At 44.7% G+C, this 281,562-nt stretch overlaps 27 protein-coding genes and 1 non-coding gene across 34 annotated transcripts in view; 13 read left to right on the forward strand and 15 right to left on the reverse strand.

Annotated features, from left to right (window-relative positions):
• Window positions 1–5,950: 5,950 nt before the first annotated feature.
• Window positions 5,951–14,518, reverse strand: LOC131272399 (phosphoglycerate mutase 2-like). 4 transcript variants are annotated; one of them, XM_058274119.1, is made up of 5 exons: window positions 14,391–14,518; window positions 14,122–14,265; window positions 9,525–9,942; window positions 7,430–7,927; window positions 5,951–6,830 (listed from the first exon to the last, which is right to left on the reverse strand). In XM_058274119.1, the coding sequence occupies exons 3-5, from the start codon at window positions 9,628–9,630 to the stop codon at window positions 6,676–6,678; spliced, it is 759 nt and encodes a 252-aa protein (XP_058130102.1). In that variant the 5' UTR covers window positions 9,631–9,942; window positions 14,122–14,265; window positions 14,391–14,518; the 3' UTR covers window positions 5,951–6,675. The 4 variants fall into 4 exon arrangements, with proteins under 4 accessions (XP_058130102.1, XP_058130101.1, XP_058130104.1 ...); XM_058274118.1 differs by having other exon boundaries at window positions 14,122–14,393; XM_058274121.1 differs by having other exon boundaries at window positions 5,951–6,839; window positions 14,122–14,393.
• Window positions 14,519–15,043: 525 nt separating this feature from the next.
• On the reverse strand, window positions 15,044–15,744 carry LOC131258881 (uncharacterized). Its single transcript, XM_058260273.1, has 3 exons — window positions 15,697–15,744; window positions 15,474–15,625; window positions 15,044–15,298 (listed from the first exon to the last, which is right to left on the reverse strand). The coding sequence occupies exons 2-3, from the start codon at window positions 15,585–15,587 to the stop codon at window positions 15,203–15,205; spliced, it is 210 nt and encodes a 69-aa protein (XP_058116256.1). The 5' UTR covers window positions 15,588–15,625; window positions 15,697–15,744; the 3' UTR covers window positions 15,044–15,202.
• A 3,251-nt stretch (window positions 15,745–18,995) lies between these two features.
• On the reverse strand, window positions 18,996–22,032 carry LOC131271789 (RNA pseudouridylate synthase domain-containing protein 1-like). Its single transcript, XM_058273325.1, has 3 exons — window positions 20,876–22,032; window positions 20,567–20,810; window positions 18,996–20,482 (listed from the first exon to the last, which is right to left on the reverse strand). The coding sequence occupies exons 1-3, from the start codon at window positions 21,110–21,112 to the stop codon at window positions 20,061–20,063; spliced, it is 903 nt and encodes a 300-aa protein (XP_058129308.1). The 5' UTR covers window positions 21,113–22,032; the 3' UTR covers window positions 18,996–20,060.
• Window positions 22,033–37,262: 15,230 nt separating this feature from the next.
• Window positions 37,263–42,690, forward strand: LOC131261374 (vesicular glutamate transporter 3). 2 transcript variants are annotated; one of them, XM_058263393.1, is made up of 4 exons: window positions 37,336–37,402; window positions 37,624–37,805; window positions 38,554–39,866; window positions 40,294–42,690. In XM_058263393.1, the coding sequence occupies exons 2-4, from the start codon at window positions 37,772–37,774 to the stop codon at window positions 40,522–40,524; spliced, it is 1,578 nt and encodes a 525-aa protein (XP_058119376.1). In that variant the 5' UTR covers window positions 37,336–37,402; window positions 37,624–37,771; the 3' UTR covers window positions 40,525–42,690. The 2 variants fall into 2 exon arrangements, with proteins under 2 accessions (XP_058119375.1, XP_058119376.1); XM_058263392.1 differs by lacking the exon at window positions 37,624–37,805 and having other exon boundaries at window positions 37,263–37,402.
• A 6,266-nt stretch (window positions 42,691–48,956) lies between these two features.
• Window positions 48,957–56,826, reverse strand: LOC131261291 (unconventional myosin-Ib). The gene is made up of 19 exons (XM_058263291.1): window positions 56,089–56,826; window positions 55,894–56,009; window positions 55,494–55,800; window positions 54,835–55,413; window positions 54,698–54,761; window positions 54,583–54,596; window positions 54,413–54,497; window positions 54,251–54,345; window positions 54,016–54,163; window positions 53,612–53,949; window positions 53,281–53,534; window positions 52,877–53,203; window positions 52,441–52,807; window positions 52,200–52,286; window positions 51,754–52,134; window positions 51,523–51,675; window positions 51,046–51,108; window positions 50,569–50,696; window positions 48,957–50,473 (listed from the first exon to the last, which is right to left on the reverse strand). The coding sequence occupies exons 1-19, from the start codon at window positions 56,233–56,235 to the stop codon at window positions 50,350–50,352; spliced, it is 3,777 nt and encodes a 1,258-aa protein (XP_058119274.1). The 5' UTR covers window positions 56,236–56,826; the 3' UTR covers window positions 48,957–50,349.
• Window positions 56,827–57,348: 522 nt separating this feature from the next.
• LOC131258707 (small ribosomal subunit protein uS3m) lies at window positions 57,349–58,110 on the forward strand. The gene is made up of 3 exons (XM_058260077.1): window positions 57,349–57,466; window positions 57,536–57,707; window positions 57,785–58,110. Exons 1-3 carry the CDS (start codon window positions 57,446–57,448, stop codon window positions 58,072–58,074), a joined length of 483 nt encoding a protein of 160 aa, XP_058116060.1. The 5' UTR covers window positions 57,349–57,445; the 3' UTR covers window positions 58,075–58,110.
• A 2,118-nt stretch (window positions 58,111–60,228) lies between these two features.
• Window positions 60,229–182,717, reverse strand: LOC131272646 (CCR4-NOT transcription complex subunit 6-like). Its single transcript, XM_058274466.1, has 7 exons — window positions 182,581–182,717; window positions 182,111–182,480; window positions 181,855–182,030; window positions 64,376–64,444; window positions 64,119–64,225; window positions 63,826–64,031; window positions 60,229–63,739 (listed from the first exon to the last, which is right to left on the reverse strand). The coding sequence occupies exons 2-7, from the start codon at window positions 182,413–182,415 to the stop codon at window positions 62,953–62,955; spliced, it is 1,650 nt and encodes a 549-aa protein (XP_058130449.1). The 5' UTR covers window positions 182,416–182,480; window positions 182,581–182,717; the 3' UTR covers window positions 60,229–62,952.
• Window positions 182,718–184,576: 1,859 nt separating this feature from the next.
• On the forward strand, window positions 184,577–186,745 carry LOC131271240 (vesicular integral-membrane protein VIP36). Its single transcript, XM_058272646.1, has 3 exons — window positions 184,577–184,974; window positions 185,101–185,216; window positions 185,299–186,745. The coding sequence occupies exons 1-3, from the start codon at window positions 184,818–184,820 to the stop codon at window positions 186,031–186,033; spliced, it is 1,008 nt and encodes a 335-aa protein (XP_058128629.1). The 5' UTR covers window positions 184,577–184,817; the 3' UTR covers window positions 186,034–186,745.
• Window positions 186,746–186,845: 100 nt separating this feature from the next.
• On the reverse strand, window positions 186,846–189,402 carry LOC131261253 (DNA replication licensing factor Mcm5). The gene is made up of 2 exons (XM_058263237.1): window positions 189,118–189,402; window positions 186,846–189,031 (listed from the first exon to the last, which is right to left on the reverse strand). Exons 1-2 carry the CDS (start codon window positions 189,270–189,272, stop codon window positions 186,982–186,984), a joined length of 2,205 nt encoding a protein of 734 aa, XP_058119220.1. The 5' UTR covers window positions 189,273–189,402; the 3' UTR covers window positions 186,846–186,981.
• Window positions 189,403–190,067: 665 nt separating this feature from the next.
• On the forward strand, window positions 190,068–194,571 carry LOC131272025 (wolframin). Its single transcript, XM_058273633.1, has 3 exons — window positions 190,068–190,177; window positions 190,275–192,504; window positions 193,795–194,571. The coding sequence occupies exons 1-3, from the start codon at window positions 190,099–190,101 to the stop codon at window positions 194,252–194,254; spliced, it is 2,769 nt and encodes a 922-aa protein (XP_058129616.1). The 5' UTR covers window positions 190,068–190,098; the 3' UTR covers window positions 194,255–194,571.
• A 1,600-nt stretch (window positions 194,572–196,171) lies between these two features.
• On the reverse strand, window positions 196,172–198,437 carry LOC131272188 (IQ domain-containing protein N). The gene has a single exon (XM_058273844.1). It carries the CDS (start codon window positions 198,435–198,437, stop codon window positions 198,084–198,086), a length of 354 nt encoding a protein of 117 aa, XP_058129827.1. The 3' UTR covers window positions 196,172–198,083.
• A 12,036-nt stretch (window positions 198,438–210,473) lies between these two features.
• On the reverse strand, window positions 210,474–215,863 carry LOC131261822 (titin-like). The gene is made up of 2 exons (XM_058263661.1): window positions 210,868–215,863; window positions 210,474–210,706 (listed from the first exon to the last, which is right to left on the reverse strand). Exons 1-2 carry the CDS (start codon window positions 215,861–215,863, stop codon window positions 210,474–210,476), a joined length of 5,229 nt encoding a protein of 1,742 aa, XP_058119644.1.
• Window positions 215,864–217,446: 1,583 nt separating this feature from the next.
• LOC131272818 (diphthine methyl ester synthase) lies at window positions 217,447–218,535 on the reverse strand. The gene is made up of 2 exons (XM_058274680.1): window positions 218,340–218,535; window positions 217,447–218,272 (listed from the first exon to the last, which is right to left on the reverse strand). Exons 1-2 carry the CDS (start codon window positions 218,472–218,474, stop codon window positions 217,571–217,573), a joined length of 837 nt encoding a protein of 278 aa, XP_058130663.1. The 5' UTR covers window positions 218,475–218,535; the 3' UTR covers window positions 217,447–217,570.
• A 324-nt stretch (window positions 218,536–218,859) lies between these two features.
• Window positions 218,860–220,541, forward strand: LOC131261831 (probable tubulin polyglutamylase ttll-15). The gene is made up of 2 exons (XM_058263672.1): window positions 218,860–218,895; window positions 218,952–220,541. Exons 1-2 carry the CDS (start codon window positions 218,860–218,862, stop codon window positions 220,539–220,541), a joined length of 1,626 nt encoding a protein of 541 aa, XP_058119655.1.
• Window positions 220,542–221,517: 976 nt separating this feature from the next.
• Window positions 221,518–222,962, forward strand: LOC131272494 (cleavage stimulation factor subunit 2-like). Its single transcript, XM_058274242.1, has 2 exons — window positions 221,518–221,777; window positions 221,838–222,962. Exons 1-2 carry the CDS (start codon window positions 221,641–221,643, stop codon window positions 222,868–222,870), a joined length of 1,170 nt encoding a protein of 389 aa, XP_058130225.1. The 5' UTR covers window positions 221,518–221,640; the 3' UTR covers window positions 222,871–222,962.
• Window positions 222,963–223,083: 121 nt separating this feature from the next.
• Window positions 223,084–223,156, forward strand: Trnar-ucg (transfer RNA arginine (anticodon UCG)). The gene has a single exon. It is a non-coding gene; the product is annotated as a tRNA-Arg (tRNA).
• A 241-nt stretch (window positions 223,157–223,397) lies between these two features.
• Window positions 223,398–224,071, forward strand: LOC131259020 (dynein axonemal light chain 1-like). Its single transcript, XM_058260430.1, has 2 exons — window positions 223,398–223,555; window positions 223,630–224,071. The coding sequence occupies exons 1-2, from the start codon at window positions 223,398–223,400 to the stop codon at window positions 224,069–224,071; spliced, it is 600 nt and encodes a 199-aa protein (XP_058116413.1).
• Window positions 224,072–224,105: 34 nt separating this feature from the next.
• Window positions 224,106–225,786, reverse strand: LOC131272353 (zinc finger protein ZPR1). 2 transcript variants are annotated; one of them, XM_058274064.1, is made up of 3 exons: window positions 225,569–225,786; window positions 224,916–225,469; window positions 224,106–224,846 (listed from the first exon to the last, which is right to left on the reverse strand). In XM_058274064.1, the coding sequence occupies exons 1-3, from the start codon at window positions 225,677–225,679 to the stop codon at window positions 224,150–224,152; spliced, it is 1,362 nt and encodes a 453-aa protein (XP_058130047.1). In that variant the 5' UTR covers window positions 225,680–225,786; the 3' UTR covers window positions 224,106–224,149. The 2 variants fall into 2 exon arrangements, with proteins under 2 accessions (XP_058130047.1, XP_058130046.1); XM_058274063.1 differs by having other exon boundaries at window positions 224,106–225,469.
• A 179-nt stretch (window positions 225,787–225,965) lies between these two features.
• Window positions 225,966–227,912, reverse strand: LOC131272792 (uncharacterized). Its single transcript, XM_058274648.1, has 3 exons — window positions 227,566–227,912; window positions 226,688–227,245; window positions 225,966–226,622 (listed from the first exon to the last, which is right to left on the reverse strand). The coding sequence occupies exons 1-3, from the start codon at window positions 227,680–227,682 to the stop codon at window positions 226,383–226,385; spliced, it is 915 nt and encodes a 304-aa protein (XP_058130631.1). The 5' UTR covers window positions 227,683–227,912; the 3' UTR covers window positions 225,966–226,382.
• Window positions 227,913–228,303: 391 nt separating this feature from the next.
• Window positions 228,304–230,562, forward strand: LOC131272588 (protein RFT1 homolog). The gene is made up of 4 exons (XM_058274391.1): window positions 228,304–228,522; window positions 228,620–228,828; window positions 228,897–229,392; window positions 229,458–230,562. Exons 1-4 carry the CDS (start codon window positions 228,463–228,465, stop codon window positions 230,394–230,396), a joined length of 1,704 nt encoding a protein of 567 aa, XP_058130374.1. The 5' UTR covers window positions 228,304–228,462; the 3' UTR covers window positions 230,397–230,562.
• Window positions 230,563–230,756: 194 nt separating this feature from the next.
• On the reverse strand, window positions 230,757–233,073 carry LOC131272589 (DCN1-like protein 1). The gene is made up of 3 exons (XM_058274393.1): window positions 232,956–233,073; window positions 232,151–232,735; window positions 230,757–232,081 (listed from the first exon to the last, which is right to left on the reverse strand). The coding sequence occupies exons 1-3, from the start codon at window positions 232,956–232,958 to the stop codon at window positions 231,707–231,709; spliced, it is 963 nt and encodes a 320-aa protein (XP_058130376.1). The 5' UTR covers window positions 232,959–233,073; the 3' UTR covers window positions 230,757–231,706.
• A 12,322-nt stretch (window positions 233,074–245,395) lies between these two features.
• Window positions 245,396–246,695, reverse strand: LOC131261432 (large ribosomal subunit protein eL19). Its single transcript, XM_058263464.1, has 3 exons — window positions 246,646–246,695; window positions 246,088–246,194; window positions 245,396–245,950 (listed from the first exon to the last, which is right to left on the reverse strand). The coding sequence occupies exons 1-3, from the start codon at window positions 246,648–246,650 to the stop codon at window positions 245,448–245,450; spliced, it is 615 nt and encodes a 204-aa protein (XP_058119447.1). The 5' UTR covers window positions 246,651–246,695; the 3' UTR covers window positions 245,396–245,447.
• Window positions 246,696–247,179: 484 nt separating this feature from the next.
• On the forward strand, window positions 247,180–259,064 carry LOC131272187 (uncharacterized). 2 transcript variants are annotated; one of them, XM_058273842.1, is made up of 11 exons: window positions 247,180–247,281; window positions 248,325–249,039; window positions 249,200–249,392; window positions 250,033–250,104; window positions 250,954–251,189; window positions 251,259–251,344; window positions 251,804–252,243; window positions 252,319–252,565; window positions 252,638–253,729; window positions 254,072–254,736; window positions 254,995–259,064. In XM_058273842.1, exons 2-11 carry the CDS (start codon window positions 248,745–248,747, stop codon window positions 256,016–256,018), a joined length of 4,350 nt encoding a protein of 1,449 aa, XP_058129825.1. In that variant the 5' UTR covers window positions 247,180–247,281; window positions 248,325–248,744; the 3' UTR covers window positions 256,019–259,064. The 2 variants fall into 2 exon arrangements, with proteins under 2 accessions (XP_058129825.1, XP_058129824.1); XM_058273841.1 differs by lacking the exon at window positions 250,033–250,104 and having other exon boundaries at window positions 249,119–249,392.
• Window positions 259,065–259,177: 113 nt separating this feature from the next.
• Window positions 259,178–261,584, reverse strand: LOC131272317 (gastrula zinc finger protein xFG20-1-like). Its single transcript, XM_058274005.1, has 2 exons — window positions 261,399–261,584; window positions 259,178–261,331 (listed from the first exon to the last, which is right to left on the reverse strand). Exons 1-2 carry the CDS (start codon window positions 261,537–261,539, stop codon window positions 259,382–259,384), a joined length of 2,091 nt encoding a protein of 696 aa, XP_058129988.1. The 5' UTR covers window positions 261,540–261,584; the 3' UTR covers window positions 259,178–259,381.
• Window positions 261,585–261,738: 154 nt separating this feature from the next.
• LOC131272749 (dephospho-CoA kinase domain-containing protein) lies at window positions 261,739–263,528 on the forward strand. Its single transcript, XM_058274600.1, has 4 exons — window positions 261,739–262,095; window positions 262,304–262,598; window positions 262,729–262,862; window positions 262,939–263,528. The coding sequence occupies exons 1-4, from the start codon at window positions 261,984–261,986 to the stop codon at window positions 263,103–263,105; spliced, it is 708 nt and encodes a 235-aa protein (XP_058130583.1). The 5' UTR covers window positions 261,739–261,983; the 3' UTR covers window positions 263,106–263,528.
• Window positions 263,529–265,177: 1,649 nt separating this feature from the next.
• LOC131260457 (periostin) lies at window positions 265,178–278,070 on the forward strand. The gene is made up of 9 exons (XM_058262182.1): window positions 265,178–265,473; window positions 266,915–267,192; window positions 268,376–268,652; window positions 273,877–274,053; window positions 274,182–274,449; window positions 274,521–275,046; window positions 276,326–276,945; window positions 277,013–277,138; window positions 277,208–278,070. Exons 1-9 carry the CDS (start codon window positions 265,388–265,390, stop codon window positions 277,703–277,705), a joined length of 2,856 nt encoding a protein of 951 aa, XP_058118165.1. The 5' UTR covers window positions 265,178–265,387; the 3' UTR covers window positions 277,706–278,070.
• Window positions 278,071–278,588: 518 nt separating this feature from the next.
• LOC131271514 (polypeptide N-acetylgalactosaminyltransferase 35A) lies at window positions 278,589–281,002 on the reverse strand. Its single transcript, XM_058272964.1, has 3 exons — window positions 280,819–281,002; window positions 278,910–280,710; window positions 278,589–278,832 (listed from the first exon to the last, which is right to left on the reverse strand). The coding sequence occupies exons 1-3, from the start codon at window positions 280,839–280,841 to the stop codon at window positions 278,701–278,703; spliced, it is 1,956 nt and encodes a 651-aa protein (XP_058128947.1). The 5' UTR covers window positions 280,842–281,002; the 3' UTR covers window positions 278,589–278,700.
• A 339-nt stretch (window positions 281,003–281,341) lies between these two features.
• LOC131271954 (5'-3' exoribonuclease 1) overlaps window positions 281,342–281,562 on the forward strand; it is a 6,297-nt gene continuing 6,076 nt past the window's right edge. Inside the window, exon 1 of the mRNA XM_058273549.1 lies at window positions 281,342–281,499. Within this exon, the coding sequence (XP_058129532.1) occupies window positions 281,425–281,499 (75 nt within the window). The 5' untranslated portion in view covers window positions 281,342–281,424. The remainder of the gene's footprint in view (window positions 281,500–281,562) is intronic.

Below are 281,562 nucleotides of genomic sequence, written 5' to 3' on the forward strand. Positions count from 1 at the left end.
CCGATAGCGCAGAGGAAGACGAACGTTCGATGGATGGGGTGGTGGAATGTTGAATTCTTCAGCCCGCCTGGCACTTTGCCAAGCATGCGCGTAAACACTTTCATTCATAACACCTGTGTGTTCGCGAACGGGAAGCAACGGGGAAAGGAAAAAACCATGCGAAACGACATTGCCCATTAACACTCCGAAAGGACAAACACCGGAAGAGCTGTCAACGATGGTGAAGGTGTGGGTGGAAAAATGGTAGCATTGCGGAGGATTGGTTTAAGAGTGAATGAAAATTTAAAAGTCCACAGAAAAGCGACGCGATCGTGGAGAGCAGGTGTTGTGGATGTTGTGAACCGATGTTGTGAGAGAACTTGGGACCAAAGAGCACCACCTAACGCACGGCTCGCTAGCCCGGGAAACTTGGACTTGGCACAGATTTATTTTCACACACCTCCCACAGCGGGCCGCGGAAACGCGTTCACGGAACAAACGGTTGTTCCCAGTCACGGAACTTCCCCGGATGGGTTTTCACCGATCTGGTTAGTGACAACCTTCAACGAGCGTACCGTCACCTAGCCTTCCATCGCCACCGAACGGACACGAACAACAACACACCGAACGCAGGAGGCCTGCGCAGGACGTACGTGCACACTGTAACAGCATGCTGCAGCACCGAGACAGATACGTCACAGGTGCCGATGCATTGCAAAGCAGCAATTATTATTTGTTAAAATCACTATTTAGGCGATAACACGCATCGAGGCACTCTGTGGGTGGCACCTGGATGGGCTTGAATTTCAAATTATAGCCTCAGCGCTTTCACCTTGCTCTGTCTGGATGCTGTAGGGGCCCCGCGTACACTTTCGCGACAGAGCTCGAGATTTTGACATCTGGCCACTCGACTGGCTGGCTGTCGTTTTGACACTTGCGAGCCGAACCGAGCCGACCGCCCGCCCGACCGACCGACGGTCGCCGTCGTTCGATAAGATGCATGATGAGCAGTAGTGCGCATGATAGGCACGGACCCACACAACTATCTCCGGCTAGGGGGGGAGACGAAGTGGGGGTTTGTTATTATTTTTTGCGTCCATCGATTCCTATCGACTGCACACACATATACATCCAGCGCACAGGGTGCTTCTGCGCAATAGTTTCGTCTCACGGTTGTTTCTGCTTATTTTTAAATCGAACCGAAGCAAGCATTTCAAACTCACCGAATGTAGCTTTTCTGGCTTCCGCGAGAAGCGAGAAACGAGTTTGTAACGTCACACCGAGATAGATGCTGTTGTTTTGCTGTCCGTCGTCTCGCAGTGAATGGTCCGGTTTTCTCGTTCCTTCGCTCGATGCCCAGCATGCGATCCAACCCCCACCCCCGACACTCCCTTATCTGCTGCCTTTTCATCTTGCTTTGCGGGCACGAAACCGTACGTGCTACAGTGACCGACGTGAAACAGTGCGGTCCCACGAATCATGTTGATTTTTTAGTACGTGATAAGCGTGGAACCGTGAGCCTAACAACGCGGGAATTGGTAAATATTTTGGCAGACCGCGTGGTCGGTGGAGCAGCCTGGTGTTTGTTTTGTAACGGTTTTTTTTAAATAATAATTTTACTCAAAGTATTTTGATCAGCGAACTGCATAAAGCAATTGTACATAAGAACATACATATTATTTATTTTATAAGCTTCAAAACGTTTCGTGCGCGAAAATTTGCCAGGTTTCGATTATTGACTGAAACTTTTTATAGAAGTAGAAATTTAATTTTGAATTGAAAAAGTTGATCAATTTTTTTGCCAAATATCATCTTCAAATTGGAGATCAAAACGGTTGCTTATTCATGGTTAATGATTTTTTGGCTTATTATATCAGTAGCTCAGTATGGGAAATATTTAAAGAAATAATAATAAATAATAAAAATAATAATAAACATCAGAACATCATCATCATCATAACAAAATCAAACGAAATGGTAACCAATTTCACGACGCACTGTCGGCCCGAAGTGCGCAATGCGCAATCGTTCGTGACCTCCCCTTACATGCCCGCCCGAGACGAGACGCTGTGGGAAATTCGCGAAGGCGAAATCTTGAGTTGAGTTTTCCTCGTGCCTTTTCACTGATTGCAGGCGGCACCGAGTCCAACGGTGTTCGGTCTCGTAGCGCGCTACTGGCATCCACAGTTTTATCGTAGCTATCTGCTTCGGGGTGGCTTTAATAGGCTTGTCTCTCGTATACGCTGTGCCTTTCTTTCGATTGCTTGATGCCCCGCTGGGAATAAGATATTCGCCCTATGGTGGAGGTGGGATTGTTCCAGGACGGTGACCAGAGGGCGGATGGGGTGACCTCGGACCGTTTGATTCGAAACATAAACAAATCCCAACACACACGTCGAAAAGCTCCAGCATTCGCTTTGGGCTCTTACTTTTTGTTTCCTTTGCCCTGTTTCCACTGTCTTAAAATGTAATTTAAAAATGTTTTTACAAGCAGTGCGTGCTTTGTTTTGGTGGTCTTAATTCTTGTTATATGAAAGGGCTCCGTAACCGACAGCCGTTTGGACAACGTGTGTCAGCAGTTCGTTGACCGTGACAAACACTCAAAACATCGTGGTAAGCAGCAGCATCAAGGTGAAACGCACAAATAAACCCATGCCCTTGAAATTTCTACCCACCTTATTTTCTGGGGAGGGTGGGAGGGTGTATGAAAGCAAGGAATGCATCCATTATCAGCAATAAGCCGAGAAATCTATTTGAACAACATGTCGTGCCTCTTTTATGGCCGGTCGGTCAACGCGTGATTAAAAAGAATTCGATTAAGAATGAATTCCGTTGAGGGGCCATTATATGCCAAGAATTAATTGAACTTTTACCAATCTAGTAGATACACTACTTTCACCCATTTTTGTACAGAGCGAAACCGAAAGTCAGATCAACCAAATGGTCAGCAAAACCTTGTTGCGTGATCGTTTCGTTTCCATCTTCCATCGGGTATCTGTTGTCTACTTTCTCTCCTCCTTAGCTCTTACTCTCCATTTCATTACATCCTTCCACCTTTCTTCGCGTTATCTTTCTGCACTTACCGATTCCATGTTAAAAGTAAGCGACATAATTACACCACCACCTTCATCGTGATGTAAGCGGCTGACGTTAACGGCTACTTGCGCGAAGTAATGTCGTCGCACTGGAACTGGTTGCGGAGTAACTGTATTTTCTTTAGTCGTTCGTACCAAGTGACGTAATCGGTGGACTTAAATTAACGAAAACTTGTTTTAAGGAGTGTAAAAAAAATTAACGAGTAAAACATGCAGATGAAACTATCATGAAATTTAGAGGATTTTAAATTAATAAAACTTCTAACAAAAAACTAAAAAGATTTTCAAAACAATGGTATCTTTCGTACGTCACCATTACAAATCTACTCATCTTCTTTGATCGGAAAAACTAAGTTTCTTTTTCGGTGTCTTTTATGGCTCAGCGCTGCTCGGTTGTTAACCGAATAATAAACAGCTGAATAGTTTAGCAAATATTACGTTCCCACCTCATGCCAAACGGCCCGACGCAGCTGATGGGAAACGGAACCGCTATGATTTACGACGTTCGCGATGCTTATTGCACTTGACCGTCTTAATTTTGGTAAGTTGTTTGCTTTTTTCTTCACGGAAACGGTCGAATGAAGTCTGGGAGCATGATTCTTGCCCCAGCCCGGGGGCAAACCCGAGCGGACTTCACCAGCACCAGCAGTGGACGGGGCAACGAACTTTATCGACAGATGAAATCTTAATTGAATAACGAAAATAATTGTTTATTCCTTTAATATTGCTGGCACGCACCGGACCGCCGTACTGATAGCGGAGTGGGAATATCGACGCTACCGGACGTTTCTGTTCTGTTGGGGAAGTTGAAGAAGATGGAGACACCAATCTTTTATGAATTTTAAGTATGAAAAATGTGGTTCCCCCGTCATGAAACGGTTCTAGATCTGATGCAAGAGAATAGTTTATTCATTCAGAAAATAGAGAAAATTTCACTTCAAATTTACTTAAATGAAAGAAATAGTTCAAGCTTGGTTTCAACGAATCAAATGCAAGGGCATTTTTCTAAAAATTTGTTATATTCTGAAAACATGTTAATGTAGATTTAAAATTTACTCAAAATTTAGAGTAAGTCTCTCTCGCCAAGTCCATTGGCGGAAAAGTTAAAGTAACTTACTTCGTTACTTCGTCCCATTGAAGGGAGTTAAATTTATCCTTTAAATTTCGTTTGAAAATTGTCATTGGAAAAAGTTCTTATAAAAGCTCCAAAAAAAGAGCGAAAAAAGTGTTACCCATAATTGGACCGTTTTTCAGAATGTTTACTAACAGTAAATAGGTTGTCCATTGAAAATCCGCACTTTTATGAACGTTATCTCTCTCAGTACTATAAAGCTAAATTAGATGAAAGAGTTTATTCGTCATAATAAGTTTCCCATTTTACCATTTGCTTGTTAGCATATTTGTACACCGATAAAGAACTACTGAAGTATGCACTAATATTCACACTACATCGCTAACCCGTCTGGCCTTCGCTTTTAATTTTCATAAAAGTCAGCTGTATGCGACGTAAATAAGGGCCATACAAGGACAGCCCGGCGAGCCCGATGCGATCACACAAGCGCATCGACAAGTCGATAGCACCTTCCTGCTGCAAACAGCACAACCAACTTAGTCAATCCAAGATCCACCGGACTGATACTGCCATAGACGTGTAACTCTTTTCTGTGTACACCAGTACACTCTGGGGGAGACGATACATTTGAATTGGCACACCGAAGGACGGTATTCTGTCCCTTCCCAAAGCATTCGGTATCGAACAGCACCATCTGGACAGCGTTTCCTACTTACGCCTTACTTACTCAGCACGTTTGTGGTTGTCGTAACCGTTTCCCCGTTCGACATCGACGAGCCCAATCATCGTTCACGTGGTGAAATAAAGTCTGATCAAAATCAGCCAACCACCTGTGGCTATCCCCAAAACACCCAGAGGTAAATCTGGTAAAGCCGTCTTACAACCATCGTAAGGCCGTCATCGAAGTTAAGCAATTCCTTCGTCTGCGTCACGATTGGAAAAAAGCAAGATAAATATTTATAACTCACTCTGGGGCACGTGAGGTTACACGGTGGAGTTCGATGAAAATAAAAACGATCAGAAATCGATTGATGTGCGGTTCACGAGTTTTTTTTCTTGCAGTTGTTCTTATCAAAGTTTGTAGTAGCTTACTGGTGATGAATCGGAAGATAAACATGAAGGCACTAGACTCGGCAATGTTTCTTATACTCCTGTAAGTGGTGTACAACAATGTGCACATTTTTCACGATGAGGAACTACATGTTGTAGCAGGTACTTGATACCTTGACAATGTAAACATACGACCATTAGCAGACGGTTTCGATGCAGATTGGATGTGCTTGAAAGTTTCAAGTTAACGGAATCGCTCGCGAAGCTGGAATTCTGTACTAGGTATCGAAATAATACAAAATAAGCAGTATAGCAGGAAATTTATAATTTAAATTAAATGTAGTATAATTTTAATGGCAAGTATAGATATTTCACATGAAACAACAATGCATCGCACACGCAAGACAAGCGTAAACATGCCATTTTTTCATGTGTACTTCCAGCTGATAGCCCTTGTGGTGGTATCAATCAAACCGAGTATCATGGAAGTTGTAGGGCACGTTACTTCTACTGCTGATAGTCTTCGACATCGTTCTAACCGCGAGCGGCCTGCATGACTCGACCGATAGGGAGACAATAAACGGCGTGGGTACATACAATAATTGACATAATAAAGCGTAGCCTTTCGAAAATCATCAACCACGTGCGATGAATGCGTCACATGGAATTGGGTTAACGTTTGCTATGAAGCCTTCCACTGAACGATGCATCAATTACCAAGCGAAAGGGGCGAAAGCGAGAAGCGTTTTTGTTTATCTGTTCATAAATGTTGTATATTTTACGATTTTACACACAGGCACACATGCACTTAACAGCTAATAAAACTCTAAAACGTAGAGTTTACTGGTAAAAGTAAAATTAAAACAGAAAAAATAAACATCTCCTGCCGGACCCTATACTTTAACGGACGCGAATAATTTAAAACTAGCTAACCCTTAAATGCACCGGGCGACAACAATCGACTGTAGTAATTAGAGAATGCTGTACAACGGAGCTTGTACACGAATGTATATATGAAAGACACACTTCATTCGTTATCACGCTAACTAACTCGCACGGAGACAAAGGGAATTTAGATGAAAGCGTACCACATTTCGGTACAGGTACACAATCGTAGCTGATGATTTGGCGTTACTGCATTTAAGGGTTACACTTACGACGGACAAAATAAACCAAAGCCTACTCAAATAGCCTACACTTAGGCGCGCGTAGAAACAAATCGGCAGGAAACAAATAAAAGAAAACATTTCGTTGTTGAATGGCGGCACGTTAAGCCTTTCGTGAAGAGAACCAAAAAAATATATATAATGTATATATAGTAGAACTATTCCTGCAACCGGCCGATAAACAGGATGAGGTAAGAAGGGTGGAAGGGACGGGGTGTGGTGTAGAGGGATAGTGGGGTTTCGAAGTTGAGGTAGAGATGCACCGTACGCTTTGGACTGTGGCCAACACTGTGATAAGCACGGTGGCGCCCTTCTATTTTCCGCCGATCGATGCGACCTTCTCCATCGCTTTAAGCACCGTCTCGTCGTTCGCCAGGAACCGGATGCTGCCGACCATCTTCATCGACTCGTCGAAATCGATGATGAACGGAATACTGTTCGGTAGGTTGAACTTCATGATGTCCGCGTCTGAAATACCTTCAGATGGTAAGTATATTGCACACAGAGGGCGTATGTCGTACATGTTTCGTGATTATGTTTTGTTAGTAAAGAGTGTAAAATCATGACGTATGTAGTTGGTTAGTGACGTGATCGTTTTATACCAGTGCACGGTAGTGTTTAGTTATTTTGAAAGAGAAAGAGAAAGATAACGATAGAAAAAGATTAATTAGTTTTCATTCTAAACCATCACCATGTTTTCAAAATTAAAATTCATATAGATTGAATAAATCATTCGAAGTCTCACATAACACTGTCCCCATAAACACCTCAAAAGTCAATACATTTGCAAGACATGCAGTCTTACTACAACCATTGATTGGTAGCAGAATGTTTCCTTGGCTACAATTCAAAAATTTAAAAAACCAAACAAATTTAAAAATTCAAATTGCGTAAAAAGTAGACCTGCTTTGTCGATAACAAACTTACACCTATGTTATGCCATGTAACATTAAAACTAAACCAACTAAACAAACTATTGTTTCCCCCGGGAACATTCATTCGTTTTGCTACCGAAAATTCCGTATTTCCAAGCATCGCCTCCTTTGAGGCACCCGAAGGGGACGTACCTTGAATGTGCTTGACGAGCCCACGCAAGCTAGTACCATGGGCCACAACCAGCACCCGCTTCCCGGCGCGCACCTCTGGGATGATCGAGTCAGTCCACTCCGGCACGACGCGCTCCATCGTCGTCTCGAGCGTTTCGGTGGTCGGAAAGTCCTGCTCGTTGATGTGCCGCAACCGGGGGTTGTTCTTGATGGCGTGATAGTACGGGTTGGTCGGTTCGATGGCCGGCGGTGGAATGTTGAAGCTGCGGCGCCACACCTGCACCTGCTCCTCGCCGTAGATGTCCGCCATCTGACGCTTGTTGAAACCGGTCAGTGCACCGTAGTGACGTTCGTTCAGCCGCCACAGCTGTCGCACTGGGATGCTGGTCAGATTCAGCTCCTTCAGGATGACCTCTAGCGTTTGATTTGCACGTCGCAGGCAGGACGTGAACGCTATATCGTATCGCATGTTTTCGCGCTTTAGTGCAGCAGCCGACACCTCCAGGGCGTCCCATTCACCTACAAGAAAAAATGAAGAGTTATTAGTCAGACCCAGACAGACACACACACATACACATTTGCAGAACCATGCGGTACACCGTTTCCCGCCATCGCAACAGGTTTAATGTGAGTCGAGTGTGCACGTGGGTATCAGCCGACCGTTGATCGATAAGCTCAACAGTATACCCTATATTTTCGACCTTCGCGTTATCTGTCGGGTTTTGGGAAGCATGGGGACACAGTTTTTATTCGTTTGAAGATTGTCTAAAAAGAACTCCTTTGTTGGGTGCGTCAGGCTCCCAAAACAGATGGTAATCAATCCGAGTGACAAAAATAAAGTGTAGTGAAACCGGTTCCTTATCTTCAGTAAATATGCCACCGAACATGAATACGAGCATGCTCAGTGTACTACGTGAACGCTCCGAGGAGGTTCAAAATTAGTGGTACAAAAAATTACATTCGGTGAAGAATGAATTAATATTATTATTGAAAAGAAAAGTTTTAAATTTAAATTTAACTATTGTTTCGCGGCTTGCAACCACGGGAATGTCACAAAAAATATGAAGAATTTTACGCTAATGAAAAAAAAACTGAAATCAAATTCGTTTTCATTAACAAATTCAGTGCAGCTAAATTATATTTAGCCATTTTGCCAGAGGGCGTGGGTTCGAATCTCGAGTCTGGCACCCCCAGGTATTACGAACGGTTGACCACCGATCATTAATATTTCGTAGACCGGTAAATATAACTCTTTATGGAGAGAGGCCTAGTCCCAATAGGGGATTTTGTTTCAATTAGAAAAAAAAATCTTTAGCAATTGTTTAAAAGCTTAAAAATTTTCATTTGTGATACAAATTTCCCCTTCATTCAATGTTTATGAAGTGAAACTGTGACAAAGCTCTAAACAAATCAATGAGTCAAACAAACAAATCAATTAATACATTTATATAATGAAAACTGTCGATTCAAAATGATTCTTCACAATGATTCACGTTAAAAAAATATGCAAACTCTACCTGGATGACCACAAAGTCCAACAAAACATTGTCAAATGGGTTTCGTAACGTGCTAGGCAACAAGTACGGAAGCATTGTTTTGAGAGTTTCCGTTCTAGACCGTTGACCGACACTGTTAATGACCGTCAAACTCAAAAGAGATCAATCTCAACCTATCGACCGAATGGTTTTCTCTTGCATTCTACAATCGAAGCTTTTTCGCAATTAAATATAGAACCACCACCACCCGCGCCCCTTCGTGAGGCGACAATATCGAACGACCGGGTGCAAGGTGGAAGAAAACGCGCTTCCGTTGGTTCCGATGCAATCGCCTGTTCCCAGCGGAAGTTTTTCTACGGCGTCGTAATTAATCGAGCAATCGCTCGCTGGTGTGTGGGGAGAGGGGAGAGGGAGGGGTGGGGGGAGGAGAGAACGCCATGAGAAAATACCTGTTGGATGACTGCACATGCGGCGGTGCAGCTGCACTCGGGTCGGTTCCCCGGATCCGATACGCACACCATATAACGCGCCATGGAAAACATTGGCAGTTTTTGTACCGTTGATTTCCGTTTTTTTTCGGTTTTTGTTTTCGTTTGTCGATTTTTTAAATCCCCACTCACCTTCCTCGCTGAGGCCCACGTCGTGCCAGCCGCAGAAGAGGTTCATCTTGTTCCACTCGCTTTCCCCGTGCCGGACGAAGGTGACACTGTACTTCACGTTGGCCATGTCTCGCGTGTATGCGGCTGGAGGATGGTTCGAAATCGAACGAGAACTTTCTTTCCCGCTCGGCGAGCAGGAACAAATTTATCACACAGCAAACTAAAATAACCACCGGGAACCACCACTTGCAACTGCAAGCTACGATATGCGGCGACTTCTGGAGCTCGTTTGGCTCGTTCCTTGGTTTTTACAGCGCTCTCGACCGGGGCTAGCCCTTCCTCAAGCACGATGCGGATCTTACGATGGTACGGCAGCAGCGTTTCTTCTCACCCAAGGTTGAACACGGATTCCTTCTAGATCATGCTTCTTGCCATCTACCTGGAAAAAGGCAGCAAGCGGAGAGAGTGAAACAACGGAATAAAATGTTTGATTTTTAATCGAACGTAACAGAAACAATGCCCCGGCTTCCGAGTGTATCTCGCAGGCAACAACACGAACGAACCTTTTTCGGATGTTTGTTGTTAAGAAATGGCCCTCAACCTCGACTATCTTGCTCGGCTAGTGCCTGATGATGCGTTGTGCCTGTGTGTGCGCTACTCGAGGCAGCAAAACGTGCGCGCGCGAACCGTTCGAAGGGCTCCGTGGAAGCGGACTGAACTGGCGGTTCGGCTCGATCGGATCGCCAAACGGCGATCAACCCCGGGGCAACGATTGGATATACGGTCCGCGGTTCACTCGCGCGCGCCTGTGTGTATGTATGGCGGTTGCTGCTGCGGGTTGACCGCACCGCGACAACAACGACGATGACGTCGACGACGACGGCGACGACGATGGTCCCAACACACAACACGGGGGTTGGTTTTAGCTGCGCAGATCTCATCACCGTCGCCGTACCATCATGCCGCGTCTCTTTCTCGGCACCGCACGGCCTTGAGGGCACGGTGCACTCGCGATGGGCAGAATGCAAAAGCGCCTGCAAGTCGTGCAAAAGAGAGAGAGACACAGAGCACAGACAGGGACGTTGCTGCTGGATGGAGCCTTCCGCTTCGTGGTGAAGACACCCTCCGTGGATGATGATAACACACCAGCGTACGGTGGCTATTTTCGACTTCCCGTTGAAGCCCTGCCACCCCCGCTCCATACTGTCATCCGTGTGTGAGTTTTATGCTGACTACTGCGATCCCCAGCAGCACGTCGTCGTCGAACCTCGTCGACTCGTCGGCGCAAGTCAACGTTTCTTTATCTTCTACGAACGCCTGGTGCAGTACGGCCAGCATGGAAGCATCGCGCGGCCGTTGCTTGATACGGCGGCCATGTCCACCTTGTTGATAGAACAATACTGACTCAGGCCATTGCGTCACGAGGTAACATTTTGATAACCAACTAAGCCAGCTTCTTTTGTTCGGGGCACAATGTGACTCCGGTGGGAAGAAGACTGGCGCTCGAAATCTTTTCACTTTCGTTAATGCTTTCTGGTTTGTAAGTGATTACCAAACATATTATTGATGACGAATTTGTTAATAAGGACCATACATTACTTGTTTCCATGCATCATAGTATTGATGACTAGAAGACTTCGACATCCACGTTCAGCTTCAGGGAAAAGCAACAATTCAGTTCGATGTATCTTCCCCCAGTTTTATTGGAAGGTTTTGTACTTGCAAACCATAACCTTGTAAACGACTTACATATTAATCAAAATGTGTTTAAAAAGGTATTTGTGAAAACGTTACAATAAAACTGGTTACAAATAAACTGGCAATAATTTGTTGTCCAATTTTCACGAGGTCTTTAAAGAACTGTTGTTTAGAGGATGAAATTTTCAAATTTCTATTCATAAATATCGAGGATGAAAGACGAACGACGAAAACGTTTCTCATAAAAAAGGACACTTTTGTTGACAGCAAATTTATTTAAGTATGAAATAACCCATTTGTCAAATAATATAACTTTCGATTTGTTTGGTAAGTACTAATTCAGTTAAACATATTGATGAATACCTAGAAGGTATACGAATTGTTCCAAAAATATATTTAAAAACATTGAAATATATTATTGATGATTGATAGATTGTTGAAAAAACGCTTGTAACCTAAAATGATTTTAATTTTAACTTTACGTCAGTTTTTTTTGCATCGCTTGTAGTCAGCGATAATCAAATCTTTGACATAAAATGTATCATCCAAAAGGTACAACTAAGTTGTACCGTATCTCACGTTCGGCGTACGGCTAATAATAATTATATATGTACCTCGTTATTGCATAAAAAATTACGGTTCTTGATTCAATCGGCTCGATTATGCAACATCAGCAATTCACGATCGGGAACCCCTAGAAAGGGTCGCTGATCCGGACATCAGAACTGAAGTGAAAGTGAACTGATAAGGAGCACATTATAATTCCACATCGTTTGCACCGTTGGGGACCTTTAAGCTTCCTTATCTATTAACTTCTAACGAGCCGGTGGGAAATAATTGATTTATGTAATCAAAAATCGCACACCGAACGCAGTTTGCAAACACGCAATAAAATGTATTGCAGCGAGGAATTTGTTATAATCATTCCGTAACCAACAAAAAATATACATTGAAATACGATCACGTGTATCGTTTCATTCAAAAAAACAAAAAAATCGTAACCGATCCTATTTCGTTTCATTTTTCTGAGGTAAAAGCGAAACATGGCAAAGGGTCACACCACCTTCATCAAGGTCCACACATCGCATTCCGATGAATCACGATCGCGAGCGCATTCCATTCCGCGGACAGGGCAAAGCAGAATCTGGAGTAGGGGTTTTTTTTGTTGCTGTTGGATATTTCGTTTTCTGTTTTGTTCTTTTGCGTTTCACTCGGTTTTCTTTGTTCTATTCATGTGATCGCAACGTGAACGAGGAGCAGGGAATCAAAAAAAAAGTGCAGCATAGGAAAACAGAAAAAAAGATCCTAAAAAACGAAACAAAAAAGGAACACGATGGAACCGACGCAAAGAGAACTTTATGCGTTGTAATTCTCGCGCTTCCCTTCCAATTTTCGAGAAGCCTTCTGGCGGCCACGGCTACCCCCACAGTCCATTCAATGCGCTCGCGATCGCGGGACGCCTGTTTGATGAATGAAACCGAGAAGCATTAACTGACCTGCTTCGGACGCACAACGTGTTCCACATTCTCTGCATAAGTAATTTGTTTACCGGCATCAACGCAGCCGGTGTACTTCTCCTTAAAAGGCCACTCTGGTGTGGCTTTTCTGGTTGCTATCTGCTCGCGTATTAACAATCAGTGTTTTGCTGTTGCTTGCGGTTGTTAAGCATTATTTAATCAATTTCAGTAACTATTCAAAATTACCAAACTTGTTCAATTTATTGATTTATAAAAAGATTGTCGAAACACTCTCGTTTGGAATGGGGGATGAAACTTCGAAAAAATGGCTCTGCATTCGAAAGGATGTACGGGTTTTCTATTTATATTCAAATCAAGATTTTCGGCTACCTCAAACAGAAGATGTTTGAATATTTTAACCATTTTAATCCTTGCATTGATGACACAATAGTTTAACGATTCTCATACATTTGAACCAACTGAAAAACCTCAGAATTAAGAAAAAGACGATGGACATACATAAACATCCCATACATAATGAAATGAATGACCCCCAAAACACAAGGCAAGGGCAAGAATACTTGGTTTATGGGAGTACACTATAGATTGTCATTATTTTTTGTTTAATCACTTACAAAATTGGACATTTGACGGTTTTGAAACCAAACCGTTATCCACCAAAATAGTAGTAATAAGTACAATTTTACAGCATCAAACATTTGGCCAGATTTCAATGCTCAACGGAAGAAATAGCCTAAATTTCAATAACCCGTTGAAAGAGAAGAAAAAGAATAAATGTTAATTCACACATTCAGCCAGTGTTTGATGAGGTGGCCAGAGCGTGTGTAAATTTATACGGTATCAATGCATCACTTTATCTTCGCCAAACGTGCTACGTTTTGCTTATGCGCAATACATTAAAAGGGGCAACAAGTCTTCCGCTTCTGCCACGTCTTTTGGGGTATGCTGAAGCATGAAGCCAGTGACTAGTCGAATACTAAAGCATTCGAGACCAGTCGAGGATTGTTCGAAACATAGGAGGTTCAAAGAACCGAATGGTCGATTAGTATCCGCAAGGTTAATCTAGAAGGAATGGTAACAGATGTGGACGCCATATGATTTTGTTTGTTTGTTTTTTCCTCTGTGGGCCATCGAATAGAAGAGGCCCGCAACCGACAACGATATTTTCATTCGATTTCGTGGCGAAACGCTCAAGGTCATTTGGGGTTCAAAATACTTTACTTAGTAGGCACCATTTAAATGCACGGCTGTGTAAATTTAACTCCCAACAGCGTGCGGTATTCAGGATGCTGCCTGCTTCCGGAGTGCGTGAAATACTGTCAACAATCAAAACACGAGGGCACTGAACCGATGAAACCAAACACGCATGGAATCCAGCAAGGTTCGATATGGCAGGGTAGTTTTAGAAACACGTTAACATATCTACAAGGGGTTACACTTACCCTCCCGTACGCGGACACCCTTGAGACGATGAAAATGATACCACTTGAGTCGGTGCTGACTAAGTACTGAGAAACGCGAGATGGCCAGCAACAGAAAACGAATCAATTTGCAGCCACCGCGGTCGGTCTATAAACAAAACACAACTGATCGAACGTACGTAAATAAAAACAACACGACGCTGCCTGGCCGGGTGTGTGCGGAATTTGTGCGTACATACAAATGTAATGTGCACGTCAACTTTGATGGTTTCGAAATTAGAGAAACTTACATGATCCCATCCACTTTTTACTCTCTGGCTATAGAAGCAGTTTCGACAAACGATAAAACACCAATTTAACCAATCACAGAACACTTTTAACGGGAGGGTTTTCTTTAGCAAAATTAGTCTGCCGCCTCCAGAACAATTTGAACGCGCGGAAGCGCAACTGTTGTGACAGAAAGCCCAGGTGTACTGTCAAGCTAGAGTTTATTTTCGAAAATATTTAAAAAAATGTATTGAAAAACGAATGGCTATTTTCTCGCTCTCGGAACGAATCAATAAGTATTAGGAGGGTTAATTACGAGTTCGTATACTGCAAAAGGCTGTGTTGAAAGTTTTACATAATGTTGCTCAATGAAGTTATGAATCGACCTAGTATGTCTTAATGCACTGTGAAGTGCTGTGTAGCTGTCATAACAACCCAGTTAACCCTTAATATTGTTGCAAGACGGAACCGAAATTTCAGATCATTCGTAACTAATATAAACCAGCTAATGGATTATTACACTACTAATTAATTGCTCCAAAGCTATTTCAAATGTAACGAGTATTTACTTTCGTTCTGCATATCGTCTGTGAATGATTACACTAGACGAAGCTCTTGAGATCATGTTGGCCTCTATAATGGATTGTTCAGAATATCAACATAAATCATTGGCATATGCTATGGGCCGCAATTAATCATCCATTTATTCATACTGGGAGCAGTTTTGTAACCTAAAGATGGTTCATATTTTCCTAGCTGCTACCGTACTCGCTCCGGATGCTTCCTGCGGACCTCCAACTTAGCGTATCACTAGACCGGCTTCATTGTCAACAATTTAGTTGCCTCCCTTGTACTCACGGACATGAGCAATAACCCAGATCGGGTAGGCAATCACTCCGCCGAAGATGGCCAAACCATGGGCGGCTTTTTCCTACAATATAAGACACACACAGAGATTGATTACGTAATGTGCAAACTGGGAAGATAATTATCAGCCGGGTTTTGGATCACAACGGACACCGAGCGAGTAGACTAGTGAGCTGCGCTTAACACCGTCCCAGACCGGCTGATGTGCTGGGGCCATGGCAGCAGCGGCCTCAACTTACCGCAAGGGAAACGCGGACCTGCGGCAGACTGCTGGACACCGAGAAGTAGGTACGGCGCTGCAGGGCCTGTGCGGCGGCGGTGGTCAATCGGGGTACGACGGCGTTTCCAATCATTCTGATGATGGTTTTTGCTAAGACGTTGATGCGTATTTCTATAAATGTATATCAATTTCGTTAGATTGAATAACAATCACACGCAATTGTTCGATTCTTATTGTCTTACCAAAACCGAAGGGATGGTTTTCGCAACCTTTTCTACGAATGACAGATGATCAAGTGACAGTTCGCTTCGGATGCCTTTTTTCGATTCGAACATAGCGCTAGAGGTGGGTTGATTCATGAATTGAACGCTCAGCTGAGTGAATGGATTGAAGAGCTAGAGAAATGTTATGGCCTTATCACACTGGTCACCAATGGTGGCATGGAAAAAGCACTGGATTGTCAAACGACCATCGAAAACGAATGACATTGGAGTGGCTGGGGGTCCGTTGGTGAATGAGCTTGCCCGTATCACCGAGCTGTCATTGTGTGGAGTTTGGTGTATCTGGCATGTTAAGCTTGATTTGAAAGTGATTCATGTTTTTTAATTTTATTAATAATCAATTATAAGCATAATAAGATTATAAAATTTCGGTATTTTAATCTTAAACTGCCGAAAACCGCATGAACCGAAAGTGAATTATATAAACTCCCACTCCCAGGTGGCCTGCCTTATCACACTACCAAGACGCACCAGTATGTCAAACTGGATGCCAAAACCAAATTTTGACAGTTCGGTGGCTTTGCAAAGCCACCATTGGTGACCAGTGTGATAAGGCCATTAGGAAAATAGTTTTCACGTTTCTACACTCCAAGATTAATTTTCTAAATAAAATACAAGTCAAATAGAAGGTGTTTTAAACACGTGCGGGTACGGTTTCAAAGTTGTCCATTAGTAAAACGAACTCAATACTGATAAGTCGAGAACACGTGCACATTGGGATCGATTTCAAAAAGCGTTTTTATTTCTTTTCAAAAGAAATTGTTTAATGTACGTACATAAATTTTCTGTTTCATTTCTTGTATGGTTTAGTTCGTCTTCCTTTCTATGAGCCTATGTTTAAGAAAAAATCTGGATTCGATTTTAGTTCTTGGTTCTTTCGGGTTTTACTCTATATATCGGTTGTGTTTCTTACTTACACTGCAACCGCCCACCGTTCGAGCGATTATGCCTTGTTTCACCTAAATGACTTGTTAATCTTAATGTTTTAATCGAGTTTAGCGTGTTTGGTTTTCATAGATTTTGTAAGTAGTTTCTTACTATTCAACAAGTAAAGAACGAAAACAGTTGAACGAATCTAGACGCGCAATGGTTCGCTTTTGTTGAGTAAGAGTGATTGGTTTTCATTCCATGTACGATCGTATTCGTTTGGTTGGAAAAGTGCTATCCAACGTCGACTAGGAATCAAGAATCGCCAAAGATTGGACACGTGGAGGAAAACGAAATAACGATTTTCGCGCTACTGATACTGCGTATTCGCCTCATGTCCTTATTCTTACATTAGTAGATTGTACCTGGTGTGCGGCCCCTCTCCTCATACCGACTCATTCCTAGGACACGCTGGTTCCAACGCTTCCAAGTGCATCGTTGGTTGGCCATTCCAACTGTGTTTGAATTGTTTCAGCTGGTTTTCGAATCCCCCTTTCTTGGCGAACAAATTTACCTTGTTTTTTTTTAAATTTAAGATTTGTGTAGAACTGTGTGTTTTGAGTGTACGTGTGGCTCTGAGAGGAGGTAAGTGTTCTTCTATGTGTGTAGGGTGTGCGGTTGTGTTTTTGCACGTGGGAGAGTACGTTAATGGATCGTTTAGACCTAGGTAACAGACTGTCCGCGCATCTGACTGCTTCCTGAGTATTCATTGATTTGATAAAAGAAGGATATTTGTTCGTTTCCGTTCATTTGAGTTTTAGATTTTATCCCCTGCCCGCGTGTAGTGGGCGGTTTTCTTTAAATTTTATATGGCAGTGATGGAAAAACAATGCGAACAATGCTGATCACCACAAAGACGAAGGGTTATCACAATCTTAATGCAACGGGTTTCATGTTATACTTGTTTTTACTGCACATCTCAGCTGCTAAGTGTTCGGTTGAAATGTTAGTTTTCGATATTCCTTGTCATTCCGAAACCAAACAAGCGAAACTGATACAGGAGGGCGCGAACATGAGCGCTATAATGGTTCTCGACGTTAATAGTCACGTTTCAAAATCAAACAGATTCAATGGAGACATTTTTGTGGCTTACACAAAAATAAATAATATTGTTACTCACCGTCTAGCTTTTGATTGATCGATTAAATTAACGACCGAAAGAAGCTCTATTATTTACGGCAACGGAAGATGTTTTTTCTTGTCTGACTACTAAAGCGTAAATCATTAACAAAGGATTTTGCCAACATGCCGTTTTCTGCTCAATCGCTCTCGGAAGCGTCAGTGTTTCGGTTTTCGTTTATAGTTCTGAATACTATGGAAAAGGGCCAGTTACTTGTTAAATGTGATACGATTCTTTGATTGAAATGTGTAAGGTAAGATTTAAGATTAGACCTTTTCTCGAGTTCCTTTCGATTCCTTTCTATAGTTAAGAGAGTTTAACAAAGCTGACTAGGTGTGTCAAGTGTATTGAGTTCTGTGTCTTTGTATATGTGTGTGTGTTTGTGCCTATTTCTTCCTAAGATCGATTTGCCCCCTTCATTCGCAGGGACTTCGCAAGATTTCCGGAAGAAAAAGATGAAAAATCCACCGTTCATAACTTGCTTTCACATGAGCTAAAGGTACAAAATTGTAAAGTACATTTGTGATCTTGTTGTGGTTGTAACTTTCCCGTTGTGTTTGCTTGTTTTATGTATGGTAACCTTCCTCTGGACCGGATGCAATCCGGGAGTTTCGTGTATTACTATTAAGAATGTAAATGTTATATAATTTGTTTTGTAAGCATTTTTACGGCATTTATGTCTCACGATTTTTCTGTACAATGTCTATCTCTATAGCGCTTTGGAGAACATTCGTTCGCTTGGCTCAACCAACGTATCTAATATGTTGCTATACGGAAGCAAACGAAATGGTTTTAAAGTAACGTAAACCGTTATTACTACTAACCTAATGTTCAATTGACATTACAACCTGTTTGTTGGCAACCTAATTGAATGGAGTGTACGCAGTATTCTGTAGTAATATTATAAACTATGCTCAAGAGCTGTGCCATTACTGAAAACAGAATATTGAAACCATCTACATTATCAACAACAAACGATCTAAACAAGGATTACTTTTTCAACCCAGTTTTCCAAGGCTCGCACAATTTTTTCCGGAAATTTCTGTAGTGTCCTGCAAACACCTATGAAGCTGTTTTACTTTCTTGCAAATTAATTGAGGAACGTATTGTGTTACTCTTTGTAATTGCCTTCTCCGAGTGCAATCGTACATCGTCAGAATCCGGCAGGAATTCCTATTCGAATAAAGGCGGTCTGCATTAGGGTTGTCCATGGTTTGCGAACGTAGCAGTTGGAAAGCATTTCCCACTCTATATGCTCTATATGCGAATATATTCCTAGTATGTTTTTTTTTGTAAAGTACTTTATGTCTGGCGAGGGGGGGAAAAGATGTCATTTCAATAGTAAATCGCTATCTAGTGTTACTTCTTCTATTCGGTAAACAGTTTATCTTTTTTAATGATTTTTTTTTCTCGTTCTTCTCTGTGACGTTTTCCACGTTTTATCAACAATTCGATATTAAATTATTCCTACGATACTCCAAGAAATAAGACAAACAAATGCCATCCTGCGATTCACATTTCCCCGCGTTGTCACGCTTCGACTTCCTACATTTGCAATATTACTAGCTGGAATTCGAAACAATATCGTCCACTCGGTCTGACTACTCTTTTTTTTCTTATTTTCTTCTTATTACAGTTTGCTGAAAGAATGGCATTAGATAATTTAATTCATCTAGGCTACAGTCTCATCTTTTAGCCATCCTATCGGGTACGAAAGGACAACAAAGGACCTAAATATATGATCTCTCGCTTCTCAACGATCGTACCATTGCTGATTACTATGCTATAGCGCGCGCCTGTATGGAGGTGTATATGATGACTAGAATGCGGCCTCTTAGACTGACGTTGGTATAGCCATATTATATATCTCGCGTGTATCCTATCGTCACCCGGTGTGCAAATTTACGGAAAGTGCGTGTCTGCGTAGTGTAGGGAAGTTATATCAAACTTTTTCATTGACCTAAACCGTTCGAATATTCCTCCCGAATGGAAAACGAGCGGCTGAGATAAATGTTTTTTTTTCGTACAGAGCAAGGATGCCGAACTGTTGCGTCTTTTCTTTAACGATTGCGCTATCAAAAGAAATAAATAACAAAGTTCAACGGCGGGCTCGAACCCGTTTGAGCCCCCAGCTTCGCTTCTACCCGTCGGGGGTCTAGAGAGAGTAAATTCGAGAGAAGGATCGAATATTTACATTTAACCGGCGCCGGAAATGATCCAACCTAAACGTGAACGAACGCGACCTACAAAAGTATATCCTACATGGTTCCCACAAATGTTAAAATGAGTCAATGATGTCGAACGCGTTGGCAATGCTGTTGACCTGCTCGACCGCCTTCCACTTGTATTTGAGCGCCTTTTCCGTGAACGGATCGTCCGTCTGGATATCGAGGTTTTCGATCGTGTTCGGCAGCACCAGGCGGAACGCGTGCAGAAACATGCGCGGTGGCGACGTGTCGATCTTGAGACTGTACGTATAGTCGCCCACGATGACGTGCCCGATCTGGGAGCAGTGCAGGCGCAGCTGATGCCGGCGGCCGGTAATGGGCCGTAAAAGCACTTTGGTGACTGGTTTCCCGTTGTAGTAGCCCCGATCCAGCACCAGTACCTTCGTTATACTGCGACGCGGATTTTGGCATAGCTCGTCCTCGAGGATGGTGCACATTTTTTTGCTCGTATCCTTGAACCGGACGTCTTCGCCTGAAACGAGATTACGCATTTGGAATTCCATCAATTCAGTGAAGACATGGTATAGGATGAAAGTGACGTGTCGAAAAGACGTACCTATCGCTATATCGATCACTTCTTCGTCGAAATCCGTATGACCACGTAGTAAAGCTAGATAGTATTTTCGAGCACGCTGCTCCTCGAACACCTGGCACACCTCCTTGCATGCATTCTTGTTCAGCGGAATGCACAGTATTCCACTGGTAGCAAAGTCCAACCGGTGGGCGAAGTAGAAATCATGCGTTAGATTATCCTGCACGTACTCGGGAAACTGCTTTCGCATTATCGTTTGCACCGTTTTCTACAATGAACAAAGAGAAACACATTTTAGAGTAATGCAACTGCAGCCTCGTTTCCAAATCGTACCTTTTTAGTGTCGTTCGAATTGATCAGTAGGTCGTGCTTTTTGTTGATCACAAGAAAGTTGCCGCTAGTGTACAGCACGTCGACCGTTTCGTCCTTTTTCTTGTAGTTATTTCCTTCGCACAGTGAGAGTATGAAGTTCACGAAGCGATCACAGAGAACCAGGAAGGCTTTGATGATTTTCTCCACCAATCCGGTGGAGAAGAACTGAACTATACGATCTACAATTTCATCTATCATTCTGAGATGGAGCGGATCGCGCTCGTTCGCCGTCTACAAGCACACAAGCGCAGCGGACGGGTATCCTGCTTTTGTGGTATGAAGGGGTTGTGTCAGGTTTGTCAACAATCTTCGGCTCCGATCCGGAGAACACCGTGAGACGGTGCGATGTCCCTAGGATCGGATTCTGATCGATGAAATGAAAGCTATTTAAAAATTCTAGCTGCTTAAAATTCAAGCAGCATCTCCATGCATGACTACGTGCAGGACACACTAGTCGTATTGTGAGTCGCCCGTTTTTCGCATTCAGTTTGGCTCCTTACAGACTGGCTTTTCCACAAAGTGCGTGAAGAGAAGACTGGCGTGGCGCAGGCAGGATTTTGGCTGGGGGTAGTGGGAATGTTGTTTTTCTGCTTTTGCACAACTTTTGCCTTCGCGTCAGTGCTGTTCGACACACTTCTTTTTCCTTTTTGCAACACTTGCGTCTTGTGTACACGCACACGTACACAGGTACACCTCGCAGCGACGCACTACGCTGGAGTACTACTGTTGGTGGACTTGCTACTGCCGTGGCTGCTGCAAGTGTTGTTGCTCTTGGTGGTGCTGTTGTGATGGCTGTGATGAATTCTTTCGGTGGCGGATTTTCCCACGGCTGCCCACTGCATGGGGTGCAACTGGACACGCAGCGAAAACCACGGCACGACGGGCCCACGACGTACGGTACAGTTTTCGCTCACAAATTCCAACGCAGGCCAGGGTTTTCCGGACGGCTCGTTCCGTTTTTTCCCCGTTCATCACAAACACACACAGCACGCAGCGAAGGAATCCTTTTTCTACGACACCACTGGCCTTTCCATAATCCTGCTGACCTGCTGCTGCGATAGACGATGACTGATGTCACTTTTTTCGGCAATGATGTTCCCGTTCCTTCGCCTGAAACTGCTGCCTGCTGCAGTCAAGGATTCCTTGTGCTGTTGAGCTGTGCTTCTTGACATCCTTCGACGAGAAGATGTCTAGTGTTGGCAGAATCGGGATTCGGAAGAATCGATCCCTAGACGGTTTCTAAGGATTCGAACCCCATTTGACGGATTCTAAAGATTCGAGTCCCATTTGACGGATTCTAAAGATTTGGATCCCATTTTACGTACATATTCTAATGATTTGATTCGATTAGGATTCGAATCAGATTTGATTTGTTTGGGACTTGATCCTGAACTATTTGAATCGACTCACAATGAGCGGTGAACCTAACATTGGAAGCAAAGACAATTAACAGTCAGGTCGCAGCATACCATGTAACGAGCCGAAAACCGTGGGAAAATTTTTGACAGTTGGTTAAAATTTTGTTTACTTCTCACGAACACCGAAGAAAGTGGGGTAAAACTGCAAATTTGGTATGTTTCATCAAAAGAAAAAAGAATTGAGGCGTTCGGAATATGTTCTGGAGGAAGACTGGGTATAAAACAGACCAACACACTTAATTTCGGCAATCACAGCGAGCAAAAGGATCTATATCGAATGATTTCACACAGAAGAGCAGTTTCTATCCGCAAGACCATGGATACTGTGATCTAGAATTACCAACTACCTATTTCGCGAAGATTTTGGCGGAGATCTCTCACAAGTAAGCTGGAAATTTATGAAAACACTTTTTTAACCAACTGTCACAACAATGGCGGAGCAAAAAACAGCTTTGACCCGACCTGTCTGTTAATTGTCTTTGATTGGAAGTGTGTGGCACGTTTTTATTTCGGAAAAGCGAGTTGTGATTTAATGGGAATTCGGATTAGGATAAACAATTTCCAGACCAACATTGATTGGTTTACATCGAGACGATGTTGCGACTGTTTCTTGGATTGGGATTTGGATTTGGGAATTTGGTTAACCCACCGTGTACGAACCGTTTAAATGGCTGTCTTTTTGAATTAAAGATTATGGTTATACTGGACAGGATGAACATGAACTCCCTAATGCATTACTTCCATGAGTTTATGAAAATTCTGCTACCCAATCAACCTAGGAGTGCGGTATTTCACAAATTTATAACAAACTCCCTTTTCGGTAGACCTAGCGCAGTCGGCTCGCTGCGCTCGCTCACCGCCGTTTCATACTCTTTTCAGTCCAACTCATTGGTTTATGCTGTCCATCTTGCCTAGTTTAACCGATTTCAAATATTCAAACTTAATTGACCACCTATTGCATAACTTTCAGGCGCAAACATGGAAAAATGTCGACGATGCGACGAGTAGGGAGCCTCATTTTGGTTTTTATCAAATACCCCATATTTTTTTATCTACAAACCTTGAATTGTCTTGAGAACCTCTGGTTCGAGCTGCTTGATTTTTTAAATGTAAATATTGACATTTAATTGACATCTTAATTTGACAGTTTTCCATTGGCTGCTCAGAATTACGAACGGTGTTGTTATTCAGTGTGCTAGGAGTGGTCTAGCGATTTTTAGCACAAAAAGAATTCAATCCCCAACGTGGTGCAATGTTTTGTGGACTAGATGATGGAAGGATTGTGATTATTACTTCTATGTTCCATATTTAAAGAGATAATACAGTGTACATGTTAATCTTGAAGCTGCACTTGAAGATGTGGAATAGAGTCCTTGTGTACGATTACAAGCGGAAGATGCGCTGACGCAAGAATAATACGTTAGAAAAGATTTATGTGATTCTAGCTTGTGCTAGATCTATGTATCATAGATACAGCTGAGATAGCATGGTGGGCCGTCAATTGTCTGATAAAATCGATATTCATACTGTGTCCTATTGACGGTCGTACTAATTGCTGGATTATACTCTATTACACTCATGCTGTGCGGTGAAACAAAAATCAGACAACTAACAAAGAACAGCATCTAGGGAAGTGGCTTTCCCAGTTGCAATCGTGTCTGAAAAAGTGGTAGATCATGATTTCCGGATCAGGTCGACTAAAAAAGCGAACATTTCTCAATGGCAACCAGCGCCGTAACTGTAGAGAACTCGTTTGGTCCACCATCGCAGTGACGGACAAGCAGTCCGGGCTCTTGGTCGCGCTTGGAACCATGAAAGAGATCCGTGTTGCCGCACTTTTCAATAGCGGAAGTTAATGTACAGGTAGGTGATGGGCAGGGAGGGCAGGAGAAGGGGTTAGATGGTCTTGCAAGTGTTGCACGTATCTCGTATTCTTCAACAGGCTGACCTTTGCTTTGACAACCACATGGCATAATACGGTCAAGGGCAGCGAAACACGAAGTAGGCACAAGGAAAGTGAAAAGGAAACCAGAAACGGACGCAAAGGATACCATTTATATCTGGGTGGTTGCGTTGTGTCTTCACGGTTTCTGGCGGTTGAAGCTGTTGTGCACATTGGATGAGTTCGCTTGGGAAATGCTACCAGCGACCACGACACGTCACGACTATTGATTTCATTCGTGGTTCATTCATTTTTCTGCTCCGTAAATCAAACAAGATAACCAAACACAATGAAATTTTTGCTTTATTTATAAACTATGCACGCATTATCGGAAATGAGTTATCAGTCCACCGTTGCGGTTATCGAATCATGATGGAGCATTTTTTGTACGTTTCTGCTCGTAGATAATGTTTAAGGTTGATTTGCACACCGTTTCTGTCTTATCATCTTCACTTGAATGCTATGCTATTTGCAAATACTAAGGAAGGTGTTAAATGAACGTTCAATCGATTTGTCTTGCAGCTCCGCGCCACCGTTTCTTTCCATAATGCTGAAATTCCAAACGGTTGCGTCAACGAAGACGTGATAAAATGCTCTAATAAAAAAAATATTCTGTTGGTGGCAGAAATAGGCAGAGAAGAAGACCTTTGCCACGGTTTGTTGTGCCACTAAGGCAGAACATTATTTCACATAATTTTTTTCATTGAGATTGAGACGAAACAATGATCCTTAAAATCGACCCAGTAGCCCAGCTCAAAACAACGGTTTCCGCAAAGGTATTCAAGGAATCGGAAAATGTGGGTGCAAGAATTCCTCTTCGAACAAGATGAAAATGAAAAGGGAACGAAAAGAAGAAACACAATAAAAGAGGGTGGACGCGTTTCCATTCAATAATTGTGGCGCCGGTTGTGACGCACGGCGTGTTGAATGAGAATTAAATGGTACCGAGTCGTAGGAATCGGGTGAGAAGAGAACACCGAAGGATTTTTCCTGGGAGCTATGGCTTGAAAAGTAAAAACTATAAAAAAAAAGGCTTGGATATAATCTCATTTTTTTAACGATACCATTGGAGCAAGTTTTCAATCAATAAATAGACGCATGCAATGATGGAGATAATGTTGTTGACAAATATGTTTTAACCACTACTCCGCGTTTTTCGCACACATGTCGGACGTAAAAAACCGTCCTTGTGATATCAAGCATGAGTGCGAATCGATAAACCGAGCGTGATTAAATGTTGCGAAATATGCGTAAATGAGATAACCGCGGAAGTGTTCGTTATGTTGATGGGGGAAAAGCGGAGCTAATCGCTAACAGCCAGACGAGCGACAGGATGACGAAACTTTTTCTCCAACCCAACCACACGACGAAAATCCAGGCACCCTTGGGGAGCTGGACTGGAGCTCGAGATTGAGAGCTCTCAGTCGCGATTCTCGAAGAGAAGCCCGAGAGCGATATGAATGAACGATGTACGAATGGAAAGAAACAACCGCATGGGGAGCACCGGCGGCCTTGTTTATTTCTACTACTAATACTACGACTGAAGGGGGGAAAAATTCGTTGCGTTGGGGCGACGCCAACCCGCGGAAAGCTCCCCACCGTATCCAAGACGCACGGCGGATCGAAGTATGCGCTGCTCTTTCTCTGTGCTGTCAAACGCAAACCAGTTCACTGTTGACAATCCGCGTGACAACACACGGTTTCCCTCGTGTCAGCGCGATAATCTCGTAAATAATTGTGCCGGCATCGGTTGAGGGTCCCGCGGCGTTCGGTTGTGCGTTCGTTTGGCGTTTGTTTGTTGCGTTTACTGGCTGTTTGGTGGATTTAACTACCGATCCCGGGCGTCGGACGTCCCTTTTCGTGGGCTGTTTTCGGACCGGCTTCGCCATTTAGTAGTGCGTTGAGTTCAGTGTGCCTACTTGGATGGAGTGATGCTCCACGGCGGATCGTTACCCGGTTGTGATATAATCGGGCAGTCCTAGTGCCTTCGATTTACTTTACTACTCCGCAGTGTCAGCCCCTATTGCGAAGCAAAACTATTACTTACCGTTGCGAAATTGGTGCAGAACAAAAAAAAAGTAGAGAGTGGAATTCGAATCCCTTACGGGACGTGCGAACGCTTGCCGTGAGCGCGTTGAAAACTTCCAGGTGAAATTCGAAAAGAAAAAGGTAACTATTCCATTAAGCCATCCGCCGGAAGAGTTTAGGATTTTCTCCGCCATACGAACAAGTGACAAGTTTTAACCCCCCCCCCCCCCCCCCCCCCTTTCCACGCTGCCCGTTCCACCATCAACGAACCGACATAACCGGGGCAGGATGAGTTTTGAAGTGCAACCGCAATCTAGCCGTTTGCGTTGTGGGTGCTGTCTTGTGATCAGACCTTAATGCAGCAGATTTACGTATGCAGTCCAAAGTTGGGTGCTCCCCTTTTGCTACCCGGGATTCTGCCCCGGGAGATCCCCCAACCAACGTTGTTGCCATCCGGCCGCCCAGCTCTTCGCACACGATGCTAATGAGGTGCTGATGTTAGCAGGTTCATGCGTACCGCAGCACAAGTAACCGTCTGTGCTCCAGTTTCGCCTGCCGGCGATGGCTCGATGATATCATCGTGCGGTGGAAACGGTGCTTGTCTTTGCACTGATTGTTGTTTTCTTGACGAAAACCAACCTACTTCCTCGTCAAGAGTGGTTCTAAAGAAATGTGACTCTTGTGCGTTGGATTTTTGTTATTAACTCAACAAAAAACAAACAAACTAAACACGAGAAAGATATCATAGCAGGCGAAGTGAAATAAAAAAAACAATAAGAACTACGGCCAGCTTGTTTGCAAACCTACGATGTGTTGTATTCCGTCGTTGGGTTCAAATTGCACAAAATTAATGCGTAGCCAGTTTTACAGGAACCGTACACACCCTAAGCCTTGGGAGATGCTAAAATTTCACCTTGGCACTCTGCAACCCGCGCATCCGCGATCGGAACGATCGCCGCAAGTGTTGTGACATTCCACTGGACACAGGAATAAATCAAGCCGGAACTCCGTTGACGGACTGCCTACTAAACATCGTCGATGACTGGCTGGCAACGGACCCCGTTTAGCTTCCCCTAACCCTCGAGCCCGGGTTCGGTCATGGAAATTGTAAATGATTAGTTCGGTCCTTCGCGAAGAAAACGAAGCGCGCACGATGCGAATCACAACACGTGCTCCCCGATAATTGGCGTATTGCTCGCGGTCCTGTTGCTGATAAATGGGGAGATGCCGGAAGAAAAAAAACATACGCGTCATAAAAAACCATATGGCGCACATGTTGCATTTCGTTGGTACAGAGATTGTGCTGCATTTGTTCTGTTTCGCTTTTTTACGCCGATCCAATCCGGCCACACAAGGTCAGTTCGGTAGTGGTTATGTTTTGGCTATCATGAAAAATTGCTGACAAATCATTCGGGTTTGGCCCTCGTTCCGGCTTCGGTGATTTTATTTTCAGATTTGTGTCCAATCATCTTTTCGCTTTCCTTTTTCGGGTAGAACAAAAAACTGGAAATAAAAACAAGCAACATTGCTAAAATGGGAATCCGCGTCCGGAACTGTTCGAAACATTGTACCGAACCGACGATAAGGGCGAGCACCGAACAAGGGTGCACTATGGTCAAAGCAACATTAGTGTGCCACCTTATCAGCGTGAACGGGCAGAGGCGGAGATAGCTGGCCGGCGGAATGCCGAAGGCTAAAAATCCGATCAGGCCATCGTTCGACGACACTGGAAAGCATTCGATTGCCATTGGAATGTTATGGTTTGTGAGGGGAAGTGCACCCCATCTTCAAATGACATTTTTTGCGTTTAATTTCACGTGTCACATTTGTACTTTGCAATAATATTGCAGGGGTATCAGGGATGACTACGTCTTGGTGATATTTTTTCCATAGAACAGTAACTATAGACGTTGTTAGAATATTTCAGTTTTATACAATTTATTGTTTTATGTTTTTACTTAATAATCCGTTTAGTTAGGGTAGTAACAGCTACTTCATTTAAAATAATGTACCCAATTCGAACAGAGACACGTCAAAAATGAAAATCAGGATGTAGACTCGCGTTCCTCCGTATTCCTCAAGCTAAATAACAACGTCCTGTATATTTTAAATTTAAACATTGCAGTCAAATACTCCGTGGAATTTCTTAATTTTTATTAAATACACTTTGTCCACCATTCTACGGGCATTGCCCTCGAAGGAATTCCTTAAACACACTCCTTTGATTTTCGTAAGCGCATGAAGTGCTAAGTTTCCCACGCTCCAAAGCAAACTCTCTTAAATGTTTGCCGTGTTGCTGCCATTGTTATTACCTTCATAAAAAAAGTCTACCTTCCCAAAGTTGACTGGCTGGAGATTTTTATTTCTTCCGATAAGAGCCCATTAGCTAGGCGTCCGCTTTTGGTACGTTGTCATGCTTCTTTAATTCTAACGTCGCTGTTTTTGGCAAAGCAAAGGCCGCGCACTGTTACGTTGTGTGGCCGAGGCAAACAACCTCTTTTCAGAGGTTTCGTAGTACTGTAGCCAGTCAGAAGCAGAATTGACGAAGAAGGCTAATTTATGACGTTGCCGGTGTCACGATAAACAAAACCTAAATAAGATAAGTAAATGGACCACTTTTGCATAGGCTTTCGCATTTTTCTCTTGCCGTACCCAAACAAAGTCAGAAACGAAACCAAAGGAATACAGACGACGGTGAAGGTCATCGAGTAGTAAGGTCGATTAGTTGCAACGGCGGAAGTGGGATTCCCGGCGGCGCAAGTGTCCACCACTCCTTCGGTGGTTTCCATCCGGTACCGGTTAAATGTTATGCAAATGTAAAACTGGTTATGTGAGAAGAATACAAAAAAGACGCTCACGAGGAGATAGAAGAAGATACGCGGGACAGTAACAGTGGTAATAGTGACCAAAACCGGCTCTATCTTTAAATAAAATATGGGTGTTACAGTATCACCTTTAACCAATTGAAATTAAGAAAAGTCATATCTTTTTTTTTAGCAATTATGTTGCGTAAAAGCATTGATTCTGTTATAAACATACTCAACTGATTTCAGATATGGTTCTTCATTTGCTATAAATTTAGCATTAGCTAACGTTTGAATAGTCTTTCTATTTAAAAACACAATATTTGAGATACCAAACAGATGTGAGATAGTCCCGCAAAGACATTTTTGCCTGAAGGTCTGTTTCCATTCTCTATTAATTTTCGAAGGATATGTAGTGTTTGTTGTTGTTGTTATGTGGCGCTACAACCGCTGAGCGGTCTTGGCCTGACGAAGCTCCATCCGAAACCGCTCACGGTCGCTCGCCACGCTGGTCCAATTCCGTATCCCGGCTTTATTGGCGGCTTCGTCTACGCCATCCTTCCATCTCAATTTAGGCCTACCACGCCTCCTCTGTCCTTGGGGACAGCCTAAAAGGACTTTACGGGCTGGGTCGTCCGGTGCCATTCTCATGACATGACCAGCCCACCGGAGCCTGGCGAGTCTAATTCGCTGTACGACAGAAAGGTCACCGTACAGCTCGTAGAGCTCGTCGTTATAGCGGCTCCTCCATTGTCCCTCCTCACATACGGGGCCAAAAATCCTCCTGAGCATCTTCCTCTCGAACACGGCTAAGAGGGTTTCGTCAGATTTGGACAGAGTCCATGTCTCGGAGGCGTATGTGAGCACTGGTACTATGAATGTTCGGTATAGTCCCAGCTTCGACTGTCTTGACAGGTATCGTGAGTGGAAGAGATTTCTCAGACTGTAATATGACCGGTTGGCTGCCAGCACCCTAGCGCGGATTTCATCTTCAATGTTGTTGTCGGTGCTGACCTTTGACCCAAGATAGGTGAAATTTTGGACGACTTCGAAAGTGCGTTCACCTACTTGTACGTCACCCCCACGTAGGCTTTCGGCAATTGTTGGCAGGGCCGCTGATGGTGCCACCATCATCTTGGTTTTCCCCTCGTTTATCTGCAGCCCGAGGTTATTCGCCGCTTGCTCGATCCTTTGGTATGCTTCTGCTACATAGGAGAGCCTTCTACCAATAATATCAATATCATCAGCGTATGCCAGGATCTGGATTGACTTATAGAAGATGGTCCCCGAAGTTTCCACCTCCGAGTCTCGGATGGCCCTCTCTAGCGCTAGGTTGAAGAGTATGCAGGCAAGCCCATCCCCTTGGCGCATTCCCTTGGTGGTAGCAAAGGGACTTGAGAGTTTTCCATCCACCTTCACCTGACAAGTGACGTTGGTCATGGTCATTCTTACAAGTCTGATTAATTTAGCCGGGATTCCAAATGAGCTCATGGCTTGATACAGTTTTACCCTGGCTATGCTATCATATGCGGCTTTAAAGTCAATGAAGAGATGGAAAGTGTTTTGTTGGTACTCTGCCATCTTCTCCAAGACTTGCCGCATGGTGAAGATCTGATCAGTGGTTGATCTCCCTCTTCGGAATCCCCTCTGATAGTTTCCTACTATCTCTTCAGCGTATGGGTCAAGTCGTTCTTGAAGAACGAGGGAGAATATTTTGTAGGCGGTATTCAACACCGTAATACCCCTGTAGTTACTGCAGTCTAACTTATCTCCCTTTTTGTATATGGGGTAGATGATACCAAGATTCCAATCACAAGGCATCGATTCGCTATCCCATATCTCAGATATCAGTCGATGAATTTCGTTCTCTAGATTTGCGCCTCCGTTTTTGATCAGTTCGGCTGTTATTCCGTCCGTGCCAGGCGACTTGTTGTTCTTGAGGCGACGGATAGCCTTTCGTGTTTCTTCAATGCTAGGTGGCTGAAGCATGATTTCATCTGCTGGTGGAGCCTCCAGCTGCTCGTTAAACTGATCATTTAGTAATTCATCGAAGTACTGAGCCCACCGCGAGAGGACCTCTGGCTGGTTGCTGACCAGATCTCCATCCTTGCTGCGACAGCAGGTCACCTTCGGAGTAAAGGTGCTTCGGTGGCCTGCTATCGCTTGGTAAAACTGTCTTGTGGGTCCGTAACGCACTCTGGTTTCCTCGAGTTTTCGCATTTTGGCGTCCTCCCACAATTGCTTCTTTCGCTTGAAAACTCGCTTCTCTTCTCGTCTGAACCGGTGATATTCTTCTGCGCATGCCCGTGTTCTTTGTTTCTGCTGCATTGCTCGGTATGCGCAGTTTTTGCGTTCATTCACAAGTCTACACTCTTCGTCGTACCAGCCAGATCTGGTGTTGCCACGACGTTCTCCTAAAACGTTTTTGGCACAGTTCGTGATCGTTGTTTTTAGAGCATCCCATCTCCCGCTCGTATCTGTTTCTCCTTGTAGCAGTAGTAGAGACTCATCTATGGCTCCCTGGTAGGAGAGTTGGACTCGACTGTCCTTAAGAGAGTCCGTGTTGTATCGTGTCTGCGTGTTGCTTCTACCCACATTGGCTCGTGGGCAGGCGATCCTGCATCTTATCATTAAGCCAACCAGGTAATGATCAGAATCGATGTTGGCCCCCCTATAGGTTCTGACGTTTAACAGACTCGATTGATGGCGGCGGTTAATCAACACGTGGTCGATCTGGTTGGAAGTGGCTCCATCCGGGGACACCCACGTGGTTTTGTGAATGTCCCGTCGCGCAAACTTGGTACTTCCGATGACCAGATTGCTCGCTGCTGCGAACTGGACCAATCTACTACCGTTTTCATTGCTGTGCTCGTGTAGACTGTGGGTTCCGATGTACTGGCGGTACATCGACTCCCTACCGACTTTAGCATTGAAATCCCCCAGGATGATTTTGACGTCATACCTGGGGCAGCTTTCATAGAGTTTCGCGAGGCGGCCGTAAAACAGGTCCTTCTCCTCTTCATCTTTGTCTTCGGTAGGGGCATGAACGTTAATGAGGCTTATATTATGAAATTTGCCTCGCATGCGCAGGTAGCATAGCCTATCGTTTATAGCCTTGAAATCAATGACTGCGGACTTCGCACGTTGACCTACGGCGAAGCCCGTGCCGAGCATGTGGTGGCGGTCGTGGCAGCTATAGTAGATGTCGTAGCTACTGCCACGCCTATTCTGCACACCACTGCCTAGCCAGCGTATCTCTTGTAGTGCGACGAGGTCCATGTTTAGCTTGGCTAGTTCATCGTCCAATTGTTTCAAGGCTCCGGTTCTATACATTGTGCGTACGTTCCATGAGCCCATTTTAATCGTTGTCCGGGGGCGTTGCATAGGTCCGTTACCGTTGAATCCGTTCCGTATATTGTTGATTCGTCTTTCCGTAGTCCTTGTTACTGGGGCCGGGTGACTGGCCCTGCGACCCAGTGGCAGCTTTGGTTGCGCCTGGTTGCCCCCCAGGCGTTCAAGCAGTCCGGCAACCCGGACTGCTCACCCCCCTTCTGCCTTAGCCATGCATCCCCATCCTCCCAAGGGGGTGGGATTGTACCCGTTTACCCAAGCTCGGATAAGCGGGGCTACATGTACACGGTCTGTATGGCTTGGACATACCAGAATAGGAGTTGGGTTGGAGAGCCTATGTAGCCTTCAGGAGGCGTCGGATCCTACCCCATTTACAGACCAGATGTAGTGTTTAACTTATATTATTTAAAAAATTAAAAATACCTATAATTTCCTAGATCTATATATGAACTGTAAAGATTTGTAAACTAGTTTAAAAAAATTTGCGCAATGCTGGAGTCAAAAGCAGTTGGAATAAAAAAGTTACACGGGCACCTCAAACGATCACTAGAACCCATAACGTTTAATATCGTCCCATCGTTTTCCCCTTAGCGCCAGCTACTCTTTTTTTTTGCTACCTAAGATAGTTGCTGAACCGGCCGGTAGTAAAATATGACACAGTCACATTCGTGGTCAACATTTCACAACCTGAACCAACCGGCTCGTGTTGCGATGGACGCCAGCGGGCCATAAATATAACGTCAGGCGGTCGTTTTGGACAATTTTATACCTTCGACGACGAGGCTGGATCGCAGATGCACGTCACTCCCGTCGACGACACTTCACACCTTCCTATCGATCGTGTTAATAGGCGGTCGGATAAAAGGAGCATGTTTTAAAGGGAACTAATTCTACTTCATCGTCACCGGTTCCCGAAACCTAGGAGTAAACCATAAATAGTAAATCGTTTGACTCATCCGTCACCGGCCAGCTCATCGGGTGCGTGTCCATGTCCAGAAGCTTCGGTGGTAAAAGATACGATTGTTTAAATAGTGGCGTGTATCTCGTGGTGCGGGAATGACGAGCAAGTTTGGCAAATGACCGATTGCACAACTTGCACATCACGGGTAGTTTGACTCATGAAGCAATCGTAAGCCCTGACGGCCATAAATGACGGCTTTGACGGTCCGCCATTTGCAGGTTGCAGTTGAATCAAGTTGCCTTTCCAGCCACAAAGCTGCGCTATCAGTTGCAGATTGAAGCGAATCAGGACTACAATTTTTTCCTATAGCAATGGGACTTTACTTCATACTTTTTTTCCTTTCTTGTTTAGCTAACCGATTAAACACATTTTTGAAAAAATGAGTAATTTGTTTGCGTTTCGTTGAGTGGCCAAATATGGGACTTCATGTTAGCAAACAATGAATGACACAGTATAGTGTATTTTTCCAATGTTGTTTATGATCGCATAATGATTATCTGTATCTGGAATGTACAGTAATTCTATGAACAATGTTTGATTAAATTCCTCAGTTTTCATTGTTATTTTTTACCTTTGGTTATCTCGCTTAATTTAAAATGATTGCAAACAATTACGATAGTTATTTGTGTATTTCAACCAATGGTTTACTTTAATGACACAGATCATGGGAACATATTTTTTCGAAGAGCAAAGGAGATAAGTGTACCTATCACTTTTTGTTTCCGTTTGTTTGGTCGTAATTATTTTACAATTGTGCTCCCCTGTACTGGATCTCTGGTCGTACGTTTCGTGTGCAAATATTATGGGACAAACAAGCACCAAACAGAGCAGGAGGAGATGATGGTGCATGTCTATGTACAAATTGCACACCTGATGCCATTTGGTTTTCGCATTCGTTCGATGTTTGCCCACCAGCTGGTCTGGCCGCACTTGGCCGGCCGTAACCGAACCGGTTCGTTTGTGTTGTGATGTTTATGTTTGAAAATGCATTACCTTGCACTGTCGCGATTGTTCCGTCCGGTGCAAGGGCATTTCCTCAATTGCATTGATGAGTGTGTGTTTTCCGCATTTTTCTTGTAGTTTTTTTTTTTCATTTACGGTGCGTTTGTTTCAAAGCATCATGTTTGACCAAGCAATTTGTAGAACTGACCTACAAGATACGTTTTTTTGCTAAAATTATTCGAAAAAGGTGACATCAATCAACGAATTAAAAAATCCTAATGAATGAATAATTAAAGAGACCCCGTACTGGTAATCGTTGGTCGTCGAAGAGAAAATATTTGTACAAATACCCACCGCGTCGTTTACTTTTTCGAACTGTTTCATTTGCCACGCGTCAACGATGTTTGATGCTTATCTTTTTTTTTGCCTGAAAAAAAAACGTTTTAGAATTTTCTGTCCATCTCCTCCTTAAGAAATTAAAAGAGATAGAAACACATAATATAAAGGCTCAATGTTATGACTTTATTTTTGATTAGGTATACGGTATACCGTATACCACATAACTGTGTACAGTACTTACTAGGCACGAAAGGGTTGGAAACAATTTAAGATAATATATAAAATTTTGTTTTCTAATGTCCAATAAAACTAAATATGGTCAAAGAAAAAGTATATATTTTTTAAATTAAGAACATCTACAATAAACATCTCTACATCAAAGAATTGTAATAAAAAACATTAAGCAGAATAGGACGAAAGAAAAACTCAAAGTCAAAATATTTTTTTTCTTTATTATTAAAATTAAAAAAAGTATATTTTTTATTTAAAACACCCACATAATACTTGAAATTGTGATCAAATGGAAGCCATGCTAATTCGACCTATGCCTATATTTTATTGAGCTTTAATCTATACAAATGTGTAAAGTTTACTAATCATTACGATTGCTGTTTCTCACTCCTAAATGTTACTGACGGACATTAGTAATTGATGTTTTAAAATGATAAAAATTGGCAGCAGATCAACAACGCTGATTGAAAACATTTGAGTTTACTTCTCCTAAGAAACACATATGCAGGAAGTCTGCCTTTCAATAATGAAAAAATCATAAATCAAAAGAGCTCTATTTAAGAATATCTCCATGACCGTATCATCTACTTTTTTCAATGCCCCCCTTATGAAACCTACGAATGTACTCGAAGACACCAGCACCGACCGCCGTCTTTCCGGCTCGATCGTAATCGATTCGCGGCGTCTCTGAATCGTTTCATTCCCTGTCCGTTGGGCCGCGTTTAAATGGATTCAATTAAAAGGACGGGAAGCCCTCGAATGGCTGACGGATTCCAATGGGGGGATGATAATATCGCTCGGTCGGGACATTTTCCCGCTCCGATTGCGATGATACTCCGACGTACCACGAGGTCACAATCGTTTATGTCACATGGCGGCTGGATTTTCTTCCCAACCACAACGCGTTCTTTTAATTGATGCCATATGGAGTGTCCGTGCAATCGAAGATTGGGATTCGTTTCAAAATACATTGTGGTCTCTTCTCTCGAAGTTTCGGAATTTTCTTACCCAGGCAGGGTTCCAATTTTATTCGTTAGCGAAACGTCTCAGGTCGGCACACATCCCTTGGTTTGGTCAGGTTGGGGTCGAATTTTAAATCGATTTGTTCCTTAATTGACCCTCCCGTTTCGTTCTACGATGGACTCCAATGTGGATTGTTCGCCGGGTCAAGGGCCTCAGAGTATATCACCACTGATGTGACAATATTTGTGCCCCTCTAGTATACGTTCTGGCGGGCCATCGATCGATACTTGCGTTAGTTTAGGAAGATGCAACTATTTCAAGTCGTTGTGAAATGATGAAACATTACAATAGTTAAAGAAATTGAGGACGGTTTGTGATTTGTTTGTTGATTTTTTTTTCCTAGTATGTTTATGTCACAATTAAATTTAATAAATAGTTGCATTCAATTTTTTTAAGGAAATACAATTTTTCTACTTTGCGTCAAGTTGTGCAAATTTTAATAATGCAATGATCATCATTTAACTTATCTAGTTCTTAGTCTTAGATTTATGTGATATAAGACATAGCTTCCTTTATTATAATTTTCTTATTCTATTCTATCTTTGCAGGCCAGCGGTCGACACTTATGTTTTCGGAAACGCTGCCATCGCCTCTAGGACAACCTCCTTTTTTCTGTGCTTAAGAAGCCGCCATCAGATGATTCGTAGCAGAAAATCGGAGCCCAACGCATTCGTGCCAGACGCAACGGGGAAGCTCGTTCCCTTGCTTTCCTAGCTACTATTGCTAGGTCTGTTGAAATCGACCAGCGACAACGGCAGCTTGTGTTAACCCACTTCTAATTGCTCGATGTTCGACGGTTCGGGAAAGATCTCTCCGAAAGCTCAGCGCAGCATCAGTGCGCTTCCGTTTGTCAGTCGCTTGGGGAACGCCGAGTAGCACGATCCATCGTCGAATCATCGCGACGTCGCACTTCAGCTTAAGCCTTCGAAGAGCACCATGACCCACGTGCTGCCAACGGAGACGCAACGAGCGAGGATCAGTTCCGTTTAAAAAAAAACTTATTGCAGAGAACCACTTTACGTTACGTTTTGTTCAACGTCAGTGTGTGGCTTTTTCGGTTCGGTTTGCAAAACCCGTCGACAAAAGAGTTTTTGCTTTTATCCATTACGGTGCAAATCTTTCGCGTGCTTTCGTGGTTCCATAAGTCAGTGTCTGGCCATTTCAATTCTGTCCTGAATTATTGCGTTTTTCCTGTCTCCGTTTAAAATCGGTTCCTTACTTGAAATAGAAGAATAACTATCCCATTGTTTTTACGGTCCTTACCTCGTTTGGTGCAGTGCAACACGGTACGAAACTTTAATTTCTCTGGTTCCTTGCATCTGGCAACTGGCTGGCGTTAAATCCGTTGTTTTACCGGTAATCAAGCACTCTCCACGATGGATGAAAAAGAAGTATCTTTCTTACCGAAGCCCAAGATGCCGAAAGTCAGCTGCTTCCGCGCAATCTGTGGTAAGTGTGTCTGTGCTTATTGCATTCGCCGGATTGTAAAGGGTCCACCATTCCGTTCATTTTCGTCAAATTTCATTTGGGTGCATGGGACCAAATTTTACTTCGAAATTCGTTATGGGACAAACAATCAGTCGGTGCGTCGTTCTTACTATAAACTTATATTACACCCCATGGCGGTTATTCATTCATCCATTTCTCATCTCGCACCATCAAACACGCAGAGTACTAGCTTTAAGTCAAGCGTCTAGCGTCCAGCACAGAAGAAGACTGTTTCTGTTAGACAATCAAGTCGAATAGTTCCCGAGACGAAGAAGAGAAAACATTCCCCAAAGGTGCAAACAAGGAGCAACAAATAAATACGTCAAAAACATGGAAACCGATCGAATACGTCTCGGCGACAGAGGTTAGCTTATTCCCTATGATCATGGTGTTTGATAAGTTACATCCAACCCAATTCCTCCGTAGTGTTGTTGATTGTTCGTGTGATAGTGTGAAAGTTACAACAAAAAAACAACATCGACAGTGTAACGATTTAGAAACTAATACCATTTTTCTTTTTTAGATTTTTTTTTCTAACAAGAGTTGTACAATGAGATCGATTAAAAAAGGTGTGGTTTTCTTTTTAATTCTAAAACAAATCTAAAACAAACTTTATAGTTTCGCTTTTTCACCAAAAAAAAATCCCAATGTGCCGGGTGGATAAATTCAATTCTTCATACAAATTTACTTTTCAGCCAATTTGAAAAAGTTGCAAACTTTCACTCAACGCTAACTCTAAACCAGCTCCTGGCAACGTGTTTCATTCGTTGCTATGGTAATTTGAATTTACACGTGCTTGTTTGAGGTTAAGGCGTATGACGGTTAGCGTTAAGTAAGACTTGATACAGCGTTAAAATAAATTGTAAAACTACTTTTAGGAAATCACCTGCGTGCTACTAATCACCTCATACCGTTCGCTTTGGATTGATTTTTCATCTAATTTATGTAAAATATTATGTGTGTGTGCATCGGTATACGAGTAACCAATTTGTTTACTAGATGCACAAAAAATATACGGTTTGAAACAGGATTAACCCTATTTAACGAGCCGTTTAATTCTGGCGTCTAATTAGCGTTTATTCATTCGATTCCATTCTGTCTTCCTTCCCTAGATCGCATACCGGCCCGCTTGGTGCTGTACTTCCTGTCCTGGTCCGGCTTTCTCGTGTCGTTCGTGATGCGCAACGACATCAATTTTGCGCTGGTAGCAATGGTGCAGGACCCTAGCTCCAACTCCACCGGAAGCGACCACTGCGCCTCTCCGTCGATAGTTGTTTCCAGTACGCAAGATAACTTTACGACGCTGATGAACATGACGCTCGATGACGGAGAAGGGCTCGATCTGCTGGCGGTCGATGGCGAGATCAAGTTTAACTGGGACTCGACGGTGCAGGCCGTGATCAAGTCGTCGTTCTACTGGTGCTACGTGCTATCGCAGGTGGTCGGCGGGGTCGCGACCCAGTACTTCGGCACGAAGTGTGTGTTCGGTTGGTCGCAATTCCTGACAGCGGCCTGCAGCTTGCTGATACCGGCGGCCGCCGACGTACACTACGGTGCCGTGATTCTGCTGCGCTCGGTGCAGGGCTTCGCCAGTGGGCTCACTTGGCCCGCAATGTACGCCATCGTCGGGTACTGGATTCCGCCGGTCGAGCGTAGTCGCTTCATGAGCAGCTTCCAGGGCTTCAGCATCGGCATCGGGTTGACGTACCCACTGTGCGGTTTCATCATAGCGCACTTTGGCTGGCGGGAGGTGTTCTACACCACCGGTACGATCGGTATGGTGTGGTGCATTTTCTGGTACCTGCTGGCGTACAATACACCGCAGGAGCATCCGCGGATCACGGCCGAGGAGCTCGAGTACATCGAGCTGAACGTCAGCGAGGACATCAAGAATGGGCAGGGTATGCGCGTGCCGTGGCGCCGCATCTTCACCTCGATGCCCGTGTGGGCCATCGGGTTGACGACGTTCGGGCGCATCTGGGTGCACTACACGTTCATCATGTCCGGGCCGGAGTACATGCAGAAGATCTTCTGCTTCGACATCCAGCAGAACGGGCTGCTGTCCGGTGCACCCTTCCTCTGCTCGTACCTCTCGTCGGTGCTGTTCTGCTACGTGGCCGACCTGCTGATGGACCACAAGACGCTGTCGCTCACGAACGTACGCAAGCTGTTCACCGCTCTATCGCAGATCGTGCCGGGCGTACTGGTGCTTCTCGTCGGATACCTCGGCTACCAGATCGTGACGGTGCTGGTGCTGTGGTTTGTGGCCGTTACCTTCATCACCGCGTCGTACGCCGGGGCCATGGCGAACATCGTGGACATTGCACCGAACCTGGCCGGACCGGTGCTCGCATTTGCCCAGACCATCCACATGACGGCCTCCTTCTTGCAGCCGCTCGTTACCGGCTTCATGGTGACGGATTCGGTAAGAATTACGTTGGAATTATAACAACTTTTCTTTTCTTCTGGAAATAGTTGTTTGTTTTTTGAATACAAACATTGTTATTTAGTTTAATTTGATCACATATTTAAAGGATCAATGCAAAGCAGATTAGTATGTTTATCCGTTGAGCTTAATTTTCTGTGTTGTGATTTATTTTAGTAAATTTTGTTCTAAGTATTTGTCTCGAGTGAAATTAAGAAAATTTACAAATGTTGTTCGTTTACACAATTCAATCAAGTACTAGAACTCGAAACTTTTAGTCATCTGATTGCTGGGGACTATATGGACACATGGCTTCATGGCTTCACTGTTTTGAACCTTTGGCCTTATTTTAGAGTAAATAATGTCCGGAACTTGATGTTAATTTAACCCTATCTCTCTCTCTCTCTCTCGCTTTCATTTTTTGCAGCAAAACCTAACGCAATGGTTGCACGTGTTCGGTGTCTCGTCGGTGGTCGCAATAAGCACGTACGTAATCTACCAGGTGTTCGGTACGGCGGACATTCAGTCTTGGAACTACCCGGTCGCCGATCCGGAAGTGACGTCGTCGGACGATTCGGCCGTCATTGCCAACCAGCCGATGATCAAGGTGGTACCGGGTCTAAAGTTTGACGACGATGACGACGAGGAGGACAACTGAAGTGCACGGGGGAACATAACGGGTTTGAACTGGTTGTCTCGATGCTTTGGTAACTCGACAGATAGGATAGGTCAAGTTTGCCGTTTTGGTTGTGGGTTTTGAAGATTATGAATTGATTATACGAGGAAAGGACATCGGAGAATCGAGGCAATGCCAAAAGACAATCTTCGTTGGTTGTGGATCAATCTAGTAACGATCGAAGATCAACGAAGCACACGATAGAATCCGCGTGTGTATGTCCATCGAAACGACAAGATGTGTGCAGATGTGTGGACAGGTACAGCAAAGAAACGAAACTGGTTGAAAAAAGCGGTGGTAGGAAAGATAAGTAATATCGTAAGAACACAAAAATATGTATGAGATGATCCAAACATAACCTTAACCCTTTAGAAACCGCTGCCGGCAGTGCATTCTCTCACGTTAAAAAAGGATGCCGCGGAACGGTTTAGTGAAAATTCCATTAACGATTCTAAAACGACCAGTTGTACTATTTCTCGGCCGTTCAGAAGAACTACAGGTATGAGTTCTTTTGGTAGAGACGGGAGAACAATCTTTTGTCGATATCGGCTCACGTTAATTAGACACTAAGAAACCTGCCACGGCCTCCTACAATAGAATTAAAGACTCGACTAAACAAATCATCTCAAAGATCGGGTTCGGCGTCATTCGCGGAATAACGTTTGGACAAATCTGTCCAATATAGGAATAAACAGGATCAGCAACTAATGCTTATTCAGGAGCTTATGGTAAAACGTAGGGGAAGAGAAAATCGTCGAAATAAGTACGATTCTGAAAAAAATACTACACATTCGAGCGCCTACCTATGAAAGGCATAAAACAATAGATTTAACACGGTTGCTGTTGCCTCGTAGAAGCAACATCTCGGTATTGGGAACACACTATCTTTCAGTCTTGTTATTCGCTGAAGTGAAATTACACCAGCCGAGCGATATAATATAAACATATATATTATTAGCATGTAAATGTATGACATTGCCATTGACGTTGGAAAGTAGAAGGATTAGTTTTTACAGTTCGTACAAACTACTTAATTTGCGCTACGATAAAATTGGTGCCGTTTCTAACTAAGAAGGCCATGAGCTTGGGCATGGGTTTTTTCTCCGTTCTTTTTTGTTTTGGTTAGTAGGCTTGGACTTAGTTTTGAAGTGTTTTGTTTCGCTTTAATTTGTTTTAGTTTTACGTTATATATTTTTTTTTGGTTTACGATGTTCGATTATTAGCACCAGACAGCATTAATAGTCCCTAATAATTCAAGAGTGCACTTATGTATAAAAAACAACCTTTACAAACTAGTGGAGCGGCAATTGATGGCACTCGTACGCCATAGAACGCAATTGAATGTACGTTATAGTTAATATGTTACGAATTGTTACCACTTTTTGCGAGCAAACTCGCGCATCCCAGTTGAAGCAGTGACTACAGACAGAGGAACGGAAATGGATGATAGCACCCCGTTGTTGGAACACGCGAAGATGGAGCATTGGATTTGTATCTTTTTATTTGAGAAAAGCGAAAGGAAAGGCTACCTATTGAGCACGGCGAATAGTGGAATCGTAAAAGGGCAATCGATCGTTTATGAAGAATATGCTACTCGTTTCAAACCAACCTTGGATCACCGGACCGTTGTTTCCGTTCATCGGAAACGCTTGTTCCCCGACTATGCGCAAAACTATCGGAAGACTACGTGCCTAACAAAATGGGGGAAGGAATTTGCTGGAGGGAAAAAAATGCCCTGGGGTAAAACGGATGCAAACCTGCTCCAAAATAACACACATTCGATCGTACGGAAACATCTAAACAACACATTCAGAAGGAACTTTGCCACTGTAGGATGTAAGAGGCGGGTAGGTAAGTTCGTGGTAATCCGTGAAATTATTGTGATCTCAGGCGTGAGTTTCCGTTTTGTAGATACAGCTCTGGAATGTTTCAACTGCAGAAATTTAACATTTTATTTACCTCATAACCCACAATACGGTAGCGATAACGTTCGTAAAACAAATAACATTTTAAAAATGGCAAGAACTGTAGAAACAAAAGAGTGGACGGATTCGTTGGGGAAAAGTTACGATGATTGTACAACCGGTTTAAGGGTGATGTATCTTCTTGAGAATGGAAAAAATATATATATAGACTCAAAGAATCCTAAAGCACTTACTTAAAAAAGCATTTGGTGTATTTTGTTGCAGGTTAATGTGAAAGAACAATCGATGGGAACTGGGAAAGGATGAAATCAAATATCGGATAGGTGAAAAAAGTTCGAAAGTTTTGCTCGCCAACTAGTAGCAGCTCTTAAAGATTTTAATAAACAACTGTACTATAATGGCGATAATTTCTTATAATTGATGTGGGACAAAGTGAAATCCTTTAGATGCCACATACGTTCAGCAATTTATGTTCCATTAGTAACAGTTGCAGAAAGAATAAATAAATTGAGAAAATCAAAACAAATGCGACCCTGGCTGCTGAAACGGTCAGTTCGAAAATGGGACAAAAAGGGGTTGCGTAGGAAAATGGATTTTGCATTGCCCAACACCAAACTATACCTTTTTGCTAACAGGAGCGAAGGCTCGAGGGGAGCATGCGACGCCGTGCTGAAAAAGGCGGACCAAATCATTTCCCCTTCGTAGCGATTAAGGGGAGTGACAGCAGCGTCTGTTTACACTCGGTACGTGGCCTCTTTGCGCGGGCTGCGCTCCTGGTAGAAAAGTTCGTTCTCGCAGCGAGAATCCCTCGCAACACGAATGCGCCAGGTTTCGCATTTTCTAAACACAGCGGGAACGAAATCCGTTTTTTTTTCATATGGAGTTTCCTGTCGTCCAGCGCGCGCTGGCTGGCCGTCTAGCCGTCGCTATTGTCGAGATCGCGAACGACGCGAGAAAGTGACGTTTCACGTTTGTTCGCGGCGAAAAGGGGGGTTTAAATTTAAATCCTGCGATTAACCAAAATATGTTTTTCCCAGCACATCTCCATTTTAATTTTCTATGTTTAACAACTCTTCAGTAACTTTTTTTTTTTAATAGATATTTTCCATATCATCTCGTTGATTGATGAAAATCCAATTTGAAAATATATGGTGCAGATCTAACGGATTCGAAGTCTTACCAGTTAATGTCGGATCTGTTTATTCAATGTTTTTCTTTACTACAGTTATATGACGATTCATTTGTAAAATCCAATGGTGTTTAGACGTATATTTAATTTACAAAAAGCCATGGTATAATAGAGATTGCGAGTGTATGATCGTGTTTACACATAAAGCTAAATTAGAAGAGAGAAAACATGTTAAAAATCGATTTTCTTTCCCATTTTATTTACTTCATAAACACGAACACGCATCTCTTTTAAGTAAGATGCTAAATGATTTTGTATTTGTTCCTTTTTTTTTGTTTGTAGCTGCGTTACACTTTTTAATCCCATTATCGTTTTCGGTTTTCTCTAAAAGTGCATTAGAGTTCACTTTAAAAGGTTATAAGGATGTCCACTGTCCCGGCTCCTACACCCATATGCCGTCCCATCTAATCCTCCTCTCGCCCATCGCCTTCCTTGTTGATCGTTTCTTTCCTTCCCCTTTCCCCTTCCTTCCTTGGTAATGATGAGATATGTTTGTATAATTAAAAATATTGCTCTAACGATGATGAGATACGATAATATAAGAATCAATAGTCGCGCGTAACCGATGCGTAGCCCTCCCCCCGCATGGCAAAACTCATCCGCTTCCGGTTTGGTTTGTTTGTGAATTCCCTACGTTTCCGCCCTTCCGCTTTGGTGCTTCATTTTGCGGCGAGGCCCATCGACGCCATGTGTTACACTACGCGACACTAATGGTAGTAGATACAACAACAACGAGATTATATAGTCCTTCGACCACGTGATCGTCGTTCGTCTACTCTCTCTCTCTCTCTCTGTCTCTCTGTGCGTCTCCGTGGGTTTTGGCGCAACGAACTAACACAACTTTGGCACATCGATTTCTTACAAATTAGTTGACAGTAGTGCAAATTGACGCGGTAGCAGTTTTGGTTTGAACAAATCAATTTCGAAGTTGATTTATAAATTACCTAGTTTTTTTTTGTTCGTTAAATCACATACACTGCTTGAGACAATAATTGTACCAACTCAATATTCTAAATACAGCCCACCGAAATGGAGGTAACAACAAAACATTAACCATCGGCCTTTCGGAGGGTCGAATGTAATTACGGATGTAGTTTTAAAATGTTTTCACTATTAAAATTTTGAATGGATCACTTTAAAATGGATAACAGGTTAATTAACGAGCTTAATGCAGCAGCTTCGTTTCGAATCGAAGAAGGCCAACTTTTGCTGTTGATGTTGAAGATTGCTTTCCGTTCTCTCTACCCGAGGGGCCTGCTTTTCTACACCCGTCAGGATGCCAAAGATTTAACGCATGCTACCATGGTTACAAGGAGTTGGCGCGGTTTCCGTCTGTGCTTTAGAACCACAGCACGCCCGCATTACATATTATGGACTAACTTGCCTATTACCAGTTGCCAGCCAATGAGCTACACAATTGCAGTGCACACACTCATTGAAACGCAGAAACTTTCTCTTTCCTTCCAAGAGGGACAAAGCGGCAGAGAAAGAACCCAGGTCGATGGAGGGACAAAAGGGGGTGGGAAACGTTCTAGTACGTTTCCGTTCTAAACACATTTGGGCGTACGGTGAATTCGTTTAGTTCAATTCTAATCATTCCAATTACGTCATTGAGAGCATTTGCTATGTACTTCCATTCTAGTCCTGGCTTCTTGTCTAGTTTGGTTTTTTTCCTCCCGGGTGAAGAAAATTGTCATAAAATCTCTAATGTTAACTCTATCTCCCGTATAATTCCTTTTTTTGTTTTGTTTGTTTGTTTGTTGGTTTTTGTTAGTTAGTTATGTTTGCCCTTTCATTCCACCGAGCGAGCGCGGCGAACTTTCGGCTGCTCGTGTTTTCCTTCCTTCTGCCAACGAGTTTACTTCTTTCCTTTTCCTTTCGTTCTTCTACGTCGAATTGCTAGTGGTAGTTTTCTATTGTTACGCATTCTAAAGTATTTTCTTATGTTTCAAATTGTATTTCAATTGCTTACCCCTGCATTGCTTCTAATGCACTAACACATTTCGAAACGAAACATTCATTAGTTCCCATAGTTTTTTTTTTTCAATAGCGACTCACGGATTTTGTTGGTGGCTCCTTTTCCTCATCCCTCGAACTTATCAGTTGCAGTTTATCGCTGTTTACTAACTTCCTCCCGTCACGTAAAATCCATCAATCTAACAGATGAGTTTCCTCCCTAGTCTACCACCTGAGGAGGAAACGAAGGTGGAAAAAATGGTCATCCTCGAAAAACAGATAAAGATTTCGAAAAGAATCTATCATTTCTGGCACACAACAACAACGACAGTACAAAAGGGAGACTAGTTTTGCCTTCGGGCATCCGAACAACATGGCAAGCAAATACGTGAACAAGGAGTACAAATTAAACTAACCACGAGCTAACTTCCCTTCTCCATTGGTGGTGAATTTGGTGAAACCCACTTAATTTCTTCCTCTTTTTCCATGACACAATTGTTAAGTATAGAAAATATATAGCCAAATTGAATTTCCATTTCAGATTGTATCCGTTTGATCAACTGAGTGAGTACGTACGGCGAACGAATTTTGTAATCTGTTATCGTACGCCGATTGATTGCTTGAACAAAATGGTTGCCGTATTGCGGTGCCTCCTATCCGTGCCATTAAAATTGGAATGTTTGCATTGCCATTTGCCTTTCCTCTACGTTTATCTACTCTGCTTGCTAACGTATGTTCCAATGTACTTATTCTGCGTTTGCTGTAATATCATTTCTGTTTACCTTGTCTTATTACTCATCCTCTATAATATAGTCATAAGTGTTTCTATTATATGTATATTTATATTATTTATATGTATATATATCTGTATATATAATTATATATTTATTTATAAGTATTAGTAAGCGTCATTGATTTGTTTTATCCAATTTTCGTCCGCACCTGCTTCTCGTTCTTCTACGCTTCCAAACGCATCGAACCTCTCCCTAACTCGTTCGCTTCACAACGTTTCGTTTACGTCTCTTCGGTATTGGGTACAGGGAGGAGGGGCAAGGGGGGAGGGAAAGGAAAGTGAAGATTGTTTTCCCCACCCTACTGTTACACCCCTCGGTCGCCCTCCTGCTACCACCAGTGGTCAGTTGTGTGTCAGTTTGGTAAGGTTTATGGTGAATTTGGCTACTTGCTTTCAATTAATTGTTGGCACTAAACGTTAGGTTTAAAGTGTACTCTCTCTCTCCCTTCTTCTACTAAGTGTTAATGCTGTAGTGTTCGAGTAATATATTCTTTTTGTTTGCGCTTTAAGTAGGTTAATTTCTGGTATTCTTTTTTTGTTGCTTTTGTTTTAAATTTCTTCTTGTTACTGGGAGATATTATTTGTTTTTTTTTTATATATATATCATATTCAATATAGTTCGGTTATACTAATGATCCTGCGCGCTATAACGCACTACCTGGTACTCCGGGAGGAAAGGGTGTAACAAAATATGGAAATGGGTTTATCTAGAGAACTTATCTACTTCCACTCCAGCTGTAACTGGTAGTGATTTTAACACTCTTGTTTGTTTGTTTGTTTATTTTTTTCTTTGTTTGTTGTCTACCTTAGTGTCTCGTTTGTTAATTCGCTACCTATTTGTTGGCCAGCAGGATCGCTTAGTACCGCCTGTTAGGTTACCCACTCTTATGCTCCCTTCATTTATGAGCGGTTTCTTGTTCTATCATAGCTTTTTACGACGGTGTTTCGTATAAAAAACGGCAATCAATCATCAGACAGAGCCCGACGCTCCATTCGGACCCTCATTGGGCGTTTGGTTTGTTTGCGTGTGTAAGTTCGAGTAAGATTAGTTCGATTGACGGTACAAAAACGGAAACGGAACCGAATAACGACATGTTATTTTTTTTTTTTTGTTTGTTTGTTTGTTGTTGTTTCCTTTCTAAGCCTAGAGTTCAGGAGTACGTTAAATGTAGTATCAATTACGTTTCGATCGATTAGATTAGAGCGATAGGAAAAATGAGAAAACAAGTTAACCGTACGCTAGGAATGCTAGTCGCTTTATAGTGTGTGTCTATGTTTTGTTGTTTTTTTTTTTTTGTTTGCTTCTTCCCCAATATATAATATAAAATGCGCCACCGTGCGTTCCACACCCACGTGATTTCAAACGTTCCTTCAAACGGCAGGGGTTTTTAGCAACAGGCAGGTACGCTCATTATTTTCCACCACGTGTGCCACGCGTTATAGTATGCTCTGGGTTTTAGAATAAGGTCGTCCAAGCGTGATTGTTTCATTATGTATTGACACACGGTATGCCGGGAACGCAACCACAGTCGGCGTTGAACATTATATCATATCGCACAACCCATAGAGGAGGACTTTAGCGTTGGAGAAACGAAAAGGAGGCGCAGCCATACGACTGTTGCATATTCCAGTTTTTCGCTTTTTGTTTCTACTATATAAGACGTTTGGTGGAACACACTTGTGCCGGGGTTGAACAGATGAAAGTGTGCCACGCGATCGTAGTCAATCCGTGATGGAAGGTTTCATTCTTCTTCTCTAGTCTTCGAATGTTATAACCCCGAGGGCGAGTTTACATCACCCGGAATCAGTGTGCAGTACATTGCTAAGTGTGTCTAACAGATCGAGTTTTCTTCCCGTGTATTGCTTTGCTTACTGACTAGTTACATCGATTGTTCTAGGGACCTGGGAAACGTAGAAAAATCTACCCGGAGACCCGCCGACTGATTGCTGTGCGTATTTAAACAAACCCTAACGTTATGGGTCCCATGAGAAATGAGGGGAAACTAAATTTACGCACAGGACAACATCATCTTGCCCAACGTATCACGATCCTGAGTGCCTTTCGGCAGAACAGAGAGGTGTGGAATTCCATCACATACATCAACATGTAAATACCTACAACACTGGCTAACTACTGGGATGTACTGATGATATCGTCCTAAACGGCCCTTGAAGCCGACCTACAACGACGACGACCATTTCGAATCCATAGTACGGCGTTTAATTTGACGAGTTTTTCCATCGATTGCTCTATTAAATCGTTTAGCCTACGAGGACAATGGTTATGCAATTCATCGGTTAAAATGAGAAAGAAACCAAAACGTGATAAAAAGGACCTTTCGTACTTGTGTCCATTATTTGTCAACCATTGTTTGATGATGAAGTGATGGATTAAAATATGATTGCATGAAGAATACTGATTCTTCCATGTGTTTGAAATCCTTTTCGCTAGTAGTCTTGTACATACACTAAACGGTATCGTTTGATGTACGCGAACACCCATTTCTCGTTTTCGCTCAAACCGATGTGACTGTCAGCAACGGCTAGCAAGCCGCAGTTTTCTCTCTTCGCAGTTGAGCGAAAACGTTAAATGGGTGTTCGCGTACGTCAAACGATGCCTTTTAGTCCGCCGCTGTATTTTCAGTCCATTATGAACGATACCAACTTTCGTCGATGAGTAACAAAAAGTAATCTTGGTTGCATTGGCCTAAACGTTGCTTAGCGCTTTCAGTGCAACAACATGTCTGAACTTTGAAAGTTTTCGATAACGCAAACAAATAATGATTTTTCAAAAATTATATGAAAATATTCAAGTATTAAAAACAACAAATAAACATAAATACACTGCACAACACTGGTCACATTTTAACCGATGCATTTCTCCGAAGGTGCATGGGATTCTGTCTACAGTATCTAAAATAATTTGTGAAATTTTCCTTCTTTCCCCAGCGCAAGCGTCAATTGGTTTACCTTCTCGGTTACGCGCCATCGAAGACTGCTGTATATTGCACTCATTATCCGGTACCGTAATATAAACCCCGCTCATAGGTTTCCCGTGCTGGGTCTAAACATTGATCAATTCGTTTCCTAATGGATCCTAAAGCTCCGCTATTTCCTCCGTCACGTGGTGAAACGTGTGTGTGTGTGTGTGTGCATATTGGAAATTCGGTTAAATTCGATCTTCTACCCATCAAACTGTGTTGCTACTGCTAGAATCAGATAACGATCATTTGTTTGTTCGGTTTTACCTAAGAAAGGTTTTATAAAAACAGCCATTGCCATACAAACATACACGCGCACAAACACACACACATACATACATACATACACACACTCAACTCCATTCAACTACCATTCAACTATGGTACATACAGGAAGAAAGGAACATGGTTGAACATTTAAAAAAATCTATACGATCAACCTAATGACACCGAAGCGCAGGTTGCACACCATGCGCTTTTAACGTGTTGGCTGCCATCCTTCGCTATTTTACCACTCTATTGCCTATGTTTTCCGTTAATTGAATGCATCAGAAATAGATTCTCTTGGAAATATGCTAACGAAGCTAGTTTATCGTTTCCGAGTGCGGAGTGTTAGTCTCTATTAGGGTTGCTAAAGGGATCTCTTGGAATTGCTTGTGGTGGAAGTGTCGACCAACAATAGTGTACCACTCCGCTCTCGATCGTTAGAATGAAAAAATACTCTGAAGAACCCATCATATGACCACCGTTTTGTCGATTACAACACTTCGCCGCGTATGCTTACCAGCTTTACCGTTAGCCATTTTGACCTGGCATCTGGTTGGAGGTTCACGCAAACTCCAACCCACGTACGCCAAACTCCATCCCGTCGTCGTCGGTGTAGCTGTCGACCACCAGCAGCGAACGGCGCCGGGCACGGCAGTCCACGAGCGCCGGTGGTTGCGCCGGTGGGGAGGCGTGCTGTTACACGATCACTTCCATCCGGTTGCCTTTGCGCGTGACGCGTGTCTGATTGTACGGGTTGTCCACGAGGCCACCGCACTTGAAGGTGAAGATGACTGTCTGTCCGCCAAAGTTGGCCTCAAAACTGCAACCGGGGTGGGGTGAAAAAAGAGGCGTGAATAGTACAAACGATTACAACGTTTACAAGCTAGCAAGAAGCCAGCAATAATCTCGACTCACTCGGTGCTTATGGTAACTTCGGGTGACTTGGCAGTGGCATTTTGGATGACCAGGAACAGTTTCGTCACTATCTCGATCGAGTGCGCCGTCTGGAACACGAAGTCGCCTTTCTTTTTGCCGATTTCGGACTGCGTAGGAGGAGGGAAAATTAATTTAAAACGGGTGCGCAACGGGGATACCAGAGAGTCGAAAAATAATTGTAGTCAGATTTTTGTTCTAACACATTTTTGAAGAAAGCGTTTCGACAAACATTAATGTTGGCTTTCTACAATCTAACACTAGATTCCTACAAATTCCTTGCCAACCGTTTAAAATTTCTATTGCACCTGATAGTAAATTGCAACTTCTAGCTCACATAAGTTTAAGCTCTTCTATATTCCTCACTCAAGAAGTGTAACCCGTTTGTAACAAATCTACTTGCGATGTTAAGGCCTAAGTTCATTCACTCCTTAAGACACTGCACGTGCTGCCACTTACCTGAAACAAGCAGCCGGTGGGTGATTCCGAGCGGTCGGACATGTTCGACGAGCAATAGTTATCCTACGAAGGTGGGTTGTTGTAGTGGAGATGGAGATGGTGATGGTGGTGGTGGTGGTGGTGTTGGATTGCCCCGATATTGTGCGAGGGAACATGAAGATGTTGCAGATGATGTTGATGATAACGATGAAGGCGAACGATGGGGCAACGAGATGATGGTTGGACGAAAGGACACAAAATAAAGTAAACAACATTTATGGCATCAAACTAGCGTTGTCGGCGGGCACGATTGTAATTGCGGGGTGGCAAAGGAGGAAAGGTTGCTCTGGTGGAAGGGAAAGGAATGGGATGTATCGCTGTGGAACGGTGCTGAAGAACTGGCTAAACGAGTGCCACATATACACGCGTACGGAAGCTCTGATTCGGACACACAGCACACCCAAAGAATGTAAAAACTCCCACTGAGGGAGCACTTACCGCGCGGATGTGTATGACGGCAATGTCGTCGAAATACGGGCTGAGTGACATCCGGTAGATTTCCGACGCCGGAATGCGGTACTTGATCTGCATGGTTTTCTGGTCCAGCAGCAGCATGGAGTTGGTCGAGATGACCAGGAGGATGGGAATGAACTGCAAGAGGAAAGGGAAAAGTGTAAGTGTTTATGACTTACTTTGTCTTAACGGATTATATGGCGCACCATCCCTTACCTTCCCACTCGAGCGTGCGATCTTGTTGATGATGTCCGCAAACACCACGTACTGGTCGTTGTGCTCACAGCTGACCCGCTTCCACTGGATATTCTGCCGCAGCCGAATGTAGTCCCCGTGGAACGGGTGAGCCACGCTGCGCGGGTAGGAGATCTTGCGATCTTTGAAGATGATGCTGGCGGTCACCTTCTCGCGCATGCGATTGCGAGCCGGTTGATCGAACGATTTGCGGTACTTGTAGCACCGCCAGCGGTGGAAGATTGTGCGCAGCAGTTGTGACGTTTCGGCGAGAAAAGTTGGCGCCGATGGCCACTCGTGGCAGATGGGGCTCATGTTGTCGTGCGGTAGGCGTAACAGCAGCGTCAGGAGAAACTCACGAGTCTGCAGGATGTACAGATCGAAATGAATGTTTGGGCAACCGGGTTGTTTTCAAACTTGATGCTTACCTTAAGTAGGACGAAAAATCTTCCGATCACTTGTACGGCCCATTGTGCTTGCTTCCGGAACTCCACTATACGTATTTTTTCCCGTTCCTATGGTAATCAAATAGAGAAAGTAAATAAGACTGGTACCAACAAAACATCAAAGCAAGCAGCCAAATAGATTCAGCTCGCTTTGAAAATAAACATTTGAGAATCTGTTGAACATTTTGACACTATCAAAAGGTCACAACAAACCAAAACCTACCCTCCAAACGCGCCAGTAGCTTGCGATGATGAGCTGACTTCGCCGCAGTGCCATGAACCGTTTCCGCTTCGTATAGCAGCGGTACATTTTTTGTATCAGTACCGCCAGTTCGTTCAGTCGCACCTTCCGGAACTCGTCCAGCTCGTAAACCGTGCGCGGACTCCGGATGAACACCTTCTTTCGGCCGATGGTAAACTCGGCACCGGGCAACGGTACGCTCCTTATAATTAACGCCACTCCGTCCACCATCGTGCCAGTGAAGTGTGGCCAAGTGTACTGACAAAGCAGCTTGTAGCGCGCCACGAACCGTGCATGCACCATGTTGAAACAGTGCCCATTGCGCCACAGATTAATGAGGGGCATAAGACTGTAACGAGATGAAAGATAAAAGTGAAAAAGGTCGGTCTTTGAAAGCTTTAGTACTAGGGACACTTACCATAGATAGCGAACCTGATGCTGCACCAAACCCAACTCGAACATTTTAGCTTGCTTCAGCTCGTTCGGTTTGATGCAGAAAATGTAGTGATTGGAGCGCTGCTCGAGCAGCTTCAGCAGGGTCTGCAGCGAGGTCCGTAGGTTGGTGCTTAAGCTCGACGGTTTGCGACTCGAGTGACGCTTCGGGTTACCCTCCGGGAACAGGCAGGACGCGACGGGCAGATCGCTCTGAAACAGGCAGCTGCTGATGTGCTTCGGTAGCAGGTCCAGGTTCTTTTCGGTAAACCCGTTCGTCGTGTACACCACCGGACCTTCGAAGTGCCGCACTCTACCGGAAGGGGAAGCGAATAAATGCAACATTCTTGCTTTGTCGTTACGTTAGTCATGAGTATGTTTTGTCCTTACTGGAAACAATTTGAAGGCAGTGTTGCATCCCGGGCGAGAAAGTTCGCATGCCCGGCACAGCACTGATGAAGACGAGTCAACAGTAGCCCATCGTTTACGACCTGTGGCTCATCGAGTAGATGCAGTATGCCATAACACGGTTTATCGATGAGTTCACAGATTGCTGCGTTGTCGAAAAAATCGATCCGTATCCAATCCAAACCTTCGCTCACGTACAGATCTTGCTGGTGTTTGAGAACGTTTTTTACGAAATGCTGCAAAATCAATCAAAATAAGGTCGCATTTCTCGTCCAAACCGTTGCCCTCATTCACCACGAGCCGGAACCCTTACCTGTTGCAACCGTTCGTTGCAATAGTTGATCGCGAACTGATCGAATGAATTTTTCTCCAATGCCTCAAACCCGTAGAAATCCAATAAGCCAATCGTTTTCCCTCGACTTGACGTTCCGGACGATTTCAGTTTCAGCGACTCGTTTACGCGCGTAACGATCCACGCAAACAGTCGGCCGTACATCGTCCGACACAGGGTGAACTTGAGACGCGAGGCATAGCAGGCATCAATCTCAAGTCCGTCCGCTTCCAACTCTCCCCAGTTGTCACCGAAGTGGGTCAAGCAGTTGAACAGTAGCTGGTTGTCGAGCTGCAGCAGCTGTGCGATCTCATCCAATTCTGCAAATAAAAAAATCGATAAATTATTCCCTTAATTTTCGGTTAAGGGAGAGTTTCAAAACTTACCATACTCGTTGGATATTTCACATCCCTCACTCCCGTCGATGTTGGTGGTCGGAATGAACGTTAGGTTGCCCAGCTTCAGCACGACAGCCAAGATTGTAAAAATCGAAAAGATTTCCTCCTGACCGAAACCCAAAATTTCCAACGAACGCTGTGAATGTGGATAGAAGAGATGAAGGATGAACAAACGAACGAACATAAGATAATAGAAGAATCTTTTTTGAGGTCTTCTCCGTACCTTCGTGAAGATGAAATTGGTTCGATCGTCTTCATTTCCGTAGCTATTTTTCAGCAGTTCATATTTATCGATATTTCGCTGAAGTTTAAGTGATTCTGTGGAATAAACGGAAAAATAAATATTTGAAACGATCCTTCCGGATGTAGATATACTGCAGCTTACTGAGCAGTTGAATGTCGGCACCGGAGAGCAATTGGTAGAAAATGTGGAAATTTCGTTCCCCGGAAGGGCGTGTGGTTACACGGGACTAGAAAATGTAAACAAAACAAATTAATCGTTTGAAATCGACATGGTTGTAAAGCGATCACTAAGTAAAATGGCCGCATAGATACCTTTTCCAACATGTCTAGGCACGCAACCCGGTGGTTTGCATGATAAAGGTTAGGAATATACATTTTTGGTTGTTTTCTTTTATAAAATAGAAGCATACCATTATATTATACTTACACAAAGTTAAGTGACCACCGACGGGATCGCCCTTGTAATCGAATTCAATATCAAAAAATTTTCCCTAAAAAGAAAATGGAAAAGGTACAGTTCTCCATATTCTGCACTCGTTGGATGTTTTTCTCGCTGTCACTTACAAAGCGACTCGAGTTGGTGTTCTTCCCCGTGACCGCATTTCCCATCGCCTCCAGGAAAATCTCCGCCTGCGCCACCCGTTCGCGCATCTTCTGCAGCTCCAGATCCCTTATGTACACCTCCTTCGAGATCGACTTCAACATCTGCCGCCGGTGGAACGTCAACGGCGACGTGGTCCCGTGCTCGTACGTCAGCGCGATCGATGAAGAAGACTTGTGGATGGAGCGGGTGCTGCTGTTGCTGTTCTGATGGCAGCAGCGCATCGGGTGCCGTTTCTGGAGCGATGGCGAAGGGGACGCTCCGCACATGCGATTGAGGTCCGCGTGGCTGCTGGTACAGTTGTGCTTCGGGCATCCGGTGCCCCCACCAGCGCTACCGGCGGTAGATTTGAGCGTCGATTTGGTCGGGAACTCGTTGCCCTCGGTCGAGCGACTGATCGATTGGTTGGAGTGTTTCAAACATTTGGGCAGACTGGTGACGGGCATAAAGCCGTAGTTGGCCATCGCCGGCAGGTTCTCCGAGCTCTTGTGGTGCGAAATCAAATCAAATTCGACCGTTTTTTCGTGCGAGCATTTTTGTTGCTACAAAAGGGGGGAATGCAAAAAGAAAAATCAAATAGAATTGCATCTTTCACGACGAGTTGCTAAGATCCCCTACTTACCCGCGACGAGTTGTTGTACTTCATGATACTGTCCAACCTGCCGCCGACCGGAGTGGCACTTTCGAAAGACGAGCCAACGCGGCTGATTGTAGAATGTTTCGGTGTCGATTGTCGCGAGTTTGGATTGGAGCCACGCAGCGAGAAGATTGGGGCCCGGCTGCGCCGCATCTCGGAGAGCTGCGTCAGGAAGTGGACTATCATGTGCGAGGACTCTGTTTTGCCGGAACCACATTCGCCCGCCATTATTATGCACTGGTCTTCGTTGTAGTTCAGTAAGAACTGGTGCGCCGAATTTGCCAAAGCAAATCTGTAAGGTGTTAGAATACATAGAAAAATAATATAACAAACTCAAACAACATGTTTCAATTAAAACAGAAAAAGTCAATAGAAATCAACTCACATGTGGGGCGGTAGCTGAAAAAGGCTTTTGGTAGCATACTTTCGAACCTGTTCCGGGTTATAGATTTGCAGGGTTTTGTACGGGTTCAGGGCAACCAGAAAAGTTCCTATGTAGGTCTGCAAATGTCATGATAACAAATCTATTAATCTTAAAACAAATAACCAGGGGTGGCGGGGCGAGGACTCCTTCGCTTACGTATATCAAATCCCGTTTGTAGCGCTGGTGAAGGTTGTTGATGAAGCTCTCTTCCGAGAGGTTCTCCAGCAGCACCGAGTCCCAGCTGCCGATTTCCTGCTCCATGTTGGGCATCTTTACGTTGTCTGGTTTGGCGATTTTCCTCATTGGAACCGATTCAATTCCCTTCAGTGGTGCATCAAAATTCAGCACAATTGGCTGATCGGACCATTTAAACACGGTCCGGTTGGTTGCAGATGCGTTGACGCTTTTCCTCCTTCATCGTCGTACGGGTCGATTACATGATGCACATCAATTTATGCTTCATGTGCTCCGTGTTGTAACACGGGCTGCCATAGGCGTTAGCTTTCGAGGACGAGGTTTTTTTCCTCTTTGTGACCGATTTTGTAATTTCTTCTGTGTGCTTAGGGGTTGTGTTGGCAACAAACCGCTAGATTCCCGCAATTGATACCATCGCTGTTGGGAGAACCTACTGAAGAAAGCTTATCTTCGGATACACACAATTTGTTATTCTCAAACGCTTCTTGGGAAAGCATACACAACCGAGCGAGGCATCACTTTTCTCCCGATTATCACGCTGGTATCAGTAAACCACACACCAGATGGAAACGATAAACAATAACAAAATACACACGCAGACCACATTAAACAGTAAGTTGGCAACTTTGGCGAAGGCAATCTACCATTCTGCATCAATTAGCAGAACGACAAACGGAAAACGTATAGCGAGCTGGAACACCTCAGGATCCAACTTTTTTTTTTCTTCAATGCATCCTAAATAGTGTTGGCAAAATCAGGAGTTGCAAGATTCGAAGACTCGATTCCTTGACGGAATTGAGTCCCATTTGAATTTTCTGTGTAGAAGATTACACAAATTCTGATTCTCTTGTGTAAACCATTTTCTGAGTTCAACAAATGATAGAAATTATCAGCAAGCTGGATTTTTACGCACGATATAACGGATTTGATAAGAAAGATTCGAATCCCTACAGGGATTTGGTTTTCCCACCACTATTTTCCACTATTTTGACACTTTCCTGATTGGCAGCAGAGATTGCTGTCAGTTGGGTGTCTTTGCCAGTTGTTTACGTCAGCCCATCGGCTAGCGACAGCCGATACTGCTTCTCCAAAGATATACTTTTTTCATTCATTGAAACATAAAACATGCAGCAAATGTGTAACTGTGCATTTTAGTATTTAACGTTGATTAGGAGCGCTTTATATGGATTCTAGCGATTATGATTTAATTTGAATGGAAAAGCATATCTTAGCCAATAACTACCTTGATGCCGGCAAATGTCATAACAAACCAAAGAAAAACGAGCCGAATTAACAGAAACACGCATAAGGATACGCAATGTTGTCGCGAGTAAAACTGGTATGTTATGAATAAGTAATTTGCGAAAACTGATAGCGAATAATAAATTCACGACCGAACATTCTTTAGAACTCAACGCTCGCCTTAGCGCAACGATGCATTCACACCTCATCGGTGGCGGCCAAGTCCCAGTCGGGTAGATACAAGATTTCTCCCAAAGGGGACCGTCCTCTGACCTACGAGATGGCAAATCCTCCACACCAGATTGCCCACCGTAAAGCTTGGAACGCGTGGAACACATGTACGTAATAGTTGTGGTACCATTGGTTGCGTAAGAAAAGCTAACTTTTCCGCTTCATCCTTTAAATATGCCTTTAGCAAACCTCGAGGGCGAGCTGCGTCCCTCGCAGACCATGCTGGAAGACGATTTCATTCGTCGTTTCATGAGCGGAACCTGGCATGGTATGGTACTATCGGAGGTTATCATTAAGCGGCAGCATAACCACGTTCGGATAGCGGCCATTATTAGTCGTTCAATTCCGGCACGGAAAATGTACTTCCTCATAGGTTACTGCGAGGAACTGCTGGCCTATTGGTTGCAGTGTCCAGTCACGTTGGAGCTGCAGACTACCGATGACAAGAAGGATGTTATATTTAAATACATTTAATCTGCAGAAATGTTAAAATAAAATAGTGTAAATAGAACTGAATCAGTAATGAATCAAACTACTCTTTTTTATTATTCATTTTCATTTATTCGTTTTATTTTTGTCGTTTGCTTAAATTCTTCCTTCGAGCATTTCTTTTTCGATTGGGTCGTTCGTCCACTTTAACCACTTCTGCTTAGTTTTTTTTTCTGTTTGTTTTCTGCCTCGTGCTATGCCTCCGATTAGATGTTCCTACTTGTAGATGATTCGCGCAATACATGGACCAGCAACGACTGTCGTGTTGGTGTGCAAATGTACAAAAGTAATAGCTTTCAGAATGGGATTGATTAAAAAAAGACTTAAAAATAAACTACCATTTTCGAATGCCCGGGTTAAAACAAAACGTATTCATTTTCTGTCCAAGGATCATGACATGAGACCAACGTTTTAACGGATGTACAGAAAGAAAGTTACTCTTCGGTTATGCAGAAGTTGCACAATTTAATTCAACAAAATTGCAACATCACGGAACAATGCAAGAATCGTAGTTAAGGAATCGTGTCACCATTCCTCACCTTGCTTACATTCCCAGAGCCATTTTATGAAATTATAAACGGCATCTCGTTCTATGCGGTGTGCGTGTAAGTTTTCGTCTTTGTATCGTCATTGATTTTTTTTGCCGTTCGAATATCAATTCTTACTCATCGGAAGTAATGCTTTTGTAAATTACGCTTTCAGTTTGGCGCTCCCATGCCAAGTGAACACATTATCAACCTTTACATCCTTCATGTCGCGATGATGATCTCTGTATCGACGCCATCTCCTTATCGACCCTATCCAATTGTCGATTTTTGGATGATATATTATACTGCAGGTGAGACAAATGGAATTGGTCATACAAAATATCCCGCGCTGTCCGTATCGTGTTTAAAATTTCATTGGGATGATCTCTTAATTTCTGAGGGGTACGATTAAAGCGTCATTAGATTATTTGATCCATGTCCAAACTGCTGGCGACGTTTAATGCTCTATGCTATCAGAGGTTGAGCGTTTTTTTGGAAGATGTTTGGTGTGTGTACACACGTGGTAGCGATTGATTGAAAATACAGGTACGATGACAAGTGCTTGTTTCCTACGGTGATAGTTTTCCGTAGTACCAATCGCGATCCTCCAGCTAAACTACAGAAAACATACGTTTTATTTCATTCGAATTAAGTGTACCTCCAAAATTAACTTTAATTAAAACAGGATTTAAAAAATCTGCTACCGAAAAGCTAGAAGAAATCGTGAGGAATCTACAGTGAGTATAAGTCTTTTCGAAAAGACGAAACAAAAATAAACCCTTGAGTAATAGATGTTAATTTGGGGTGGTACTGTCAAAGCTGTTGCTTTACTTCGATTCAAATTAAGTAAATTTGTTAAGCAAACTGAGACAAAAGGTTTAACAGAGAGTTAGGAAAATAAGCAAGAAGAATGATTGAAAGAAAGTTGTTTGTTTTAAACATTCGGTACCAAACGCTTCCATTTCCTGTTAGTTGAATTAGCAATCCATCCATCCATCGCTCCATCCAGTGTATGTTTCAATTTGTTCTAATAGCATAACCACAAATGGGACATGCATTATTAGGTCGAATGCAAATTTTTTTTAGTTACCTCTATGTCCTGCATATTGATGCAAAGGGGATGTGGTCGCCTAATGTCTCGTTATCCACCAGCGTTACATTTGTACTTTCTTGTGTGTTGAGTGTAGTAGTAGTAATAGTAGTGCCCATCGATAGCGCGACACCGTCATGGGTGGTTGTTTAACACTAGGATCCAAATAGCGGTCATTCTGACCGCAACGCAATTTTCGATTCCAATATCTCGAAAACGGGTGATATTTTTTTCAAAAAAAAACAAGGCTTTGGTGGCTTAAAATTCAAAGCCACAGCTAAAACAAAAATTTCGGTTGTTTCCGTTCGAACAGTTCCGAGAACCAAGTTGACCACCCCTAGAATGTTTTTTTGCGGTCACTTTGACCGCTCTTTTTAGGACGCTATAACTTCTCTATTTTTGAGGATGTTTCAAATCTGTAAACGACTGCTTTTTAGTATATTTATTGACTGTCTTTTGGCAGTTTTTGGTTTCATAATTCCGCTGGAGATGGGCATAAAAAATTAAAAATGCCAAAAGATAGCCAACAAATATACTAAAAAGTAACCGTTTACGGATTTGAAAAATCTTCAAAAATTACGAAGTTGTAGCGCATTAAATCGAGCGGTCAAAATGACTGCCAAAAGCATTCGGGCAAGATTTCAAACCAATGCATTCTAGTGTTAAGTTGATTCAATGGATTTCAGGCTGAATTGGTTTCCTCGTGAAGAAGATTTCGCATTGCAACCGGAATCATTTGCTGTGAATCGGGAACGTTTGCAAGCTAAAACCCATTTTGCCTAATACACTCCGTTCCAATTTTGCTGTGCACGAGTGCTGGCACTTAACCGTGTCCCTAACCTGTTTGTAACCTATCTTTGAATCAGTCGCATTGAGCGCATTCACACTCTTGATGTTGTTCCACACCCTCCCCCGCCAGCGACTCGGCATCTCCATCGGTTTGTTTGTTTATTACATCTATATTCATTCCTTACAATACTACGGATATACTTTTTCTACAATTTCCATCGACCTTTCTTCCGTCCGTCCTCATTCTCACCCAAGATTTTGTCCTTCCGTTCATTCGCTTCGCTCTATGTTGCACGGCTTTCACTCTTCTGCATCACTATATCTGTTTTATCTTGCTCTCAAAAGTGATTTAAATTTTACTTTGTCAGTTTCCCGCTACCAACATCTGCTTGTTTAATCAGCTTAATTCGATCGCTCGTTCGTTCTCACCTACGCGAATGTACAATATTTTCATGTTTTATGCCTTTTTAACATCTGCTGCTGTTGTTGCTGTTACTAAAATTGGAACTAATCTTACTAGCCCGTTCGCTCTCGCAAGACTCCCTTACATTACTCATGTCAGAAAAATCCTATTCAATAGCACAATCTCTTTGTTCATGTGACGTAGGTATAAAATCATACATTATCATCAGATGTGAAAAGAAGAAAAAGAAAAAAATGCATCTCATTATTAGCGTTCTGTAATGTTTTTCTTCTGTCGCGTGTCGTTCTCATTCTATCGTTATATGTGGTGTGGTACTTAAGGTAAAAATAACAGATAAAGCTTTTCCCGTTGCATATGCCTTCTCACACGAGCTGTTTTTTAGTAACAAAATAAAAAAAACAATTGACACGTCATAGTAAAAAAATCAGCTCTTTACGGAAAGAGACTCGAGGAAAACGAAGACAATATAAAAGAGCGAGCGCATAAAAATTGCATTTAAAAAAAAACATTTTACATCATGTCCATTGCGAACAACTGTTGTGTTACACTGTTGCTTCTGCACTGTTACTATCCTCACGATCTACTAATTTCACAATCAATCCTTTCGGTTCTTGTCTCGGCTTTAAGCGATAAAATTTACTAGAAGACGGAGAGGAGGATAGAAAGAAAGTCTCGGCTCTAAGCAATAAAATTATTCAGAAGTCGGGGGAGGATTGGTAAAAAAGAAATAAAGTAAGGGAGAGGGTTTTACAGTTACAAGGGTCGCAGTTTCAAAAGCAATAAATGGGAGGGTACAACTGAAGGAAGATTTTTCACGTTACATTAGCCAGCATCAGCAAACGATCTTCCGGTGCCCGATGCGTTTTGCGATAGAGTCCGTGGACAGTATTAGATAATTACCGCGACGTAAAACCGCCCCGGCGGGTGTTGTGGATGCTCTCTCGCATTGCCTTGCAACGGTGCGCGCTTTGTTTCGTTTAAAGCTGAGATTCGAACCTGTTTCATATTGTTTCGGGGTTATGTCAAGGAGGATTCCATCCCCCGCTCTCTGCTCTCGACCGTAGTCTTTACTTTTTATTGCAAGTGAGTGCGTGTGTGTATGTAGAGTGTATTGTGGATGGTTGTTATTTCTGTTATCTTACTCCTTTCCTATTTTTGTAATTTGTTTTCCATTACACGTTGTTGGAGGTTTTAAATAACTCTCTTTTCCATGATGTTTGAATGTTTCGTTCCCATTTTACTTTTCCTACATCTTCATCGCCAAGGAAGCTTGCTTGCCTGTGAATTTCCTTGTCGTGTCGTGACTTATAATCTCTCCACGTTGCATTTTACTAGATTACGCCTTTGCCATAAACTCAACATCGTGTCGCCGGATTTCCTTTAAACCATATCCATATTTCGTTTAGTTTGATTCGCTATTCCGCAGTTGTGTGGTGTTTCAGTAGACTATCAGCTTACGCAGCATTATTATTTTGGTTTAGATATTCGTTTCACTAAGGAGTTCGCTTGCATCGATGGTGTTGCTTGTTTGTGAATCTCTAAACACGGCCTCAGATGCAAGCGTGCGGACAATGGTGGGTGTTGTTTGCGTGTGTGTGTGTGTGTATGTTGTGGTGGTGTTACGGGAACAGTTGGTTGAAGTTCTGTATTAAAAAAAAATCCTCAACTGTTCCAACTTGTCCAACCGTTCACTTATCCAGCGAGTTGATGGCTCTGAAGTGCCGGGCCCTAGGTAATTGGACCACTACGCGACTCAGCTGAGCGCCAATATCGCCGGGTCGTCCTCTCTCTCATGTGAATGTCCTTTCGCTTAACGCTCTTCCTCCATTTTTGTTCTGTTTTTACAATGTAGGATGCGCTTACAGTACGATGAATGCTGCGGCTGGGTGGTGGTGATAAGAGTGGTGGTTGTTGTAATGGTGGTGGTGGTGGTACTATGCAGTCAGGTTGTTGCTTGTGTCGTCACTGCCTACTGCCTCCTGCCCGCGTGTCCGGGAAGGGTTGGAGAGGGTGGGAGCGTGGCCATTTTATTGCTACCTTCGACCGAGCAGTCCGTTCGGTGGCTGGGCGCCCGCCGACGGCATGTGGATCAGCTCGAGCTCGACGAGCAGCGGGAAGTGATCGGACGGTATGTGCGGATGGGGACATCCGACTACCTTGTTGTCCCGCAGCCACTCGGTCGAGATCGGCCCGAGCAGCCCGAGCGGCACCATGCCCTGCTTCGAGTAGAATATGTAGTCGATAATACCTTTAAATTCGAATGTATAATTTGTATATGGCATTATATCTTCACTGTACGCTGACGCTAGCTTAAAGGAATGAGTAAATTCATTTGGTGTATCACAATTTGATATACGCTGCAGGCAGGATTTGTAGCCCAGCTCCTTGAAATCTTGATGGTCCATGGATACACGCCCGGCACTTAGAAACTCAATCACACCCGAGTCCGGCAGCGAGTTAAAATCGCCGCACAGCACCAGCTGCACGTTATTTACATCGAACTTGTGTCCCGGCCGGAAGCTGAGCCCGGCCTCGTCCAGTATTGTCTTGATCTCGTTGCTGAGCATCATCGTCTGGATGAGCTTCACGTCGCAGAACTCCGGATCCCAGTGGATGTGCGCCGTGCACACCAGGATCGGCTGCGAGATCTGGGCCGCCTCCGGCGAGACGCTCTCCCACGCGCCCTCCTTCACCTTCAGCAGCGCCGCCAGCCCGATGTTGTCCTTCGGCATGACGCGGTTCAGCATGTTATCCGAGCCCTCCGCATTCGCCATCGCGAGCTGATTGAACTCGACCAGATGCTCCTTGATCAGCGAAAACCTAATTAACGAAACACGTAGCACATTAGTGACGTATTGACTTTTTAAACGTCGTCAACAGGCCGTCCTTCCCCCCCCGATACTTACTTTGACGAGCGGAAGAAGATCGCGCACCCGTCGACGTACTTTCGGTCCGCTTCCGACATCGTTTTGGCGCGCGATTTCGGCGAAAAGATACCCTCGTAGCCATCGATCTTCAGCTCCGGCTTGAAGAAGTTGAAGAACTGGTCCGTCTCCACCTCCTGCAGACTGATGATGTCCGCGGAGTAATGTCGTATTTCGTCGAGAATGGCCTAGCGAAATGGGAAGCGCCAACAGTAAGTAGTTGTTATCCAAACACATCCGTTTCGGTTCGGCGTGCGGTGGCGCAACCGTGTTACCTTTTTCCTGTACTCCCACGTCAGGGCCCAGCTGGGACAGTAGCCGTACATTTGTCGCGTCGCATACTTATCGCACAGCACGTTGTAGCACATGACCGTGAATATACCTGTTTGGGGGATGGGCATGGGAATTTTTCGTTTCCCGCACGTAGAGAACATTTAGTTTCGCGATGTATAAACACAGCCGTATGGGGAGTCGGTACACCACACACTGGTGTTTCTGGACTTTCCATTCGGCTGGGAATGATTTTACTTACATGCACCGCGGGTACGATTGGGACGGGCCAGCGGAATCCAGGGACGCTGGGGTGGCGGAGCTACTGTGACTGTAAGTAGAGAAGCAAGGAAAAAAGTAGAATGAGCAACAAATGTCAGTCTATGGCGGTTTGTGGAACAACTTTATTTGTCAGTCCAAAATAAAACAACTTCAAGTTTAATAATTCAACTAAAGCAAAACGACTCTACTTAATCAACCGTACGGCACTAAATTCTACGTTCTCGAGGTAACGAAAACTACGAAAATTTCACAGACCAACGGGCGCGTCAACCGCGCTCTGCTGGAACGCCAAAAGAACGTGGCCCCTTTCAACACAATGTTGTTGTCCGCCCGGGCGATTGTTTTTCGGTTGCGTCGAAGTGACAAAGTATATGCTTTTCAATAAATGAAATATTTCTTTCGGAATGTCCTAATTGGATGTTTGTCCCGGGTCCGCGGGACCCGCTATCGCATCGGTGGCTGAACAAACGATGGACGACGTCGAGAGAATTTGTTGGTTCTGGTCGTGTTTTCCTTTTTTTCCGTTTTTGCTTTAATGTATCCACCTTTTTGCCAAAGGAAAACATGCCGACGAACAAAACACACTACGGAAAAAAAATGTTGAAAAGTATATTGGAGAAACCATTCGTTAAGGTGGCGCGTCAGGGGTTTAATTTATCAAATATAGCGATCATGGGTCGACACACCGGGTGGATTCCCCCTGGAAAGGAAGGGAGGTGGGTGGGGGGAGGCAGTCCTCCAATCGACTGGACGGACGCAACAACCCACAAATGGCCCGCGTTAGAAGGGCAGTCGAGCGGAAAATAAGTTGTTAAAATAATAGCGCATAGATAGGCGTTTGTGGGCAATCATAGGGTTCGTTGCCGGCGGATCGCGACCCTTTCGCGGAACGGAATAATGCTCGGAGGTGACAATCAGACGAAACCGGATAGGAAAAGCCCCTAGACACAAAGCAACGCCTTTGGGTTAGTCGAGGAGGAGAGAAATAGAGCCGGCCAGCATGCGATGCTCTTATGCTACGGCCCTACGTGTGGCCCAACCACGAAGGAACGAAATTGCGTAGGAGCCTTCAGATCGCGAAATGATGTTTCCTCGAGGCGACATTTCTTTTGTCTCTCGGTACAATAATAATGAACCATCACACCACCATCACCACACACCATCGCCCGCGCAAACGTTTTACACGCAGCATGGCGTGACGCCAAGGACCGGACTGCGGCCCACGATTAGCTCCAGTAACACACTTTCGTCGGGGTCGAAATGTGTGGGACCGTTCTCTTCCTTTATTCGCTTGGCCGGCACTACGATCTGTTGTGATTTATTTTTGTCGCGCGTTGACGGATGATGGCAATGATGGAGCTGTTCTATGAACGCCAAACAGTTCCAGTACGAAGGGAAAATGCAAATTTAATTCTGTATTTCTTGAAACACAGCGTACTCAAATAATTTAATCATGGTTTTTATGAGAATAAATCGATTGAATTGCGCTATAATACAAACGAGGTGAAAAGATTAAGATTAATCAACGATTCAAATTCTCCTTTGAACGAACGAACGAAAAACTTTGGATTTGGTAAAATCTTAACACGGTCAAACGAGAGGATCATAAGATCGAAATACAGTTGAATTTCACATATGAAGATTCACTCTACTAATTTAAACTAATTTCCCCCTTATTAGCATTCGCTTGGATTTTTTGACAACTTATAGTTATTTAACATCCACGAACAGTTTAGACAAACTTCACAAAACACGTAGAAATTAGAAGCCAACCAAAATCAAAAAAGAAAACATTACCTTTGGAATGTTACTTGAAACCTCCACGAGCAATATAAATAAATCACTAAGAATCCGTAAAAATAGAACAACCTTAAAGTTGTACAACCAAAATAAAAAAGAAAACATTAGTATTAGTGTTATTTGAAAACAGTTCATAAACAGTTTAAATAAATGTGTAACAACACGTTAAAAATTAGAAGTTATATAACTAAAATAAAAAAATTAAATATCACTATTAAAAGCTTACTTGAAACATCCATGAAAAATTCAAATTAACCACTCAAAAAAAGCGTAAAAATTACAAGTGGTACAAAAAAAAAATGAAAAAAGAAAACATTACTATTGAAATTTCATTTGAAATTTGATTCAACCAGTATCGAGAAAGAAAACATTCAAGCCTCTCAAGACGTTGGGCTTTACTAAACATCTCAAACATTTTTCAAATTACATTTCAAATATGATTGATATTCTGGTTCCTTCAATGTTTCAACAAGCTATAACCGATGCTATTTGGTGATAATGTTGAGCACTAAGTAATTACAAAAACTCAATTTGATCACTTCTTTGAAAATAGACTTAGAAACGTGTTGACATCACTTGCCCAATGGGATCTTTTCCAAAGGGAAACTACGACTACAAAGTCGGAATCCAAAGCGATCCCGCTTCTTTTCCCAGATGATTATCTGCGAAATGCTCACTGCCATTTGGACGACGATGGCTAGGGATTTTCCATCGCGACCACCGTCGTCAACCTGTTTGCAAACGCGTAGCACAGCACCACCCCCGGTAGCCGGCGGTCGCAGACGTTTAGCACACCATAAAAAGAAAACTGTTTACAGGGGGGGCTTAACGTTTATCGCGGGGCACAAATCATCGTCATCATCGTCGTCGTCCGCGTCGTCGTGGCATGGCGGCGGATGATAATTTATTGATAGTTACTCGGGTAACAAAAACAATCAGTTTACCACACTTCGACTTAAAAGCTGGGGGGCTCGGTGGGAGGTGGGTGGGTTGGTGTGTGCAGAGGGTACCACTATCGGAACACGAATCTGCTGATGCCGATGCAGCAGCCGCTGTTGAACAGTGCAGTGATTTTGTGCATAAAAAGGTATCAACAACCCGGCAGCAGATCGGATAAAAAAAGGATATAAATCTCTACCCTGGCAAGCAGTTGTGTCGATTTTTCTTTCCAATCTAATGCAAGTGTGGAAAAGTATGTTCCGGAAAGGGGGATGGGGAGATTAATGTTGCGGGGGCACATAAATTAAAAGGACACACAGGAAGTGCCACAAAAAATAACAGATCTCCTCAGCGATCGCTTTCGTTGGTGGTCGCAATAGTAGCACAACACAACAAACAAATGGGTACGATTCAGGAAGAACTAACGTTTACAGTGTGTCTCAATCGTCCGTTGGAAGAACGCTAATAGGATTAATCTGTTGAGTGGAAAATCGTACGGCAGGAGCAGAAAACAATGGTACGACAACTGCACTGGCAATCGAATTTAAGGTCAAACTATTAGCAATTAGAGTCGAAATGCGGAAGCAAAACCGGGCGGAAATGCAGGCAGCTGTGGTGAAGAAAAAAAGGGCTCAGCAAAACGGTTTGGAAGAACTGGGTCGCACTAATAACCCTTACTCCTATATAAATCAACCGAAAGATGTGCCTCGAGATATGTGGGGAGGGTGAATGGTAAGCGGAAATGGTACGAGTAAATGGAGTTTTGGCTGCATGCACTTGAGGAAGAAGAAAGGGTACGCAAAGGGATACGCGGGAATCGGACAGAAACGTCGAGGAAAAAACCCAATTGGTCAGATAGAACCGACAAAAAGATTGAAACTGAGAAGTTGCACACAATTGCTCCTATTAGCGATGGTAAATTACTTCATGTTTCCAGACGACCGACGAATCGGTCTCGCAACGAAGTTAATGTCCGTTGGCCCTCCGTGGTCGATCTCTCTCAGACACGTCGGATGGCATGACTTTGTGTCCTACCCGTGTTACGACATCTGTTTGTTTATGTCACACTGTCCCTTTTTCGCTGACTTCTTTTTGCTCTCTTTTTGTCGGAGTCCCGTGGGATCCCCTGCCGGATGGAATCGCTCCATCAGACTTCATTGATTACTTTAAAGGGTGCAGCAGCAAAAACACCCACAAAAATCAAAACGAAACCTTACGATATTGAACATTAATTGAAAGGGCACGGAAGGTAAATTAATTCTCGAGTTCTTTCGTTGTGGAACGTTGGAGGAGTTCCACATCATGCTTTACAGCAAAAGGGTGCAGTTGCATGATTCTGTGCCCAGGATGAGAAAAGCGCAACTTCGCAGAGGGATAACATCGGATGCAGCACCTCCGGTAATTAACGTGATGCCTTCTGCCGCCTAGCTAGCAAGCTAATCAACTAAGTAAGCACTCTTCCCCCGAGGCAAAGGTTGGAAGCGGGATCACGATGCGGTGAGGGCAAACGAAGCGCAACAAAACAAGAAATAAATCCAATAAGAAAAGGGCGCACCCGCTTCAGGAAGGCGCACGTTGTCGAGAAGCGTCAGTAGACAAAACAAGGTGTGACCAAACCACCATCACCCACCGGCAACAGTCTGTATTGCGGTGCACTGGAATGGATTCGCAACGAAATCGAACGGCGGTACCGGACACGGAGACGGACGGTTCACTCTTCGTCTTAATCTGTAACTGCTTCATCAGCCAAAGTGCGGGTGCGCCGTCGAGATGCGCGGAAGCTCCTTGTGGCCGTGAAAGCAAAACAGACCGTGTCTTGAGGGACTTTTTTTTTTGTTCAACCAACTGCAACAGCATCATGCAAAAAGGTTGAATAAAGCAAAGGGTGAAATGGATGATGACTTGCGGCTAAACGGTAGCAAAGTGGTTCCCGTTTAAGGGTGCTTTAAGCAAGCTTAAACGTTAACTGATCGTTCTCATCGTGAGCAAATAGCTGCCGCTTGCATTGGGCTGATTTAAGCCCAACCAGACACTATCCCTCTCGTTTTTTTCCTGCTAACGTTGGATGAAGCAAGAGTTGTATTTAATGTTTTCTCCTCTTTGTAAATTCTAACGAATTTTGGTTAGGTTTAAACGTTTGCAACAGAAACAAATTTGTTTTGTAATTAATTTGGAGATATCTATGGTTGGAAAGTGAAATGGCTTTAGTTTGACTCAAGACAGTTTGTTGTGCCCTTTTCTGCACTGCAAGTTTGCACTAGCATTTAAATTTACAACGAACATGAAATTTAAATGATATTTTATTGCTGGCCAAAATTGTGTACTCATTTTCAAGCGATCGAAACTATGAAATTGCAAACAACGAGAGTAATTAATTGATGCTAGAGCTTTTACTATTCCTATAAAATATATTGCGGTTTTTTATTAAATCATAAAAACAGGACAGTATACGTAAACGAAGAGTAGAATAGCCCGTAATATTCCTCTTTTTTCATACAATATTATGACCTTTTTAGTTTATTTTCCTATTCAGAGTATAAAGATTTTTTCCGATCCATTTTTATTATATTCAAACCAGAGAGAGAAAAAAGATGTCCAGAGTTTTGAAACGATACAATTAAAAATTTCAGAAAACTGTACAATAAAATGGGCCAAAACACGTGAAAGAGTGCTAAAAAATCACATATAATGACCTAGAGGACACATATAATTTAGACCAACACTGCTAAAATTATATTTTGCAAAACTCTATCAAAACAGTTTTTATTACTCTTGGCTAGGTTTTTAGATTAAACCATCATGACGAAAATATATCCGAGATTGTTTACAGAAGACATCACCATATTCTCTATCGTGCACACTTTTGACCCACCTTACTTTAATCCCTTCACTCAGTAACACTTTACAACTCAACTATGTAATGCGAGGTACCACCAAAGTAACATCTGTTTATTACATTAAAAGCTTTTTACAATTTATTTCCTCGTCGCTTTACAGCGGAAGGTCGAGGTCGTTGTGTCCCAATAAAAATAAAGGGTAGTTTTTCTACTAGAAAAATGAAAACCACGGTCGCGCGTACTCGTTGTGCGCTGAGCCATTTTTACGATGAACGTACATATCCATCTTACCACTAAAATCGGGATAATCTTCATCTTTTCCCGCTTCACCTGGCAAACAATCGGCCGCTCGTTCCAGCCCTACCTAGGATAATTGATTATTTTATAGGTTAATTTATGGTGGACATGAAATAAATCACTCCGACCGACGCGCGCGCCTATCGCCCAGTTTATGCGCGTAATATCCATTATTCGCACCATTAGCTCACGGTTCTCAACGCCATCGGCACACGATATGTGGTTCGTGTCCCACCCTCCCCCCCCATCCGCCACCAACCCCATGGGTGGCATTTCGGGTATCGGGGGTGGGGATGGCCGGGGTAATGAGCCCAACCGTTCCCACCGGGCCAGGAATTACACGAAAGAACGGTTTTATTTCATTCATTTCCCGCCACCCAACAACTGCATCCTGGTGCGCAGAAGTGCATCATCCACCAACTCCCGGCAAGCAGCCGCAGACTTGACGGCAAGGAGGCGTGGGTTGACTATTTGATCGCCCAGTTTACTCTGCCGGATTTATTTTTCTTGTTTTCAAAACACTTTTCGTGCCCGCGCTTTTCTTCCGACCGCTCGTTGACTGCGTCGTTGTTTCGTTCATGTTTTTTTCCCTTTCTCACATACTCCTCACTGTTAAATTATTCTGCATGTGTGTCTTTTGCTAATGTGCTACAAATCTCGTGGACTGCGCTAGTGTTGCTGGCAATGGACAAATCGTATGGGCTAGGCAAAAGGTTGACAGGTTTTACGATCCAGGGGACCGATGCTGTGGTCTTATACTTCGTGACTTGAAAAGTTCCTCAGCAGTGCAGCCCACTTTGTGGACGATAAAACACAGAAAAAAGTACTAGAATATTTATTTATCCAACAACAAAAATTAATATTAAAATAAAGAATTATCACCCGGATAGTAAAACGAATACTATTAAATAAACCGATTTGTTTTCAGTGTGATTTTTTTTATCCCAACTCAATCCTCTGCATCAAACGTACGGCGTTGGAGGTCAATAAACTATAGGGCGGAAGGTACTTTTTGCATGACACTGACATAGACACACACACACATAATGTGTATTATTGGCGTTGGGGACGGGTGAGGGTGTCAGAAAGTAATTGCCTCGTGTTCGCAATTTTCAACGAAGCCAAGAGGTCAGTGGGAGCAAAAGGAAGTAAGCTCTTGTTCCAAATTGATTCCCAAACAAAACGGAAAAGGTTTGCATTTTCGCCTAATGGAAAGATGTAAATGCGACACCGTCATTTCAAATCTCTACGTTGTTTCACTGAAAATTTACATTGCAAAGCGAAACAATAGAAAAATGCCTAAATGAAGAAATGTTGCAACGCGGTGGTGGCGCCAGGCCTTTTCGGTCAAACAATTTCCCAACATCCCCCCCTCCACCGAACGACGCTCGGGCGATCGAGAGTGAAATCTGTGTGGGAAAATCGCCCGACCCTCGGAGCGCCCCGCAGTCTTGGTTCCGGCAAAAGCTGCACGGGCGCGATGTTGGCACCGATTTATTAAAAAACTGCACCGCCAGCAAAATTGGGCCAGCGCGCAAAATTCATGCTAAATCGAGGATGCCATTACTTATTTATTTATTTATCTTGACGCGGCCATTTCTTCGGCCGATGAACATACTGTGCAGCGTCCAAAGGGCTATGGGGCCGGAAGAGGGGTTGAGAAAACTTGGGTTGTACGAAAAGCGAAAGAAGAAACCATTTTGATCCCAACCTGATGATTGTGATGAGAAGGTGTCAACTGTGGACTTTTCATTTGCGCCTCCAGCCCGGCGACGCCACGGTGGAAGAAAATTTCAGAAGAAGCCGGCTAGCTATTTATTATTCTTTCTCCCCCTCCCCCCCTTTTCCGGGGGGCCGGCCGTCGTTTCCTTATTCCGAAATAATCTTCCCATGCATACGAAAATCTTGAAGTTTGTTTACCCTCCGTGGGGAGAGGGTAGTGAAAGGCGTAGGTTTGGAGAGGGGGGAGTTTGCAGATTTAAATGAAGATCTTGAAATGAGGCAAATGCAGTAGAAAACAACATCAAAAGTGGCCTCGGGACCGCTCGAGGTTCGCTTTCATCGTTGTGCCAGCCAGCCGGTCGTGAGCAGAGACAAGTGGCGCGATGGAAAGTCGGGAAGCACAACGAAGGATCGGCAAGAGGGGCGGGGGTGAGGAAATAAAACATAAAGCTGACAAGCCAGAATGGCGTCAAATTGGCTGAAGGCTGCGGAACTCAATGGAACCTAAAACAAATGCCAGCCAGCCAGCGAGCGGAAAGGCGCGCTGGAACATTTCAATGGTGCAAAACATACAGCTGAATGATGTGTGCCCAGACGTATGGGCGAAAATTATGATGTTTGCGTTTGTTTTCTTGTTTTTCTCTGCAAGCATGTTTTGCCGTGTGCCCTTTCGTCCTTATACATGCAAGACGCCCGCGAGAGCTTGGCAGCCAGGGTTTCCTTGGAGGCTGTACCATTCATAGGCAGAAAGACGTACTTGCCCTTCGGGCGGAAAAAAGCTCACATGCGGGCCCACAACCACTTCCTTTCTCAAGTGTACCCGTCGGAGCTGCTAATCATCGCCCGGGCCCATCGTCAAAACGAGATACAAAAGCCCTTGCGCCATTCAGCGGATCTTGTTTACTGCAGTGCGCCGCTTTTCATACTCGTTCGTCTCGCTAGGATTAAACCATTGAGTGAATCACTGTGAAGAACCACTTGAAGTACATATCCCGTGAGGTTATGTCCGGTTAGATCTGTCCATAACACCGGATACTCTGGCACATGCATACGGGGTTTTGAAAGCTAGCACTATCTCCAGGTCAATGAGAGTGCCAGAGATTATTCTAAAAAAGAAACTTAAATTCGTGTTTATTAAACTCAAACAGCCTCTTGGTTTTAAAGTTTATAGAAGAGTGTTTTCATACATAAAAATTGATATGAAGAAAACGAATTCATAAAAAAAAATTCAAAAAGTATTACAACTAATCGGGTTCTTCTTGACAGCATTGAAACACAGTTTACGTCATTACGGACAAAGATAAATATGTTTGTAGAACACAGTTCATAGTTGTGACTGTTATTATATTAGAGGCATGGTCAGTCCCTGTATAATTCCCCCGATATACTTCAACAAGCAAAGTCGGTCAAAGCTGGCTGTAGTCAAAACAAAACATACAAACGGAGTTCGCAACGGCAGCCGATAATTGGACGAAGAGGAACTTGTGTATCTTCAAGCTCAAATGGACGTAACGCCAACGCATCAACACGCATTAGAACAACAACGACGTTGATGGAACAGAGTAGACTCATTATGGTCTGGATATCGAAAACATCCAGATCAAGACAGCTGATGCAAGGCAGACCAAACACGCAATAGCGATACCGATTCTGAGGATGTCAGCGGATGGATCGCAGACTAAACATGCGACAATGATCTCAATTAACCGGAGAAAAAGAGTAGGGGCGCTTTAGTAACAAAGGAATTCCAGTAACGTGATGACGTGATATTATATTACTGCTATAATTGCCTTAGTACTTCTTACTAATCGAGCCTTTGTTCAACACGAAATTGTTGACAGCCCCTGTTGGCGACTGTTGTTAAAGTTCAACAAATAGTATTTGTTCATTGTTTGTCATATTATTTAGGTAAAATAGATGCTTATTATTATATTTTTAAAATATTCGTAAAGCCTTGTAACATAGAGCTTCGCTTCGTATAATGCAATTTGTTTCGTTTTGTATAAGCGGAATAAAAACTTGATAGACATTTCGACCGCTTTAAGACTTCGCAGATCGTATATCATTTTTAGAAATTTTGGGAAATTTTACATTTTTGCATATCTACTTAAAAAAAAACAAAACTAGAATAAGGTTGAGCTAAATTGGTGGTGCGACAACACTTGACATCGGTCTGTCACGGTTTTGCTACCACACCGCGCCTCACCACTATCGAATGTCAGCGGGTGGTAAGGCACAAGGCTACATTCCTAGCGACTAAAACACGCAGCAAAACCTGATGGACCTCGGTGTTTGTTTTTTTTTGTTCCTCCTCTGAACTCTAAACATTAAACCCGCTGGACCGGTTTCCGATCATGGCGCTTTTTCGCTTCCATTAGGATTGCCGTCCATACGCTTCAACGAACCGAAGTAATTATGTTCGAGCGCAGCGAATCGTCATTAAAACTTTAAACTCCTATGCTGTTGCTGCTTTGATTGATATCGGAAGCTCGGCGGCCGGTGTTCGGTGTGAAATGTGTTCTCCGAGCTCGACCAAAGCCAAGGCACTGCGGGTGGCCAAAAGGCTCCTTTTATTGGGCCAATAATGTTGAAGCTCAAGAAAGGTAGTCCCGCCGCTTAATGATCTTGTGAGCGATGTTTAATCCCGCTACTAATCGCTCGCTATACGCAGCCCTCCGAAGAAGCTGAACTAAGCGAGCTTGTTTTAGTTGAATTGATTTCAGATTAGGTTCGCAAGCGGCGTCATCTTAAGTCGGTGCATCTGTTGTGGAGGCTTTTCTCAAGGACTGTCGCAAGTTGGAAGTACGAAGTAGTAATGAACTTATATTTACTTGCATGATACGGTGGTAACTGTTCAGTTCGTCTCAGAGCTGTGTTTCTTGCTAAACTAACTTGACGTCTCAACGTTCGACTTCCAACCTTGCCGATACACTATGACATCCAACTCCGCGCACAAATGGTTTATTTGCATAACCCCCAGAGCGCATCGATAAATCAATTAGGCGGTCAATCTTCATCGCGAAAAGCCACCGGACCAGCTCCAAGCGTTCGCTAAAAACCAGAAATCCCACCTTCAAGGTTGACGCCGTTGCGTCAATGTTGGCATTTTCCTGTGCATTATCGGATCGATGTAAATCACAAAACCGACGGTGGATTGAAGACCACCGTGCACGAAGGAAGAATTTGATAAGATTATTTGCCGGACCGCAAATCCTTCGAGGCAGTGGTTTTTCGTCGAACATTCCAACTCGAAGTGACAGCTCCCGACCGTGAAGGAGGACGTTGCGCATGCCTTTGCGAATTCATATTTAATTACGTCCAATCAGCGGGCATGCATCGGCATCGGTTGGTCGATCGCGGCGGGTGTTCTGCCCAGATGCGATACGATCAGAAGTGCATCGGTGGTTGTCAAACGACGGAGCTTGACGGACTCGACCTGTAAAAAACAAACATTAACCGAGGGCTCGTGCAACCGGGGAGCGTTAGGGAGTTGTGCGCTGAAGCTCATGTGCAAGCTAATAAATTGTGTCAATGGCAACAGTGGAAGGGCATTAAAAAGAAGCAAATCCTCTCCCCCCGCCCCGTAGGCAAATTAGACGCGAAGGAATGCTAGGAACGCTGTCCTCTGCATTCCGAGCGACTCCACACCTGCTTAGAGCCGCCGCGAGCGAAATAACTCACGATGAACTCACTCGTTAAATCGATAATCCCAACCCTGTTGTGACGAATGGTCGCCCATTTCATGCTCGATGATGCTAATCGACTCGGACCGCACACCGATGTATTTTTTTTTTAAAAGGCTGCACAAAAATTTGGCAGACCAATAAAAACAATTAATGCGCTTTGGGTGGCTTCACGGGCCACAGGATACGGTGTAAAAGAAAAGGCCGGATGATGGATAAAAATCTGTTATTAAAAATGGGATTGATTTCAAAACAAAAAACATAAGCTGAAAGACATAGAAAAGAAGCTTCTTCTGATATATTAATCAAGTGGAACACGATAACGCTTCCACGATGAGAGGGATTGCCTTTTTTTGTTCGGTTTCGTACGTGCATCAAACCACATTCCACATGGGGACGAGTTTTTCGATTTGAATAAAACATCAACGGTAATTAGTGTAGCTTAATCATGGCGAACGAAAAACGGTGAATGCTTAATCAAAACCCGTGTCCGACTCGTGCGCGACTTAGAGGTGACACTGTTTTACTTTTCCGTTGCCCCAAAGACTTGGCAAACATTGGGTTGGGTTGCTCATCTGTTTCGACGGGCATTGATTTATGGCACTCACACAGACGTTACTGTTGTGCATCACCACCTCCAATTCGGAAAAAAACCGGCACGCAATTAACAGGCCCCAGGAAGGAATCAAGATCAATTAATGCTCCGCCTAATGTGGCACGATTAATTAGAAGGCCCATTTCAAAGCAGCAAACACAACAGCATTGCTGCGCAGATTAATGCTAAATGGATCCGTTGACGCCTTGGGTCGTGCGTGTGTAGTGCTGCCGCACGTTCGGTTCAATGGCGATAGAATCTTTGCAAATGACCCACAAACGTTCCTAAGGCGTCGGAAGAATCCTTCCCATCGCGTTGGGAGTAGAGTTCGCGGGAAGAAAAACGGACGGAGGCTTTATGTCGAAGGAGTGGCCGCCGCAGGAAACTTCCCAGGAACCGGGTAACCGAAGAGATCTCGATAAATCTTCACACCACGCAACACAGCAAGCTGTCGGTATCCGATGAGCGATTTTTTTCCGCAACAAAACAAAAAAGGGTTTCCCACTGGAGAGAACGAAAAAGAACGGGCCCCCAATTACCTCAAACATAAAATACGGCAAATTAGAAGCAGTTCCGACGGATGCCATAACAGTAAGAAGGCAGGCAAGAAGGAAACGAAAACAGGAGTAGAATTACGGAAAGGACCGGATTAGAATGTGGACAAGAACATCGAAACCCGTGCGTTGATGGAGCATTTCTCCCGCAGTCGTTAATTTGTCGTTGGTTTATTCTTATGTTTCATTTATGTCCTGAGCTTAGAAAACTCTTGCCCAGAAAGAGAAAACACACACACAGCAAGGGCGGGCATCATTGTTATGGCGGCACTGGTAGAGGCGGAATGTTTTTTCTCGTTTATTATCTTGCCGAAACAAGTTTCTAAAGTCAGGATCTAGTTTGGATTGGCTTGCCAAGTTCGCCATAACCGCGGGGCGGAAACTTGGCCCGCGGGGCATCTCCTGCGCGGACGTTAACGACATTTTTTCGACACACTGTCTATTCCCTGCTGTCGCCCGAGGGGGCGCTGTTTAAAGGAAGAAAATTGATCATAAAAAGTCACCCGAGGGGCCGAGCAAAGCTCTAATCACCCGTTTAAGGTTCTGTCAACATATTGGTACCGTGGTATTGCGGGAGATTCTATTAAGATTCGATTAAAGTGAGGTTTTGAAAACGAAAACACACAAATGGTTGTGGTCCCCCGAGCCTCGAGGCATCCAGTTTTACAGCTTCCTCCTGGCGGCTGGCGGTCTTCAAATGATTCAAAATGAAGCGGCTTTTAAAGGTCCCTCATGTGCGCCTTTTCGAACCATCATCAGCATTCGTAGCTGCTTATCTCTATATCCCTTCGACGCTTCCATTTCCCGGCCTTCAAAGCGGCCGAGGCTTGCGTAGTGTGTACCTTGCGGCATTGCCATTTCGGTAATTAATTTAAAGCTTGTCGGATTAGTTTTATGCCCTCGCGAAGGGCTCGCGGTTGTTTCTCAATTTCTTCCACACGCGACCCGGGTGTTAGTGCTGTTGCTGGCGGGAAAACGCACTGGTGCCAAACTCGTTGGCAACTAACTCGACCAACTCCACGACGTTCGTGCGGCCGTTGAACTCCTTCGCCCGGGACCTGGGGTCGCGCGAGGCCTGGGAACAGGATTAGCTGCGATTTGCGCCACGGAGCAACCATATTCTGGTTCTATAGAATGCGAAGGGGTCAAACCGGGGAATCCTACCCACTTCCTAGAGCTCCCTCTATCGCGGCCCTCGGCGAAACGATCGCAACACGTTCCGACGGACACCAGCGCAGCGTCTAAGGCGGCGTCTAAGTTCTCGGAGTTCCAATTTGACAATTTTAAGCATCCTCCCGAGCCGACGGCGAGGGTCTTGAGCGCTTACGAGAGGGGCCGTCGTTGCGCTGACAAGTATCTGTCAACGATATCACGAGTTTCTATCTTTCGACCGTTTCGGCCCTCCGATCTCCGGACTCGCGGATCGCTCTCTACTCCTCCTGGCCTACCGTTTGCGTCATCCCGTTTTGTGATGGCCGAGGGCGGATTAGAGTCGGATTTTCGGAAAGAAAGATCACTCCAGCATTCCACGGGCACGACACACACAAGCATTGGAGTTTCATTTCCCCTTTTATGTCCCTTGCTCTTTTTTTTTTTTGCTTTTGCAAAAGTCTCCAACACTTCACCCGACCGGTGTTAGATGTGCTCGTTTCGTTTTTCTTTTGGAAACGTGGGGTAAATTCGTTGACCTCTTGTAACCGAATATGTTTATGTTGAAGGGAGAAAAAATGGAAAGAGACATAATAAAAAGATAGCAACGAAACATAAAAATACCAATAGTAAACGTGTTGGATAAAAGTAGGTGGACTTATGGAAGGGCAAATAAACTTTCGAAGTAAAAGCTTAAATTTAAGTGAAACCGGATAAAAATGTAATCATTATAATTAAATTAGATGCAAACGATAAAGTTTGTCCAAATTAATCGTTAAATCGTTTTTCAAACGTGCATTGGATCTGTGAAGAAGGAACGTGTGCCAAACGGATTAAAACTTGCACCAAAGTTTAAAATTGATCAATTCATAGTGTGCCTCACACGCAAGGTAGAGAAATAATCGTTGCAATAAAACACACCCAAAAATCATACCGATTTGGCAATAAAAACTATCAAATAAATAGCACACTTAAACCGAACCTTCATCAATCAAATCAAACCTTGCCAGCGCATAACAGTTAATCCTGCCAGGTGATGAATGATTGAGTGATTCCGTTTGTTGCATTTGGTTGTTTGCGAAACGGAAACGCATCATGCATACCGAACAAGGAAATCGATATGTATGCAAGGCAAAACGGTAACCAAAACGATCCCGAAACCAATACGCACGGCCACCCAAAAATGCATTCCTTCGCATACAAAAGGTATGAAAAAGTGTTGGAACGAAAATGTCAGACATAGGAAAACATTTCAATTAACGATTCGGCCCGATAAAGATCAGATAAGTGTGCCACGATCTGTTGTGTAATCTTTTATAAAGAAATGTTTTTTGTGCTCGATTTTTTTTTTCTTTGCTTGAGCAGCATTATTTTGGTCCCTCACATTTGATTGATGTCGGTCTACACAAGGTTTTCTAGGTCTCATTGGCTCGATGTGAATAATAGCTTGCAGCGTGTTATTGATGATCCCCGCCGATCATCGGAACCAAGAACGTTTGCTTCGGTTTGTGCAAACCACATTAAAGAACACCTCCCAGCAAACGACGACATGGAAGGAACATCTCCATGTAGACCCAGAAATCGCGAGCGTCCTTTGGGGAAGAAGTTTTGGGCATGATTGCCAGCGATTATAGTAATTGAGAGGCAATTACGGCTGATGATGCGTACGTACCCTTGGCTCGGACGCACCACCACCAACATTGGTTGCCCTCGTGTGGAACGTATAATATAACACTTTAGAGAGGTTCTTTAGATGGGAACGATCGTGGATCGTTTTGAAGTATCGAAAATTGGTCACCCTCCCCGTGCACAACGTGCATACGATTTTATTACTTTAATTGTGGTCGTTCAGCCATTCATGGTGTGCTAAATACAGCGTTGCATCAAAATTCATTTGAAAATGTTTCAAAAAGATATTCTCAAACTATTTAGAAAATAATTTTGATTCTATTATTATAAAAACAAAGAAAATCATGCATAAAACAATCACGAACAAAACAAATTAAACAGGGTTGAGGATGATTATCAGTTAAACTTTAAACAGTCTATCTAATTCTTTCCCAGTGCCCAAGCTACACATACACAAGATTCTGTTAGGAAAGAGATAGCTTTTCCGCGTGGAAAATACTGTACAATTATTTTGTCAATACATTACCTTCGTATGGACGATTTGAGCTATCTCCATTTTTATTATGCTTTATTATAATCCCATCAACCTTTTCCCCTAAGGTGGGGAGGAGTGATTTTCTTTTTTTTATTGCCTATTGTCTGCTCGCAAACGCGCAAATGCAAATATGCAGTTCATATGGGTTCGGCGACAATAGGCGAAAAAGGAAATACGAACAAACACAAACCATCCAACAAACCGATTCAAAGCACCCGCTGAACCCATAAACAATTGATGTGGAACGAACTGTAGACTAATAGTCTAGGGCCCGAGACGCGCGTGATGCGTTCGGAAACCGAGCGGATTTAATTTATGACACGAGGGCGTGGTGCGCGGCGGCAGCGAAATGAATCTCGAAGAACATTCGAGTGCACACAGACACACAACCGTACGTTGAAATGTTTCACCTTTCTTCTCATATCATGATGATCAGGAATGGAGAGCGGGGAGGGGGGTGGGGGGGGGGGGGGGGTGTGCTAAGCAGAACTCCTATGACAGCGGAATGTGACGCACCACAACGAGGCGGCCGACAGCAAGCTCCACCCGTCACGCGCCTTCGCTTTTCGCGGGTTCGTCGCCTATCGCACCGTTGACATCTTTCGTTTGTTTCCGCGCAAGGAGTGATGCGTTATTCATCATCATCAGCCGCTATCGGTGGAGAACGATCGCCAGAGCGTTTCCCAGAGGGCCCGCCGTAAGGAAACGGTTTTTCAGGCTGGAGAGCAAAAATTACGCGAAAGTGAGAGGGGGGCGTGCGTATGGGAGGGGTAAAATTCGAGAGCGCTTATTCGAAACCGATCAAACGCCACACCGGTGATGGCTATTCCCCAACCCTCGTGTTAACCACGTGAAGGATGGAAAATGTGAAGGGAAAAAAACCGCCCGATAGGCAGACCGCATTTTCGCCGAGATAAATATTCGCCGATAAGCGACGAACCGCGCGTTTAAACACATTGTTGCGATTTATTTTTCCGTTCTCCCCCCCCCCCGTTTAGGTGCCGGTCTTCGATCGGTTCTGTTGAACAGTGTGTTTCAACTGTAAGAACAGAGAAAACCACAAGCGGGGAACACGGACAGGTCGGTTTTATCGTTGGAGAACCATTACGAGAACGGTGGTAGATCGATAGGCTGCAATTGGTGAGAAAAACAAGGATCATGTCCTGGCCTTGTTGAGGGGGCTAGTAAGACACTTTGTATACATTGCGCACAAGACATCACCGTTGCTGAAGATGGACGATATTTCATGCTGTCGTAGGATGAAGCTACGAATGGAAAAAGTATTCTGCTTTAATCGGGATGTTCATGTAGCGAAGGGTTAAAAATCAATTAGCCAGGGAAAAGCCAACAAGAACATGACAGCTTACTCATTCTATAACAAGGCGGGCGCGATGAAACGAGCGTCGGGCGTGCTACTGTTACGTAAATATTTGATGCATGTTACAAATCTATTCGCCCTTCGATCGCTCTTCTCTCCGTGGCCGATGTGCGATAAGTGATGGAGAAAAACGTGCACATAAAACATCCCACCGTGACGGTTTTGATGTGTCACTTTAACGCTCTCGGACGGGCTTTTGTAAAACGAGAATGCCGCCCGTTGAGGTGCAATCCGACCGGGATGACCTTTCCCATGGTACTTGGCTGGAAAATGTCACCCGACATTAATGCAAGCAGCACGCGGACAGAAATGAAAGTGCACCGGACGCGTGTGACGTTGATTTTTCTTCGAAAGAAAATCTATCCCTGCGAGAGAGGGCGTCACCGCACATTGGTGACATTTTGCAACGGGTCGCCGGCAGAAATGCAACACGACCTGGTAAAACCGATACCGGTCGCCTCGGCCCCACTGGCTACCGGGATTCTTGCCCCCCGCACCCCTCTTCCCAGCCCGCTTCATTACCCAGGACGAGTTTCAAGGACAAACAACTTTCACGCAACGCTCCACCAAATAGCGCCCCCTGGCGGTCGAGGTATTTCCAGGCTGCAACCGGAAAGGAGGTTTCGATGGTGAGTGGTGGGAAAACGGGCGTGTGTGTGAAGCACCGCATGCCAAAAGGTCGATCGCGAGCGATCCCGGAATACCGTTAGGAATGTGCAATTATGTGACGCTGCGTTCCGTGAGAATGCATTTGCGTTCTCCGCATCTTCCCAGAGGGGTGGGCGCCGAAGGGGCGGTGGGAAAGGGATAGAATAATTATAAATTAATGCCTTTATTTACGACCCGACCTCGCGGTGCGCAAATGTGCGAAACGACACCTGGAAAGCATACGAAACGACGGTCGGGTCGTTTAACGTTGCGTTAGTCCGTCGTTACGGCGCGTCGAATCAATTAAGCGAAAAGTGCACCTACATAAAAGCGGTATGCATGTAAAAAATTCCCCTGAACGATCATTACTCACTTTAATTGTCATTCTTTTCAATTTATTTTTAAGGACCATCGAAAAGTCAAATTTATCCTCTGAATGAATTTATATGGTTGAAACGAGGGTATTGGAAATCATTTATATTAATTCACCTTTTCAGACATCAAAAGAATTAAGGTTAAAGAGGCTCTGGTTAGGGGTAATTGAAAAATGCACTTTGCAGGTGATTTCAGTTTTTATAAAGAAAGCTATTCGCATTCAAACATCTCTATTATGTTGACGGCATGCAAGACGTAAACCTTAAGATGCCAAAAAATAATAACACCTCACAAACAAACAAACAAACAAACAAACAAACCAAACTAAAATAGAAACAGCAAGTCACTTAAAAGACGCTACCCTGCGCCACTTCCTGTGACAGGATTCCATACAACACGTACACGGAGCAGTACGGTAGAAGAATAAACACCGGCACAGCGCATCCATTTCGAACGTTTCAATGTCACAGCGGAAACAATTGAACCTCCATCATCGTACTTAACGTCGTGCCGCGGAAGGGAGGATCGAAAGGGCGCCTCGGTGGTGGGGGAGGTTCGAAAATCGTGCAAGAAAACAATAATCAGTGGGCAGCAGCAACAACGAAGAACGGAAGGCAAAAAAGACGATCTTGTTTTTTATTCCACTGCCCTCGGTGTCGTCTCAAGAACACACAAACACAAAACAAAAAAAAAAAAATGGTGACTATCACGCAAATGCTTATGGCGATCCCGTAATGAAAAGGAGTCTTTGTCGGGCGATCTGTCGCCCTGTCAGATGGGGCCAGTTGTTAAGAACGCGATGCAGCATTGCTAACGCACTCAAAGAACAAAAAAAAGGCCCATCGTCAAGCTGGAAGGAACGTGTGGTGATTTAAAAAATGGACATCATTTTTTGTTAACTCTCATCTGCATGAATATATGACGAGCCCTTCGGGGGTTCGGTCTTGTTTCTGCTGTCACAAATTTCCGCTCAAGAGGCATTTGGAGTTTTATTTCCTTTACGGCCGCGAGTGGAGTGGAGCGGGAATCTGGGAGTACCGGGGCAAAGTCACTCGAGAACGCGAGTGTTTTTGTGTTGTTTTCTTCCTGTTGTTGTTGCTGCTCGCAATCGATACAGCAATACTGGATCGATTGCACGGCGGTTTCGTGTATCATAAATGGACGCTCAACAATCTTTAAAAAAAAAAGAAACAAAACGCCGTTCCCGTTCGCACAATCCACTCAATGGTAATTTTTTACGACTCATCAGTCAGTGTCAATTTGGAGCCTTAAAGCATCATTCATTGCTTAATGCGACCCGACGTGGGTTTGATAATTTTTCATCGCCAGAACGATACCACCATTCGTGGTTTTAAAAATCGAAAAATTTGTGGTAAGTATTTGAAAGTGACTTTAGTTTTGTGGTTGGTTTGGGTAACAACAATAAGAGGTCGGCGTGAAAAGAACTCCGTGACGTACTTTTGCTTGATGGAAGTTCCATAAACCAAAGTTTGAACGAATACATTACTTTGACGTCCGCACAATTCACGGTGTCGCCACGCTTTACGACCGGCGCGTTTGCACCAGTTCCTCAGTATCAGGCCGCCCTGTGTAATCATTCTTTTCCAATCTTTATTAGAATTAACGTACGAACAGCAACGCACCCTGTGAAATTTTGTTTACTTTCCATTTGATGTTTGTTTACACCCAGTAGGCTGTGGTGCGCGTCAGGTGACAGTGTTGACAGCGCACCAAAATGATGTGAGCGGATGGAAACCGATACGGGTTCATTACACCTATGCGTATATCCGGACGTCAGAGTGTTAATAAGGTAGGTAAACCAAAGCAAGGTTAAAAATGGTGTATAATACGACCAGGTATAAATTAATTTTTTTTTGGGGTACCCAGTGCGCAGCGGTAGCGCGAGGAAACACCACGCCACAGATGTGGGTTCGAATCTATTATAGATCACCGATCTATAATATACCGTCTTTCGATCACGGAAACTCTCTTCGGAGTTTGCGACATGATCAACACAGCAGAATATGTAAGCGATATAAGTTTGAAAGACTTCCTTCTTAGGGTCCCTTCCTAGAGTCCCTCAAATAGATCCGTTTAGGCTTGCTGCTTATAACCATGTGACACACTCGTTCCCACTGGTGAAGATGCAAACTATCGCTTTATGGGAGTAATGACATTTAGCAGCAGATAAAGTAACAAATTTACTGCCGATTGATACGATCTACGAAAGCTGCGGCGATCGGAAATGCAGCAAAGCGTGGACGACATCATGCGACTGACGCTTATCGAAAACGGCTACACGGACTAGTGTAGAACGGAAGTTAATTCCGACATGCAGAGAGCCCGCTGCGTGCGTGTGAGTGTACACCTGAAGGCGATTTGCATCCGATCGAGGCAATCCAATTAATAGTATTTACATAAAATGGAAGATAATCGGTGCTGGACGATAGCGTCAAGCCGCCGTAAGATAGACCAGCGATAGGAGTCCATGGAGAGGGTAAATGTTTACGATGTTTAAAGCCATTTTAAAGCCAGTCTCGACCGTAGATGCACCATCGGTGAGATAATAATCGGCCGTAAAAAGGGAACTAGAAGTCGTTAAAACGAGTGTCTTTAATTTATAAGACCTTTAATTTTGGATTTAGAAAAAGTAAGCAAAACCTCTAGATAACGAGATTAAACACAATTACACACGGTTTTGTTAAATGAAATTCTCGGGCCAACGGAGCAGAACCGCGCCGATCGAAATTCCCAACACTCAACAGCGAAATACAACCGCATGCCAAAAAATGATGATAAATGACACCGCCGCCCGATTGCCCGTGGATCGCGATTAGCCAAAACTAAAACGGTATTTAGTGCCTTCGGAATCGCATTTCGCCGGTTCGATCTTTTGCCCGATGCGAAGCGAAAGCCCATTTTTCACCTGATTTGCGCTGGAACGATCGATGCTTGCCTCTCTTTTTTCGCCTGCTTGCGGATCGAGAATTCCAAAATTTCTCCCGACAGGCTGGGAAGCGTGGCCGCCCATTTGAAAATCGACAAGCGAAGCGTGCTTTCCTGCCCGGGACGGGAAAATTAGGAGAAGAAAAAAAAAACAGGCTCAAACATACCTACATAAATCAGGCATGGGGTGGCCAAAATGTGGCCCCCTAAAAATCATGTATCGGCGCGGATTGGTTCCGTCGGTTCGGCGCGGCAGCCGCGATGCTACAAATTAACACATTCTTTTGCGCGTGACCTGCCCCCGGAAAAGGAATATTTATACTGTATGGGAAGGGGAGGAGGCTGGTGGAATCATCCAGGACACCCGGGCTAATAGGTATGTTCCGAGCGCGAAATGTGAAACAATAAATCATTACAATTAGCCCCCGCTGCGCGATACACCAAAATACGCAGGATCGTTTCTGTTCTGGTTTTTTGTTTCTCGCAAGGGACCGAGATAAGAAGACGCAAGACCCCAAAACTCAACGAAGGGACGGGGGGATTGGAGGGCGATTGGCGATCGGTCGAGAAATGGCAAAACTAAACCGCGGGTCCGGGTGAGGAAAGAAGAACAGAACTTGCTCAACTATACCCGAAAAAAAATAAAACTAAAAACATAAAAATCTCTCACACAGTCAAATACCGGAGCATATCAAATGATCTTTGCAAGCGCGTTTGACAGCGATAAATGGTTTCATGTTTCCCGGAGAGGCCCACGTTCGGCCGAAACCGGGCACCGCATCAAGGGACGAGGATGGTTCTTGTTTTGGAGTTTGGTTCGGTGTTTTTTTTTTTGTTAAACGAACTCGGACAAGGGCTTGCTTTGGTTTTGCTTGCCGATGTTGGACAAGTTATAAGGGTCTCCTCAGTTTTGAAAAGGCTTTTTATTCTTCTCTGCTTGCCATTATTCTTCTATAGATTTTTGAACATGTGCTTGACAAATTATTTTTCTTACAGGGTTTCCTGTAGAATAAAATATCATCTAAACTCTCCAAGGATTTTATTATTTTGTTCCAATCCTGGCATAAAGTTTCGTCTACTCTTCAAAATCAAAAGGAACCAATCCCTTTTCCCACGACGCGCTCAAGTTTACCTTTACACATTATGTCCACCACCATCATTTTTGTCATCCACTTTGCTCTTATTTGCACAATCGTTAGAAAAACATGTGCGTAACCGGCTTCCACGCCAGGGCATCGAAAATCGCCAAGGTTATCGATCGTTCGGTTCAGCCCTTTTTTGTCAGCCTTCCGAAGCAGCACACAAAGATCGCGGAGATTGTTTCAGCCGACAAAAGGTGGTTTTACGGAAAACACTTTGCCATCCCCGTCCGTCCGACCGGGCCGATATCATCGTTGACCATCCGTCGCGCGTCTGATCGATGGCGGCACTCCGTTGGAACTGGAGCCGGTCGACAACTTCGACAAAAGGGCCCCAAAGTGTAGCCCTCAGCTATCGTCGCACAGCCTGCCAAGTCCAGCTCTTGTCGCCGCGTTCGTTGAATTATGCATGAGACGACGGCGAAATCAAAAATAAAGCAAATATCTTTGAAGACGGGAGGCACACACATCGAAGACGCTTGAGTATTGACAAGCAGTTAAATGGTGTTTTTTTTTCTTAGTTTGAGTGATATTTTAGGTGCCGATCTGAGCCAACCCAAGCAGGTGAGGGAATCGAAACAATGCACCGAAAACCGATTACAAATCACCATGCGGAAATAAGACGGCTTAAAAAAAAGAAGAACTCATCCAAACGAGTTGTGCTGCTGGTAGGACTACTGTTTACGAAAACCCACTTTTTTTACAACAAAGTTTGAAGAAGCGAAACAAACAACTCAACAATAGTCAATTTTATGCTATTTGAATTGCTTGACATTTAAACGCAGGGTGCCGACGATCAACAACAACATTGAACAGGCTGTTTTTAAACGTAATGTGATAAAAGCAGTACATACCAAGAGAAAAAGCATTAAATAAAATATTCATCAAACATACTTCGGTAATGTCAATTACCGACGGTTGACACCTTGGGATGGTGTCATTTTGAGGTTAGTTGTTTATTTTTTGCCATGTTGATGTTTGGCTTTACAACAAAAAAAAAACCAACCACATCCAACACAAGGCCCATGGTAAAATTATCCCCCACGGTTTCCGAACACAGAGCTGAACAATGAGGGATGAAGATTGAAAGAGCAATTTCCGCGCTCGCCAGGAGCGCAAATTTAAATAACCATTTTGTGCTGATTGTGGTATCTTCTCAAGCCTTTAGGAAAGTCGAGGCACCAATTTCGTGGAAAACGCTCACAGAACGACCTCGACTAAACAACTATCATTAAACCCGGGGTTCGGGTACAACACCACAAACCGTCGCGATTGATCTAAGATTGTCGCTAGAGGTGCCAGAAAATCTCAAGGCCCGCGATTCGGGATTGATCGGCGATTTGCGAGAGCGAAAGTGTTGTTCCCGTCCCGGCGAGAGATCGTGGCGTGAGATCTCGCACCGTCCGTCACGGTCCTGTGACAAGAAAATGGAGCAGCCATTGTTCCGGGAGGAGGGGCCGCACTGCGCACTCGAATTAAGTCGTCGCAATGTTCGACAGTTTCATTAGACTCGAGAGCCCGACGTCGCCCGCAATAACATTTTCCACCCGCACCCGAAACAGACTCGACGTTTTTATTTTTCCAGCCGTGTAGCATAAGCTGTAGCTTCCCGTGGCGGCGAAAACAAATTCACCAACCGGAGGGGAAAAGAGGAGGGAACAAAAACACTTCTTGGCGCAACAATGGCCAATGGAGGCTCATCTCGTTCAATCCCGGCACCCCAGATACATAATTCGGTTCGCAAACCTATTTCAACCTTTCCTTCCCCTGGAATTGCAGACGAATGTTAGGGTCGAGGGAGGGGGAGGAGGAGGGAGAGTGGAGAAGGTTGGATGGTTTGGTGCTTTTCTTTCACGAACTGAAACGAAAAACGAACGTGCCCGCCATTTTTCGACACTAATGATGGATGATGCCGGGGGCGGTAGCGGGGAAGCGGGTGGAAAACGGAAATTGCGCGGGAAATTCGAACCAATTTTCCAACCACCCAACGAATGGAAGAGAACGGGGGAAGTTCACAGTGTTTTTTGGCGGGGAAACGAAGGAGAGTCAAGTCAATTGTGTAGTGTAAATAGTGTTTGTTTTTACTTTTCATGCTCATGATTCCGCCCCGTTTGGCGGTACGGCGTGACCGGCGAAGGGGAGTGCGGGGTGAGTAATTTCACTCTCTTATTTACTTCCCCCTTTTCCCTCGCCCACGTGCCAGTTATTTCGGCGTACTCTATTTTCTTCGGCGCGCCAAGACCGATCGCGATCCAAAACGGTTGGCGGCGAACGAAAACGAAAAGAATTCAAACGCGGCGGGAAAAACGCAATTCCCCGCGGGGCAAGATTTTTCGACGAGGGTAGCAAAAAGAGTGTGTGTGTGTTTTCACTGGGCCCTTTTGCTGTTGCCTTCCCCCGTACAATTTCGCACACATTCCCGGTCTTTCCAACCAGATCCGATCGTCTGCTGCGGCACGATCGATTTTTGTATGTTGGTTTCAATTTCATGCCATTTTTTTTCTCGCTCGAGTGAAAGAGTTTGTGCCTTTTTCCTCGCTTTTCCCATTCGCAGTGGAGGGGACGAGGTTTGCAAACTACGGATAGACACGGAGCGGGGAGGCGGCCTCACGGAAATCGACACGTGAAATTGTCAATTGTTCCCCGAGATCGTACCACAACCGTTTGACGGACGGGATTGTCTGGAAACAAGAGTTCTCCATCGTCTGACGGCATTCAATCGCGCTTGAAGAATGTCTGCGGCCCGGGAATGTCGCGTTTGTCGAGACGATGGAAAGTGACGAATGTTGTTTGTTCAGAAAATTCGCGTAGCACAAAAAGAGAAGAAAAAAAAGGAAAACCCCCAAAACGAATGGTGCAGACAATAAACAAAACAACAAACGTCGGAAGGAAGCAAAGTGGTTATTTTGGAAGCCATTTATCACGATGCCATGTTTAGAATTCTAAGGAACATTAAACGGCGGAGAGGAATCTTCGGTCGGCAGGGACCGGAGTTACCGAAATGGCTGTAAACAGTAAAAGGTGTTAAATTTGATTTGTTCACACTTTTAAAACTAAATCCAAGCGTCGCGTACGGTCCGATTCGTGTGAACTGGCACGCTCTGGACGACGACAATAAACTGCACAAGCTAACCGTACCAAAGTTGTGTGAGGCAAGCTAAAACTTTAATGATCAACGATTTCGGGGTAAGTTTGTGCTAAGTCTTACTACTTAAAAGCTTTTTGTATCCTATCCATATTGGTTGCTTGAAAGAGAATTCAAAGTACTGAAGATGGTTAGTTTGCTCTTATGGAAAAACGAACAACTTTCAACCAGAAATTAAATCAATGGTTTAAATATCTTCAGATAGGAATAAACAATTTTTTATAGGATCTAATGCAACTTAAATCATAAACAAAATGGGAATGAGAAAGTCTCTAGTTAACTTTTGGGATGCTTTGGATACAATCCAGAATCCTGATTCAATTCCTTTGTCATCTAGATTCAGAATTTGAATTCAGGTTCCTTGAGATCCAGATCCAGACAACATTTCAGATCTCTCGGGATCTGGATCTATCATTTGTGTTGTCACAGTAGGTATTTGGATTGGATTCAGAGGATCGATTCCAAGTCGGATCCATGTTCGTATTCCTCCAAGTAAGCGACGTTGGATACACCAAAAGAGCATAAGTTTAATTTCTATAAAGTAAAATTTATATTCTCATAACAACCGAACATCAGTTTTTGTACAAACTTAAAATGAAAAGGCGATATGACTTGAGATGTGCAACACAGATTAAAATTCTTTGTTCAACGAAATAAATGAATCTGAATCTTTGTCCAAAAGTTTGTTCCAAAGGTATCATGATTCGTATCTCCAAAGATTAATAAATCTTCAAATCCAAAGGTTCGTGTACCTCTAGAGATTGATGAGCCCCTAAAGAATTATGAATTCCCATATGTAAAGATTCATGAATCTCCAGAGATTCATGAATTTTTCTGAATGATTCTTTCGTAAAAAATTAAATGATCGAATCTCATTCAAAGATTTATAAGACCCAACTCAAGAAATTACTTTTTTTGATTCCTAGCTTTGACTAGTCCTTAAAGTCTTAGCTTTGACTACCTCCATTTAATGATAGTAGGAGGATTTTTCTGCTGTTGAAATCGATCGTCAATAATTTTTTATCCACCAAATCAAATTGTTTTGCATTTGCTCAATATTTTCTCATTTAAACTTTCGGCGATTATCATCGTGTGTCATCGTGTTAAAGAAATCGAGTAAAAGTGAAAGCATTTCCGTCTCGACGGCTGAGGACTATTTTTGATCACGCGATTCTGTTTGCTTTCGTTAGCTTGTACCAGAGCGCGCACGCATTTACAACGAGCCAGCCGGCCACGGAGCTATTTAACGACCTGGCAAATTAGCGAATCCCATCGGTTAAGCATATAATTGGCAGGGCACTGACACAAGTGATCATTATCGGATTCTAACCCCATCGCTAACCGGCCCCCGGTCAGAAGTGTGCTCTCGAGGCTCCGCACGCTCCGAGAATCTTCTTATGCGCGTAGCGTGAACGTCTTCAGACGCGCAGACGCGCGATCTTATCGGTCCTTCGGGGGTCTTTCATGTAAACATCTTAATAAAATCCCATAAACTCGCTGCAATAGCGGTTGATCCCGCGCAAAGCCAGCGTGTGAACGCTCGAGGGTAAGCGAATGGCATTTTCCTTTTCTAACACGCAACTCTCGTCTGTGCTGCGAGCGAGCGCAAGCTTCCACTTCGGAGCGCTCAGGACATCACCGTCACAGGTTGCCAACGGTTGGAAAGGGGTTTATTTATTTCACTTGTTTGTGTTTTCTTTGCCCAAACGGCAGTTCGCAGACGGGTGGACACTTGGCGCGCGGAGATCAGAGCGTACAGTTTGCCAACGTGACAAATAATAGCCCGGAGGACGCAAAAGGCTGTCCAATGCCAATATCAACGCATCTCGTCGTGCGGTTACTTCTTTTCTTTTATCGTCCCCACCTTCCTCTCTGGCGACGAGAGTAATCAAAGGTCTCACGTGCGTTTGACGAAATGTTCCTTCCCGCTTCGTGTGATTTATGGCGGATGGTTCCATTTTTCTTAACCTTTTTTATTCTACGCCTGCGTAGCGCTCCAAGCGCGACTGTTGATCATCGCGGGATGAGAGGGATAATTGTTTCCACTTCTTTTTAACTTTATTTGCAAGTTGTCATCGCCATCGTTACTTTTAATTTTAGATCCCTTAGAAGAAAAAGCCCACGTCGGCATGGAATGTGCCCGTGAAGCAAATGTAAAGAAAGGAATTTAAATTGTCACAATTTGCATAACTTTGAACGGTCGGTATTATTGTCGCGGGTCATTAGTCAAGCCAAATATGCCGCGGCGAGGAAGGATGACTTCCAAATCTTCTCGGTACGGATGAGCAGAACAAACAGAACTAGCATTTCGTACTTCTTTTTTCCGTTACCGTTTGGCGGATATAAACAGAATTCGCATTTCTCTGTGGGAAGCTTTGCGTTGGTTCTTTCACGTAGTTATCGTAGCTTCTTTCATAAATTTTTCCTTTTTTTCCTTTGCAAATCTTCAAAATAATTGGGAATGGTCGAAAAAGGAAGGTTGTTATAAACCTCAAACGAAAATGACGCGAATTGAGCTGACAGGTGGAACACCTAATGATACAACATACACGGCGTCCTACATATTCTCATGCACTTTTTCAATCGAATCGTTGTGGAAACGCTACATGTTATATATTTTCTACATATTTTTATAATAATCTAGTATGTTTACCATTACCATACCATACAATACAAATAAAATAAAAGATATTGAAATAACAAAATGATATTCAAAGAAAGTGCACCAATGCACAATTTTGAAGAACTTACAAAACATGGGAACTCAACGTAATTTCTGTATCGAACATCTAGAAAGTACAGTAGGATTTGCTGATTTGATGTCTAAAGAAAATCCTGTCTAAGTCGTACCGAGAACGAATGAGCGAACTCGACAAAAAATAACAAGCTGTGTGTCCTGTAAAATACCTCGGGATGCCATGGTGCCAAAAAATCGTCGGATTTGAAGGAGTTTTATAATTTTACAATTTAAAAAACATTAAAAAGCAACTCTTTCACTTTTGCCACACGTTGGCAGAGCGTTTTCTGAAATCTGAAACGAAATCTATTATATAGAATAGTCTGGACATCAATAGAAAAATTTCAAGGTTTTAAAACTCCAAAATGGCAAGGTTCTATAGGGTTTTACATTCTTGAATGGGCATTGTACTCCACAAACATAGGAAGAATGCAGGGTCATAAGATAGTAACAATACAGGGGAATAGATAGGAAACATACAGGTGAAGTAAGAAGAGGTGTTATTAGATGAAACATGTTTCATATCTAGAAACTAGATGGAACATTTTTTAACACAGCTGATTTGTTCCATAACCGATAACGTGCCAATTTTAATTGACTTTTCGATCCAGAAAGGCTGACCTGACAGTTCACCAAACCTCCCAATCTAATTCAATGAATTAGTTTGAGTAGCCATATATATTGTGAAATAAAAACAAGCAAAATATGTTCACTTACACATGTACTGTATTTGATCAATAGAAACAAAGCTTTCAATTAAAAATAAGACGAAGAAGATCTGACTCAGTGTTATTAAATAATTGAAGTTTGAATTTGTATGAGAATATATTGAATGCCGTATAGTCAACATATTATAGAAGTCTGCTGCATTTTCAAAATAAACTAAATAAAATAGAACCAAAAACTAGCAACCTTCTCGAGTTCAAAAGGACACGAGAGAATACAAAACAGAACCAGAAAGACGTAAACGTTCATAATTAATACACAACCGTTTCGGAGAGGGCCCTCGACTCGAAACCTTTAACCAGGTTCGATCCTATCCCTGCCCGCGGGAAATGCTGATGGTGATGGTGGAATTAAAAACGAATTAACATAGCCGTCTTTCCTAGCTCGCGCGTGTGGTGTTAGTTTGTATTCCGAGCGATGCCACATTCAGCTAAATATTGGCGTAATGGAGAGGAAACCGACGAACGAACCGCAACGTTTGCCAGGGCCTCAGGATGGGCCACCACCTGCCCTTCGGGTAAGTGGAGTGTCCTGTTTTGGGAGATGCGAAGAAGTCACTGCCCTCCTCAAACTCGCTCCCCACCACCCCCGCCGCGCGAGCGGGACTTGGTCCGAAAGCAAATGATAAATCATTTCTGTATCAAAGCGCCTCTAATTGAAAATTCACGACGCAGGGTCGTGTGTGTTGATTGATTAGCTTCCTCGAAGTGGCCGAGACCCACCGGGCAGGGGCCTACACGTCGCGTCAGCGCGTCAACGGACGCGTCGTCCTCGGCATAGAACCCACCACTCCCTCACTCCGCATTTAGAAACGGGGTAGGTCCCCGTTAGGCGGAGTCCGCCCAGGGTTTGGGTTTTCCCTCCGTCTGATTTTGGCAAAACACAAACCAAGGAAAGCACTCGCTGACCATAAAAGAGTTGTCAAAATGGGCTCAGGTGATCATCAATTATTCTCTACCGTACGTACTCTTACGCGACCGTTTTTAGGGGGAACGGGAGTACGCTCTTCCTCTTTCTCCTCTGCTTTCTGTCCACGGTTCTGTTGGTTGTTCTGGCCCTTGGCTGGATTCCATGCATTTCGCGAGATTGATGATCGCACGAGGGCGCGCGCGCACGCTCGCGAGCACCCGGGAGTCGTGAAATTGCAAATTTGGGGTTACGATGATCCCAGTAAAAGCATGTTAAGCAGATATTAGTATCTGTTCTGTGGTGGGGAGTTTTTGTGTTTCGTATTCTTTGCCTTTTCCGACTCTCTTCCACCAATTAGGTCAACATTTGTACACCGGGAAGGTTTGCTCGTTTTGGGGATGGAAAAAGGTTATCAAGATAAACGACGGCTTCGGGGCAACCAGCCAATGCAAAGGTTCATTGGTTAGACTAGATACTGACGATTGAACTTATTGAAGGAGAGAAAATGCCATCTTTCTTTTTTTTGCATCCCTTTGAACATGCTTTCCTACTCAAACAAAATCATCAGGAATTATGAAACACAATCTACCCGGTTTGGATATTTGAGATGTATATCAAGCAAATGTCCCGCAAGGCTTAAATACGGCTCGCTTTGGTATAACATTATGGTAGAAGATTTTTTTGTAAGCTATTTAGCAATCATTTTTCTCGATTATCCACCTTCCTGTCCATGACCAACGAACGCCACGCCAAAAGGGGAAGCCATAAAACAAATCCACCAGCCGGGTCAACAAGTGAAAGTGAAGTTTTCAGTCATTGCCTTTTGGCCCCCCGCTCTCATCCCCATTTTCCACCTACCTTACCCGCATGTCACCCTTTCTTTGTCTCGCGTTTTTCGCGTGACGAGACTTTCTCTTGCTCGTCTGTTACTTCAGCGACCCCACGAACATGTATTCGGCATGCATTCAGGGGCTTCGTCTCTCTCTTTCCCTCACGCCGTTGCATCCCGCATTGCTGGAGTATTTTAAGGTTTATAGTGCATGCAGGTTGTGCCTTTCTAAGGTGTTACTTAGGGAACAAAAACCGCTAGATACGGGACATTAAATTGATAACTTTGCTAGTCCCTCAATTGTGCTCATGTTCTGAAACAACGTGCAATACAAACATAAAACCGGTGAAGAAAAGCTGAACGCGTTTGCTGCAGCCGAAAGAAAAGCTTCACTCAATTGTACATTCATGTCGTATGGCCGTTACATGATTTTCGTTTTGACACTGACGGGGCGAACTTGCGCGATATTATGCGCGACAGACCGGTGGAACTTTCCCACCTCCGTACCCCGCATCATCGTAACAGCAATTTGTGCAACCATTAGCGGACGAGTAATGACCGCAGGTTGGCGAAGAGTGCACCATAGGGGGGGAATGGCCGGATGTGTTGTGCGGGATATCCCCGTGCTCTCTTTCTCTCTCTCTCATCTCGACGTGAATCGTAGTCGTTTTCCATTGTTGTCCAATCGGTTGCTGCCCCGGCTTCGAGACCGAAAACTTTGCGGTGACACATTACAACATCGGCGCTTTTATGTGCTTATGCTTGGCAGCATAACCGAACCGGGCGGAAGGCACAATGGTTCAAAGCATCGCGATGACAATTTCGCTCGACAACCGACCCTGGAACAGGCGGAGGTAGGTTGGCCGGCAGCTGTCCACCATACGGCGAAACATAACGATTCATCGTGACATCATGATCATCTCCATCACCTGGAAAAGATATGACACACTCATATCCGTTCCGCTTCACATTACGCGCGAGGGTAAGCTACACGCAGTGTAATAATTCGAAGAACTATAAGTATGAATTCTTAAAAACATGACGACGGTAATTGATAATTCATCAATGTCAAAATTGTGAAACCCGGAAGAATTATTTATCCTCGGGATCGTTGTGAAAAATCATCCAAAAAGAAATATACTATTTAATAAGAACAGATCAGCTACTTTTACTTACATGAGAATAAATGTATATATGCAACAAACAACAATAGTGTTTAAGCATACCTGCAAAAGAAAGGAAATATTAGTATGAAAAGTGATAACTTATAGGCACAAAACTTTGAATAATGGAAATATAACAGCAATTTTGAATAAGTTTTACGAATTTTCTTTTCAAAATTGCCAGCAGCTGATATTTTCTTTTTATTTTAAATTAAAAAAGGTATGGAATACAGAATCTAAATTTAGGAGTAACAGAGATTATTTGTTAAATCATAAATTCATAAAAAGTGTATGGCGTGGTATGTTTGTGCTTTATCATATGTGATTCATTTTTATTTGATTTCTAATACTAATTTTCCCCATTCAAAATGGAATAACAATTTTCGCCACAACCCGGTGTCCAGTAGTTGAATGTTTTATGGAACATTGCATTATAATTAAAGCCGGTTCAGGGTTAGTTACTTAATCCAGCCAGTAGCAAAAGGTGTCAACGAACCGCCTCGGTAGGAAGGAAAAATCTTGTCCGCCCAAGCGCACAACAGCACGCACCGGGCTCCGACCGTCCGGCGGTTTGGGTTGAAGGTGAAAATCATCATGATTCAACCATCGGTGAGCTTGGCACTTCTAAGCAGCTAACTCCAACCGGCGGTCGGAGCTAATTGACCGCCGACTATGAATAAATTAAAAAACGTGAACGCTACCTAACACAGACACGCTGTTTTTAGTCACCTCACCGCATTTTTATCCGATCCTCCGACTGATGCAGGTGTTGGAAACTGTGGGTTTCGGTTTAGCTGGTCGTATTTTATTAGCCCAACCCTTTTTGTGAATCACCATACCGCACTTGTGAACGCTGCCGCCGCCACTTGCCGCGTTGATGGATGATAATTCTATGCTCGCAGGCGGAACACAAGGTAAGAAAAATTATAAAAAAAAAAAACCGACACCCGAAAGCGAAACAGTGAGAACTGTACATCTAATCTATTAGCGGGACGTCGGAAAAGCAGTTAAAAAAATTAGCACATTGCGCACGCACGGAACACACACAGAACGAAACCCTTTATTTTTCGTTCGTGGAACAATGCGCTAAAATGCGCACGAGAAAAAAGGACGATTTCGCCGAAAATCACGCCGCCCAAAAAGATGCGACCGGCACACAAAGAGGGCCTCCTTCCGGCTTCTAATGGGCCCGGGGTGCTATTGTGTTTTCCGGTGTGCTATGACAGTTTTAGGCACGGCGCGCCGGACTTTGGGGAGGCTTCTCAAATAAAAGCTAGCTCGGCAAAGGGGGCGCCGTAGGGGCAGAACATAATAAACACCTTTCGAGGGTGCCCCGCGAGATGAGTATCGCAGAACAAACATGGCTAGAACCGTTTGCCCGCACGCCCACGGGCACTAACCACTGTGTGGTGATGTGACGAAGACGAAAAATCCCCACGTTTCGTAGCGGTGAGCAATTTGTTCTAAAGCCCGACCACGGTGAACCTCTTCCTCACTGACTCACTTCGTGGTCCCACGACGATAAACCATATTTTGGCGCTTCGAAACGACAACAACATGCGTACCCCACCACCGCGTCCTGAAGACGCGACTCCAGCGCGCGCCAGTGGAATATAAATTGTCTAATTAGCGAAACCGCCCGGGCGCCATGGTCCGGGGGATTGCGATTGGACACACTGAGAAGTCACTCCGGTGAACTCGATGAAGGAAAGGACGCACGACGAAATTATGTCGATTTACAAAACAAAAAAGGCTATAGCCCTAGCATTGAACCACCATGAATGAAAATCACCCTTCGGCGTATGCAAAGTTGGCTAGGAAAAATAACCCACTAAAGGCAAGTTTTTTTTTCTTCTTTCTCACTTGCTAAATTACGAGAAAAGAAAAAAAACACCAAAAATAAAAAATATAAACCTACAACAAACGTGAGCTTTGCGCGGGTGGTTAAATGTGAAGTCGTTCACATCGTTTACGTCCCGTCAAGGTGCGACCTTGCCGCTAACGATAACGATATGTAAATAGGAGGCGGCTGGCGGTAATGGTGAAAACTATGCAAAGTATGCTAGGTTGCACCGTCAAGTTTCAGCGTAGTCAAGGACAGGCCTTCTATTTACATTTTCTTTAATTTTTCTTCCACAAGCAGATTTATTCCTGTTAACATTTAATATTTACTGTAGTTTTTCGGTGTAAAAACACAAAACAGTTTGTTTTCATGACAGATCGTCTAAAAAGAGATTAAATTTCTCAATGGATTTTAAAATCAATGAACAAATTTCTTTTTTTAATCAGATATGTATTTGTCTGTTTAAAATGATAATTTAGCTGCTTGTTTAATTTCTGCAGTGTGTGTAAACCAAGTAAAAAGTAAGGATCCTAAAAACTTGGTAAATTGACATTTTTAGGCAAATGATTTATTACTATTTCAATCAACGACTACACACTGTTTATATAAATAAGAAGTTCACTCGATGAAAAAGCACTTAGAAACATATTTTTGTTTGTAAAAGAATCCTGTCTTTCCAAAGCTGTTAATAAAGTTATCATAAACCACCCTCGTGCAGTTGCAGGTAGGTTATATATGTTTAAAAAAGTTTCATAAACAATATTTTCATTCCGGAAAAACTTACAGTCTTCAATAACTTCTAAATCCTGGATCATCTAAAGAAACACTAATTTCAACCATACCCTTTTCAAATCGAAGGAATTTACTTTGATATACGAGATACCTTTCCACCTAAACTGTTGCAACGGTAAAACAAAGGGCGTTGAAAAATGCATATTACGTGAAGAATTATTAGTCACAAGAAAGCCATCATTCAAACCCATTTTAAGTAATATTTTTACATCGTATCATTAGTGTGTCGCAATAAATAAAAGTTACACAGGATCTCATTAACGGCAATATTAATTAATGCTTATCAATTTTCAGCTGCACCAACCAAGCTGACTTCCAACGGGCGCGAAGATGCCCCGAGGCCTCGGCCAAAAGAAAGCTCACCGAATAACGGGTAGAATAAGTGTGCGCGTATGCAAAGAATGACCGATCCCGGATGGAGCGGACGCATCCCCCCGCTTCCTCCCGGACGGAACAGCGGGCGGAGGTTAACAGCTTCGAAATGCCACTTCGGGTAACACTCTTGACACATTTCCATAAGCGTTGTGAAAGTGACCACCAGAAAGTCGTTTGGCGTGGCAAAGAGGAAATTACGATGCCGTCCCAAAAAATGAACGCAACGAACCCGAAACAGAACGAACCGTGGAGCTGGAGGCGACGGCGGCATCGGAACGCGGAATAAATCAATCCCCCGAATAGTAATTATGAAACATTTGCCTACCTAGTGGTGGCCACCGCCGCCGCAAAGCACTTTCCTCAACCCCTCGGCATCGTTCAGGTTCGCTACGAGAAAGCGGAAGAAATCGAACCAGCTGTCAAGCGGAAAAAGGGATGAATCTTGCGACCGGTTCCGCCGGCCGGAATCCGCGTGCGGTTATGGTCACGGCCAACCCCTCACTCCCTCGCCCGTTCCGATCCGAAGATGGATTCGTTTTTCCTCACCGTTTTCACCGCACCGGATGATGAGTGACCGCCGCACCAGTCTCGGAATTACCCGCCGGACATCAAAAGTCATCGAAAACCAGCGGTACGGTAGATTAGCATCTCCAGATTTGGGTTACTCCTGGAGGTCTACACCGCGCGCGCGCACACACACACAAAGGCAGCTGACGGTGACATCTGGATGTAGTTTTCGAAACTCCGAAACATTCGGGACCATCCAGATGTCAGCTCCCATCAGTCAAACCGGAGACAAGCTCCAAGCCGGAACGAGTCGGGCGGTCAGGTCGGTCGGTAGGGCAAGGGAGTCTCTGTCTGTCTGACCACTCTGCACCATGCTTGGAGTTGTAATTATTTATCTTGTTATGTTTGTGTCTTATCCATGTTCAGCAACCGTCGCTCTTCCGCAGTGGACAAACGGAGCGCGTCACCAGATGCACCTTCGTTGTAATTCGGCTACAACGAGGTACCCCAAAGCTTCCGAAGGGGCTCTGCTGAAGAAACACGAGATAAACTCCCAAAAAACATGACCAATTTACCTGCCACGACGCGAGACTCTCGGTTGGGACAAATTGTGTAGATCACCCAAGCGCTCGGAAGTTATGACAAACTGTCAGCCCGATCCGGCCCCATCCATCGTGCTTCACCGACGATGGAGTGGAGGAGGCAGGAAACTAGTTCACCGGGCGACCCGTTTTGACGAACTCCACATCTGCATAAGGTCGAACCGCCCGGTGGAAACTGGGATGAATGGGACCGAGCTGCCGGACGCTCGATATCCAATACACCCGGCGCTCACAACCGGTAACAACATGGAGGGATTAGAGACTGTTGAACAACGTTTTCACAGAAATGCTCCCCAAACTGGACCGCATTTTCCATGTGAAATTCCTCGTTGGGTTCGGGGCCAAGTGTTCCGAACGTTTGCTTAAGCTTATAATCAATCAAATTTCCATGCGTATTTGTGTTTCTGTGTGGTACATGACACAGATATTATCGGCGTGGTGGAAAATGCATTTTGAAAATTATTAACATCCGGACCCGGATTGCTTTATGACACCGGAAAAGATGTGGACGCAAGGGCAGGCTTTTCCTTTCTTCTCGGGCGCCATTCGATCAAAATCTGGGTTCATGATCATTGGACTCTAGCTATGACGGGAAGCAATTCCGGGGCGAAAAATGATGTGTGTGTAATGTTGGAAAAATATTAATGAGGATAAAATGTAGGGCGCTCTAGGTTGAAGGTTTATCGATGCATTATTTCCTTTCGTTTTTAGGGAGGAAAATAAACTAATTTAATCAGCATTAATCTAGTAACAAGGAAGTATTGAAAAATGTCTAGAGCTAATTTATTAATTTAATTACACATTTATTAAGAGTGTTTCTAACCTTTACTCAATGTATCGAAATCATACCTTCAGATAGTTGCTTTTAAATTTAAGGGAGAGCACCGTTTCTCAATTAGGAAACGACAACTCGTGACAAACTTTTCAAAGAATTTGGATGTCACCACGTTTGGCAACCGCTCCGTAACGGAAATACAAACTGACATAAACGGCTTCCTCCCGTTTGTTGAAAGTTTCTACCTCTGTTTATTCGTTTTGGCCACACCTCGCGCTGATCTGTTTCAAACAATCGGGTAAAACAGTCGAAAACAGCGTGAGTCACCCCCCCCCCCCCCCCCCCCCCCCCCCCGAGAGAAGGCGGCGTACATTACCGGGATCATCACCAAGTGGCGACAAGTAATATAAGGCAGCAGGGGGGAAAAAAAGCAAAAACCGTTTTGCGACTAAATTTAAACTCCGACAAACAGACACCGACGGGGTCGGCGGGGCGCGTAGGTGAACGCAAATGCAAATGCATTTCGCAGCACTCGAGAGATGGCATCACGGTTCTCGTACGGTACGCCTCCATGCGAGCGATGAGAAAGAAACGGAAAAAAGAAATGTAAAAAAAGCCCCGCGCCATTCAGATGCTGCACAGATCGAGATGTGCATACAAATGATTGCACTGTTGGTGCAAAACAAAACCAAAGCAAAAAAAAACAACAACTTATCTTGGCAGAAAGATGCAGAATATAATAATAAATTTGAACGAAAATAAAAAAAGCACACACACACATCTTCTCTCCATTGAAGTGAAACGTCCGCCCTCCGTCGGTGGGGTGGTGGCCATCATCCCTGTGACCTGCCGGTACGTTGGCACCGCCCGACACAAAGGGGTGACACGGTGTTAACGAACTCGTACGCATTAACATTCGTCATCGTATTGCGCAGCTCCGTGAGTGAGTCGGTTCGCCACTAGGCCACCAACCGATGCAACGAAAAGGCGCTTCTTCGTTCGTGCAGCCGGTTGCTTCGCAGATGCAAGTCATGAGACGACATCTTCTTCTGGTCTCGTGGGAGAATCCAGGCCGGGGTCAATGAGTAAATTGCACAATTTATTTTTATTAAAAAGAATAAAATGTACCCTTCGCATACCTTAAATTTTGCAATCTAGAACATGAACTAAATAACTGCATAAAGTAAGACGAAGGTTCCTATTCCAATAGTCGAGTCGGGTATCACTGAATAAATAACCCTGTTGAGTCAAAATCCCATTCCAGTACACGAGTCGAAGCATTTGTCAAATGTAGATTTTCGAAAATGTGATTCAAAAGTAATCGACATTTTCATTAAAACTATCATTGACACAACTTACAACCAAGTGTGTTACCTTTAAAGGGTAAGAGAAACGAAGCGTAATCTTTAGCGTAATCGTGTAATTTCGATGCTCAAGCTGTCAAAAAGAAGTTTGGCTTCTAGTCAAAACATAAACAAACAAACAATGTACTTCAAAATTATGGCCGTAATTTTTACCTGCTTGCGAAACAACGACCACAAATGATGAAAAACATAAACAAAGCGCATATTACGCTTGATCCAAATATCGATGACACACGAGAGTTTGTATTTTGAGATCAAATGAGATCAACAAATCAAATGAAAAAGAAAAAAATACAGGAAAAATATTTAGCTGTACAGGATAGTGAACTAACGAAATCTTTTTCGAAACGAAAGGGCAGTTCCTCCTCTGCTAAACACGTGCATTATACAAAAAGACCAAAAACAAAGGTGAAAAAAAGTCTCAAACAGAGCCATCGAGATTTGAAAACACGTGAAAGCGTTACGTTGAGCGGGTGTTTACGATAATTTAAATTCTGTTACTGACAAGAAGTAACCAATTTGCCAACCCTCGCCGCACGCACATTATTTTCGGCTGCGTGCTGGTATGCTAACAGTACGGACACTCGCGAGGCGGGCGGGAGAAGGAAAAGATTAAGAGGCCGACCGTTTTCAACGGTGCAGACACCCATTGGCGCCATCCAGTGATGTGTGCACGCACAACCCGAGATCACGACCCGCGGGATTGTTCCATTGTTTTGGGAAAGAAGATCTTTCGCCTATAAAACATTGCCAAAGGTACACAGCGATTGAGGCACGATCTTGTGTACACCGATGGACAGGGTGGCACGCGTAACACCCGCACACAATTGATGTGTATGTTTCGGTTCGTGCGTAATCTTATCGAATTGTTTTGGGAAGCATTTAGTTTTCCCCGGCAGTAACAACGCCTTGCGCCCTTTATCGAAGCTACTGCAGCGGGTTCCATATGCGTAACGACATTGAACGATGCATACGATTTAAGTAAATTAATGAAGCAACAAATATTTCTCTCTGTTACAGCCCTAGAAATTAAAATTAAAATAAATATAAGACATATACTATCAGCTGAGCGCCCGAAAAATTGCCGTTGTTCATAGTGCCGAAAAACGTAGCCCACATTTCCAAAGCGAACACAAAGCCCGAGCCAACACTTATTCAGACAATTGTGGGAATATGCATCCACTCAGCCGTATCCAGGCAGCGCAATGCAGCAACAACGGCAACGAAGAAAGAAAAAAAACCCGAAGACCACTCCATCCATCCTAAAACATAAGGGCATCACATCTATTATTCTTTTCCTGACTGGGGTTTAAAGGGCGCTCCAAAGCTGCGCCGTGGTCTTAGCGTAGGGCAAAACATATGCGCCGACATTAGAACTTGTATACGAATCGTTGGACGCGGGAGGAAAGTCTAGTAAAAAAACACACACACACACATACGCTACGAACCGCTCGAATCAATTGTTGCGAGTGGTCGAAGACAGAGCATGGGGGTGGGGTGTGCACACCACCTACTTCTCGCTGCATCCCGACCAGACGAAACACTCAACAACCAAACGGATCATAATGCCTTCGTGTTCTTTCGGATTTTGGGGAAACATCAATTAAAACAAGGGCCCATTTGCATAAGCAGCAGTACCTTCGAACTGCATATGAGTTGTAAAAAATGGAAAAGAGTAGGAAAACAAAGGGGACTAGGGTTAATCGAGTAGCGACCTCTTTCGATACGGTGGTGGTCGTTAAAATATGCCATATAGAAAGATGGAGGTTATTGGTATGCTATTCTTGAAACACCTCTGTGTTAGAAACCGTTAATTAAAAGAACTTTTAAATTTTGCTGGAATATGATAAAGTGATAAAGTATATTAAAATATTATGATGAAATGTATCGAAAACATAATGAAAATCTTTAAACAAAATGGAAAATATATGAAAATCGAGCCAAGGTCATGAAAGGTCCCTGCGATAGAGTTCTTCGACTCGTAAACGTTGGTATGCATCGGTAAATACCGGGGAGGATAATCCGAAGACAAATCATATTAGCTTTTAATCCCGGTTTCCAGTTACTCAATCCATGACGACGCCCACTCTCGGCACTAAAACTCAACGGCACACAAGATCGCTTATCGCGCTACTCCGCGTTCGGAAAACTGGGCGGTATATATTGCAACAAATACCCGGGGTACGTCGGAAGAAATGAAGCCATCAAAACTAAACCATCAAATTAGAGAAGAGACCTGCTCTCGCGCAAGCTACATAGAGTCGCGGCGGATTCGGAAGTGAGTGAAGGAAGGCAACTAAAAACGCAGCAAGGAAGGCAACTAAAACTAAGCAGCAGCGGATCGCTAATCACTGCCTTTCGGCAGTGCTGCTTTCGAAAGGTTTTTTTTCGCCTCCTATCCAGATTTCCATAACCATAACCTTGCGCTGGCCGACAACTCCAACCCAAATCGACAGCGCGGAGCGAAAAATAGGAAAATTCCACGAAAAATAAATGTTACTTTGACGTCCGGCGCGTAACGGGTAGCCTCCCGGCGGTGGTTTTTTGGTGAATTCAATTAATACACTTTCCACGCCACGCTGGACACGTGCGTTTTGTTACCCATTTGGCAGCCAATTGGAGATTCGTTCGCGCGAGGCGCTTGAATGATGGGACAGAAACATGGCGGACGCGCGCGCCGGTGCTGAAAACGCACATCGCACCTGTGCCGGGAGGGGGGAAGAAGTAGCCAACTCCGGCACAATCTAACAGTAGTCTGCAACCACTGGCCCATCACGAGTGGCTTACATATCGTCGTCGAGCGCTGCTGACGGCTACAAATCACTGACTTAACCCTCGTAAAATCGGGAGAAGCTGGGAAGAAACAACTGTTAATCCAAAACAACAACAAAAAATACACGGTTGGAGAAGCGGAGTTCCAGAGTTAACTTTTCATCACGCGGCGCATCCCATGTCGGCGAACTCTGCGCCATATCGCACCCGGTTTAGTCCTGCTATTCAGAGGGAGCTAAAACAGCTAAAACTAAAAGATTATCTCCCCCTCGATGAGGCGCTGCCGATGGATTTTGGATTCGCCAAAGACGCGCGAAGGTGGGCAGACACACACACCGGCAGTACACGATCCCAAAATCGGACGGGGATTGAAAAATTAGCCCTGACGTAAGCTGTATCTTTGCTCCTGCTGGGTTTAAATCCAACCTTCCCACCCAATGAGGAAACGTACGCCGCAAACGCTTAGCTTCAAAACGGTCGGTGATTTATGAGCCGCAACACGGTAACATTAGACGTGCTTTATGAGTCAAGTATCATTTTCGCCATTCAGGGCACGGTACGTCCGTAAGCCGGGGAGAGGAAGGAGGGATCATTCGAGCAAGTGTGGACTCCTTTTCTGGAGCAGCTTCCCGCAACAAATCTTGGCCGACCTATCGACATGCGAAGCGGAGATCACCGCGAGTGAGGACCAGATTAGGACACAGTAGGAATCTTCTGCTGGAGGTATATTTTGTAGAACACACGCTTTGAAGATCACCCGAACCGTTGCACGACTGAAAAAGGGGGGATAAAAGCTAGAACGAACCGTCACGACTTTGGGACACCCAAGATGCTGGTTACAAGTATTAGAGCCTTCAGGTTCGTACAACTTCTGGCACGAAATATTGGAGTTGGTATGGTACGCGGAAATGACGCAACAGTGTACCCCCCCGGAGCTTGTGGACAACATTCTTGTGTACTGTCGAGAGCGTACTGAACTGTTTTGTTGCAAATGTCACGAGGAACGTTAAATGTCAAACCAGCTCTGAATGGGGATAGTCTGCGTCAGTGAGTGGATGGCTACGATTTGTGCTATTTCTGCCCTTTTGAGACATAAGAGATAGATCAAGACTTAGTGCCCAAGTTCAATTTTTATACTGAGTACTTAAATGTGTATGAAAGTTAGCTATTTAAATACAGAATTTCTACAGAATTACCACGAGAGATTAAAATATTGAGAGGCTTTCACTTGACAAGTTTTACTGTCTCAATCCATCAGAAATCGGTAAAACACAAAGATTCGCTGAAGAAGTCACCATCAATCGAACGAAAGCAATTTTGAGAGGAAAAGACCTCTTGTGTGTCTATGCCCCTAGATCCAGAGTCATTAATAACGAAGAAAGTTCGGCCAAGCAATCAACGCCGCATCTCACCGTGTCACGAGGAAATCCATCAAATTTCAGCTCGGGAAATCAATTCCCTGTGCTTCGGGGGAATGCACAAGCGGCGCGATTTACATCTCCAGTGACTACTGGGAGCGCTGTGATCGATCAAACCATGCATCTCGAACCGCACAGTTTATTAGGAACGACCAAAAAATCGAAAAATAAAATCCCCCCTGCAACAGAGCCTAGAGGGTATCGACATCCAATCGATGGCAGCTGGATGCCGCACGGTTCCCACCCCAATCACGATGACATCAGGTGAAAGTGAAAGATCGAACGCGGTCAACACCACGGCTCGCGCATGTAAATGTCGTGCCATCGCTTGTGGCGAGAAGAAAGTACCACCCAAAAGCGTGGTACACAATTGCAGCACAGCATCGTTCGAATAAATGGATCCGATTTATCGTTCGCTCAAAGGCTCGACCAGCGAAATGAATAAATCAACCACCGCACGAAACAATGGTTCCGTCTGTGGGCAGGCAACGGGTCCGCCAAACAAACATCGTTCCACCCTCGAAAAACACGAGGAAAAAAGGTTGGATTAACGGTGGGAATTAGAGAGGAAGACAACATCCAAAACAAAACCAGCTCAAACGTTTAGGCAAAAAAAAAGAGCTACGCACCGCCATAAGAAATAAACTGTGGCCCTTCAGCCGAAAGGTGCCTTTTAACCATCCACCCCGTTGTGTTGTTGGTGCTTCGTTGGCTTGGGATATAAAGCACGGATTTGTTCGACCGAAGAAAGTTTGAAGAATTTGAAGGACGCAGCATCATAAAGTGTGGCTTTGCAGAGCCCTTTTTCTTCGTAGCGAACGGTATGCTGGAGGATCGCATTACGGTAAAAGATATTTGAAGTGGTTAGCATTACTCATTGTTTCCCCCCAACGAAGAACTATCCAGAGCACAGTGCATAGGGTTACCGAAGCGCGTTTCGGGTTTAAATATCTACTAAACCCTGCAGGAGAGTTTGAAGGTTCCAACAAAACAGAAGAGAATCTTCAGCATTGAAAGGAGACTTGGAACTCGGACATTTTTGTTATTCAAGAACTAAAACGTTCGTTTTGAGTTAGAATAAAATTCAGCCCATCAATTTAAATAGATTACGGTGCTCTTTTCCAAACCGTGCCCTCCTCAGTTCTGACGTACATTAATTAAGTGAATCATCAAGAATATCGATTTCATGCTGCCATTCTAACCATTCAGATCCATTCAAACCAATAAGAAGTAAGAGGTTAGAGGTACGATCGACGGTGCAGCCTCATTGGAAAGTTCATCGATCACCATCGGAACCATCAACACCGTCAGCAACGATGCGGTACGTCCGGCGGTTCGATGCTCGTGAGCTCATCATCATGACAATCTACTTTTCCAACTCGCTTTCATGCGAACCACTCGTCACCCCCACCACCATCACCCCCCCGGGCGAAACAAAAAGGGAACGGAACCGCCGTTTGAAGTTGCTTTCGCCCGAAAAGGTTCGTGTCAAGCGAAAGATCTTCGCTGGCCGGCGCTTATGTAGGCGCACAAATTAAGCAGTCTTCCCGTCCTCGCAGTTGAACTATTTCGTCCGTTTCGCGGACAGGTTGGGGCGGGCACGGTTTGAACTCATGCGAGGAAAGAGCGTACAATCACGATCTTCGGACGCTAACGACGCTGACGAGCAGTGACGTAAATCGATTATCGTTCGCAATTTCACTTGTTGGAAGCTTAGAATGGCGGCTACAGATTTCCCTTCTGAAAGCATCATCAATGCTAAATGAAGAATAACTTTTGCCGAACGCCAGATCTTTGGCCATAAGTGATTCGTTAAAGGCTCACGAATGTGTTTCTAGTTTCGGGTTGAACGCGGGTCTGCCCTCGAAGCGATTGTCCCACACCCTCTAGCGAATGATCAAAGGATTTCAATGCTCCGTTTCTCCGTTCTCCGTGGGGAGATCTTTTCTACGAAAACTCTTTACCCCCACTGGCGGGAGGAGGGGGAATTGGGTTCGTCTTCGCTCGCACCTTCGAACCATTCACGGATTTGAATGTTCCATTAGTGCGCCTTGCTGGAAGGGAATCGGAAAGAAAGGTTCGTTCGGTACCGACGAATGATTTAAGCAGGCGACGAACCTCCTCAGTTGTAGAAGTCTGAGGAGGTAGACGCGATAAGAAAGGGAGAAGCCCAGGAAAACGGGCATTGTAAGATGGGGCGAAAAAAATCGTCTAGCCTGTCCGCACCACAGAGCACTCGATAAAGCATGATAGGAGTTGAAGGAGCATTAAAAAGAGATGTTAACAAACGCACCGATAGTAGAGTGCCACCTCGCCGCGTTGACGGTGCGTATTCCTGGGGCGGGAGAGGGGGGTTCACTGGAGCATACGAGATCAAGAATTTCGAAGCGAGACCCGAGAAGCTGTCGGACGAATCGGCAACCGGTTCCCTCTCTCTCGCTACCCGTTCGAGAACGCGTACGCCCACTATCATCTAGAAGGATTTTTCTCATGCTTGGCATACCTTCCTTTCCCCGCCAGCATCGGAAGACGGCTGCTGCTCCGCCTCCCAATCTGGTTCTGGGATGGTTCGGTGTCTTTATCGAGCATGAAATAAAGGCCTCAAGAAACGTTGCGTCCACCAGCCGCCACGAAGCCGAACGAAGCATTAACGCAACAAGCAGAAAGACGCTGGCAGAACGCGACGTTTTGCTGTCACCGCGAATGGAAAGTAATAATTATCATCGAATAAGGCGCTTCCACTGGGGAGGAGGAAATACAATTGCGAATTTCAAAAGCAAGCGAAACCAATTTTCAAGCGGAGTATACAAACAAATGGAAAACCATCAACACAAATAGTACACGCATCGACCAAAGGCGTTCTGGGTACATCTAGATCCCATGGGGCCCAACATGAAAAGATCGCTGTCACGAGGATCGCTGTATGTATGTATCCCGTTCATCACAACGAGGGCGTAATCTGCAATTCTACCGCCACTTAATGGCACTGTTAGACGAAGTTCTGCCACCTTCCCTGGTCAACGACCCCACGCGAAAGGTTCCCCGCGCACCAGTACGGTCCTACGCGCGCACATCCGGGAGAATAGTTGCATCTAATTTAGTTCAAACCTATCGGTTGGTTGGTTGGCTCGTTGGGGCAACGATTTATGCATCCACCGACAGGTCGCAATTACCATTCAATTGCATTCAAAAACCTCCAAAAGGGAGGGAATGGGGCGGCCAAAGGCATGCAAAGGTGGTGGTGTGAAAAGCTCTAGCTGTTGAGGCTAGTGCATGTGTTTTGTTTGTTCCACCATATCAATTTGCCATCGATCCAGTGAGAATGACAGCAGCAGCCTACGTGCTATTTTCATGTGGCACAAAAAGCGGCCAAAGACGGGAGAGGGGAGGTGGATGGGGAGCCGAAGAATGTAAAGCTGTGGGCCATACGGATTGATGCTCTTTTAAGTGGCTACAAGCAGAGCGTAGGGTGCTGCCATTAACACCTCCACGAAAATGGTCAAAGAAATAAAGTTCCAAAGCTTTCCGCGGCGAAGCCGTCATTGAAATATTCTAACGTTATGCACAAGTCGGACTTTCAAGTTTATTGCTATGGAATTTGACATGCTCTTGCAGTTGGATCAGGGGCTAGCACCTGCCAATTGATCGAGAGACCTAAAGCTGCGTAGTTTAATTAATTTCGACCACTTTTCACGATTTGTTGACACTATTATTAGTCAAAAATCTAAATACATCGGATTTTCATTCTGCAAATTTTAAACAAACTACCTAAAGTTATGCGCTCTTTAATGGAAGATTTTCCATCTTATGATAGCACAGATCTACTTGAATTGAGAAGACTTCAACAGGGTTCACCCTAGAATGGCATTTTACCTTAGGAAATTCAGAGCCTCACGAGGATTAATTGCATTAAACTGTCAGTGTTGAAAAGACTAAACCAATCTACAACTTTATATCTTTATATCTTTTCAGTTGCTGAGTTCTACCATGTACTTAACCAATCTGGACTTTCATTGAATACTAGCTTGAAGCCACCGGTTGAAATCCAGTTTTGGACATAATTTTCTAATTTATGACATTTTTCAGTAACAAATGGTGATTGATTTTCCATCGATTCGCCCATGCTGTATAACCTTGGAATTTTTTTTAAAATCCGTATATGTATCTAAATGTGGGTATTTATTAACGAAATACCCGACATTGCTACAAATAAATGTTGTTTAATGAAAAACAAAACTACAAAACTCTCAATACAACACTACAAAATCTCTGGTTTGTGCAACACAAATAACAAGTTTGTGCATTTTTACAATGTGCTGTTTTCTGCCAAGAAGTGTAGAGAACGTACATAAGACTGAGTTTGGAATGTAAAATTCGAATGATTTTACAAAGAAAAACAATGATCAAACAAATTTTCAACAACTTTTCCAGGGTTTATACTTAATGTGTGAAAATTTTCAGAAGCGACGTTACAGTATTGGTCGAATTTTTATTGCACACAAAATTCCATGCATAACAAATTTGCTAAAATGTCTAATAGATAAATTAAAAAGTTGTTAGAAACCTGAGTGCTTAACCTCTTAACAAATCATGGGAACAAAATGATCGATTGCACTTGTTTCCCAAAGCTAGAGACGCTACAATAAATAAACAGAAACTGCAGCAACACAAAACAGCGTAAGTTCGAAGTTCTTGGTGATCATCGATCATAAGATGGGACCATTTTCTCTCACCGGCCGTGACATTGTTGCAAACATTCTGTCCCAACCCAGTATCAGATGTTACTCGGCGTGAGGTCGGATCAACTTCGGCGACTACAGAAGGGCACAATTTATAATGTGATCGCGTACAATGGAGGACAAGATCTTGCAAACGCCACACACAACCAGCACTCAAGCCTGCGGTGGTACGGAAAGGTGTAATAAAAATGTCACCATCACTTAACAATCTGCCCAGCGAAGGGAGCGGTTTTATCGAACAGAAACACTGTCCCCTAACCCTTCTCCAAAGGTGGCTGCAAAATGGTAGAGGAAACCAACACCGAACACAAGCGACAAGGAAAAAAAACAGAAATCACGAAGCAAAAGACAACATCTTCTGTTCGTTACCGGATGCTGCCGGCTTCGTCTTCTTCTGCCCGTGGCAGAAAGGTGAAGAAACAATTGCTTCGCCCGTCAAAAGCAATTAATCATACGCCGTAAGCTATTCTTTCTCCTATCCCCGAGGTTCCCCCGACATTGTTAGAAAGTGTTTTGTGGCTAACCCTGTGGCTAGAGGAGAAAACTGACAAGAACTGTCACAAACCATTTGCCTTCGCCGCGTTTTCCATGCACGAAAGTGGTTGAGAGTCGTGGAAAAGGGAACGCGCATGGGATGGGGGCATTATCCACTCGGGAAAAATAAATAACGCGGATCGGATGGGGCTGATATAAACCACTCCGATGTCCGTGAAGGGAAGGAAAAGAAGGATGTTGTCGGTTTCACGGCGAGTATGAACTAAATAATCGTTCCCTTATGACACGACGGGAATTTTCCACGATGATGAAAAGGGAAAACCGAACCCATATGAACGGTGGGGTGTACCTTCATGCAAAGGTGCAGAGAAATTCCGCAACAAACTGCACGATAGGAAAAAGCTAAAGGGATGACACCTTCGCTTCACTATTTCCCTTTTTTGTGTGTGGCCAATCAGTGGATGCATAGGGGGTTTGGTTCGCACTGGGTCACTAGATAACGAGGTCAATAGCTTGTTGTCTTGACGAGGAAAAGTGTTAACATGTCTGAGATTGAAGCAGAAGCACCGGAGGCAAAGAAGAACAAGCAACAGAATGGCAAACATACACAAAAAAGCATTAAAAAAAACAACGTCTTCCGACAAAATGCTAACGACATAAATCGGCGATAATGATAACCGGCGAAAAGGTTCATAACTTTGTTTCGTCCCCCGCTCCGCTTCCCACCCCCGTATAAGACCGACACAAAAGATGCTCCCTCACGCGTTTTTTCTGTTTTTCCAACAGAAGGAAGACGGGTCAGGTTTGTTTCCACCCCCATTCAAAACCGATCTCCCACCTTTGACACGAGTCGGACAGAAGCGCCTTCTTAAAGCATCAAACCTCAAATGCCGCAACGTGTAAAACGGGGGATGGAGTTGGTTTGGAACCAGCATCTTCCTCTCCCTCACTCTCGCTCTCGCTCTAACTCTCTTACTCTATCCCCCTTCGTGAGACTTGGGGGGAGGAACGCGCGAGAGGCGCAACACGCAAGCCGCACACGGATGCGATGCAATAAAAATGAACGGTTTATGCTGCGCTGTCACAACGTTATGACAAATGGTCTGGGTCGTCTATTGCGAAAACGAAAGAAAAAAGTGAAACGATCACCCAACCCTTTCGCAGCCGATCCAAAGTGGCTGCCGAGTTGCAGTGGGTGGGTGGATGGAGTAAAGGAAGGAAGGATGCGATGCACTAGATTTCATTGTAGTAAATCGCCCCCGATGCACTTTGGAGAGGGAAGCTGAGTTGCGACAGCAAAATAGTACTTTGTTATTTGAAGAAAATTAACCTGGATACGTTTTATGCCTGGATAGAAGAATGAAATACTTTTAATAAGTGAAAATTTTTAAATAGATAAGTATTTGTATAATAAATGAAACAATAAGATTTTAACGTAAACATATAAAATTACAGTTGAAAATATAAGAGAAATAAACAAAATAGAAAAGAATATAGACAAATAGAAATAAACAAGATACGATGCAAAAGGCAAAATGAAGCTTTGAAACAGTTTCATTGAAAACATGTGTAAATAAAATTGCAATAAAATTGTCAGTACTTTTTGAGATGTATTGATACAAAACTATGTACTTCACTTTAATTAGGATGAATAAAGAGGTGACACGAAATGAAAAGAAGGTGAAAATAGATTAACTTTGGGGAATCAAATAATACTGAAAGTCATGTTATACCTGTTATGGTAGGTAAATCGAAACGGTAAGAATGCAAAGTAATGTACAAAAAACTACTTTAACTCGTAACAGCATAACAACGCAAAATAATATTTCTTGTATTTCTATTTTTAAACATACAGAACGAGAACAGTCAGAATTGAACTTTAATTGTTTAAAAAGTGGTTAATAAATATTGGAAACCTGACTCTGCTGGTCGGGTTCGAGATCTCAAATTAATTATTCCCATTTCAATGTAATTATGCACGCACAGTAATAAAAATTAACGTATAGAAAAGTGATAAAAACTGACAGTAAACGCATCAGTGGGAAATTATGAAGCAACTTTCGACAAACGAGAATCAACCGTTATCGGGAAGCTAAACTCGTTTCATGTAAAACCGCACGAATGGCGAACCCTTCGCCAGTGTCATCACCGTTGCTCCCTATCCATGTCTCATTTGCACAAACTAATCGTGTTTTAATACGTGTTTTAGTGCGTTAGCATGTGCGCTTCCCCAACAGGTAGTTGCGGGCTAAAACAGGCTGCTGAAATCATTATCGGTACACGCCCGTTATCACCGGTCCTATGCTTCACTTTCTTTCCGCCGTGTGCGATGCGGTACGGTTTCTACCGGATGTGAACCAGTCCATCAACACCAGCTGACAGAGTCGGTATCTGCTTGAGTGTCTGCAATATGCTGATTAAATATTCAATCTCTGCGAAGGCGACGAAGAGATCCTCCGGACACGGGGGTGCCGGAGAGGCTGGTGGTCAAAACTGGTCCAACGCAAGAAAATTGTCCTACGGAAGCGACCGATCAGTGTGTCCAGGGGAGAGAGATCGAGAGTGATGATGGTCTGATGAAGCGGAGTCATTTTTCGTTAGCTCCTATCAAACGCTTGCACCAACGTGCATTGCCATGACTTTCCCGCATCCCGCTATACACACACAAACACGAACATTTTCCCTTTTCCCACAGACTATTTTCCTCCCGTTGGCAGCTTTCAGCACTACTCAGTACCGACTCTGCCCCGCCCCGCTGTGCGCGATCTTTTGGCCCGTGAATGTGAAAGTTGTTCCTTATCTGCCGCTTCCTCCTGCTGCGTTCGTTAATTACAAGCTTTATCGGATGCGCGGTGTTCACAGCCTCCTGTCGTCCAGGGTGCGAAGGCAAGCGAAAACCCTGCGGTGGACCGGAACGGTCGGTGTGGAAAAGCCTCAAATCTATGCCGGACCTTTCTCGCCGGACCATTGCCGTTTGGGTGGCTTTCGCGCGGACAACCGTACGTAGTACGCGTTTGGACCATCATCACCATCAACAGCACCGGAGAGGAGGGATTGATCGATCGATAGCGCGAGGATAGGCGATCAAAAACGCTCGATCGAGCTACCGATGAGCGGCGCGCTGGTGTGATCTACTAAACCGATATCGATTAATTACCGGAGCGCACATCGCCCGCGGGCACGCAACAAAACGCACGCCGGCTTTATGGCACGCTGTGGCACGGGAAATGTATCCATCCACGGCGTCGGACTACTTCTTTTCCTCCCGAACATGCCGAACAGGAGAGGAGGTTAGATTTGAAAGGCGCCCACCACGAGCGCTTTTTGGGCAGGCTTTTTTCTCCTTAACGAACGTTAAAAACGTGCACCGCGCCCAGCATGTTGGCGAAATCCTATCTCCACGACGGATCCAGCAGGAATTGGACCGAGCGGGCGCGATGAAATCCGATGCAGCGATGATCGGAGATACCGACCGATGTGCGGGAGAAAGAGCGGGCGTTTGATGCTGCACAGGCATTTGACGGACGGTTTTTAATTGATATATCATGGATTGGAACTATTTTTCATTTTCTGCCCGGGTGGTGTTGGGCGTTTAAACGAACCATCGGGGACGTGGAGTGCGGACTGACCCCAAAAGCCTAGACAAGCGGGAGAGGTACAGATAGCTCCAAGATCCAATGCGACACACCACCCGCAGGCAACACGGGAACGGGGGAATCCTTCACACCTTTTTCCGTTCAAGAGATGGTGCCGGAGCGAGTTCGAACGGAGCGTGATCCGCCGGTCCTTGGATTATACACATTAGTCCCCGTTGAGCCCGTGGCATCATAACTCAACCAAGCCCCGTCATCGTTGGCGGACATTTAGAGCTTCACTTCCTGCTTCTAGCGCGACTACTGCGCCGGTGTCTGGTACACGATTCTGCGTGAACCAGAGTCGTACGAACCGGCCCAGTACCATAAAAGGATAGCACGTTCCGTGCGGTTGATACGAAGACGGACCCGATCTGCTGACATTACAAACCACAACAAGTGGGACCCGGTGCGGTGGATATTGTCTTACTCGGGCTGAGCGGTGGAAGACGAGCTCTTGACGCTGGACAGACGATCGCCGACGGCGGCTAGTTTCAATGTCGTCCCCTTTTATGGCGTAGGATAAGAGACGGCGCGCGCCAAGGGGAACGAGATTGTAAGCAGAAGCGAGATCCGGCGCTAGTAGACTCATCAGGCTGTTCCTTGACACTAACACGATGTCAAGTGACAACACTCACAACTCAGGCTCGAAAGTTTACTCGCAAAAGGAGTAAGGTTTGACACCTACCAGCACTTAAACCTAGACCTAAGTCTTAGTCTCAATGTCTTAACGTTATATTTAAAAAAAAGATATAGAGAAGTTATTTGAAAGAGATATATTTTTCAGAAAAAAAAAAACCAAACACTACAGACACTATTTATAATTTCTCATCAAAATGAAAGCGGACGAACTTGCCAGAAAAGTAGTTCCGTGGTTCTAAAACCGTTCCGATATAACCTCAGTGTGACGATCTCTTCGCTTACTATTCTTCTTCTTCTTCTTCTTGGCGTAACGACCTCTTAGTCATGCCTGCCCGTTAAGGGCTTACGAGACTTGTTTCCCTGTTGTACGTGGATAGTCAGTCCTCTCGTACAGGGGAGGGGTCCGGTCTCGGTTGGGATTCGAACCCACGCCGTCGAGGTGGTGAGCCCCGGCGCTCATGGGCCGATTTTCTAACCGGCGCTACCGCTCGGCTGTCGCGGACTATTCTTAGGAAGGTTATGTGAGGCAATATACCCCCCTTAATAAACCCCACAGATTGATTCTAGAATTTTTTTAAAACAACGATTTTTAAGAGCACTTTTTACCACACGTATTCATAGTTGAGGTCAAAATGACCCATATATTGGGAAAAAACGCACGCCTTTGATAGCTAGACGTATTAATCGAAACATGATATTTTTTTAGTGTCTTCAATGTCAACACAAGACAGACTTTGTCAAGAAATCTAGTTGAATGTGCTTCCAACTTCAAATAAAAAATCATTTTGTTTGAAAGAATTTTAACTCATAGATTTCAATAAGAAACACCAATAAATAATGTGTGTGTTGTGGATGCACGACTCGTACAGCCAGGAGTTAATTTAGCTGGAACAGTATCATACTGAAATCTTAAGTGTTTTCCATAACATCCATAAGTCGGTGTAATCGATGCAAATTGCACCCTGATGAGGATGCTTTCGTTTTTTCTTCACGACCAGAATGTAAGAATTACGAATCCAATTCTTTGCATCATTCGTTAAGTAACAAATTTAGGTACTTGATGAATGTAAGCTTGATCGCAATGTTTCATTTCAACATTTGTAGCGGCTAAAAGCTTCGTTGGGAAATCATGCATCATTCCAGATGTAATTAGCTATATTCTGGTTTCTTTGTTAAACCTTATTTCAGATCCCTACATATACACATATAATATATTAGTTACGGTTATCAACATTTTCTACAACTTCAATATGGTTCATATGGCTTACTTCTGTGTAAAAAGTGTCGGTGCCTTTTGCCCCACCGGAGCATTTTGCCACAACTTTCCCCTACGTTCACTAAGCCGCGCAGTGCAAATCTATCCGGTGACAAAGTTCAACGGCAACGGCCATCTATCAATCGATGTGCGCATATATTCATCATTCGCCGTCATTAAGAAACCCAGGCGCGTACCGTGCGCCGGCAAGTTCTAACAGCGCCCGCCACTGCGAACCGGTCGCACATGAGATGGAGATAATTAGCAAAGGTCAGCATGCAGAACATTCTTACAAACATCAACAACAAGGCGGAAAACAAAAAAGCCCTAGACATCAGTAGACCGACCAGCTCCAAGTGCGACCAAGAGTCTAACTACAACCGATTCATTGACGATCGATTAGCACCATTGAGGGGGCCTTAAAGGCTCCCCGCTATAGCCTTAGGCTTCTTACAGGAAGATCACCGGGGATGACTACCCGGCCGGCTGGAGTCGCGCGGACTACGGACGCCCACCGTTTGCGCACCGATTGGTCATGTGTTTTTCCATGGCAACCGCGCGCACCCATCGGGGAAGATCGTGTGTAGTGTTGTGCCGGCTTTGGCACGCTAAACGATCGCGTTCGCCAAGCCACTCAGAGAGGCGGGCAGCGGGCAGGAGCCTCTCCCTTTGGTGGAGTTCAGGCCTAGGCTAGACGAGGGTGCCGCCACCGCCGCCCATGGAGGGAAAACCGGTTTGTCCGGGGCCGTCCGTCCACTCGCAGATGGGGAACAGATATAGGTGAAACCGTAATTTCAAGCATGAATTCGCCACACCAACCATCACCATTCGCATCAGTCTACACTGGTTGCGCTCCTACTCCCCTTGTCCACCTTCTCGTAGGGTGTGTACTCCGCACGTTCAGGTGGCGTAAAACCTGCGAGTAGTTTGCAATTTTCCATGGTGTGGCTTCGAGGAAGCAAGAAATAGAAATACCCACATACACACACAATCCCTCCTATTGAACTCTTTCGTTAGTCCACCGTCGTCTTTGTCGAGGCTGGTGTGCACGTGGTGTTTTTTCAGTTTTTTTCGTGTGGAGTTGCAGAACTCCCAGCTTCCATGTTTGTGCTCCAAAGGCAGGACCCGCTACCGTAGGGGGCGACGAGTAGGATTCAATTCGAACGCGGAATATGCTTTCGATCTTTTGCGATCAACCGTAATGTTAGTTTTAGCGTTTCCCGCCATTCCCAAAGCTCCCAGGAGCAGGAGGAGTCTCGTTACGGGTGCGTCTAGGCGAAACCTGTTCGCCTTTCCAGACCCGTTCGGTGTGTAATTGAAAGTAAAAGGGAATCATCATGGGGTTGAGTCTAGTTGGTTTACTCTTTTTTTTACTTGGTCCTTTCTCCCGCTCCCCCGCAAGACTGTTGGAGGAGTATGCTGCACCCTAACGAATCGATTGCAAATACCAATCGTACATCATACATCCGTACTCTGAAACGACCTGCGAAACAGACGGACCGACCGAGTGGTTCCAAGCCACTTAGTGCGGCCCCATCGTTGCTTCCCTCGAGCGCCAATTTGGCACCTACTATTAATGTCGGCAGCAGACACAAACACACCAAGGAAGGTGCCGCACGACCAGCACATTATAGATGTTGAAATCTTTCGTAACCTTTTCGCGTGCATTCGACGGCGGCGATGGTGCGACAATTCCGGGAAATTGCGGCACCTTCCGTTTGAAATGCGGCGTAGCGATATATGACAGCATCCAAACCCGGGGGAGCGATGGGGAGTGAGAGCTGTAACAGGTTTTACATCAATTCTCGAAGCGAAGTAATGCGCAAGAAGGGGAGAGAAGGCCATAAATAATGTTAATTTATTGTGAATAGGAAAATACACAATTAGTTCGCCATCATGGACGCGCGAGGAAACGCGACCTGGGAAACTACCGGTAAAGAGTTTCCAGAGTCCGGTGAGATCCTAAAAGCCCTCCAAGAGCGCTAGACGACCGCCGTGCGCGATAGTGAAGGGCCTCTACCATATGCTTGCTGTTCCAGTTAAAACCGTTCCCTTCGGTGGTTAGTACGTTCCAGGGTAATACATCTAGGGCCTCGTCTAGGCTTTTCCATCATCTTTACGAAATTATTACCACACTCGAAGAAGTAGAGCAGGCTCCGGCAAGGGGCTTAACCCATGGAAGGCAATGCGCGGGGGATATAACTTCTGCCAGGTGCTTTCTAAATGGGCAACTAAATACAAATTAATATGACGGAAAGCACCACAAGTCATACTTACGAACGCTCTTGACAACATCATGTTCGCATAAGGAACGACTCGACTTTGTAAACTTATACAGCTCCACGTCCCGCAAACACCGAGCCAGAGCGTGGCCTTCTAACTGTACCTGCAGGTGTAGTGGGTCAAAAGGAAGGCACACACAAAGGTAGGAACTCCCGGCGGCCTCCACAATCCCGGAGGCGAAGGTTAATTATCATTCGACTACATTGTGGCCAACCCCAAAGCCTGGTGAAATATTTCCCTAGCTTAGAAGCGTTTTCGGTCGGCAAACTATTCTCCATCGGGCTATCGTATCTAAACTTTGCTTCTATTTCAACATGGTTCACTTTATAGATTCCTATCTTCGGCACCCGCAAAGCCTTCACAGAGAAAGAGCGAGATACGAGCCTATACAAAGAAGTTTACAACGGCCCGGGTGCTACATCATAGTGGCCGTCAAACACTGGCTGATGGAGCAGCGGTCGGTTCTTAACCGTGGACCCCTAAGCAATGGCTCATTGAGCCCGTTCTCCAAACGCAGCAGGACAACCGGCGAGAAGAAAGATCGTAACTAACAAAAACAAATTAACCCGAGAAAGTACTCAAGTCATAAATCAAGAAACCGAGAGGTCTCGTCGCCGGATGAGCCGGCTTCCTGCAGTCAGTCAGACCAACAACAGTTGAATTGAACCCAGTGTTGTGCTGGGCGGCAGTCGCACGCCATCTACAGTGGATCTACAATACGCATTAGGGGCACCGCTACTCGCCGGCGACACATCCGCCACAAGCGTCGCAGCAGCAATCGGGAAAGTTCGTGGCTCACGTCAATCCGGACGCGGGTCATTGCCGACGAGTGCGATCTCCGCTGCTGGGCCATTGCACTCCACTGCACACAGCTGTTGTGAGCTGAGAATCTCCGCCGCGCATCAACAACAACATGCATTGACCGACACACAAGGTAGAGTCGCGTCGCAAGAGACTGGAGGAGTCTCTGGGAGATAGCGAGAAAAGTGAAAATTAATTCAATCACAGAACAGACGGCTGAGGCTGAGGAATTCCACTTCACACCGGCTCCGTTCTTTGCTCACTGTGAAGATCCGAGACCCACCATAAATCCATGGACCCCTGGAGGACCTGGCGTCGTTGGTAGCGAATCACACCTTTCGTTTTGATTGCAGTTTGATGATCGACAATAATAAAAGAAAAACAAGAACCCGACGCAGGAAAAGCATTCTCCTCCCAAGCTGAAAAACCTTTCCACTGCACACCACACATATGAGACGGACGCATAAGGACGGGAACTGATCGTTAAAGAAATATAAACATAATTTTAAGGGACTGGCTCCCTTTTCTTTGGAGTTTTGTTTTCTTTTTCAGCTATGGCTCTTTCATATCCCAAGACTTGCGAGGATTCGCCCCAATGCAGACAGTCGATGTATCCCGAAAAGTTGTTTTGGCTTTCTATGCACGATGCAGTACTCCAAACAATTTCCAACGGAATCAGAATATACTGTGGGGGAAACTTAAAGAAATGCCAACAATGACTATGCGCATCTTCATAAAATCAGTCGAGAATTGTGAAAAGGGACCGGAGCCTCATTATTGAGAGCAATGAAAAGGGCTTCAAGTCGTTACGATTCAGAATATCTGGCCAGGGTATGAGAAGGTGTTTTGATGAAACAAATTTAATGTCCAAAAAGAAACACCGTTCAGCACTTAAGTTCCGTACCAGTGTCAGACGTGTCAAAGAACCTAGAAAGAACTTTTTGACACCGTTTCGATCGCCCAAAGAAAAACAGCCCTGTAAAGTGGGGAATGACTGCTCAAAACCTTCATATACCAGCACATACCAATGCAAGAGTAAAATAATTTAAATTTATTTCGAAAAGGTACAACCCTTCATTACACCACACCAGTTACTGTGTTAGTTGTCTATATCCCAAGGGCTTCTGTCGATTACGAGCGCATCATGCTGCGCTCTCTGATGCCGTTTCCAGCTGGGACAGGAAATGACGGATGAAAATACTTTTATCCAACCCTCTATCGGTTTGTCAATTAGATTTAGCTTCTAGTGCCCGCGCTCCGACGCTGGACTGGTAATGTTGTGGTCATTGCTCGAGTCCTCCCTAAATCCGAGCGTCACCCCTATATGGAAGAGTGCGCTTGATCGCCGTATGGATTAGGTTAAAATCTAATTACCCAGTGACAGGTTGGAGTGATCGGTTTAATGGTTTTATTTCTTCTCCTCCAAAGAACTCTGATCCCGAGGTTTGTGTATCGCGCCCAACCGACACCGGCTATCCCTGAGGTGACCCTGGGGAAGCAACAATGGCAACACCTCCTCCAACGTCCAACGTCCTAATCGACTTTTGGGTTGCGGCAAGCGCCTCTGGTACCTCAGCAAGGTGCTCACGAGTTTGACACCACGCGCGCAGGAAGTTCCACCTGCGTCCGAAGGGCGTCCGATCCGCCCGACTCCTCGTGGTCACGGTCGTCGTTATGTTTCACCTTCGCTAGATTAGCACCGGATGATATTTCAGTTTTAGTATGCCATACACCGGGCCGCTTCGGTTCGCGCATATCGATATGCTCAAATCTCATGCTTCTTCCCACCGCGCAGGGATTGAGCGATATACGTTGTTTCGTGCACCAGTTTTTCTTGGGTTTTGTTCTATCGTGCCCCATTCAGCCCAAGTCCGACACTAACTTCCTTTAGGCACGAACATCAAATCTGGTGCGGCGGACCGTGGAAGATTGAATGATCCTTTCCTCCGAGCGATCCTCCGATCGTATCGGATAGCCACGCTGACCTTCAAGAGAGGGTTTCAAACAACGGCAGGATTCTTCCGGATACGGTTCAAAACAGCCTGGAGGGCTGCTCTGTCCTTACCGAACACCACACGACCATAATAACGACTGTAGGAATAAAAAAAGGTAACACCAATCGACGCCAGGACTGAACGAATGAAGTCAATATCTCGTTCCCTTTTCGGGCTACCAGCCATCGGACGGTGACTGCGCCGAATTTGTCGAATGCGATATGCGATGTGACCTGAATCGATAATTAATGTTTGGCGCGCGGTTTTGGACGCCCGGACGGCGACGTTTCTACTCCAGCGGGACGGGAGCTTGAATTGATTTGTGCTAACCTTGAACCGGGCAAGTGAACGAAAAAGAAACCATCAGCGATCCTAAATGGATAGTACCCCGACAAACTCTCCACCGCACGCACACTGGACGGTAAAGGATCATTCCTAAGTTGGACACCAAGAATGCTCTCCTAATGATCAGACGAGGGACCGACGCGTCGGAGCTAATGGTTTTTCTTCGGTGCGCTATCCATATTCAAAATCCGGCGTCACATGAAATAATGGTTATTGATTTTTGTAATGCCTACCTTCACCGAAAACTAATGCGAGTGCCGGCCATCATTAAAAGGGCGTTCAGGTGACTTTCAGCCCAAGCTTACACTGAAAGAATCGATCAAGGTGGAAGTCCAGTGCTTTGCAAATTAATCACGGCAATCGAGAGGAATTCCGGAGATCAATTAAACCCAACGACTCTACCAAGTTTTAAATTTGCTATAAACAGTTTTTCGCAAACATGTTGGCTCTAAGGCATCAGCTTTTGACGAAGCGCAATTTTGTTGGCTTTGTAAAATCGATCAGTTTATGTTTCTTAAAATAATCTACTAAGCACTACTGATATTGGTACTTTATTGCATATTATTTTACTATCCTGTTTATTGTACGAACGTGTATTGTATTGTATAAACAACTAGCAGTCTACTGACTAATCCTTTGAGAAAAAATATGGATAAGCCATATAAAAACTCATTACCTTATGCATAACATCTAGTGAACACGGCTTAATATAAGTAACCTTTTCTTTTTATTTTTCACTCTTTCGACATATGCTCACAAAAATATTAAAATTTCTACTTCTTATTGTGAATAAAACGAATAGTCAATGGAAAAACAGTTAGTATGCAAGCAAATTATTCCGTTACCCACGTCACGTTATAGATGGTAACGGCATGTACACAACTGTAACCCTGTAATGTCCCACGTAAAATCGAGAAACCGCATAAAGATTCACCAATGTGGTCAGTGACCTTTTGACCCGCTCCGAGGAGCTTACGTATGTGTGAACACGTTAAGAGCAATCTCATGAACAATTTCACAAAAAAGGGAGACCTCCCTCCACCTTTGACCAACATGCGGAGGAGACAGCGGCAGCAAGTTGTCAGTTTTATGATACCTCGAAAAAGGAACCCAACAAACCAAACAAAAAGCAGCCTCTTCTACCTTTTAAATAAACGAAGCAGCATAAAAATGCTGCCATGCTGCAGTTGCTAATCCTACCGAATAAGAAGAGGAGCTAAAAAAAAAATGAACTCCCCCCGAACGACTCTCCTCAATGTTTTTCCTGGCCATCTTGTGCGCCATGTGCATCTGCCGCACGCAACTCTTTCGTTACCCAAACCCTCCCCCCTCACCATCCCCATTGCAGCAGCATGCAGCACCCCATCCAACGAGACCCTGCCCTTGAAGTATGCTACATTCGTGTCAGAGCGAACACGAGTGCTCCAAAGGAGTATGCCTGTATGGTTGTGTGTGTATGTATGCCACAATGATACATGAGTACCTCTTGATGTTCAGGCGTTTTTTTCTTTATTTCTCCTGCCCCAACATAACCGTTTTATGCACATTTTTAAGCTTCACCGAACTAAAGCAGGATGTGAATTCCAAGAAAAATAAGCTAACGTGCTTCCCGGGGAACGTCGAGGCAGCGCTGGGTGGCATGTTGGCACGGAGAAAAGGGAGGGAGACGAATGTTGCAGGGCTTTTTCTTTAAGGAACCCCTAACATCGATGCCACACACCAGCGTTGGAAGGTTGGCCCCAAGTAAAGGCGCACCTAGAAGGGTTTCCAAAGCCCGTTTCAAGGAATCATAAACCAACAAAAAACAACAACGCGGGGCAAAAATTATAACACAGATTTAATCCGACCGTATCCGACCGACAATCGTACATAATTTGAATCCAATTTCGTTTTGCTGATTTTTGTTTCAGTATTAATCCTTTTGCGTGCGGCGATTCTCGGAAGAAACAGTTTTTCGGGGCGGCACAAGGACACACCAACCGAACCCGAAAACCGAGGATACAAACACCAACCGCCGGAGTTGGTGTCTTTTTTTTTGTGCAGACCTGGAGCATAATTTTGGGCTGTATAGTTGTATGTGTGAGTTTCACACGCTTTCTTCCCTGCACGAACGCTACGATGGCGGGAGGGAGGGAACCGTTTGGTTGGCGGAAACGACGTTTTCGCTGCACGAGATGCAGATGTTGCATTGGGAAGGAAATTTGAAGGCTTTTGCAAGATCTCTTCTTCCTTTGAGCTTCTTCGAAACGTCAACTTCGGTCCAGGATACCGCCGTGTGAAACCAGGAACACTGTTTTGAAACTCAATGCCTTTAAACCGTTCGTTCTGGGGTGTTCATTTTGTAAGCAGTGAACATGAAGAAAAGACAAAACATGCATGCATTAAAATTGGAAAAGACATACACATTTATTCATGTTTATGGACGAAAATAAAAATAAAAAGTGGAAACAGAGTATGTGTTCGATCACAATCCAACTCGCACGCGACGGTGTGTTGTTGTTTGACAAACAAATTATGAATGTGCTACACTTTCGCACCGAGCGATTTATTTTGGCAACTTGCATCGCCCACGATTTCTACAGCTAATTTTCATCCCGACACACAAATGCAAACACGAAGCGGTGAGAAATTTGGCGTGAGTTTATGAAAGCGAAACAAAATTCAAATATAGTGAAACCCCGATTGAGACCGGGAGTGTTCAAATAGAAGGAAAGAGAAACACACTTCTACTTCGCTGTGAAGTAGTGAATGCAGGACGAAAAAGAGGAAGGAGGAAACCCAATCTGAGCTGGCAGAAACGGGTGAGAAGTTGCAGCGAAAGATGGCTGTCGGCGCCATTGTTTGCAATCGTCGGCAATTGAACTGATTTTTCCGTTTTTCCTGCTTCCGTAGCATCGTCGAACGCCCGTCGCCGTGTGTCTGGTCTTGTGTGCGCCCCGAGGAAAAGCCCTGCCCGCGCGAAAGAAAGTGACTCGTCCGTCGGCAGCGGCTAAGAGTATGTTAATGGGTGTACGCAACCCACAGCATCCGACGCCTTTCGGATTCTCCCAAGGTGTCAGTGTCGGATTGTGTTTTCCGCGCAAAACGGCAAAGAAATGGAAATTATAAAAAGTGAAAACTTTGTTCACACATTTCATTATCTTCTCGGCGAACACAGGTCTCTTCTTCTCGTCGGGGACGGTACATTCCTTTCTCTCATTATCGCTATCGCGCGCAAGCTCGGGTTCGGTTGGCCGTCTGGAGGCTGCGGAAAAACTGCGTCCACAATGCTCCACATTTTATCGCCATTTTTCTTTTTTACTCGTTTTGCTATTTCGCGACGCACGTCAAAGGCGCTTCAATTAAAACGGGGTGTGTAGGATAAGTCCGGGTTCGGCCGGCGCTGGGTTCGATAAGAAACACAGAGCACAATAACGCCGCTGGAGAGATAGTTCCAGTTTTGCGAGCCGTCGTCGGAAAGGAAAAAGTCGATGATTAGCAATTTTTTCATCTTGGAAACCCCGCAGGGTATATAATAAGGACAACAAAAATGGGACAACACACCTTGCGGTCGGTACTCTACAGTTATCTCGTTGAAAGTGAAAGACAACAACGAAAAAGTAAAATTTCGTTCTATTAATTCTAAATAAAACATTATAAAATATAACTCAAAGCAAAAGGTTGCACCGCCAAGGAATCATATTTTTGAGTCGAAATTTAGCTTCAAATAATTGCCTTATTACTGGAGAGTTTCAATAAACTAGTAAGGCTTACTTTAAATGTGCCAGAGAAATCATACTGATATGCACATTATATAAACTCCTCACAATCGGCTACTTATTCCGATTACCTCCATTTTCGAGCGGAAATGGCAGCATCAATACCTATTGAAGTAACTTACACCTTGACCGAATGGTTCCGATTTCGTTTATCCCAATTCCCAGCCCACCCCAAGTATCCCTTTTATCTGACATGGGAGTAAAAAACCTTCCCTATCAGCCTTCATTACAAGTCAAGAGTGAAAATGTTGCGAAAATATGTTTCTAAATTTCCCGTCCAACGATAAACGCGGACGATAAAAAGAAAGGCAAGCAAAAACCAAAACAAGTAAAACAAAAATTAAATTACCAGTTTCGAACAGATTTACCTCTTAATCGACTCAATATGCCGACACACTTTTCCTTGAAGGTTTGGCAAAAGAAACCTCCTTCCTGTTGATTGGGGAGATGATTTTCAAACTTAATCAATCGCAATCGGTGCTGGGACTTTCCCACCATTGGCCATGCAAAAACAAAAAAGGGAAAGGAGAAACCTTTCATCGTTGCGACAAACTTTGCCCGAGAATTCGGACATTTTTCTTCCCTACGAACTGAAATCCGCCCGAGGACAGATCACGGTGCGAAATTGGACGAAGGAAAAAAGGGAAGCTGGTGGGAAGAAATAAATCTGTGACGTTAAAAAACAAATCGTTTTAGTATGGTTCGTAAAAAAAATCGGTGACTATCGTAAACAGTATGTTAGGGTGTAGTTGATGAGTTTTTTTTTTTTTTTGCAAACGGGACGTGATCTCAACCCTGTGATCTATTTTTCGTTTTTACTCTCCAATATATATATGTAGGTCAGAAGCTAAGGTATATATCGCTTGGCGAAAATTCCATCCAGATTGTGATTGCTGCCTTTTCTGCTTTTGCAAAGGTGTTATTTGAAGAGTGTGTGTGGCGAACCACCACAGTCGGTATTTGGGAGGGATTCCTTTTCGGATGGAACAAACCCCAATGAGACGACTTCCTTCCCCGTCCCATATAGGGCTGGTGGTTGTTGATCGGATCGTAACATCGACCCCAGGGGTGGCGCAGTTGGTCACTGCCTTCTTGCGATATTTGCCTAACTGTTGATCTTCCGGACGAACGGAGACACAGTGAAAGAAAACCAAAGCGCCAATCGTCGGTCCCGAACGTCACGTAGTACTTTGAAGTATCACCTTCCACCGCGCTGCGCGTGGAGGAAACGCCAAGAACGCACACACCATCGTCGTCCAAGGTTTACCGCAAATTCCTCGAAAAACTTCTTATTGGGTCAACCCGGCGACTTGCTATTTTCTTTTCCATTTCTGGCGATTCCTTTAGTTTTTGTTTCGTTCGAGTCTGGGTTCCTTTTAACTCGTCTTTCATCTGCCCTGTGTTTCGCCTTCGCTAGACGTGCCTTCAAGTGGGGGACCCTTTTTTAAAGCGCCCAAAACGGGGTCACATACGATCATCACGACATTTTTCGCGACGGCGCACCCGAAAAACCGCAACCCCGAAAGGATCCAGCATCTTGCAATGGTTTGCGAGCACTTTTCTCTTACCTCAACAGTGCATAACGAAAACAAAAAACTGCCAGAAATTTAAAGCAAACCTTGAACTTCTCCCGATCCGTCAGCTTGTCCGGAAGGCAGCCCGCGTTCTGGTCGGTCTCACAGCATAAAAATTAGGTCAGCAGTCGCACGTGTGGCCTGCTGCTTTCATGTCCGCTCGCAGGAGGAGTTTTCCACCTCTCCCCGCCCATTCATTTCCCGTTTAATCATGCGCATGCGGTCGGGCACAACTAAATATCATGTCGTCGGTTCGGACACACAAAACATATCACGAACCGCCCCCCGGGAGAAGAAAGCAGCAGGCGCTACAGCAACATATCGATCGATCGATCGAGTGCTTTTGTTTCTGAGGAGGACAGTCTTCCCGGCCCCCCTCCCTGTGCTCACTAATCCACCCGGGCGCGATTCAGTCGCGTGCTTCCTCACATACCCTGGACACAGCGACGAAACAACACGCCACTTTCTGACAAGAACGTCGTACCGTTGAAGCGAGACCAGTGGAAGCCACCCATCGAAACATGATAACGAATTGGCGAACCAACCAACGAACCTCCTTTCCATCTCTGCCCGGCGGCGTCGGTTGGAATATCTCAATTGCAAATTCAGAACACATATCGATCAAGTCTTTTCTCGATGGACTCCTCCGGATGGTTATCGATGGTTCACCATTTAGAGAAAAAAAAGGTAAAAATAAATTTAATTTAAAGAAAACCAGTGTTCAGAAAAAAAAATGGATTATTTGGAAAAAAGGATTATTTGGAAGGAAACTAAGACCTGGTCTGCAAACGAGCGAAAACCAATAAACGAAGTGAAATAAAAACATATTAATATTAATATTTTTCCCTTCTAAGAAAAAGAATGGTTATTCAAATAATATTGAATAGACTATTTTCAAAATAGTTTCGGGACAAGACCTCCAAAAACTCATTTTTCTTGCTCCAATTTTTGGTCTATAGCCTCCGCCAACAGTTTTACTTGTACTAAAGTTGATGCATTGGAAGGGTAGATGCATATTGCAGTGGAGGATTTTTTTTGTTCTTGTGTGTTTTTACCTTTCTTTTGCTCGAGTTAAGCCGAAGCGCACGGTTTGCAGACACGGGAAGCTTCTTAACTACCGCCGTAAGGACCTTCCCTTCGGTCCGACGAAGAAATGGAGTTATTCGAATGTGCGCACACTCCCACAAACACACACCAGACCACCAGATGGATTGGGGAAGGGGGGGGAAAACGGCAATGGAAAATCGCCGTCCGCCGAAATCGTGAGCCAGAGTTTACCTAATGACCATAATCATGATCCGAGTCACGCTTTTGCTGTGATGCTTTCCAACTGTATGTACTTCCCCCCTCCCGCTGCCAATTTCGGTTCCTCCCATTCCGGGAGATTTTGTCCCGAGGGAGTCGAAATTCGTCGTTACGGTGATGCATTTGATGCACCGGCGTCCGGCGAGCCTGCGCCAGATTGCTGCAGCCCGTGATTGGGGAGGTCCGACCCTACATTCGGCAACCCGAACCCCGGGCTTTGGGCTCCACGCGCGGCCACGCCCGGCTGCCACGCCCTTGCGACGCGGATATGGATTGGAAACTACCGGAAGGGATGAGTGAATTTTTCAACCGCCACGACTCTTCCCCCTATCGCACACCATTTGTTCCGTGCCGATGATGCTGCACGCTAAGGTGAAAATTACGATCAATCGGGGGCGCAAGGAGGGACCGCGGTTTGCGTTTTGACCCCCGCCCGACTCCGGAGGCAATCGGGTCGGGTTCGAGCGGTCGGTGGTCCTTATGATTGGAGTACGCCCTCGCGTTGGCCTCGATCGGATCTCGCCCCGCCAGGATACGGTTCCAAATATCGTCCACCGTCCGACAATGCGCGCCCCGACAGGCTAATGTGTTAATGATAAGCTGCGGTGGAGCGTTTTTGCTCTCGGGCCCCTGCGATCGATAATTTACGCCCCGGACGCAAGCAAAGTGGTTGAAAATCGACCTATGATCACCAATAGCGATCACAATCGCAGCACTCGGCGGGGGCTGTAAACAGGTTAAACGAATTGGCCCCGAGGGGGCATACAGTTTTCCTTTTTTTTATTCCCGGGTCACGATTAGCGTTGTCGATTGATTGGCGATACAAATGGTATCAAACATGTTGGTAACTTTTTTCGAATTTTCTAATTCTAACCAAAAATTAATTACTGTACGGAAATCGTTTTCCACTTACGGCATACTGTTGTATAACTGGCGTTTAATTATTTTGGCCCGCAACCAGTTTCGAAGAGTGAAGTATTTACCTGCAAATAAAATAAAAGTGGGAAAATCATTAGTATTAATTGGGATGAATAATTTTTCATAGTAATAAAACGAAATATTGATCTTATTTATTGAGTTCAATATCTAATTGCATTAACGTTGTTCTTATTTATAGTAACAACTAGGGATTGAGAATAGTGATTGATAAAAGAATAATAGTTTTAACTCTTTAGTTGAGAGTTATGTTTTAATTTAATAGCCACAATAACGGTATATTTGAAATGGTTGATATTTCATCGAATTCCCATTGTTGTATAAACCTTGTTGTATAGCTTTGGTGGACACACCTTGACATATGTTGCTTGTTTTGTTTGTGTTAATGAAACTTAGTTTAAATTGAAAAATTGTGATGATTTTATAAAAAAAAACTAGTGATCAAACAAATCTTCAACAACATCTGCAGTGCTCAAACTAAATATTTGAAAGTTTCAGAAACGACGTTTCAGTATTGGTCGAGTTTTTAGTGCACACACTACTTCATGTATGAAAAATGGTAAAATACATATGTAATAGATGTGATTCGAATCTCTGATTCACAATTTGTTGATTTTGTGTAACGATAATGATCGATCTTCGACCTTGACTTCGATTCGGTATTTGAAAACAGTATTGATTTGATGTATAACATTTCCTAAAATACCATAAATCCCCCGTTTTCGTATTTTAACACTTTTGGTATTGCTTTCTTTTTCACCTTTCGGCCCAACTCTTCCTTGCTTTGGGCAAACCTTACACACTTTATCCAGACAGGTGCTGCTCCCGTTCTGAGTGGGTTAACGACGACGTGGCGTTCGAATGATAACATATTTCAAACAGAACGCAACGCGAAAAAGTACGTTGAAAACCCAACGGACCGAGTCCGGGGGCAGTCATTCTGTTGACAGGAAAGCAATAAATGCATAAAACGAGAAACAAATGTAGGTACCCCCTTCGCGGTAGCATTTGAATTGAAATTCAAATCGAATCAGGTCAGCACGCCAGCATGTTTCGGGACGGGCTCATATTTCATTCGGAATGTTCTGCCGTGCGACTGTGACGTTCGACAGACCGTATTGCATAAACTATGGGCGAACATGTGTGAAATGAGCATGAAGAATTCAACAATAAATGGAAAATAAAATATAAACTAAAGACCTCCAATGCTCTAACAGCCCGAAAGGGGGTTAGAAATGAAAAGTATGTTTTATTAGTTGTTCGTGCCGATTTCACTGAATGGCGACAGCGTGTGTGAACGATGCGAAGCACGGATGTCAAGTGCAAGATAATTAGACGAATGACTCCATAAGTAGCACACGCGTTTCTGGGTCTTCGTTTGGATTCCCGCTAGTTTAATCGGTCTCGAGTTGTGATGTAAAACCAACAGATAATCAATCCAACTCGCAAATGCATATGTTTTACGGCCCACCGTTTCATCGCGTCGCCGCCAATTCGTTCGCAGCAAAAGGACGATAAAGGTGTGTCCCTTCAATTCCCCAATACTACTGGGACAAGTTTTAATTGGTGGTAAGGCACCAATAAAGGTGTATTCAAATACGACAGCTTTTTTAAACGTTCAACCGCGATTTCCCACCCGTAGAGCGCGCGGAATATATACTCCCTACCAACATGTCCATAAACTATTTCCATACGTTTCCGTGGGGCAATCCTGTCAACCGCGAGCTAGCGAGTTGCCGTCTTTAGCAACCGATGCACAACAGCATCGGTCAGAAAATTCACAAAGGGAAAGAGTCCCATTTTATTGCACACACAAGCGAGCGTCGGGCAGCACAACAAACTAATTGGCAACCGTCTTGCAGACGAGTTTATTAGCTGCTTGACACCGAAACAAAAAATCCCCCGGCAAGGGGTTCCGTTTGCCAATTGGGTGGTGGCCGAATTTCAACCGACCAACAACTCGAGCTCGAACAACTTTATGACACCGAGTCGACGGATCCTGACGGCAAATAGGTGGCACCCCATAATACAAGAGTTCTTTTTTAAGGCGATGGAGAGCATTGTGAAACGATAGAATGAGGAAGAATTCACGCAAACCTCCGCAAGATAAAAACCCACCAATAAACCTCCTTGAGGTAACCTATATCTGGCGCTCCATTGCTTTTCGCACAACGAAAAAGATCATTAGAACTATAATATCGCCTTTGATCGGACCACACGGTGACCTTTTATCTACTTCAAAACCTAGCGGATTTATGCTAATTGCTCGTTAATAAAACATAGCAAATGCTTCAACACTTCCTGTCAGCTCCATAAACAACTGAGTTCTACTGCATGGTGGCCTTACGGGTTTGTCTAATTTTTCTATTTGTTTGACACAAAAATACGATCGTTAGTAGCTTTTTCACGCAATCATTGCATTTTTTTTTCTCGGAAAGTGCATTAACTTTTATAGCTTCTCGCTTTTATGGGACATTATCGTTCGCGATCAAAATGCTTGAAAGTTGTTCCTCAAGGATAAGAAGGACTTAATCTTTTAGTATGGACGGTTTTAACATTTTCAATTGAGTAAAATATGTAGAAATTCAAGGTTAAACATTACTCCATGTTAACAATCACTTCCGTCGAATCCGTCCCCCGGTCCGGAAGTCTTAAGTCGTTGACATCGCCTTGCGATCACTCGCGGCGTCTTTGCAAAATGTCGACCGACAACGAACCCGACCACTTTCTAATCCCGCCTTCCTCGAGAGATCGATCTTATAAAGAAAAGAAAAAAAAACAATCCCCATCGGTTTGCAACGGATCCATCGATCAGTTTTCACACTTTCACGCTCCCTTGCGTTGGAGGATGTTTTCTTCCACTCCTTTCCACACTGTGCTAATGGGCCGTAAAGGGCGTCGAGCTCCCGAGTGACCCGCGCGACACTAAACCGCGACGCGCTGCACGAACCTGACGGCTGAAAACAGACCTAACGCACCTGAGACCGAACCGTGTACTTTTATGGTCATGCGTTCGACTCTGAACAGCGATGCCTCTCTCCGGCACGTGATGATGGAGCGTGTGATGAGCTGATTAGAGTTGAAACTCTAAGCCCGACCCAGGAGGGTCACGTTTGACGTCAATGAAAACATTGAAAGTAGCGTTTCCGAAAGAAAAACGGCGGGCTAACGGACTGAGCGTTCTTCTTAGAATGCTACCTCCTCGACCATCTGGTTCCTGAAAGCACTAATTACTACAAACATCGGGTATAAAATCGGTCTTCCTGTTCTCCTTTTGCTAGGACTTACAAAAATTATCAATCACTATAATTCAACCATCACGTTTCTATCAAACTTTTTGGAGATCAAGGAACTGTTGTCAACTCTTTAATTTAGGTTTTCTGATTATGTAACCGCAGACAAAAAATCTTAGAGTATAGACTCCATCCGAGACGAGAGGATGACCGTTAAAAATAAAATGAAGAAAACGTATGGAAGAATCAAAACCAAACACTTCTGCGCATTTGGTAGCACATTTGTCAGCGCCTCAAATTTTGAACTCCAGCAAACCTTGGAAAGCTCTAACCAACGTCCCGGGACTTTGCCAAGTTTTTTTTTTGTGGGAAGAAATGATTCAATCAGCCTAATGACCGGTTCGGTCGTGCTTTACTTTCGCTGCTGCAGCCACGGTTGGGTCGTGCCGTCCAAAAATGGAGCGCGTTGGATGCCGTGCGCAGCCTCCAGGCTTCAGGCGGGAGCTCCGAACGCAAGGCTGCAAATGTCAAACGGCGCCCGGGCAAGCGCGATCCGGTCGCTCGTCTTCACGTCAGCCCGAGCCCAACACTCCAGAGTGTCCAGTCACGAGCGTGGGGACGCGAGCGCCACGAAAGTGAAAGTATGAAATAGCTGCCTCACGACCAAACGCGTGTGTGTACGTGCGTGTGCCTCCCAGGGGGAGACCTAAGCCGCGAGGAAGCGATTTTACGGAGAACCAATTGGATTTGCTGGTTCAACGTCCCTTTTGGACGGCGAGCTGGTGCCGGTTGGCTTGCGCAGACGTGGTGATTTAGGCACGCCACCGAAGAGGTGAGTGTCCGCGATCATTTGCAGGCCGGCCGGAGACACGAGGGCTTTCGATTTCCATCATCGCCTGGCAAGAGGGAATGCGAGTTCAATGGAGGTTGGCATTTTGGCTAATAAAGAGACTCCAAAATCCAGAACCACTCAGACGATGCAACACTGCGGACTGAAGACCAACGATGACAGATTTCTGTTGAGACTTTGAAGGCATCGGTCTCGATCCAGTTACTGCAACATTGCTGCCATGAGTCTAAGAAAGGCCCTCTCCGATCTTCGAAGCAGTTCGGCATACATTCAGTCCCACCGCAATGGCCACTCGTGCGCCTTGAACCTATTCGTCGGGAGTCGGTGGAGAACCCGCGCGCAAAAGGCTCCCGCGTGCAGGAGCCCACGCACTTGTCCTCCGCAGAAGAAAAAGGCCACGACTTAACCGGTCCATGCCACCGCAGCTGCCCGTAATGAAAGTATGCATAAATTTGCAATATCGTGTCACCGCACGGTCGGTACGAGAACTTCGTGGACACTGATCGCCCTGGGTAGCACCATCTTTTCCCCCGCCATTGCTGGGGAACCAGCTGGCCCCGCAGCAGTTGGAACCGAAAATGGGCACGCAGGCTACATGCAGCTCAACAACAAAACGGGTAAAGTAAGGCTCTGAATGCGCGTGCGCGCGCGTACAGCTCCAATTTTAAACTGCTGCCATTTTTCATCCCCCGTCCCCACGTGCAGAGGTTGGGGTTCTCGACGGTGGAATTTTACGGTCTGTTTGGAATTCGGGGCCTGCATAGGGCCGTCGTAATGTGGAAGCCTCATCGGGAGGAACGGGGCTCGGTGGCGCAAAAATGAAATGCAACTGCGAAAGTGTCGCTTTGATGGAGATTTTATCTCTCCTGGTGCTGGTTGGGCGATGCTGTTTTAATTCGTTTTGTTTTATGCTTGCCTTCACCTACTCCCGATTGATGTGGAACACCCAAATCGCGCGGGGTTCGCCGCCTAGAGTTCAATCAGCTGCCTTATCGGAGTATTGCGCCCATAAGCAAGCAGTTTAACATACTTTCAGAGTGATTAAACTACAAAGATACACGTGATTTACTACACTTTTGCACTCCAGTTACTTCACTTTCAATCTTCAACCCCAATGTCTGAGTTCTATTTAATGTCTACATCGATCACAGGTTTTTTGAAAAACTATTATTCTGTGGAGATATTATTTTTGTGCTACCAATAAATATATTTTGTACAGGCTATTTTCAATGAAAAAATCCAAATTTGAAAAACATTATCATCTATGCTAGGATCTATGCTAACTAAAATTTATGTCAAAACAACAAAGTACCAAAGAATCACTATTGATTAAAAGCACGAATAGAAAACAGCTGCTACGATATAACTTAAGTGAAGTTGAATTAAATGTTCAAATGGTTAGGAAAAGAAAGCAACATAATGTTATGTCACTCTTCTTTCCTGTTTTCCGCAGAAAACATATTCAATTGTGCCCAGCCCGCCCTAGCGCAAGGCATGTTTATGCGAATCATCTACACTGGTTTTAAAGTAGTTAAACATTCAATTTTCCATTTACAAACCATTGTGGATCATAACTTCCGAACCGAGCCGGATTATGGAAATCCAACCATAATAAGCACCCCCCCTTCGGGCTTGTTGTTTGCCGCAGCATCTTCCATTATTAAAAAAAAAAAAAACATAATGGGCCGCCGTAATTAAAATGTGTTTGCATTGTTTTGCTTTGTTTGATTCCACGTTTTCGGCGCTCCCATGAATTACTTTCGCACTCGTTTTCTCGAATGCGGGAAAAAACGAGGCGCCCTATTGTGAGCCGGCCCTTTTCGCCCCTTTTGGCGTGCACCGCGCATCGAGGGGGAAGAAAGTGAAGCTTATTTTCACTGATGGGTAACCGAATGCGTGTGCTTCGGCGGGATCGGTCGATCTTGTTGTGCCACGACCGTGCGCTCTACAACACCCTTTTTTCCAGCCGACTGAAGCACGCACACTTACGTTGCAGAAGGGTAGAGCAGCGGCCCACCACTTCAATTACGGAAGTATGTTCCGGTTACTTGATGGCCTCGAAAGAGGCGGAGAAAAGCTAGCATAAACAGGCGCACAGGGGGCCGCGCGCCAAGGAGCCGAAGAAGCATGCAGCAAGATGCGACGACCCGAAGAGGCATATCCTAAAAGGAGGGTAAACCGGCACCGGGTCCCGGGTGGTAGGTACGACGGCTGAGTGGACTCGGTTTCCTTTTTCCCGAGCGCGCCAGACCATAAACAGATGCGCTCGATTTCCAGCGCCAACGAGCAGAAATGGATACTACCATAAAGCCATCGTTGGGAGTTTAGCAACGCGTTTGGACCCTTTTGAAGTGGCACCGGTTGCCCTCTCCGCTTGACATTGAGGCTGCCACTGAGGGGAGCAAATGACTTCCGTATGTGAGTGTGTGTGTGTATGTTGTCGTCGTAGGGAACATTCCGGAAGCAGAGATTCCCGCGCATTTGGGCGCACCGGATCGAAACCAGTTCCCCCAAAACCAACCGACAAGACAAAAAAAGGGGTAAAAAACCGACACAACAGAAAGTGAAAAACCAAACAACGAACGCTGTGTCGCAAACGAGCGCCTTCGCTGAATGGCAGGAAAACAATTACAGAACAATTGCGCGCATTAGGGCTCTCTTGGCGCCCTCAAGGCAAACTGCAAAGCCAAAGCCCTTCGCAAAGATGAAAAGTGAGCCAAAATGATGGAAATCGCATAATCGCTTCCTAATTGGATACGCAAACATAATCCTCGGCAAGGCGTACGCCCCACTAATTGTTGGTGTTTATTGAAATGATTTTTAAAGTTTGGAGAAAAAAACCTCCAGGCTCCAACAGGTTTTCCTTTAGCTTTTCCCGCGTCTTAGAAGCGAAACCCCGCCGCCGGTGTTCGTCCGGTGCACGAAACGAGAAATCTATTAGCGAATAATTGTTTTCCTTTCACAGCCTGCGCTGGGTCATCGTTAGTTGAAAATTATATGAACGCTGTTTTCCCACCGTCTGGTAGGATGAAAGGTTAGGTTCACGCACAAGGGATTTTGGTTTTTTTCGAATTGGAACTAACATTTCTTCACAATCCATCCATTACACGTTACGTCATAAAAGCAATTTTGTTCACCAGCATATACATTTATGTACTTTCATTTTGAAATGATACCTCGCAATAATAATTTCATAGGTATATTAGTTTTCAATTGTAATGATAAATTCAATCAAAATATTTCATAAATAATTTCTTTTCTTCAATATAAAAAGAAAGAAATACAAACAATTGATAAGATGGATTAAAACACGAAAGGCATTCATTAGTGAAAAGAAATGAATTGAAAGGAATCATAACTTCAACAAACGAATTTAAATATAATATTTAAATTGAAAAATAATGAATTTTTATAGTAACTGCAGTAAAATGTCTAAACACTGTTTTTACGATATTTAAAAAATAAAGAAAACAAAAGCGGAGAGAACAAAATACTAGTCCGAATGAAACATTTTTTTAAACATTCCCATGGAACACCGACGTTTAATCGTGCATCTTCAGCTGATGAGCATAGTTCCCACCGCAAAAGAGCCACGAGCGAATGTGGCGACCATTTTTCCTGCACGTAACACAACCTTGCCCTCAAATGTCACCCATTGCGTGAGACTTCGAGATCGACTTACTTGCGCCGCCCTTGCGTTGCTCAACGAAAAGAAGCTGCCAGGTACGGAGAGAAGCGGTACATCATCACTCAATTATTTTGGCAACGGTCAAGATGGTGGTTTTTTGTTTGATGTTTTTGTTCGAAAGCTTTAAACGTCCGGAAGGCTCAGTTTCCGAGTTTCAAGTATGTGAAAGAGTGGTTTTTGTTGTTGACTTTAATTAATCCTCGCACACACATATCCAACCGTTCGCGGATGTGTTTCCTCACGTTTTTTTTGCGCAAAGAATCGGTCTGTGGGTCAGATTTGCTCCCCTAGTGACTTACTTTCGGCGGCGCAACGTCGTAAATTACTGCCGGCGGTCAGTGCGTGAAATGAGCAGCTGGAGGTAGTTAAAATAAAGGTTTACTCTAGCCATTCTCTAGATATGATCTTCGCGGCGCTGGTGAGCAACATCGGGCATGGAAGGAGTAGTCAGAGATAAAAACAATCTGTCTATCGTCACCCGAGGTATGTAGCACTGACCTTTAACGGTTCCACACACTGCCTGCTGATGGAGTTCCAAAGCTTTTCCGAGCGGTTGATTGCCCCCATATGCTTCCAGGCAATTTCGAGGGCAAAGTTTAAAACCACACTCACGTCATCAACGGTTGCGGTTTTCGATAAAAATGTTAAATGTGTCTCTCATCGTACGCCGGGGAGCGTTTGTGTTAACGACTTAATCCACACCCAACTCCACTCCAATCCATTTGGCGGGTTTGGCCTTTCAACGGCGTTAGACAATTTCAGGCGAAGGGCCTCTAATTGGCATCTTCCGGTGCTTCCGGAGAGGAAAACCACTGGATTCACGCCCCGGGGAAAGGGTTTGGGCCCAGTTTGGACAACCGGCATCTTCAGCCCATTGCTTCACACTCTCGCCACGTGTTGTGAGAGACAATGTCACGCGCGTTTAATTGACCCGCTTCCGCCGCCCAGAGGCTTTTGCAAACGACTGGCTGGCCGTGCTTTCCTCGCCCGTGGGTCGTCATTTCCTCATCCTGTTGGAACTGCACCCTTTTCAAACAGACCAAGCTGCAAGAGGAATACACTTTCACGACGAGCGCCTGACACTAACACTAAGACAATGCTAACCTCGCGGAGAGGAAATTTAGTGTGGAACCAATTTCCTTCGCAAAGATAGAAGCATTTTCCTGGGTAGACAATCTTGGAACGCGGTGCATCAAGTGGAACAAACAAAAGGAAAAATCAATTTCCAATTCCTACCACTTTTGAATTTGGAAAAAATAGAAATTTTTTGTTATCGTATGTACTTCTTTTTTGAACAATGTTTCAAATTAGCTTGACGCCCCGGCGATGCTCAGTGAAGAAGGGATTTAGAAAAGAATTATAGTTTTAACTCTTTACTTGAGAGTTATATTTTAGTTTAATAGTTACAATAACGGGATATTTAAAATGGATGATATTTCATTGATTTCCCCCTTGTTGTACAACATTGGGGTGTGGGTTTTGTCTGTGCTAGTAAAACCGAAACTAAGTTGTGAAATTTACATGACTTTATCAAACAATAGTGATCACACAAATATTCAATAAACATCTGCTATGCTTAAATTTAATTTGTGAAAAGTTTCAGGATCGACGGTTCAGTATTGGTCGAGTTTTTAGTGTACACAAAACTCCATACATAAGAAATCTACTACATATTTTAGCATTTTTTTATGTATGGAGTTCTGTGTACACAAAAAACTCGACCAATACTGAACCATCGCTTCTGAAACTTTTCACACATTAAGTTTAAGTACTGCAGATGTTGTTGAAGGTTTGTTTGATCACTATTTTTGATAAAATCATCAAAATTTTACTATTGCATCAAAATTTTACTAAGCATGTAAACAAATGTCAAGGTGTATCCAACATAGTTACAATAAGATTTATACATCACGGGGAAATTGATGAAATATCAAACATTTTAAATATGTCGTTATTGTAACTATTAAATTCAAAAAAATCTTTGAAGTATTAGTTAAAACCATAATACGTTTCTCAATCCCTTCGTCACCGAACAACGCCGGGGCGTCAAGCTAGTCTAAAATATGTAATAGATGTAAGAGCTTCATTTTGAGATAGAATAAAAAAGATGATGAAATATGAAAGTTTAACGGAGTCTTTCCTTAAGTCGAATAGAAAAACCGACGATCTAGAAATAAGCTAATACAAAAACAAAAAGCGCACCGTTCTGATCAGTTTGTGCATTATTCAACGCTTTGGTGGGCTCGAAAGTATACCGGAATAATAATATCAAAAATCTTAGATCTGTTGGAATGGTTTGGATTTTTAACAACGTAAACAACGACTGCTGCCATAATTTACGGGGGTTCCGATCAATTAGAAATTATTAGTTGGTTGATTCTACTGTTTACATTTTTTATTGTACGTATAACTAAATTTAATTGCTTTTGAGTTCAATTTATGTACAATTTAACATTATACTGCCAATTGTGTAGCAAAACCATAGAACTATTTCTATGAAGAAAATAAACGCTGTAAGACAGCGTTGAAACAACACACGATTTAAGCCACTATAACCCACCAACGCCAAGTGCCAAGTGAACATCGGTCCAACCTTGAACGGGGGACCACCAATTGGCTCGGAAAGAAAACCCCGAAAATAACGAGAGCACTTGAAATTACCCAATTGCATTCAGCAATCGAATGCAGCGACGAGCAAAATCAACTCATTTGACGATCGCAATCATGCGATGCGGACCGATCGGAGAGGAACAGCTCGTGCTCCATTAAACTAAAATGCTACCGATCACTCGCCAGCTGGCTTATTAAATTTTAATTCCGTTCGATGTTCAGTATGCGCTATTTCCATCATTTTCCTCCGCTGAATTGTATCTGGTGCACCGTTTTCTAAACAACTTGCGTCCAAGGTTAAGCCCGGTGGAGAGAAAGGAAAATTGCGTTTCTTAATTTTCCACAAACCACCTTGCTGCAGTACGTTTTCCTCCCAGATGACTGTGAAAATCGAATCGAACGAAGCGTCTGAACGAAATAAAAAAAACCTTCAGTAAACACCGAAAACGCCACCGTGGTTCGGAAAGGGGGGGACTGGCGAAAAATCGAATGGAAGCGAAATTTTCCACCACACGCGTGTGCCAATTGGAAGCGAATTTTTATTTGAATTTCCATTTCACTCGTACCACGTGTGCGAGGAAAAAAACAGCCAATCAAACGAACGATCGAACCGAAATGGAAAGCGGCCGATGAATAGTTCGAGGAAGAAAAACCCGATTAAACGCAGCCTTTACTTTGATTCACCCACATTTCGGTTCCTTCCCAGCAGCATCAGGTGGGTAGCGTAATGATTAGAAATTAAATCAAGCCGCGCTATCGATGGCGCGGGGGGAAAATATAATTTCAATTTCCTTCCCGTGCGTTGATCGATCCAGCAAAAGCAGGCTCGACAAAATTAGGCGAAAGTCGTGGACCATTTGGCGAACCATACGCCATCGCACCTTCCATCTTTTTGGTGGAAAAAAGACTTACCTCCGAACGACTAGTCGATCACCGGATATCGAAGAAATTGACCATAAATTACCGGCAGCGCTTGAAGGCAGTGCCGCTCGCCGGTATTGGGGAATCACGGTGCGTCGCCTCGCGGATGGAGAAATCATCGAAAGTGAAACCGACGACGACGACGTCGACGATGACGACGAGGTGGACAAACCAAGGGGGGAAGAAATTGTACAACCCGGACCTAGAGTCGTGGGCAGCGCAAATGCAGCCGCGAATGCGCCAGCAGGAAGGGAAAAGAAACTGCGCGGAGAAAGTGTCGCGACGGATCGGCAGGAGGGGGGGACGCGTTACAGGAACCCACGACGCACTCGAAGAAGAAAACGGGACAACGAGATGATGGACGAGAAACAAAATCGCAGTCAATACTCAACTCAAAAACACACACACACACACAGCTCGCTTCCTTCCTGGACCGGAAAGTGAAAGTAACTCCGTCGGTTGCTGCTGGCTTGGTTGTTTTGTCCTCTTCGTCCACCGTCTTTTGACCGAAGACTCTGTGTGCGAGTGTTTTCTTCACTTCGGTCCTGCACTTTTGAGCGAGACCTTTCCGGTTTTATTGTACCACCGATTATGCCCACACTGGCCTCGCTTCTCGCATCGGGCGAGTAAAAGAAACGAAAAGCAAAAAGGGCATTGGCGTTTGGGGAGAGATTTGCATCGACATGGCTTGGGTGAGGAGACAACAACGGGCGGGAAAAAGGGCATTCAACTAACCCCGACGGCGGTGAACCGTTCACGGGGCACGGACTGTGAGGTAAAAGACAGTAAAGTTTGTGATGCATAACTAAATTAATTTTATTTTCCTACAATATTAGATAATACTGTGAAATGCGATGAAATTTTAATTCAGATTCAATTTCCAATATGATTTAATTTTCAATATCAAATCAACGAAATTAACGCAGCTTTAAAACGCTTTCTGAACATAAAAGTATTATTTACAAACTAGTTTCTTTTTACAATGTGTTGAGCTTTATGAATCTTTAGGCGAGATTTATTCATATGAACCTTTCATCTCAGATTCATTTAGATTGATTCATGAATCTGTTGGGAATTGGAATCTTAAAACATTGATGAATCTTTCAAAACTTAATAAATCTTCATGAATCTGTCACGAATCTTCATTGATGTGAATTGAGCCAGAAAAAAGGGATTCTCTCTCCATTTTTTGAGCTTTACTTATCTGTACTTATCACATAAATTCATCTTTGGGAAGGAAAGTCATCAAAATCTAGATTGGAATTACACAACTCCAAGTTACAAATGCCGGTTAGACTTCAGAAGGCGATTGACAGTTAACGATAACTGGAAGGTGTAATAATTCATCTTCAGATAAAGTTGATCATTCATTGACATAGGAAATCTCATTATAATACATTTTAAACGATACAATTTTTCTTTTAATACAAACTCACACACGTTTTCTGAACGGAAAATTTCAGCTTGTAAACTTAAAATTTTTTTTTTTTTATGTGGCACGACATCCCCTAGTGGGACAAGGCCTCTCTCCGAAGAGAGTTTGTGTGACCGAAAGACGGTATATTATAGATCGGTGGTCAGCCGTTCGTAATACCGGAGGGTGCCAGACTCGAGATTCGATCCCACACCTGTGGTGTGGTGTTTCCTTAAAACTTAAAATCTTAAAATTAAACCTTTTTAATTTAAGATTTAGAAAGCCGTGAATGAATACTATTGATATAAGTTATAAGGTAACATCAGTTTTACGGTGAGTATTTTTAACTATTTGTTCACTTAAATAAGTAAAATGTTAACCCTCCGAAGAAAAAAAAAACTTCCTACGATATAAATTTCATTCCCAAAGCACACACTGTTTTGCATAGCATCCGGTGAGATCCCCCTAAGTTTACCTAATTTATTTACGTTTTTAATGAATAAACTGCTAGAGTTCATCAAATTTGCTAAGCTGAAATACTCGCAAAGATCTTAAATAGGTTTAATTGTAACTTGAATTAACAGAAAACAAAACAAGAAGTAATGATTCAGAATCTTTTCCCGCAACGACGGAGACTTGCAGCAGCCGGAAACACGAATCACTTTTACTTTGCACCCCCCGAGTGTTGTTTTTGCTCGATTAAAATTCCCTTCTACATTCGAAAGTGAAACCACCGGATGCTTGCTACGCAAAACGCGACTCACCATGACCAACGGAGCTGTACGCTGACTGGCGTGACTCAGCGTCCCATGACCGTTTTGCGGGATGAAAGTATCGAGTAGCTTCGGTGCTCTTCAGCTGGAAGATGATCTTGTTGTTGGAACAGAAACGAAAAAAAGGTGTTCAACTGTCAAGATTGCCGACACGCCAATGGGACCCCGGGAAGTTTGCTCTCATTTCGAACCTATTGAGATTCGTGCCATTTTGCAAGTCGCTCGAGGAAAACCAACCGATTGCACAAAGAAGCGCCTCCCGATGCAATGGATGCAGCTGAGAACGATTTCAGAACGAGCGCGTTTGGGGAACGGAACGGAGAAAAAACCAATGACTCGTGACTAACAAAATCGAAAGGAGCTCCAATTGTGCCGTCAGCCTGGCGGAGAGACGCATCGGGGTTTCTGTGCAACAGGGTTTGCTGCCTATCCACTCCACCAACCATCCATTTGACATTTGGAGTGAAACATAGAAAAAGAATAAGGTCTCCGAGCAGCTCGACACTCGGTTCTCGAAAGCGACTTCACTCGTGCGCCACTTGAAAGCATCAATGTCCGCTTGGGAACAGGAGGTTCGAGCAGGAGCAGCGTCAGTGGCAGGCCTAAGGGTAAGCCCTAACCTAGTTCTAACCGATCGCTGGCTGATCGTTGCGGCGATCACGATCCCGAGATCATCACGATCATCATTGCGCAGCAGCCATTCATTTTGGTCGTAATTTATTTCCACTTCCCAAAACAATGTTCCGTTTGATGCCGGTTTATGCTGCCAGGGAGAAGCGCTGTGTGGCAATGGAGGGCAGGGGATGTGGTGGGTAAGGGTGATTTAGTTAGAAACGCTTTCGAAGGGACTGCGCTTCTGCTGAGTTGCGCTTCACAAAACCCTTCGAAAAAAGCGACGTTAGAGATCGCGTTCAAGGAAATTTTCATTATTCTCGAGAACGAAACGCAACCCTTCCGAGAAAGGCACCCATCTATTTTCCACCGTCCGGAATCGATTTCATGCCGGGAATGGGGCACCGTAACACAACGAAAACACCAACCCGTTTGTGTGTGGGGCAGGAAATAAATCATTCGGCTTACGAAATACGTTCGTTCGGGGCGAGTTAAGTGCGGGTTTCGTTGACTCGTCTCGTGGCGAGGCGTAGAAAAGCCACAATTCACTCAATGTTGCCTCCGTTGGTGGACAGAATAGAATGAGTCACACACACACACACACACACACACGGGCGCGCGGCCCCATGGGAGCGGGTTAACAAGTTTGATTTTCCTCATCCTTTCTGAGCCGCTCCTTCAAGCAAACCGACAAAAAGAGCGGAAAATTCGCACAACGAACGGACGCCGCGGGTCGCTACAAGACGATGACAAATTGAGGCGCTCGGCAAAAGCACGGCAGCTTCGCCAGAAGAACGGAACCCGTGTGCTTAAGGCGGGGGCTTAGGAAACGAGAACAAAAAAGGTGGCGAAAAGGCAGAAAAGCTGTAGCACAAAGTAACACTTGCGTAAGACGATTACGGGCGTAAAATCAACAATCAGCAAACTGTTGCGCACGGAGAGCGCGGCGATCGCTGGGCGAGGCTGCAAAAGTATCAAGATAATCAGCTCCCAGAGGCTCCCAGAGACTCTAAGATGGCTAGGAACAGGGTGCGGCCAAAGCCCTACCACTTCCAACGGTCGACGGCGTTAGAAGAAAGCAAGTGGCTAATAATTTTATGATTTTCTTCCATAAATCATTCACCGGACGAACCGGATGATGACGCTCCCGACAGACGGGTCGAAAACCCGATCCGAACCAAGCCATCTTTCCGCACCACACAACACTGAAGCTGTAGCATCCTAGCACGGATCGGAAAAAAGTTAGACACAGTTTTTGTTCCCCAGCATCCACACTTAAAAATACATTACGCTAAATGGGCACCAAAAGCTTAGGGGAACGCAAACATGATATATTTGTTGCAAAGGCGAGATGTAATGAGAAAAAGGATTCTTTTCTCAACTGCTTCTCAATTCGAGTATAAGGTAGGATAAAAGTTATAATACAAAAGCAGAAATAGACTGAAATAAGCATCAGAATAGACAACAACTTTGACAACAGTCAAATATCAACTCATTATGCCCTTATTTTATTTTTAAAATAGTGCCAGTCTCAAAGATTTCTTTTCAACCGAACCTGCTCTAGTTTCTTTAAAATTAATCTATTCTTCTCAATACAATTTAATCCATATGATGCCAAATGATATCGTATATTACTTTCGGAAAGAACATAATTCATGTTAGAAACAGTCCGGATTCGTGAGTTCGGACCAGTGCTAATAGCAAATGCCAAAGGAAAACAGAACTAGATTATAGATTGGAAAAGGATACAAAATAGCCGCAGAAAACAGGAAAGGTCCTTTTTTCTGTTACAAGCGTGAAGAGAGGAAAACTAAAGCAAAATTTTAATTTCTTGACAAAGCAAAAAGCTTCCTAGAATTTATTTTTTTGTTTTTAACAATACGTTTCTAACAATTCCCATATCGCCGGGATCATTTAAGTTCACAATTGAAGCAGGATAGTAAAATTTTAAACCAACGTATAAATTTTTAAACACGATAAAATTTAGGAAAAATTCCTATCAAAAATCAAGAAAGTACGAACATTTGATCACAGTTTGAAAAAGCAAACACTTCGCTTCGAAAAAAGAAAGAAATCTATCTAACGAGCTGAAGATGTCAGAAAAAATGATCGCAAAAAACTAACGCCAAAAAGTTAAACCCACCAATTCCCACCCTCCCGGAGTGGCAAATTTATCGCAGGGCGCAACAAACCAAAAAAAAACTTAAAGAGAACCTCCTATGTAGCGACTCCCCGCCGCCCGGATGGCGTTTGGGTAACAACACAATGTCAACTTTCTCCTTTCACAAATCATTTGCTGAGCAAACAAAAAAAAAGCACACGACATCGCGAATAAAAAATAACATCCCCCCGGCACGGAACAAGAGAGTTCAGCAATTAACACTCTGTCCGCGACAAACGGCGACCGCATCGGGCCGGACTTGGAGCAAAAACAAAACCTACAAACGAAACGGCTAATTATAACGTTCTGTTTTTAGTCATCGTCGTCGGTGACTCGGGGGTTGAATGTCAGTGTCACGCGGCGACACGGATACCGTGCGTCTTATCGCACGCAACCACTCCTCCTCCTTTACGCATACCTTTTACCACATGTTGCTCCTCTTACGACGGAAAAGTGACAGCAAGAAAATGTTTCTAACGCCACCAATTATGATGAACAACAACTGCAAAACAAAAACCAAGCCAACTCTCACTTAACTACCCTTCCGGGGGAAACAAGTAGGGCGATGGCTGTCATCAAAGAAAGTACGCCGGCTGTTACTGTCAGAATTATGCTGTCAGAAGGGAGTTGATATTCAAAAATTGTTTCGTTGCCAGTCTTTGTTATTCAACTCGAGTGAAAATGAAATTTTGTACTTTGAACCTTTAAGGCTCTTTTTAAATTTAAACAAGGTAAGAAATACTTATGCGTGCAGGAGAGAAATGCAACATGTTTCTGTATCAAACGGAGTTGAAATCGACCAAAGCATACCCCCTCCTCACCCCTCTTGTGCTGCTTTGTTTTCCGAAAATGATTGTTAATTAATCGAATTTGCATTGAATTGGAATTGTTCGCCGGACGATAGTTTCCCGCGCAAACAAGCGCAAGAGCGGAGAAAACTGTTTAAAAGGCGGGTGGAAATTTTCTCATCCCATCCGATTCACACCACCGTTTGTTTTTTTTTTGTCTTAGCCCGTAGCTGGGTGGTTATTTTACCCTCTCCTCCTTATTAGCAACGCGATGGATGAACGATGAGACTTTTGTGTTTTTCGTTTTCCTTCAACCCACCGCAACAAGAGCCGAAGAACTTCACGCACGCGGCGAAGTAGCGCATGTATCGATAACGCGCCCGCTAGCAGCGGGAAAAAGAAAGCCCCGGCAACACCCTTCGATCACCCTCCCTTCCGTTCTCCTGTCTGTCTGTCTTTCCTTCGAGTTTCGGGGGGAGGGAAAAGGCGAAGAAAAAAGCCCCGGCCCGGGGTTGTGTGGAAAGAGAAGAAAATGGACACCGCACCACTAACAAGCTCTTGTTTGCTCTCGCTGTTCGGCGGCCGCATCTCGTACGCTTTTCTTTTCACTTTCTGTTTCCTCCGAAACCGTTGCCTCAAGGGTAAAGGAAAGGGGGGAGAACTTGGAGCCTGCGGGCATGCGGGTTGGGGGGAGAAAAAGCCAAGAAACACATACCGTACCCATACCTAACCGCGGGAAGAAAGCGAAGAGAAGTGGCCGAAGCGGTGCGTGGAAATTTCCTATCGCGCGAGAAAAAATATCTAACAGATAACAGAGGCCCCTCCCTCTCCCACCGGGAAACCACATAGATCCCTCCCCGCTTCCCAAAACGCACTCAATCAATCTGCTTCTCGGCTCGAACCGCGATGAAAACGATCTCACCACAGCGGAACTCCCTCTTGCGAGCCGTTTCAGGCTGCGTACAAGGGCAAGGGGGAAACGCGTTGCGCGAAGGGAAAGAGAAAGTCCTTCAAAAAGACCAACAACCACACACACACAACCACACCGCTACAGTATGGTTCCGTGCGTTCGTCCCAAGGTGAGAGGTTCGCTTCCTGGTGCGACATCGAAGTCTTTCGTGTCCGGGATGGGCGCATTCTTGAAGTTCTACACACGTCGCTGGGGCCGGCTTTCGTTCGATGATTTCATAGCATCGTCAGATTTCACTTCACAAATCAAACCTTCTTTCGCGCAACCAGCTTCACAACATTCCATTCCAACACCCCAAAAACCCATCCCAGAAACCTTGAAAATTATTCACTAAACAGGGAACCTTATTTTTGGCAATGCGTCGATAAAACTGTCGATGGATAGCGAAAAGGAAATCCAACGGCGGCGTTAACTAATCCGCACGCAATCCGCCCGCCGTGGACCATCTCATGACGCGATCGAAACGCTCGTGAAGTCGTGCATAAATTAACAATCAAAATTGGCGTGTGATTTATGGCCGTACAGCGATCACGGCTCACGCTGATTTTATGCAAACCGAGGCGACATTGCGACGCGCTTGTTTTCTTTTTACCGACGGCGGGAGGAGGTGGTTCAAGGATTGCGAACCTACGCGATTCCGTCTGCCTGGGTAATTATGTTGCTAGAGTTATGGTCACGCCATTCGCGCATGCTGTTATTTCGGTTAAACGAGGATGCAAAACTAAAAACCGAAGGGGGGAAAAAACATTACAACACCCATGGTGGTCAGCGTGCAGCGATCGTTTCGCTAAAGACAGTCTTTAATTGGCAAGCCGAAATGAATGGGGTTTGCTCATAATTTATCGACACTCAAAAACGAAACGATCTAGCGGGAAGCGTCTTCTGAATAGAACATTTATTTAATTTTATATCAAATCGAAATCAAGAGGAAATATATTTTCAAATTTATACAACTAGACACTAGCGAGCGATTGAATCATCCTGCAACATTTTCTTTCCATGCTTTGTTAGAAAAAGTAGGGAACGTTTATAATGTTCAAAAGCATCAGTTTATTTCGAAATTTTCCCACCGTCCGCGCTGTTAAAACATATCTCAGCTCGATTGGGCTGATCCTTCCAATACCTGCGCCCACATCGCCTTTTCCGCGCAAGGAAAAAAAAGCGTACATACCGAAGAAAAAAAAACGCTTACACAATAGGGTAAAGAAATAAAACATCTTAACAGTAAACCGTACGTTTAATATATAGCACTGTGCTGCTTCAATCCATCCTAGAGGAACCTTTTTGTTTGGTGGAGATACTGCGAGATGAGCGCTACACCAGTGTAACATGTACAGGCTGAATTGAATGGACGTTGCAAGTGGGAAACGCTGTACGCAGGCATAAGCATAAGAGCATCGCTTGCAGCAAGATTTCGGTTCGTATTTAAAACAATACTTCTTACGTGCAGTGCCGTATCGTGTTGAACTGTAACATTTTAACTTTACTCTAAATCTTCGTTTAACATGTTTTAATGGAAATGTCTTAAGTTTTAAACGATATTTTTACAACATAATTACTATCATACAAAACGCAATCTAACGGTACGGTATCTTAATAGTGTTGTGCGTGTGCTGTTTGTAAGAGATGATCGAATAACTATGCATAAACATATCTTCCCTATCGTATTTGCGTAAAACGAATTACATTATGGACGTTCGTGTGCTGCTTTAGTGAGTTACACAATTTCGTGCGTTCTATCACGGTTGCCATCATCAAAGTCCCTTTGAATGGCAGCTTAATTAAGTTACCACAATCGCCTGACACGGCTAACAGAGGCTAACAAGACGTTTTCGGAAAGTTTTCCTCTCAATCCTTCGCTCGCAACGTTCGTGTTCTGCCGCCAGCAGAAAACTTTCACCGATTCTAAAGCGATCGAGCTCGGTAAAAAAACCCTAAATATAGGCCACCTACACCTTGCCGCCCTGTAAGGCGTACATGTAACACCGTCATCACCTCCGCCCCCGTTTCTTATCCAGTATCCACATCAGATAACCCTAATAGCCTAATATGAAGCCGCCCAGTCGCGAGATCTTATCGTGGTATTGGAAATTATGGAAATTTTTGAATGCTCGATATGAGGGGAAGAGAAGGGGACGGGAGTGGCGGTGGCCGAAATTAGACCGGCAGCCATTCGCTGGCCAGCTGGTCCGGGCGTGGGGAGGTGCACCCGAGGGGAAACTAAGGGAACAAAGTATTAACCGGTTCGCTCCCTTATTTTCCAACCCGGGGTCGTTTATGATCGATCGATTAAACTGCTATGTGGCCTGATAGCTTTCATTCTGATATTATTTTTCTTCTTCTATTCGCTCTTTTCCTCGTATACGATCAACAGCATATAAACATAACGCACGCTAACGCATCGGATCAAGCGTAACGGAAGCAAGTAACGTTAAAGGAAGCGAACGAAACAAAAAAAAAAGAAACACATATAACGAACCTTAACCTATTATAACCACTAATTAATCCTACCCACACCCCGGCGTCGACCCACGCCCCTAACCCTTCCTCCCTCCCCAGCTAGTGGGTGGGTGGAAATGAAATTTAAAAAATATAAAACGGGAGCAAATGATTCGGCGCAAACGAAAACCGCACAACGGAGCACAACATAATTTTCCACCCGTGCATGTGGTAAGAAGCAGTAAGCGAAGAAAACCCCCCGAAAACGGACGACTGCTTAATGATGAAGAGCTTGTTCTCTCCCCTCTTTTTAGCCTTTTTTTTGTGTGCGGATTTTCTGGGGTAGATTTTGATATTACCTAATTTTCATCCGCCCGCCGTCGGGCGATTAAAAACCTGATAGACATCGGAGCTCCGCTTGGCTTTGCAAATGTAAAAAAGACTTGCTATTTTTTTTTAAAGATCAGATAAGGGTTGGTTTTTTTTGAAGATCGCAGAGGATGTGATGATTTGAGTAAAGTTCACTTAAAAAGGCCAATTTTTCTTTATTGCGCATATCGCTCGACTGAATCACCGCCTTCACAAGAAAGTGGTACACTCGATCGATCGATCGATAGGACAAACCCAACTAAACCTCAAGACACCGATCTTCCCTTCTTGCCTTTAGGCCAAAATTGGGTCTCCTTTCGTCTCAGCGCGAATACAAAATAAAGGATGAAAAAACATCAAACAAAGCGCCATATGTGCGAAATTTAACACGCCACGAAACATTAGCTATTATGTAAAAATGCTTCTTCCCTTAGTCAATACTTGTGCCATACTAAACCATAATGAGGTTATAAAAAGATGGGCTGCGTGAAACCCAATTTCTTTTCTGCCCTCTCGTTCTTCGTTGTTTGACAGATTATTGTGGAATGATTTTATTTCGCTCTCAAGTCACAACCCGGACACAATTACTTCTTTGATTTTTGTTTTCCTGGGCAAAAGAAAGTGGTTCAATAATGATTCAAATAACGTCACCAACGCGACCCGGTTTGCAGGACACACCGGGCGCATTGAAGCGCAAACGAACGTTACCGAATTACAGCTGGAAGTCAGCCTCCTCATTCAACCGAAACCGGAAACTGCAATATTATTTACGACACATGGAGTGGAAAGAAAGGAGTTGGCGTAATGTACGTTTCATGGGCTCGGGCACGTCTCACCCGCGTAAACTTTCTTTGAAGCAGAAAGAAAGCTGATTCATTTTTGTATTGTGCATTTTTTTTTTCTTCTATCTCTCTGCCTCTCTCTCTTCATCCCTCGAAATCTCTCTTTTTCAATTGCGAGCCTTGGTTGCGGTTGCTGTTGTAATGGATTATTCAACACAAGCTTTTTTTTTTATTTTCAATGCATCAACAATCGTTTTCCCATTTTGTGCGGACGGCTTTTTTCGATGGTCCAATTGGAGTGCAATGTTTAATTCATCAATAAAATCTGTATGCACTTTGTCTTTCCGTTCACCCACCCATCGGAGGGTTTCCGGGTCGGTAATGAAATATAGCACATACACACACACACACAAAGCAACGCTTCGGCGGTGAGTCACGGTTTCGTGAACAGCTCCCCGATCAGGATGCCTTCGAAATGTGCACAAAGTAGCATTAAATGGGAGTGCATTGCAAACCCATCCTCGAGGGTTTATTATTGTTTGATGTCCATTGCATGAAATTTGATCTATTTTCCCGCTAAAGCAATTAAACATTATAGGCTTCGTGTAATAAAAACATCCAATTGCATTTTAGTTTGATGCAATTATATATCACTGCCGAACATCGATGGTAAGCTTGTAAACAACGATGGTCTAAAAACGTATAGCACCTATACGTTGCATAGATAAAATAAATCTTGCAATATTCAATGTCTCTAAAACTATATTTTTTGTATGTATGTATAAAATGTATAGCGTATTCTATTATGGAATATTTATTCACCCAGATCACAAAACAGAAATTCCCACCGAACGATTTGAAAACAAGCTACGGGGCAAACCTTCGCTGACGGAAATTCAATTAGAGACGATTAATGGTGATCGTAAAAAGGGAATCCCCGCCGCAGGCAAGCACCAAGCAGCAAGCAACCGAGCGAGAGGTGTCGATCGGTAACGATCCGTCTTCCACGGAGCATGCAAATGGGGTAGAGCTCCGGTTAGGATTTCCCGTTCGGGTTGCCCAGTTACGTAACGTTACGGTACACCCGCGCAGGATGGGGCAGAGGGGAAGCGGACGGTCCCACACGTCACACGGTCCAGAGGTCGAGTGGTTTAGGGGTTTTAAAACGGCCCATTTTGTGTTCTTCCCTTTTGTTCATCCGGCAATTAGATAAGGTGCTGGGTGGCGTGTCGAATATTTCCCTCGACCGAAAACACCAACAAACAACACGCGAAAAAAAAAGGAGGACGAAAAGCGGACATTTGGTTTTAGCTTTGCATTCTTCGGTGTAATAAAAATGGAAATCAAACACACACACACACACACACACACACACACACACGTGCACACATCAATCATGCAGTATGGTAGAATCTGTGTCATGGGGTTCACAGCCCTTAAATTCCCCGCGATCCTCAATTAAGGGTAAGATTTTGAAAAATTTAATACCGGCGCGTATATGAAGATCATCAAGAGAGTAAATGTAAAAAACAAAATCCCCGACAATGAAGTATAAGTGAAAACCGATTAGTTGAGAAACAATAACCCACCAACGTGGCTCACTTTTTTGTAACGAGGCACAACGTAAGAACGGGGCAAAAACTGGGTTGAACATTACGTTACTTGACACAAATTAATAAAGGTTAAGGCCGGCAGAAACTGAGCTAAAGTGAGGGTTAACTCTAGGATTTCTTTCTGAATTATGTAATCGATAGAGAGGGCAGGCGGATCTAAAGGGCACAAAAGGAACGGCCCAGAAAATTTGATAAAATCTAAATCCAAAGATGATCATTCAAGAAGGCAAAAGCGGAAATGTACTTCAACAACGTCAAGTGCTTCTATTCCAAACCGAAAATGTGCAACTCCGACAGGACCAAAGATTGAGCAATAAGTCGCGTCCTCATCGAAGAAGGAGTAACTCTTACTGTCACGATTAGGACTACCGTACCGCACACTGTTGGCAAAGGGCACACCAACAAGTCGAACACACCTTGCTGTGGCAACATTTGAAGCGATCGGCAACGTTCAAATCCAACAATTCTCTTTGATTGGTGAGGCGATTCTTAACTCAATTGAACCCCGCCGCGCACGGCGCTTACGAAAACGAGCACAAATTCTTTGCGCCACCCGCCACTCCGTTCCCCACCCCCTCCACCACAAATCACTAATTGCACACCACCCCTCGTTTCTAAGACGGATGCTACTTTGCCGCGCAAGAATCATAAGCATAAATAAATACAATTACCGCTAATCAGCGAAACATTAATTGAATTATGAAAACGAAATGAACCGCAGGAGGGGAGGAGTGAGGGAGGGGAAACCCGGGGGAGAAGGCATGAAAAATGAGGACACCGCGAAATCCCCGATCGTGGTGTGCTGGCTGGCTGGCTGGCTGGCAAGCAACCGTGATGATGTTTTGCAACCGAACAAACCCGCCGCAAAGCGAAGACGTGTAGCAAACAAACACAACAACATCGCGCTGGTGGTGGTGGCGGGTGGTGCATAAAAGATTATTACAATAAAAATGGAAAAATAAAAACACAACACAGACGCCTGCTGCGCCTGCCAGCTGCGACTTGGCAACGACCTGGCCAATATTGTGGCGGCCTAAGGAAACCTTCATCCGATCGGCGGCAGCGGAGGGCGGCGGTCCGTTCACGGCCGTACGGAGGAAAACAGGTCCGTCGTGCAGGCCTCGGTCTAGTCGATAGGCACACGGCATGAGGAAAATAAATGCATAATAATCTGCCACTTGCCACAGGAGGCTAAAGCCACACACCGACGCAGACGCCGAAAGCTGGTATGCGGGCGCGGCGTTTGCAGTAATGCACTTCTCCGGTGCATAACTCGACACCCGGAGGGGGTCGCTTGCGGTCCGACGTAAAGAAGTGTAAAGTTGTAATAAACAGACGCAATAAAACGTCCTATGACGCGATCGACAAGACGATGAGGAGAGAATTGCATCCAGTTGCATGTGTTTATACTTCGTTCTTCGATGGTGTTTTTAAGCCATTTCCAACCCCTGATAGGTTGGACTTTTTTAATTGGTCGAGAATACGAATACGCACATTGCATCACTGGCCAACCAAAGGGATTCCACAGTCTTACAGCCGTTGCCACTAAACTTTAACTCGAAAGCAGATGACTTTGTCTCTAAGGCACCAAGTTTTGAAACAGCTCATCAGATTATGTCTCTAACGCATCTGACTTTGTCTCTAACTTATCAGTTTTTGTCTCTAGCTCTTCAGTTTTTGTCTCTTGCCTAAAAAATAAAATTAAACAGGGTAATTTCGGTTTCCCTAGATAATTACACTGTATCAACTATAAACATGAATTCATTTCTCCTTTTAAAACCAAGTTATGCTATTACCAGGATTTTTTACAGACTTGTCGAGTAAGATGTACTGATGTAGATGTTTGCGCATTTCGAAATCCACGCCGAAGCGGTGAATTCGAGGATATAAATTAATTTTAATAGCTACCAAACGTCACTTGTTTTGATTGATAACAACCGCTTTCAAATTTCGGTCAGTACCAAACTTTAAATATATTAATCAATTTGCCTTATTTCTTTTTAATGGGCAGCTTTACAAATATTATTTTGTTGGTTCAAACAATAATCTTCATATTTACAGTCATTCCAAATTAAAAAAATTTTAGATAGAGACAACATTCAAGAGACAAAACCAGATGAACGCGAGGCAAAGTCAGATGCGTTGGAGACAGAATCTGTGGAGCTATTTTAATAATGTGTGGGTTAGAGCCAAAGCTAGGTGACAACGACTGTAGTAAATAGGAAACTTTTCATTTCAACACCGCGTTAGGTTAAAATATCTCTTCAAAAGGCATAAGGAATATTCTACGACTTTTGCGGTGGCTTGCAACCGCAACAACCGCACATCAATGTTCAACAAGTGCGTGAAACAGGCTGGGAATGGTATTTTTAAACGAAACGTCGACGGTGACACTTCATTTTTATGCCGTGACCAGTTGTGCATCCACCATCAAGCGGGCTCGAAATAGTTACTGCGTGGTAAGGGTACTTTTACAATGTCGAGCGAAAAAAGGCTGCTCGCAGAACCTCCGATCTGATATAGCAGGCCCCCGTTTTCACACGAATTTACACACGCAGTGACGGTGAGTGTGGCTCCCTTTAATTTTCGAATTTGACGATGAGGTACGCATGACCATTTTTAAATTACTTTTTCGCGGCGTTCAAGCGCGGCGCACCGACGACATGAAGCCCGCGCAAAAGCCAGGCGGGCATAAATTAATGGACACACGCGCGGTGATAGGGACGGTTCCCTTAAACAGTGTGTCGATAGTGGAGGGGTGTAGGGGGATTGCAGATCATTAAAAGGTAATTTTCCAGCCTTCCATCGTCACCGGCGTTTTTTTTTTGCGCCACTCTTGCGCCCAGAATATGTTATCTTTGTACCCCCGAGGGGGAAGCGCTTCCTTGCACGTTAGAACAATAACAACGTGAACGAAAGACTTTTGCCCCGCGGCACAAGCGACGAACCTCCGGGGGAGAATCACTTTCGATCGGTGCTGCTACAGGTGTGTGTACGTTCCCCCGATCCAAAGGGCAGGAATTAAATGGACGGGGGCCGAAATGTGGTGCGTAAATGTGGCCGAGGGAATCGTTCGGAGCGGAAATGTTCTATCTGACGGTGCTTCTTTGCCACACCGAAGGGCATACAACGTCGAGCGTCAGGTGAAGGGGAAAGCATTAATTTATGTGTGGCACAAGGCACAGGCAAAACCCAAAAGAACAAGAGTTCATGAAACATGGAAAAAAACATGCGGCCACATACATCCCCCCACCACCAACAGCACTCCCCCCTCCCTCCCGCCCTCTGCCACCGAGAGGGGGAATACCGAAAACCGTTTCGGAACATTTTAAACATCGCTTACAACATCCCAGGTTCTCGGGCTATTCTTGAGTTCTTCAAGCAACCATTTTAATGATTTCACTTGCGGCAAACAAGGCCCCCGGACGCGCCGGTTGTTGTTGGTGGGTACTTTGATTGATGGTCATGACGATCGCGGTGGTGATCGTGATGGCGATGGTGGTGGTGGTGGAAAAATAAAGCAGAACATCTCTTTCCCCGACTACTAGCCTATTTCTCAGCGTTTCCCTTTCTCTATCATTTTCTATTATTCATTCTTGCCTTGTGCCCCGCAATTACCCGCTCTATTTTGCTTCCCCCTTTTCTTTCTCTAGCGGGCTCCTATAAGGGTTTCTTCGAAACTACGGCAAACGGGTAAGGCAGACCCCGCAGCACTGAAGACTTTCGATTTTACTAGAAGAAATTCTTCGCCCGCGTCCACACTTCCTCCGATGGCTGAAGAAGATTCACGTTCAGGCAATTAAACACACCGGCTCACCATTCGTGTTTTTTCTCCTCCCCAAGCTTCATTCTCTCAACCCCAACCGCCTCCCCCCCCCCCCCCCCAAACGACCACTTCTAGCAGCGTCTTAGTAGTGTGTTGACTCACGAGCATGGTCCCCCACTTGCCTTCGAGTTGCGTTGTGTGCTTACGCCCGGTGGAGGTGATAATTTTGATTGATAAGTGTTATTACGCTCCATTACCGGGTGGAGAGCGGCTTTAAGGATTGGTTGTTTTTCCTCCTTCTACGCTTTTAACCGAATTGATCGACGACGAGGACGACGATGAGGAGGAGGGATTAATTTCCAACGAGCAGACGGCCCGTCGATGTTACCGGAGAGAACCTCCTGACGGAGGATGATCCCCTTACCATGTTTTACATGCTCCACCAAGTGGTTCACATATGTTTTCAACCATCTTCTTCGAGCAGAACCCGCTGCGGTGTTGGAATCGAAGAAGTAAAAAACAACAAACCAATGGATTTATGTATTGAATGTATCGAAAAACTGCACGACTCGTCGAGTGGTGTTTGCTCTGCTGATTAAAAACAATAATGCCAACTCCCCCTTGGGCAAAGCATCGTCGAAATGGTATGCTGCGAACATGGAGAAGACACGTGTTGAGGGACGACCGTACGCGGAGGGTAAAACGGTGGCCTTTGCGATGCTAATAAAAATAGATCCGAGCCGAGATCGTAATCGAATCGTAACTTTGGCGTTAAATGTGACCAGAAGTAAATGCCACCGTTCATCAGGGCGTCCGTTGGGTGGTTTTAAGTATAAATTGATCGAGAAGATCCTGAATGAAAGATAGCAAAAAAAAACAAGTCAAACAACTGCAGCATCATTTACCGCTAACAATGGTCCACAATTTTAAGAACGTCCCTCCGGCAAAGAAGGATGATCCAACACTCAATCCCAAGTCGTTGAAATGAATGCGTCCTTGATTGCATTAACTATTCTCGAGAGAGGGGTCACATTTTTCACATTCGTCGCCCGAACTGAAGTCAATTAATTTACCTCGCGCCATGGAATCCGGATTCCTTCTTACGGGAGATGTTGAAATGTCAAAGAGTCCTGCGTAACGGCCATCTTTCCCCCCGTTGGCGTATAAAAGGATAGGGCAAAGGTGGTCGCGCACGAAACGAGTTCCCGGGGCTGTGAAGAGGAAACCCATCCGCATATCGCGCAGAATTATACTGAACCGATATATTTGGTGATTGGTAGCGAATCGTCCCAACCGTGCAAACATTCTCCTCCGAGAGGTGAGACATCGCCCCCCGGACCCGGTCGCATACTCTCACGCCGATGTCGGTGTCGTCGATTTTGCTCAAGGCGAGCAACAAAGTCAGCCTCCGCGCGACGGGTTCTTCTAGTTTTGCAGAGGGCAGCGGATTGGCGCCGGACTACTGGACCGACTCCTCTCCCCGTGCTTTTGCGAGCCAGTTTTGCGGAGAAGGAAAACCCGCACCACTTCGCTGGAGGCAACATTCGCATGAGGCCACCGGGATTTGGAAGCAGTCCGGCTCAAGGACATCTTCCTGGGACAGAGAGAGAGACGGGGGTGGAGGGCGCCACAGGCATATGACATCGGCGAGGGCTAGCTGAGCTTTACGATGGCACATCAGCATTAGCATAAACCTCCAATTTGGCCGCCCAGCCGCGGGCAAAGTGCTTCGGGCGGGCCTCGAGACGACCAAAAACAAAAAAAAGAAGACCTCCAGAGGAAGCCGGTTTGGTTCTCTTTGGAAGCGGTAGCGCTGTTTTAGGTTTTTGGTGGAATTTCGAACCGATCTAAAGAAATACATAAAACGAGCGCGAAAACGCGTCTGACCACCCGGCGGCTTTTGTTTTACATTTTATTTCTTTTTGCAAGGAAATCAGGAAAATAAATGAAGGCGCGTGTGTTCGGTCGGGTTTTGTAATTCAGATACGAGACGCCGAATTCCGATTTTTACGAGTAGATAAAATGTAAACTCTACACTTCCTCCACTTCGGTACGAGACAGAACTGCACTCCTAGAGTCACCGGAGTGCTTGAAAAAAAACCCACCCATACCCAAGCTCATTCGTTTTCAAATGGCTCTTTTTAACGCTCTAATCTCGCTCGTTCTGCTCCGCCGCCCGCCTCCAAGAGTTCAAGTTCAAATGGTAGGAAAAAGGAAGCTTAACTTTGTCACGACCGTGCGTAAAGAAAAAAGTGAAAACGATCGCTTTTCCTAAGGCCCATTTTACGTTAGGATTCCCGAGGAGCTTAGCTTTTACTTTCACTGCAGCATTTAGTTTTATTTTTGAAAGAAAAAAAAATGGACAGCGCAACAAATCGCGTCCAAAGTCGTGAGCAAACGAAATGGGGAAATTCCACGATTGGACATGGTCCATTTCAAACCAATTCAGTTTCCATTCTAGTGTTCCAATGCCAAGGGAACTTTTTTTTTCGATGTTAACGATCTGCACTGTAGTATTTAATTGCTTAAGTTTCTTTTCTCGTATGTCAATTCTGGCTTACTTTTAGGTAAAAAGATTTCTACTGTAATTGAACTCATGTCACAAGCGCCGTGAATAAGTAAAGTATGTGTAAAGTAGCGATGAAGCACAGCGTACAAAATTACCCGGAGAAACAAAACGATCCGACAAATCGTAATCAAACTGTTTGCGTTTAACATCGGGAAAACGAAATATATAATTTCTCTCAACTGAGCACCAATTTCGAGTCCCATTCCACTAACCGACGATGCGTTTATCGGTTCCGAACGCACAAAATTACCAACTCTGCGCACTTCCCAACCAAATTATCCGGGTGATCGAACAACCCGGCCCTGCCACACACGGCGTATTTATTGGCGCGGTAACAGTTTGCAAACGATACCGGAGCGCGGCATATCATCACCGTCATCATCATTACCGTAACGCTGCTTTTCACGAATTAAATGCTCCAAAATTGAATACACCCCAGAATGCGTGTGTGTGTACGTCTGTGGGAATAGATCGTGTGTAAATAAAAGATCATTGGAGCGATTGGCATAGGAGCAAGTAAACGGCTCGAGCCAGGGGAGAGCATCATTTGTCTTCCGGAGGGTCAAAAACAATTCATCTTGCCTTTCGCGTTCTTTCCACCACTGAGTTCCTCCCGGGAAGCTTCGCGGGACGAAGGACGAACGTAAAATAAAACCGAAAACCCAAAAATTGCACCGCTTCGAATTCACGAATGGCATGCAATTATCATGCGCCAGCCAACGATAATGGCAAATGTTTTTGGTTTTATTTGCTCCGTATTCGGTAGGAGGGGGGCAGGGGGAGAAGTGCATAGGACACGTTTTCCCGCGAAGGGCGGAGAAAAACGAATCGCCCCCCGGGGGGCACAACGTAACGCAAGGCCGCAATCAATTGCAAACGGAATGAAAATTGTTCACCAAATGTTGGCAAAATTAAATGTTCCTCCTTGTTGGTTGACTAGCGGGGGAGGAGAGGGAGGGTCGAGGCCACAGGCGATCGGCGAGCGAAGGAAAAACGGAACACCAACCCAAAACGAGCTTCGCTTCGAGGACCAGTTTCGGAACCCGGGCAGACGAAGACTCGTTTTCATCTCCCCTCTGCTCGGTTCAAAGAAATGACCACGAAAAACATGGCCCCACCGGGTAGTTGATGGGTCATTTAACCCGGCCACATAATCACGTAGGGTCGAAAAAAAATCCCAAAGAAAAAGAAAAGTCACTTTAAAGCACCACCACCACTTCTTCGAACACGTGCATCGACAAACCGAACGCGAGTTGCATGAGATCGTTTCCACCACGATGCGAAAAGTTTTGGGGCGAAAAAGGAAAAACAAGCATACCAGCAGCATACGCGCATACACTTTGCGATGCCCGTACTTCGGGCAATAAATTTCCAATTGAAATTATTCTCGCAAAATTGGAATTGCAACAACGCTAAAGCCCCCCGAGGCGGGTTGTACAAAAAGCGAAGGCCCATCAACATCCTCCTACGGCTACGGATGCAACGCGAAAATACCGAAAATAATTTTAAACCATCGCAAAACAGGGAAGCAAGTTTTTCCTGCCCCCTTACCTCCAAGGAAGCCAAGGTGTACGGCCCGAAAAGGAGAAAAGCAATAAAAATGCTAACTTAAAAGGACCAAAGGCGCAAAGGCGACTGCCCAAAAATGTCCTGAGGCTACCAAAAACAAACGGGGTTCGTCGTCTGCTGCTTTCCTCGGTGGAGGTTTTTTGATGAAACGCAGCGGACGTGTCCGGGGGAATGGATACGGAAAACGTGTTTATGGTTTCGCTCACACCGGCGTCGGGTCGGTCAACGCGCCAGGACGACACAATGTGTTCGACGGCATTATCACTTCTTCAGCAACGGACGGATTCAGGTCACAGTTTGAAGGCGACTGTTGATGACGTTCAAGAACCGCCATAATTAACATTGACAATGAAACGTTGCCATTGCTGTCAAAAACTTGCTAATCCGAGCCTCAAACATACTTTATCGAAAATAAGGAAAAACGAAAAAAAAACCCCCATCCCCTATCAATCCTCCATTGGAAGGCACTCCCCCCGCCGTTCGTCGAGGGGCTGGATCATCTCTTGACTTTCTCCCAATCGCTCTTCCGCCCGCGTGCACATCCCACTTTTCCCTCCTTCCGTTTTAGCCCTATTTAACGCCTTGTTTGCGCCTGCGCAAACAGAGCACAGAGGTGGGTCGGTGGGGGGAGGGGGGGGAGGCGGTGATGAGGGTTTCGTTGGATAAAAATCTGACGCCGAACGGCGGGTGAATTAACCCGCGCCCGCGTACCTGCTTAAGTGCTGCTGTGCACATATCCGATTTCTCGATTGCCGCGACGAGTGTTTCCTTCGTTACTTTCACTCGTCAACCCCCCTCTCGTCGGCAACGCCGCGCCCATTACACACGTATGTATGTCTAGTGTGCGTGTGCGTCTTCTTCAATTAGCTCCAGCAGCAAGTGCAGCAGCCTCGGCAAAATGTGACGGACCGCGTGTTCAAGAAGTGAACGAGCGAACAGCGAGACACACGAAGTGAGGAAAAATGTGTTGGGAGAAGCAAAAAAAAAAGGCACAACACTCGATCGCACCGACGCATTCGCGTAATTGGAGAGCGAGAAAACGCATCATCTGATCCGAAATCCGCTGGAAGTGTGTGCGGTAGACGCTTTCTCACCTTGACACTGTGCGGAACACACCATGGGGCGGAAGGGAAAGGAAGGATTTGCCACTGCACTCCATATGCGCCGTCAAGCGACGAACACCTGCGCCGGGTGACGATGGCGGTAAGCTTCAGCGACTTTCTGGGCCACCGAATGACAATTAAACGTCATTACGAGCCGCCGCGCGTTCGAGCGACGATGCGAAACTCGCGACGACCAAGACAAGATCGCGGCCAGGAAAAAAACAAAAATTATAAAGCACACGTGCTCGATAATTTCCCCGCCTGCGTCCCCCGCTCCCTTTCCAACAACGGCGGCGGCAATCGATCGAACGAATCCGGTCGGGTTTCAACGCGATCGCGAAACTGTGCGGATTAAGTCCCATCCAGTTTTAAAAGCCCTTCTCGCCGGAGAAGGTGACAGTAATGACACATCGTGCCGCGTTCGTCACTTGCACGAGCATTGAAGTCACTCGCCGGCAAAAGGGGCTTAACACGCAAATGGGATTGGAAAGGATTGGGGCAAAAAAATCCCACAGGCTTAAAAAACCTTTTTCCATTCCCATTTCGTCGAAAACACAGTTTTATCATCGATTTGGAAAAATAAAAAGGCGTACAAAATGTGAAGAAAAGTAGCTTCCGGTAGCTGTCCGCACTGCTGCTGCTGCAGCACCGATTTTCACCCCGCCACGAAACAATTAATTCACCTCTCCCCACCCACTCCCCCTCCTCTTCGCCAACCGAAACACCGGCACCAGCCGGAACAAGGGGCTTGTCTGCGCGCGACCGTAATCAATCCCGTATCAGCAAACCCTAAATCTTCACCCGACCACGCTTCGGGCTTCGTCCCCGCGCGGAGTAGCTAGCAATTGACTCGAATTTCACCCAGGGCTGCACATCGGGAACAGTGGCGGCTGCATTTGGCTGCACACCACCACCACCACCACCACCAGCACCACCCGAGAGGAGGAAGAGGTGTTTGAAATAACAGGCAGGCGCAGAGAAAAAGCGTTACGCTTTCTGCACTCGTTCGGATGCCGTGCCCCCAACGCCGGAAGGATGAGTACGGTGTGAACGCGAGGAAGTGGAAATGGGAGACACACACGGAATCAATCGCCACTCCAAAGCAACCACGTGCAAACTGCATTTATTACAGAGAATATTATTTAAAATGCACCAGATCCATCCATTTTTCAAGCAAGCATGAAGACAGTTAATTTAGTTGTTGAACCCTTTTTTCTAATATCCAGAGAGGACTGAAAGGTAGAAAAAGCTCGTGATTATATCACATAAATAAAACATAACCGTTTATGAAATAAAACCGCAACACACATTCGCGATCTTTCGCCGATCGATGTTCGACCTTCGATGCGGGGCAATTTTAAAACCCCAATTTAAATTATCAGTTACACTCTATCGATATCGCCATAAGGCATAAATCAACAAGTGTATCGAATCCGGTTCGAGGTAAATCGCTGGGGTCAAATTACATCCACTCCGCGTTCGATCCCGGTCAAGATCGGTAAAATTCACCTGAAACTCCAACCGTTGCAAAAGAAGCAAACCGTCGGCGGATTTACGCTCGCCTCTGACCGGACGACAAGATTATGCCGTCTGGATCCCGGCCCCCGGTGGCCCCGTCATGGAAAAAAAAACTCGAACGAAATAGCTGCTGCAACATTTTGAAGAAAAAAAAACCCACCGCTCGTAAAATCGCTTACGCAAAACCCGCCACTATCAGCTTTCGAGCCGCCGCCGCCGCTTCGATCGGGTTCGTCGCTTGCTCGATACCCCATTGCGGCATCGACGAACTCACTTCATGGTCGGTGGTACATTTTTTTTTTAAATCATGTCTTTCATATTTCGTACGACTTCTCTACCGATGTCGCGGGTTTGTGGTTGAAAATTGGCCACAGAGTTTAGCAAAGCAATTTTAAATGAGATGCTAAAAAAAATGGTCAAATTCGGCATACCGAGCCGCGTTAGTCGAAAGGCCCAAAAAGTTGGGGACCTTTTTTTTTGGGGTGAATGCTAACGAAACCCTTCCCAGGTGTGTTTGCGTGTGTTCGTGTTTTTTTTTACTTGTTCCTCGTTCGATTGTTTTTCGACCACAATCAATGTTTCACAGGGTGTTTCGAAACTCCGCGGGCCTACGCGCTGTCTCGTATCTTGTTGCCGTCTTGACCCGGCAGCTTGTGGGACCCCGAGATGGGGTTAAGCAAGCACGCCAGCTGAGCCAGCAACGCTTGACACAATAGCGTTGGCCAACAGCGAAAATTCGCGTCCAGTGCCGTCGACGCCATCATCATCGTTGCATTGCGGCACAAGTTTGATCTGCTGAGCGAGTCCAGCGTTGGGAAGGTATTAGTTATGCTTAAGGTGCGTAATTAATATTGGTGTTTTTTCCCCCCCCTAAGGGTGAAGAGGCTGGGGTGCGCACCATTGCGTGTGGTTAAACCTCAATTTCCAAACATGTGACGGTGACATATCGAGGGGAAAAACATAAAACCAACCGCTCTCGAATTCGAGACAAAAAAGGCTACTACATTTGAGGACTGAACAGAAAAAAAAACCCCCAAAAATCCAAACACATGCACGACCCCGTTTTTCTTGTGCGCCCCATTGCGCGGTGCACCAAACAACAAACCGTTTTAAAATGTTGAAGGCAGCCGAGAACGCGCAAAAATGCAAATACATATTTTCAACTCTCGCGCGCTTCATCCGTGGAAAGCCTTTCTTCGCAGGCCGACAGCAAGGGGCAGAAGAGGTTGCAGAATGGAGCAGCAACAAAAGAACTTCTCGAGCACAACTCTCGGTGACACAACTAAACCACCGGAGCCTCATTTCGTACGCAGAGCCCATCGGGCGCACCGCCCATCGATTTTCGGAGGGCGCGTGCGCATGCGGACCCCAATCATCGATTCCCCACCGAATGAATAATGGTTTTCGGGCACCGGTGCGGCCACGAATCGTAACACCCGCCCGACGACGACAACGACGACGACGGTGACGACGAACCCGGGGAAGGAAATCGAGCCGCTCGTAAACCAAACCACACTACTGACAACAGACCCGGACGGGAAAGCATTGCAGGGCGCAATACATACATTTTTTTCGGTTGAATGGCGACGATGCAGAGTTATCATCATAAACAGAAGAAGGGCGGGCCTTCCTCCCCGGGGAAACGGTGTAACAATTCGGTGCTTCGGGAAAAAGGCACCACCAACGGCAATACACATCAAAACATAACAACCACCAAATAGAGCGAGAGAGTGGGAGGATGGGAGGGCGGGAAAGAGGCAAAAACCATAACCAATGACGAGTGACCGACGAATGGGAATGAGATTAATGTTCCGTAAGATAATTGTCATTCATATCAACCGGGCGGTCATAAAACTTAATGCTTTGGGTAACCAAGGTTCGTCGCTTTGCATACCGAAGGGGAAGAGGAAACCAAAATGAACCTCTCTCTTTCTCTCACACAAGAAACAAAAATTGTCGAACCCAAGAAAAGGAAAAATTATAAAGAAGTGCCATCGAATCGTTAGATGACAGTTAGAAATTTAGACAACCAAAGGGGGTGGGGTGGGATGGGAGAGAAAGTGGCATCAGGAGACGAAAGAGATAAATAGGTAAAAGGGAGATAAAAGCGACATGGCCCAAAAATCGTCACGTCTTACCGCCACCCCGCCACCCGTCTGAAATGACACCCAAAACGTGGCGCGTGTGTATGTGGGTCCGTAAGTCGTACGCAGCATTAATGTTTATTTGTGTCTTCCGCGTTTCTCCCGTAAAGTGGAAGAGGTCATGTGGTCACCTTGGCTTGCGCAGGAAGCCCAAAGCCGCAGCCCCGAAGTGGAAGGTTTCACCGCAGTTTTCCTGCCTTTTCCACAAAACCACAATATGCAGAACCGTTTCCCGTTTGGAGACAACAAAAAAAAACATGTAACCAACCAAAAGTGGCCCCAACCAACAGAACATAACGTGTCACACGCCCGGGACAGGGTTTTATCCCGCTCTCAAAAATCCTATAAATTTGATTCTAATGTGATAGTGATGTCGCGGACGGACCCCGAGCAGCCATTATCACCTAAGAGAGCGCTTAAATCACCACCAGAAGGCCTATTCCGCCTATTTCCAACGTTCTTCCATTCGTTTGGCGAGAGATTTATTCTAAATCTGACACACAATTGGTCCGAAACGGAGACTCGGAATGTTTTCATTAAGGCGCCAGACCGATTTTTCTCTCGTCCTTCCCCCCATATTCATAAGGCATCAGATTCTTTTCTTTTTATTTACATCTGCAAGGCAAACAGCTATGATGTCAGTTTAGCTTTGAATCATCGTGCAGGAACGATAGGTTGATACTAGTGTTGTGCCTTATGAATCTTTTGACAAGATTTATTCATATGAATCTTTCACTTAAGATTCATTCCGATGGATTCATGAACCTTTTGGGATTCGAATCTTCAAACGCGTATGAATCTTTCGAAACTTTAATGAACCTTCATGAATCTTTTATGAATCTTTTACAAATCTCCATGATTCTTTCACGAGCGTGGATCATGCGACAAAAAAAAATAAAAAAAGGGTCCCTCTTCCCACTTTTCACCAGGTTGATGAATCCAATGGGATTCATGAATCTCTCATTGAAAGATTCATGAAACTCTTACAAGGTCCAGATTCATTTAGATTCACAAATCTGAATCTGAATTACACAACTCTAGTTGATACCCAATATGTTTTTGCTGTGGGAAAGAATTTCTTCTCCGAAACTGTCTGTTCAGCGAAACGCTGGAGATATTTGATGTCTCTCAAAATCTACCCCAAAAGAAAACGAATCCGCGAAAGGGGGGAAATAGTCCCGATGGAGTTTAACTTTTACGACCTTACGTTAAGATTTTCTGCGCGCACGAATCATTTGCTCCGCTACAAACACCCATCCCTAACGATACTTATAATGCAACGTTTATCTTATCCACTAGAGTAGTAGCACTTGTTTTGCCACAATTTTGCAACGCACGGGATTTACACACGCCTTACACCTTAGCTTAACCTGTTTCGTAACGCATTAACACTCGGGAAGCAGCAACTTGTGATCGCTGCCACTCCAAACCGTATCGAAGCAGTTCAGCATATCGCCTCCGTTCGACGACGGTTGCTGCTGGTGGTTCGATGGCGTACGATCCTCGAACAGGAACGAGGCAACATGCTGCTGCTGCTGCTGCTGCTGCTGAAGGTGATGCAGTTGATCTCGACCGAACGGATGACCACCGGTGCCGGTGAGTAGCCCTCCCACGACCGATATCGGACGCAAGCTGAGCGGGTTTCGCCGTTCGACACTGGCGGGAACAAAATCACTCACACTCACGTTGCTGCTGCAGTCGAGCAGATTGACGAGCACTTCACCGGGCGTATTCTTTCGGTAGGATTGCGCATCACTGTCACCAACGCCGACACCAACGCCGGTGCCGGGTTCTATCACAAGAGACTCTTCGCCAAACAAACGCCCACCGGCACGCTTCACACCGAACAGACTGTTACGCGAGATGGCATCGAAGCTGACGAACGCGTCCGTCGCCAACGCCACCGCAGCGGAAGCAGGTCCGCCGAGAAGGCTACCCACTCCACTGCTGCTGCTTCCGCAACTACTGCTGCTACTGCTGCTGCTGCTGCAACTTCCGCTTCGAGGTGCGTCCTCCTCAGGACCACAACCCGATTCGCTGACGAGGTCGAGCGTTTCGTGCAGCTTCTTGGTCAGCTCGCTGATGAGCAGCAGCTCATCGTCCGCGGCCGAGCTGCCCGTTGTGCTCCGCAATCCGGAACTTGCTCCGGATCCAACTCCCGGCGCTGGAAAGCCGAATGGGACGCGGAAGTGAGGCTGTTCCTCCCGCTCGCCATCCTCCTCATCTTCTTCGTCCTCTTCCTCGTCGTCCTCTTCCTCCTCCTCTTCCTCCTCGGTCGAGCAGAGACCCGGTAGGCCACTAAGCAGCAGATCGCATCCCGAGTCCGATCCGGAGTCGCTGAAGCTGCCCTTGCGTGACGCGTTCGGACCACCACCACCCGGACCGGTTGAATGATGAGCCGCAATCGTCACCTCCGACGTGGAGCGCCACTCACCCCGGAACGAGCTGCTGCCACTCCGGTTGCTACCGATGACGCCGACGTCCTTCTTGCGGCCCGCGTCTACGACCGCCGTCGACGCGGACGACTCGAACGTGTCGGTGGTGAGGGGCGTGGACGAGGAGCAGGTAGGCTGGCGTTGCATCGGGAATGCCCAGATACGCCCGAAGGGGTCGCACAGCCGGCAGCTGCAGCTCGACGAACCGGACGAGGATGATGGGCTCGCCGGTTCCGGAAGGGATGGTGGATGAGAACCAGAGGGGCAGGGCGGTCGGGGCTTGGGAAGGTCGGGTGAGAGAACGTGATCCTGCGGGGAAGGGCCTGGTGGGAAGAAAAAGCCTGACCCAAGGGTGACCACTCCGGAGTCGTTCGATTCGCTACCGGGACTGCTGACCGAACAATAACTCGGGGCTACAGCTTGATGTTGTAGTTCGTGAACCGGTGGTGGCTGTTGGGAGTTCATGAACTGCGGAGGATACTGATGCTGAAGCTGCTGCTGAAGTAGCTGCTGGATCTGCTGATCGTGAAGCTGCGGTTGGAGATGTTGCTGCTGCTGCTGCTGCGCTTGGAGAAGCTGCTGCTGGTGCTGGATCTGCTGCTGCTGTTGCTGCAGGTGCACGAGCAAGCTGTGCAGCTGCGAGTACTGCTGCTGCTGGATGGGCAGCTGCGCCGACAGGGCGTTCGTGTGCGCGAGGAACTTGCTCAGTTCCGCCGTTAGTCGCTCGGGAAAGACGAGCTGAGCTGGAGCCTGAGCCGTTAGGTAGCTCAGTTCGTTCAGTATGTCGCGCATAGTCACCGGAGTTCCACCATTGGAGGGTTCAACTGCCATCGGACCATAGGGACCGTGGTGCAACAGACTACCGTGCAGATGATGATGCTGTGCTCCACCGGCGGCCAGCTGGTGCGAGTCAAGGCACGGTAAGCCTCCAACTGGTCCATCAACAGCACCCGAGCAAGTGCCATTCCCAGCGACTCCAGGGTTGCCGGTCGAGGGATTCGGTTTGCGATCCTTCTTTCGTCGCTTGCGCGGTTTTATGATGCGCGGTAGGCACATGTCCGTCGACGAGGATGACGACGACGACGACGACGACGATGAAGACGACGACGTAACGGATGTCGACATCGCGGTCGAGGTGGTTGGTCCGGAAGTGGTGGTGACCGGTCCGCCCGAAGAACCGTACTCTAGACCACCGCCCGAGCCGGGCATCGCCGTCTGCTGGGGATGGACCGACTCGTAGGTCGCCACCGGATGCGGCGGAACGTTGCCCGCGGCTTTGGAGGACCTGCCCGCGAACGAGTGGGACGAACTGTCCAGCTGCCCCGGGCCGCTGGTGGAGGTGACAATTTTCGCACCACCCGACGATGATGATGAAGATGCGGCCGATTTATGGTTCCGGTGCGATGACCCGTGGTGGTAGCGGTTCGCGGATAGTATCAATGGCGCACCGTGGGCATGCAACGCCAGCCGGGTGAGATTGGCATTTTCGTCAAACTCCGAAGGGTTCGACTTGTGCAGCGTTGGACCGTAATGTGGCTGCTGCTGATATTGGCCGTGTTGGGGATGGTGGTAATGGTTTCCCGGTGTACCCAGGGACGCGTTAGGCGAGTTGTTGCCAACACCGGCACTACCCGAACCGAAATTCTTCCGAGGCCTCCGGTTGCTGCTGGCGGTCGAGATTAGTGGCACTCCGGTCCAACCGTTAGCGCCGGATCCAGCGGCAGCCGCACCGTAGCAGCCGACCATGTACCCTCCGGGACCTCCTCCACCATGGTTCGCCGGCAGAGGAACACTTGCCGAACCGACCGGATGGGGATGCGCGGAACTGTGGTAATGATTCTGCTGATGTTGCTGATGCGGTGGCAGAGGCGGCGGCTGCTGGTGGTGATAGTATCCACTGGAACCGGGCGTATTCGCCACGGCCAACGAGGCAGCTCCTCCGCTCGGAAAGTTGCCCGGATGTTGCAGATGTTGCTGCTGCGGCTGTTGTTGTGGCTGTTGATGCACTGCGTATCGATTCGCGTACCGTTCCATGCAGCCGCTGTTGCTGTTCGACGGTGGAAGGCTGCTGTTCATCGTTTTACACCGAGCAAACGGCACACCGTGTCATCGTCGATTGTGTTCGAGCGCACAACGGACAAGCAACAGGCAGAGGGATTTTAACTCAACACGTAAATGGATTATTTATCCGACACTTGAAGATCTCTTAAGATCCTTTCCACACTCTAGACGAGCACAACCGTTTCTTTAATTTCCTTCCAATAGCACAATCGCACAGAAGTTTTATCTCACAAAAACACACACTCTTACTCTTCGACCTGATCGAACAGTCTTGTATCGCGTATCACGTTAATCGCGGACCACGTTCACGACGACGCGAGAAGAAAACGAACAATCGACGGCGAGCCACAGGTCGGACATCTACGCGCTTCGAATGCCGGCAAGCAACTGAATGCACGGCCCATACAACAAGCCCGAGCACGAGAGCCCGAACGGAGACACTCACCGCGGCCGAGATGCGCTCCGTGAGCATCTCTCAGCCCGCCGGTTGCAGTGAAAGCTCCAGCGTGCTTCAAAGAAGAAAAAAAACACACAATCCGTCGGATGCGCACCGGTAAACAGAGAGCAGCGGCAAACCCGGGCGGTGGCGGCGGCGTCTCGCGTCAAGCCGAAATGAAAACAAAAGCAAACGCGCAAAACTGTGGCAGTCGGTTACACGGTGGACCTTTCCGCTATACAACACCGGACCACGAGGTGTAGTCAAACGCTCCCGAGGGGGGAGGATGCGATGTTTTGTACCGACTTTTTTCATCCCTCTCTCGCTCGCGCTTCTCGCGAATTCATCCGAAGTTTAACGCTCAGCCACGGTTCGCGGTAAACGTTCACTGAGTGCCGCTCGGGCTAGAGCTCGAGCGTGGTTCATCGGGAGCGCGCTTTTACTTTTGCTTGGCACGCTCTTGGAAGGGGTTGGGGTACTTTCGTCGAACGAAAGCTTTCGCCTTTCGCTTGCTCCCAGTCTCACGCAAGGAAAAAATAAAAAAATAAAGGGCGCAAACTTCATGCAAACCATGCATGATGATCGTCGCCCATCACACGCCACCGCAAGGGGAAGTTATATAAGTGATCGTGCTACCACCCCCACACCAGGGGTAGGAGGGGAGAGGGCTTGCAGAAAGCTGATCATCATTCGCCGTTCGAAAGTGAGCCGGCGAATCTCCCACCTCGTTGGCACTTTCTTTCTGCGCCAAACGTTAAAACCAACGGGTCCGGGGGTTCACGGCGTACTGCTTGTTGCTGGATGGACGCGATCGCACAACGTTGTCGTCTTCGTCGATGCTGTCTAATCGATCTCGCATCACAGTTCGAACGCGAAGGTGAAAACAATGTACGTTCGTTTGCTTAATTAGCTCGCATCAAGCGAAGAGCTCGAACCCCACGACTGCGGGACAGAGTAAAAAAGAGGACCCATTTGTGGTCTATTTAGCCGCCCGGTAGCGTGCCTCGTCGTGAGTGTGGGAGTCTCTGGGACACATTCGAGTTGCCCATAGGGGGTACTGCTCGTAGTTCAGTTTCGCTTTTGTTTCCTCACTTTCTCTCGTCATCGAGACGCGCCGCTCTCGTTCTGCCGTCACCTCTGACGGCTGATCTCATCATCGGTTCGTTCGCAATTGAAAAAGTAGTAGACACCCGGTCGGCCGCCAATGTCAGAAGGTGTTGACGTACGACGGATCGAAAGAGCACATATATGGTGGAAAAAATGAAAATCTCCATCACCGCAGATGAAGCGCACTAACGATGACACCGAACACGTGAAAGCTTAAGTGCTCCCCGGATGCGAATGGGGGGCCGGTCTTCTTTATTGGAAAAGCGAGCCCATGGTTATGCCCCTTACCGTTCCGGGAAGGAAATTTTAATGAGTGACATATTTCTCTTGACTATTTTGACAGGTGAGTTTTTAATAACCAAATTCTCAACGTAAAAAAGGAGCAACCTTTCGCTGGGAAAGGAACACTCAGGCAGGGTGCGTGTAATTTCGTCATAAAAAGGTACTCTATGCAAAGTGCTAGTACTTTCCCCGTGGACATTTGGTGCGTAAACGTGTCGTTATCTACGCAACTTTATGTGAACTACACTTTTTTTTGTAAATTGCTTTCAAATGAAAGCGGTACCATACCAACTACACTTTATTTTAAAGTAACATATTGACTGCCAAGCTTCTGTAAAACATTTTTAAGTACAATCGTTTTTGATATAATTTGGGCTTAATATAAATACTGAGGCTCGTTTTTTTAAACAAATCGAACGTTATACAAAGAAATAGATAAAACTTGCATGAACATGTTTTTTGCATTTATTATAGCCTAGCCTAGTTACGTAGCAAGTTCCAAATTTTCTTTTTTAGAACTGATTTCTGCTGTCACTGCCCACTTTTGGGTGACATGGCAGTCAACGTGTTAAAGAAGCTTAGTCTATTTGTTATTAGTTTAAAAACAAGTCCAAGCATTTGATTTGTAAAAAAAATCGAAAATATTTGTACTAAAAACATGTTCAAAAAGCGTTTCGTAGTGAACGTGTTAAGGAACAAGGACCCCCTGTTTTCAAACATGTTCCTTTTTCCAAATCAGAGCTTAGCTATACTACTCCGAACGGGGCATTTTCCCTATCATTTTTTACCCTTTATAATAACACCTGGAAGGAAACGAAGTGCTATTTGACACAGTAAAACATTTTGCAGACTCTCAGGGCGGCGTAGGTACGCACCGGCACTTTCGACGATAGTCAAATGTTCAACCACCTCTTGGCCGAAGAAAGTCCATAATGTTACCATGCAAAAAGAATTTGTTTTCAAAGCTATTGCTCTTTTTTCATTCCTACCGCCCCACTGCTTTCTAATTTGCCCACACTTTTAATCTTTACTTACTTTTCCTCCCAAAAGCGTCAAGCTATCCCCGGGCGGAGGAAAAACAGGCCCCGAAAGCGATATTAAAAGTGTGCAAACAGACAAACCTAGGCTGCTGCGGCTGGAAAAGGCAACAGTGAAAAAAATGGCAGGAAAACTAATCCGCGTTCGACACCTTACCGATGATCCGGGACGAAGCGCGCACCACACCAAACCAAATTTCACAAACCAAATAACCCAAAAAATCGGCCACGGTTTCGCCCGCGAACCAATTGCGCCTGCGCGCAGCGCACCGGAGGGAAAAGTAAATAAATAAATAAGTTAAACCAAACCCACCGCTTACCGGGCGCGTCGCCACCAGCCGTCACCGGTTTTTTGGGGCTGCATTCGGTATTGGAGGCGATCGAGAGGTCCCGCAAATCGGTGCGGGCCGAAGTAGGAAGCTCGAAAAACCAGCACGTCACCTACCTGTAAAGAAAGAAGAGTAGCAAACGGTTTAGAAGACGAAAAATATATATTGGTAAAAACTACGAAACTTTTCCCAAACCAGGTCACGCCGGTGGCTGCGAAAGCTGGCGACGAATGGCGGACGAAATTATTTAATTGATTTTGCAATTACACGACCCTTCGGACGGTTACACTTTCCACGGCGGACTGAAATCGTCTCCCCGGCCGGTAGCGCCGGAAATCCAGCAAACCGTGTCGGATGCAACCATTTACCTCGGGGAAGACAAAACCGACCGGCCGACCGACGGCGCAGTCGGCCAGCGAGCGACCTGTGATCGATTATTGAATATTTCTAACCGGGCTGCTGCGGGAGAGAAAGCACAAACCCGAGGGGAGGGAAAGGCTGGGAGATTGTTTCTCCTGAAACAACTAACGCCAACCGAAACCGAACCGAAAAGAGGCCACCGAAAAGGGCAAACCCTCGCCCCGCCCACATGCTTCCCTGTCGCGCAAAACGGCAAAAATCAATTTTATCTCACTGCTGCCCGCTCCGTGTGGAGCTGCCTTAACCCCAACGAATCCGGGTGTTGTTATTTTTTCCACTCACTTTCCATCCCCTCGGTTGCAGAACTGGAAAATGAAGGGCGGGAGAGAGAAAAAAATCAATAAAATCATCTGTTCCGGTAATTTCCGAATTAAAGCACAGCCTCCCCCTTCCTTCTCCCGATCGGCCACCAACACACGGCCGTGTGCTCGGAAAAGCTTAGAAAAACGTCGGGGAAAGTTATAGCAAATTGCATCGACAGTCCGGGCGCGTGCTGGCGGTTTGCCGGGAACCACCTCGAAACCCCGGACGAAAAATCCGACGAACCCGATCGAGCGGTTTGCTGCCGAACAAAAGGCGGACGGATCCCGATTCCTCTACATTTACTCTTTCCCCGAGCATTCCTTTTTGCATTTTCGATAGATTATCTGTCAAAATTGGGAGCTCACACAAAGCGAGCGGAGAACTCATCCGGTTGGTGATAGGGAGGGCTCGATTCGGTACACCGAGACGGTTACGTGACCTCTGCCCGGATGGGTTAAGCGTGATCTGTCATGCGATTTACCTGACGGTTGGGTGGTTGCCATTTAGTGTTGGTAGTTTAACGATCAACGATCGGCGCTGTAAACTTTTATTTGCACCGTCTAAAAAGCATGTTTGAACGAGTTTTATGAACTGTGCTTTCCTTGGAGTAGCAATTTTCTCGGTCGACTAAATTAATATCTTGAAATCTACTTTTGACACGATATTGCACCTAGTTTCCAAGCTGTAAGAAAATACTCTACACAACGAAAAGGATTATACAGTAGAAAGTGGTTCTGAGCAAACCTAATTAAATTAGCAAAGCCAAATCAGTACACCGATTACCTACTAACAAGGGGTTAACACCAACATTTCACTTGTTAGTTTGTCAACCGAAAGACCGAACCAGACCAGAGTGTCTGTATCTGAAGATTGAAGTATAGAGATAAAACCTTCCTCTGTCTCAGAAAAGAAAAACACTCCCGCATCCAAAATGACTGCCTCAACCGATGAACGGTTCGAAAGCGCCTCCCTCAAAGCCAATGAAGACGATCAAACAAAAGTTTGGTGGGACCTTTTTGGTTTGGTTGTTGTACCAGCGGGTAGAAAAAAGGGATAAAAAAGTCGCTTTTGTTCGCAAATGAGATGTAGTCAATTGGTTGGCTGCAGGTTCACACACAAAACCAACAAAAACGCAGGGAGCGACATTTCCCAGCACCCTCGAGCATCGGCAGCATAGGGTACCGAAAACGAAACAGACATCCCCGAACGACGTCCCAATTAATCACACACCGGCCAGGGAGGACTGAGAGGACTGCAGAGGTGGTTGTGGAAAGGGATGGGTCACATTCACCTCCACCTTGTGACCGGCGGGGGTCGGTTTTCACTTTCTACTCGCATTTCTTCGGCTCTTTTTAACGCCTCCAATTGCGATGGTGTGCGCGAAAAGATTTTCACAACTGCCAGCGAAAGGCTTTTTAAGTGCAAAACCGAAGATCTGGTCTACTTCATTCTTAAATTCAGCTATCATTTATGCACGTTTTGATAACTTTGTACGTGTACGGTCTTTATTTTGATAGTCAAAAATAAGGCATGGATACATAGAATGAAGTATTGAGGATCTCTCAATCGTTATTGGTCAATAAAAAACATCATCAAATGAAAACACGCGCTTTTTTTCCTTGTATATTGGCAAATGATTCTTATCAAATAAAAAAAGGAAACAAGATACAACCTAATAACTTCTACAGTAAAATACATCTATTTAAACATTTTGGGTCCATGCATGATTTTCTTTACAACCAAGCAACTAAACGATTTGTGAAAAAACAACAAAAAAATCTTGATAGATCGTGGAAAATCTGCAAAGCTGATAGGGTGTCTACTAGAGTTGGTTAATTCACTTTCAGATGCATGAATCTGCATAACACTTTGCATCGATTTTGAGATTCACTAATCTTAGAATCAGGAAACCCCAAAGGTTCATGGAGGTTTGAAAAATAAATTAAAGATCAACGAAAAATGCTCAGGAAGCTCCCTTTTTAGCACTGTAACTTTACATAAAAAAGGATAATGAAGATTCGCGAAAGTTTCGAAAGATCTATCAATGTTAGATACTGAATCTTCATTGATAGATTGATTGAATAGATTTGAATCTTGAAATATTCATTAATCAATCCGAATCAATCTGAAAGATCGAAAGAAGTGAAATAAAGGTTCTGATTGAACCTCGCAAAAAAAAAATAAGAAGCAACTTTGGTATTTAAAAATTAACTCAGCAATATTTTTTTGAACCTTAATTTAACATTCAGAGATCAATCCACTATTGAGTTTTTCATTGTGCAAGAAAAAATAAAATCTCTGATTGCCGGTATTTAATTAGGATATACAGACTGCACAGCAACGTTAATAAAATCTAATTTTCGAATAGCGAATTACTTGTGATCGTCTAATTTAATTATTTTTTTGGCTGATTTTCTTTTTTTTGCAAGTTCAAATCTACATTTCAATTCCCTCCTTGTTTGGCACCGGATTAGCTCCAGAAATGGGCAACTTAATATTCAATGCACCCCCTCCTCGTGTCTTCAACCTCTGAGGGAAAGGAGCCGTTTTATTTTTTGTTTAAAATTTTCTTTTTCCCATCATCCCTCTTACTTTAGCGTCGTGTTTCGCGAAGCGCACTTTCGCGCGAAACTTTCTTCACGCGCCGCACCGTCCGCCCGTGTGTTTCAAACGTTTCGGCCGGGTTCGAACGAAAAACGCGTTTTCGAAACCAGAAAAAGCCGGAGCAGCGCGTTTCCGTCGCTCGAGCCATTGCGTCTCCCTCCACGCGGCCGGATGCGGGTTGTCCAGCGGCCCAGGGTGGTTCCATCCGGTGGCGAGACAGACAGTCAGTGTGCGGTGGTAAGTTTCACTTTCAATTTTATAGCGCCGTTTGTGCATCGACTCTTAATAGCCCCACACCCAGTGCTGAAACAAAAGCGCGGGGCACGTTTACCGATGCGACTTCTCTCGGACACCGGACGAATTGTAATCGACATTTAGATAACCATCGCGGGGGTCTAGCATTGGTGTGGAACCTAACGTTATTTAAATACAAACTATATGCAAAGATAAAACAAACCACCAACAAAAGAGGAGAGACCACTATGCCTTACTCCTTTGAAAACTGTGTCAATCAGTTCATATCAGAGATTTCCGCCAGGATTCAATCCGAAAGGTATCAAATTCCGCAGACAGAAACCCAAAACAGAATTATCTACCGTTTTCTCATCCAACGGATCCACAAATCGTGTTGCTTAACATTCAAATGTCAAATGTATTTTTGGAAGTTCTTCCAACACGCTAGCAGATCCACTCTCAAGGGCACAAGATATTTTTGGAGTTACCAAACCACCCACACTCGTTCAAACCGATCATTATCATCAAAAGCGATTGCAGCTAATGATTATGAGCATCCCACACAATAATACCACAAGGAAGAACTAAAGATCGGCGAAGGGTCGTTTCTTACGATCTTTCTATGGTCAATCGTAAAGGCTGTATCTGAACATTAATGTAATAAAGTAATATAAAAAAAAATAAACAAGGGGAACGAAATAATATTTTACACAACTTGATTTCTACATTCAACTTGAATCAAATGTTAAACGTTGAAGAGGTAATTAGATCTTACGAAAGTACTTTTTTCGATCACACCCTATGGATGACTGACCAAACACACGGTCATATAGGGCTGGATGTACTTAGCTAACTATCTTCAACTTTGTAAAAAGCAAAAAGAAAACCGCCACACGCAACAGTCTGAACGGATGAATTTCCTTCGCCGAAGAAGCAGCGGACGTTCTCGCTCCTAATGATACACTTTTCGGTTGACCCCCTGGCCTGCCCGATCGCTGTAGTGGAGTTATTCAGCACCGGTAGCCATTTAGGTAGAGACCTTCCCTCCTTCCGATTATAATGCGGGTGTCTTGTTTGCGGTTTTCATTTTTTTCTGTTTCACCCCACAAGGGACCTTTTGGTGAAGATGCCAGAGGAACTTCCAAGGAAGTTCCGAAGCACGCACGAAGCAACCTTCTTGAGCAACCACGATGTGTATAAGTGTGTGTGTTTGTTTATCAAGGTTGACCAGTGCGCTAGCGTCCTCAATTTAAGCCGCCTGGAACTGCTCATTACGGTTAAGTGGCGGTCCGTTTGAGGCTGTTCGAGCGATGGACCGGGGACAGTGTGTACACTCCTCGATGTACCTTAACACTCCCTGCGGGTAAGCTAGTAAACCACCAACGGACGCGCGCACACACAAATCGTGCACGATCATCGCTGGCACGAAACTTTACCCGTGGTGCAAGAACATTTCAATCTTGTCAATTCCTCTTCGGTTAATATGCAATCTTGGACATTACTATACAACACCGAGGGAGACAAACAAAACACTTTCCATTCTTTCCGCGACGAGCCGCTGGCCCGGCAATCATTTACATCGTTCCCGACCGGTAATTTGTGACATTACCAATTAAAATTAGGTTCACCTAGTTAAACCTACCCGCCGGAACGGCGGACGCAGATGTCGTCCGGTGGTGCCGTTGAGCTCTTTCCGGTGCTATCTCGCCAAAGATCGATGCTCCACATTCAACCAGATGCAAAACCAGTTGAGCGAGGCAAGGCAACTAGCTGTTCAACACCCACCGATGTGATCGACGTGGACACTAACATGCTGGTGTTCGCATTAAAATTGTTTAATTGCATTGTAGGCTACTAGCTAACACTACAAGCATCATAATTTCCTTAAATTATAATTTAATTATACAATAGAAAATTGATTTACTACATGTAATTGAATAAAATGAAAACTAGCATATTTTTGTTAATATTCGTTATATAAAAAACTAATCGTATAATACCTGATCTTGCTTATCAAATAACAAAGGGCAATTCCATTTACTTTGGACCGTCGAGCTCTTGCATTTTCCTAGCAAAGCCCCGAAATTCATTTAAAAGTAATAAATCAAACTAAACGATGAAAAAAAAACCCATAAACCACATCCAAAGCACCCAGCGCGAAAAACTTCAACAAGCAACTGAAAACCAAAAGACCTCAGTAGAAAGTGAGCGTTAGAGTCGATTTCTCCGGTTTTAAAACCGTTGATAAGGCACCAGGAGAACGATACGGCCGGGTCCGCCCATGTTGGGAAAACTGTATCGCAGTCCCGGCCAGCACTTTCTCCCCTTCATTAAAACGACTCGCAAAGACTCCCGGTTGGTAGTCGGCCAAAGTACTGTGGGCGCTGCTGCTGCTGCTGCTGCTGCTGGACCAGAATGGACAGCTTGTTGCTGCGTCGCTTCTCCTTTCCCGTTTCGCCGAAACTAAATTGCCCAAAAGCAGCGTACGGGCGAATCGTAATCGCGCACCTTTTAATGAGCAGCGATAGGGTAAGTCGAGGGTGGCTGCCCACAGTGCAGTGCGGTGCCGGGGTAATGGTGGTTGAAAGCCCCGATTCGGCAAGACCAATCGCCAAGCGCCAACACCGTGCGTAAAACCTACATGTGCGTTGCCTTGCAGCAGAGTAAATGGCGATGGAGCGGAGAGGAGGCTGTACACAAATGATCAGTGGTACGATCGCAGCATCGCGGGTAGCCCCAAATTGGTATGCCGGATCGAAAGTGATATCTTAATTGGCTGACGAACACAAAATCGACGGTATCACTTTCAAGATGAAGTCGGCGATGGGCCAAGCAGCGCATAAATAAAATCTTCTTCTCTTTATCTTTCGCTGCCCTTTTCGCCCCTTCTCCTATCAGCAAATCCTTAACTTTTTTTTTGGCATATACAAAACACCCGGCTTTACATGGAGAAAACTGGTATTTAGCAATCTCCCTCCGCACGGCAGGAAAACGCATGCATTATTGCATTTTAAACGAACTTTAGCGTGCGCGTGCATTATCGATTAGGCGTGACATCTGATCGTCAGGAATGGTGTTAGTGTTGTTGGGGAATGTGTGCTACATTCCCAATTACCTTTGCCAAAGCGTTCGCTTGAGTGCGTACCATCCCGCGACGTTTGGAGTAAGCAAATAACGAGGAACCTCAACGAAATATACAATTATTGGCAGCTTAAAAGTTTGCCTACCTCAACATTGTAGTGAAGGACTAATTTATGTTATTGTATGTTTTACATCAAATTAGTCGAAAGATATTATTTCAAGGAGCTACTTCAGTCATTCTATTTCCTGTGTATTCTATAAACAGTTGAGTGGTTTTTCACAAAATAAAATTCTACAATTCGTTCACCCTGAGCGTGCCAATCACTATTAACAGTATCTAGACGAGATTAAAACGAATACATAATCAGGTATAGATTTTGAGTGCAGTCACAAACGCTATTAAGATAAACCGATACGCTGCATGTTTAAAAACCAAATAATGTGTTGACGTTGTTACAGCTCACGGAAAAAAACATGCTCCATGCTTAGAAGAAGACCCTAGTAGATCCCTACTTTAGCCAGGTAAGCTATTTTATAGATTACACTGGCATACCATACAAACCAGTTGAAATGAATAAGAATACAACAACGTTCGTCAGTTAAAACAAGCCGGACGATAGAGATTGATCTTTGGTGTAATGACCGACTTCAATCGTTGCTGCCCGTTAAGAGCTAACTATAAATTGCAAAACGACAGATGTACATTTAAATCTATTCATTTTGCGGTGGGGTTCATCTCCTTACTTATCCGTATAAACTAAAGGACTTAAAAGTCTATCCTGCGAGCGCTTTTCCCAATTTTCCCAGGCAGCCGCATCCATAGCATTTTGAACATCATAATTACACAATTGACGATAGTCTGTCTATACACCTACAAAAACATCTAAAACCATCTTCCTCTTTGGCCTAACGACTATCTTCGGTCATGTTTACCCATAATGGGTTTACTAGACTTATTCCCTTCGTGTACATCTCTCTTCGGGTAGGCCTCTCATACTGGGAAGGATCCAGATTGGAATTGGACATGATTTTCAATCATGTCTAAACAATCATATTCGTGGAGTGCTATTTTCTAACGATAAATCTATTCTAGATACATAAAATTTACTTGTGGAATTGTGTAATCAAAATCTGATCAATCCCTCCGTAATATCCACAATTTTCCCTCCTTATATTAACGACTTGGATCCTCTTTCATCGTTTATGCACCAAATGGCACTTCCAAATGGATCTGGGATTCCCGATACTTCCGCGTATAGATAGTGGATCTGTACTGTCCACGTGTGCTCGGCCTACCTGATAGATTATCCAGCATGTAGGTCAGCAGCTTGGACGTTCCATTCGGTTCATTGTAGATCGACAGCACATCCTTGCCAAGCGGGTTACCGTGCAGTCCCAGGACGTGCAGGTTAAACAGCTTGCCCAGCTCGTACGGCAGCACCCGAAGGTAGTTGTTGTTGAGCAGCAGCTCCCTAAAAAAAATGGCGACAAGTGGAAAGTTCAGAACCAAAAGTGGAACCGATGCAGTGGACTCCGACTCCGGTCCACTTACCGTAGCTGTATTAGCTCGCCGAGCTCGGCCGGCAGACTGCGCAGCTTGTTCGCGGACAGATCGAGCGTCCGCAGCTTGGCCAGCTGGCCGATCTGGTGCGGCAGGCGCGTCAGAGAGTTGTCGTTCAGATACAGGGCGGTCAGGTGCTCGAACTTCCACAGCGTCGGGCTGAGGTTGCGAACGCTGCCCGTTATCTCGATGCCCTGCCAGCAGGTCTTCTTTCCGGCGGCAATGTCCTCGGCGGTCAGAAACGTCTGCTGTCGCCGGTTGTTGCTGCTTTCGTATTTGTCTTTATTGCGTGACATCTTTGCACCCTGTCCGCTTCTTCTTCGCCGGCTGTTGCTTCTGATGGACTGGTAGATGATGCTTCCTGGCGGCGGTGACGGCATCGTGAAAATATAAACAAAAATTTAGAAAAGGTTAGTGAAGGTGTGAGAACATATTCCTATGTTGTTTCCCATCCTACTTACCTTCATCTACTGCCGAGAGGACTTGTTGGAAGTGGCTATCCTTTGGTTCGCGATATTTCTGGTTTGTTTGAAATTATTCCCTTTTTCTCGATTCGTTTGATGAAGTTATTTTCTGTTTTTGTTGTTTCTATTTTGTTATCGTTTAACTACACACAACCGCACACACACGCACGCACACACACATTCGGAAACGCACACGCGCAAACAACACTTACGTACGGAAACAATCGCGCGCCGCGGACACAACTGAAACGGATTCCTCTCCCTAGAGATGGGCGACGATGGCGGGAGGAGAGAAAGGGGAACGGGAAATTTACTTTACTCGTTAGATGCACTTCACTTTACTGGCTGCGATGGGAAAGAAAGAAAACATTCACAAAGAGATGCACCTAACAATCGCGGACCTTGCAATATGTAGATTATCAACACTCCACCCGCGCGCGCGTCCGGGCGCCAAGAAAATACGACCATACACACTAGCACACACAAGGCAGACGCACAGCTCGAAGGAGGCGAAAAATGCCGTGTGTATATAACCACAAATACCAAGCGTATGTAGATTTGCAATCTAATGTTGCTTGATGATACGGTCGAGCCGACCCCGTTCATGAATTCCAGGTGCGCAGAACGGCGGACCTGTGATAGGGCAGTGCACGAAGGGCACACAAAGAAAACGGGAAAACTTGCGAAAGAAGGAGCGCGCGCGGTCAAGGAACGGCGGATCTCTGACCCCTCGAGCCCTAGCCTTCGGTGCACTGGAACGACGATGTCACACGGCGTTTTTGGCTTGGTTCGCGTATCCTCACACTTAATCGTTCCATCGATTGTTATTCCTCCTCGATTGCTTCTACAGAGGGACACATCGGAAGCGCAAAAAACAATTCTTCGTATCCCCAACGAGATGAAGCTTGAGTTGGAGTGGAACTTGCACTACAAGAAAATTGTTTATAGCGTTGCGTTCCCACGAACTCTTCCTCGGAGGAACCGCGTTGCGTCCGTCTGCTCGTCCGTACCTGGCTGGAGGGTTCCGCAGGTAGGGACTTTGCGTAAGGAAAACAATTCACCAAAGGAAACGGACGCGACGCTGAAACGCACGCGGCAGATGAAGATGAAAAACCACAGGAAAAACCTTCGTACTGGCGGCGGTACGGGCAGACAATTGACACTAAACTTCGCACTTACGTCCCGCTTGAACCCCCGGGCAACGCGCACACAAAGCCCACAAACCACTACGCACTTACGATATCCGGAGCGATCGAAAACCCCCGAGCACACGCACGGGTTGGCGCACGAATTTCCTTTTGCAAATTTTTGTCGGGAAATTTACAACACGAAAATGTACAGGGAAAAGGCAAGCAGAAGACAGACCTCGACTTTCGGATGACTATGATAGTCTGCTTGTCAGACAGTAGTGGTGGGAAAATCGGCTCCGCAATCGGAGCCAGCTCCGAGTAACTCCGGTATATTTAGGAGCCGGCTCAGAAATCAGTTCCGAACTAACTGCTTCGAACTAGCAGCTCCGGAGCCGGGTCTGAACAAACTAACTAATCTCCACGATTCTTTCATTAGCGTAGATCATGCGACAAAAAAATGGGTCACGTAAACTTGGAGCTAATGCCGAAACCATCTCCGGAGCTGTTAGTGCGCTCCCGAGTGCCCACCACTATCAGACAGCGAGCAAGCCAAGGTTACTTTGAACAAAGCTTATCGATACAACGAAGCTATGGTGAAAGAACCTTGTTGGAAAATGAAACGTTTCGATTTTTTTCCTTTGGTTCTGTAGAAGATGGGCAGTTAAGAGAAGGCAGAGAAAAGGGAAAAATTTTTCAGCTGAAAAAGCTAACATTTACCATTCAGTAATGAAGTTTTTACAGGATTCAAGAGTGATGAAAAATACAAGCAAAACTACACACCAAAACCTGCAAGCAGCCCTGCTGTTGGCAGATACTATGACAGTTCGTTTTTGACATTTCGAGAAAAAGCCATCGCGATACGCCGAATCACACAGCGGAAGATAGAAATATTTTCGTTCTTATCCTTGCTTAGCGTAGTCAGTGGTAAATAGGAACATAAATTGATTTCAGTCCGGCAATCCTCTAGTCAGAACACATCTTGTACGCTACCAGAACGGTATAGTTGGTCTCAGAGGTAGCGGCCACTCTTCGGCCAGTGAAATATACAATACAAGTTCTCGCAAGTTAACTAATCGCTAATCAGATAACCCAACCGAACCGCCAATGTACGGAATAAACGGAACCATCCGAAAAGTACAGTTCTTCCCATCGTACCTGATCTCGGGGTTACTGCTACTGTTGGTAGTGCAACGCAGCTCACAGCAGGGTGATTTCAATGATTACATGAAACGTGAGCATTCTCTGTTCAAACCATATCAAGGTAAGTGTAGTTCCCTTTGTTCCATCAATCCACTGGTGATACGGTTAGGCGATAAATCTAGACAACGGTCGCATGTGAGCCGTACACGTTGTACGTACGTACTAACCCGATGTTATCTGTTTGTAGGTTCGGGCATGACCATACCGTATTGGGATTTCATAGGCACTACCTTTGTGACGAACTCGTACGTGCGCCTCACCCCGGATCTGCAGTCGAAAAACGGTGCCATTTGGAATCATGTGGTAGGTAGTCGATGCATGGTATACATAACCTTCCTTTGTCACGGATTATTCATACGCTTCGTGTACCTGTGTCTGTTCGCAGCCCTGCACTTCCATAAACTGGGAGCTGCATGTTAACTTCAAGGTGCACGGCAAGGGAAAAGATCTGTACGGCGATGGGTTTGCGATCTGGTACGCGCGCGATCGGTTGCAGTCGGGCGCGGTGTTTGGCAGCAAGGACAACTTCATGGGGCTCGCCATCATCCTCGACACGTACAGCAATCACAATGGTCCGCACAACCACCAGCATCCGTACATCAGCGCCATGGTGAACAACGGTAGCCTGTCGTACGATCATGACCGGGATGGTACGCACACACAGATCGCCGGCTGCGAGGCAAAGTTCCGCAACGTGGACTTCGACACGCAGCTCACCATCCGGTACGAAAACGATGTCCTGTCCGTGTCGACCGATTTGGAAAACAAAGGCGCCTGGAAGGAGTGTTTCAGGGTGGAAGGTGTCAAGCTACCGACCGGATACTATTTCGGTGCCTCGGCTACGACGGGGGATCTGTCCGATAACCATGATATTATTTCGATCAAATTCTACGAACTCGAAGCCCCGTCGCTGCTCGCTGAGGATCGCCGTCAGATCGTACCGTCGGCCGCCACATTCGAGGCACCGCGCGAACACAAGGACGATCCGAAGCCGGGCATGTCGAACGTGAAAATTTTCTTCCTCATCCTTCTGTCGATGCTGATCGTTGTTGTGCTGGTGGTGATCGGCATTATGTTCTACCAGAAGCACAAGGAGAACGCACGAAAACGGTTTTATTAAAAAAGATGAAGCCATCTGGCAAAGCGCCATTACATGAGACATCATGACAGTATCGATGTCCGACACGAAAAGACCAAACGTGAGGGAAAGGAAAGAGGAGAGTGACTGAATTCTTAGATGAAACAAAACACGAATACATACCAAACAAAAAGAACCAGCAGAAGAAACAAGTATGTATCTCATCCTGGGGAATATTCCTCGATCGAAATTTGGATAATTGTAAAATAAGGGGGTTGATTTGGCATCTGTAATTTCTTCTTATAAAACATCACCATCAAGTACCGCCGTGGGAAACGCCATTCTCTGAACTCTAAAGGACGGTATCCATTGCCAGGATTCTATTTAAGGGTTCCTACCAGAAATATAATCTCCAATGTTAGGACGCACCACGCGTGGAAGGATAGCGAATGAAAAATCATTTACCTCCACGGATTGTGTTTGCCCCTCGTGACTAACGAACGATTTTTCATTTCTTGCACTTGCTCGGGTTTAAAGATGTCTTAGGGGTTGCGTAATTTTTTGTTTGTTTTGCTGAACTTGGGTGACAAATGACATGGATTTCTTGCATTATACGATTTAATGTACATCTGTTATTTTTGGGTTTAAGCATAAGATGGTAAACAAAGCTTATAGAGAAATAACAAACTGTATAGGGAATTTATCGAATACGATCGAACGAGCGATGAATAAAGCGATATGACAACAATGTAAAAATGTGAAGATAGTACATTTTTTTGTGTTACCTGAAAAACTAATTAACAAATCTAGGTGGAACATACTTTCGAAAGAACAAAAAGGGACGATCATTTGTACTACGGAGCATTATTTTATTGCAAAAAAAACAGGTCGTATATTATGATGGAAAAGAGTTAAGAGTAGTAAAAACGCACACACAAGTTGACAAAAAAATTCAGTGTCATACGGAGGATATTTTTCCCTACCCTCCCCCTACGACAAACGGTACAACATCTTACGTTGCATGCGGTGCTGCAGTTCCCCTCGCCGGATCATCGTATGGATGACCTTCCGCACCGCCGATTCCGGGTACTTTTGGCGCGCAAAATCCGCCAGAATGTTCTGCTCCGAGACTTGCGAACCGATGGCAAACCGGCGCTTCAACTGCTTCTCGATGCGGTTCAACACCTCCGTGTCCTCCTCGGTGGTGAACCCTTCGGCGCCGGCCAACGAGCCACTGTTGGCGGCGGCCATCGTCGACACGGCAAACAAACGGAGCGCCTCGCTGACGTGAGCTTCCGTTGCGAACGGTTGCAGGTGCATCTTGGCGAGCGACTCCGAGATGCGAATGATGGCCTCCAGCTGGCGGACTGTGATAGGAATCGACATCCGTTTGTCGGTGGCCCGTTCGTGTTCGCCTACGCCTGCTCGTAGGCGAACGTACTGGCTTTTCAGCTTCTCAGCCGCCGGTTCGTTCAACCGCGGGCCGCAGTGCGTCCGGCAGTAGTGAATGTACTTCTTCAGCGTCGCAAGTGGAATCTCACCCTCCTTCGGTTCCGTCGGGTTCGCCTTGGACGCGTTCATGTGCACGTTCATGACATGTTTCGCGAGCGTAATGTCCCGCTTCTGATCGTGCTCGTCCTTCACAATGAAAATCATATCGAAACGGGACAAAATCGTTGGCATGAAATCAATGTTCTCATCACCCTTGGTGTCATCCCAACGGCCGAAGATCGAGTTGGCCGCAGCCAGGACCGAGCAGCGTGAATTCAGGGTCGTCGTTATGCCTGCCTTAGCAATCGAGATCGTCTGCTGTTCCATCGCTTCGTGGATCGCAACGCGATCGTCCTCTTTCATCTTGTCGAACTCGTCGATACACACGACGCCCCCGTCTGCCAGTACCATCGCACCGCCCTCCATGACGAAGTTACGTGTGGCCGGATCCCGGATGACCGACGCAGTCAAACCGGCAGCACTCGAGCCCTTGCCGGAAGTATAAACCGCAATCGGAGCAACCTTCTCGACGAACTTCAGCAGCTGCGACTTGGCCGTACCGGGATCACCCAGCAGCAGAATATTGATATCACCACGGCGCGTCAAACCATCTGGCATTCGTTTACGCGACCCGCCAAACAGCATGCTAATAATGGCCTTTTTAATGTCCTGGGAGCCGAAAATGCTTGGAGCCAAACTTTCCGCCAGCGTTTCATAGATGTTGGGACTGGCTGCCAGCTTACGGAACATCGACTCTTCGTCAGTGGTAATGTTGTTGAAACGCGAGATCGCTCCCTTACCCTCCGCATCGACACTTATTCCAACGACCCGCATGTACGGAGCGCGCACACCAACAATCTGCTTCTCACGACCGTCAGCCTTGCCCTGGCGTGCGATCTTCCGGATGGAGAAAATGCCGTGAATCATCACCCGATTGCCCGGGACCACTCGCTCACACAGGCTTCGGTCGCAAAACAATTGCATGTGGCGTGGGATCTCGCCCTGCGGGATGAAGTCGGGAAGTTCCTGCAGCTTCAGCACTTGGAAGTCGACACACCGGCACTTGTCCGGCATGATAAAATACGGATCGAGGGGACATTTCGGCCGACCTGCCTGCTCCGTGTTACACTTGCGTGGCATCTGGTAACCCTCGAGGCCCGGATTGACCGGTAAATTCGGGATGACATTGCTGCACGACCGGCACTGGATGGAAATGCGCGTCGCTTTGGCTTTGATGCCGGACGCGGCTATGATGATACCGGCCACCTTTACCAGCTTCGAAACGCTGTCCGATTTCAGATCGCGTATGTTGGTGGGATTGGAACCGGATCCCAGCAGCACCTGAATGTCGTGCACCTGCTCCTCACCCTCCGGACGAGGGGATGTAATTTCGTCGGCCACTTCCCGAGCAGCCTCTTCGAAAATCTGCAGATGCTCCGTTGGCTGTTTGTATAGTTTGTCTGCCAGAGACTCATCGAACCCAGCCAGATCCTCGATTTCCACCTCCAGGTAGTAGCGTCCGAGCAAGTAGTTTCGCTTCAAGGCATCACTGTAGAGTACAGTATATAAACGGAATTGTAGTATTCACTACCTTCAGCTACTAGCTTTTGCTAGCAAACAAGCCGACTTACTTACCGGTATTTGTACATAAAGTTGGCCTCACAGAAGGTCCGGATGAATTCTCTATACTTTTTCTTCACTTGCTGTAGATTGATCTGGTTCTCATTTTGCTGCTGATCGCCGTCAAAGTTATCGGAGAAGAACACTCCAACATCATCGAATCCGTTCATGATGATTCTTCGCAAAAAGGATTAAACTAGCGTTGAATTACAACCAACAAAGTGGGAAAAACGGAATACACAAGTTTTACAAAATAAAAACGCAACACGTACGAATGCACGCCAGTTCGATCCAGATGAAGCCAAAACTGTTGACCGAACGACAGACGTTTTCGCGCGCAAAAGTTTTGTTTTAGAAAGCGTTTACAATACTATGTTCAATGCATTGCATAACCATGCTTTGATACATTGGAAGGGAACTATATTTTTATAAATTGTCTTTGAGGCAATATAGTACAAATATGAAACATCATTCATTGATACTATTTTATTTCCTCCAAATACAGCTTTAACTTCTACAGGTTGCTTTTTAATTACCAATTATTTTAATTGAAGTATTCAACCATGTGGTTTGCTTTTTTCATAGCTGAGATATTCTGCACTTCTATCGGCTAGCGAGTACTATCAAATTTACGATTATTAGCAGGTTACGGTTAGGGAACAATGCTCAAAAATGAATGTTTGTAAAAAGAATTGTTTCATGCTATCTCCCGAAAAATTATCTTTGATATAAATCCTCCTAAATGTTCCAGCTAAATGAAGAACTTCTGATTTTCGACGTATAAAGTGAGAATCTATGAGAAATTCCCAGCTCATGCCGACTTCTCGTCTCACATTTCATCTCACGAGTGCAAATGTCAATTTTTGTGTACATCAACTTCTCACAACATCTAGCAAATGCAGTTTGTTTGATGCACTTCTGCAAAACGGCTGTTTTGTTTTTCCCTGCCCAAGATCGCTGTTTGTTTCCTCGCGCACCGGCAAACACCTTTCTGCAATGGCCAGCTGGGCAAATCGTCCACCGATTGAAAGCAACGGTGGTCCATCGTCTACCAGGAAGAAATGGAACCTTGAAGGTAAGCGGCAGCAGTGTCCTTCACAACAAAACGTGATGATCTCATGTGTCTGGATTGCGCCCCGAAAAACTACCTACATTTGTCGTGCATCTTTCAGACAAAAAGTCTCTCCGAAACTTGAAGTACCACTTTGCGGAAGACGGTTGCTCGGAGGTGCAGTTCACGCTCGCCAAACAACTGCTGGAGGAAAACTCCGAAACCGACCCGGCACATAACCATGCCCAGGGCGTCCAATGGCTGCTCCGGGCCGCGCAGCAGGGTCACGAAGCATCCATCGAGCTGCTGAAAGAGTGTTTCGAAAATGGACGAGGCATTACGGAGGCAAACGAAGAGGACGTGCGGAGCATTCTTGCGATGAGCCCAAGCGAGCGATCGGCTAGGCGCGCTGCCCAGGAGCTGTTTGCAAGCCTGTCCAATGGTGAGGAGTACGTTACGGCAGCCCAGCTTGAGAAGCGAATGCGCGAGATCTACAAGATTGACCGACGGCGCCGTCGCACCCAGCCGGATGGTGCCGAAGCGGATGGCAGTGTCGAGCACAGTGCATCCGCTAGTGGTACGCCGGAAAGACCTGGCGGTTCCAGTACGAACCACGATGGCACGCCACTTGGCAGCTCGAATGGCAATCGGCTGCATCGAAGCCCTACCGTGAACCACATTTCCGAAGCGAACCTGCTTGCGGCCGCAGTCAACTACTCCAACGGACACCTGCCGGCCGTGAGCGATGCGCTTATGCTTTCCGTTCCGGATCCGCACAGCTTAAACCACGTGCCGTGCTTTCATAGGCCGTTTTTCCATCCGATTGTTTTCTTTCAACTGCTGTACCATCGGTTTCTGTTGCTAATGTCAACCTTTCCGGGATCGACCGGTGGCACCTGGCTGCAGCTGGTGCTGGTGCTGGCCACGTACTGGTACTTTGCTAGTGAAAACTTTCTCTCGCTTGTACCCGTCGGCGGATACTATGCCAGCCTGGCGGTGATGGTATTGTGCAGTTTTCGGATGCTCAAGTCCAAGCATGACTTTATCGACTTCCGCATGTGGTCCGGGTTGTTCCTGCGCTACGGTGACGAGCACCTAAATACAAACGAGCCCGAAAACCAATACCTGCGCAACAATCTGAAGCCTTACCTGTACTTTTTCGTCGCTTTCTTCGTCAACATGATGCTCCAGCCCAACATTAGTGACCAGTGGTTGCCGTTCTCGGAGATTACCGTGCTGGCGTTCACGCTGACCTTCCTCACGATGTTCGCGTTCACGTACACCGCCGGTGACCCTTTTCCGGACTATCTGATTCTGTTCTCCTTCGGCTTGAACGTGCTCGCTAAGTATCCGTACGAAATGGACGAGGTCGTCACGACCGGGTGGCGTTTCCTCGACCTCAAGGTGCCCGGCTTCTCGACCTTCGTCATTGGCAACGGGATCGAGTTTTGTTTGAACTGTCGCGCGATGCTGTACCTGATGATTCCCGGTTTCCTGATGTACCTTGCGCGGCGCAACAGCTGGCGAGGAATCTACCAGTATCTCATGCCACACTGCGTGACCCTCGCCTGGTTGCAGATCTGCATTATTAGTTCCCAATCGGCCACCATGTTCGGACTGGTGCGTGGTGCCCTCGGACTGTCCGGGTTGCTACTGTTTCTGCCCCTGTTCGGTATCGTCACGTTGCTCATTCCGGTGTTCGCCGTTATCGAGTGGCTGTCACTGACCGACTCCACCGTGCGACTCTGGTCCTCGATCGGTGCTGCCGTTACGGCCGTGGCCATCTCCGGCTACATGGCCAGCTCGAGGCGAACGGAGCGGTACATCACGTTCCTACAGATTGCGATCTGCGTCATCGGTACCGTCTTTCTCACCTTGCCCCACATGATGTCCAACTTCGAGACGGTCGGAGGTAGCGAAGGACGCCTTTACGAATCGACGCCACCCGCCGATCATCTCGGACACCACCATCGGAACCCATCGCACACGAAGGACAGTGCTGAGCGTCCGGCGAGTCTAAGCTGGGATCTGTACTACAAGTTCTGCCACCAGCCGGCGTGGGATAGCGAGAATAAGGTGAAAACACAACTCCGCTGCACCAATCTGGACGGGACGTACGTGCGCTGGGAGGGTACGGTGCTCGATATGGCCATCTCGAGTCGAAGAAACTTGCGGGCCGAGCTGATCGAAGGCTATCTGCCAAAGTTTCTCGCCGATCGAATCAACTGTCTCTACGGTGAACCGATCGAACCGGACTGTGGCAATCTGAACGGATCGTCTGAGGGGGACTGCGAAAACTTGAAGCATTTCATGCAACGCCAACGGACTTGCCACCTCAACAAGTGGAACACGTAAGTTTAATCTAATTTTGTTTATGATTTTAAAATTCAAGCATAACTAACACTATACCTCTATCGTAAATATTTTGAATCAATTTATAACTTAGAGACATTCAATCTAACCATACATGAGCAAACTGCGGATAATTGTCGATATTTCATTCACTCACATGAATTAGGCAATATGCACCACTGAAGCGAAAAATATTAATTTCTTGAAGTTCATTCAAGAAAAATACCCCAAAATTTAGCTTCAGTTTATCTACCATAAAATAATAGAACGATATTAAAACTCTCAGATTGTGATTAAAACAAAGATTTCTTAGAGCACTCTTTTCCGCACGTATTGTTAAATTGTGGGACAAAATAGCCCAGATAGTGAGGCAGAACTCATCCCGTGAATAATAGTATAATAAGTGGGTTTTATCGAGGCTAGATGTTTTTGAGTATCTGCAAGTAAACCACGGGAACCAAATATAGGTAAAAGTGCTTCCAACTCCAAATAAACATTGTTTAGTTTCTGCAATAAATGTTACATCATATATTTTATTATGAAACATCAAAAATTTACCATTTGGAGTTGTGGGTCTGATTTGATTCAGTTGGAAAGTGTCACACTGAATAAGTTTGGAAATCTAAAGTATTTTGCCTAACATCTACAGCACGTCTTTCTGCCCCACTTAAGCAAACTGCATATTACTCGCAGGTTTTTAATTTTTGTCTTCACAACCAGCATACAAGGATTACGAATCTAATTTTGTTCAGTATTAGATAACATATTGAGGAACCCAAATATCTGCTGGATTGCAATATTTTATTCAAATACTTGTTATGGCTTAAAATATTGTAGGGAAATCTTATATGTTTTTAGACATTGTTAGCTTATCTTTTTCTGTTAAATCTATTGTTGAGCCAGGATAAATTAAACACACCAATTAACATAACCTATTATATATAGCGTAATTTAGCTAATAACAATCCAGTGCATTTTACCCCACCGGGACATCTTGTCACACTTTCCGGTACAGCTTCCAGATCTTACTAGTATGATTGAATTCTTGGATACACGGGATGGTACAAAAATTAGTATCAGAGAACAATCCTAAACAGACCACCATAGTCATACAGAAATAAGACTCTAACAATGTATACAAATTATTAGCCAGATATCCAATCTTATGATAAGTTTAGCCATTTCCAACATTTTCTTTCATATAACGGTTAATAATTAGTTTTAATTGTCTCAAGCTAATCGCGTGTAGCTAATCCTTCAACCCTGTTTATCCCTTGTTTGCGCACCAGGTACGAATACGAGCTGAAAGTGCGCATGTCAACCGGGCTGCTCACGAAACCGGCGGAAATCGTCCTCAAAGCCCAGCACGCTTTCGGCAACTTCACCCAGAGCCTCAACTACTCCGACCGTATCTGGTTTATCGGGGTGCTGCGCGATTCGTCCCTGTCGCAACTATCCGCCGGCGGGACCGGGCCGGCCACCGACCAGCAGCAACAGCAGTGGGATAGCGCCGGCGGACTGAACCTAAACCTGGGCGGACACAACTTCGGCGTGCACGGTATGCGTTTGGGGCGCAAAAATCCTCTGCTCGAACTGCACTCGATCGGGTGCATCCAGTGTCGGAACCCGACCCTCACGGCGGTCCATCTAACCGAGGGCCTGAAGGTGAACGGGCGGATGCGAGATCTGCTGCGCGGTGTCAAATACTTGCTGAACGTTATCTTTAACCCGCTTGTGATCTTCAAGTAATCCGCACCTGGAGCACCTAACTGAGGTATGTAACTGATGCTGGTCATACTCCGAGCTACTCGCTAGTCTGTCACACTCTTGTTGGGCGTATGCTGATCGGAATTTTGAGTCGCAATGGGTCTTCTAAGCTCCGTTGCAACTTCACCTGTCTTGCAAACCGATTAACTTAGCTTCACTTGATATAAAAGCTCTATGCGGTGTACAGTGGCCGACGTTTTTCTCTATGTTTGTTTTTACTAAATTAATATTCGTTTCGTTTTCGTTTAGTCTCTATTAACAATAATTACATATAATACAAGAACGGATAATAAAACATGTACGTGTTGATGAATTATCTGTTGTAATTCTTCTGCTTATGAAAGAAGGCATATTTTCCTATATAAAACTCATCTTCATTATTCGTAGTAATAACATTGCATAAGCTTTTAAAATATCTTTCATCCTAATCCGCTTCACATTTGGCCACTTTGACCCGTTTTACCTTCTCCATTTTTGCTAGTTACACCAATCCGCAAAACGTGCGTCATCCGGTGTGATGTGTTAATTTTAAACCCGCCCTCCTGCCGGATCCATTTTCACGCCCAAAAAGAGTTCGAGTGTATGAAATTGGCACCACTCGCCTGCGGAAATCGCACCGTTGATGGTTTTCCTGCATAAAAAAGACACCATCAAACTCTGGCCATCATTTTTCACACGCATGACGCATGTTGATCGATATCCGTTGCTGCGCGGGGCTAATTACGACAAGTCCTGAAATTGGAGTATGTTTCTTTTTCTTCTACCACCCGGTTTGGTGTTCTGGTTTTGGTTTTAAACGGATTTCTTTCTGTTTCTTCTTGTCGTTCCGGTGCAAACAAATCCATTTTGCAAAAAAAAGAAACCTCTGGAGAGTACGCCCTGTGCGATCTTCTGCATTTCTGGTTGGCCGAAGATATCAAGCGTGGATTGGCGCAAAGGTAGAAGAAAACCGAGCAAAAACGCATTAACACGTCAATGCTTGGGTCAAAATCGGACATACTTAAGGTTTTTTTTTTGTTTGCAATGTTAGATTTAACTTCTCCTGTCCATTTAACGCCATCTCGGGTATTGGGGGTGAACAGAAACAACCCAATCCTCCTCCTCCTCGATCGACGGGGGGTGTGATGAAAGAGTTATTTAAAAAACATCATCTGTTGGTGCAAAACAAGGTTTTCGGATGGGTTCGTTTCCAATCTACTCTGAAAATTTCAAATGTTCGAGCCAGTCCGAGTGTCTTACGTAGGGGTTGAAACTGTTGACAAAAATGGCCCTGCCTTTTAATGCGATGGGCGGAATAATATTATGTGCGAAATTTTTGGACTGCCTTATGAGGTTACTGGTTGAAATCTAATTTTTATAATTTTAATAGCATTTTACCTCTTAATTTACCCTTTGTGTTAGTTTTTTTATCATAGTTTGTCATTTGGAGTCAATTATGCAATTTTCGAATTTTCTGATTTTTTAACCAATTCTAATGTAAGTTGGCATGAAACTTCAGTAAACAACGTCGTAGCAAATTACTCCTGGCAGAACAGGTTGGTAAAAAGGAAAAAGTATTATCTAAAAAAGAAACTAATTGCAAAATAATAGACATTAATAGGAGTGTCCTCCCTTGTACGAGAGGACCGACTATCCGCTTACTCAAAGGGAAAAAGTCTTGTAAGCCCTTAATGGGCCTCATTATAGAACAACTCATTCAACATATTTGGGAATTGTTTGGTATCTCAGTATCGGTTAAAAATTCTCCTTTCAGTCCAAATGGTGTTAAACAGTATAGTTAACATTCTAGAGATTTTAATTGTTGCATCATTTTTCAAAAGATATTACGAAAGATAAGTAAACAAAACGGAAAGATACTAATAATGATAAACACAAACACATAAAATACCATTTAATGAATCTATGATTTATTAACACGTTCACTTGGGCCAGTTGGCATCTCCTTCCATGTGCCTTCCACGACAGTTCCTGCACACCGCATTCCCTGACATTTTTTGTTTTTTACATTTCACTTATATCTGACAAAAAACACATATTACTATATCACTATTTAAAAAGAGTAATGCTCGCCGAAAATACTTCGCGCGCTTTTGTGATCATCATCGATTCGCAGTATGGTTTCCTCTGGAAAACATGCTAAGACACAAAACCGTCGATCTTGCCGCGCCCTGCAAGCTCCAATTTACTACATTATGCAGGCTGCTCAAAAGTCCACCGTGATCTCCGGCGGTGATCTGGTTCGCATCACTGGAAGACCTTTTTTGTTTGGGTGTGTGTGTATGTGGATGTTTGTTTTGTGTATACTACGGATCGGGCTGGGTGCCGTAAGCAGGCCAATTGCTTTCACTTTCCCCATGTAAGCTAAGAACTAACGCACCACCGGCGCGAGATGGGGGAAAGAGTGTTCCCCCGAAAACGAGAAGTTGTAGGTCGAGTTCTATAAGGGGATTCCACTTTCACCTACACATCCTCCCTCATCAGTACATTTATTTTCGATTTGATTTTCCTTTATCCCGCTCTGCCTTTCTGGTTCTGGCTCTATCTTTCTATCTTGCACTATTTCTTCCTCGTCCCTCAGTTGTTATAGTTTTCCCCCGTGAGCGCGAGAAAATGTAGGAACATATTTGGTATTAGAGCTGCCTACGATCTCGAAACCACTCGTGCGATTCCGTCGAACGCCGTTCGAGCAACGCCATAGAACGATGATTTATGTTACGATCGACGGCGCGGCTCACAATACTCGGATACAACTTGTCGTGGCGCATTAAGAGGCTAGTTTTCCTGTTTTTATGTCCCCACTTTTCAACCGTCCTCTGTGCGGGTGGTGCAACAAACGGGATCGGTTGCATCGGATCGGAGATCATTCGTCCGCACATGGTCGGAAACCCGTTTTGTTGCTTTGTACCGTCGGAAGTTGGGATCGAATGAGCTGTTCTATTTACAGAATTTTTTGAATCTGATATATTTTTGCTTATTTTTTTTTATATTCGGAAAACTGAATTAAAATTCTTAAAAAAAATCGAAAATTGTACACTTTTGTTTGTATGGCAATTTTTTTTCCAAATCATGTGCCACTGTTTGAGATTTTAAAAAATACATTTTTTTGTACATTTATATTGGATTCCATTTGAAGAAAATTCATTTTGTGTAACTCAACTTTGTTGTTATGTTGAGGTAAGATAGCTGATTTAAATCCCAAACGAAAATAAGTGGCAATACATTGCCCACCAATTCAAAACATTTGCAAAGGTGTGAAAAAAGGTGAAAAAAAGGAAATCGTTTCTGGTCGGAAAAACGCTTAAAAAATAATAACAATCTGACTCTGATCGTGTTTTTATGCTTGGCCAGATTCAGAAACCGTTCGTGTGATCTTCAGAAGGCACCAGTCGAGGTCGAGCAGTGGTTTCACTTTTGTTGAACATTTGAATTTAGCATTTCCGCAAATTGTTTTTCGAGTTTTATATTTTCCCTCTCCCGCCTGCTATGCTACTCGACCGTTTACGAATTTGTTTGTTTAAGGGGTGCTCTCTTTTTCTTCCGTGTGGTGAGGGTTTACTCTTCAGATGGCCTATATCAATTTATCACAACCCACCAACATTCCGGCTGCCATTCTGGCATCCACGCGCTTATGCCACTGCGTTTGTATGTGTTTGTGTGTTTGTGCTTGAGTATAAAGCGCGCGTGTGTGTATTTGAACTGGAAAACAAATTTTCAAACGGATGAAAAGAGCCGAATTTTCCGAACGTTCCCACCCCAACCACGCCTCTCCTCCATTCTTCCAGCTTCCCGGGTCCAGAGGGGGTCGTCCAATCTATTTGTCCTTCTTGATCGATTTCAGCTCCTTTCTCGTCTTGAAGCCACGGAAGCTGGCCTGAATCTTGGTGGCCGCCTCGGTTGCCATCTTCTGCTTCTTGCGCACCAGGAACCCGCGCACGTTCGCCTGAATTTTCGTGGCCGACTTGTCCTCGACCGTGCCCGGTGGGAGGCCACCACCGACGGCGGACGATCCACCGCCGTTCGCCGAGCCGACCCCGGCACTGGCGTTGCCGCCGCCTCCCTGGCGCATCTGCTTGCGCACGCGGTACCCGCGGAAACCGGCCTGAATTTTCGTGGCCGCGTCGTCCTCCGATTGGGACGAATTCGGTGAGCTCGGATGAATGTGCATCGCCGTGGGGAACCGGTTCTGCCGGTGGAAGTCTGCGCTGTCCGAGTCCAACCAAAGATCACTCCGTACGATCACTCCACTCTTACGCACCGCTTACACTGGAATACCTCTGGGTATTTCTTCTCGCTCTGTTTTCTGTTCCCAACTCCCAAACAGACACACTCAATGGGGCGCGGTGAACCTTTTTTTTCAATTTCTGTACCACTGGGCGTTGTAACTTTCACTCGGACACCAAATTCTTCGCGCACAGATGGATCTTCTCGATCGCCGGGCGTTGGGACTATCGCGTCAAGGGAATCGGCAATGGAGTTGATGCTCTTTTACACTTGATTTCTTTTTCCAACACTATGCTGGACTTGGTTCGCTTTATGGGTACTCTTCGATCGGTAGTGGTTGGAGTCCTATATATTCGGGTTGAAGCTGCGGTTCGCACGCACGTGGATTCTGGTTCACGTTTCGATTTAAACTGCGAGAGCGTTCATCTGAATGGATAGAAGTGTTCCGCGCGAGTCGCGCTTCAGTCGCGAAGCATTTATCGCGAGAGAGAGGAAAATAGTGTTTTATGCTCTAATGCAGCGATTCTCAACGCTATTTTCCATACTAGCCTGATGTAAATGGTTAAAATTTATGTACTTTGAATGCATCATCATCCTAACAAATAATTGTTCACTGAACGTAGAGAAGGACATTTGGCGCTTGATTTTTTTGTGCTATAAATGTTTGATATTTACCTCAATATCAAAATTCAAAGAAACAAAAAAAATGTGTCAATATATAAATTGTCAGTAAAAAATGTGACAAACCTTTTCTGGCTCATCTGTATATTTAAACTCAACGAAATCTATCATGCTTTTATTCCCCGAAATAATTTGGCATATTGTGACAGAACTTGTGGTATGTTGCTGGAAAATTCCTTCTGTAATTTCCAACTGCACATAAAATTGGAAAAATGCGGGAAAGTCAGTGACATCTGAGCGGCTACGTCGGTTTGAAAATTGAGCCCCACGAGTGCCAAGGCACTCCTTCGACGACGTTTGTTCAAATTCCAACCGATGCCGAACCCTCCCCTGTACGAAAAGACTGACATGTACGTGGATAGTAAAGTCTAAAGCAGCCCGTAGACGTCACATATTAATCTGTGCAGATCTTTGATGTCTACAGATTTCCTTTGTTCACTCGTACCTATCGTCTGTCAAACATCCCTCCAGATATCCCGAATATCTCGAGGGATGTTGGAAAGAGCTAAGGAAAAGCTGTAGACGTCAAACATCTGTACAGATTAATATGTAACGTCTACGGCTTGCTTAAGGGAAAACGTATAGTAAGCCCATTTTGGGTAGGTGTAACCAAATACAGTTAAGTCATACGGTATTTAATGAACCTAGAAAATTGTCAAGTTTTATAATCGGTGCAAGCACAGACTTCTATCGATTTTTTTGCATACAGCATCGTTTATACTGCTCAAGGGTTCCTCTGACGCGATATTTATGAAAATTGACAGCTCGATTCGATCGGATTAATGCGATTCGCATATTTTATCGTGTAGTTTATTGACTTCAATGATGGGCGGTAGCACCTCGAATGTTTGATACATATCAATGCCCACATGCCCAATTAAATTAAATTTAGGATATAATTGCATAAAAGGTTTGGGAACCACTGCGTTAGTGTAAGCAGGCGGAGAGCGGTGATCGCGAACAGCGAGAAGTAGTAGAACAGCTTTGCGACCCGCGAGCTGCTGACAGATTAATGAGTTTTTCGTGGGAGAAGATACGGCCGCGGGACAGCGCGTGCCATACCAATGGGAATCAGCTGGGAAGCTTTCATAAACATACACCGTATTTTGGACAATGTATCTAGGTTTCTGCACACGCCGACAGGTTGCCGTGAATTAAATGAATAGTGTAGCATTTCATTTGCATTTCTACAAATGCCTCTGTACAAATTCGGCCAAAGTTGTTGATACACTTCACTCATCGTCCATCAGTGTAGGGATTTTACCCTCTTGCTCTGCTCGCTACTTCGCCCGGATGGCAGCAAATTTCCAAAACAACAAACAACAAATCCATCCAACGCAACAACACCGGACCGCGGTCGCTGGTGCGTCATGCCGGCCTCCTTCCGAGGGGTGGCAATGGCCTCACCGTTTCCGCGCCAACGAAGGGGGACCCGAGGGGGCTGCTTGTTGCGATCTCATCAGCGATCTTCATCAAGAGTTGCGCGTGCACTGTACGAAAATGAAAATGAAGCGGACGCGCAAATCATTAGAAATGGAAATTCTTCACCTAACAACAGCTTTAGTTATGATGATTGGGGATGATTTGAATGATCGCTTGCGGAACGGAACCGACATTTGGTTGGGCGACCTAGTCAGGCGAGCGATGCTGTGCGTTATCTCATTGTTCTCTTTTTGATTTGTATTGTTGCTTACTTATATTTGATGTTTGCTCATTTATATTTTAAATCGTGTCAGTAGTTTCACTAGCAACGTGTGCACGGATTTTGGTGTTTTTAATATTCGAGCCTGAAGAATTCATACATACGGTACCAAGGAACATTAGAGACCGAGCGACCTTTCGCAGTGTTGCATATATTTTCGGTATACCTTCAGCAGTAGCATCATCAGCATCACCTGTGGAGTTCATGGACAAAGCAGTTCGCTTTTAACCCTTGCAGGCATTGAGTTGTTTGAAAACCATAACCATAATTCAACCGCGCTATTTTTATGATTTTCAAAATATTTCCAAAATATGTTCGATGCATAATTTGTACAGATATTTAAGCAAACAAACACTCGGCAACATAAACCAATGTTAGAAAACACTACGACTCAATCAGAAATGCTTTTCTTTAACAACGTCTTATTAGAGTTTTCTACCAAAAGGCTCAAGTGTTTACAATGTGAACATAAAAAGAGTATCGTGAAAAAACATACAAACATTTAAACTTTCCGTTGTTGTATTGCCATTCAGTGGGTTACCCAAATCATTAGCTCATTCAAATAATAATTTTAGAGTTTAAACCCAAAAATTTACTTTTGTAGGAGTGAAGAAATTTACTGGTTTAAAACGTTTAAGGGTTAAAATGCATGCTCCATGCCATCTCAACGTACCACCCGTCCAATCTTTTGGTGGGAAAACAATTCAACTTGCCGGTTTTGGGGTGGGGGGTGGTGGGGTGCGGAAAAATGTTGTAAAACAGGGCAGAAGGCAAAAAGGAAAACAAACCCACCAAACCAAGTGGCTGTCACCGTCGGTAAATGGTACGAAACCGGGGACGGGCACGTTTAGAGATGTCATCCACCGGCGATCTGCGGACAGAATCGATACCACCGGTATTCGTATTTCGGTTTTGGACGTACAACGTATTTACGCAGCTAAAAATCACACCACACGCGGGGGAACCGCGTGGTCCGTGGACAAAACTAGACAACAAAAAAAGATAACAAACAAAACAAAAATCCCATCGCGGTCCAAAGTAGACACACAGCATTCGGTCGGGCCGTGTGTTTGAGTGAGTGGTGAGCGGCCGCGTCCCATTATTGGCCATTGTTGGTCATGGCCATACGATGTGTGTGCCCCATGGTTCGTTCTGCGCGTTCTGCTGCGTTTGTAACCGTTGTGGGCTTTTTGTGGACGACTTTTGACATATTTTTTTTTCAGTCCCATGCTGTTGTTGTTTTTGAGTTGGTTTTATTTGCTGCGCTAATGATTGATTGAAGCTTTACATCTTTTTATGTCGTTGGTTGTGCTGTCTCTTAAAGGTAATTACTGCAAGACGGCTGATCAATTGAAGGAAATCACTCAATAAATACAAATATTGTCCAATCAGTTTTGAAACTAATGCCATTTTTCACTTAAAACAAAAGATCAGTTACTTTCAAACACTTCTACACCACGAACACGTGGAACGCTATCTTTCCCTTTAAACCACTTTATGAAGACTCAGGTAACGTTGCACTCTTGATTGCGTTGCTCGCGCCTTGAACCATTTATCACATGGTAAATATTTGTTTGAAAAAAACGTTTAGAACGAGAGTTACACGCAATAATAAAAATATCAATCACATCGTACGATTCAGAGTGCCATAAATCGTACGACATATAAAACCACCTCGAACCCAGAACTCCTTCCGGGGTGGGAGAATCGACAAAAGCTACATTGAAAAGAAATTGTGTGCCTTTGACCGTCATCAGATACCACCAGACGCTCCTTTTTCTCTTCAGTGCATCCAATTCTATTTCTTTTGTACCGAACGGCATTCAATGCATTTCACCATCTACCAACAGAACAGCTCGCGGATGCAAGGGAGGAAAAGGTGGTGAAAATAGCCGTTCGGTCCGTTTGCGCGCCAAAGGGTCTCCAATTACGATGGCTTTGACTACCAGGCTCGACGGTTCCCGCGAACCAACGTGTGTTTTTGTGTGTGGAAATTTCCTTTTGCAAGAATTAAGTCGTTAGGATTGAATAAAATACGATACGACAGGTCAGCAGTACGGTCGGCCAATGTTGCCCGTAAGTTGATTTGATTAGACGCACGAGTGACTATTTTTGGTTCCCCAGGCGCTTGCCTCTGATTGCTTCATTTCAACGATTCGTTTGTCATTCGATTGAAGTTCGTTAGAAACTTCGTCGTGCGGTATTGAAACACTTCCGAATGGAGCGCGTCGTGTGAAGGACAATCTTCATATGCGTTGTAAACTTTTTTTCTTGCTGCTTGAACTAGCAAAATAACATTTTTCTATTTAGAAAAGGCTTAAACTAACGGTTGCATATTCAATAAAATCGAAAAGCAGTTGTAACGCGATTCAAAGTCAATTGTAAGCAATTAAAGGGAAATCGAATTGATCACTTACGAGGCTTTCCACTTCGCGTGATGTTAGACCATCTTCTATACCAGTGATTCCCAAAGCGCATCCGTTCGCATACGGTGTGCATTTATTTATTGGTTATAGGTGGGCGTAAGTGTTATGATTTTATACTGTGTAATATTTAAAAATAAAATAAAAATAAATCTCGCTAACACAGTATCCAAAGCTTTAAAGTATTGTAAGAGCAATTTGGGTAAAATTGGTTCAGGTTCGAAGCGAGGTTCTTGTGTATAAAAATATTTTGGTAGTAGTTTGAACCGAAAATCTGAAATACTTTTGGACGTTGGGGTCTGAGAAACACTATACGGAGTGCAACTGTCCCTGATTTGTCCAAGGATGTTGCATAATCCATTGGCCGATGAAGTTTACGCCCGTGCAAGCATTGATTGTAGGTAATGAATTAGTTTAAGGCACGATGGCTCGAGAGCAATTCTCCAATTACACTAGTTAGTGACGTAAATGAAATAATTCCTTCTTGGAAACCAAACAAACACTACCTATTCGTTTTAAGACACATTAATTTGTGTAGTTCATTCTTTTAGTCAGTTCAGTGTGTGTTCTATAACATTGTTGCTTGTTGTATACTACTAGAAGCAGAAATAACTGCACTAAATTCGGTAGGCATAAACATGTACGATTTTGTTAAAAACATCATCAAGTGCATGACAAATACCCGCACGTTACTTACAATTGGCATTGGAAGAGCGTGAACATAAAACAAAACATAACTCAAGAACATGAGCACAAAGTCAGTGCCAAAGACGAACAAAGAGTTACATTGCTCTTAGACCACGTCGATTTAAATTAAACGGTGCCCAACGCCGGCTATCGAACATACCACGGGCCCCCGGCAGGTCGGTCAGCCGTCCAAAGTTATTGCCCGATCCTTACCGTCATAAACGGCCATACATCAACATTTGAACAACGTTCTTTTTCTATCACCATCTCTCACTCTTTTGCGCTCATCCAACGGTCGTGGTCTACTCCTTCTGGTTTTGTCAGAGTTGGAAGCAGTTTTAATGTAACCCGTGGCCGCATCCCCAAAATTATATCACTCCACCAAAATAGACCCGCCCGGATTGCTTCGTGCGTGCTGCCAGTCCATTCGTCGTCGTCGTCGGTGGTAGTCACGATAACCTGAAAAGGGTCAGGAGGTGGCAAGAGGTTGGCGTGAGCAGAAGAAGGTCTGGTTGAAAATTAGTGACCGATGAATGCATATAAAAATTCCGTGCACATTCCATGGCGTATCATGGTCCCCGCCCCCGCTGCCCAGGGTGAAACCAGAACCAGAGAAACCGAAAACGATGCGTAAGCAACAACCTTCCGCTTCCGTTTCGTGCTGTTATGAGTGAGGAAGAAACAATAGTATAAAGAAGGTCTCAAGGGCCTGTACTTAAATAGGACTTGAACGATTTTTTTTCCAATGGAGAACAACCATTAAGAGTTACTATCGAACAATAGTAAATTTGATACTCTTCCATCAATTAGGGAGAAATGTTCCAAAACGCACAAACAGGGCAGAAGATACTTTTAATTTTTTTTTGTGATTTTGCCAAATTTTACATTACATGATAAAATACATTTGTTTATCATCAGAACTGAAAAAACACCATAAAGATAAAACAGATTGAGTTATAAAGTTTATTACCGTCTTTTTTGAGGTGCTGATATAGATTTGTTTTTGTAAACTCAAACTATTTTTGTACGTTTTCTGTTAGGAAGGAAAGAGGGGCCTTTTTTAATTTATAATGCAAATCTAAAATAGGAATAATCGATTAGGTCATATAAATTCCTATGGCACGATCGAATTTTTCTTTCAATAATCTTAAAGAATATTGGAGTAAATTCGTTTGTAAAATTATTCTTTTCAATTTTTTTTCTCTTCACAGTTTGCATAATAACTACTAAGGCACTGCTGTGCATTTCTTGTTTTCCATATAATAAGGATGTCTAAGTGTGGTCTCCTAAAATGTTACTGGTGCATCTACTTTTGGACCAATAAAGGAAAATTATTTTAATCTATATGTTCACACTTCAATGGCATATATTAGATAATCTGCCCCTATCTACGCACGCCACGAAAACCGAGATTCCATTGCAAGGTCAGCATGCGGGCCGGAGTGGGCCACTAAAACAAACCGCACAAAATCGCACAGACGTTGCTAATGCAACCGCAAAAACCATAACCACCAGCATCGGTATACATACCGTGGAACCGCAAGGGACTGTCCACCCATCGGCCGATCCGGCCTTCCTCGCCCCCTTCAAACAGGATCTTTTTCAACGGCCGACGATCAGCCGCGGCATTTCGCACCATGATCCCCAACCGTCCACCGGACTGTGCTGTCAGTTTTCACAAGTTTGCAGTTTTCCACCCGCTCGAGAAAACTCTCCAACGGCCCTTTACAAGCACTTTCCGTGAGGTAAACGGCAACCAGGCCAATGCAATGGGCTTTACGCGCGCGCGCGCCCGTGTGTGTGTGTGCATGTGGCCGATAGTTTATTTTCACTAGTTCGCCCTTGCCGTGGCCAGGTTGGTTGGTTGGCGCGGGATGAGGGCGGGCGATGAAAGGGAAGACGTTTATGGCTGATGGTGGTTTGATCCGAGCGTGTTTGGTCATACTTGAACTTTCGTAAAATATGACTGACCGCGATTTAGGGGTTGCGAAGCTGCCCTTCCCTCGGCCAATACACTACCGAAACCGGAAGTGGGATGCACTTACTGCTGCATGTGCTCTCGGGCCACGGATTATTAATAACCACCTGCCAAAACGTAGATCGTGGTGTGGTAAAGCGTTTTAGTGTTTAGAGACGAGACGAAATGGCTCTCCATCACCGCCATCTACGATTGCGGGACCCTTCGATTCCGGCTGCCAGCATTTGGCCGATGGTGAGTAACCATTTTTGGGGCGTTAGTCCGGTATGTGTGGACTTCGTGCGATTTCGTCGATGTCGTAGCAAAACCACACGTTGCTTAGTTTATTTAACATGTTTACGGAATTGTTTATTGTTTTTCATATGCTCATTATTATGGGGAAATATGACATGTTGTATAATGAACCCACTTGTTGGAAAACTATTTAAAATAACTACATTACATATTCCATTTCGTAGCTTCGTCAGGTCAACAGCATTTAAAACTGTATGCGACGGAAACGGCGTGACTTTTCGCCATCAGTGAGGGCAAGGGCACCAGCACCCGAACTAGCCGTAAGTCATTGGCGTGTAGTTTTTGACTATTAATAGTCTCTGGTAATGTCCATCGTTCGATACCGGCACGACAGCTACTCCCGATCGGTACCACATCCTTCTACTACGCACCGCGGCCGTTGATCTGGCCCTGGCCCTCAAATCATACCCATCTTGTACCTTCCAATACTGCTGCAGTACACAGGTGAACAGTGGTACGCATAAACATAAGCATTATTACATTTTGAAGTTTGGTTTTAAGTACCTAAAGGCTCAAATAATCATGGCGAGAAAATACATATTGAATATCTTATTACCACTGTTCGTAAGCGTTCAAAAGGTACACTTTTTCAAAAATATTCAACAGTTTAAGCGATTGTGATTTTAAAGATTATACGTAGGGTGTTTGAAGATTTTGAAAAATTTGCTTTAGTTAAGAAATGTTCGTTTGAAGAGTACAATCGATTCCTCTTCATTTTGATTATATTCGGACATATCCTATTTAAACGTCTAATTGAAATGAAATTACTAATTTTTACCGTTATCCATTCGATGCTAAGCTCTAAAAGTCTCGTAAGCCCTTAACGGGGCAGGCATGACCAAACAAGGTCGTTACGCCAAAAAGAAGAAGATCAGTCGATGTTATAACCTTCTAGTTTCACGTATGGTGTTGATTCCACAGATATATGATTCTTGAAAAATATCAAGAGGATCCATGTTTGTAACAATCTAAAGGAAGCTTTAAAAAAAAATTCAACAAAATTGAAATAGTTTTCGTTGGACTTACTCTTCGGTCCCGCACTGTAAATTCCGCAAATCACACATATCGCATGCGACCCGAGAGAAATGAGTTAATGGTGGCCAAGACATTGGCCGGCCCGGCAGGAAATGAAGTTGTTTTCGGTTCGATTGACACCTTTCCGTAACTGCGCCATTCGGTAGCGACCGATCGATCGATCAGAGGCCCAACCTGGTGGAATTAAACGCCGGATGGTTTCCATTCCCATGACAATTTTTCCCCTACAGGGTGCCAAGGTCGCTCCGGTTCAGGGTGGTGTAGATCATTCGATGCTATTTTCCTGCCAGTTAAAAAGGGATCGATCTGCGGCCGTGAGATGATCGCCAAAATCTTGCATGCTGCACACCGTCCGGGTACCGTGGATATGCCTGGAGACGTCGGTGCACCGAGCAGATGCCATATATTGGATGGCGGTGGTTCTCGATGACCCTCGTGTGTTGATGATTTGTTGATTTTATGCCCAAATCGAAAACTGTCTCCCACTCGGGGAGGCGGAGCAAAAAACACCCCGCACACCGACGAGTCAAGTCATTTATGACACTTTCATCCTTCCTTTCACCGTGCCTCGTGCCGCTGCTGCTTCCGCCCAGTCTTTCAGTTTCCGGGGAGGGCCGTTCCGCGGCGGGTCAACCGCTGGCGGGTGGTCGAAAAAATGGACGACGTCGGACGGATCCGGGTCGTAAGATTCAATTGTGGATTGACGTCAGCGCAGCAGAGGCGGTAGCAGCATCAGAGCCGCACAACGGACAACACCGTACCGCGGTTGTCAAATGTATCTATCGTATGTGCGATGCTCCGCCGTATGTGCGACGTCCGGTACCCGATGCGCGTATGTTAAATGCGGAATTTAAGTCATTGCTCCACCTTCCGCCCCCGATATGGCCGGGCAATCGCGTGCGTAGTTCGACGCCGTAACCACCCTGACAGCGGACAGTCCTCGTCAGTGGCCGATGGGAGATTCGAACCACAAGTTTCCAATTAACCTTTGCCATTCCCTCCCTCGCCGGTGTTATGAAATTCGTCATAATTGAGTGATACCGCCGGGGTAGGTGTTTCGTCCAGAGCTTTCAAAGGTGTATAGCGTTTCATAGTGGAAGGTTGATGGTAAAAACCCCCAAACATTTAATTAGATGCACTTAAACAAAATAAATCACATAGCAGGAGAAATGAAGTACACCACTTAACAGTAAAGCCAATAGAATCAATTTCTTTGTTCTTCCAAGGTTGAAGGGTTCATCTATATCTCAAACACGTGCTTTGTTTGAAACTGTTGAAACAGACGAAAAAATGACTAAGCCTTTGTCGATTGTTGTGACAGCGCCCATTATTTCCTGGACTGCTTATTTCAGGTAGGTGTGCGCAAAGTAAACGTTGCTGTTTAAAAATATCATAAAACAAGGTGTCCCTATAAAGTCATATGTAAACATATTTTGTAGAAAGACCTGCACCATGGAAAAATTATCAAAACTTATGCAATGCGGTTTATGAGCGGTTTTAAAATCATCACTACCACCAGAACTACCTGCCAGTGGAATGCATACTTCCCATATCGTTTTGGGTCAGTAAAAACCACTCCGCAAGAGAGGCCAACCCTTTCTTATCTCCGGCCGAGTGCTTGTAATTGGTGTCAGCTCGCAAACACTCGCTAGCTCCCGCGGGAGGTTGATCGTCGCAAGTGGATTGTAGATAAAAAATGTATACGTATAACATATGAAATGGAACACCCAAATCGACTCACATCAAACACCAACTTACTTACCTTACCATATAAAAGATTCACCGCTGTGTCATTGGCCTTCATTATCAACGTTTCCAGCGAGGGCTAAAAGCTCACGCCGACCACCATGAAGATGGTTAAATGGAGGTCACTTTAATAAAAGATTACGTGCTGCAACCAGGATGGACACCGGGTTTAGATACCATTTTACCCAGGGTTGCGCCAATTATATTTCACAGCGTGCGCCATGTACTCACTGCTAAACCACTGCGTAAAACTTTGACAAGATACTTTAAAAAATATCCCATCTTCTCAAAACCACAAGACATAAAGGAACAAAATGATCGAGTTTAACCATCAAGTTTTCAAGAAAAAGAGCAACATTTAATCTTCAAGAACTAATTTACTTTTGCTAGCAAAAAAAATTTTTCCGAAAAAATGCCGCTTTCCAACCGACAAATTAACTCATGTACGCTACACTTTGCCATCAACATCAATAAAGCCTAATGCTTAAGTTGTTGCAAAAATATGAAAGTATGAAAGTTATATAATAAAACGAACTTAAATATGTATAATGCGGTATAAAATAATCAAATTCTCTGTACAAAAAATTTGGGAAAAAAATTGGATTGAAAATGATGAGTAATAACATCAACCCAAAAACCTTTCTTTCTAATCAATCAATTTCGCCACTTGTAAATATTCTTAATAACTTCATAATACATCTTTTTTCTTTAGAAAGAAAGAGAAATTGTGATTTTATTGCTGATATTAACAAGCTCTTTTATTGATAGTTTTAAATTGGTTTATAAAACATTATATTATCTCTTTCAAGCAACAGTTCTAGACACTGTACTGTGCATTTATTTGATAATGTTTGCTTTCAATTTCTACTCGCCCTTTTGTTGGACTAATGGATGTAGAGTTAAAGGTAAGAAAACCTACAATTAGTTAAATTGGTTTGAAAAACACCCTGTCATGCAAACTGTACACTTTTTTATTCGATTTGGTGATTAGACAGCTGATAGGAAAAAGAGGCAATGATTCATTGGATGAACGCCGTTACTGTACGATGGGTGGCACGAACCGTGACGATTTACTATGCACATCGTCAGCGTTACAGCCATGCCAGAATGTGAGCGGAAGCGGAATACGCTACATTGTAACGCTGTGCGATGCGAGAACGGCGGAAATGGGTGATTAGTGTGTCGAAGGGCTGGTAAGCTAATAGAAACTAAAGGAAAACACAATCAATGCTATGTTGAAAACGGTTTCATCAACTGTTTAGTGGTTATATTCGCTTTGCAATTCACTACAGTCTAACGCAACTACAGTGGATGGAAATGCGGTGGAAATTAAAGGCCGCTATCAGATTGTATGGTTCTACTACGCTCGGTTAAGAAGGGCGCCGTACGCACGGCGTTGAAACCAGCAAACTCAGGTTCGGCTACCTCGAGAGTTTACAATTTACGCTTGCCACCACCGTTCGGCATGCCGGCACTGCTGATCCGCTTACGCATATGCTTCGGCAGCACCCGGATGACGGACGAATCCATCTGCACCGGCATGGTGCGCTGTCGGGCAATCAGCAGCAGACTCTGTACATCCAGCGGAGCGATGGCGGTACGATTCTTCGGCAACGGTCCGTGTTCCGGGTCCCGTCCCGTAGCGGCCGGAGCGGTCCGCTGTGGCCCTACAGTAGAACGTATGCACAGGAAAAGAGCGGGATATGAAACGCAAGCAGGGAAGGGGTAGAGAGAAAGAGAGAGAGAGGGAAAAGAAGAAGAGATCTCTCAGTTTTCCACCTGTCCCACCGTGCATGACCTCCCGGTCGGTCTCTGTTCCGCTACTAACTTGATCGTGATGAACTGTGGCCTTCCTTGTGGTCCTGCTCGCCACTGGAACCCGCTGTCGGTTCCTCGGTCTTCAGAGGGTCGGACTTCTCTTCGGAGGAGGTACGCGCCAACTGTCCCTCGCCGGAACCACTGCTGGCCGGTGCCGATTCCGGGGTTGGCACGCTGTTCAGCGACGATGGCTTACGATCGGTGGACGCGTTTGTCGATTTTCCCGAGTCATCCTCGGGCGTGGAGTTGCGCTGCAGGGCAACGCCACGCGTTAGCGTCATGCGCCTCGCAACCGTATCGTAGTCGTCGATGTTGAGGCTGTACATTGGCCGCTTGACGGTTCCGAGGGGTTGATGGTGTGGCGGCTGCTGCTGATTGACCGGGGTTGAATCGCTTTCCTCACCTCCGTCCCCAATCGACGGTAGAGCCCTACCACTTCCAAGCCGTTTCTGATCGAGCTTGATCTGGATCACATTCGATGGGTACTCTTCACCACTCTCCGCCGACAGGTCCTCGGTGAAGGTACGCATGGTACTGTGGTAGTCACGCAGCAACCGCTTCTTGTGCGTACGGTAGGAGCGCTGGATTTTGGTGGCCGCTTCCGCCATCGCCTCGTCCTGCTTGTTTTGCTCCTCGCGCTCGATGAACTCGTCCAGCGACTTATCGATCGCGGCATTCCCGAACGATGCGTACGGAATGTTGGAGGATGTGTTCTGCGAATGCTTCCGGAGGTAGCTTCGTTTACCCGCTGTAGCCTGCTGTATGGTGGCCTGCGATGCGATGGTGGACTCGGTGTCTGTCGACGCGATCGTCTCCAGGGCCGTGCGAACATTGTTTTCATCCACCGGTTCTTCCGACGACTGCGTCGGATCGAAGTAGTCCGAGTCGGCGACCGAAACCGAAGAGGCTAAAATCTTATTCTTGATGTGTCCGATGTAATATCCATCGAACTGATCCTCCTCCTCAACGTAGTCCGGATCGTACCGGCGTGGATCGACCGGATCATCGTCCGCCAACGTATCATACCGCTGTAAGCCGGTCATTTCCGTCATACACCTTCTCATGAGTGGTCGAGTAGTGGTCGGTTCTTTTTCTGTCGGTTCCTCATCACCGGGCTCCCCATCAGCGACTCTGCTGTGTAGCTGCTCCTGGAACTGTTTCGAGCGCATCGATACCATCACCATCGGATTAAATTCATCCTCTTGTTCGGCCGCTTCGGACGATGATCGTGCCGTCAGTGCCTGGGGCTCCATCCGGTCCTGCTGTACCCCATCACTCGATCCACCGGCATCAGCAGGTTGAGTTTCAGTGATGGGGGCTTCATCTAAAAAATCGTCCGTGAACGTTCGCTTCGTGGTTGCCTCCTCCGTCACCATCTCCGGAGGTTCCTCCGCTACAACAACATCCTTGTCGTCTTCATCGGCATTACTTTCCTGGCTTCCAGCACCCGGAGCAGCCGCTTCCGGTGACCCATCGGGCTCCTGGTTCTCCAGTTCACTTTTCTTCAAGCTGTAGAACAACGCTTCCGCCGAATCCTTGCTCAGCTGACTGAGGTCCACCTTTTTAATTTCTTCTAACTCCTCCACCTGCTTGCCACCACCTGCATCGTCGTTATCGGGACGTGTTGTTTTTGTGGGTGTTACCTCCCGTTTCACACAAGGTTCCTCGATCACTTCCTCCATACTTGCCTCCCGTTTCTCACGCTTAACACAAGGTTCCTCAATGACCTCTTTCAAGTCACTCTCCTGTTCAGCTACACTTCCTTTCGCAGTTTCTTCTGTTGACCCAATCGGGGTATCAGCAGACTTACCGACGATCTCCTTCAAATCACCACTCTGTTCCGCTGCACTTTCTTTCACTGCTTCTTCCTTTGACCCTTCCGATACGTCATCAGATTTGTCGATGACCTCTTTCGAATCACTCTCCACTTTAGATGTGCTTGGTGTCATTGGTTCTTCTGTCGTGCCTACCGGTGCGTCGTCGGATTTTTTGACCGAAGGTTCTACCTCTGCCAGTGCCTCGGAACTGGCTGTATCTGCAACATCTTGCTGTTGACTAGCTTCAACTTCTGCGGGTGTACCACCTTCTTCTGGATTGCTTTCAGTGGTAGACCCCTTCGGTAATACTTCTACACCATTATCTTTGTCAGTACTCTCTTTGCTACTTGATAAGGATTTTTCTCCAACATTTTCTTCCCCATTATTGCCTTCATCGCCTGTACCCCCGGCTAAAAATTGGGGCATATTATCCATTACCACGCTCTCCAGTGTAAGGGGTTCTTCGGGTGCTTTTAAATCCTTTTCTTCATCCGATTTCATCACATCAGGCATATCTTCTGTACTCTCCTCACTATCCTTACCTTTTTCAACCGAATCACTCACTGCCGCCACTGATTCAGCATTCTCTGGGGATTTCTCACTTGCTTGTGGCTCAGCTTGTTTCTCCACTTCTAGAGCCTTTTCATCCGAACTGATCTGTAAGGAAGCAGCCGTTGGTTCAACCTTCTCGGAGGGTTTATCCGAACTTTCAGTATCATGGGGATGTTCTTCAGCATCTTTATTATCCGTGAGTGGCATTGATTCTTTTTCTAAGGAATGCTGCTCCCCTTGATCTACTGAGTGTGCCTCTGGTTGATCATCTTTCCCGTCACTTGAAGGGTTTGAATCATCTCCATTTGCACTCGCTAGTTCGGTATTAACTTTTTCGGGGGCCTGTGCACCTATTTCTGTAGCACTAAGATCACTCACATCACCACTGTCCTCTTTTGAAGCAGAAATTTCCTCTGAATCATGTCCTTCTATTGGGTTCACTTTTTCCTGCGACAAGTTCGGCTGATGATCAAGATCTTTTAAAGTTTTACTTTCAGCACCCTTACTGTCGTCCACTTCGGTGATAGGTTTATCGGATACACTATCTGCTGTTTCCTGGAACAAGTTCGGTTGGGGATCAGGATCTTCTGAAGTTTTACTTTCAACACCCTTACTGTCGTCCACTTCGGTGATAGGTTTATCGGATACATTCTCCTTCGATTCCACAACTGGTTCTAACATATCGTTTGTGACATCTTGTACGATTTGCTTATCCGATTCAATAGCGGAAGAGCTAGCGTCATAACTGGCATTAACTTCCGCAACAGCTTGTTCTTCACCTTCATTCTCTTCCGTCTTCTGGCTCGTTGCGCTATCTTCTGTTGGTTGATCGTTCATTTTTGTCAAACTTTCTTCTACTGCCTTTTTACCCTCGTCGGATGAAGCGGTCTGCGGGTCAACGCTGTCCGATGGTATCAATTTATCATTCGATGGCGTTTGTTCAACCATTCCTTTTTCTTCTTTAACTTCATCAACGATCTGAATATTATCGCCATTGGACTCCACTGTGTTTTCGTCGGATAATTTTTTATTATTTTCATCGTTCCCCTTATCTACCTCGTCGATGTTATTTCCTTCAGTAGTTTGGGGTTCTATTTTATTTTCAGCTTCCTCCTCAGCCTCGTCATCATCCAATGCAACTCTAGACACTAGGCTGATCTGTTTCACTACTGGTTGTGGTTCAACTTCAGACACTATTTCCTCCGTTTTCTTATCGTCCTGTTCAATGTCGCTTTTTGCATCGGTTTCTTTGTCTGATTCATCTTTCGTTGGGGATTCAATTTGCGTTTTTTCGTCATTAGATTTTTCAAGGGACGCATCTTTTGTCGGTAATTTTGTTTCGCTCTCAGGCTCACCAGTAACAACCTTTGAAACCGCTTGTTCACTTTGTGTTGCAGCAATTTGGTCCGCTTTCTCATCCGGTTGTGGTACTTCTTTAGTCTCATCACCTGCTTTGGTACAACCATCGTCGACGTTATCGGTTAGTATATTAGCTTCACTATCAGAAGATTTACTGCGTTCTACTTTAACTGCCGTTGGGTCGGTTCTTTCAGGCATTATTTCACCCACATCGACTTCTTCCTTTGCTGTAGTGTTCTCATCTAGTGGAGCTACATTATCGGATTCTGTTTTAGATTTTTCAACTTCCGCAACAATTTCCTTAGTAGGCGCTTGTTCGTCCACTTCAAAGACATCCTGCTTAACTGATTCAGGTGCATTCAAGGTCACATTGGAGTCAACCGCTGCTTGTGGTCCCTCAGGTATATCTTCCCCTGTAGGGACATTGCCCACATCGGTAGCGCCTTTCGAGTCATCGTCTCCTGCCGTCGGATCCTCAGAGTGTTTTTCCAATAAATCATCAACGTTCGCATGCATGAAACAGGTTTCCATATCCTGCAAGGCCATTGCGCCGTTTTCCTCCACCAACGGACCACCCGGCTCGGTAATTTCGGCCGTACTGGGAGCGGTACCAACATCGTCCCCATTGCCTTCCACCAACTCCTCGTCGCCAGTCTCCTTGCCACCGGTGCCCGAGTCCGAATCCAGTATCTGCTCGTCGTCCAGCACGTTCGATACGGCCTGGGCAGCCTCGACCGACTGTGCGCTCACGACCCTCGCGCTCGGTGCGGCCTCCGGAGGATTGTAGTGCACCTTAACAACTTCCTGCTCCACCACCGACACCGGTGCGCTCTCTTCCGAAAGGGAATTCAACTTTTGCACCTCTCCCGCCTCACTAATCGGCGGCTTTTCTGCCACCGTCGGCACGGGGTTGTCCTTTTCCCTGGACGATTGTTTGCGAGCACGACGAGCACGCCGACGACCCCGCGACTTGGTGCCACTTCCGCCACTGCCACTCTCATCGCCTTCCTCACCATCACTAATCGAGGAACCTTCTCCGGTCTTGCCGCCGAGGCCCAGCTTCTCGCGACTCTTTTCCTTATAGTCCGCGTACACCTGATACGCATTGAACGTCTGATAACCCCGCTCCAGTTCACCGTCGCGCTCGCGAATCAAATTTTCGAAGTACTCGGCCGCGTGCACGTACAGATTTTCCGGGTTCTCCTTGATTACACTCTTCGCCAGCCCGCGCATTAGCTCCGGCAAGCCGTCGGGAATTTTGGGCGCCGAAATCGGCATCGCAACCTGCAACTTTGCTTTCGCACTTCAACTGAGTACACCAACAACGTTCCTTTTCGGTGCCTGGAAAGGATCTAACCACGGCGTTGGCAGCGACGGCCAACTTAACCAATCCCACCTCCGGGAGCCACACAAACCGATCGATAATGTTTGAATATTACTTCTATTCTACCGTCCCGTTTCTTCTCGAGCTCTTTTAGGGGACGGTTTTGCGCTTGGTTTGCAAGGTTACGAACGATGGTGAAGCCTGTGGCAGTTCAGGCGGCCACGGTTTGCGGACTAAACATAGAACTGCGTCGCGATGCGACTGTACGGGCTTTCCAAGGGTTAAGTGCACGTTGGCGTAGCAACGGCGACGGGACAACAAAACGGTCCAATCGTTATTGCTGGAGCCACTTGAAGAATCCTTCGTGATAGAAGTAATAGAGTACGAAAGGAAAAACAAAAGTCCGGGTAAACCACTAATCCGGAGGTCAACGATCAAGATGAATCCACGACCCTACCGGTTTCTGCATTAAAATTTCCGTCAAAATTCAAGTTGAACCCCCCAAAGTGGGAAAGTATTTATTTTTTTACTATTTTTTCGTTATTTCTTATTGAATTCGGTTAACTATTTATTTTTCAGAAAGAACGGCCTGGCCGTATTGCTTAAATTCGGTTGACTAATTTTACTGAAAACATATGAAAAAATGAAAACCTCCTCAGGATAATTGTTTTCATTACAAAGCTTGTATATTTTAATATTTAAGTTGGTTTCATAGTACTATTTAAAGCTACACTTACCTTATGATAAGTGGGAACAATTTACGACATACAAGCACCTTCCAATAGTGGCCATCACCTCAACCCCACTGCAAGATGCATATTTATACACCTGCCAAAAGATATTTCTTTTTGGGCGAGTTGCCAACGCGAATATTGATGGCAATTGAAGCTATGCCGAGTGAGTATTACGGCGTACCGTAAAGCATCCGTAAATTATGGAGTGAAAACACAGAGTGCAATAACACCACAGAGGGCCATGGTTGTCTTAGGGGGGAAAATATATGGCAAATATATCTGTGCATTCTTCAACACAAATTCTATTTTTTTCAATCATGTTTATCAATTATATTATCAAATAATTAACTATTTTCAAATAGGAAAGTATGGTAGTGCTGAGAAGAGGATTTTCTTTTTTCCTATAATCGCCCCCCACCGAGACTCCCCGCGATTCTCTAGACGCATTTATTGCCCTGTGCGACTTTGGAAGGATTTCAAGGACAAAATATCCGCCAGCGCACGCTAATCAAAAGTCGATGAACTAAGGCGATGGTTTCAAATTATACAGCGCTTTCAACATGCCACAAACCGGAGCACGACACTGAAGACGGTGAACTCGCGACTCGCGTTGCCCTTGAACCTTGGGCCACGCGTTGTGTCCAATGGTAAGATGCCTAGCCAAGAGAGGTTAGCGTCAATCGACGATAAAATCTAGACTAGAATATGATTTAAAAGTTCTTTCCAACGCATTTGTTCTTTTCACGACGAACGGAACTGTTGTGCCATTAACACCATCACGCCACCACGGATTGGATTATTTTGTCTGACTCATTTAGATATTTGCATGACAAAAAATATACATAAACTTTATTCCATCAAAAAATCGGAAAAGGAAATTTTGGTGTGACCATTTCCATCGCGTGTGTTAGCGCTGCGATGGCTAACCTATGATTTTTGTAGGTCTAGTTCAGCGAACTGCTGAAGAAATTCTGTCTCCAACGGATGCAGACGTCCGTTGGGGATGATTAATGAGTGTAGGGGCGGTCCTAGGTCAACGTCCTTCATATCTTTCAGTGAACAGGCTAAAATTTTCTGACTTTCATGACCTACCCGTGCCAGTCCGACCACCAAGGACTTTTCGCTCAACCCGTGTCCTTCTTCTGGTTCATTCTTGTTTGCAACTATTGCCAGCAATTGATCAGCAGCTTCGCTTACCGACATAAACCGAGGCGGCATATATTCCCGTTTTTTCTTCATCAGCGACTCTAGAGTGGGTTCTTTCACTTTGATGTCTAAAAGGCACAGCGTGTGCAGACCGTGCTGCAGGTTGGCAGCAATCTTCTCGTAGAAGCTGTCCGGTTTCCAGTTGTCATCCCAGTACGGGATGGAAACCGTTTCCCCGAAGTGGTACAGTTGAAGCCCACAACATCCAACCGCGTTCATGATGGAAGCGTTGTGCACGACGGACGTGTTAATGCCTTTTTCTTTCGCCCGCAGCAACAGATCGGTGTGCGTTGTTGCACCAAACGGATCGCCAACCACCAGAAAGGCAATGGACTCGTTCTCGGAACCTTGCAGTATTTCATCGGCACGTTGTTCCACCATCTCTCGATCGGCCAGTATTAATTTTCTACCGTAAAATTCTTCCTACAAAACAAATCATCTTTGAAATTAAACATCAACTTGTGTACATAGATTGGTTGTTTAGACGCACCAGTTTTTCCTGACCGCAGGACAGTATTGATGTGTAAGACTCCAGGTAAACACGTGCACATTGTTTGATGATATTTAAACCTTTCACCGTGATGTCCTCCGGATCTCCTAGGCCGAGACCAATTATGTAAAACATTTTACCAAGAATAAAATGTATTATTTCGCAACAAACGCACCGTGAAACTCCTCTCAACCGGCAAACAATGTAAACAAACCGCACGTGTGGAATCTTCTGACAATAAACAATAACAAAACTCAGCTGTTTGCAATTTCAATAAATGTCAATTTCACACCGTTCTCAACCTTGGGTCTATGTATCTTGAATGGGATATTTTGTGATTTCATTTGTTGTTCTTCGAGTTAAGCGACGAACCCAAAACCTGGTTTTGCTAAAGAATGTTAAGTAACGAATCACATTAGAAAGTTTCGGTTATTTAAACGACAACATTTTCTTTACAACTGGCCAGTCAAGCGTTTGTGCATGATAGGATTGTTACTGTTCTGTGCACGGTGAATCGATCATGCCCGATAAAAGAAAGGAGGACAATAACAAAAAGGTAGGTCATCGGATAATTACGAGAGCAAACTACTAATCAAGTGTCTTTCTTTGCAGCCCGACGAGCGTGCCAAGTCTGGTGAAAAGGTTCGCCCAGTTCCAAATGCCGACAAGCAACCCACGCACACTGATGATGGTGGAAGCTTTTTCGATTTGCGAACCAAGTCCGGCCAGATCCTGTTCATGGCCGTAACTATCACCGCAGTAACGCTTGTGCAGTGTCTTCCGAAAGAATCTTTAAAATCCTTCCTACGTCTGGAGTTTCCCGCGCAACCGTGTAAGCCGAACGTACGCATTGTGGAAAAGGAAGTGTTTTCCAACGAACCACGCCCAAAGTATTGGATTTACGGACGAAACCCCACCGGAGGACATCTGTTGCACGTACACAATGTTTTGCAGCGGCTCGGCATCGAACAAACAACGAACGATAGCAACGAATGGGATTTACTGTGGGCGCACGATTATCCTTTTCGTCAGATAAACCTCCAACGTATGAAACCGCATCAGCTAGTAAACCACTTCCCTGGTTCGGGCTACATCACAAACAAGGTGGACCTATCTACCACCCGCCTACCGTACATTCCTGCTGCCTTTAAGCTCCCCGCTGGAGCGTCCCTGTTCCGCGAGTACGCCACCGCCAATCCGGGGAAAAAGTTTGTTCAAAAGAACAACCAGCACCGCCATATTCAGATAAAAGAGACCGAAGAAATTGATTTCAACAGCAACGATACGTTCATCCAGGAATTTATCGATGATCCTTTGCTGGTCGATGGTTACAAGTTCGATATCGGTGTCTATACCGTCATTACATCGATAGACCCCTTGCGAGTTTATATCTACAAGGGGGATGTACTATTTCGCTATTGCCCTGTGCCGTACTATCCATTCAATGCTTCCAATGTGGATAAATACATCGTGGGAGATGATTATTTACCCACGTGGGAAGTGCCTTCTTTGAAGCAGTACTATGAAAAGTTTGGTTTCGGTATGAAGGATTCATTTGACGCATATGTTAGAAGTACAGGGCAAGAGCCCGATGTAATTTGGCAGCAGGTTGAAGATGCCATACGGACGCTGATACTAAAAAAAGAGCCACTTCTTGCTGCCCTCCTACCACGGTACGCCAATCGGAAAAACTTTTTTGAAATGATGCGTTTTGATTTGGTAGTAGATAAACAGCTAAAAGTATTCCTTATGGAGGCTAACATGAGCCCCAATCTATCTTCGGCTCATTTCAAGCCGAATCGTTTACTGTACGAGCAGGTGATTTACAACCTCTTCCAGTTGGTCGGCGTAGGATCGAGCATTCGGCGTGATTCCTTCCGCAAACGAGCGGTGGAAACAGAGGCGATGGTTTCGTCAGTGAAAAATATAGCTGTCAATGCCAATCAGTGCTCGGAGCTGCCATGCATGGAATCGTGTGCGCCAGTAGAGTGCCAGCTGTGCACCACGTGTCTTGAAGAGAATAGAGTGGCCGATATACACCGAGCCTATCGAGAGCACATGAACCGGGGTGATATGAAGCGAATTTTCCCAGTGCCAAAAGCTGATCAACATAAGTTAGATTACGATAGTCTCACGGCCAGTAACCAGCTTATGTCGCGATGGTTTGAAGAAAAGTGCAAAGTGGATCATTCATACTGTTAGATATATTTGAATTATGTTGTTAGAAACACGGGCCGCGAAGGTAGGATCAATTCAAAAACACTTAATTTATATTTTTTTACAATGTTATCGGAAAAATTCCTTTCAAATTTTAATCACGTTACATAAAACTTCACTTTATAATCGAAACTTAATTTTATTATTTAAGTACATCAACATTAAACGAGTTGAGACATTTTAAAAGTAGAGTTATGAACCTAAAATTTCATAAATGAGGTGGGTCAATCATAGGAAGTAAGTTTTAAATTTCAAAAAGCAATTACAGTTCAAGCATGTACAACGAAATGATACGATTCTTCAATAAATTTTCCCGTAAATTTTAACTTACGATCGAAACCATTAGCCAGCTAAAAAATTTACTATCTGAACTAGATCTGATGGTAGACTTCGAAGTTGCGGCACAATCATCTACACCAGGGGTCTCCAAACTACGGCCCGCGAGAACCTTTCCTCCTTGGGTTAATGTGGCCTAACGCTACGGTTATTCTACCCAATGGGGCCCGCGTTAAAAAAAGTTTGGAGACCACTGATCTACACCATTGCGCTCGATATGAGTTGCTTGCCAAGATCGGTCGAGTTTTTCAATATATTCAACCGCTGGACAACCTGTTCAGAAACATCCCAATGATTCAATAGTAAAAAAAATTTACTTTTGTGCCCTGTCGCTAGCTTACACGTGCTTACGCGCATAGCAAAGGGATCCTTAACATGAAAAATAGTTGAGATTTGTTTAGAATTTAATTAAAGCGTTCGATTCTAGTTAATAGTGATTGCATCTAACAATCAAGAATGTAAAAAAGTGCAATAGCCCATAGTTACACACAATTTTTAAATGTCCTTTTTGTGCATCCCCAAGGTTGATGGCGAATAGGTTGAAATATTATCTTGACTATACTAACCTTAACGTATCAATCTACGTTTATATTGTTGCCTTCGGCACTTCAATTTCCCGACGTCAAACTTCATGTTTGGTTGCATCTGATGCGCGGTGTTTTTAATTGTATTTTTACAAAGTGGTTGTAAACTAGCTGTACAAATTTATCAATTAAATCGATTCTAGAGCAAGGTACTTTTTGGCAATATGGGTGATAGAAACCATGACGCCGGTATTATGGACAAATCCATGCGGTCGGTGTTTGTCGGTAACATTCCGTACGATGCTACCGAGGATGCATTGAAAGAAATTTTCTGCGAGGTTGGATTGGTGCTGTCGATGAAGTAAGTTGAAGCATTACCCTATGTAATGGCACATAGATTTACTTTTTGTTATCCCCGCAGATTAGTGTACGATCGGGAGTCCGGTAAACCGAAGGGCTATGGATTCTGTGAGTACAAGGACAAGGAGACGGCCCTCAGTGCAATGCGAAACTTGAACGGATACGTATTCGGTGGCCGCCCGCTTCGAGTGGACAACGCTTGCACGGAAAAATCGCGCATGGAAATGGCTGCACTCTTGCACGTGACGCGTGCGGAAAGTCCGTACGGTGAGCATTGCCCTCCACATCATGCGCCGGAAATCATAACGAAACATGTCGCCAGTCTACCGCCCGAACGTCTTCACGAGATGATGGTGCAGATGAAGCAACTGGTGCAATCTAACCCATTCGAGGCACGCCACATGCTGATGCAAAATCCTCAACTAGCGTACGCATTGCTGCAAGTGCAGGTATTAACGAAGGCAATCGATCCAGCGGCTGCATATTCGTTCCTTCACAAAACACCCTCAAATCCCAATTTTGGCGAATCGTTCCCGCCAGCGCAGCAACCTGCAGGAATGGCTGGAAATGCGGGACAATTTATGCCCTTGCACGGTGCTAATGGGAACGTCGACAATTTTCGCCCGAATGTTGATCCACGACTTGGCCGACAGGCAGCAGCACCGGGCAATAACGATTTTGATCTACGAAATCGTTTCGCTGGCGGTCAACCCGCCCAACGGCCTCCTCAGCTGCCACAGAACGCACCATCATTTCCAACCGATCCCCGTCAACGTCCAGTTGACCCCCGTATGGGCAAAGATCCACGCTTGATGAACAACGCCGGTGGCCACTTCGGAGCTAATGCAAACCAAGCACAGCCGTCCGGTGGTAGGCCCCAAATACCGCAACCTAGTGCGGCATCACTGTCTGCTGCGTCGTCGGGACTGAATCTGGATCCATTGTCTAGTGATGCTACAGATCAGGAGAAGGCTGCACTCATCATGCAAGTTTTACAACTATCAGATGAACAGATCAATCTATTGCCACCGGAGCAGCGTAACAGTATCCTTGTCTTGAAGGAGCAGATTGTCCGGAGCTCGCAAATCCGATGAATGAATAACATGTGTGTTGAAGAGTAAAGATTCGATGTCATGATTAATTGTCAAAACTATACAATTTAATAAATAGTTTTAAAATAAACAAACGGTACTCTATGTTAGATTCAAGAACAAATTTTCTCCAGTTGATGGAATTCCAGTCGATTATCAAAAAGGAAAAAAAAACTTGCTGAATATGTACACGCTTTGGACCCTCCCACCAAAAACGGCCGTGTGGCCTAATGGAGAAGGCGTCGGACTTCGGATCCGAAGATTGCAGGTTCGAGTCCTGTCACGGTCGCAATATAACTTTTTTTTCCTTAACTTTTTAAACGTTTCGAGGGGTAACGAAATCAACAAAACTACCAGGGGGGATGGTGGGTTTATTATACTACGACACACATATTATTTTAAACGTTACTATGGCAATACACCAACGATGTTTTTCTTCCATATTAGTTTAACACATTACATTTTTTCTGTATCTACTTGTGTTTTTCGACTAGTTGAAGTTAAGTTAAGTTAACAACCAAATATTCACAATGGCTATAGCAAAAGCTACGACCATCAAGGAAGCCTTAAAACGGCTAGAAGATCGTACTAAAACTAATTCGTGCGATGAAAAAGAAATAGATCTATGCTTCCAGTGGCCTCCGATTGAGAAAATGGATACCACCTTTTCGACCCTTACCGCATGCCAGTGAGTATCGAGGGCCATTGAATGGTTTTTCGAATTAACAAATGTTTAAGTGTGATTCCTTCCCACTACTTTAGGAAATTGTCTCTTTCGACGAACATGATTGATAAAATTTACGGATTGAGTGGTATGAAAAACCTTCGCGTTCTATCACTAGGACGCAACTACATCAAGGCAATATCCGGTCTGGAAGGTGTAAGCGACACACTGGAAGAACTCTGGATCAGCTACAATTTGGTGGAAAAGCTAAAAGGCATCAGTGTGCTGAAAAGGCTGAAGGTTCTCTACATGAGCAACAACCTGGTCAAGGATTGGGTGGAGTTTAACCGGCTCGCCGATCTGCCCGTGCTAGAAGATCTGCTGTTTGCCGGGAATCCTCTGGTCGAGTCAATGGAAGAGAGCATTTGGCGGGCGGAGGCAAGCAAACGTTTACTGTCGCTGAAAAAGCTTGACGGTGAAACGGTCATCCGGGAGGAATCAGAAAATCAGAACGCACAAGGAGCTCAGCCTGAAAAATAAAACATTCTTTCAGAGGACAAACAAGCCAGAAATGTAAGCGGGTTATCCGGGCGTATGCCTTATATTTGTCTCATCTTATTAATTATCTCCTGCTCCCTCTTCCATCGCTTCCTCGCCGTAGTTTTCTGTTTTCATATCGTTCAGACCCATCTCTTCATTCTGCTCGTACGAACGATGGTAGCGAATTATCCGCAAAGCCGTATCGGGTGTTCCGTCATCGTTCAACGATTGCACGTAGCTGTTACCGCTCGGATCGTCCAGCACTATCGTCAACTGTTTGTTACCGGCAATCGCCTCATCCAGCTGGCCGAAGAATTTATCCATCCGCTCCTTCGTTTCCGCGTCGTTCGAGTCCATGAACATACCCGTGCTTTCAATCAGCTGTTCCCGCATCGCCGTCAAAAGACCCTCGATCGTGGTGAAACGTCCACCCAGCGCTCCGGCACCGACCTCACAGTCCAATTCGCGTACAAGAAGATTACACGATTCGGACTTCAGGACATCGCGTGAGAAGTCGATTTTTCCCCGAACGGTCACCTCAATTTTTACACCCTGCTCCTCAATCCCGCCGCCTGGTTTCACTTCGTTCGTGCGCGATCCACAGTTGTCACAAACCGTGGCCATGATTACCACCTCCTTGAAGTGCGGTATCTTCGTCACCTTCATGTTGGTCTCGCACTGGGCCGAGCACTCTGGGCATTGTGTTTGAAACTGCAGCACCTCTCCCTGCAGTTCTTCCAGCGTCCAGGCACCTTCCTTGATCGGTTTCAGCAGACTGTCCACTTCTTCCGGCACTTCGGCAAGTTTCGGCTTCTTTGGTGAACTACCGGCGTCCGCCGGACACTCATCAACCTCGTCGTGTGTGAAAATACCGAGAAGGTGATTTTGTTCTTTCGTGCGCTTGAAGTGTGAAATTGTCGTTGCCGGATCTTTTAGTGGCGCGTTGGGATTCTCAATGAAACTGTTGCCGGAAATGTCGGACAGTGCTAGCGTGAAGGGACTGTTGAGATCCTTGAGCCCCTGCAAGTTGGTGACAAATTCGTCTATCTTTTCGGCCGCTTCGGGGTGCTGGATTCGACGCACTGGTTGGTCCTGTTCCAACCCACGTATCACCCGATCGATAATGCCCTCAATCGTGGTCACTTCACCCTTCTGCGATTGGGCCGGAATCTCAAAATCAAGCTCCTCTATCCGTATGGAAGAAAAGTCCGATTTCACAACGCGCCTATTCAAGTCGCGCGCCGTTGTCACCTTGGTGCAGATGGTAATGCCCTTCGGGGCGATTTCACCACCCGGTTGTATTTCGTTGTTTTCATACCCGCAATGCTCACAGGAGAACGACATTATTACCACTTGCTTGTAAAAAGGAATTTCGGTCAGTAGAAGGCGCGTCATACCCTGGAAAAAGAAAATAACGCATTAAAAACAGCTAACTTAAAACTAACATGAAGTTTTTAACCCCACTTTTCAGTGCCCGGTTAGTGCTCCACTACTTACATTCTCCTGACAATTCATGCACATGGACTCTATCTCTGTGACCCCCAGTTCTGGCTCTTCCTCCACGTTTAGTTTCGGAAAAACCGTGTTATGTTCCCCGATGGTCTCCATAATTGTCCGAGATGTATTTTACTAGTCACGAAATATACCGTAAACCGATGTTGAACTTGAATGTCTTTCTAGAAAAAACACTTCTATTCCAGATCACAATCACGATGCAAATGTACGTAAACAAAGTGCCTTCAATGGTTACCAAGCTCTATACACTGGAGATCAGATAACTCTATACATCTTGATATTCACTCCGAGGTGCTTTAATTTGTTTGCAAACAAACGTTTTTTTAAATGCAGTTTTGTCGAATAATATGGGACTTTTAAATGTTTCGTTTTATTTTATGCAATTTATTTCGTGATTTTCTAACAAAATTAAACAATTCAGCTGATTTTCAATTCCTTCCGTTAAATAAAATTGTATTTCACTACAAAGAAAACATAAGATTTGTTGTTTTTTTGTAAAATTGCATCAAATAATTTGCATTTATTTCATGCACATTTTCGCAGAAATATGTTTAACTTTGGTACCCTTTGCCTCCAGCGGTAGTTAGAGCTTTGGCTCCGATCGGTATGTTATAAATTAACGCTCGTATCGCATCCGATTGGACCACAAGCGATCTTTGATTTCATTTATGAGTTTAAAGTCTTTTTTGGCGAAGGTTTAACTATTGTTGCAATAGGCAAGCATTTCGATGGCACCAGGCATCATTTGTAACATAAAGTGAGCGACCCGTTGCTAGGCGGAAGTAGTATCGTATAATTAGACGAATTTTACTAACTGCAGATGTCCATCGCTGCCCCCGACGTAAACGGTAGTTTTCTCGGCACCGACAGCCACTGAGTTAATACAAACGCTATCAGAACCAACGACTACCTCGCCGGTAAGTTTCGGTTCTTGGGTGTCGATCCCGGACCACTGCTTCAACGCACCACCATAGCCGGCAGTGTACAGGTACTCGTCACTAGCACTCATGGCATTAATAATCATATTATGGGCATGCTGTATGTTAAAAAGAAAAAGTTGTTGAATTATCGTCCAACCTAGGACTGACTCCGTTTTCTTACCTCTTTGGTCCATATCACGGGGTATTGATCTTTTCGGCTATTCTTTATCATGGTTATGCCGAGCCCATCGCGCGTAAGTATGGCCACATTACTGTACACACCATCTTCGGTGCAGTTACCGCACAGTTTCACCGGGCACTTGCCGGGGATGGAAGCTTTGGTCATAAAGCGGCCGGACGCAGATCCTTCGATGATCTCTGTCACCGTAAGATCATTGTCCCGAATCGAGTAGATTATGTTGTTCTGTATGGCCATCGAACGAACTTGCTCCACCACGTTAAACTTGTACTTGATGCGCTGATCGATCCACATGGTGATGATGCCTTTATCGTCGCCACTGTACAGGTTGTCGTTACGATCGACAAATAGGCATTCAATTTCATCGTTGCATTTCAGCAGCTCTTTGCATTCATCGCCGTTGACCGGATCGGTAAGGCATTTGATCGTCCCATCGCAGCTGCTGGTGTACATGCGCCCTTTTGAGTCAATGGCCATCGCGTAGATGTAAACTTCGTGAGGTGTGAGTTCCTTAAGCAGTCGCAAATCTTTGCTCCATACCTGCAACGTGAGGAAATTGTTTTTACTTTCGGCAACTAAGCATAAAGGTAAAATTTTCTTGTGGCGTTTGTCAGATGATGTTGAAACTTTTATCTTCAAAAACAAAAGAGATAACCGGTATCTGTATCTGGATAAAATGCTTTTTGTTTTTGATATGCAAGCTGGCAGTTTGTCAAGTCTCTTTGATTTCAAGCAGAACAAAATGCTCGAAATAAAAAGCTAATTTTAGCATGCCCATTTCGTCATCGAGCAGCCAATGTAACCCACGCAACATCGAAAACAAACCATTTATGGTTAAATCAAGGGAATCACAACCATACCTTAACTTTGCCGTCTCCGCCAGCACTAAATACGTGATCGTTATGGTACAGAACTGCGGTTATATCACTGCTGTGTTTATCCGAATCGGATGATATTTTTTCCACCGTTGCTGGCATTTTCGGAGGCGAAGTATCTGTTCCGCAACGACAACAAAGTCAACAAACTTTTCAGATGGCACAACGTGAGCTTTTGGTAGCGGAATTGTCTCTGCGAAACTGCTCGTAAAACTGCTCAATCGCTGGACTACGCAGAGTGGAACTCTTATCAGCAAAACACCAAAACAAAGCGATTTACTGTTACTTCTTTACTGTTGAAATGTGCAATCAGTATCTGCGATTAGGTACCCGCCGGGTATCGGCATCGGATTTTATTTTGCTGTGCAATTTTCGCTGCACTTTGCTGTCATTTGCGACGTCATATTCAGCTGTCATTTTAGATAGGTGCAAATTTATTTTAACGATCATTTTGATGTTTGAAATTTTTAGCTCTTATTCAAAAGCGTTGAGTACAATTGTTTAACGTAAAATGTAATCTCTGGATATCAAACGGATTTGGTTCATAGCAATTTAGTTTACATTTTCCAAACCGTGGAGAGCAACCCATCAGCTAATGAGCTCAATGGTGCAGCACTTCCAACGTCATAACAATTGACACTGACAAAGAACAGCTGGTCGCTGTAAACAAAAATAATCATAGCGATAATTTTCTGTACGCTTTTTTCCACTCAAGGTTGTGGTTTCGTACGAGTTGTACACGCTCAAAACCTATCAGAATTTTCTAAAATGTAACCGTTTCCTTACCACACTTTGAACAACAATCCCTCCCGTAGCCGACAAGTTTTTGGTTGTGTGTTATCTGTTTCGTGTTATTTGTATATCGAAGAATTTCAATCCATTATGGGAAGAAATGTACTCGCCAGCAGCTTACAGAATGCATCCTTTAGTATCATATTTCAGGTGAGGTGTATTGAGACCAAGAGGTCGTGTTGTGTTACCGGTGGCCCCCACATAGGCATCTTGTGTAATAGTTTATTGAAAATGTATATCTTTCCAGATTATTTGCCGATGCATCACATTCGCGATAAATGCATTCATCGTGCGGAACGTGGGCAGAGAAGTGTTGGGAATTACCAACGTCCGTCTGTTACTGCTCGAGAGCACATTGCTTTTCCTCTCTAAGGAAGCGATCATACGATCGGCACTCAGCTCACGCCACAATAAGCAATGTAGTTGGGCACAACTGATTAATCAGCTATGGATCACGTAAGGACGAATAAACCATCCCGTCCTACTGCTACCGATTGTCTAATAACCATTTCGTTGCCTTACAGCGTACCGGTATGTTTTGCGCTGGCCATCCCGTGTCTGTATGTCTGGATCAATTGGCTTTCGTCGGTGGATGCCATCTACGCCGAGCAGTACCGGTTTGGGTGCTTCGCAATAGCGTTTGCTTGCATCATAGAACTTACCGCCGAAGCACCCATTTTCGTCGGTCAGGTGTTTTGCTTCGTGAAGCTTAAGGTTATTCTCGACACAGGGCATATTTTCATCCGATCGTTTATCTTTATCGCGATCGTGCTGCTCAATAAGGACATAACGATTTATGCGTTCGGAATCGCACAGATCACGAGCGCCTGTACGATCATTGCGGGAAACTATGCATTCTACTATTTCTACATACCGAAGCTGTTGCGGTATCGGGATGAGTTAAAAAAAGTGGACGATAAGTATATCTTACGTGAAAAGTATGGCCAACAGTATGAGAATATGGAAGATTTCCCGTTTGCCTCCATTAAACAAATGCTTCCAGGAGTTTTACCAAATCCGGTAGGTAAAAGACCATTGTTCAGCCGTATTCTTATTTATACTAACTGCCAAATTTTTATTCCCAGAATTCCGTCTTTAACTCAGATCTTCAATCGCTTGTGTTGAGTTTCGCCAAACAGGGTATATTGAAGCAAGTGCTGACCGAGGGAGAAAAGTACGTCATGTCCGTCAGCCCTGTGCTAACCTTCAGCGAGCAGGCAACGTACGACGTTGTGAATAATATGGGTAGCCTAGCGGCACGGTTCATCTTCCGACCGATCGAAGACAGCGCCTACTTCTACTTCACGCAGTCGATTGCACGCGACACAAGCCTCGCCCAGCAGAAGCGCGAAATCGTCCAGGAAACGTCCGACGTGCTCGCATACGTTCTTAAAACCGTCTCATCGATCGGACTGCTTGCATTTGTCTTCGCCCAAAGCTACTCTGGCACGGTGCTGCTTTTGTACGGCGGGGCAGACTTTGTAGAGGGTGGCCTACCGGAGCTACTGCTACGCTGGCATAGCTTGGCCATCGTTCTGCTCGCCCCGAACGGTATCACCGAGGGGTACATGTTCGCAACGAACACCGCCAAGCAGATTGACACGTACAACTACTACATGGCGTTCTTCTCCGTGACCTTTCTGCTGCTCTCGTACCAGCTGACGAATTGGTTCGGACCGGTCGGGTTCATACTGGCCAACTGCTGCAACATGAGCTTCCGCATCGGGTACAGCGTTTTCTACATCAACAAACACTTCCACCCGGTTGGTATGAGCCCGTTGCTAAAATCCTTGCCCGGTCCGATGTACCTGAGTGTGCTGATAGTATGTGGAATTGTATGCAAGATTTCCGAATCGTACTTCAGCGGTCGATCAATCCTGTGCCACCTGTTTATCGGGGCGCTCTGTACGGCGCTGTCGGTGGCCACGTGGAGTTTTGAAAACCGGGAACTCTTGCGCACGGGACTGGCACGGTATCGTACGCGTAAGCAAAGCCTTACTCCCGACGACGGCCCTAGCCGCTGAAGAATCCGAAGCGTACATCCCTTGCTCAACTTAAACCAAAGAAAGTAGAACAATATGTAGCTTCTCTTTTTGGTTGTTTTACACGTTCCTTACTAAAAAAGACGATCGACCATAGGACCTTTAACACTACGCACTGCAATATTGTCAATTGATTGCGCTTCTTTTTTACCACATCTTCCACGATGGCCTGAAAGGTCCAAATATAGTGAGCCTTTGCGTTGTTTTCCTTCTCCTCAATAGAATTCCGTTAGCTTAACAAATCAAAACCAGCACCGCAGTTGGGAGTGTCGCACAGTTGTCCGGATAGTGAATGCAAAGTGTGATAATGAGAAATAAAATGTACTTGGACTACTCGCTTTCTCTTAAACTAGAGCCTTTTTTTAAAGTACTATACTTATCGTAACCCTTAACGGCGTTCGGAAAAAACACAAATAATAAGACAACAAGACAATCCTTTAAATTTACAATCGTAACTTAATTATTGGTGTGATTCATTCTGTTTTGCAATGGTTTTTTTTTTCTTCTGCTAGAGGGTTAATATTCTTGTTGATGCACATAGTTGAATTTTGCCGTTCACTCACAACACTTCCCTTTTTGCTTTTACCAAGTTTACGATATTGCCTTAATTTACTTTCAAAATGATGCTATTTTATACGTTCACATCTCTCCTTTCCCTTGTAGCTTGTATGTTTCTCTTGTTTTTCTATTCTAAACCTTCGAGATTTTATATGGCTACGGGAGCCGTAGTATGAACCGAAAAATAACAATATAACATAACACGGTACACAAAAGTTCGACTGACAAAGTTTCTTGCAGATGTTGAAAACAAAAACAAGAGCTAAACACGCGCGCTCAAAATACAAAATTCACTCAATTTCGCTAATATCTCATCCGTGGGTTGAGGATCGTTTCTTGCTGCCGTAGTCCACTACCGTTCGAGTGGCTGAGTTTGCCCTACGAAAGAGTCACCACGTTGGATCTCCACGGCCGTGACAGTTAACAGTAGAAGAAAAAGGGGGATGTTGGGAACACTATATTGGAAAGAAACAAACGGGCAAGTAAAACTAACGGGATATTGCAGGATAGCGAAAGCAGCGACGCTTCGGAGTATCTCTTCTATTCCAATCTGCTCTCCAATGGATGGCCAAAACTTTTAATTATTATTTGAATTTTCACTCACGTTGCATTTCATACATCGTGGACAGATGATAGCTACTTATGAAGTCTTTCTGATGCGTAGCACAGGAAAAATTGCAAAGAGAGAAGTAGAGAACGAGAAAGAGAGACACTAGCATGGGTCTGGCTGTTTCCTAGTAGTACATATTGGCCGTACTACCGGCCGGACCGTACGGGCTCGATCGGCTCCCACCGTACGGGTTGCTCGTCGACGATGTGGATGTGGCGGTCGCAACACCCGGCCCGACGTTACTCATCATAGCCGAGGTGGAGGGCAGATGTTGTGGCAGCGTCGTGCTGCAGCCGCCCCCATGGCCGTGGCCTGTCGTCGACGTGATTACGGATGGATGGGTTACCTTGTTCTGCTTCAGACACCACTCGACAAAATCATCAATCAGCACCGGCCAGGCACCTTCAGCGTCATAGTTGGACATACTGTCGTCGATGTAGGTGGCGAAATCGAGGAGTAGGTTCCATGTGTCCTTCGGAATTGACCGTTTGTGATTCTCCTGCGTTAAGGGAATGTATGAAAAAATGTCTTAGTGGGGCTTCAACTCATTTCACTCTTCATTACTTACCTCTAGAAACTTGCACCAAAGATCGAGAAACTTAAACCGATCCTTAAGTACAATGTTCCAGTACGCGATGGCCATCTCGAGATCCAATCCCTTTTGGCCAGGATCTTTGGCGTAGTTGAAGGTGAACTGGTAGAAATCTTTAAACCGTCCCGGATCCTTCAGCTCCTGCTCCAGCCGCGGAAGCTTCTCCTTCAGTTTGTCTATGCTGTCCACGCCGAGGTCATAGAACCCGCTGATGAACTCCTGGCGGGAAAACTCGCACTGTGCCTCCGCCTTGAACCGCCAGGCGATGATGAGCACCAGCTTCGACTCGGGATTGAGATGCAGATCTTCCAGAAAGCGCTCTACGCCGTCCGAGTTGATTTTGTTCGGATCCGCCGGATCGCGGTACAGGCTGAACAGCTGCTCGATCTTTTTCCTGTCCAGCTCCCGGTAGTACAGGTCCGGGTTTTGGAAGTAGGTGTCACAGGACAGATCGAGCTTCCACTCATTATCCTGCAGGCATCGGATGGCCGTCTGTTCTCCGGTATGTGTGAGGGATATGAATTTCTTTACCTTGTCCTTTTGGTTGAGCTTTAGTTTGTTCTGCAAATGAATAGAACGATCGTATGTGTAAACTAACTCATCAGCCTGAGCTGCAACCATGCAATCAGCTTTCCCAACCGATAATATGCGTTTTGCAAATAAAAACATTCCAGTACCGAAAGGCAGCGAAAACACTGGCGCTATCTGCGCTGACACACATAGCAAAATATTACAAAACGCCACCACTTTTCGTAACTTTTCAGCAGAACTACAGCCTTACCATAGTTTATTGCTCCGATGTATCGCACTAGAAAACTTATTTCTTATTTTTTTGAACAAATTTTGCGTATTTTGCAGCTTTGAACTTAGAAAGAAAACATTTCCTTCGAGAAACAAACTCAATCCCGAGTAGAGATGCGTCGTCGGAGCTAGACTTGTTTCAACCGATCCCTGCTGAAGCAAATCACTCCGATCTTTACAAGGAGCAGGTACCAATTTAGAATGATTTTATTCAGCACTTCTAATTTAAAATTCATTAATCTGTATAAGCGATATACCAGTATAAGCGATGATCAAAAAATAAGAACTTGTTTTTGTTCAGAACTCAGAGAAATTGTTAGGTCTTGCTCCTTATCTTCATCGGATTTTAAAGATTCTTGGAACTTTAATTTCCATCGCTTATCCCACTGTGAACCTATTCTGATGTCAGATGGATTTGCACAAGGAGACTGTAAAATATGGTAGAGTGCTATTAAATTTGGAGATTTTCTTCGCAAAATACTACTTATACTTACATCCAGTTGTTTCACAATTTTTAATACAATAATTAGTGGATTTTCAATGAAATTAAACTATTGCTAAGCAAATAATTGCTCTTTTTCTTGATGATAAATGTGTTCTTTGGTTCTCATTGCAGAAACTGGCTTGCCCTGAAATTTGAAACATCTTGGCTTTGGTCCTATCTTTTCAGTCGAAGAAAAACTGTCGACGCGATAGCACTGTCAGATGGATAATAACAGCAACATTGGACGGTGCGTCGAAACGGTTGTTTTATTTATGTTTTTTAGTTTCTAGCTCGGCTGGAATTAGCCTCAACTGGACAAATTTCCTTCAATCAGATACTTGAATCCCATCTAGCAGGGCTTTCTGAAAGAAGGTTCGGTTGGTGAAATTTGTGGCGTTGGTAGTAAATCGAAAGGATCGAAAAATTCCGCGCAAAACAGTGCGAACGAATCGAACGGAAGAGTTTTGCTTGTGCGCTTGTTCTGGTGTGTTGAGTATTGTTTAAGTGAATTTCACTACAATAAAAACCAGCACTGATGGTAGATTACCATCCCATCAAACGCCACGTTAATGTGCATACATTGGGGATAGCAAAGTGAGAAAATCTCCGTTTTCGGAGCCAGTCAGAGCGAGAAGATAGATCCATTTTGCACGGAACACGAACGAGCGCGCCTCTAGTGCTGACGAGATGTGAGCTGCGCAGCATATCAGATTCGCAGTGAAAGAGTTTTGTTTTTTCGCAAAGGAATTTTAGTTAAACTTGGCCTTCTAGGCGAAGTTTCCAGTCCGGGGAGTGTTCAATAACAAGTGGCTAAAGTGTGGGTCAGTTGGAATATCGAAACGTTTGAATCTTTACACGAATCGTTCGACGACAGCTCAGCTGTGTGTGGTGTGAAAAATAGCTGTGGTGTTTGAAGTTGTGGTGTGAAATCGCTCGGAATAACAATAGTGTCCCGTCCCAGTGGGCCCGACCCCACGGGTTGCAAGTGTGCGCTAGAATTTTCTATCGACTGCAGTGTGCTTAGTGGAAATCCATACGTAGTGACCGCATTTCCGCTGGGGAGCATCACCCAAGGCTCATCTGTTGGATTAGCCTGGTGCACAATAGAGCGCGGACACAATCGAAAAGGTAAGAATTTTTCCAGCTGCTTTCCCTGTACGCATACTTTCGTGTCGCAGTTTCCGCGCGCGCTTCCATCGCTGGACCGTGGGGCGGCATCTCGCGTCTCTTTCAATCGCGAGTTGTTTAATGTACGTACTTTTTGAACGACGACGAGGAGGTGCGACTTCTTTGTTTTCACTTCCTTTTGGCACGTGTGCAAACGCCCGAGTGTGTGTGTGCGTGCGTGTACCAGTCAGCAGTGGGTCGAATGATGTTGGTGTGCGTGCGGAACGGTCAAGTGGTTCAGATGGAATCAGCAGGACGGTAAAAGTAGGCTAAACACGACAGTACACCCCAAAAGAACCTGCTATGACCGTCACCGCGCCGGCCCGTCTCGCCCCTTCGACATCCTTTCCTAACGGCGAGCGTTTACCAATGGATTCCTTATGTTTCCGTTTGGGGCATTCGCTACCAAGACACCAAACTGGATATCCAAACCCCCGGAAGGGCGCTGCAGCTTTGCCTACTCAATGCTCTACGTCTGGTTCACTTATGCGACCCCTTAATCCAGCGGGTAAACAGTTTTAAGCATCGGGCTCATAATATCCCCAAAGTGCACATCGGTTGCTTGATACGCCAGACTCGCCGAACGAGCTGATATATCCGCGTGGTCAATCTATTGAACGCTATGCGCCAGTGAAAAGTAACCAAAAAGTGAAAGGTGCGGAGAAATGCAGCGAAATTACATTCGTTTTCTATAAGAAAACGATATTTTCTGATTATTCTTCTACTTTCATCTTTTTCATCGGAATTATTACTAGCAAATACATTATATTGCATAAGTAGATCGCTACGGTTTTTGTTGTAACTGAACTACCAACATAGAACTTATTTTTGCATACAAACATACCTCGATTAACTGAACTATTCCTTATGTCGCGATTCGAGCATGAATGATAGCAGCACAGACACCGTTTACTTATCAGTATATAAGTATCCTTCTATATCCTTTATGTGCTGCAAAATGTCAGGCTAAAAATCAAGGATGAAAAGTGTTTATGATTTTATTTGGGAGAACATTTCTTACAAGGAGTGTTGCAAGACCCAGCCTCCCTTTCAAGCATGGTTTTTTTTTTTTAATTTTAAGTAAACCAATCAATGAAGACTGGTAGCAGTATTTTCTGACTATAAAAACTGAATCATTGATCACAGATGGTAAAATCGAACCACCAAAACATTTTTTTTTTAATTTCGTTTTATATGCTATCGAACTTATTCTTCGATTATTACCTTCTCACATCAACATCCCGGAGTCGTCTCTCAATTGCATTCAATTTCTTTGTTAGCCCAATAATTTATAGTCTTTTGCGGCATCTTTACATGCCATACCGGTCAATTATAACAATTGGACGCCAATACCAGTGCCACATCGCTTCTTCGAAGGTTCCGCCAGCACACCTCGTAAGGAACAGCTTGGACAAGCCTTGTATAGGCGTTTGCCACCATGCGTTCGCACGTGCGTTTGGCATATGGAGTTCCTGGCCAACGGGTTGCATGTTCTGATTGGTAGTATTTATTGCTCCCCATATTGCTTGCCCAATTCAATCGTGGAGTGGAATCACATAGATTTTTTTCTTTTTTCACACGGTTTCAATACGAAACCCTGCTCCCGCCAAGGACCATTTAGATGATTTTACACTAGTTTGTTCTGTTCCACAGGTTCTACCATGAAATGATGTGTTCCAGGTGTTCTAATTTCTGCTCTCCAACGGTTGTCATGACTACCGACAACGAGCAATCAGGTTTTTGTTTGTTCGTAACGCAATAAATCGGGAACTTCTGGCAAACCACGTCTTGACATTGGAACGAACAATGAGTGTCAAAATCGCTACGCTACGATGTCGTGTGGACGCTGTCTTACATAATGTGACCCGCTCTGCAATGATGTACTGAACGAATGATTTGATTCCATTATAGCGAAAAAGGATGTTGGATGGAAAAAGGATTTCTAGGAACAAAAATCTGCACCGGTAAGACAACTAGTCCCATTTTATCATCCCGTGCTTTTTTTTGCTCTTTAGTCGTAAAATATAGTATGGCTATAAAGTAATAATTATTGAAATTTTCACAAAACTATCGATATGCTTTACAAACCTCATGATACTAGGGAGTTTTTGTTTTGCATAACAGAAAAATAAAAATACATTTGTTGTACCTGTACCCTGTTTGATTGATAAATAATTAAAATATAAATAAACGATACAACATGTGTTTAAAAACAAATGAGAAAGTTTGCTCAGCCTGAGATATGAACAATCTATGACTGTCGACAGGATGCAAAACACAATTTAATCGTTTCGAGTACAATCGTTCAATCAAGCTCTAATGTTGGGAGGGGGGCGGTTTTTATTTGTTATTGCTGATCGAATCAACACGGATGGTAGGCGTAATCTCTGCCAAAACCAATGAATTTGCACGAACGCCCATTGGCTCACACAAACACACATACAGTGAAACAAACATCCTTCCTTTCGTGGTAGACGTGACAAGCGCAATCTGTTTGTTATCCTGATTGCATAAGATGTGGGTGTGACACATGTATAAGTGCCTAACACAACGATCCCTTTTATTGGATGTTAAATTTGTTTTATTAAATTGTGTATGTGGTTATCCTTGGATGTTGATGCAGGAAATTAAAGATTAATCTATTATCCATCCGGTTCGGTATCAGTTTGTCAATGGTATAGCGTATCATTGTTTATTTCATGTGATGTATTTTTGCCCAAAGTATGATGATTTTGGCTACCTTTAGAGTCGATGCTTTCGTTGCAAAACCTCGGATTCGCGCTCGCTTTCAATCGACTGTGGTCGGACTTTGTGAGTCTGCCAACCGGCCGAAGACGGCGATAACGATGTTCATCCGGTCTCGCGTTTCGTGCCGTTCGGCAGGATGGCGCAGGGCGAACCAGCCGTCCGGGCTGAGGGGAGAGGGGCACCGAATGTTTACTTTTTGTGGCGGTATATGTTTTTTTTCGCTCTTTTCTACTTTGGCGGTGACCCGCTGACCTCCAGTGAAGTACAAAAATGCTAACGCGAAAAATTACTGGCGCAACCAACCACTTAGTTTTTGGAGTTTGAAGGGTTTTTCTATTTCTCTTGCGTTTCGTGGGCAAAAATCTGCTCTTCCTTCCATTTCGTTTCTGCCGCAGGTTGCTCACTCGATGTCGCTTTAGGTGATTGCCTGACCATTGGTCGTAGCTACTTGCACTATGTTTTAGGATCGTACGTATGCTTCTTGATTGCATTGGTTTTGGACAAGCAGCCACTAACAAGGAGTGGCTGTGGACTTTCCGTTGTCTGTTGTCGATTTTTGCAAGCCTTAGGCGTCATCATTCATGCGTCACTTATGCTGCAGCATCCAGCTGATCGGGGTATTGGCTTTTCCTTCTCACCCTTCCACAAAGAATCAGCTTTGAAAGTTGGAACTTCTGTATCCGCATTTGACCGATTGAATCCCCACGAGGATCTGGGTTACTGTTTTTATCTCCCATATTGGTTATTTTTTTATTCATAGCTCACCAACGGTTGGGAAGAACATGATGTGCATGCGATGTGATGCGATCGAATGTCTGACCTTGAGCATGATTTTGAAAATTGAACACACTCCACGGCGCCTACTCCACCAAATGCAATGAGAGTTGCAATGCATTCCTTGGGTTTCTTTTCAACACCGGGTGTATACCGGAGAAAGTGAAAATGGTCACGGACGTGATGATGGCACAAAGAAGGTCAGTTATCGAAAATGGTTAAAAGTGGGCTCCCAGCACGGCGTCCGTGATAAAAGTTTCACTCATCTGTAGGTTTGTTTGCTGAATAGCAATCTGTAGGTTTGCGCTTTGTGTAGCATGTTGCGCGAAGGAGGGCTTTCACTTTCCACTACTTACAGTAATTGATTTTTTCTCTGATCAATCTGTTGATATAGTTGTGTTTGAACATTGATATATTTCTCTATTCAATAAAACAAACAAACACCCCAAAATTACTGTTAAATCATCTTGAATTGTCAATAAAACATGCCCGTTTGCAGTCTAGGTTTAAAAATTCATGCAAAGCTGATAACGAATGGTATCAACAAATTTTCTTTTCCAAGAATATTGGCATGACAAGCACCTCGACCCTTTAACGTCCTCTTGATTGGTTGGTTTTAAATTCGCTCGAGTAGAAAAATATACAGAGAACATGAAAATCCCGATCAGCAGGATAATTTTAATATTCAATGGAACTAAAAAATGGTGAAATATACATTAAAATGACAATTGCATTTTTTTCTGGCATTTTTATTACTAATTTTTTACCAAAACCATGTACCGTATGCAAATTTTGTTCTTGTTAAAGATTATCTCAGGTATATTATACATTTATTACCAACACCATGTATCGTATGGACATTCTGTCGTCAAAGATTATCTCAAATATATTTGTTAGTAATAAGTGCCAGGTATGGTTTTTTACAGACTAAAAAAGAGTATTGGTTTGGTGCACCACATTTGTACAATAATGTACATTAGGTTTTAAAGTTTTTATTTTAGATATTTTGAACTTTGTCTCGTACCCTTTCGTTTTTCTGCGCTTAAAATGTCAAAGTTTTCCAAGTAAAAATTTGCATTAAAAATATTACCACTACCATTAGTTGTAGAAACCGAACGCTTACAATATTTCAAGCAATTCCTGGCTATAGCTCCTTTTTCAGTTAACACGTGGTCCGCTGGCAGGGCTTCTATTGCATTTCAAGATGTCGCTTCAGTTTAAATTTAAAACACTCTTATGGGGTGCACACAGAGTTACACACACTGGGGGTTACTCAAGTAGCAATTGTTGTGCCTCAAGTGCCTCATCTGGATAGACCATCCGATAAATTGGCACTCTGAAAACGATGAAACGCCGTTCCCCGGGGTAGCCAGGGATTCGCGAGGGGTTCCCTTATAAGGCGCTTCGACGCAGCCCAAGGCAAACCGAGATCCAATCGTCGACGAAACGGGGCCGGTGCTGCTATAATGTTCCATCTTTTCCTTTCGGTCGCATCTGTCCTTCTGTATCCTGGTCGTTCTTCAGCGACAAGTGTTTTTGTATGCTGGTGGCCCAAGGCGTCAACCTTGCGACTGGCGGGGAGGGGATCGAAATTGTCAGTTTGTTTTCGTTTTACATCTAAGAAAAACCACTTTCCCGATGTAGCCATATCGAACCCGAGGGCGACTGCAGTTCAACTTAAACTTCATTATTTATTTTTATAAGGATCATTGTTTCCACATCGCTTGGGGCTAAGTTGGTGGAAGTTTGTTTGATTTTTGAAAAACGTTCATCTTGTGTCGCTTATCATCACAGCTGGGGTAATTTAATCCGCTCAATCCCATCGCCTTTTCCAACGGCTATTTTCCGATCGAATCCTTCAATCAACTATTGATTGATGTCAAGGCGGTATGCTGCCAGCATGGCTTTCTTTTCCTTATCGTATGGACATGGAAATAGGGAATATTTTTTGAAAATTTCTTTCCTTCCGCGTGCAAATGCATGTGGGGGTAAACTAACTCGAAGACACCTTCCGGAATGCGGGCACCAACGGGGAAATGTAAGACAGAAAAAAACAATCATGGTAAATTGATAGCGAAAAACAGGCAATCCACACTGCTGAACAAGGCAATCGGCAGACGGCCAGGTAACGCCACGGTGTCGGTGCATGCCGCTTGGGGCAAGGCATGGGCAGGGAAAATGAATGTGCGCCGGTATTTTTGCGCGCGTGACCGGCGTCAATAGCTTTCTGGCACACGCTGGGCGACGAAGGGCGCCACCCCTCCTACACCAGAAGGTAAACGGCCCACCCCCTCTCCCCCGGCCGGGAACGAGGGAAACATAAGGGCAACGCGCGCGTACCGGTTCGTGTTTTCAGTTCTGGCACGCACGTTTTGCCGTTGGCTCCGGTTTTATGGTGCTAGAATAGAAACGGGTTAGGAATTAATTAACGGGATTATTCGTTGCCGCCGCTTATTGTTTATCTTTAGCCCTCGGTGTGTCGTTGGATGCGGCTTGGTTCGCTGGGAAACGCTGCTGGAAAAAAGGATTCGATAAAGTTGCCTTAATCTCGGTGAAATGACGGTGACTTGTGACACTCCGTAATACCATTTATTATTATTCATCTTTGAGGATAATTTTTCTACTATGATTCATCGCGATACCTGTAACGATGGAACGTCTAATAGAGCAGAATCCTTACGTATAGATAAGGTACTAAATGTTTTGTTTTAAAACATTTTTTTTTTCAAAGTTTTATTCAGTTACATATGGGCACTTTAAAGGCAGTGTAGTCGGTTAGTATTGAGTAAAGGATGAAAGAAATCAAGCTCAGTTTGGCTTTCATCATTGAATTATCGTGCGCTATAAGAGTGATGAGTCCTGTGATTAGATTTCACATGTTCAGTAAATAAACTGACCTACTCAATATACCCGAGAGACTCAACCATTTCCTGCGTGATGTCCTTATATCTTAATTATAAACCATCTATGTTTGTTTTCCGGTTTCGCTAGATTTTTGTAGACTTTCTGTAGAACCGTTGACAAAAATAACTACGAATTCACCCTAAAATTCGCAATGGTGAAGACGCATAATATCAAACCGTTCGTATCTATCATCGTTACAGGTTTGACATAGAACCTAATAAAAAAATCATGAAAAATTAGTGGTTTAATATTCATTTATTTGTATTAGAACCAGAATAGCTCGCGTCTCCTTAATGCAGTATCTTTGACTTAACGTTTTAAATGACTAAATCCTTTAATAGCTGTACGTGATCTTTAGAGTTTGATTTTATAATTTGAAATTGAAACTACCAAAATTCTTGTACAGCTCATGGAAAATTAATTTGTTAAAGGTAGAATGTATACTTTTAACCTTGGTTTTATTTTAAAACTTGGTTTGAAGTTCTCACCCACAGACTTCTGGGAGTTTCATGACAATAGAAAAATCTTTGATCAAATAAATTAAACTGGTGAAAAAGGGTTCTTCAAAATATCTAGAGTTTCCTCGTGAACGTACTAAAAATAGAACAAGACATTGAACATACACGCTTTTCCGGAATCCGCACTTCCACCTTCCACTGGACTTCTACGTCCTGTGTCGAGAGGCAGTGGGACATCCGCCCGCCGCGTACGGTAGCTGAGGTCCAATGACCTCGGTAGTGTCATGTTTTACCGTGGCCGTCTGGCGCACTAACCGGGATTCTCCTCGGCAACAACCGGCGTCCCCGGGAAACAATGGGGAATTAAGTGGAGCGAGGCATTTTGTTCCGATCCCACCCACACGCCCGGTTACCTTCATTCCACCCGAGCGAACCGTCGCCTGCTTTGGCTGGCTGGTCGACCGGTGTGCCGAGGAGTCATCCGCGACTTCTGAAACCTCCCACACACACTCACCATGCCACACGTATCTAAAGACTTCCGCCCGCGTCTAACCCGCCGGAATTGTCAAGATAATTTGTTTTTTATCTCCACCCGGCGCGGGCTACGGGCCATGATGATCATCATGATGCTACTGATGGGTGCAAGAAGTAATCCGAGGAATGCACCATCATTGCTTCCGTTCCTCGTTTTTAAACCTTTCCCAGACTCCCCAGTGTGTACACCTTGTTTGATCCGACGCGGGATAAACAGACGATTTATAAAAGACAGTAGCATTTTCATTTTTTGTTTGCTTCTCCTCCGGAGAGAAAATCATTAGACGGAGTGATTCGCTGATTGTCTGAAAGCCGTCGGTTCGTCGGTGTGGTAAAAAAATAAACGAGATGAAAGAGGTCGTTTTCTAAGCGAGAAGATTGAAGGTGCTTCCTAACGTCGGGTGCATTAAGTGATGCTGTTGGCTTTTATGAATGCTACCTGAAAGAAGGTTCCACTGCAGGAATATGAAAGTTGGGTAAATGTACTATTTTAAGTTCAAATTGAATATAAAAAAGAACCAGAACTCTGCGCAAATGTAGAATGTACCTATATTTGGTTGAAAAATAAAACATACCGGGAAAAATGGGAACATATCTTTTGGATGCTCGACTGCGTGGCTTCTTATGCTCTTGTCCGTAGAACGTGGGTTCATTGTGAAGAACTTCTAGATAATATGAGCAAATCTTAAAAAATGATATCTTAATATCGAACGAATAAAGCTATTTCCTAAACTAGGTTTAAAATGTCTTCATCATTGACAAACCATATGAATGTATGGTTTATATTTTTCATCAATGAATATGACAAAATCCCCTACTCTTATAAATAAAAGACTCATAACTACAGAAAATGGTCCAATTTGCCGTACTACTAACTTCACTATCATCCTCATCTTATTTCGATTGAATAAAAAGCATGAAACTTCCAGCCCAGGAGAGGTCGCTGTAAATTTAAAATTTATACGACCTAATTTGAAACTGTCTCTAAAAACTGACATGGCAAAATAAAAACATTCATAATTCTTTATGTCCGTTACTCTCTCGTTGAATACACCGGTGGAAAGGAAGGCTCAATCTGATCTTGTTTGCTCCGTTGGGGCAGTTGCATGCTGTTGATGTTGGCTGATTAAAAAAAGAACTCTTCCCGTTGGGGCTAATGCCACGTGCTGACATTTAATTCGAAGTGCATAAAACTTCGGTGCCAATGGCCCCCGAATGGGACGGCCAGCGGGCGACCAGAAGAAATAAGGGGCACATGCAGCTGTATTTGAATGCGAATAAAACAGCGACATTGACGATAGGACGGATCCATGAGCCGAACACTCTGACCTATTTACTCCTTTAACGTACAGGAACATTTCTCTGGCCACTTCACACAACGAATGTCCATGTCCAACGAGACGGCGGCCCTCGCAATGTGGTTTCCACCATTGAACACTGCCGGACTGCGCTTGCTGCCTGGCATGCGCTCGAAAGACGGATTTCTGTTTCGGTTGGCTATACATATAAAATTCATCGACGGCAAAGATTCTCTCCACCAAGCGCAGCATTCCAGCATTTGTGTTCCGTCTGTTGTTGATTGTTTACAAACGGTTGCGGGAATTTCCACCATTTTCCACTTCTTTGGGCGTTTTTTTCCTCATTTGCTGCAACAGTTGCCTCGGTCGGGGCATTCAAAGAAACTCTATTTGTGTTATAAGCAACAGGCTCAGAAAGGTCCAGCCGGGGGTGTGCTCTTGTATGTGTGAGTGTGTATGCTTTCGAAGTTTTCCTTTCGGGAACACGTTTCGTTCCCTTCATTCGATTTGACCCACTTTCGGACCGCTGAAAGCTGGGAAAACTGACGAGTTTTCCACCAAACCCCGGGGGCGGAGGAATCAGGAAGCTATTAACGCTACAGCGGTATTTTGCGCCAAACGGCCATCCCGCAATGGTATGGGCGGAGGATTGAACCACAGGACGATGAGGACGTATGTAGAAGCCTTTTTAGCCGTTTAATTAGTGTGCTGTAGCTGGTGCAGCTATAAGTGGTACTGGCAAGCTGGTGAAATTAGCGGAAAGTAGTGTCGGGTTTCCACGAGGTCGATGTGACTGGCAGCAGGAAACGTAGTGTTGCGGTTGAGCACTAACGCCATTCGTTCCAGAACATGAGCTGAGGGAAAAATTGAAAATGACGATGGAAATTTTTGGTCCATACGGGGAAGCCAAATTATGGCCTAAATTTTACCCAAATGCAACCTACGGTATGATATGGATGTTTTTGAAGTTTGTTTAAGAATCGTAATATGTTTTCCATGTATGCTACATGCTCTGAATGATTCATTGTTGAACTTTAAATTTAACAAACTTATGAATAAGCATTTATTAGTATTGACATTGATTAAATTCAAATACTGAACCAATATTCAACACTCTGGTTAAACATGGCGCAAATGTTCATTGATAACTAAACATACTGTAATGAAACGGGGAAGATATTCCCCTGCTGTTATTATACTCCTTTTTCCTCTTTCCCACGAGCTAAGATAATCGTGTATCCAAACTGGTGAGGACGTGTGGGGTAATGACCTGGAATATCCTTTTCATTCACTTACGATGTCGTCTACCAGGGCAGTAATTATTAGTGACCCGGAAACACGCTCCCAGAGTGTTATTCAATCCGAGTATATGAGCATCTTTTAAACAGAAAGGTATTTGGGTTAATAAAATCTTGTTATCGTATAAGAAAGTTTTATCAAGAGGCCTGAGGGCATAAAAAATATTCATTTAAGCAAAATGTAATACAAATGGATCACACCATTAAAACATGAATACGTTTTGTCAGAAGATTTTAAAATATAGTGAAGTTTGTTTGAAGGAATGAGCCATTCGTCGTATTAGATCCATTCGAAACATGTTATTGTGAATTGAAATGTAGATTTAGTTTTTCTTGCGAGATATTAACAGATCAAGATAATTTTTCCTCAAATCTCTAACAATCAAATACATTTAACCTTGCAGTTTGGTGTTACAGAATGTAATGCTTGTCTTCTAAGTGACTCATGAGCTATTGAAACAAACATTTTCAGATAAACTTTGTTTATGTTGTGAAATGCATTCTTCATGAACGATTTGGCAAGACCTAAACATCATACTGATGGTGTTGGATTTCGTAAGATTTCGAAATATGACTGAATGTTTACAATACATTTGTTTCGTTTTTGTTATGTAGTGATTGGAATTGTTTTCCGTCCAGGATCAATGCCGACAAATCACAACAACGATTATTCGTTGCTCCCTTGAACCATTTCTTTCCGGTAACACACTGACCGTCTCCCAGTATAACACCAACACCAAAAAACACACGGTCAATTTTCACAGTCCTCGGGGTTATCTTAAAACGGAACGAGGATAATATACGGGTTTATTTCTTTCCAGTAGCAGCGACGTGCTGTGCCGCTTCCTCCTCCTTGGCGATCGTTAGCAGGAGCTCCTGTTTCTTGTTAGCAATGCGCTCCTCGCGACGACGGCGGGCCTCACGCACCTTGTTACGCTTGGCCTCGGCCTGGTCGCTCAGCATCTTGCTGCGTGCCTTCTCCGCCTTACGCTTGTGGATGTGCTCCATCAGGATACGCTTGTTCTTGAACACGTTACCCTTTGCGCGCATGTACAGATCGTGGTACAGATGACGGTCGATCTTCTTCGCCTCCCGGTACTTCTTCAGCAGACGACGCAGCACTCGCATGCGGTTCATCCACAGCAGCTTCTGGGGCATACGGGCGTTGGCCGTACCCTTCCTCTTGCCGTAGCCGCAGTGGCGACCCTTACGGCGAGCGATCGTGTTTTTGCGCACACGGAAACGCGAGTGCACCACCACCGGCTTCTTGATGATCAGACCATCCTTGATCAGTTTACGAATGTTTTGACCTGAAAATGCAGGAAGGAAGAACAGAAACAAAAATGATTTAGTAAAATTGTCCCAACCACCATTAGTACAACATATGTACACAAATCAACACTGAGGTACAGGTCGCAGTATACTGCCTAACTTTGGTGCTACTTACGGGAGTTGGTGTTTCCAATCTCGTTGATTTCATTAGGATCCAACCACACCTTCTTCTTGCCGCATCGCATAACCGAGGCTGCCAGCCTCTTCTGAAGCTTGAGGGAACTGAAAAGATAACCACATCACACAACTGGTTACAACTAGCCATTTTGTATCGGTACACTTTTCCTGCCCAACACTAGAGCATGCAAATATTTATATTCCGCTGCCACGTATCCCTCAAATGAACCGGCGATGAAGAACCATTCGGAACAAACTTCACTTAGTTTACTTCACATTGATCGTAAGCCAATTTGAAAACATCCCATGCTATGTGCCGGGATAAGCTTGGACACTTCTTCCCTACACACCGCCGCACGGGGACCGAATCGATTGGGATGTACGGACGCCACATATACATGTGATTTCGGTAAAATGCGAATCACTTTATTCATTAATCACGGAAAAATTCATTCCACTTCTTTCACGCAACGGTTCTCCATCACTTGAGGCACATTTGAGGCGAAATTGCGCAGGATAAAAGGGTAATTTTGCCGATTTTCGGCAGCCATCGCACCTCATGCTGCTGCTTGTTTCCTCGGATCGAATAGAAAGAGAGTTCCAATTTGCTAAGCGGAAGCTGGTCTGTCAATTGCAGCCGAAAACGCCATCTAGCGGCAGCTGTCATTTCTGACGTTGGGGGGTAGGACTGCTGTATTCAGCAAACTGGCACAGAACGGTCATACTGATGATTTTATTTTTTTATCCATTACAAATTACTGGTTTTTGTTCCATACCAGTTTTTTTATTAATTACTTACAATTTATCAACAATGTTTTACTCTAATTTAAGACAAGAAACGCAACAAAACATGTATTTTCTGTTATTATACCAGTTATACCAGATGTGATAGATTTTTAAAAAAAAATGTTGCATCTGCCAAGCATTTGCTCACACATACTTCCATGATGAAATATTAGCTGTCAAAGCTGGTTTTCCCTTGTTTTGCTGCGAAACATACGTAAAACAATCGAAAATTACTTGTATTGATCTACACTTTCTATTGTTTGTGGTCATGACATGACTGTGATAAGTTATCAGCATTTCATTGTGCCGTGTGTTGTGGAATAACTAGTAGTAAAAGCGGTTGAGCATAGGATTGAGCGAACAACAAATGCACTAACGATGACGGACCATCATGCAACTCCCAAGAGTAGGTGTATCAGCTGTGACCCCCTGCGAAGTGCTTACAGAAAGCAAATTACTATTGTTAATGCACTGTTCTGAAATGCCGTTGCCTACCATTGTGATGTTTAGTATGGCCTTTTAATCGATAGAGGCGAAAAAGTAACGTAAAAGCATTTTTCGTTAATATTTTTATTAGACGTGAATGGTACAATGGAAGGAAGGCATGCTTGTTGAACTTGCCCTGTTCTTTGATCTCATTTGTTGAATCGTCCTTGCCACATATTGACCGTGAACTCTTTTTTTATTTTGAAAGCGGCAGCGTTTTGTGATAAGACGCATTGCGTGCCGCTTTTAGAGCATCCGACGCTGGAGATAAAATGATAATTGTGAGTGAACGAAGTAATAACTTGTGTTTGTACTCCTTTTAATCGAATCCGCAAAAAAGGACCTCTATTGTGGAGAAAGGGGTGCCCAATTTCCGTCGGTCACCCAAGGTCATCAAGAACTTTACTGTGTTATTATAATGTGTTTCTTATTCCGATGAGGGGTGTGTTTCCATGCCATGCCTTTAATATTGCGTGCCGCATGCAGAACATAATGCAGCTGCAGTGCCGGGACGGTGGTGTATGGTGTAATAAAGGTTTATTTTTTGTTCACCCTACATCGGTTCCATTTCGTTAAACACACACGCCAGAGCGATTGAGTTTTTATACTTATCACGTTTTAGCATTATTGCCAATAATTTCTCACATTCTTTTGCCAAACAGATATTCGAAACCATTTGTGACGGCAACTCCAGTCGAATTCACTTACCAGGTGTTCCATTCATTCGTTGGTAATTAGTAGTTCGACTTTTTCGCTGTGCCAACATCCGGTCGTCCCGAGATCACTGACCTTGTTTGGACCGCGTGCTATCGAGCGGAACAATTAAGCTGCAAAACGCATGAAAAATGCATTCTTCCCATGAGACTAAATGTGGGCTTTAAAAAGAGTTTTAATAATGTTTGACAAGCAGATACAAAAAAATAATTTTAATGTTTTTGAATGTACTTTTTTCCTTCGTTTCAGCATCCTGCAGAACATTCCACTTTAACCAGAATCTCGCGTCCGATAGAAAAAAATTATAGAATGTACACGAAAATTAATCGAACAATATAACAATATCTCCGATACTACTTGACCGATACCGAACCAAAAAAAAAGTACAAATGTCTGCCATCCGTCGCTGTGACCGTTGCTACCACTACTGCCGCCGTCAGCCGCAAGGGCATAGCCACCAGATCGTCCTAGTATTGTAGCACAGCATATAGCACTCGTTCGCAACCAGGAGGAGGGATTAGCAGTAGCAGCATCCTTTACAAACTTGACTACTACAACCCGGTCGAAACCCAACCCGGTTGGTCCGTGGATCATTGGTATAAAGTTAGTGGAGGGTGGTGGAGTTCCCTTCGTAGCTGGTGAAGAGAAGAAAAATTATTGAACTGGCAAATGCCCACCAATATGGTCCTCGAAACGGGACGAAACAGCGATGGCACGACGACGACGACGACGACGATGAATGCAAATTCGGCGGTTGCTCTGCGCGGATCGACAAACAGTAACTCGAGCGGTGGGATGGGGGGTCCGGTGCTGGTGCGTCCGACCTCGCTGCTCCCGCCAGAAAAGGAACCGGTCAACTTCCAGATCAACCTGATCGGTGCCCCACCCGAGGTGGAGCAGCTGATCGAGCACATCAAAGCGGTCGCGGAGCAGTTTCTCTATCATTGGAAAACTTTTCCCATCAGTAAGTTACTGGATGCTACCTCTTTGCTTCCTCGGCATTGCACGATTGATGTTTGATTTATTATTTTTTTTTTTTTTAGATCTCCCCACACCGCTTTCGATCAGCCCCGGTGGTGGCGTTGGAAATGGGGCGGGCCAAACTTCCCTTACGGTCTCCGGAGTGGGTGGTGGTAGCAATGTCAACATGCAGAACTCGCTCGTCGGCAGCAGTGGAAGCCGGAAGACACGTCCGATCAACCTGCGCGATCTGTTTATCGCACCGCCGTTCGACGAGCTGGATGCGGTGGCCGCAGACGGCACCGGCGAACCGCGACTGCTGACCAACGCACAACTGCGTTCGTTGCGTGAACGTGGGTGAGTATCGAAAGCCCTCGTGCCTAGTTCTGTCCTGTTAGCGTTCGTAAGGCGCTTAAGTACTCTCGTCTTTCGCCCCTTTTTGAGTTAATGCTTTTTCTTCCGTTTATCGACAAAAACATTCTTATTAAAACGGAAAGGATTCGGAATGCTTACCGAAAAGAAAAATGTTCATTCATCCATTTGGCCAACAATATACGATACAATAAGAACGATTTAAATTTTCTTTTGTTACTTTTGAAATTTCTGCATTTTTTTATTCATATTCACATTGATATACATTCATAGTAGGCCTTTTGTTTACCGAAAGTGTTTTGCTTTTCATTTGTTACTGTTACAGTATTGATTTCTGTTCTGTTGTCCTGAGTATGGCTTTTCTCAACCTTCTATCTAAAAGCTTTTATTTTATCCCCTTTTGCAATTATTTTTTTTTCCGCCGTTCATTTTCCGTTACGAATTTGATTTCCTTTCGCTTGAAAAATGCTGCATCCTTAATCAGTTCCAATGTTTTTTTACGATCATCCTCATCAACACACCAAGATTTTAGTTTCCTCATACCATCCTCATCCATCATCATCGCAACTATTGCACCACTTGTGCGCGTGGTTTTTAAATGATTGTAAATATTTTCATTCGAAAGCTTGCAAAAGGACAAATTTGGAAAACCGAAGAAATTGAATTGCGAACAATTGGAAACGGTACAATTGACCGGGTAAAGTCTGCAGCTGCAGTAATAATTCTCTCTACCTTCAGTATCTTTCCCCTCCCCTTGTCTCTAGTGTGTTGTTTGTTGCTCGCATATCTCCCATTTCCGTTTCCAAAAAAAACTCCCGTGTTGTTTTTAGTTGTGATATTTGTTTTCTCTTTTTGGACCGTACGGCTATCCGTATCCGGTTTCATTGTTTCTCCCATTCCCGACGATCATTGCGATGAAATGCAGTTAGGTTTCGTCGGCGTAGAGAGAAAGATACGCCTTAAACAATCGATAGGTCCGATTAGGCTTACTTGTATTTGATGTGTATGTGTTATATTTGTAGGATAATCTATGAAAATTAAACTAAAGCTTTTGTCCCAGGCCGTTTGAATGTACGAAGGAATTTATGAACACAGAATCAAATCTTGGAGGTTTTTGTTTTTTGTTTCTATTTGTTTTCCTAGTTGTCTGTAAAAGTATGCACAAATTGTACGTTGATAATATGCACTTGTCGGAGAATATGTTAAGTTCTTTGTTACCGGTTTCTATTGCACTTTGAATCACAAAAGAAACGTATAGGAAGATAAATATGAATTTCATCCCGTATTATTTTCGCGTAGCTTTTTCGATAGCAATCATGATTTTTTATGTTGAGAAAGTACAGTTGAAAACGATTCTGAAAAATCATTTAGAAGATCCAGTAGTTTATATTATACGATTTGATTTCCGAACGAAGACGGTAGTGTTTCGTGTGTTTAATAACTGAGTGTTGCATGAGATGTACGTTACAAAACGTGTTTTTTCGCGCGATTCGTTTGTCAAATAGTTCTTCTAAGTAATAACGCATTCTTGTTACCTCAATTGCAGTGAGTTCGAAGTGCCGAGCCTAAACTTTCCCGGCCAGGTGCACCGTTGGCGACTGTCGCAGTTCCTACAGAAGGGCTCCGAGCGGACGCGCGACTCGCTGCTCAGCGATCTCGCACTTTCCGCTCGCTTCATCGTCATTACTGCCAAGGGACGCCTCACTGGCCACTTCTTTTCCGTTGCCCACGCCATCCGGGCCCTGTTGCAGGGTTTGATCAAACTGGTCGACATGGTTGTAGGTAAGTTGCTTGCGAGTTGCAAATTACTTAAACGGGTTTGATAATGTAATTTCCTCTTTCCATCCACAGGCGTTCCCTCGTTGCTAGCGCATAACTTAGATAATAAAATTAAAGAAGAGCGTTGTCGATTTTTGGTAGCGGAGTTAGTTTGTAGAGTAAGTACTTACTAGCCTTCTAATAATTCGTTGTAAAGGGTTTACGATCGCTTATAGAATCGTTGGTTTTAGTAGTGGTAGCATCATTTGGTGCTAAAGAGCTTTTTACATAGTACTTTGTATAGAGTTCCTTATTGTATGACCACACTTAATCACTCTCTTGCTCAAGGCACCATCTATTGGGCCAACTTGGGCTACAACAAACATAACTTACAACACAATATTTTTTTTAAGTACTACAATGTTTTACAATACATTTGTACATCATCCGTGAGTTTTACATCTACAATATTTGAATATCTATTGAGTTGAATATCTATTGAGTCTATCATAAAAAATATCAGATCATTCCTTCTTAAGATCATGTTCCAAGCGATCGTAATTCCCTTAAAAGGAATTAGCTTGCGAGAAAAAATCTTTATTCGCAAATGGTTTTCAAAATCTTAATCTTTTTTGTAGAGCGAGTACGAAGACTGTCTAGATTCGTTGTGCAGCTACGTGCGCCACCAGCTGCGTCGGGCAACGATGGAAAAGTTCGACGTCAACTGCAACCAGGCACAACCGATCCCGTACCTATACGTGACACCCAAGGGCCAGGATATCGATCTGCGCCTGTTCTCGAAGGACACGATGCGGCGCGCCCTTCCGATCCTTGTTGGCATCCTGGAGAAGGAAACGCGCGGCTGGTTTCTTCACTTCCGCGAGCGGCTCATCAGCGAGTTGCGCGAGCGCAAGATGTCCGACGCGGAGATCGAGGAGGAGGTTAACGACGCCGTGATGAAAGAGTATCTGCAGCGTGTCTACACGTCGATCCTGTCGAACACCGATTTGGCGGAGCTGGGCGACAACATACCGCAGCTGCTGGTACAGCAGGCCCAATCGGTCGTCATCATGCACAAGTAAGAAAAATAGAGCAAGGAGCATGTTTTGTGCCGAAACCGTAGTGTGGTTCGTTTCATTCTTACCCATTCCAGAGCGGTGGATAAAATACAGAAGGAGTTGAAAAAGTCGCGCGAAGAGATGGAAAAGACGTTCCAGGAGCAGCATCCGGTACTGTCGCGCGTTTATCCGTGGCTGCGGGCCAAATTGAACGCCGTCGAGCTGACGAAGCTGTCGAAGATTACCTGGGGAGCACACGAGGAAGCACTGCGGGCCGCCCAGCGTCACAATCTACACCAAACGGTGTACTTTCTTAATCGTGATTTAGCATTTATGAAGGAGGTAGGTTTAAAGTTAGCTCACTATCAATTCGGCGGGCGTTTATTTCTAATATATATATTTTCCGTTTCCTAGCGAGAACCGGTCTTGTTGAAGGAGCTGAAAAATGCCAAAACACCGACCCGCAACTTTCAGTGGGCCTGCCGCATCTGGTCGCCCAAGTCTTGGATCATTCGGCGCAGCTTTCAAGGCCACTCGGAGGTTATACCGACCGTGACCTGCCAGCAGGCAACCTCTATCGTTACGCCCCGTTCGGACCCCAGCCAGCCCGTTTTCCTCGTCGAAAAGGAGTTGATTCGTTCGACGAGCACCCGCTGGCCGATGTGGCGCCTGTTAAATCTCTTCCAGCGCACCTGGACCTGGACTTGGAACATTATGTTTCTGCTTGGCGTAATTGTGCCCTGGTGCAGCCCGCTCGGTCTTCGAGCATTGTTCTGCAAGAAGCCTTTCATGGCCGACCTGGAGCTATCGCAGGTGAACGGAACACTCTTCCCACGCAAAACCAGCATCACACCGACCATGTTCTCGCGGCTGATGGAACTTTGGCGTCATATCTCCAAAGCGCGAACCCATTTCGAGACCGAACCGGATACGGGTTTCATCGGCAAAGGGATGACGCGTCATCTCAACCGATTGTACAACTACTTCATAAAGGGATTCCTCGGGACGCTCGTCATTCTGGTGCTATTTCCTTTGCTCTGCCTCGCCGTAAGTGCATCGAGTTTGGTGCTCGCCGTTTCCGCCCCCCTTTGGATGCCATTCATCACGGTCACGCTGCATCTGTACATGATGCTTGTGTATGATCTAGACTGTCCGGACGAGAGCCGCCGAAATCGGTACTGCATTCTGCTCGAAGCGGTCGGATGGAACATTGGCGTCCAGGGGCTGCTGCAACCGGTGGCCGCCCTTGTCGTAGCATCCGTACTCTGTCCGTTGATCGCGGTGTTGGTGTTCTTCGTCGGCATCGTACGGTATTGGGTGCGGCTGTTCTGGGATGCAGCCACGTTCCATCTGTTTATCAAGAAGTGTGGCCGGGTGCCGGCAAGTGACAGTTTCGCAGTACGGCGCATCGCTGGTCCCGGGTTAGCATTGGATTACTACTTTTCGATCAAACCGGAACAGGCGTTGGCTGCTTTTGAGGCAAAAATGGAACTGGATGAATTGCAGGTGAGTTGAAAAGTGGTCAGTTTAATTAAAGGGGAATCCATCCAGCACAAAAATAGTCCAGATTGTGGTGAACACAGTAGGCTTATTTAGTAAAATACATTTCGAAAGTCATAGTAAGCATAGCGTAGCATCTTATTGTCTAAAAAGGAAGACACCACCAGTTCACAGCAGTCGTGTTCAGTAATGATTTTCATCCTGAAAGCACTGATAAATATAGAATCCCTATAGGCCTAACTAGGATAGGTTTGAGTTAAAAATGAGCTTAGTGGGTTCGAATACGATTCGGAGTACCTTGGATACCGCTTTATTATTTTAAAATCATCCACCTATGCTCCCCCACAGGCATACCAACATTCCATGGAGACTATCATCTGTCAACCGCAAAAAGACTTCAGCCAGTTTGTAGAAGCCTGCTTTGGACCGTTTTCGGCACAGCTCTCTAAAACCGTCGGCCCCTACCGACAGCTAGAACGTGAGGGCCAGGATCTGATGGTATCGTTGCACGAGAAGCTCGAGAAGCGACGCCGCGACTTGCAGACGGGACTGACGACGGCGGTAAAGTCGCGCATCAAGCTGAACACGATGGAGCTAAAGATTGTCATCCAGCAGTCGGCGTACATGCTGGAGAAGTTCTATCCCTCGCACGTGATCGCTCGGCTGTCGATCAGCGAGGAAGAGTTTTGGGACGCAAAGGGCCTCTCGGTGGGCGATTGGGCCGGTCTTGCCGGGATGCTGTATGCGGACATTTTTAGCCTGGATTTCCTGACGCCACTTTCGGACACGGACACCCAGTTCAAGCTGGAACCGCACGCGCAGCTCGACCTCAGCCGGTACACCGAGATGGTGCAGAACACCAGCGACATCATGGGCATCAATGGACCGGACCTGCTGGGGAACGTGTATGCACCGCGTGGCAACATTCAGGTGCACTCGCCGTATCTAGAGGTGTCCGCATTCAATCCACGATCGCGGGTTATGATCAACTCAAGGCGGGCAGAAAAACGGAAGTATGTTTTTATTAAATTCCTTTTCGTTTTTATTAAATTTCTAAAATTTATTTGCTCAGTAATCTATTGCTTTCTCAGCATTCTTAAGCAAAAATTGCAAATTGTAAAAGTTAATTTGACATCTGATCGTAACTAAGAGGTTTCGACAGTTGGATTAATGTTAATAATTTTTATACGTAAATTTTAAATATGTACGAACCGAACAGAAGGTTACAGCTTTGCTGGACTATTTCATAAAATCTAAACTTGTAATTACAGCGATACATCGTCCTCCGGTCTGACGACACCACGCGTGCGAGCTCGCCGCTCGCCGATACCCTCGCCGAAACACAAAACCGCGAGTTGGAAACCATGGAAGCGGAAACAGCAACCAAAGCATGCGGCGGACAAAATGCTGATTCCGCTGCCGATTCCGCACCCGGTGCACATCGCCATATCAATCTATAACCGTGATTCGGATCAACCGATTCCGATTGAGTCGGACCTTTGCTGGGAGATATTGCGCTCGATTGAGGAGTGTCAAGGCGATCAGGAGGCGATTGTACGTTTCCGCGAGTTGGCCGATCGCATTGACGGTCACCACCATCATCATCATCAGCACCACCACCATGCCGGAAACCGTTCGGTGGGTATTAGTGTCGATGGGCTGGCAGCTATCGATAGTAGCATCGATTCACTCGACTCGCAAAACTCGTCTAACTCGGGGACCAAGGACAGCATGGACATGATAGCGGGTGCAACAGAAACCCTTCCGTGCACCAATCGCGAAGTCACGATCGTGATGCCCTCGACAGTACTTGGTGCCGACGATGATGTAGATATTACGGTTGGTGGTCGAGATCTGGGTGGTAGCGATGCGATCCAGCAGCAACAACAGCAGCAGCACAGTACCGTCGTTATGATGCCTTCGACAAATGGCACCGGAAGTGTCACGACGACGACGGTAGCGTCGGCAGCCGGTGCAGGTGTCACTACACCTTCCTCTGCTACGGCCAGTGCCGGACCGACGCACTTCCACTGGACGTTGCGCAACTGGGGCGGAGGGAACGGTCAGGGGCAGGGAGGAAATCGTCGGCGTAACACGAGCTACACATACAGCAGCACTACGACCAGCGGCGGTGGAGGTGCCGGGGGTCAGCTGAACAGTGGCAGTGCGACCAACTCGGCCAACGATAGCCAGCTGGATCAAATTCGTGTTGATCTCGCCAGCCCGGAAGATATCTCCCTTGACACGGACAGCTCGCGGGCCATGTTCACGGCCGCGTACGGAACAACCGTTTGAGTGGACGCACCACCCTGCCTTCTCCTATCGAATTCCGTTGGCACGCACGCGCTTCCTAAAGCCCTGATTGCGAGGGCCTACCAAGAGGGTGCCTAGTGCAGGAGAAGATACAGGGCATGACTCCAAACAAACGCTTTTCCCTGCGGAAAATGCTCTCTTATCACCGCCCTTCTATTTCTCTGGAGGACCCATTACTACAAGTAATGCGTAGAGTTACACCGCAAGGATGGGACCGTGTGTGTGAACTTTTTGGGCGGCGATCTTTCTTTTTTTTTTTTGATCCCGTTCAATTGCCATTGTTTTCGTCGAAAAAAAGAATGGACATTTTATTTTATGCATTAATCACTCACTCAGTGTCATAGACATAAGCAGCATGAATTAATTGTTAAGTGTATCCACACACACACAAACACACATACAAAACCAACAACCCTACCTTTATTTGTGTCTAGTCGCATTTTGTTTAACATTTTGTTTATTTTCTGTTGCCTTTTTTATTACGTTGTGATTTGTTTTTTAACCTACCCCTTAACGTTACCCATTGTTTAGTGTCCGTGTTTAGGTTTTCTGTTTTCTTTTGCTTTTACCTTCTGTCGATCGTAGTAAGCCCGTCGTCTAACAAACCCTTCTGCTTTTGGTGTACAAAATTGCAAAGTTACAAAAAAAGTACCCGATCAAAGAGTACTCGATGGAAAAGTATCCAAACGTAATCGAACAGCACAGGCCATGACGAGTTGAAGTTTCAAAACCGAAGAATAGCCGTGGTTTGAAGGAGCAAAAAAAGAATAATCATTTTGCACATTGCAAACCCATCGGAAGCGATAATGCTATCGGGTGGAGGAAACTATGGAGCAAAAATATCTTCCAAATTTTCTAAAAACATCATCCAGAGTCGTGTAGAAAAGCCGTATTGTAAAATGGAACGGTTAAACGGTTAAATACCGACTATGGGAAAAAAACAACCAGCGTGATGCTCGGAATTAGGAACTCTAGGATAAGATTTACGTTTGCGGCTCTCTAATTATCTTTCTCACACTCACTCTTGACTCGCTTGTATTGCAAACATAATGCTTATAGTACCGGTTTAACATACTTACCTATTTATAGAAAATCGTCTAACGGTGTAGTGTTTGACTACGAAAGTCAGAGTAGAATTTTATATCATACAAGCGAAAACAGAAACATTCTATGGGAATCAGAACCAAAACAAAACCACACAACTATGCCATGTTTGTGTATGCTTTGGCTTATTGATGGACAACGTTGCATTTGTGTTAGGAAGGTAGAATTGGTCTTCTGCCACATGCAATTTGGTTTAGCCTGGCCATCCCGGCCTATGCCCTCGGATGCGATCTAACGCAAGTGAAAAAGAACTCGAAAAGAATTCGTGTGTGGCACAATAGAACAAATAATCAAGTTTTTTTGCGATAAGAGAAGAGTAGGTGGGCCAAACTATCAAATTTCCACAGTGCGCAAGGTGGAGAGGTAAATTGGCCCACCGATCGTGTAGTATTCATTCTGTGTGTATTACAGAACTCATTCACAAAGTCGTACAAACAAATTTAAACAATTCCCATGTCACAAATTGAATACTCTTTTAATTACGTATCTCGTATTAGTACGTTACAAATTATGTAAAATTGCTTTATTATTTTTTCTTTATTCCATATTCTGCGTACCTTTAAAACATGCCCTCTTTTCTATTCCAGTTGTTGTGATACTCTATTGAAACAGATTCCAGTCCTATTCCAGCCAATTTGATGAAAAGTTGGATCATTCCAAGAGAAAAAGAAGAAAAGGAAATTTATAAAATTGTTTCCCTCTTTCATGCTTCTCCGTTTACCAGTACATTTTATAATTTTTTAATTTTTATTACACATTTATTACCTTTCCTTTTAAAGCTCAACTACATTCAAACGAGTTTTTTGGTCGAATTTATTATTCGATAGAAATAAATAAACAGGCAACATGCGGAATTCCACGAATAGTCGTCAGATAGTGTACCACAATTGAACCAAAGATAGGACGAAACCTAGAATCTGACACACGCCTCTCTACGCAATTTTGTTTTTTGCTTAACATTTACACGTGCAGCTATGTTTCCGTTGTAAGGCAATTTTGATGATAGTCTTTCCGTTCGACTAAGCCTTTTTAGAAATATAAACTTATGCTGGATAAAGAGGCAACTTACCAAGCTGCAGCTACAATATACATGACTGCGAGGAACCGCGAGAAATCATGAAACCTCATTACCTGTGCGTCTGAAAACCAGTATGTAGTCTATAAAGCCAATCGATTATTTACTTGGCGTTTAATATTGTTTTTTGTTGTTCGAAATAATACCATTTCCAGAAGCTTTTGTTGCGTAATCTTAATCGAAATTACTTTTCATTTATCAATCGCGCCTTTTAGTATGTGTAGTCGTTTTAGTCACTCGAATCGTTGTTCGATGTAAATACTCACCCACTCTCCGATAACCCACATGTTCGTTAGCCGGCATCGCGAACGTCATCTGACAAATAAGAAGGTAGATTAAAGATAATTCAAGGAAGGCCATTAGCCTTAGACTAACCGGTAGGGTTCTACTGGGTAACATATAAACCAAAATCCCCCCTCATCATGACCCCTGCGAGACTTTCCGTTACGTTTCCTGCAGAGTTTGCATCTAATAAATTTCTCATTCGTCGCAAATGTGATTAAGTCATGTATTGATCAGTTTTTGCGCAACGGAAGATCCAACCGACAATGATCCCCGACGGTCGTAAAGTTTAGACAGATGGCAGCAAAGTATAATAGAAATTAATACTGCAACAGGAAATAAAATTCAACTGCAACAGATCGTTTGTGCTAATGCAATCAGAAAGAGAGAAAATGAGTTAAGAACGTATGAAAACATTAAAAAAGAGTTAAAAGAACCGAGCAACAAAACTAACGAAGAAAGAAATGGATAATATAAACGAGACTACTACAAATGGATTGAATTTAAAGAAAACATTTAAATATAATAAATTTAATGAAACATTGATTTGTTCTTGAGAACAGGTTAGATTAACTGTATTGTGATGTATTCAACTATTTTAAATTATGGAAAGAAAGCTGTTTGTAGTTTTGCTTTTTCGGTTGTTAATTTTCACATTAACTGCATTTATCACTTTTGGAATAATTTTGTTTTATTATCGATGTTTGGGCATTCCATTACATTCGCTTTCAAAAATAAATTTCCTCTTTCAAAAAGAAATATCATTTTAAATAATTCGTAATTACTTTAAGTGCAATAACACGCTTAAAAAATTTTTCTTGCAACCAAAAATTTTGTAAAATTAACTTCCAGTTCATTAGGAAATCTTTTGATAACTGAACATCCTATGAATGCTTTAGCAGCTGGTGCCGTTTCAAAGAGCTTCGGGAGACGTATGAGCTGTTGCAGACCTGGCACATATAGCGACACTCGCGATGGGATGCGGCTATATGTTCGTTCAGGTGCGATCGCTGATAGTAGCTCTTTCCGCATTCACTACAAACGAAGGCCCGATCCTGTCGGTGCCGGGAGCGCTCATGCTTATTGAGATGATCCTTCGTCGCGAACGCTTCTCCACATTCGGTGCACCGGTGTGCCTTCTGCTCGCTGTGCACATTTCGGATGTGCGCGTTAAGGTTCGTGTTGGCCGTGAACTTTTTCCCGCAGTACATACACGTGAATGCCTTGATGCCCGTGTGGCGCTTCATGTGGTACTTCAAACCGGAGGTGGAACTAAACCGACGATCACACAGCATGCAGTAGATATTTTCCGGACTAAGCGCGTTGATGCTGCTAGCATTATGATGTGTTTTCTGGTGTAGATAGAGATCCTTTCCGGAATGCGATCGGAAGTCGCAATGGGGACATTGTTGGTGCTTCTTGCTCGTTGCATCACTCTCTTGCTCCAGTTGTTCGTAGAACCGGCAGTGGTGCTTTTCCAGATTGTGCTTTCGCTGGAAGGTACGGTCACATAGTTTGCAGATGAACCGGTAGCCGTTTTCTTCCTCCTGCACCGAGTAGTCCACCGGGGTATTTTGCACCAACGAGAGTGCTTCCTCCATTTCCGGGATGTTACTTTCGCGGAAGCGAACATTCTCCTTTAGGTGTTCCTTGCGATGCGCTCGATATGCGTGCAGACGCGTAAAGCTTGCCTCACAGTCATTGCACACCAGACTGGCCATGTCATGTTCTTCCGCCAAGTGAACCGTCAAGTGGATCTGTTTCTGAAAGCCACGATCGCACTTCGGACAGCGGTACATGCAAGGATTCGGCTGGCTGCCAGTGCCATCCATTCCCTGAAGGTAAATGTCGTAATCATCTATCAGGTACTCCTCTCCATTCTCTATATACTTCTCCCATATCTCATCATTTTCGAACGCTTCATCCAGAAAGTCCTCCAGCACTACCCGTCGATCGATTCGCGTTTCGTGTTGGTGCGCAGGAGACGCTTTCTCTTTGGCATAATTTCGCGTAAGCTGAAGATTTTGGAGGAACTGTTCCTGCTCCTTAACCAATTCGTCGGTGTCTTGGAAATCAAGCTGCGGGAGTTCTTTGGAAAAAATAGATCCATTCAACAGGCCCTCGTAGCCATCCGTCGTAGCGGAATGATCATTGATGTCTTCATCGTGGGTGTGCTTATCTTGAACATGCTCTATCGCCGCTTCGAAGCTGTCGTACACCATGCTCTCCTTAGCGCAGTGTCCACAGTAATACGGATTGCTTTCCTGCTGGTGCGACGTTCGAAGGTGCCGATTCAGACACTTTTTAAGACGCTCCGTTCGATCACAGAACCGACATACAAAGAAACGATCCAAGTGGGCCGCGCGCACATGATCGAGTAGAGTGCGCTCGGAAACCCAGCAGGCGTTGCAAAAGTTGCACAGGAAATCCTGATGGTAGCGCATGTGGTTCTCGTAGTTGGTTTTGGTGATAAAGTGGCGATCACATATTTGGCACATGTACGCCTCGGACGAGTCGTGATACATTGTTTTATGCTGCAGCATTCCACGGTTTGTTTTGAACGATTTATCACACGGCTTGCAGTGGTACGAAGGATTCTTCGGGGAAGGATGGAACAGTTTAAGGTGTCTTTCTAATTCTAGTTTAGACTCGAAGCATGCCTCACATATGGTGCAGCGGTTTGATACATCTTCCGGAGCACACATACTTTGCACGGTAGGCATCTTTTGTATTGCTGCCAAATTGGATAATATTGTGTCATGAAATTGATAACAATATTTGAGCTGCTGCAAACAGTTACTGCAAACAATATCGTTTTCAACGATCCACATATCCTACAAAATGGTTGAAGACTTTTATCAGTTCATCTGTACAAACAAAAAAGTATGGATGCTTTCCTACCTCGGGTAAGTGGAAGATTCTAAACATATCAACTATTATCAATTCTTGCTCTCCAATAACCATCTTTTCACTAACGTTCTTCCAAGTATCCACAGTTTTGGTGCAGCATTTACACACGTTTGTACCTTCGCAGCGCAGCATTTTGCGAAGGAATTTCTTCACACACCATAAACAATCGGAACGTACTTTGTTGATAACTCGATTGAGCAAAAGGTAAACAAACTTTCAACCGTCTGTTGTGATCCAAAACCACTAGGCATTTTGTTGGTGTCGTTTTTTTGTGCTGTTTGGAATTGACATACAACTACACTAACAAGAAGCTGTCAGTTTCGGTCGCGGATTTGCACGAGCAAATGATTTGAGAATTTTTAACCAATGCAAAGTGAAAAGACACATTTTTAGTCGTGCGTACCATCGTGTGGTATTGCTAAGAACACCATACAGTCGCAGTGTACCTGCAGTGCTTTTGTTGCATTATTTTTTCAGTAAATTTATCCAGTCAACAGCCGTACGCACTGCGCCAACGAAAAGGCAGACCATTAGTTCAAGCAAGAACTACGCGTCACACGCTCTCGTCTAAGTAGAATGTTTCTCGTGGCCTTAACCGGTGGTATAGCCTCCGGAAAGAGCACCGTTACTAGAATATTTCGTGAAAATGGTGTTCCAATCATTGACGCCGATGCCATTGCTCGGAAAGGTAAAGAGCTACCGTGAACCAAAGCAGCACCACACACGCGGGTTTTCAACAGCCGTAACCCGTTGGGCGTTTTAGCAGGAGGATGGGCGTTCCGTTTAACATCGTCGTTGCATAAGCACATACATGATGCCCTCCTTCTCCAGTGCAGGTCTCCCCCTACCAGGATGGATTCTAATCAAGTTGTGGGTTGTATCTCGTTTACTTCCAGTCGTTGAACCGGGCCGTCCGGCATGGCATAAAATTAAGGCCACATTCGGAGAGACCGTGTTCGATGCAGACAGCGGCGAGCTGAACCGGGAGGCCCTGGGCCGTTTAATATTTGATGACGTAGAGAAACGAAGACTGCTGAACGAAATTACCCATCCCGAAATCCATCGGATCATCTACAAGGAGGTCATAAAGAGCTTCTTCTTAGGGTACAATTTCGTAGTGCTGGATTTACCGCTACTGTTTGAAACTAGAGTGATGCTGCACTACATCCACAAAATAATCACCGTAACTTGGTAAGTTGGAAAATTCATTATTTTATGGACCAGATTTAAAAACTATACACCTACAAAAAATGAAGCACTGCATAAACAGTAATAACATTTTTTTTAAATTTAAACGCTACATTCTTTGTTTTTATTTCAGCGAAGAAGACATCCAAGTAACACGTTTAATGGACCGCAGTCACTACACGGAGGCGGAAGCGAAGAAACGTATCAAATCCCAGATGCCTCTTGAACTAAAGTGTGAACAATCACATTTTGTAATCGAAAATTCCGGTACTTGGCCGCTGACTATCGCTGAAATGCAAGCATTAAATTAACTAACATTCTTCTACCTTATTAATTTACGCAGGTACGCTAAGGGACACCGAAGAGCAAACGTTAAAAATCCTGTCCATTCTACAGGATAGCAATCAGCATTGGAAAATTCGCGGTATCATTTTTGCAACCGCCGCTCTGCTAGTTTCCAGCATCGCTTGGATTCTGAACTACAAATACAGATGGTTCAATACGAACTGATTGCCGGTAGCCAAGGGTATGCGTATTCTGCTGTGAATCGGCTCTTGCGCTTCTTCATTTTCCAGTTAAATACTGTTTTACTGTGTTGTGTTCCAAGTGTTACAATTTCTATTATTTTATTTTGTTGTTTTGTTTCGTCGTGTTTTGTGTTGGATTCTTTATTTAATATTTTATTTCCGTTCAAATATGCTCGCATGTGATCTACACGCAGATACATGGAAGCAGGATAGATGGATAGAAACAGTGTCAATGAGTCTTTTCCACGAGAACAGACACGAACTGCATTTGAAGTTGATTTAAAAAAGTGTTAATCATGTCGATTAGTGCAAGTGTATGATTTTTGAGTGTAAAATGTATGTTGAACAGATTGTCTAGTTGGGTGATCATTGGTAATTCAAAAGAAAATATAAAGGGTAACAAGATGAAGAATGGTTCTTCTCTTTTTCGTGTGATGTTGAACGTTAAAATGCAAATGATAACGTTTCTAACAATCAGCAGATAATTGAAAGAAACTTCAGTGTTCTTATTAGTGTAAACTAAACGAAATCAACACTAAAGTCCATTTTCCTCCATCAGAATAAGATAACCTTAAACACCAGCATTAAGTATAAAGACGCTGTCGCAAATTGAGCAATATTATGAAATAGTCTCTGCAAATCAAACGTATACATATTTTGGATGGATTATCAACTTCTCCTGATTCCGGGAATTCACGGCCTTATCAAACAAATTCTAGAATAAATACCACTCAAGAACATTGATGAGGTTTGTATTCTGTATGCCTAAGACGGATGTTCAAACAATGATAGTTTTTGTTTGAACACCGAACTAATGATAGTTTTTTAAATTAAATATGTCAATAATTGAAAATAATGATAGTTTTTTGGCTAGTAACTCTTACTTTGTCTTAGCGTCTATACAGGGAAGAAAAGTTCGGTCTATGATGGCATCATTTCTTTAGATTTTATTCATTTCAAAAACAAATTGTTGCCAAAGTTATTGTTCCTTTCCATTCTGTTGCTTTCACGATCTTATAGGTAATTCCACTAACAAAAACAAAATACAAACTATTACAACACCATTTGCTTATTTCAGTAATGTTTCGAAAAATAGATTTGTAACAGTATAATAAAATTACTGTATTAAAAATAATAACTGTCTGGCTCGCGACTATCGCAGTTTTCTACAAAATAGCTCACCGCACGACTACCAATCGCTGCTCTCTTTAAATTGAACTTGATATAATTTGATAAAGGTAACCAGTGAATCATCAAGTTTAAGGGCAGGGAAACCCCCCCAAAAACTTGTTTGCATCGACCCCATTTATTATGCGTTCCACAAGTCCGTTCGCTGCGTAAGAAGATTTGGTTAGCATTGGTTAAAACGTGAACGCTTCCTGCACCGTGCTTTCACTGTGACTCTCAAAACTTTTTTGCTCGCTTTCGCTAAGGAAACTTCTTTCTCTACCCGGCCCTGGTACCTCGTTGTAGAACTTAATCATTTCCAAGGAGAAAGGAGACTCTCCATCTTGAGATGGTTCCACCAAACCATCCCATAACCATGATTGCCAAGGGGGGGATGGGAATGACCTAGGGAGTGAAATTTCCAGAAAACCCCGCTTTCCCCCTTTTCCATGGGCGATTTCGCGATCCTTCCTTCTCCTTCAATTCATATGTTCGATCGGAAGCGCGATCGCGTGAATCTCGCCGATCGTCTCCTTTTGCTTAAGTAGGAAGGGAAGGGCCGTGCTCCTCCATGACCAATGCGTGTGTGTGTGTGGTGTCTTTCGTTCTCATTTCTCCTCTTTCTCGTTCCCCATTCTCCCGGCCCGGCGCACTTTTTAATAATAAAAACATCTGTTTACTGTTTATTTACGATCACCAACACCACAGCTGACTCCGCGACCGCTAGCGTACGCTACGCTGTTGTCTCGCGGTCGTTCCCGGTATGTTATCTGTTTGTCTTTTTTGCAGTTTCTGCTACGTGTGTGGGAGAAACAGCTATGAGAGGATGGAGCTTATAAATACAGGTGCAGCGCCACGATCGGCGGCCAGTTCAGTAAAAGCGATCGTACCGTGTGCATCGTGGATAAGTGAAGTTCCCATCTAAGGTTGCCTTCAGCAGGCATTAGCTTTAAATTTTACAAAGTTCCTTTTGCCTATAAGTGCAAGTGAATATTGTTCAATTGTTTATCGGAGCGAACGCAAATTTGGTGTTGTGTGTTTCTTACTAATTTCGTAAAATAAATCGAAGTGCGTCCAGAGTGGAGTAAAGCAGCAACGATGGGACGCGAACGGATCCGTCCAGCAAGGGTTCTGGCTACCCTGCTGATGGTAGCATTCATTGCCGGTTCCGTGACCTGTTTCGAGTAATGACCGTTTCCATTTACTGTACCGCCTCAATAACTGTAGCACCGTTATCATCTTTCCTTGCAATCCTTGATTTTATCCTTTCCCTGACTGACATGTTCTATTAACTTGCACCGATCCACCAGTACAAATTCGATCACCCTGGCACGATCGATCATTTGATATGTGATGTGCAACTTGCTGTTCGCTTTGTTTCTATTTTACTACGTTGAAAAAGGTTCAGCATTTTAATTACTATCGACGTTTCATTATGCTAAACAGAGCCATAGCAATTTGATGACGTTGGAAGATGGTTCTAGAATCTTCCCGTGCTCCTGTTAAGCCCTCCCTTGTGTGGTCGGGCAAATTGTTTTACCTCGTTCCCCTCGTCCAGGGATCGTAATGTACCCTTTTTCCCGTGGGCCAGCACGGGGGTCTAGTCAGGAGGGATACAGGTCACACAACTAAGCTTTATTATTCAATCAGCGCGTAGAGACGGCTTGTCGGATGTACATGTCCGGCACGACGGTGGTCGTCCCTTTTCGGATTACGTAGAAATAAAATAAAAATCTAAAACGCAATAAGGGACGCTGATTTAGAACTTACAGTTATAGATCAATCTAAAATAGATCGTCGAAAGGAATAGACATTTTTATTGGAATGAATTTGGTATAGGGAACAACATTGCTGAATAGACACATAACTTGGAACGAGGAGTTAAAATGAGTTAACAAGGAATAAATTGAGCTACAAAGACATGCATTGGTCAAGAACTGTTGAACATCACTAATGAAAAACAACGTGCTTCACAAAGTAATGGATAATTCTTTTCCTACCTAATCTAATAAATCCTACGTTATATTGTTCATCCTTTTATTAATCAACTGCCAACTTTTAACTATAGCTTTGAATACTTTTCGTGCAATCGCATTATCCTTTTCCCACCTACAACCAGCTGTGACCAAATCTACACTATTTCGTCGTAGGCTTCCCAGCAAGATTTTTGGGTTCTAATGTGTTTACTCTGGTTTTGGTTTTTTTTTTACTTTCGTTTCATCTAACAACAACAACACAACAATTGCTCACATTACAACTACACCACCGTTCACCACGGAATCTACCGTCATCTATTGTTTTATGTGGGCTTTATATGTTGCTACTTGGTGTACTACTGTTTGGAATGGCGGTTTCACTGTTTACTACTACCATCCACGCTACTACAACCGCTGGGTGGCGGCAACAATGGTGATTGTGTTAAACAAAATCACAACCACGTGTAACAACACGCACACACAATTCGTTCCCGACAAATGCATCAAAATTAAATTATACCCATCAACCTGAATGCACCACCTTGTCTTCGAATGTTACACCGATGCTGGTCACTTTTTGGTTTTTTTTTGTGAATTAACAAAACAAAATCAACCCTACACATAAAAAATAAAACCCTTAACACTAAAGCAATCTCGAGGAAGAAATTGCCCGGCTGACCGGACTGGCCGAAGATCTCTCCGACTGGCATGAGATAGAGATGCCAGATTATGTGGACGAGTCGGTGGCAAGCGGCTTGATCGACAACAGCCACCATTCACTGTGGACACACCTCAAAACGGCAGCTGATCATATCGATCCTCATCGCTTTTTCAGCGACTCGGTGGCGGGCGCCTACGAACCTGCTCAGGATAGTGCTACGATCGGTGTGGCCGGCCTAGGCCACGTGCAGGATCGCGAGTCGTTAGGTAAGTACGTGAAGGTTACTGTTAATAGCATGTTTTGCTCCCGTTTTATTATAAATTGTCCAGCTGGAGTTGGCATATGCATTAAGCTAGAGTTTACAGACCACTCCTCATCAGGATTTATATTTGAACTTATTTTAAAATTGCTAAATTTTAGAAATTTTATTATCATTTTTATGGTCTGTTCTTCTGATTTTCGTTTTTTTTTGTTATTGTGAACTAGCACTTAAAATACTCATCGTTGCCAAGTTGTCCTTTCAGTTGAGCTATAAGCGGTAATTTTTCCCTCCAATGATCCAATTCAATGAAAAAAGAGTTTTAAAAACTACTAAGCTAGATTCTGTTGATTGAAATATTTATAAAAGTTCGACGTAATTACCACTGTAGAAAAAAAGTCCCCAGTTTGGAGATTATTATTTATGTTTTTTTTTCTTTTCCAATCCTCACTCTTGAACTCGTCGAACACTGCACTCAAACAACTGGAACATTATAGCATTCGAAATAAATTTACTAGAGTAAGGATGCTTATCGTGACGGTGGAAAGTTGGATGAAAATAATTGCAAGTTTCGCTCGGGAATGTTCCATCCAGTTGAACATTGACGTTGGTTTCTGGCTTGGCAGTCAATTCCCGCTGCGCTTTTGTGTTGTACTTTGGTTTGGAAACCGTTGCCGGAATCGTTACGGTTCAATAAGTTTTCCACACAGTTTTGCACTGTTCAATGGCCTGGAGAAGATCGTTGAACTATGCAACGCGAAATGCGTTGAAGCACAGGAATATTGTAGAGAAAGAATATTTATTCGACTGTGTGCTGGCTTCAAATTTGACTCATTTTGAACGCACCACGCTGGTCATGTTTTATTTTGCATAATTCATTTCAAACGGTTAATGGCTGTTAATGATGGTTTTCGCACGGATGTACCGTGTTTTCATTGTTGCCTGTCGAAGACTAATAGGGGTAATGGCTCGCTGGTGATTGATGAGCAAAGATATTTCCCAGCCCTTTACATTGGACGCCCTGATGATGTCGTAAGCTCTCAAGTACGTTGGACGGAGCTAAATATGTAATTGCACGGTTTTTTTCTTTTCCATCGATGATCACTTCAAGCGATGCAAGACAGTCAGTGATCTGTTTTCTTTCCGTTATCAATTAATCGAATGTGTACTTTTCGTCTATCTCAACCCAGAATCCGACGCCGAGACGATCACGGACGAATTGAGCCGGAATCCGGATGATGTCGGAGCGGTGCACCGTCCCGGTTCTCCCTACCGCCCATCGCCATCGGGCGGCCATCCCGATGCGGAACCGCACGATCCTCAACCGCCTCCGTTCGATAGGACGCCACTGTTCCAGCATCATTTCAACACGTTCTTCAACACGCCACTCGAGACGGGCTTCTTCGGTGCCGGACTGCCCAGCTTCAACTTCTTCGACATTCACGCCAACCAACCGTGGTGGAAGGGGTAAGTTTTAAATATATTGCCTTTATTGTTGCATCCATCGTACTTCACGATTTCGCTATTCCGATGCTCCCATTGGGGTTCATCCTCGAAAGCAAATCATCTGATCGTGTTTGCGTTCCATCCGTGGGTTGACCCAGTTTTGTCACCGGTTGGCCGCAGTGTGCTGCAGTGCAGCACTGAAGTTCTACTTCCCTATCTGTGTTATATCTCTATATCGATGAACATCAGCCGGTCGGCAGTTTTTGGAGCATGCACGATGGCAGGACGTTCCATGGCGTGCAATTGTCGCATTCGGGGCGGAGAAATGAACAAACCGCGGGTGAAACGGCGAACTAATTGCTTGTCAACGCGTTACACATCGTCTGATGTGCAGGGTTTAATTGCGCGACAGAATGGATCCAGCCAACAGAGTCGGAGTAGGAAACCTCTCTATCGACATCTATATCTATTTGCTACACCGAAGCTCAGCAAACGCCACACATCGTTCGAGCCATTGTAGGTCCGTCTGGAATGGAAACCCAAATGGCCATAGAACTGATCCCACATGTAACCGATGCGTTTGTGCATAATCGGCTACAAAACACTACGACTATCTTCGACATTGTCCGTCGCACAATGTAGATTTGCATCACCGGACCCAGTCCCGATCGTCCAATGGGTTGTTAGGTACTGGTTATCTTCAGCCGTCGTTGCATGTGAAACCCCTTTGGACAACATATCCGGTGTGTTTTCTTCACGGCACAGCAAAACGGCGAGCAAAAAACGGCAGCAACCCAGCATCAAGATGGGCCGGGTGGGTAAACCCAGCCACGAAAGGGTCTAAGAAGGAAAGTTAATGAATATTTACCAACAACATGCCGCCGTAGTGTGATGATGGGGCCAAGCCTTGCCTGGGCATGGCTTGTAGCGGTGCGAAAGCACCAACCCCGTTCGGTTGTTTGTTCTTGCAGGGGATTGTTTAGATAAACTTTTCTAATTATACAAAACAGTTCCGGGCTCAGATTCAGATAGGTTTCTTTTCTTTGAGGTTCTCTCGCCTTCCTTCACTTTTTTCCATTTTATTCTGTTGGGTAGTTGGGCAGGTGAAAGTGATAGACAACAGCTATCTAACCGATTTCCGGTAACACAGTTGTTTACACTAAGGAAGTTGCTTTATTTAACACATTTTGGTAATGAACCGACAAGTAAAATCATAATCTCCATTCCAATGTGAACTATGATTAAACTCAAAGATCACTTTAGCCACAGCTTCTTGCATGTTGTTCTTCGACAGCCGTTAGCATGAAGTCGATCTCTGTTGTCCTTGATCGTCGCAAGCTCTTAATGTAGCTCGTTGAAATGTGCAAATCGGGCGCCTTCTTGAACGATGAGTCGACGCAGGCTAATGAAGTCGCCGGAAATTAACTGCTCCGTGGTGGTAGAAAGTTGATCCTCAAGATTTACGATGACTAGAGTACTCTGCTACCTGAGCCACATTGTATGCGATTCTATTTCCGTGTATCCCTCGTCCAAAGCTCAATAGACACTTGGATAAGAGCAGAGAAATAGACAGACAAAAGCAAAACCTTTTTCACACAACTTGGTTGGTACTACATTTTGGTATCGAGTTTTGGGTCGAGTCTATTGTGACCATTTCCGCCTGTGACCTCTGCCTAAAGTACGCACTTATCTGTGGTTCGCGTACGCGTGGGAAGTTTCTTGGTTTTGCCAATCATTAGGTGAACGAAATTTGGCGTACGCTCAACGAATGGAAAGCTTCACCGTCGTTACACTAATCTGGACTGGTTTTGAAGTAGTAGGGGCTTTAGGGAACTTGGTTCCGGGGGGCATAATTGATCCCTTGTCTTGGGTAGTGTGTAGGGTCTTTTATTTCCCAACCGGTCACGTTAGGTAGGGAAATTGCACCGTGTGCTGCACATACATTGTAGCGGATAAACTCGTTGCCGTTGGTTTGTAATTCATCATCAGACAACTAATCCGTTTTTCTGCGCGAGGTTTCTCACTTTATGACCCCCTGCGTGTGTGCCTATTGCATTTGTGATCATAGCTGAGCTACAATTTTATTGTATTTTTGATAACCGTAAGAAGCTTAAATAACGTCCACCATAAATTCTGCTTTAATGAATTTACAATTGTTTGATTCCAACCACACGACTATTATGTGTACGCCATCAGAGGCCGCTGAACTTCCACGATATCGATAGTTATAGAGAGTTGCCAAACTTATCTTTTTGCCGATGCCGAATAATGTTCGTAGTCAAATTGAGCTTTTGTGTTAAATTCCCAATGCGTTTGAATTTTTTTGATTTTGCGTTCGTCAGAATATTCTATTCCTAATAAATTATACATAAAATAAGTTGCTAGCGATAATTAGCAGCATAAAATTATCATTTTTTTCCTCTTTTTCGGATACCAACATTTTTAAAATATTCAAACATCAATGCTCTTCCTGTTCTTTTGAAACGTGATCTTAACGATCGTATCTCCAGAGCACAATCACAAAGCATCTCTTACTTTTACTAATTGGCTTGAAGTAATTTTCAGACTGGTTTTTTTTCTGTTCGGTTAAAATACAAATCCAAAGTGTTCAACCCTTAAACAAACGTCCGATTAATCTGGACAAGGTGTCCATTGCTACCTCCAAGGAACAATTTTTCCCAGAAACTGCCTGAACAACGTGAAACGGTAAGAAAAACGCGATCATGTTCGAAGACACCCAGAGCTGATCGTGAGCTTCAAAAGCCGATAGTCTAGTCCATTCTCAAGTCGTTGGCAGTGAATAAAAAAAAAACAGTCTACAGTTTGAAAGCCGACCCCCGGGGTTCATACAAAACCCGGGACAACTCGCGAAAACTATCATCTGGCACACGCGGGTGCATCGAAACTCGATGGTTTCAATTGATGCTAAGCAGCGCGCCTCTTCACATTGCGCAAAGGTCAAGAGATACGACAAAATTGCGACGATCGTTTATCACACCGTCGCCATTCGCCAGAGGTTTCCCATTTCTCCCTCCTCGCCGCGGTTGGTGGTGGGACCGTTGAGTTTCCTCATTTCAATCAAGTTGATCCAATCGTTCCAGACCCGGTGGGGTTGATGGTGGCAACGCAGCGAGTGGCCGTGCTGAACATCATTCATCCTCGTGCCGGGGTCGTGGTAGGTTTAGAAGTTGTGGCCCAATGTGTGCGGTTTTACCGGCACGAAGGAAGATGATCTGTTGTGCCATCTCTGTTTGACCCTCTGCATAACGAGGTAACATGGTACAAAACACTGAGGATCGCAGTTTTGGTTGGCCATAATCGTATTCGCGGCGCAAATGCAAGCTGACGATGATTTACGGCGAGAATTGGTTTGAATTTCATTAGCTTTAATGCAATGTCCGCGAAGCGGTTCACAGGCGCGAAAACGGCCACCGGTTCTGGTTGGACTGGAGATTCGTGTCCGCGACAACCACTAACCACCAGGCGTCGGGTCGGATCATCTTGATGGAAGTCTAATTGGTGTGACCAGTGGGGATTTATTTTTGTGGTTAGTCATACTTTTATATTTGTATTCTTTTTAACTGTTTGTTCTAGAGCACCGAGCCGAAAAATTACAATGATAAAAACAAATGCCCATTGATGGTCTCGTCTGGGAATGCAATCAAACGAATGTTCTTTCCATTCTATCGTCCTTGAAGAACAATGGAACAAGAATGGAAATCGTAGCATCGGAAGCTGTTCCAGTGGTCCATAATCGGAGATTCAAAGACGATTTAATTTAGTTTCGCTTAGCGGAAGCCGACTAGTCACCATTAGAACACGGGCCGAACAGTTGGCTCGAGCGAGCGAATCGTCATTGAATTTCGTAGCCTTTTTTCAGTCAACCAACGCCAGAGCCAATCGTCAATGTCTTATCGTCCGGCGTTGGCGGAGGCTGGCAATGAAATCTCGAAAGGGCAGATATTCTCCCACGATAGGTAACAATGTGTTTCGCATTTTTTTTCGCGACTAAACACCACCGTCAGCAGTTATGAAACGCGATCGCTCTGCTTAAACTTCTTCGGTAGTTTCTGCTTTTGTTTTTGCTGTGGGTAAAATTTGTCTTTGTTTTAACTAGCTTATCTATTTATCTTGGCTTAGGTTGTGTGGTTGATTTTTTTCCTGCCACTTCAATGGACCTGGAACGCACCTCTCAAAATGAGTAGACTAGTGCTTCGACAGCTTGAAGGCTCCTCTTGTTTAGTATCGTACATTTACGCTTTCGCATTCACATGGCCACGTCATCATTTTCGTTTCTAGCATAATCTGCTTTCAACGTGATTCTAAGGTGTGCTCCACTTGTGGTGTATCACCGAGTAGCGTTAAGTTGTACGATCATAATCAGCACGTTGTGGAAAGAGAAATTGTTTTGCGAATGAGTCACGTTTTGAGGGTGCGTCGTCGTCAGCAATTTCGTGCAAAATCTAGTCTGAAATGGAGTTATGTTTAAACCATCTCAATGTTTGCAAGTACGCAGTGTTTTTCAAGCAATTATTGCAAAGTTGATATGGGTGCACAATTTATAAAATGTTTCGGGTTTGTAACGAAAATATATTCGGATGATCAGTAAATCATTGCATTCTGAAATATTTATTTGGGTATACTTTTTCAGAATCAGAACTGACATGCAAGAGATTCACTTGCTTTAGTGTTGTTCAAGTTGAAGCATACCATTATCCATTGGGTTAGATTGTAGATTGTGTCATGCTAAAAAAATTCTTACTTAAGTGGATTTGTTTCTTTACCAGATTTTTGCTTTTTCTGTAATCGAATTTAGATTGTTTTAATATTATATTTGCCTTTGATTGAATTGATTTTCAATAATGAACAGGAACCGAAATTTATCGATTTCTACTTTAGACTGTATGATAGTTTCGTTACCAACCGAGACCGGACCCTCCCCTGTACGAGAGGACTGACTATCCACGTACAACAGGGAAATAAGTCTCGTAAGCCCTTAACGGGCAGGCATGACCAAGAGGTCGTTACGCCAAGATGAAGAAGATAGTTTCGTTATAAATGTTTTATTGCAATTTCAATGAGTTGAAATGGATACTGTTATCGCATCTGATCACATGATATTTCACAAAAAAACGTGTTAAATTAACTGGAAAATTAAAATTATATATGTAGGCTTGTTCTTTCTATGAATATTGAATGATTCATTGAAGATCATCTTTACTAATGTTCTGCGTTCTCGTTCCAGTGAAAATGTCTGCACGGAGCGAGAGGAAAAAGAGGAGGACGTCAATGCGAACGGAGGAGAGGTTGCGGTCAACGGAGACGGTGACGATGATGGCTATTCGTTCCGTGGCTTTAGCATGTTCAACATGAACGTCGAAACCTGCACCATGAAGCAGAACAAATACGTCTGCACATCCATGTAAGCTTTCTTCCCGGAGAAGGAAAATCCGGAAAAGAATTTCAAAGAGCTGGTCACAAGTGACTGATTGACACGGTTTTGTCATTTCTTTTATCCTCTTTTGTGATCGTTCTTTGCTCACGCTATAGTAAAGACGTCAATGGTCGCCGACGCACTGAGAAGGTCACCCGCCAGTGCTGCCACGGGTATGGTCGATCACGCCGTGCCTCACCGAATGCTCACTGCGAGAAGCTGGACCTGCATTCGATGGAAGAAACGGCCGAGAAGCTTGGAGCGAAGGAGTTTATCGCTACGCTGAAAAAGAGCGGCCTGGAGACGACACTGGACAACGCGGTGACCCTGTTCGTCGTGCCGGACGGTGCCTACAGTAGCTTCGCCGAGCAGATGTGGGAAAATGTATGCCCTTCACTCTCGGTATCGATCCGACTCCGTAAGCTAACACGTGTCTTATTTTTGTGAACCTTCAGAACCTAGTCGCCTTCGATCCGATGGCACGCTCCAAACGGGCAATCGATTTCGCCAGCATGACGGCCCGGGACGTGATACTGGCGCACACCGTCAACGGCTCGTACCACATCGAGGACGTCAGCAACGAGCAGCTGCTGAAGACTGATCTCCCAGGAGCAAACATTCGTATCAACATCTACCCTCGTCGACCGACGGCCACAAAACGACAGCAGCATTCCGACGAACTCCCGTACCGTTACACGGCCAACTGTGCGCCCCTGGTGACAGTCAACCGGCTTACCGATCACGGCATCGTGCACGTTGTCGATCGGGTACTTGTGCCGGCTCGCAACACTCTGATGGATATCGTTGAGGCACGCGACGACATGACGCTGCTCCGTACGTTCCTGGAGATGACCGGTCTGGACAAGCAGCTGCGTGAAAAGGAAGGCACCTTCACACTGTTCGCCCCCAACGATGATGCGTTCCTGAAGCTGGACAAAGACATCCGCCGGAAGCTGAAGGCGGGCAATGGCTGCGCGATGAGTAAGTTGGGCCCCACGGTGCTGCGGCATCCATTGGTTAAAAATTTAATTGTTCCAACGGGCGCAAAGTTGACTTTCACGATGATGAAGTGTGTTCTGTTTGACACTTCAATGACGGGGAGTTTCATTCACGCCACGCATTTAAAAGACGGCGTTTGTCGTTCGCCTATAGTTAGTTGGTGGAAACCCCGTTTACCCCCGTTTGAGTTCTCACCTCGGGTCGATCACAATTATTCCCGCAAATTGTCGCATGAGACGAGTGGGACGCGGGTAAGGGTACGTTCAATACGTGACCGGAATAGTTGACTCTGGACGCGCGAACATGCGGAACGGCGCGAAGCGATTCGCCTCAGGGAAGAAAAAAGGCGCGGGCGAAACTGTTACAAATGGGCAATTGTTGTACAATTGCATAAATCATCCAGGTATATTGATATGAGAAGAGGTTGTGCTGGCCTCTAACAAAGGGAGGGGTTTTGTTTTGTTGTTAAATTCTAAATTTGAGTTTAGTCATCCCAATCAAAGCGTGTCTTTCAATCTTAATGGAATTGAATATTGAAATTTAGTAGAGTCCAAGCCGGTATAGCATTAGCGCAACAACGATTGAGCATTACGCACATCCGGCTTCTTTGAGGAACAGGCAGAGGTGGATCTATCTATTTTTGGTATACTTTGATATCGCTTTACGATTGTTGATTTTCACCTTTAAAACCATGGCAGGATATGTCTCGTTTCTGGACGGGTGCATTGTTACCCATTCAACTAGCTTTCTTCATCGCAGTTCAAGTTGATCAAAGGTCTTAATTGTTTGAGAGGTGATCCAAATTGATCAAAGGAGTTACCCCGATTACCTCACCACTTAGGACCCTGGTATGGATTCTCTGGAAACAGGCACATTTTCTTTGAACGATGCCTTAGAATATCGTAGCGCATACGGTTAAGTAATTATTTTGTTTGCTATGGGTTGAAGGGTCTTTATCCTTCCACGAGTGCCAATTATCTCCCAGAACGTGAATCGGATACGACGGTATCGAAACATTATATCAATCGATGGGTAGTCCAAATTAAACGATCTACTACCAATTTTCATTACGGTGGTGCTTCTTTTCAAGGACACTGTGAAGTGGGTTCTTTGGCACGCAAATCACGTAGATCGTTTAAATTTGCGAAATTCTTCCCCGCCGTGACGAAGGAGGACCAGGTTGATTTGATGTGTCAATTTTATGCAGAATTTCATCGATTAACTTTGATTATACTTTTCGTTTGTTTATAAATTTTTATAGACATCCTGAAGAATCACATTCTGGATCTAACGTTCTGTTCGATGGCGGCCGCGGACGGAGTAAAGACGTCCACCTCCAACATGCTAAACGAGCGGCTCGAGTTCGAGTACGCTGCTGACAATGCCGATAGCATGGAGCCAGTTACCGAGGGCCTTCCTGCCTCCGAAGGTACCGACAGTAACAAACCAGCCCAACGAATTCGCATCAATGGACAGGCGACGATCCAAGAGAGCGACGTTATGGCGAGCAACGGTGTGCTGCACGTGATCGATACCGTCCTACCCACCGACAGCGGCATGCCCATCTCGACTACGCTGGCCAACCACAATCTGACCATCTTCAAGCAGCTGCTGGTCGATGCCGGGCTGGAGGACGAATTCGACGATATGAGCAACCGCACGTTCTTCATTCCGTCGGACCAGGCGTTCGAGCAGACGGATGCCGGTCGGTACTGGATCCGCCAGCTGAAGGAACACCCGGAGAACTTGCGCAACAATGCCGCCCTACGGGAGTTCCTCGAGTACCACGTGGTGGAACCGTTGATCAAGACCTGCAGCTTGGAGGAGAAGATGCTCCCGACAAAGGCAGCCAAGGATGTGCGAGTCAATCTGTATACGACGGTAAGGGAACGGAGAAGACAGGGAGTGGCTGTTATCACTAAAAAGGTACCATTTTTTTCATCAATAGAATCCGGTGTTCTCGACGGTCATGAACCGAGCCACAGTGAACTGTGCCCGATTGGTTCATTTCAATGAGGAAACTTGCGGCTCAGTTGTACACCAAATCGACCGAGTATTGGACGTGCCGAAGATGGTAGGTGTTGAGAAATAGTTCGTAACCGTCGCTTGAATTAAGAATTGCTCCCTTTCTTCCCTTGTTTAGAACCTCATGGAAGCGCTTGCTGCAAACCCCGACTACAGTATGTTCCTGCGCATGGTAAGTGCCACCAATCTGACCGAGCTGCTCAGCTCGAGCGAAGCCGGTTTGACCGTGCTGGTGCCCAAAAACGACGTGTTCCTCGAGGTGAACGAGTGGTACCAGGACACGCTTAAGAACAAGGACGAACTGGAGCGCATCATCCGGGCGCACGTGCTCCCGAACGTAATCTGCTGCACCGGCATCGTGCCTTCGGAGTGGCCGTTCGTGCGCACCACCGAAACGGTCGATGGTAATCAGTTGCGCCTGAACCGCTCCCGCCGACCGGAGGTTGAAAATGCCGGTATTACCAAGTGTGACATCGTGGCACAGAACGGCATCATTCACGAGATTAACGATGTGATCAACGTTCAGGCTAAGCGTGGTACGGTTGCGGCCGGTGGTAGCAACACATTCCCCAGCTTTGGCAGCCTTGCGCGACCGCTGAACTTCTGGTTCAAGTGAGGAGGATCTGTTAGGATCGTACGTCCTTCATGAGGAACTGGCCTTCCCTATCTCTTTGTCTCTCTACACTGTTCGCTCTACTCGTTTTCTCTGCTTCCGTGGAGTGAGGAGTCCTTTTCCTTGAGATGATGAAAGAAATGTGCAGCTTTGAGTGAGCGCAGACTGATTGGCTCGTTTATTATTTCAACGGACCTACCCGTCGTGGCAGATTGAAATACTTGAATTGATCCATCTCGTGAAAAGAGTAATAGTTTACCGATATGATGGGTTATAATATTATATTTATATACAACGATCAAATAAACAGCTGATGATGTTTATAAAGTACCTTTCAGGTAATTGAATTCCTGTTTTAATACATCCTATATGATTTTTCAATGGTATTCATTATCTTGTAATTCAGATTGGAGTATGGAGTTTATCTAAAAATTATCCGAAATAATTTACTTACTTAGTTGGCGCAATTCAAATTCTGTATCCCGGCTTTATTGGCAGCATCGTCTACGCCTCAATTTAGGCCTACCACAACTGCTCTGGCCTTGGGGATAGTCTAAAAGGACTTTATGGCTGGGTCGTCCGATTCTATTAGTAAGGCATAACCCCACCGGAGCCTGCCAAGTCTATTTCGCTGTACGTCAGTGAGGTCTCCGTACAACTCGTAGAGCTCGTCATTACATCGGCTTCGCCATTGTTCCTCCTCACATACGGAGCTAAAAATCCTCCTGAGCATCTTTCAGATTTGAACAAAGTCCTTGTCTCGGGGCGACGTATGTAAATACTGGCACTATAAATGTTCAGTATAGCACCAGGTTCGACTGTCTTGTTCTTGCTTTATCGAATCCTACCTTACTTCCCCCCAAAAAAGTGAATGCATATATTATAATTCTAGATGTGGTACGAGCATTTTATTTTCCTATCCCAAAAAAAATATTTATATGTATACATATATTCAAAAGATTCCCAAATACATACGACTTTCTTCTTCAATTCATCAGTCACGAGATTACTAAATCCCAGGTGCTTCGGGGGGAACTGACGCACAGGTCCAGCCCCACCGGAGATCCTTTACGAATGTCTTTCACAGTTAGACAGCTGCCGGAAGCAATATTGTAGATCGGTGTACCGGACTGGAATATGAACAACGAATAAAGGTCAAATAAACTAGCCATTCAAAGGTGCGAATAGTTTCCTGCTTGCGCCTTACCGTTTTCCGATGTTTCCACGCTTGGTCACCACCCATCTCGTGGCACTTGTTCAACTTTGGTCGTCCCTTCGTAGCACTGGACGGTACGTCCAAGCACAGTAGCTGCCCGAGAACCAACTCAGCCTTTTCCGTCTCGTACCAAGTTTGATGCTTCACACGCAAACATGGTTGCAGCACCAGTCCGGAACCTTTCTTCCAGAGGGCCTTCTCATTGTCCGCCTCGGTGGAAAGACAGAGGGTGCTGTTTGACAACCGTATTTGAAAACTGGCAATGTAGTTGCGCTTACGCGAGTGCCACGGTTCAAACTTTGCCTGCGTGGCCGAGCTGCTGGCGTCTGCTTTCGCCTCGCCAGGAACGCGCAATTGCGGGTAGACATTGTGCAGGAACCAACTGAAGGGTTTGCATTGCAGTCGCTCGCGAAGTTGCTGCCGCTCGGTAACGTTTCCAAAGTCAACTTTCCGAGCGTGCGGTTGCTGTTCGAGAAAGTAGCGTAAATACTCGTCCATCCAAACGTGAGCCAGCCGCAACGAGTTGCGTATCATTGTGTCCTGCCCGTTGGGTGAACCGTACGGTCTCCGCTTTCGAAACACGTGCCCGATGCGGGAGCATGGCAGTAGCTCAATCGATCCACCACACTGCCATGCACGGAACGAAATTTCCAAATTCTCGCCACCCCAAACATCCATGCCCATGTCGTACTCTCCGAGCTCCCGAAAATACCCACGGTCGATGGCAAACAGACCACCGGCCATAGTCGGGGACCGGAAGGGGCCAACGAAATCAGTGTCCCGCGCGAGGGTGCCCTGCGGAAGGTTGTCCCACTTGAAGTGCAAACCCCAGTTGAAGCCGCCCCGCACCAATGGGCTCGCCGTGTACGCGAACGTATCCGAGTTGATAATGTCGATCACGGGCATGGCGAGAATGGTTCGATCGTGCTTAACTCTTGCCAACAGCGGTTCAATCCAGTCCACGTTCACCTCGATGTGGCTGTCAAGAAAGATGAGAACATCACCGGTGGCGTTTCGTGCCCCGTACACGCGGGAGCGCATTAATCCCTCACGATCCTTGTTGCGTAAAAGACGCACTTTGTCCGAATTCAATGCCAGCAACGCCTGCTCGAGGTTGCTATCCAACCCGTCGATATCGCTGTAATCGTCCACCAGTATCAGCTCCTTCAGAAGGTACGCCGGCGTCCGCTTGAGCACCGTATTAACCGAGCGTACCAGCGTTTCCGGATGCTCGTTGTAGAAGCACATTACAATAGAAGCAGTCGGCAGAACCTTATCGTACGTCTGTTCGCGGCAGAGCTTATGCCGCGTGTCAGGAATTGATCGGTACAGACCGATCTTGTTACTAACAAGCACGTTGAAAGCGTGCATCCTGTAGCCAATGTCACGGATGAATTGTTCTTCCGAGTTCTGCACCATCCCGAACTCATCCGTCCCGTTGGGAAAGATTGGTTGCAGTTCGTCGATCAGCCGATGACTAATGCGACGTTTCTCCTGTTCCCGCAAGAACCGTTCGTACTTTTCTTTGAACAAACTCCGTCCCTTGTCGAACAACTTAGATTTGGAGAGACTTTTATCGTCCACCTCGAGCAGACTATTTTGATGCATTGCAGGGTGTGGAAGGTCCACCATGGCGGATGTAGGGGTTTTCATCGCACGTCCGGCAGTAAGAGAGTTTCCGGCGGTTGTCGTGGAGTTGCTAAGATTCCAGTACAGGTACAAACTGATAGTCCAGGTAAACGAGGCTGCAGCAACGCCCCACAGGAACGATTTGCTCATCATCTTTGAGATTCTGTATATCAAGGCATTATCGAGAAGGAACGAGGTCAATTGAAAGCTATCAACAGGTTCCATACGCACCGTTTGTTGTTCACTAGCTTTAATGAAAGATTTTACGTACCTTTTTTGTGTCTTGTCTTTCATCGCATCCTCTTCCACCGGTTGAACTTACGTGTAGCTTTACGATATTACCATATTATTAATGAGATCTACCCGACTCATGATGCACACCCTGCCATCGTCGTTACACAGTCTATTTAGAAATTGTTCGATGAACTGGAATGTGGTGAATCTCTGTGGATTGCCGAAATCGGGTGGCTTTGACAATTGTTTTTTTTTGTTTTGAAAACACCTGAAACTGACATTTATTTGATCAAAAGGGAACAGCAGATTTGTAGTTGAAAAATTACCAAATTAAGCTACAGAAATTAGTTTTATTTGCTTCAAAAATGATTCAAAAAAGTAATGAACAGGAATGTGTTACAAAAAGGTTTTTTCGATTTCTGGCAACTCTCGCTCGGCTCTCAAATTTGGAGGAATATTTCATGGAATGAAGCATTTCACACATTTTAAACAGCTTGACAGCCGTCAAACATTCATTTTCATTATTGACATCAAACAACCATTTGCAAAGAGGAGCAAAGCATCGTGTAGAGCTTGTTAAAGTTAAATTGATAAATAGTAGATATATTGTGGAAATATATTACATATAATAACTTAGTTTACCATGGGTGTTCCGAAATTCTTTCGCTACATTAGCGAACGTTTCCCATGTTTGAGTGAGCTTCTTCGCGAAAATCAGGTGAGCGGGTATTTTGGCCCTCAGGCCAGCGTCATCAAAGGTGCCATTGTGAAAGGGTTGTGA

Source organism: Anopheles coustani, chromosome 3 (genome assembly GCF_943734705.1).
Source record: "Anopheles coustani chromosome 3, idAnoCousDA_361_x.2, whole genome shotgun sequence".
Lineage (NCBI taxonomy): Eukaryota > Metazoa > Arthropoda > Insecta > Diptera > Culicidae > Anopheles > Anopheles coustani.

Bases quoted from the DNA above. Each gene is read 5' to 3' on its own strand.
- LOC131272399 (XM_058274121.1), bottom strand. From the start codon at position 9,630: ATGGCCAACGTGAAGTACAGTGTCACCTTCGTCCGGCACGGGGAAAGC. The intron at 7,928-9,524 runs GTGAGTGGGGAT...TTTTTCTTGTAG, and splicing joins CGTGGGCCTCAGCGAGGAAG to GTGAATGGGACGCCCTGGAG. The intron at 6,840-7,429 runs GTACGTCCCCTT...TACCATCTGAAG, and splicing joins GCTCGTCAAGCACATTCAAG to GTATTTCAGACGCGGACATC.
- LOC131258881 (XM_058260273.1), bottom strand. From the start codon at position 15,587: ATGATTGGAAACGCCGTCGTACCCCGATTGACCACCGCCGCCGCACAG. The intron at 15,299-15,473 runs GTAAGTTGAGGC...CTTATATTGTAG, and splicing joins AGGTCCGCGTTTCCCTTGCG to GAAAAAGCCGCCCATGGTTT.
- LOC131271789 (XM_058273325.1), bottom strand. From the start codon at position 21,112: ATGATAGATGAAATTGTAGATCGTATAGTTCAGTTCTTCTCCACCGGA. The intron at 20,811-20,875 runs GTACGATTTGGA...TGTTCATTGTAG, and splicing joins ATTCGAACGACACTAAAAAG to AAAACGGTGCAAACGATAAT. The intron at 20,483-20,566 runs GTACGTCTTTTC...ATCTCGTTTCAG, and splicing joins AGTGATCGATATAGCGATAG to GCGAAGACGTCCGGTTCAAG.
- LOC131261374 (XM_058263392.1), top strand. From the start codon at position 37,330: ATGGATGAAAAAGAAGTATCTTTCTTACCGAAGCCCAAGATGCCGAAA. The intron at 37,403-38,553 runs GTAAGTGTGTCT...TTCCTTCCCTAG, and splicing joins CTGCTTCCGCGCAATCTGTG to ATCGCATACCGGCCCGCTTG. The intron at 39,867-40,293 runs GTAAGAATTACG...CATTTTTTGCAG, and splicing joins GCTTCATGGTGACGGATTCG to CAAAACCTAACGCAATGGTT.
- LOC131261291 (XM_058263291.1), bottom strand. From the start codon at position 56,235: ATGAGGAAAATCGCCAAACCAGACAACGTAAAGATGCCCAACATGGAG. The intron at 53,950-54,015 runs GTAAGTTTTGAA...TTTTATTTGCAG, and splicing joins TGAAATATCCAACGAGTATG to AATTGGATGAGATCGCACAG. The intron at 52,135-52,199 runs GTAAGCATCAAG...TACATCCTGCAG, and splicing joins GATTTTTCGTCCTACTTAAG to ACTCGTGAGTTTCTCCTGAC.
- LOC131258707 (XM_058260077.1), top strand. From the start codon at position 57,446: ATGTTGTCGCGAGTAAAACTG. The intron at 57,467-57,535 runs GTATGTTATGAA...AACATTCTTTAG, and splicing joins TGTTGTCGCGAGTAAAACTG to AACTCAACGCTCGCCTTAGC. The intron at 57,708-57,784 runs GTACGTAATAGT...ATATGCCTTTAG, and splicing joins TTGGAACGCGTGGAACACAT to CAAACCTCGAGGGCGAGCTG.
- LOC131272646 (XM_058274466.1), bottom strand. From the start codon at position 182,415: ATGTCACGCAATAAAGACAAATACGAAAGCAGCAACAACCGGCGACAG. The intron at 182,031-182,110 runs GTAAGTGGACCG...CATTTTTTTTAG, and splicing joins GGCGAGCTAATACAGCTACG to GGAGCTGCTGCTCAACAACA. The intron at 63,740-63,825 runs GTAAGTATCGGG...TTCGTTAATTAG, and splicing joins ATCTTCTTCCGCTCGTCAAA to GTTTTCGCTGATCAAGGAGC.
- LOC131271240 (XM_058272646.1), top strand. From the start codon at position 184,818: ATGTACGGAATAAACGGAACCATCCGAAAAGTACAGTTCTTCCCATCG. The intron at 184,975-185,100 runs GTAAGTGTAGTT...ATCTGTTTGTAG, and splicing joins TCTGTTCAAACCATATCAAG to GTTCGGGCATGACCATACCG. The intron at 185,217-185,298 runs GTAGGTAGTCGA...GTCTGTTCGCAG, and splicing joins GTGCCATTTGGAATCATGTG to CCCTGCACTTCCATAAACTG.
- LOC131261253 (XM_058263237.1), bottom strand. From the start codon at position 189,272: ATGAACGGATTCGATGATGTTGGAGTGTTCTTCTCCGATAACTTTGAC. The intron at 189,032-189,117 runs GTAAGTAAGTCG...TGTACTCTACAG, and splicing joins AACTTTATGTACAAATACCG to TGATGCCTTGAAGCGAAACT.
- LOC131272025 (XM_058273633.1), top strand. From the start codon at position 190,099: ATGGCCAGCTGGGCAAATCGTCCACCGATTGAAAGCAACGGTGGTCCA. The intron at 190,178-190,274 runs GTAAGCGGCAGC...TGCATCTTTCAG, and splicing joins GAAGAAATGGAACCTTGAAG to ACAAAAAGTCTCTCCGAAAC. The intron at 192,505-193,794 runs GTAAGTTTAATC...TTTGCGCACCAG, and splicing joins CACCTCAACAAGTGGAACAC to GTACGAATACGAGCTGAAAG.
- LOC131272188 (XM_058273844.1), bottom strand. From the start codon at position 198,437: ATGCACATTCATCCGAGCTCACCGAATTCGTCCCAATCGGAGGACGAC.
- LOC131261822 (XM_058263661.1), bottom strand. From the start codon at position 215,863: ATGCCGATTTCGGCGCCCAAAATTCCCGACGGCTTGCCGGAGCTAATG. The intron at 210,707-210,867 runs GTTAGTAGCGGA...GTTCTACTGTAG, and splicing joins CCACAGTTCATCACGATCAA to GGCCACAGCGGACCGCTCCG.
- LOC131272818 (XM_058274680.1), bottom strand. From the start codon at position 218,474: ATGTTTTACATAATTGGTCTCGGCCTAGGAGATCCGGAGGACATCACG. The intron at 218,273-218,339 runs GTGCGTCTAAAC...TTTGTTTTGTAG, and splicing joins CCTGCGGTCAGGAAAAACTG to GAAGAATTTTACGGTAGAAA.
- LOC131261831 (XM_058263672.1), top strand. From the start codon at position 218,860: ATGCCCGATAAAAGAAAGGAGGACAATAACAAAAAG. The intron at 218,896-218,951 runs GTAGGTCATCGG...CTTTCTTTGCAG, and splicing joins AGGAGGACAATAACAAAAAG to CCCGACGAGCGTGCCAAGTC.
- LOC131272494 (XM_058274242.1), top strand. From the start codon at position 221,641: ATGGGTGATAGAAACCATGACGCCGGTATTATGGACAAATCCATGCGG. The intron at 221,778-221,837 runs GTAAGTTGAAGC...TTATCCCCGCAG, and splicing joins GGATTGGTGCTGTCGATGAA to ATTAGTGTACGATCGGGAGT.
- LOC131259020 (XM_058260430.1), top strand. From the start codon at position 223,398: ATGGCTATAGCAAAAGCTACGACCATCAAGGAAGCCTTAAAACGGCTA. The intron at 223,556-223,629 runs GTGAGTATCGAG...CCACTACTTTAG, and splicing joins TCGACCCTTACCGCATGCCA to GAAATTGTCTCTTTCGACGA.
- LOC131272353 (XM_058274063.1), bottom strand. From the start codon at position 225,679: ATGGAGACCATCGGGGAACATAACACGGTTTTTCCGAAACTAAACGTG. The intron at 225,470-225,568 runs GTAAGTAGTGGA...TTCTTTTTCCAG, and splicing joins GCATGAATTGTCAGGAGAAT to GGTATGACGCGCCTTCTACT.
- LOC131272792 (XM_058274648.1), bottom strand. From the start codon at position 227,682: ATGCCAGCAACGGTGGAAAAAATATCATCCGATTCGGATAAACACAGC. The intron at 227,246-227,565 runs GTATGGTTGTGA...CTCACGTTGCAG, and splicing joins GCGGAGACGGCAAAGTTAAG to GTATGGAGCAAAGATTTGCG. The intron at 226,623-226,687 runs GTAAGAAAACGG...TTTAACATACAG, and splicing joins CCGTGATATGGACCAAAGAG to CATGCCCATAATATGATTAT.
- LOC131272588 (XM_058274391.1), top strand. From the start codon at position 228,463: ATGGGAAGAAATGTACTCGCCAGCAGCTTACAGAATGCATCCTTTAGT. The intron at 228,523-228,619 runs GTGAGGTGTATT...ATATCTTTCCAG, and splicing joins CCTTTAGTATCATATTTCAG to ATTATTTGCCGATGCATCAC. The intron at 229,393-229,457 runs GTAGGTAAAAGA...TTTTATTCCCAG, and splicing joins CAGGAGTTTTACCAAATCCG to AATTCCGTCTTTAACTCAGA.
- LOC131272589 (XM_058274393.1), bottom strand. The intron at 232,082-232,150 runs GTAAGTAATGAA...CCCTTAACGCAG, and splicing joins TTTGGTGCAAGTTTCTAGAG to GAGAATCACAAACGGTCAAT.
- LOC131261432 (XM_058263464.1), bottom strand. The intron at 245,951-246,087 runs GTAAGTAGCACC...CTGCATTTTCAG, and splicing joins GATTGGAAACACCAACTCCC to GTCAAAACATTCGTAAACTG.
- LOC131272187 (XM_058273841.1), top strand. From the start codon at position 248,745: ATGCCCACCAATATGGTCCTCGAAACGGGACGAAACAGCGATGGCACG. The intron at 252,566-252,637 runs GTAGGTTTAAAG...TCCGTTTCCTAG, and splicing joins ATTTAGCATTTATGAAGGAG to CGAGAACCGGTCTTGTTGAA. The intron at 254,737-254,994 runs GTATGTTTTTAT...TTGTAATTACAG, and splicing joins AGGCGGGCAGAAAAACGGAA to CGATACATCGTCCTCCGGTC.
- LOC131272317 (XM_058274005.1), bottom strand. From the start codon at position 261,539: ATGCTGCGCTGCGAAGGTACAAACGTGTGTAAATGCTGCACCAAAACT. The intron at 261,332-261,398 runs GTAGGAAAGCAT...ACCATTTTGTAG, and splicing joins GAATCTTCCACTTACCCGAG to GATATGTGGATCGTTGAAAA.
- LOC131272749 (XM_058274600.1), top strand. From the start codon at position 261,984: ATGTTTCTCGTGGCCTTAACCGGTGGTATAGCCTCCGGAAAGAGCACC. The intron at 262,096-262,303 runs GTAAAGAGCTAC...GTTTACTTCCAG, and splicing joins CGATGCCATTGCTCGGAAAG to TCGTTGAACCGGGCCGTCCG. The intron at 262,863-262,938 runs GTACTTGGCCGC...TAATTTACGCAG, and splicing joins TTTTGTAATCGAAAATTCCG to GTACGCTAAGGGACACCGAA.
- LOC131260457 (XM_058262182.1), top strand. From the start codon at position 265,388: ATGGGACGCGAACGGATCCGTCCAGCAAGGGTTCTGGCTACCCTGCTG. The intron at 267,193-268,375 runs GTAAGTACGTGA...ATCTCAACCCAG, and splicing joins GCAGGATCGCGAGTCGTTAG to AATCCGACGCCGAGACGATC. The intron at 274,054-274,181 runs GTAAGCTTTCTT...CTCACGCTATAG, and splicing joins AAATACGTCTGCACATCCAT to TAAAGACGTCAATGGTCGCC.
- LOC131271514 (XM_058272964.1), bottom strand. From the start codon at position 280,841: ATGAAAGACAAGACACAAAAAAG. The intron at 280,711-280,818 runs GTACGTAAAATC...CTTGATATACAG, and splicing joins AAAGACAAGACACAAAAAAG to AATCTCAAAGATGATGAGCA. The intron at 278,833-278,909 runs GTAAGGCGCAAG...TTCATATTCCAG, and splicing joins CGTGGAAACATCGGAAAACG to TCCGGTACACCGATCTACAA.